Here is a 271186-nt window from a genome sequence, read left to right as displayed (position 1 = left end):
TTTGTGTGACTGTAGTAGATTCTGAGGAATGGTAAAGAAGTTAGTTGGTGGAGTATATTAATTAGTTCTCTCTTCTAGTTATTTATTAGTAGCACCAAGATCCTTTAGCTTTCGGATTTTAAATCAATAATTACATTCAAAATTCTAGGCTTTGTTTTATTTTAACTACCTATACTTGCTTAGTCTTTCGTTCGATAATTGTGAAGCTTGTAGTCTGGGTCATGAAGGAAGACACCGTTCAGTTAGTCGATGATTCAATTTGCGAGATTGGTGGTGTAGAGGTAGCGAAGATCCAAATGTTTGACCGATCAATGCATATTATAAATATGCAGAGGTAGCAGAAATCTAACTTCTACACCAATGTTAAGTATAGCAAGGTGGAGATGTTGAGATGGTGCAATTGCAGGTAGATAGCCATCTAAGACCACTTTTACCCTAGTGAGAGATGCAATTTCCTCGGCCACGGTGATCAGCTGGATCCGTAGGGGCCCGAGCAGTCATGGTGGTGCCCATCCCTTACTTTGTGACATTTGGATGATGGCGAAGGAGGGTGTTACATTACAGGCTATGCATGTGTATCGTGAGGCTAATGGCGCGGCCGACTGGGTGGCAGCGTATGTAGCGTGCCACTCGGAAGGTACCTTATGGGCTGAGAAGAGAGAGATGCCCGGAGCACTTCGGAATTTTTTGTATTCTGACTCTATAGGGTGTATTCGTATCCGCTGTGTATGAATCGCCCGCTTTAGCAAAAAAAAAAAAAAAAAAAGAGATGCAATTTCCTCCAGGATTTCCGGGAACAATGGAGTGTTCAGATCAGAGGATGAGCCGGAGCTAACTCAAATTTGGTGTTGGATTTGGGCACTGGCTTTCCAGGCTTTCCAACCGTTGCAGAGGACCTCTTTTCCAGCTCCTACTTGCTCTGTGTCCACCTCTTCATCATTTGGGTTCTCATTTTCTCAGTAAAGCTTTGATGGGCCCCTGATGGGAATCCCATCTTTTTTTTTCTCTCTCTCTTTTGAAACACGTACATTCAACTTTTTGGTACGACAACAAGAAGGATTTTAGTATCTGGACGGTTCTCTGATTTAACCCTTTTTTTTTTTGTAGTGCGGTATCAAAGTAAAACTAGAGCTTCAGATTGAATTGAAAGAGTGCTGAGTGATGGCTCGATGACAACAACAAGATTTTGAGTATCTAGATAGTTCTCTAATTTTTGCATGGCTTGTGACTACGGATCAAACTAAAAACATAAATCAATCTTGGCAATTAGTCAGTATAGTTAATTTCTATCAGAATTCATGCAGCATGTGTTTAGTTCTACGTCAACCGGGCAACGCAAACAATACTTTTCGACTGGCTTTTTTTTTTTTTAGTTGTTACAATTCCATGCAGTGTTCATATAACCTTATGAAGCAAAGCCGGAGGACCAGTTTCTGATCTCCAGCTAGTTTCTCCTACGTTAGGTCTTTGGAATCCATGCATGCTTCCTCTGTTAGATGGGCATCTCTTCTTCCCCTCTCCGTTATTCTTCCGTTTGTTTTCTCTGTCAAGAGGACTGGCATGACTCCATCATTCCGTCAGAAGGTCTGAGGACTGACATGCATGGGCCATGGTGGCTCGATGAAGATTGGAAGGATGGCTACTGGGAAGAAAGATATCAAACCCCCTACCAACCTCCAATCGGAGAACAAACACTATAAAGACTCCGACGTGCAAGGATACATTGAGATGGAAACAAATACATGGGTTGAAGGGAACAAGACATGCAAATCTAAAGGGAAGTCCAACGACCCACAAAGAGACAATGGCTGCCGAGACCCCACGTCTCAGGCTAAGATCAACTTTAAGTACGTAGTCACTGCGGTCCCTCTTCCAAGATCGAGTTTATTGACAGTACGTGCTCGTTGGGTCTGACACGGTTACTCGAAGCATCTCAAAAGTCTCATAATAAGAATAACTTCATTCTAATTATAATTAAGCTTCCTCGAAGCATCACTCCATCATCTACATGATAATAAGCTTCCTCCTCATGTTGACCCATTTTTCTCCATAATTACAACAACCCAGAAACTCACTCAAAATAGCTAGTCGAAAGGTATTATTTGGGTTCCTTAATTCTATATAAGTACTCAAAATCTACCCAACAAATAACCGATGTGAGACTAAACACACCCCCGCATGGGTCCGACATACTTCCGCCATACAAGCCCTAACGTTCTCGTCGGACTAAGAGTTCAAATCCATTCAAGTATAATCATAAACACCACGATCGGCCCGTGGTCAACCCCAATGGATCCGTGCTGCAGTGTTCCCTAGTCCATATAAGTTATGAGCCAGATCTGCTCTGATGTCATTTGTAACAACTCAGGATCTCATCCAAAATAGCTAGCCGAAAGGTATTATTTGGGTTCCTTGATCCTGTATAAGTACCCAAGATCTACCCAACGAATAACCGATATGAGACTAAACACACGCCCGCATGGGTCCTGACAACAATTACCTCCAATATACTACAAACAAAAGAAAATAAAACCATGAGTAAACACAAGTAAACAAAACATTAAATAATAATTATCAATAAATAGGATGTGGATAGTAATAAGATGGTTTGTGGAGGCATGGGTTATGGACTAGGAAATAACTTAATGATTTTTAACTCGTTTTGACTGGTTTCTGGCTAGATATACCAAGTTTAAACAATAAGGTAGAGTGTGCTAAATTTTAAAAAATGATACAAGAACTTTAGCAACATGCAAAGAATGTCCTTAGTGCCTAAAGCCTGTCAAGAACACTATAGTCGGCACCTCTATTTTCAACTTTATACACGCAGAGGAGCATTGGTCTTGTCATTGTTGTCCACTCTCTGACCTCTTCCTATATGCCTGCCACTTTAGGTTTCACGAGTGTTCCATTCAAATCCATACTATATATTGATCAAATAAAGCTCAGTCAAAAATTTTCAAGACTTGGGTTATCATACCCCTAGATTTTGTCATTATGACCTTCAAATCCAAAAACCTGCTAACCGAGCAGATTTCTAACTATTTTATCCAATATATAGCAGCATGATCACTGCGATTGTTCGAATATGAGAAAAATAGTCTTGCATATTCGTGCTAAATTAAATGTTGATACTTCATTTTTTTAAGGTAATTGAAGTATTAAAGGATGGATTTGCACATAGCAAGAAAAAAAAAATTGGCGCTTCAATTCCCAAACACTAGACCCAACTTGAAAAGGTTTAAATCTTGAATCTCTAATGCTTCTTAATGAAAAAGATTGCTGCAGAGAAAAATCAAGCTCAAGATAAGTCCAAAATTATACATGACATTTACTGCCAACTGTGCAGGAATAAAAAATTGCTACATTGCTTTTGTTGCTCACAAAATAATGCAATACTATAGGATCAGCATGTATCAGTATAATTCAGGATTAAAAAAAATCTCAGAGTAGAAGATATACTGGTACTATTCATCCATGAAGCTATATCTTATTTGCATCATGGTAGTGTTGGTGGAAGCATAAGACCTGGAATAGGGTGTTATGCTAGACAAAACATAATTTGCAAAATGGAGATGAATCTTGAATAGATTATGCATAGTTCAAACATCTTATATTCGCTTTTGGGGCATAGGCTATTCCATGTTCATCTTGGAATAGCTTTATGCCCACTATTTATACCGATTTCACTTTTTAAGATGCTAACCCTGACTTAATTTTATATAATAAGTTATATCATGTAAATATTATAATGTGTTAATCAATATTACAATTACAATATAATTCATTGTCTATAGCATTACTAACAAATATTATTATACTTTTAGTACTACAAATAATAAAATATTATGATATTATATACTTTCACCAGCAGTTTTAGCTATTGCCAAACCTCCTTTTCCTTCGTGTGAGATTATCTAAATAATTTACTACGATTATATATTAATAATAATATATAATTAGATTATTCTTGCTATAATAAATTTTTCTATTCCATAGTGTTTTATGAGCGATGATATTATATTTAATGTCTCAAATTAATTAAAACATGTTTTTGATATTAATATTATTGATTATACAAAATATATATAGTAAACTCTAATATCAATCATATATTACCATGTTAATATAAAAAATTTCTAAGTTACTATAAATTACCATTACGATTATGTTGAAAATATTATATTATAATAAAAGAATCACTACATGATTTGTTCTATTGCGTTCTATTCCTTGAAAACTATAACACAATATATCATATGGCTCTCAACTATTGATATTATACTTAAGAAGTTAATGTTATCATATAAAATAGGGTTTTTTACATGGATACCCTTCTAAATATCGGATTTTACATGAATACCTTTCCAAAATTGATATTTGCATATATACCCTCGTAAAACTCTGTTATTATACACATACCCCTAATATTATTCTAACGGTGTTAAGAAAAATCAAATTTATATTAATTAAAAATAAAATAAAATATTAAAATTACACTATTATCCCTGTCTTCTTTCCTACTATAGGGATCATGATCTATTTGCATATCTACCCATTAAGAATATTTTAGTCATTTTAATTTGAAACCGTTAATTTTTTAATGACATTAGATAGTATGGGTGCATATGCAAAAACAAAAATAAAAAAAAAGGTAGAATAGCAAAACAAGTGTTTTACGAGGGTATGCATGCAAATATTAATTTTGGAAGGGTATTCATGCAAAATCCAATATTTAGGAGGGTATTCATACAAAAAACTCTATAAAATATAATATAGCCATGGGGAGTTTTGTTTTTGAAAATGGATGGTTTATTTTAACATTCAACTTCCAAAACTAGAGTTTTACTTTTGTACATATTTTTATAATAATAAGTATTTTATATATTTAATCTCAACCATTGATATTATTGAGAATAACTTAGGCATTTCATTTGGTAGGATTATTTGACTGCACAATGCACCAATATATACTTTGCCTCCAGCGCCCTCGAACACGCCTTTCTTTCTGCTTAGGAGGCTTCAATGCTTTCGCTTCTCCCTAATCTAATTGTTAAGAGATTGCATTTGGATGTGAGAGAGGAAAAGCCGAGAGAATGTCTGAGAGGGTGAGAGCTAGTAAGAGAGAGTGCTGAGAAAAAGAAACCGTGGGAAGGAGCATGAGGCGGAGGGAGAGAGAGAGAGATAGCATGAGAGAGAGGGGATGGGGTGTGAGAGTTTTTTGGAAGTAGATTAGATCCAGGATTATGTGTTAATAGGGTAAGAAACCTGGAAGTTAAGAAAAATTACACATATTTACAATTCGTAAACAAAATATAAGAGCTATATATATTTGATTACTACCCAGAAAAGCAGATAGATCTAAACAGATTGCTTGAAAAATGGATGATTATTAAAATAAAAATTTACTGAAAAAATTTGTGAACCAAAAAGATTATGGCACCTGTATACTTAGCATATTTATGCCACTTGGCATAGCTTTGCTTGTTGCCATTTTTCTTGTGCTAGGACCAAATGCCACCTGTAAGTTTATCCTAAGCCTGCATACATTGTTTACCATCTTCATACCAATTCAAACTATTAGGTTTGATTAATTGATTAGTTAACATTTTATTAGAGCTCAAGTGTGATGGAGGTCACGAGTTCATCAGTTCACTCTAGTTCAGTTATTAATTCAATGATCCCTAATTATAGGTTATTATGGTGCTAGCCTATCATTTGTCTTATATCAGTAAAGCTTTTGGGTTCGATTAGTTAATAGTCACAAATTTTTTCTTCTTTTTTAATATGCTTTTTTAAAAAAATTGAAACAATATTTTAAGTTTTTGTTTGGTGATTGGATGTCGCACTAATTAATTGATATCTCTTGCAGAGCAAGAAGGATTGAGGAGAGGAAATATGCGTACTGAGAAATAAGAAGGTGCCAACAATTGGATCGAACACAACCTAAGTATTTGAGAACATTAGACATCAAACTTCTAGAAGGACTTTATTGTATTAGAAGTCCATGAATTTAGGGAATTGATGGCCTGAATACTTAATATCTATGAAATCTATTATTCTTTGTTGTCTTTGCTGAACCATCTCGACATAGTAGGAAACATCAAACTTATGAGCTCATTTATCCAAGAATACCCTAAATTATGGTATGTCGGTGTAATGTTTATTTACATATATATGTAGGGGTGAAATTGGACTGCACAATCTCCATCTCGATCTATTTTTATCTAAATTTATTTAGATATGGACATAAACTTGTATAGCCTATGAATATCCGTATCTTTATCTATACCTTGTAAAGAAAAATGAATTTTGATATGAATAGACAAATATTTGAATATCAAGTTCTGTTTCTAATCCTAGTTAATCTTATATAGCTTTTATAAACTTTTAAGAAAAATAATTGACAACATCACCATGTTATTAACTTAATTTTTCTACCATATAGTGATATACTTGATATGATGGGTCATAAAGTTTGACTATCTGATTTATTTCTGTGTTTATATTTATATCTTATTTGTACCCTTATTCGTTTGAAACAACGATAAGAATAAAAACATTTGATTAATGTCCATATTCTGATCCATACTAACTAAATACAAGTGAATACGAATCCTGAGGATGATGGTGTTATTTTGATGATTAACAAGCAATTATTTAAAGCATGCTATAAGTTAAATTGATACTTCATTTATAAGTTCATTACTCTCAGTACATATGCTTAATTGAAAGTATATATATGGTCTTGTTCATTTGGATGGATCTAACCTTGAGATTGCAGCAAAGTGTGAATTGAGTCGACCCATAGGTTGATTGGGTCGACCCCGGCACTTCAAGGAATCATCTGGCACACTCCTGCAAAAATAGCACAAATGAACAGTGAGTTGGGTCGACCCAAGGTAAGCATGAGTCGACCCAACCTCCAAAGAACCTCAAAACACAAAGGAAAAATGTTCTCTGGATTCACTGAGAGGGTCGACCCACACAGTGGTTGAGTCGACCCAAGCTTGAGTCGACCCAAACCCTGAGAGGGTCGACCCAAAGGCAAGACAGAAAGACAGACAGAAATTGGTTCTCTGGAATTACTGAGAGGGTCGACCCAAGAAGAAGTTGAGTCGACCCAAGTAAACTTTGAGTCGACCCAAACCCTGAGAGGGTCGACCCAAATGGAAGACAGAAAGACAGACAGAAAATGGTCTTCTGGGATTACTGAGAGGGTCGACCCAAGAAGAAGTTGAGTCGACCCAAGTGAAGTTTGAGTCGACCCAAAGAATGGTTGGGTCGACCCAAGTGAAGGAAGTTTGAAATTCATGTTTCTGTGTTCTCTGAGAGGGTCGACCCAAGGAATGTTTGAGTCGACCCAAGGCCAAGTTGGGTCGACCCAAGGACAGGTTGAGCCGACCCAACCACGGGCTGAACAGTAACGGCTAGTTCTGCAGATGTACTTTTTGTCTTTTCCAAGGCTTGTAACGGCTAGTTTTTCAAATCTGACGGATGGGGCTTGACCAAAGAAGGTGGGAGGCTATTTAAAGGGCACTATTCATCAGAGAGAAACAACTTTTTGAGTGGAATATCAAAGCATACACAAGAAAACCAAAAGAGCCCTAATCTTCTTCATCAAGAGCTTCATCCAAGAATCAAGGAAAGGGATTGAGCACATTCAAAGAGGCATCAAGAGCTCCTTCCCCCCTTTGAAGAGTGAAGCATTCTTGGCAAAGAAGAGCAAGCGAACTTCAAAGCGATAATTTCTTTCTAACTCTTCTTATTGTTCATATTGTCTTATATGCTCATTTAGGAGTTAAATCTTTTATTTTCATTTGTTTAAACACTTTGTAAAGGTTCGTTGGTAAGCCCGCAAAACCAACAAAGGTTCGTTGGTAAGCCCGCAAAACCAACAAAGATTTTTGGTGAACCCGGAAAACCAAAGTTGTATAGGTTCGTTGGTGAGCCCGCAAAACCAACAAGGTTTTTGGTGAACCCGGAAAACCAAAGTTGTATAGGTTCGTTGGTGATCCCGTAAAACCAACAAGGTTTTTGGATTGTGAGCCCGGAAAATAATCTAACTGTAATCCGCGTGATTATAGTGAAATCCCAAGGGTACGCTTGGGGAGTGGACGTAGGTGCTAAGGAGAGCACCGAACCACTATATATTGTGGTGTTTGCATTGTGCTTGTGCCTCTATTTTCTCTTGCTTTATCTTCTATATTGCATTAGCATAACTCACTCAAATAGCCTAAGAAAGCATCTACCGCACTTAACTAAGAAAGTTTTTAAAAGCACCAAAAGTTTAAAAGAATCCAATTCACCCCCCCCCCCTCTTGGATTGTCACCTTGGGCAACAAGTGGTATCAGAGCAAGGTGCTCTAATAGTGCTCATTGATCTAACCATCAAGAGTTAAAGATCATGACAACCCAAGTGGGAGGTGCAATGAGTGAGGGGCAATCCACAAATAGACCACCTCTATTTAATGGCACAAATTATGCATATTGGAAAGCTAGGATGAGGATATTCATTCAAGCTTCAGATTATGAGGTATGGCAAGTAATCACTAGAGGACCTCACACACCCACACTCAATATAGAAGGCACTATCATACCCAAACCAGAAATGGATTGGAACGAAAATGATAGAAGACTAGCACAATTGAATGCAAAAGCTATAAACATACTTTATTGCTCTTTAGATGTAAATGAATTCAATAGAATATCCACTTGCTCCACTGCCAAAGAAATTTGGGATAGACTTGAGGTCACACATGAAGGGACCAATCAAGTCAAGGAGTCAAAGATAAATATATTAGTACATAAATATGAATTGTTTAAAATGGATTCTACCGAATCCATAACTGATATGTTCACTCGCTTTACTGATATTATAAATGGACTCAAAAGTTTAGGAAAATCTTACTCTAACTCTGATTTGGTGCGTAAAATTCTCAGGTCTCTACCAAGGAATTGGGAGGCCAAGGTAACCGCCATACAAGAAGCAAAGGACCTCAACGCACTGCAGCTAGAGGAGCTTCTAGGGTCACTCATGACCCATGAGTTGACAATGAGGCAAAACTCAGAAGATGAGGTCAAGAGAAGAAAGCCCCTTGCCCTAAAGACTACCACCCCTAGACAACAATCTGAATCAGAAGACTCAGATGACGATGAAGATATTGATGAGGAAGGGATGGCAGCACTTGGGAGAAAATTCAGAAAATTTATGAGAGGTAAAAATAGATTCCATAAAAAGAAGCCCTTCTCTAAAGGTAACTCAAGCAAAGAGAAGGGTAAGGACAAAGAAAAGGGTAAGGACAAAGAAAAGGAGAAAGAAACCCCTATTTGCTATGAGTGTAACAAACCCGGGCATTATAAGATAGATTGCCCAGATTTGAAGTGGATGGCAAGAAAACTGAAAAAGAAGAATTTTATGGCCGATTGGAGTGAGAGTGAGGATTCAAGTTCAGAGGACGAAGATCATCAAGACATGGCCCAAATATGTCATATGGCCAATGACGATGAGGTAGATTCTGAACTTGACTGTGATTTTACTGTTGATGAGTTACATGATGCATTTTTAGAACTTATGGAAGAACATAAGAAAGTAATTAATAAAAATAAAGCTCTAAAAGAAGAAAATCAATCTCTCATTAAAGATAAAATGAAACTGTCTAATAACTATGAAACATTAAGTAGGAAACTTGAAAATGAAAACAAGAATCTAATTGCTGAAAATACTAAGTTAAAAGAAGATGCTGAAAAGTATAAATCCTTGGTAAATAGATTTACTCTTAGTTCTACCAAGTTAAATATGATACTTGATAGTCAAAGAGCTGTATATAATAGGGCAGGTTTAGGCTATAGACCAAATACAAAACAAAAATTCTTAAAGAATATTTTTGTAAAAGCAAAAAATGAAAATATTACTTGTTATTGTTGCAATAAGATAGGACATAGAGCATATGAATGTAATTTTAGAAAATCTAGTCAAAACAAATCAAGTAATAATCAAAAAATTAAATTCAAGAAAGTTTGGGTTCCAAAAGGAACATGGAGTACTAACCCTAAAGGACCCAACTTAGTTTGGGTACCTAAAGTTTCATCTTGATCTTGATTGCAGGTGTGTCTTACAGCTGATAAAATGGAAAAACGATGGTATCTTGATAGTGGCTGTTCAAGACACATGACCGGTGACGAAGATCAGTTTGTCACTTTGGAACCAAAGAAAGGTGGAGTAGTTACCTATGGAGACAATGGTAAAGGTCATATCATTGGAAAGGGTAAAATTTTCATTGCTCCATCTATTTTTATAGAAAATGTTTTATTGGTTAAAGGTTTGAAACATAATCTTCTTAATATAAGTCAATTTTGTGATAAAGGATTTAAAGTTACATTTGAAGCATCTGTATGCATTATCACAAATCCTAAGGATAATAGCATTGTACTTATAGGACAAAGGCAAAGAAACATTTATTTAGTAGATCTTCATGAATTAGGTAAGAAAAATGGTTTATGCTTAATGACTAATGAAGAAAAGAAGAATGAAACTAGTTGGCTTTGGCATAGAAGACTAGGACATGCTAGTATGGAATTAATATCAAAACTAGTTAAGAAGGAACTAATAAAGGATGTGCCAAAATTAATTTTTGAAAAAGATAAAATATGTGGACCATGTTCTCTAGGAAAACAAACTAGATCATCCTTCAAATCTAAAAATGTAGTATCAACAACTAGACCATTTGAACTCATACATATGGATTTATTTGGACCTACTAGAACTACAAGTCTAGGAGGAAAGAAATATGGACTAGTTATTGTTGATGACTTTTCAAGGTATACATGGGTTTCATTTTTGGCACATAAGAATGAAGCATTTTCTGAATTCTTGAAACTATATAATAAAATAATAAATGAAAAGAAACTTACATTGATAGCAATTCGAAGTGATCATGGCACGGAATTTGAAAATCAACACTTCGAGGAATTTTGCACTGTAAATGGAATATCACATCAATTTTCAGCACCTAGAACGCCTCAACAAAATGGGGTTGTTGAAAGGAAAAATAGGACATTGGCAGAAATGGCACGCACAATGTTGTGCGAGTCAAATCTTCCAAAGTACTTTTGGGCTGAAGCTATAAACACCTCTTGCCATATTTTAAATCGAGTTTTAATACGACCTATAACTAAGAAAACTCCTTATGAACTTTGGAAGAATAAGAAACCAACTGCAAAATATTTTAAAGTGTTTGGGTGTAGATGTTTTATTTTAAATAATGGCAAGGAGGACTTAAGTAAATTTGATGCCAAGTCAGATGAAGGTATCTTCTTAGGATACTCCACATCTAGCAAGGCATACAGAGTATTCAATAAAAGAACCCTAGTAGTGGAAGAGTCGGTCAATATCATATTTGATGAGTCTGATAGTGAGTCTGCTAGGAAAGAAAACTTTGTTGATGATGATACAGGAATTATCGACTTTGAGAAGTTAAAAATTGATGATGTGCCAAATCAAGATAAGGGAGAAGATTGCGTGCCACCACAACCCCAAGATGTGCCAAAAGAATGGAGGTATGCACATGGACATCCCAAAGACTTAATTATTGGTGATCCATCTCAAAGGGTAAGAACTCGATCTTCTCTTAGAAATTTAAATGATTATCTTGCTTTTGTCTCACAATTAGAACCTAAAACTTATGAAGAAGCTGAAAAAGATACTAACTGGATAAATGCCATGCAAGAGGAATTAAATCAATTTAAAAGAAGTAATGTATGGACATTAACTGAAAGACCAAAGCATAAGTCAATAATTGGAACAAAATGGGTATTTAGAAATAAATTAGATGAAAATGGAGTAGTTATAAGAAATAAGGCTAGACTTGTAGCTAAAGGATACAATCAGGAAGAAGGAACAGATTATGATGAGACATTTGCTCCAGTAGCTAGATTAGAAGCTATAAGATTACTTCTAGCATTTGCATGTTTTATGGATTTTAAATTATATCAAATGGATGTGAAGAGTGCATTTTTAAATGGTATTATTGAGGAGGAAGTATATGTAGAACAACCTCCAGGATTTGAAAATCATGAATTGCCAAATCATGTGTTTAAATTACATAAGGCATTATATGGTTTAAAGCAAGCACCTAGGGCTTGGTATGATAGACTAAGTAAATTTCTGCTTGAAAATGATTTTTGTAGAGGAAATGTAGATAAAACTTTATTTATCAAAAGAAAGGACAAAAATCTATTAGTGGTACAAATATATGTAGATGACATAATCTTTGGTGCCACTAATGATACTCTATGCAAAGAATTTGCTGATCTAATGCATGGAGAATTTGAGATGAGTTTGATGGGAGAACTAAGTTTCTTTCTAGGATTACAAATCAAACAAACCAAGGAAGGCATTTTCATTCATCAAACTAAGTATACAAAGGAAATACTAAAGAAGTTTGGGAATGAAAATCATAAGGGAATTGGCACTCCAATGAATCCCACTAATAAGCTAGACAAGGATGAAAAAGGGAAAAGTGTAGATATTAAGCTCTATAGAGGACTAATTGGATCCTTGCTCTATCTTACGGCTAGTAGACCCGACATTGTATTTAGTGTAGGGATATGTGCTAGATATCAATCGGATCCTAAGGAGTCACATTTAAGTGCAGTTAAGAGGATCCTTAGATATTTAAGAGGAACCACCACCATTGGGTTATGGTACTCGAGAGACTCATGTCTAGATTTGCTTGCATACTCAGATGCAGATTTTGCCGGATGCAAATTAGATAGAAAGAGCACAAGTGGCACATGCCAATTCTTAGGAAACAATTTAGTATCATGGTTTAGTAAAAAGCAGAATTCAGTAGCACTATCCACAGCCGAAGCTGAATACATAGCTGCTGGTAGTTGTTGTGTTCAAGTATTATGGCTCAAGCAACAACTAGAGGACTATGGAGTTAAACTAGAAAATATTCCTATTAAGTGTGACAATACGAGTGCTATCAATCTCACTAAAAATCCAGTTCAGCACTCTAAGGCCAAACACATAGAAATAAGGTACCATTTCATTAGGGATCATGTGCAAAATGGAAATGTACGCATTGAGCATATATGCACAGAAAACTAATTGGCCGATATATTTACAAAACCACTGAGTGAAGATAGATTCTGTACGCTCAGAAGAGAATTAGGTATATGTGATCCTTTTATTGAATGAATATGAAAGGAAGTTAGTAGTCTCACGATACATTCTTCTAACTTCAAAAATCCCATGAAACATGAGTCAAATCTGTTGTCTATAAATTTCTTACTCATGTATCAATGTCCCATAAGGAGCTTACAAGGATTAAAAGCGAGGAAAACTTTTTAGAAGCAAAAAGGGAGAGAAAACCAAGTTCTGCACTTGGGTCGACCCAACCCAGAACAAGGGTCGACCCAACGTTGAGTCGACCCAAGAAAATTCTTGAGTCGACCCAACGTCGGGACCCCACTGTTAAAAGGGGGCCCGAGAGCTTATCTAGGGCACTGTTTGCCCTTTGTCTCCTTCCGAAAAGCTTGGTCCCCACTCTCCAATCTCCACTAGACTCCTCCAAACAGTAGATTTCTTTAAGATCTTGGAGAAATGGGTCCCAAACGAGCCGTAGCCAAGAGATCCGGAAGAGTGAGCCGAGTCCAACAAGAGGAAAGGCGCCCTACCGAGCCTTCTTCCGTGTCTCCACGACGTGAGGCACGTGCGGAGGTCCCTCCTCCTCCTTCCCCCTCAGTGCTTCTTGCAAGATTTGCGGGGAGGCCGGTTACTACCGGAAGAAGGATCCATTCGGAGTTTTTCAACCAAGAAGGATTTCGAATTTGGGAATGGATCCAAAGACAAGGATGGGAGTATCTTTGCTCCCTTGATGTGGTGATTTACCCCGGGTTAGTCCAAGAGTTCTACGCCTTCCTCAAGACTGGTATGGGAGGGCTTGTTTCAGATGTTAGAGGGATTCGGATCCGTGTATCCGAGGAGAGCTTGAGTGAGCTTCTACACCTACCTTGCACGGGAGCTATTCCGGAAAGATCAGATAACAAAATGAGAGCTCTTCAGCTGATCATGGAAAATGAGAACTTCGATTTCTCTCAAAAGGTAATAGCTAGCTCTCTTTCCGCCGAAATGAGGTTGTTGCTTAATATGGTAAATAGGATTTTATTTCTGAAGACCGGGAGATTCGATCTCATCTCAGAACGAGATCTTGCAGTTATGGAGTGCATGATTAGGGGGATTCCCCTAAATCTTCCGGCCATGATATTGAGGCAAATGAGAAAGGTAATAAGCAGCAACAGGGTATCATTACCTTATGGTATGATACTTACATTAATCTTCCGTCAGCATGGGTTACCTCTCGAGGAGGAAGCATTCAAGAATCTGCAACCCACAGACACGTACACTGCACGGTCACTCATACGCATGGGTTATGAGAAAGTGAACGGGCAGTGGATACATACTGGTGCAGGCATTCAGGGTGAGGCACCAGAGGGAGAGGCACCAGAGGGTGAGGATGAGGAGCCTATGGATCTTCCCACTGCACCCTCAGAGGCTGGACCATCGTCATCTGCTCCTCCGACAGATACGGATGACTTCTGGAGCAGGTTGACAGAGCTCATGACAGCTCAGGCGAGGACTATTACTGACGGGCTCACGAGCCGATTGGACGCCCGCTTGGATGTCATGTCTGCTGATATCAGTGATCTGAGGCAGCAGATTGGAGCACTCCGGAGAGAGAGAGAGACACATGGACCATCTGTGCCACAGGCTGCTGAGTCAGAGATATCGGCACAGAGTCATCCAGCTCGACGTGCTCCACGCCAGACCCAGTCACACCAGACTCGACCTCCCCTCGCCACGTATGCTAGGCGGATGAGGACTAGATCCCAGCCATTAGATTCCCCCTAGGCTGATTTTAGCATCTATGTTTAGAGCCTAGGCTAGAAATCTAGTTCTCATATGTATCTTGCCTTTTCTTATATATATGTATCTTGTTTTTCCTTCATATCTTTAAATCTTGATTGAGGAACATTGTACTTATTTTGGGAATTAATGTATGAAAAATGTTCCTATTTTGATCAATGAAGTCTAAAGCTTGTTCTTTATTGCATCTTTTCCCATATATGTTTTTGATGATAACAAAAAGGGGGAGAAGAGAAGGAAAGAGTATTAATTTAGGAAAGAGTGTATATAAGAGAGAAGAGAAGAGAAAGAGTATTAATTTAGGAAAGAGTGTATATAAGGGAGAAGAGAAGGAAAGAGTGTATATAAAGGAGAAGAGAAGGAAAGAGTAGGAAAGAGTGTATATAAAGGAGAAGAGAAGGAAAGAGTATTAATTTTGTGAGAAAGAGTGAGTAAAGAAGTTTATGAAAATAAAAGAGAAATAAATGGGCAAACAAATTAAAAATCATATAAGAAAGATTACATATCTAAGGGGGAGCAATTTGCAACAATGAAAATCACAAAATCAAAAATTTCTATCAAGATTCAGAATTTGGCACATATAAATTCAGAATTTGGCACGCACCTCTCGCACCCCGATACATAAGCTGAAACTCATTTATTATCTCAAATTTTTGAAGTTTCATTGCTAATGAATTATAAATGAAAGGGGGAGCCATTCAAAAAGTCAAATTGGCAAATTTTTAATGATATAGGGGGAGGTTTCACTTATATATATGAAAAGCTGAAATTCTGAAATCCAATCCCTTTTATAAACTGATTTTAAAGACAAGTATCAATAGGCTTATACTCTTTATTTTGTAATCATCAAAAAGGGGGAGATTGAGGATGATGGTGTTATTTTGATGATTAACAAGCAATTATTTAAAGCATGCTATAAGTTAAATTGATACTTCATTTATAAGTTCATTACTCTCAGTACATATGCTTAATTGAAAGTATATATATGGTCTTGTTCATTTGGATGGATCTAACCTTGAGATTGCAGCAAAGTGTGAATTGAGTCGACCCATAGGTTGATTGGGTCGACCCCGGCACTTCAAAGAATCATCTGGCACACTCCTGCAAAAACAGCACAAATGAACAGTGAGTTGGGTCGACCCAAGGTAAGCATGAGTCGACCCAACCTCCAAAGAACCTCAAAACACAAAGGAAAAATGTTCTCTGGATTCACTGAGAGGGTCGACCCACACAGTGGTTGAGTCGACCCAAGCTTGAGTCAACCCAAACCCTGAGAGGGTCGACCCAAAGGCAAGACAGAAAGACAGACAGAAATTGGTTCTCTGGAATTACTGAGAGGGTCGACCCAAGAAGAAGTTGAGTCGACCCAAGTAAACTTTGAGTCGACCCAAACCCTGAGAGGGTCGACCCAAATGGAAGACAGAAAGACAGACAGAAAATGGTCTTCTGGGATTACTGAGAGGGTCGACCCAAGAAGAAGTTGAGTCGACCCAAGTGAAGTTTGAGTCGACCCAAAGAATGGTTGGGTCGACCCAAGTGAAGGAAGTTTGAAATTCATGTTTCTGTGTTCTCTGAGAGGGTCGACCCAAGGAATGTTTGAGTCGACCCAAGGCCAAGTTGGGTCGACCCAAGGACAGGTTGAGCCGACCCAACCACGGGCTGAACAGTAACGGCTAGTTCTGCAGATGTACTTTTTGTCTTTTCCAAGGCTTGTAACGGCTAGTTTTTCAAATCTGACGGATGGGGCTTGACCAAAGAAGGTGGGAGGCTATTTAAAGGGCACTATTCATCAGAGAGAAACAACTTTTTGAGTGGAATATCAAAGCATACACAAGAAAACCAAAAGAGCCCTAATCTTCTTCATCAAGAGCTTCATCCAAGAATCAAAGAAAGGGATTGAGCACATTCAAAGAGGCATCAAGAGCTCCTTCCCCCCTTTGAAGAGTGAAGCATTCTTGGCAAAGAAGAGCAAGCGAACTTCAAAGCGATAATTTCTTTCTAACTCTTCTTATTGTTCATATTGTCTTATATGCTCATTTAGGAGTTAAATCTTTTATTTTCATTTGTTTAAACACTTTGTAAAGGTTCGTTGGTAAGCCCGCAAAACCAACAAAGGTTCGTTGGTAAGCCCGCAAAACCAACAAAGATTTTTGGTGAACCCGGAAAACCAAAGTTGTATAGGTTCGTTGGTGAGCCCGCAAAACCAACAAGGTTTTTGGTGAACCCGGAAAACCAAAGTTGTATAGGTTCGTTGGTGATCCCGTAAAACCAACAAGGTTTTTGGATTGTGAGCCCGGAAAATAATCTAACTGTAATCCGCGTGATTATAGTGAAATCCCAAGGGTACGCTTGGGGAGTGGACGTAGGTGCTAAGGAGAGCACCGAACCACTATATATTGTGGTGTTTGCATTGTGCTTGTGCCTCTATTTTCTCTTGCTTTATCTTCTATATTGCATTAGCATAACTCACTCAAATAGCCTAAGAAAGCATCTACCGCACTTAACTAAGAAAGTTTTTAAAAGCACCAAAAGTTTAAAAGAATCCAATTCACCCCCCCCCTCTTGGATTGTCACCTTGGGCAACAAATCCAGATAATACCGATATCCAATTAAAATTAGATCCATTTTTAGCCTTATATAATACTGAACCATTCCCATGGGTTACAGAGTACGCATGCATCCCAAGATGTCTAAACAATGGCTATATAATTAACTTAAGTGCATATAATAACCCTTTTATGTTTCGTTGCGTATGCCTTGAGACAATGGATGCCTGAGAAGAAATATAATTTTTTTCAATAAAACCAAGTTTCTTTTTGGGTGCAGAAAACTAAGATTGAATTTATCTAGCCTATGATTGTATTTTATTATAATAACCTCACATAACCATTGTAACGCAAATCATTAGCTATCCTAAAGAAAAAGCGATTCGATTAGAAAAAAAAACTTGATTATTCCAAAAACATGCTCTCCTTGATGCACATGCTCAATGCTAGCGTACTATAATTATATAGACAATAAAAAGAATTGAGAATTTGTTAGTATTTTTATGTAACTCCTCCATTGTTTTCGTAACATATGAATATATACATATACTTTGGTGTATGACATGCATACATATGCCCATTATGTAATCTAAACATTGTCTATAGTTATATCTAGTGGAGATGTCCTAACTGTATCTAATAATGGAAAGAACAGTCAACTGATGTAACTTAGGAGCGTGGTTAGCAGCAAACTTTAGATTAAGCAAATGGATTATGGAAGCATTAGGGGAAGCCGAGGAATTGGAGGGGGAAGGCCGAGGAAATGAGGCGATTTCAAGGGGGGGAAGGAGAGCAGATAAGGCTCTGAAGCGACGTTTTGTGGAGTTATAAGGCCAAATCGTCAGACTGCCATCACACAAGCGAGGTGGGTGTCTACGTTATGGGGCCTACCTTTTGTCTGCCTTTTCCTCCCTTTCCTTTCTTCTCTCCCACCCACACTCTCTCTCTCTCTTTCTCCCCTCTTAACCAATCAATCAAATACTATGCACAGCAGTTCTTTCCCTTCCGAACTCTTTTGGCTCTTTGCTCTCTACTTGTTATTCTTCCGTGCTCTTCTAAATTTCTTTTACTTAAATTTGAAAGTTTCCTTCTACCATTTGATGTAATAAATACTGAGTGTAAAATATGTAATCTCTCATTTATTGTGTCTCCTTCCACTTCCATATATTCCCTCTATGTATTGTGTCCATCTCATTGTGCTTTGAGTTCCCATCTCTTCTTGGTGCCTCACTCTAACCCATTACTTCTTGCTCTCGTGCTGTAGACTTGTACCCATATCGTCCTGAGGCCCAGAAAACTTGAGTGGATTCTGGAGACCTCATGCCTTGAGCCTCTTTTCATCCCACCTCTCCTATTGCACCTACCAGCTCTTTATTGCGTGTCCCTTTCGCAACCCTCTATCTCCATATATCCCCATTGTCACTGCCCATTTCTTCTTCCCTCCCAGAAAGCTCTTGGCCATTCTCCACAGGCCCGTCTCTTTTTTTTAGCTTACCGGCTTCCTATTTGCACCGAAAAGCTTGGAAGGGCTTGGGAGATCTCATGATTTGAGCTTCTTTTCTTCTGTCTCTAGGCTCGGAAGTGTGGATATCAAGTAAGTACTATAAAAAAGGCCCTGCTTTAATTCTTCCTTCATATATAGATATATACAGGGTTCAGCAAAGAAGACCATCTCAGCTTGGAAACTAAAGATAGATTTTAGTTAGGGAAAGCCTAGCCTTTTTTTAGTAGTCACTCATAAATAAATTCCATAGATCCTCCTGATCTTCCTTCTTTAGCTTCTGTGTTTAAAAGGTTTCGTTATTTTTTTTTTATATTTATTTAGACCCTCAGAGAGTACTTGAGAAGAAAACCATTTTACCTTGGAAGCTACTAGATGATCTGAGCTAAGAGAAAACCAGCCCTTTATTTGGAAGCTTGCACTTAAGTAGATCTCCTAGATCCGAGCAAGTAAGCTGAACCCTAGGGTCTGTCCACTGGGATATCCCAGAACCCAAGACCTTCTCTTCTTTCTTTAGCTTCTCTGTCTGAAAGCCCTTTTGTTTTCTTCCTACATATTGATCTCTTCAAATCTGAGCAGAAACCCTTAATTTCTTTGATCAGGAACTCCTAGCCTGATCTCAGTTTTATTGAAACGAAATAAATAAATTCTTTTTTCTCTTGGTAGGTTGCACTGAACAGTTCTCAGTTCTCATTGATCAGAGTGACCAACCCCAAAACCAAAGACATGGATTACTGAATTCCTAGCAGAAGCCTCCACCATCAGCATCAGCAGCAGCAGCAGCTACAATCAGTATTCGATTTAACCGAGAACCATTGAAGTATGTTGTCGGCCGGAGGGAGCTCCAAGACCGACAGCTCGGCCAATTCATCCGCCCCTGACGGTGGGTTGCGGCTGAGCCGGTATGAGTCCCAGAAGCGCCGGGACTGGAACACCTTCGGCCAGTACCTCCGGAACCACCGGCCGCCGCTCGCACTCTCCCGGTGCAGCGGCGCCCACGTGCTCGAGTTCCTCCGCTACCTGGACCAGTTTGGCAAGACCAAAGTGCACGCCGTTGGATGCCCATTCTTCGGCCACCCGCACCCCCCGGCGCCGTGCCCGTGCCCCCTCCGGCAGGCCTGGGGCAGCCTCGACGCGCTCATCGGCCGCCTCCGCGCCGCCTTCGAGGAGAACGGCGGCCAGCCGGAGGCCAACCCCTTCGGGGCCCGCGCTGTCCGGCTCTACCTCCGGGAGGTCAGGGACAGCCAGGCCAAGGCAAGGGGGATCGCCTACGAGAAAAAGAAAAGAAAGCGAACCTCTCCCTCGCAGCAGGGTCATGGCTCGCAGCTGCCGGCTCCAGCGACGGCTCCTGCCATCACCCACCGTCGGCTGGAGCCCGACTTGAATTCGCTGAGTGGCGGGCGCCCGCTTCACCTCCATGCTCCTCTGGTGATGCCGGCCTCGGAGGCCGGCGGAGACCACCAGGTGATCATGGCTGCCGCGGACGCTCATTCGGGCTCCGGGATGATACCATTATCAGTGTTTAATTAGTAAGCTATTTAGTTTGCAGTAAGATTTCTTTCTAGTTATATTGTGACAGTCTGTGTGATCTCTGTGTGTGGAGGACTCTCTAAAAGGTTGGCGTACTAGCCGTTGTTCTCTATGTTTAACAGACGATTTTATGTGGTTCATTGAATGTATATCATGTTTACGGTTACTCCCAAGCGTATGTTTCTGTGCATGGCCTTGAAGGCTCTCCTGCTCTTGCTTTTTGGGTGCAGATGTAGTAAGCTTTGCACATTGATCTTTCTGTTTGTGCGTGTATGTGTTTTATAGTTTCGTTGGATTTTCTATTTGGAATAGTATGAGGTTGGAAGATTGTCATGTCACGTAGCTGTGGGGTGGTTGCTAGACACAGTGCTTTATTTGGCTGGGTTCTTTGTTTTTTTGTTTAAATGTTGTTTTATGGTAGATAGAGTTATAACAGCCAATGATAGTGCTGTAGGAGTGGTTGCAAGAAGTATAGTGTGGTCTGTAGTACTCTTTTTCTGCACACATACAAAAGAATACGGTGATGTTAGTTGTGGCCTTCTCTTTGATGAATTGGGTTCTAGCAATGATTTATTTCCGAAAGAAATATGTCTATTTCCCTCTATATTCTTCTTTCCTAATCAACCACAAAGGAAGCCACTGTTTCTTCTTGTTTGGCATTGTGGGAAGCATAGCAAAAGCCTTTTTCTGAGGACAGCGGTTGGGGATTGCTTTCTGATGAGAGAGAGAGAGAGAGAGAGAGAGAGAGAGAGAGAGAGAGAGAGAGAGGGAAGGAATTAAAACAATTTATTCTTCCAATACACTCCTTTTAAGAGGTTAATAACCTGTATCATTTATAATAATTTGTTCTTCCAATACAGTCCTTTTAAGAGATTAATAACCTGTATCATTTATTTCATGATATCTCTAAAAGGTTCTTTATTACCATAAGTACATGACAGTGGAAAGCTTTAGCTAAATAACTCCTTCACTGTTGATCTCTCAGGCTTCAGATTCTAAACCTCAGGCTCCTTACAGGCAATACAAACATACAAATTTTCCTCAAACATTTAGACCGAGAGAGAGAGAGAGAGAGAGAGGCTGTATGCATCAATTTTTTCCTTTACTTTGTTAGGCCCAAGCAATTGGCGTATCAGCTTCTGGTTTTGTCCTCCATATTTATAATCACCTATACTACTTTCTCCTATGATACTTCCAATTTTCTATTCCATATTTCACTTATCTTGAATATATATGTTAATATTTCTTTTTAAAAAAAATAGAAAACAAGGATTGGATTAATGTTTTTGTTGTCAATGATATAAATCTGTATATTTTTTCCATTATCATTTTCTATTTTTTTTTAGGAAACCAGATCCGAAGATCTAGGGATTCCACTATCATCTTCTAACAGCACAAATTATGGAACTGTGTGTGTTTTCCTTGCTGTCTTGAGCATGGCAAAATATGGAAACAAAATTAAGACCTAATTTGTAATATTATAGATAATATTAGTATTTAATCGCACTGACCTAGTTAAGGTTAACTCATGTGCATGCTTCATGTCTGCAGTCTGTCAGTTTTTGACCACAACTACTAGATCCTTTGCTGACAGACAACAGCACTTCATTTCTTGTTGAGAAACGTGAAAGCCAACATTCATGCTTGCTTATAAATGCATGAAAAGACTGATGGTCTTGTGGATGCCAAAAGAATCGTCTCGCAATTTTACTTGCAAGCATGCTGTCATGAACCATGTCAAGATTCATATGAAAGGTTCTTGCCTCTATCTGCCATGGAAAAGCCATGGAAGTTAGAGTTTTTGGTCTGTTGATGTTATGGAGATTGTACAGCGAATCATTAACTTCCCCAGAGTGACCAAAGTTATGACTGACCCATCATGCTTCAAAGTATTCCAAATCATTTTCATGAAATTAAATATCTTCAGATAACTCCAGTTCCAGACTTCACCAACTTTCATTTATAGCCGCCTTCCCTTGGTATCAAATCATTCCTTTAATCATATATTCAATAACCTAACTGATTATTCATGGCATATTACTCATTTGGATTTATTCAATAAAAAAATATTTTTCTTCCAAATCCATGGACTTCTGCTTCAGTTTTATTAATTCTTAATCATATTTTTCAATAAAGAAAACCGTGAAGGAAATGTAAAAAGTCATATTATTTGCAACCTCCGTCCTGAAAGGGATTTATTTGGACGTTTTATGATATGATGACATTAGGGTACATCTTTTCCTAGCTTAAGAAACTTCACTATTATATTAGGAACATGGTCAGATTCCTTGTCTAAATGATTTTGCTTAAAGTAGAATTTTCAAATATACGAATTAGTACTTCCAACTGGTACGTTGATCCCTAATTAAATTTTCCAAGTATTAACCAATGCAGAAGAATTACCAAAAAAAAAAAAAGAAGATATTCTATGGGGAGACTGGTTTCGTTCATAAAAGGCTTTGCCACATGATTTTCCCACTGCTTGAAGCAACTAGACTGAGAATGCTAACGTATCCGGGACGTCCCCAACTAAAATGTCAAAATAAGCTTTAAAATTTTTGGTACTAGTTCACGTATTGCCATCTAGTCGATCTACTCAAGGTTAGTGGCCTTGGCTTTGAAGGAGAGGAGGTTATCCTACCTCCAATCAAATATATATCAGATAAGATGATCTATCCCAATGATTTTATAGAAGTCTGTTTTTCAGGAATTATGTGACAACCTTAAATTTTACAAGGTAATTAACTTTGTGTGGTACTTCAACGAAAATGAATGTAAAGTAATGATGTTCATCAGTAATCAATCGATAATACTAAAATATATAGGCAAAAAAAAAAACGTATAGAATTAGTAATAGAGTGTTCAGGCAGTTCAGCTTAAGATATCAGATTTTTTTTATAAAAAAAAAATCCAGGAGCAATTTATGCATATGATCTTTGTGATATTGGTTTAATTTATTACACTTGATATTTAAAGTATCTAAGATGTAATTTAAATTAAAAAGGTTGAGCAAATACTTCTACAAAATGGGCGAAATACTGCTATTGGCTACCTTCTATGATCAGCATGTTATATTCAAAATTCAATAAAGAATAATTAATCAAATGCTCTGATTTGCTAAATCCGCCAAAGATTCGATTCATCATGAATGGCATGTCATGCTTCTCATCTTTTCATGGTCATTCAAGTCTATGGTATTTTAGTGCTTAAATCTTTATAATTGCTGAAAAGTAATTTTTTATCTGATGAACAGTGTGATTTGAGCATATAATTGTTATTATAACTGTTACAATGGTGAATAGCAGTTCAAAGGAGGCTTATTATCATGAGATTATATTGTTGTTGATATCTTGATTGTAAATATTGTGTTATAAAAGAAACAACTTCTCACGTTGGAAAACAAACAAAATGAAGAAAAATGTTTTCTCATGAATGCTTAAACTTGTATCGCCATAAGCTACTTAAACATAAGCCAAATATTTATATTTGTGGCTTGAGGTGTAATTGAGACAACCTTGATCCAGCCTTGGTCTGATCAAGCTCACTTGAACTTAATTTTGAGCTCAAATGTCTGTTTGTTTGTTATCTTGTCAAGTGTAATTGACTCTAGTTTCAGACTGCGCGGAACTCGAGCATTGGTTTGATAACTTTTGGTTTGAATTGGAATCAATTTAAGTTGAATGAAGATTAAATTGAGATTAGCATGATTCATGAACGACCAGATGCTAACTGAACCAAAAGTCATTTGTTGGATTAAATTAAATGATCAATTATATTCCAACTAATATATTATAATATATTAACTAGTTTTTAGCCTCATCAAGCTGAAACTTATTATGCTGGGTTTTTCTAGACTCCATTCAAAATTAATATTGAGCTTGTGAAAGCTTAGTTCAATCACATTCAAACCAAGTCTAGTTTGAGCTTATTTTAAGCCAAACTCAAGCTACTTGGATCAATTGACAAACCTATTGTAGCTACCTTTTCTTGATATCTGGATTTTTCCTTTTATCTGAGATGATTGATGTTTGGAATAATTAGTTCTCAAAAGAGAAACCTTTCTATGGCTGGTAAGGCTGCAAATAGGTCGAGTTAACCCGTGACCCAGTCCGACCCGATCTGTTTAGACCCTATCCGACCCTTTTTGGAGGATCCGTAGGGCCGAGTCAGGTTCTAATTAAAATTGGACCTGTTCTATTTTTTGGGTCAGATCTGAGTTTATTGAATTTAGAACCGACTCGACTCCACTTGACCCATTTGAATTACATCCAAGGCGCTCTTCCAAGAAGCATAAGCATATGAAGATTCTAGACTACTTCTAACAGTATCATCAAAGACCCTAGTAAATCTTGTAATAGAAATTCACTTTTATTTCTCCTCACTGCTCCCCTAAGTCTCTTCCGGCCAAAGGACTGGTCGAACAATGAGAAAGAAGAACTAATAAATCTTTCGTTCAGCGTCCTTCTAGACACCGTGCCACCCCTCTTGTCTGCGACCTGTCAACATTTTCCTCATCTGCAGAGACCTTCATTCGACCTTTCTCCCCTCCTGAAGCCACAGCGTGAAGCCACCTCCGATTGCAACACCTCTACTTCTTCTCCATCCTATGCACTTGTTCCTCTTCCACCGGAGACCACTCCATAAAGGATCGAGAGTGGTGGCCTTCCAAATGGTGAGCTCTTTAGGTATAGATGGTATTGGACAAGAGAGCTACTATCAAAGGTGTTAAGGCTTGAATTACGCTCTCTCTGGTGTGCTATGGGCATGCCAATGCCCACATATGGATAGCGTTGGGTTCATATGGCTTTGGATCTATGGCTCTTTGTAAGACTTATGGTTTATGTGCCATGCTTCAAGGCCATTGGATGCTTTTATAGGCCATATATTTAATGATGCATCTAATAGAAGGTTCTAGATGCATCTGCAAATTCACCAATATCCACCTATCAGAAAGTGAGTTGTTAAGACATTAAAGTGGGGGTGATTGATTAGGCATAATTGACATCTGGTCCTTAGTTTGACAAGCTATTTGTTGCTTAATCTTAGTTGACTGAATTTAATTACTACCCTTGATTTTAATCAAAATATTGTTTAGTCATACTCTTTCAGATTCATTTGGACCCATCCCGAACTTAATTTTTTTGGGTTGGGATCGGATTCTACATGGACTCAACCCGACCTGAATGACCTGTTGGGTCAAAAATTTTAGCAATAGATCCAACCCGACTCGATCCGATCTTCTATTGGATTGAGTCTGAGTTCAACATTAGGATCCGAACAAGAAACCAAGTTGGGTCGGAATCACTCATGACCCGATCTGACCCGATCCATTTGCACCCCTAATGTTAGGAAAAGAGAAACCACTTGAGGACAAAAATTTTATATACTATAGTCAGATTGAATGATGTAATATGAATCATGCATTTGCTGGGCTAGAATTGGTGAGACTAACACCATTATTTGCCTCCTAAACCTTTAATACCTTAGTTTCGGCCTTTAGCTATACCGATGGTGATAAATGCAGAATGCAAAATATTTCCTCAAGAAGTATAAATATTCAAGCATTAGCATTACTCGACAGAGTTGGCTTTCAGAATTAAGCAATCAATTCTAAATGAGCACCTTGTTCATTTCCCATAACATATATAGATCATAACAAATTAAACAAACTAGGATATGAAAAGATGTTTGGAAAGTTCCTAAGTTCTTGTAGGAGAGAAAACAAGGTCAATATGGAGAGAGGTCAACCACCGACTAGAATGTCAATTGTGGACAAGTTGACCAACCCATTGTTCGAAGACACCACTATCACAAAATTAGGGCAACTCCAAATCATTGAACCAACAACAAACCTTCCAACATGGTATGTTAGGTAGATTTTAGTGGCCAAATGTGTGACATCTTTAAGCATTAACACTTACTACCTAATTATGTGGAACTACACATTTCCTAGGAGTTTAATACTATGAACCATGATTCTGATCACATGTTAGGAAAATCATGTAAACATGACAATTTGAGATTCTCTCCATTCTAGAGATGACAATGGGGTGGGTAGGGGTTTGGTAGGCTATTACTTATGCTCGCTTTGCAATTAAAAACCACATTCCCATACTTGCCTTAGAGTGGTGCAGGGCGAGTAGAGTTAAATGGGGCAGGTTGGGATGGGTCGGATGGTGAAATTGCAAAACAAAAATCATACATATAAAATAAATAAATAAAAATATAAAAACATATCTCAATAGTTTATGTAACATTAAATAAAACAAGAGTCGAAGACATAGAACATAATAAACCAAATTTTTAGGAATAACAGAAACAACAACAAAAAAAATATTGCTCTTTATGAGAGGATTGTAAAGAGGAGCCATAGAGGGGACTTGGGAGGAATTTGGGATGATTGAGGAGTGATGCACGAATCTCCTTCATTTTGGATTTGTTTTGATTTTGATTAGAGAGAGAGAGAGAGAGAGAGAGAGAGAGAGTTGGTAGTTAGGATGTAGGTTTGTTCTCTTTTCTCTCTAGATATTATTTTTTATCACTTTTGTCTACCTTTGAATTAGAGAAAAAAGGTCAGAACTTAGTGATTGGAGATCTAAGGAAAGAAACTTATAAATCAAAATCAAGATTAGGGATCCAACACTTCCAAAAGACCAAAACTTAATAGCAAAGAATCAGCACGGATCCAATGCTTGTCGATTGAATCAAACCTTACTTGAGCGAGAGAGTTGTGGGTATCGATATCAAGGCCGACAATTGTGGTGATAAGGGACTAGGGCTCAAAGAATTCCACGAGGATGACCTATTTGCATTCAAAATCTACTATTTATTCTCTCAAGTGGGCATGAGATCTTGGAGAGAAGGAGAGTGGGTGTGGACAACTAGGGCATCGAATCATGAGATCTTGGGAAGGAGAGTGGGTGCAGCTAGGGTTTGAAAAGGGAGGGGATGAGCAGCCAAGGTGAGTAGGCGACTAGAGAATCAAATCATCCGGATCAAAAGTGAAGGGTGCGGAGGGTTAGATTGGTGAAGGCTTTTATATAATCATGTTGGGTTCAAAGGAGGCATTGCAATTATCCATACCCACCTCGTATCCTTTGTTGATTTTAGAATGAAGATCCATACCAACCGACAACTCTAAACTAGTTAGGCAAAATCTACCCCACGAGGGTAGGATTGTGTCTGGTTCGCCAATCATGGAAATCTGTGTGTATGCTATTTGTGTGCTACATAGAGTCCGCTCAAGCACAGTTGTCGTGTCATACATGGAAGCTTGTAATTCACAGGGTAGTACTCTCCAATCCAATCTCAGGCCCAAGAGTATTTGAACTTAAACATACCAGCAAGACTCTCCCATAAATTTGGATCCTCGCCAATAGTTATCTTACTTGCCTAGATTGAAATTTTTTCTTTAAAAAAAATATATGATAAGAGGAAGCCCAGTCTAGTGACCCAACCAACATGGCATTGACACTCAATGACTTTATCAACTAATACAATTAGCACTTTGTAAACATACCCAAGCATTTCTTTTGCTTATTTTTTTCGACCATAAAATCAATACTAATCTTTTGTGACAGTACCTATATGTCACTATATAAAATATCTGTCTCATGTAAGTGGACCCACCCACCCACCCTATAGTGAGATATCTACACCAACACTAGATTTGCTATTGTGTAAGGGGTCAAGACTCCATAGCACATATATAGGGCCAAAGCTTAGCTATCTTGCCCTGGACAATGGTTAGTAGGGATATCACTCATGCCAGGCCAAGGTAGCATATGTCCAAATTTTGAATTGGCTTGACCCAATTACCTAGTTCCTTGGCATCCCTCACATGTAACCTTCTATCCTATTATTTTTTAAGCTCTTCCGCATAAAGTAGCGTACTTGAAACCATGTTCATTGGGAGCAGCTCGGTTGTCACAAATTAAACAGGACATATCTTAGTGATATGATATGCTAAATGACTATTGACATAATGAGGGAGTCGTAGAGCATGTTGGCCCATGTATACAAACTCAGCTAACTAACTTATCTTTAAGCTCTAACACATCATATCATAAAGTTTGTGTTTCATCAATATTAAGCCAATTGACCTACATTCTTTTGGGATAGATGATAGAAGAAGAGGAAGTCATAGCACATAACTTAGAAAGCTCTGTGGCCTCTTAATTGTGGATAAAGTACTGCAACATTCAATTAGATGCCTAATTCTAAAATGGGATAGGTATACAAGTAGAACAAGGGTAAGTCATATGCATTTGTGCGTCATGAAGTTGCAAGCTAATAATAAAGGTGGTGAAATCACTGGGTTGTGGTTCCAATGACCTAGGATGGAATCTTTCTTACACTCAAGTGGCTAAGTGAGGAACAAGCTATTCTCTCTTCATATACATATACATACATACATGCACACATGCTTATATATATAGCGAGAGAGAGAGAGAGAGAGAGAGAGAGAGAGAGAGAGATGAGATTTGACTATAAGTAGTTCTTCGCTCTGATCTGGTCAGATCTACATAGGGATATAGAAGTTTTGCATCGATGATCTGAGTTGTTGGATATAATATAGTACCTCTAAATTGCTTGTACATTAAAAATTATATAATTTAAAAATCTCTAACCTATGTATCAGTTGATAAAAATTATATATAATTTTATATTATTAAGATAGTGTAATTTTGATTATTTGATGTATAAGCTAAAACTTTCTAAATTATATGATTTTGATATGTAAATAATTTACAGATAGTAGATTATATCCAATGGCTGGAATCATCAATGTAGGATCTTCATTGTTCCATCTAAATCTGACTAGATATAAATGAAAATCTACTGGAGTGTAACCAAGTATGTATGTCTATATATATAGAGAGAGAGAAAGAGAGGGGTGAAGGCAATTGGAGTTCCATTCCAAAGATACTATTATGTGATAATCAAATATATGAGTTCACTGTCTGTCACTTTCCCTATATTACTAGATACATTGTTGGTAACCAAATCTACAGCTTGTTTGCCTCCAATAAGCATGAAAAATGTGTAAATAAGCCACATAAATAATATAATTTAGTAACCAGTTAACAACTAACTAATGTTTGATTTCTCCTAATGTATTTACTATTCAAATCTTCATCATATAATAATTCCATAATATAGGCGAGTTTTTGCCGAGCAATTGCCGAGCAAGGAAAAGGACGGTGGGTATCATTCCCACCAAATAAAGTAGTAAAAAATGAGAGTAGAGAATCCACAGCTCACCCAAATAGAATTTGTTTAAGAAAATAATAAATTATGAAAAGACCCAGGATTTTTATTACCTTTTATAGTAACTTGTTGCAATAAAAAAATGGAAGGGCCCAGAGCGAAATAAGTAAAAAAAAATAAATTTTTATTCATCTGACAAAGAGTCCCATCAATCTCTTTTGCTAGAAAGGAGAGAGAAGTCTTTCTTTTTTTCTTTTTCCCACCTCCCCTTTCCCTGCATTTCGTTCTTCCCTTCGGCCCCATCTCAAAGCTTGGAAATTCGTGACTTTAATTAATGCCGTTGATTTGACCTTGATGTGATGTGTCGGGCGGGGGAGTACTGTGAGCGCCCCACGTGTCCGGAGTACCATCCTGTCGCCTGCGTATCGGACAAAACGTTAGTCTCCTTTGGAAGCGACCCGAGTGAATGATATATATATATATATATATATATATATATATAAACCCTTTATATCCTTGTTAGAAACTATACCTACACCATACGGCACTATACCACACCAATTATCTTATTTCATTTTGTAAATTATAAAAATATATAAATATTAATAAATGAGATTTACAAAAATAAGATGAGATAATTGATGCGCTACAACACTTATTGCATCGTCTCGATGGTATACCAGACCAATGATATTTAAAAAATTAGATGATAAAAAAAAAAGAGCAAAAAAAAAGGAGGAAGGGATGCTTTAGATTAAATTTATATATGATATAATGCTTGGTGTTTGAATTATTTTTGACCCAATTGGATCTAAAAATTAGATGGATTCGTAAAATTTAAGCAAAACTTTTAATTGATCCAACCCAAAAGAATTTGGATTAGATTTGAATTTTTTGATCCTAACTCAAACATAGATTGCATTAGGGTTGTGCCTGTCCTCAACCCAGTCAAATTCACTTGTAGCTCTAATGGGATCTCTCTCTCTCTAAAAGCAAGAGGGTGCAACCTATGGTTCATACCCATTCACGGTTTAGTCTAATCTTGGAAATGATGCCCTAGAATAAATTCAAAGCTAATTTGCCAGTGCCATTGTTGTCCGGTGCCCCATGGGACCTGCTTTGCAGATGCTGGTGTAGAACCACCCCTCAATCATTATAGCGGTAATCACCATGCCCAATCTCATAGACATTTTTTAACCACCATGGAGGATTGGAACATTCAAATATGTCGAGACCCCAAGATCTAAGGATGCATTTAAATAATTATAAATACAGTAAGCTAAAGATTGAGCAACATTTAGGGACCTGATTTTAGTACTTAATTAAATGAAAATGCATTTTGAGATAATAAAATAGGATTAAAGAATCTTGACAGATAACGTACATCATGGCTCCGGTTGATAAAATCGATGCTTAGATCTAGTAATGGTACTCAACATTGATAGCTTTGGTGTAACAAGTAATAAACTTTATGTGCAAAAGTGGTATATATGAGGCTCATATGGATGGTATTTTTATGACAATAAACTAGCTAGTAAACTTGGCACTGTTAGCTAGTAAAACTAGGTCAATGGATTTGTCAACTTATCATTATGAGGAGTAAAAATTGATGTGCATCAACACTAAGTTTAGTCATGGCATGTGTATGGTAAAATTGATCCATGAGATTGATGATAATGGTATTTAAGACTGATAGCTTTGGAGCAAATGAATATAAAGCTTTATACAAATGAATATTTTACAAGATTAGTATCTTTGGGAAGATGGAAGGAGAAAGAGAGAGATGGGATAGAGGGATTAGAGAAAAAGAGAACGAGTAAATTTTCTTGATGGGCACATAAGTTTGGTGCATAAGACACATTGTGGAGAGTGAACGGGGAGGGTCAGTAGACAAAGATACAAGAGATATAATGTAGAAGAAGATAGAAAATGGCTTGCACAGAATGTATGGATAGAGAGAGGGATTGGCAGACATGAGAGAGAAAGAAGAAGAGAGAAGGAAGAAATAGAAAGATGGAATAGCGAGAATAGGATTGGTCATTTTAGGAAGAAGAGCAATTTGGATACTCAGTAATAAACCATTCACCTAACTTAAAACTTCTTCACTTTTCTAAAATTAATAAACTTCTTTCCACCTTCAAGCCATGGATTGAAATTTCACTTCATTGTGTATTTTTTTTCTAAAAAAATGAGTCAACACATTTAATTAATTGATTGGTGTTTCCTTCCCCATTAGTTTCTTTTAAAAAAAAATTCTTACATTGGAAGCCTTGAAAATCAAATTTGCCACCTTATATGTCTTTCTTATCAAGTCAACAACCCTTTTACCTCTATCCATGTGCATCATGTGTGCCAATTTGATCATATTTATCGTTAGCATTCAATTTTACTATAGCCAAAATCAAAATTAAATATTAATAATAGGAGTTTGGATCTTTTTTAGTGATTGGAAAGGTTCGGTTCAATCACTAGCTACTTAATAATAACAGTTTGGATCCTCTAGACATATCCTCTTCAACCATGCACCAAATAGATAGGAGTTGAACATGATACATGCATCCTACATTACAAAATCTAAACTTGGTTTAGTGGTCCCATTGGCTATTACAGAAGGTAAAAGATAAACTCAAGTCCTTGGATCTTTAGCTAAATCTTGAGATAGTGCCTAACATAGACCAAGAAGCTGATGGTCTTGATAAGATGCATGCATTGATGTAAGCTAAGTCTATGAGGATCAAGTCACATAGTGTGGATGATATTTCACTGATTTGCTCAACTAAAGAGAGAAAATATAACCTTTAAAAAAAGATTGAAGTCTTTTTCAAAATCATGTAGCCTTCCCTCTCCTTCAAAAGGTTCCTACTCAAACCATTTTACTCATTTTATATTAAGATACATTTACTTCGGAATAATTTTTCTTTTTTCTCGATAGAACACTTTCAAATGCACATTTTGTATGACTCAAAATCATAATAGTAATTCCATCTCCTAAATTCATTAAATGCTTCATGAATTTAATTAATTGTCCAGAAGTATTAATTCTCATGGCCAAGTTTGCCTCATTTGTTAGCTTATAGGATTGCAAGCAAGTCGGATCAGAATCGGCAAAACTCAGATGCAATTCATATATAATTGAATCAAGTGAAAAAATTAAGCTCAAACCTAACCAAATTCCCTTCAGTGTGGATCAATTTGGCTATAATATGAATTTATCAATCAATCAGACTTTTTGACTCAACACAAGAACTATCCAAATATGAGTTATAATAAACATATAAGTTGATTATTTAATTATATCATAAACATTCTAATGTAAAAGGAATAGTAAGCAGTATGGAGACATTATTCTAGATAAAGTTTGATTGATAACCATGTACAGTGCTAATGAATAACATGGATATCGGACTAACATATTATGAAAAATAAAAGTAATTTCTTAATTACATTCAAAGGGGGTAGTGAAAATAATTATTGCACTTGTTTTGGATTGTTCCAGGTTGGTTCAGAACATGTGATCATTTCGATTCAAGTGTAATATATCCACGTAACTTCGGCTTAAGCCGGACCAAACTAATTTCGGATCCCTTCCACATCCGAGCACTTCGATACAACACTATCGATCGGCAATGCCATTGATAGGCCTTAAAGCACAAAACAAATACTATGCGACTAATGGCCAATCAATTGGAGTATAAGAATACCCTATCTCAACTGGATGCTAGAGCAAGGCATCTTTTCCTTGTGTCTGTTTTGGAAAGCAAGAGCTATGAAAGTGAGATTCTTTCTTGGAAGGATAGACCTCCTCCTGTCCACAAAGCCACAGCTTTTGTGCTTGTTCCGGGAGAAATTCCATACCTTCATCATGGCAACGTATCTATCGAGTTGCATGAGTCAAAGATGAGGATAAGATTCATCACTTCGTTATCTACTTGCACTGCAATTGAGATGGATGTCGACGTACGAAAGAAGACAGGGACTTTTCTAACCATCTCTCCACGTAGGTCTTAAGATACAAGCCTTGGTCTACGGAACAAAATTATTACATATATTTATAGTTCAGTTACGTTCATTGGGCTCTCCGCAGCCACAGTACGGTGTTCGCCGGGCAGTACATAGTCTCTAATATTTACAGACTCATTTACGGGACTGCATGTATTAATAGAAGCCCGTCCTGTCGCTGCTTAGTTCACCGGTAGCTATCTGCAAGTCGGTGATTAGTAAATGATATCATGGACCAATTAATGTCTACGTACTCCATCCTGACTCACGGGAAAAAAATAAAATAAAATAAAAGTCACAATTTTGAACTTCTTCTTTTGCCAGTATTTAAAGAAATCATAACTATTCGTATATTTTATTTTGGTTGTCGCATATAAAAGGCTGTCATAGACTCATAGTTCTTGAATAATTTGCCTCCGATTCGTTTAGACCGGTCTTCATCCCAAAACTCATAGCAGATTCAAACTGGATACAGATAATGCGAGTACTTGCCCTAAACTTTGATATATATATATATATATATATATATATATATATATATATATATATATATATATTACTTGTTTGATTTCTATAGAAAAAATATTTTTTTAAAGCTTTATCTACTCCGATCCATCCTAACTCGGATAATATGAGATCTAGACACACCTAATGTTTTATTAAAATATTTCAATCTAACAAATATGAAGTGATGATTGGTTGGACATATCGACAAGTCATGGCGTTCAGTTCGGAGCTGTGCAATTGGAAAGATGTGGGTTGTATTAGCTTTGCCTCTAAACATAGTAGTATGATTATTCCATGAAGACTACCCTGGGACTGGGAAGATGTGTAGGTTCACCACTTAAGTAGGAGCCAATAAACGCCAAGGGTAGGCTTTTAGCAAATTCAGCCCATCCGGCCCAATCTGTAAGGCTCGAATTTGTACAAAAATGGCCAGCACTTGGCCCAACAGGCCATGTTTGGGCTTAGTGGCATCAAAATGGAATTAAGATTGGGCTCAGGCTCAATAGCAATTAAATAGGCCCGGCCTGATTCATTTTATTCATGTAAAACAGAAGTATGCAATTGTCGTATTTTTATTTTCGTAGCCCCAGTGTAATCAAAGATGAAGGTGGATAGGTGGATTGACTTGTCCATCCTTCTCCCTTGTTACCCCCCCTCCCCTTCCTGATGCTATAGAGTGGCAATTGGGTTAGATTAGGACAAATCGAATGCAGATAATGCTAATTAGGTTGTATTGGGTTGAACACAGATTAGGTTGGATGTGGGTCAGATCAAAAATTTATCCTTAAAACTCAATATGTTTATTAAATAGGTCAAAAATCCAAACTTAGACCCGACCATTTTATTAAACAAGTAACTCGACTCGATGCATATAACATATTTAATAAACAGGTTGAATTAAGTTAAATAAGTTAAATGGATTTTAAACTGATTAGATGGGTTTCAAGTACGTTAAGAAGATCTTAAACAAGTTAAATAGATTAACTTATTAGCCAGTCAAAAGGCGACTTCTAGCCGAACATCTGTACTACTATATAATCTGAGCTCCTACTTGATTGTGTGTGAGGTGTAACTAGGATTTCCGCATTGCACCTTTCTAGTGCACGTGTTTGCTATCCTTCTCTATCCTACTTTTAACCATGAGATTAAAAATTCAATTTTTTCTTGTAGCATTTATTTATGTAATTTTTTATTAAAAAAATTGAATCCTTCTTTCAGTATTTATTTATACAAAATTGTATATTGAAATTAAAAATACAATAATATATATATGGCACATGTCGCATTTTAGTATGCATAATATCTATCATCCAAATACGTCGAAAAAGGGCCTAAACAACTACATCATCACTTCGGCTGGCTAGTTTAGCTCCGGCTCCTGACCACGCCTAGGGCTGCCTAGAAAGAGCCCTCAAATACTTTGGGCTCAGCCCGGGATGTCTCGGCCCGGCCCGGCCCGGCCCCATTTCCGGCCCTAAAAAAAAGTCAAATCATTAGCATCTCACATCCTGATTGGTCGGAAGAATACGGACGGAGTCAATCGCGCACCGTTTACATCCTAGTCAGCAATACCAAGGAGAAGACGAGCTCGGGCTTTATATTAGCCAAATAAAAAAAAAAGAGAGGGAAAAATAAGGGGCGAGCTTTGGATCGAGAGCTAGGGTTCCTCTCAGAATGGGATCGATCGATCTCCGCCGGATGATGCTTTTCTCCGCCGTGCTGAGGCTCCTCCTCGTGGTCTACGGGGAATGGCAGGACGCCCACATGGAGGTCCGCTACACCGACATCGACTACCTCGTCTTCTCCGACGCCGCCGCAATGGTCGCCGCCGGGAGGTCGCCGTTCGAGCGCTCTACGTACCGCTACTCCCCTCTCCTGGCCTTCTTGCTCGTCCCCAATTCCACCTTCCATAGATCCTGGGGGAAGCTCCTCTTCTCGGCTGCAGGCATGGAAGAAAAGTGCTATCTTTCTCGGTTCTTCTTCTTCGTTCTCATTCTTGCTGCCCTTTTGATCCTCTCTACTTTCGAGTTTGATTTATTGGGAAAATTTATTATGAACTCCATATTTATTTGTTTAGGGATCTAGAAGAAGCGTGAGAAGTGCTGCCATTGTGAAAAGTTGATTTCTTTAAGTAACAACTCTGATGTATAGCTTTTCACATTCAACTAAAGATCTAATGTTGATAATGGTGAATTGAATTTGGGGTATGGAGCTCAATCAAGCAATAATTAGGTTGTCCGAGGTGACAAACCTAGGTTATGACTTAAAAAAATGATTGTGCAGAAACTAAGAAATGCATATACATTGCTCATTAACTTTTTTTTAAGCAATTACTTCTAAGGTAAATTTCTATTTTTTGTTGTGATATATAATAAAACTCCATATAAAATTGAGAAGAAATTTCTATTGTTTGCTTTGGATGTTGTTTTTGCTGGTATAGGTGATGCAATCTCTCGCTTTGGGGCCTTATCTGGGTGGCAATTTGAAGCCTTGGTATCTGATAGCTTCATGTTGGCACCTTTCATTGGAAGGAAGCTTGTGTGTGTGTCTGTGTGTGTGTGTGTGTGTGAGAGAGAGAGAGAGAGAGAGAGAGAGAGAGAGAGAATCGGTGTAGGGGTTAATTTATATAGTGCATTTTCAAGTATCTTGCCATGTGCACTCTATGGGTATTGTAATCTGACGTCAATTCTGGTTTATGAGTAAGAATGGTTTCTCAACAATGCTTCTGTTTGGTTAGAAAAACACTTGGATTTTCTTGGATTAGATGACTTCACCATCCAGAGGGGGAGAGGGAGGGGGAGAGAGAGAGAGAAAGAGAGAGAGAGAGAGAGAGAGAGAGAGAGAGAGAGAGAGAGAGAGGTTGAATCAATTTAGTGATTAATTTCTATTGGCAGTTGCAGGTATCTTATCATGTTTACTCTATGGGTATTAAAATCTGATGTCAATTCAGGTTTATATATAAGAATAGTTATCAGCAATGCTTTCTGTATAGTTAAGAAACACTTATGTTTTATTGGGCTAGATGGAGCTTTGTCTGGCAGGTTCACTTGTGGTCTTTTTGGTGGAGGTTATTCTAAAGCCAAATAATGTGCCCGAAAGGAGGGAGAGAAGATATAAGGTAACAGGAATGGTAGTGCTTAGCACTTAAAAAGTTCAAAGTAGCATGAGAGGTTGCTCTTAACTAAAACCATTGGTGAATTAGGATTCATAAAGTGAACACCACATAGTCGGGTCATTGCTTGATGGTTATGGTTTTAGTTATAGAGGTGCAGACTCAATGATTGGATAATGTGTTTATTAAAAATGATATACAGAAAGCTACTGCTTTGCCTTATGATTGGTAACTACTATGACCTTGAAAGGTCCGAAAATTCCAAGAGAACTTTATTTTCATTTACATTTTTTTAAAAATATGTGGCCACATGAAAATACAGTTAGAATAGGTAGAATATTTGAGTAATTAAAGTCACTTGGTTACTGTTATCTGTGACATTTGACAGTAAACTACCTGAAATGAATCGTTTTCTGTTTTCCAGATTTGCTTGTGGGTTTATTTATAGATACTATTCTGAAGCTACGCGGCGTGCCTGAGAATCTGCGTCTTTGGTCCGTGGCTGCTTGGCTCTTCAATCCATTCACTTTCACCATTGGCACCAGAGGAAACTGTGAGCCCGTTGTTTGTGTGATTATTCTGTGGATAATCCTTTGTCTTATGAATGGTGTAAGTTCTGCCTCTGTATTAATGTGATTAGTTTTAACTTTTAAGTAAAAAATTTGTTGGGATATAACTTTAAAGATTTGGCGAGCCTAAATCTGTAATTCCTTTATAATGAATATAAAAATTGGTTTCCAAACTAAGGTAGTGATAAGCAGTTTTACCATCGTTCAAACTAAAACTTTTGCAATTTATCATAAGCATCTTTGTTGATACTTGCTGCTCTCATTTACAGGTAAGGTGGTTCAGGCAGCATTCTGGTACGGGCTTGTCGTCCATTTTAGGATCTACCCTATCATATATTCCCTTCCTTTAGTCCTTGTTCTCAGTCAACAAAATATAAGTCCTGCTGGGAAGCCTTACCTTTGGCAGTGGAGTTCTAGTCAAACCACATCTGGTCAAAGTTCTGATACTAGAGCTGCAAAACCATCTGTATCTTGGACTGCTCCATGGGTTTTCCTTAGAGGCATTATAACAAGGGACACAGTACTGTTTGGTTTTCTGTCCGGATGCATGTTCTTCCTCTGGACTGCTATATTCTTCTATCTCTATGGATGGGACTTCTTAAATGAAGCACTGCTGTATCATCTCACACGTAGTGATCCAAGGCACAACTTCTCAATATATTTCTATCACATCTATCTTCATCACCAGCAGGGATTCTCGGCGCTAGAGAAGCTCATTTCTTTTCTTCCTCAACTGATGGTGCAGTTTGCATTGATCTTGTGCTTCGCAGGAGACCTTCCATTTTGCCTTTTCGTGCAGACAGTTGCATTTGTTGCTTTCAACAAGGTTAGTATTTTGATCCCTTTGATTTTACAATTAAGGAAGCCTAAATCATGAAGCCATAGAAAATGCTACCGGCCCTAGTCTAAACTGATTAGCATAGGAATTGCTAATGAGTTTCTAACCAGTTCTTATTACTCTCATGTGCTACCTTGCTCGATGAAAACTCATGGCTATTTGCTAGATTAATCTCCGATCCCTTGTCAGGTCTAGTGTGATTTCCCATTTGTGTTGACTGCTGTTCTGTTAATTGACAGGTTATGACTGCACAGTACTTTGTGTGGTTTTTCTGCCTCTTGCCTTTGATTCTTCCATGGAGCAACATGAGACTGAAATGGAAAGGTTTGATCTGTATTTCTGTTTGGATGGGGTCTCAGCTTCATTGGTTAATGTGGGGTTACCTGCTGGAGTTCAAGGGGTTGAACGTCTTCATACAATTGTGGTTGGCAAGCTTACTGTTCCTGGTTGCAAACACCTTTGTTCTACTTATGGTAATTAAACATCATAGGTACTCTCCAATTTTCGTGCCATTAGCAAAATCTGGTATGGCTCATGCTAGAAAATTGGAGTGATCTTTTTTATCCTTTTATTTCATTTAGGTTTATGTTAATGTTGCAAGTTATGCTTCTGCTAATTCTAGAAAAATGTTAGATTTTTGTTTTCTTTTTTTCTGGTCTCATGGAGATTATATTTATGTTTCCAATTCCTTTTATATGGGAAGCCAACACATCTATTTACTAAAACTGGCATATTTAGTCTTTGTTTTGCTGTGAGTGCAGATCACATGTTTACCCCTAAACTACACTCCACCATGAGATAAGCAATTGTAAGGTAAATTGTAGCAGCTGACACTGTAAACATCTAAAAAACTTGTGTGGGGCCCTCTCCTGTTTGTGAGTGAAGTGGAAATAACCAGTACCCCATGACCAGCCCTTAATGTAATACAAAAAGGGGTGGTTTGAATGGGTCCAGTGTTGCTATAATCTAGCTCTATGCAACTCAGCTTAATCAATTGGTTGCAGTGCAAGTAGTGTTTGAATAACATGCTTTTTTTTAATTTTCTGTTCTCAGTTCTTTTCTTTTTTCTTTCTCATTTTTCTCTTTTCATGGGCATGTCAAAGAACAACATAATTCTGGAGTATACTCGGTGGATAACTTAACTGGTGATCCAAAAAAACATCCCTACCGTTGTTATAACACAAACTTAGGAAGGTCCTTTTTTCCTTTTTGTAACAACTTGGACAGCAAATCTCTGGCTGAAACTGATGTAAGGGTACTTGGTACCAACCTTCAAAGATTTTACAGTTCACACTAGTTGATACTGTCCTGTCATCTATAGCAATGCACATTGCAAATTATCTTCATGCCAACTAATTTATTGCTTTTGTTTTCAAAATTTTAAGAAGAAAATTGAGATAAAGTAAAAAAGATAGAGTAATATGGAATCCACTTGTTTTCCGAATAATCTATAAAACCTTTAAAGCTCTTGGCAGCAAAGATTTATTGCTTTCAAAAAAATTGAAAATATAAATAAGGAATGACACAAGCAAGCATAACAAATATATACTATGGAACCCATTTGTTTTTCAAATCATTTGTAAAACTTTTAAAGCTTTTGGCAGCAAAAATTTACCACTTTCAGAAAATTTGAAAATATAAATAAAGAATGACACAAGCTTCAAGCAAATGTGGTCCCAATGCCAATCACCATGCTTTTTGAACTTTCTTAGAGGGAAACAAAAACACAAAAACATCAATAATGCCAAACAGGTCCATTGTTTTATGAGTTTTTCTATGCCATCCATCTTATGTAAATGCAATTCTTTTTACCAGTCTGTAGATTTTCTTTCATATTAGCTAGGTCCACCTACTCTTTTATGAGGTTGTAAGTTCATCTTATTTATGTTCCTACACCTCATTTTGTTGGTAGTCCATATAAATTTTATACAGCGGAAACAAGGAACACTTTGTTTATGACAAAATTATTTTATTCATCCATTGAGGGGGGATTACATATACATAAAATAGTTAAACTTTCCCAGAGTGAGAGGTGGTAATCTCTTTATTCATCTGAAACATTCAGCATCTCCTAGCTTCTCACAGACTCTCAATTGATCCTGCATGATAGAAATAAACATATGCAAATGATCAGCAACCATAAATAAAAAAGGCACAAGATCTTCCAGAAACAACTAAAAACCAAATAAATAATTAGTTTTTCGTTTCAAAACTGGAACCCCACTATGTGTTTTAAGTCTCTGTGCCTCAACTTGCCTAGATATCCTTTGAGGTATCGATTAGTTTTCTTAAGGGTGTCGTTGGTGCTTTAAAAAAAATGCTTTTATGACTTTTAAAGCTAAAAAGTACTTCATCAAAAAATAAGTATTTGGAGCTACAAAAACTAGCTTCTGGCTTTTGCTCTTCTTATGAATCAAAAGCAACACCCGATACACCTTAACTCCTTGTATTGCTTCTTCGTTGGAGGAATATAAAAAGAAGCTAGAAGCTAGGCTTTATAGTTCTGCCTTTTTTGCTTGTTGTAGAAGTACTTGTTAGATAATGTTGTGAAACACTTATTTCAATTGGAAAGTGCTTTTTAGCTTTAAAAGTTACAAAAGTACTTTATTTAAACAATATCAAACAGGTTTGGCTTTTACTAAGTTTCTGACTTTATGTTGATGCAGAGGATGCAAAATGTACTATTTTTCATTAAATACTAAATGATAGAAGTGGATCTCACTATAAAAGCATTAAAAAAATCAAGTGTTAATCAATAATGTGGGAACCATTTCTAAATTTAACAGCTGCCTTGGTTTTCCGCCTCCCTATCCAGCTCTTGAGGTCAAATAGGCATATTTTGCGCCATTAAATTTGACAGGAGCTGCACCTGAATTTGATTTAATTAACAGGGATTGGTTTTCCCTGTGCAGCTCACTTCTTTGATAGTAGTGCAAATTTGTTCCTTATAGTCAGCAATTATATTTCATCACAAAATATGCTACATTACGCCAGCATTATAGGCACTCAGGTTATTCGTTTCATAAAGCAGCATATTATCTATTAGTTTTTAGGGTACTAGATAACTGCAGACAATGGCTCAAGTTTAGTGAATAAGAAGGTTAGAGACTTCGCTACGATTTTTTTTAACTATAAAAAAGTCTGCCGCAACTCAACCTCAAACAAATGGAGTAGTAGAAGTAGCTAATTTTACTCTAATTATCATTCTCAAAAAAAATATGAAGACCCATTGTGATTGGCATGAAATCTTCCCCTTCACTCTGTGAGCATATCGTACTTTTGTTTGTACACCCACGGGAGCAAGACCTTTTCCTTTGCTCAAAACAGAAGCCATTTTGCTTGTTGAGTTGGAGATTACCCTACAACGACTTCAGTTAGAGGATTAATGTTGTGAGCAAAAAAGAATGACAGCAGGCTAGTACAATTGGATTTGCTGGATGAGAAGAGGAAATGGGCATAAATCATTCATAGAGTTACTAGCGCCGGATCACAAGGGCTTACACGAAGAAAGTGAAAGTTCGAGTATTCAGCCTAGAAGAGTTTGGTATGAAAAGTTAGAGACCCTATTGGAACGCATGGCACTAACTCGAAGTTTGCGAGAAACTATGTAGGGCCTTTTGTCGTCACCGAGTTGTTTTCAAATGGTGGATACAAACTCTGGACCTTAGATGGGCAACCCCTTCTGAGCATTGTAAACGGTGATTGGTTAAAGAAGTTCTATCAATAAAAAGAATATTCTCTTTTCGAGATCTCTCGAGTGTTATTGTGTTTTTTAAGTCTTTTTTCTTTGTGTAGCTTTAGTATAATTTATGAATACTATGCTCTGTTCGAATGTTCTTATAGCTAAATACTGAAATCCTGAGCTTGTAGCCATGATAGGAGAGCAAAACTTTACGTTTGAAAAACAGGCTTTTTTACTGTTTGAGTTTCTAACTAATCCCTGTTAGTGCTTTATGTATGGCTAAGGTTAGGGCACTATGTGAAATTCCATCATGGTTTGGGAGAATGGTAAGATTGTTTATACTAAAAATCAAGAATCCAAATCACTCACTTTCTATCAGGCAAGAGAAGGTAAGGAAACTAAAGATAGACCGTCTATAACTAAAAATATTCTACTCACAAAGTAACCTGAGATCAAGATATTAACCGAGCAAATCAATCAACTAAATAAGAATGGCCATGTAATTAAGAAAATGAAATAAGCCACCAGGGTACTTGTCTCACTTGCCAGGAACTTTCTGATATGATAAAAAAAAAAAAATGAACGACTAAAATTTATATGAAAATTGCACTATATACTAAGTTAATTATCCACAAAATCACCACAAAATAAAAAAACTCCAGCTCCTATTTGTTGCACTCACTTGTCACAGTTGGTCTCGAGGGAAGCTGGCTTTTTCACACTGTTCCCCAAGCAATGGCAAGTGACCGTCCGATGTGCGAGCTGCTGCATCCCAGCGCAGCATGCCGCAGGAGGCCACTCAGGGTCAGCACTTTGCGATTCTGCCATTTGGCTCCAACGCTGCTGCTAGACTTGTTACATTCTGATGTTTTGGGTTGCATCTAGAGAAAAGACAATGTAATCATGCCGCACTAACAAAAAAGTAAGTAATTGAGCTTTTTGATTACCATCCAAGTGATGGGATGATCAAGAAGACACCCAAGGGCTCGAGAATCAAGTTCGAATCCAGATTCAAATTGCAGAGAGAGCTGATTCTCCAATTTCAGCTATCAGTGATTCATGCAATGGCGATGATTGGATAGGCCCTAGCGTGCTGCTGCACCATATACTGCATGGTTTCTATACAATCATGGTGATCGCACCGATCAATCACAAACAACCATAATTGGAGGATCTCCGGCTCTTGAGAATTCATATCAATTTGCTTTATTCCTAAGGATATGTTTGAATTTTCCTACAGAATTAGGCTGAAAATTTCATAAGATACATGGATTTGACCAGTACAACCACCAGCAACATCACAGGCTACAAGCTGGCTAGGCTTGTATTTATAAAATATCTAGAAATAGCTTTCAAATGAAAAGACTCGAATCTCATGGAGAGAAAGAAAAAACCTCGGCAGATTGTTTTTCTTTTTTCTCCCTATATAATTCGGGCCGGCTCACTCTAAACCTATTTCTAGATATTTTGCCGTAGCCTTTGATCTTAGTGGTTATACTGACCAAATTCTATAGAAAAATCCAATGAGGCCCTAAATGATTTTGTTCCAGTACGACTGTACGAGTCCCATAGAGTAAGACCCTTACAAGATCAAATCTACAATAAGCCACCACATTTGCCTTCAAAATTCAACACAGCACACAATTGCAGTTCAACAATAAGTCAAAAAATTATACAGCTTAAAAAAAATGTTACCTGCATTAGATATATCATTGAGCAAAACATACCATACCATATCAATCAAGAGGATACCAAGACCTTGCCCCCGAACCGGTGCCAATCTATATACCAAACCGATAGTATGGATGTACAGACTGTGCAGCATTACGGGATTTGGTACCAAAATTGCTTCAAAGAGTCTAGACTACCACCATTTGGGAAGATGAAGGTACCACCAAGTTGCAACACCCAGAAATCAAGCATAAACATGGAACCAAATATTTCAATTACTACGAATAAAAAAAAAATTAGGGTTTACATCACACCAAGCATGATGACATAACATTCCAGCTTATCTTCATGTGAGAAGGCATTGGTGCTACAAATCTGAGAAGATCTGGCTTATCAGAGGACCAAGGAGTGCCCTCATCATGCCATTCACCTGAACTGCTGAGGAATTTTGCAATGTGAGGGATAACCATTTCTCTGCAGTGAAGATGCAGTAAAGGGACCTTGGATAGGGCACTCCCCTTCTGAACCTCCAAGCCCTCAGGCCTCCGCAATTTGTACGGTGCTCTGGTCATTGGCTCGTAGTCTACTCGAGGCATTTGCTTCCATCTCTGGTGCATGAACCAACCATACTTGTAATCTCCAACAATTGGTGTGCCCAGTGCCTCAGCGCAGTGTACTCGGAGCTGCAAGGGGGGTAAAAGACCAGTAATTCATAAAAAGATTTGGTTCTTTCAAACAACTTATTATTAACTTTTCCTCTTCCTCACATGCTGTTTCCTTTTACAAGTCATTCTACCAAAGATTTAGTAACTAGCAAAATAGACTTTATTGGGCAAATATGCAGTCAGATGTCACATAACACATTTTGCCAGACTATTACGAAAAAAAATTTATCGCAGGCATGCATATTGTTCCATGTATTTTTTTAGGATGAAATAGAAGGCACCAAATGACATCCAAAAGGTAGTACATTTGTCTTTTATTTCTTCCCTTTTAACTTTTGGTTGGTAGGTTAAATTGGACATACTTGTGAGATTAGCTTATGCATTAAAGAGCATATCGTAATTAAAAATTAACGAATAATCTAATTGAGTTACTGGTGGACAGTGAGCAAATTCATAAAGAATTTCAAATTAAAAACTTTATGCAAAGCTAAAACTGGAAATTCAAAAATAATTACTTCCCAGTTTTAGTGATAACTTAAAAATTGTCACATAATTAGAAGATCATGTAGGATGCGATCAAGGCATACCCGAATAAATATTTTATGACACTTTTAGTTATTTAAAGCATCCCTATAATCAAGTTTGACTTGGGTGATTTTGTAAGTTAGGTATTTGTCCTATGCAACTATACCAAGTTCCGGACAGTAGACGATAGAAAGCATACAGGAAAACAGAACCGTAGATGACCTTTCCTAAGGCTGTGAACAGTACCTGATGCTTCCGGCCCGTGAGTGGACGGAGCTCAACCCATGAGCATCCATTAATGGTGGGTCCCATCACCCGGTATTCAGTCACAGCTTCTTGAGAGCCATCTATACCTGAAGGATGAGCCAAAATGACTCTTTCAGTTTTCCCATCATTGAGAAGCACCTAAGATCAGAAGACAAAAAGTCGAACATGTAAAATTTGTCACTCAAGTCACATGGCGTAATTTATAATGCATATAATCTGGTTTAAGTCTAAAGCTACTTTAAAGAATCAAAGAAATTTGCCCTTTAAATTGGGTGCTTGGAATTGAAAACTTTTTTCAGGATCTCCATAATCAAATTCTCCAGAGCATTTGCTACAAGAGTAGTAGCAACTGGTGAGATTAGTTAGAAAATGGAAAAAAATGAAGGCATGAAGAACACAGTATGCATATTGTAATCAATATTTCCTATATTTTCAGTATCTGACTCCATTATTCAGAAATCTAATATTTAATAACATATTCCAGGTGCATATTTGTGTGATTGCCAATGTCGTAATTATGATTGAATGCATGAACAACAGAAAATAAATAAAAAGCAAAAAGAAAGAGCTTTTCCCTATGTCGAAGATTGCAAAACTATACCTAGAACCATCATGCATGAATATAAATAGAAGAAAGTCAAAGGTACCTTTGAAAGTGGAGCAGAAATAAGGCCTTCCCTTTCTTTTGGACATCCTATGACCAATGCCCAGTACCTCTGCATCGTTGCTTCACAAGCATCATTCCATGTCTACATAATTTGTTGGCACATGAATTATGATAAAAGCTTCAAAATACTCATTATTACTTCATAATAATAGTGGACAGAAGAGTAACCAACACCATCTAAATTTCAGATGTATCGGCAAAGCAAGATTTTCCCAGGAATAAGATACTGTGTGCCATTTGGCGACAATTAAGAATCGTTCCACTATATAACTTTGTCAGTAAAGTAACCAGAACACGAAGAACTAATTTGCACCAAAAAATGAGAAAGAAAAGAAAAAAGAAGCATGAAGATTTAATTCTACAGTCAGGAGCTTTTCTTACTGTGCATAAAATCAATGGTGGTTGTGCTTTCGGCTTTTCAGTTAAGTCCTCAGATCAAGTCATGACAGAGTCATGTCCTTTTGAATGATAACAGTAATTAACATAATAAAGTTTTCTACCTAAGCCCATGCATCTAGAGTTGAATATTTTATATTAGGTTTTGTTATTTTTATAGTGAATGTGCGCATCTTACTTTTTATAGAAAAAATATTTGAGAGCATAAAAGAACACTTTTCATATTAGAAATTTTCAAGTATCCTGACCTGGTTGAAAATCTTAGTTTCACAGATTCCTGTAGGAAACTATTACAGTATTACCTATCTTGAACTTTGGGTTGAGTAGAAGCCCGGATCAGACTTTTCTTAACAAATTATGATTGACTCTTCACTGAACTTTCACTGATTTTCATGTTTTCAAATATTAGTAAACCTGCCTGTTATCATGAAGATGCTGCCAGTGTTACCTGAGAAGATGATTTTGCAAGATTTATGTTAGTAAAAAGCCAATGAAGTTGAGCAAAGCTTTCTTTCGTTCTCCCCATCAATAGCAAGCCGCTGCTCTCTCTGTCAAGTCGATGCACCTGAAATAAACAAGACAGCAAGGATGCTAACATAGTCACTATCATCACATAAAATCACTACCATGTGAGAGCATGTCGAAAGTTTTCTTTTTGTCAAATTGGCAATGTTGGAAAGGATGGTGCACAAAGCAGGAAAGGTGTGATCAACTGTTAGTTCAGTGAATGATTTAGGTAATTTGAAAAGATACATTTAGTGTATAATTTCGACAGCTTACCAACTTGGGACCCTGTTCATTGCCATATGATAATGCTGCTGCTGCCAGCACATCCATGCTATTATGAACAGGTAAATTTCCCTACAAAGCATTAAGATATTCAAAAATATCAGTATCGCAGACCCAACAAGAATGACTGTTCAACTTTTGCAGGAATTTGTTGAAACTAACCTTTACAGGCACTTTAGGGGGTTTATTTAGCACAATTATAGCAGAGTCCTGACATTTCACAAACCAAAACAATTATATAAATAACCAGAGGACAACAGAATATTTACCAGATTGCATTGGTAAACATGATTCTTATCAGTGACAGAATGGAGCTCTCATCAACCAAGGGCACCATCCAATGTCAACACAAGAACTCAGCAAAATCATAGAGAGATTAATTAACAGAAAAGAAAAACAGAGAATTAAATATTCTGCCTTGTAGGTAACAAGCCTTCTTATGTATTCTATCTCATCAGCATTTGGATGCAAGGTTGCAGTTGGTATAGTGTCATATCTCTTGGTTATCTTGGTCTCTGCAACCGAAACGGGAATATGAATCTTCATGCCGACCTCCATAACATCGTTATGCTTAACCTGCATGCAGACTGCAAAAGATAGTTACTTTATGCGTGTAATTGAGGAATTAACCCAGACATCCACTCTCTCTCGGGGGGAGGGGACAAGTATAATTTGGAGCACTATGAAGGAAGCTTAATATGTCATACCCTTTTCAACTGGTGCATCTGATGATGACCTTTTTCCAGTGGAACACCACGATTTGAGCTTTCCACATGGACCTGATTAAAACAAAATAAAAAAAAACAGCAGTGGAAATGTCTAAGCACAAATGATTGTCAACTTCTGACCTTGGTAACTCTGAAATGCCTTCTGCCTTTTGGCATAAGCCATGTGAGTTTAACGCATACACCTAATATTTTTTTACATCATTATATACATAAGAAGAAAAAAAAGAAAAGACAAGGAAGTGCCATCTAGGAGCATGATAGATATGGATTTTGGTTCACTTGATGAACAAATACATATTCATTGGACCTTAGATGATAAAAAAACTCTGCACAGTAACAGAACAACTTAACATAAAAGCTACAAATGGAAGATATACTCTCCATCACAAAATATTTTTCCTAGCAGATGCTTTGTTGATCAGCTTATCTGACTAAAAAATATATGCTTCTCTACAAGCAGGCTACAGTTAGCTCATTTGTATATCAAGTATTCTCTCACTACATCAAAAGAGGCCATGGATACAGTTCCAGTTAATCAACCATGAAACCAAAGTGCAAGGGTCATCTCAGCCTGACCTTACAAGCAGGGGGTCGCTAAACCGTGGGTGTTGAGCCTTTTTACCGAACTGTACTCTGAACTCTCATCAACATTAACTTTCTTTTGCACAATAAAATCTTGTGAACAAACAAATTTTTATTTTTTAGAGCTTCTAAAGTTATGAAACTTTGAATCATTCTCATAAATCACAATTAGACCAGAGTACCATAAGCCAATACACTTTCTAACACAATAATGAAAGAGATAAAAGAGGAAACAGATGAGAAATTGGGAAAACAAAGAAAAATCCCATCCGGATAGCCAAAGAAGCGGCCAAAATTTGAACTTTCCCCTAATCTTATTCATACGGTGCAAGAATTTAAGCTTCCGCACAACACCAGAAACCACATGCTTACCAGGCCCTTCCTAAAATGGCTCTGGATGACTTCCGGTGGGATGTCAGCGAAGTAGTGCTTGACCCAGGTGATGGCGGTGATGCGGCGGGGCTTGCTGGGATCGGCGGCGGGATCCCTCTTCCGGCCGGGAAGAGGGTTCGTGTGAGAGGAGGGGAAGGGGGGGAGGGAGAGGAGCTGCCGCGGCTTGGGGCCCTCCTTGGGTTCGCCGAGGCGGGCCACGTTGTTGGAGACCCGGATGACCGGCTCCACCGTCGCCGGCCGTGGCGGGGCGAGCCTCGAGAGGTGCCTCACCGTCCTCAGGAGGGCCGGCGGCCGCGGGCAGCAGCGCCGCCAGATCATGGAAGGAGGGAGGCAGCGCCGGCAGCGGTTGAGACCGGACTGAACCCAGTCCAATCGCGAACCTGGAAGGGACTCAGGGAAAGGGGGAGAGGAGGGACGGAAGAACAACGGGAGTACGGGACTATAGGAGTCCAAATCGATCGTAGCTCAGGGCCGGACCTGGGTCGGGTCGGGTCAGGTCGGGTCGGGTCGGGTTGGGTTTAGCTCGTCGGATTGGCTCCACCAAAAGAAAGATCCCAGGCGATGGGCTGGGCCCAAACCGGAGCCCGGACCGAATCCAAGTCGCCCAGTTGACAATTTGCTCATAGCATAGCAATATGGTACCACGTGGATAATGTTTTTTTTTTTTTTTGAGGCAAGCTAACCGGAGAGAAGGGGCTAATAAAAAAAATCTAATTTCGACCTGGCTATGTTGAGGACCTTGTTAATAGAGACTAATACATTGGCACATGATTATCCTAAAGGTTGTGTCCAAAATGATTAGCAACATACCGCCAGCAGACCGGCTGTCTTGAAAGACTTTGCTGTAGGATGATGCGCTCGCCATAAGAAGATAAGTCAGTGTTATGATCTTGCCCCGAGATGGTATGGTCAAAACTCAAGATCGATAAGATGAATTGAATATTTGAAAGAATTTGAAGACATAAACTCAATTTAATATTTTGAGAAAGATTTAATGCATATATTAGTACGACACATATGCTTATTTTCTGTAAATTATTATCTATTTGATTATCTATTTTATTTAGCTAAAGTGATCACTACTTACTGAGTTGTCGAGCTCATTATAGGATTTCTTATTTTCTTACAGATTCAGAAAACTAGCTTGAACAGAGTTTTCAATATGGAAGAGCAACTAGCAGAACTTTGACATACATTATCTTAGATTAGAGCTTATTTAAATTAATGTATTATCCTAAAATATTGTTAGAATCGTGAGACATTTAAATATTGAGCTAGTTATTGAAATAAAGTTTGTATATTATTATTTAAATTATTTTGCTACATATTTATAATATCATATCAGTGCCTTGCATGCTTGTGGAAAAGGTTGCCTATGAGTATGCGGCAGTTGACACAACCTATGGTTCGTGAACTTGGGTCAGGGGCGTTACATAATCCATCCCAATAACTGAAAATACTGGTATCTCCATTTAGATTTTCCTAGATATGTTCAATTACTATCATTCAACTGTGACCTCAAAAAATTTCTATATTATTTTGGCCCCTGCATATAAACCATTTTGTTGGTAAGGCCTTTCATAAATTGTTGTTTGACATCATCATTATTTTTTTCTATTTTTAAAAATAAGGTTATAGAAGTAGAGACAAAAAAAAACATATTTGGTATTACTTTTTTTATTTTAAAAAATTATATTTATCATTTCTAAAAATAGAAATAATAAATCTTTACTTTTCATTATTTTTATAAATAAAAAATTAATACTTTTTTACCATTAGTACTAATACCATCTCTATCTTTGTCGTTGTCATCCCCGCTACGAGTATTGCTCCCGCAACGTTATCACAATCGTTACCATTCTTGCTGTTTATGCGGCCGCTATACCATTGTCGTCATCTTCATCGTCGATACTCCATCACCACCATTACTGCTACTATTAACTACCACCATCGCCATTATCACTATATTGTTACCAAACCTGCTACCAACATTGCTACCGTCTCTATCACAACAACTATTGTTGCCTACACTGTTCTAACAATATTTTTTTTAAAAAATAATTTAGTATACAAAACATATTTATATTTTTAAAATTAAAATATTTTTTATTTTATTTGTGAAATATATAAAAAATAAAAATGATGGCAGATGGTATCTAAAATAAAACTTAACAATAGTTTTAAAACCGATAAAGGAAAAAAAAGTTTATTTACTTCCCTCATGCAATATCCAACGTCATCGGAAAAAAAATGGAGCTTGAAATTAAAATTATAAATCCTAAGATAATCTATGTAAATAAAAAGCCAACGAGTCCAATAATTATGTTCTGGATAAACAGCATCCCTGTTCGGGAAAAAATAAATGGAAAAGATCCACATATCAGCAAGATGACTTTGGTCGGAAAAGATCTCTCCATCTTGCCATTGGGTTAGTTTGCAACTGTTTTGGCCCGAATTGATGGCGCTCCTAAAAATGGCATACTTGTGCGCCAAGGATCCGACATTTGCAGCCTGAAAGATTTTTTTTCTGACATCCAGATTACAGTAGGCTGCCACGTCGGGATCCTTAAATTAATGAAATGTCTTATGGGCATTTTCGTCTTAACGTTAAATTCTCTTCAACGCATAAGAGAGAGTGGGAATTAGGGTTTCTTCCATAGGTCAGGGTTTCCATCATCTAATCTTAGATCGAATGGGGGTGTTCACGTTCGTGTGCAGGAGCTCCGGCGAGGAGTGGAGCGCGAAGCAGCTCTCCGGCGACGTCGAGGCGTCGGCGTCCTCGACCTACGAGCTTCAGCGGAAGCTGGTCCAGGCCGCGCTCGCCACCGACTCCTCCGGCGGGATCAACTCCTCCTTCTCCATGGTCACCCCCTCTTCTGCCGTCTTCCAGGTGATGGATCTGGCCTCCCTTTCTTCTCCCCTGTTGTTGATTTCATATCTCTTGCTCTGTATTTTATTGCATTCGAACCGCATCTTGATCTTGGATTAGGATTGGGCTTCAATGAAAAAAAAAACGGTTTTTGGAAAAAAAAAAAGTATAGCTCGTTATGATTCGTTGGATTTTGGGTCGGATTTCGTGGCATCATTTATATCAAATATATACGTTTCCTTGTCTTCTTGGTTGTTTCTTTTTTGTGTGGGGCGAAAAGTGGGAACTTGTCGGGGTTTGAGTTTTGTGGTTGGATAATGTTTACGGTAAACCATTTGCATGAAATCTTTGTGCTTCAGAAGTGCCATAGATAAACAATCTAGTATGGTCCTAGTAATTGATGGTTGCTGAAGTGTGTACTAAGAAGCATGGTTACTGCAATAGTCGGAAGGGATTGTGCAACCTGGGGTTAGAGATCTCTGCACAGGTGCTTTTATGTTGAATTGTAAATTGTATTGCCTAGCAGAGTGTTAACATAATAGTTCTGAGCTCTAGTCCGGTGGCAGCATGGGGGGAGGGGGCGGGGGGCCGACGGTGATCAGCTGGGTCCGACAGGGCCTGAGCAGTGACGGAGGAGTTCATCCCCTGCTCGGCAATATTTGGATGATGGTGAGAGAGGGTGTTACATTTCAGACTATGCATGTATATCATGAAGCTAACGGGGCGGCCGACTAGGTGGCGCCATATATAGCGAGCTACTTAGAAGGCACCTTATGGACTGGGGAGGGAGAGATGCCCGAAGCACTTCGGGACCTTTTGTTTTCCAATTATATTGGGTGTATTCGTGCCCGTGATGAATGAAATGCCCATTTTAGCCCAAAAAAAAAAGAGAGAGGGTTTGGATAGACACATGGAAGAGCATCTTTTTTTGAATGTTTCCTTCAATGAAGCTGGGGAACTTCCTAATTAGCTGCTAGATTTATTCTCAAAGTTGGACTCCCGGAAGGGTCTAAAAGTCTGGCTTTGTAATACCTCTTGCACATCTCATTGTCTTCTTAGTGCTTGCTGACTAGATGCTGTGATTATGTGGGATGTTATCATCGCAATAGTTATTATGCCTTATTAAATGCTTTGACAACTTTTGGAGTTTCTGCAAGTTCTGTTTGATGATTTCCAATTTTCAAGTGGCTGGATTGCAGTACTTTTGCACCCTTCTCCCCCACTCTGGTGTTCTATCTTGTAATTTGATGTGTCTTGTGTTGTGCCATTTCTTTTGAAAAAGCATCCTCATGTAATTTCATACAGTAAATAAATGCCATTAAAATGGAAAAGAAAATTTTGTTCTTATCTGGTTATGCTAGGCTTAATGTGCATATATGTATCTCTTTTGGTGTCATTATGTGAGAACAAAAGATGCAAGTTTATCAGTCGTCCTGTCTACGATGCGGAGGGGGAATGTTATATGTTTGCCGCATTAAAACTATATCCATAGGCCAAAGCATGCTATTTGCTGTTTCACCTTAGGGGTATGGTGAGACCTTTTTTATGGATTCAAGTCTACATGCCGCTCTTTGCTCATGAATAATCCTCTTATTGCACACAGTTTTTTTTTTCAAGAGATCAATTTTTGCTTCTTTCCTGGGGCCGATTACTTGTTTAGTTGCTTTCACATGGTTTGATATTTGAATGCCAATACTTTGTGCTGCAGGTGATAATTGGTGGAGGTGGTGGTGGGGCGTTCATCGGTGGTGCACCTGCGGGTGGTGCGGCGGCCGGTTCTGCCACTGGTGGTTCTGCTCCTGAGGCACCTCCTGCTGAGGAGAAGAAGGAAGAGAAAGAAGAAAGTGACGAGGACATGGGATTCTCGCTCTTTGATTAGATTGCTGTCAAGAGAACAATATGAGTCTCCAGTTTTGGTTTGCTTTAGACATTATGTTCTTGGAATAATCCTCATATGAAGAAATTTAATGAACATGGAGTGATTAGGACTGACAGATCCTGGTTTTAAGAATGCTTGTTCACCATATGGTTTCTAGCACTTTATCTCTGCTTTAATCCCTTTTTGACTATCCTACTTTCTTTATCATGGACTCGAATTCCATTTTGGTAGTTCTATTTCTCTAAGTGCATTTGTGCATATCTTTGATGGATCACTTGAGTTGAGAGGTCCAAGACCCATAACTAAAAATACTGAAGAACGACGATATTATCTTCATAGCTCTTGGGAAAAATAGCTCATGTATAAGCCTTTAGTGCCTGTCAAATTTGGTGAAGTAGACATGCAAGTGAAAGTCAGCTAGAATAGAGAGAAAATGAACTGAATGATTGATCCAACTTGAACAGGAACTGTTCTATCGGCTTGGGCAACCGTATTCTTGATTTTCATGAAACATACAAGTGGAAATCAACTAGAAAAGTGAGAAGCATCATGAACTTGAGGAGCATTTTTGTATTACATTTTAGGAATATGATTAGGGTGCAATGATGTGCAGACTCCTATATACTGTGTGATGTTGAATCAAGCTTCAGGCAGCACAAACATGTCAAAGACTTATGGCATGCTTGATATTGCTTTAAAAAATATTTTTATGACTTTTAAAGCATCAAAATCTTTCCAAAATAAATGTCTGGTAATATTATTTCAAAAAAACTATGGAGAGAAAAAAAAGGAAGGTCAGAACAACATATTTTGGAAGGGCTACAAAATCTAGTTGCTCCTCTCTCTCTCTCTCTCTCTCCCTCCCCCTCCTAAGGTAGAAGCAACACCAGATAAGGCTTTTGTAAATTTCCTTCAGATGCGTAAAGATCTATGGGTTATGTTATATTCGATGAGGAAGGCGATAAGGGGTGTTTTGACGCTGTTCTATTATGAAAGAATATCAGGTTTTAAGTGTTGTGTTAGAAAGCCATCAAATACCTGCTTCCAAATCTCCCATGGATGGCTGAGGGCAATATTTTAACTCATGCCTAATGGAAGTTATATTTCCTCCAACTTAGGTTTCGTAAAATTTGACAAGCACTTGGCAATTCGGACGAACTTAGTCACAATAAATATGTTTTCGTAGAGATTTTATTGCATCACATAATTCTGGATTGAAATCAGCTTGATTGTGAATGAATGGATTTGGATTTAGCCCTTGGATGGATAGATCTAATTGGAAATGAACTGGCCCTCAAATCCAATATAGTTGATAATTGCAAATCAATCACCCGTTCCTAAGCTCCATCACTATCCAAAGAATCATAGGGGCGGTGGGGTGGAACAGCATGAGAATCATTAATCGCCAAAATTTTTTTGGTAGGAACTCTTGGTTCTTGCATTGGCTTTTGGCTCTTGATCGTCCAACATCAATTATTTATTGAATGGATTTTGAGTACTTATACAGGATCAAAAATCTAAATAATACATTTTGGCTAGTTTTTTTGGATAAAATCCTAAGTTGTTATATTAGAGTAGCTGGAATGGACGCCACTGGATTGGTTGTGTTGCTGGTGGTCCAAACCGAGAACGATTGGCACAGCGGTGTGAACGGGGTTCCCTTGGAGTTGGGTTGATTGCGCTCCACCTTCCACTGAGAAACCTGCAGGCAAGCCTCGCACCACCACTGGGGTAGTGGGGGCCCTCCGACGATCAAGTCAGAGGAGATTGAAGGAGAAGGAGAGATAGTAGTAACGGATAAGAGAATACTCTGGAAAACCTTTGCTTACTCTCCCCCTCCCCCCCAGCCCCATATATATCAGGCTGGGGGGTTTTTCCGGGGATTCGTCATCGTGTGGCACGATGGGGCTGCCACTGACATGGCCGTTACAGGGCGTCGTGGGGCAGCGCTGGGTACGGCCCTGGCAGGGCATAGTGGAGCTCCGCTTTGTACGGCTGTTACAGGGGATCGTGGGGCAGCGCCGGATACGGCCGTTGCAGGGAGTATTGGAGCAGGGGGCCGCGGCATGCCTCAGAGGAACAGTCTGTTGTTGTCGAGAGATTGCCGACTCGGGGTCGGATGACTGGATCAGGGGGCAGCCGACTCGGGGTCGGGCTGCGGAGCCGTAGATATCCGACTCGGGGTCGGATTGCTGGATCAAGGGGCAGCCGACTCGGGGTCGGGCTGCGGAGCCGAAGATATCCGACTCGGGGTCGGATTGCTGGATCAAGGGGCAGCCGACTTGGGGTCGGGCTGCGGAGCCGAAGATATCCGACTCGGGGTCGGATTGCTGGATCAAGGGACTGCCGTAGTCTTCCTGGGCGCGCGTGCCGGTCACGTGGGGCATGGTGGCTAAATTCCCCCGTAACAGTAGCCCCCCACTTCCGAGCCTGGAACCAGGAGGGGAACGGGTGAAGGGAGTGATGCTTCGAGATTGCCGCCATCCCTCGGAAAGGCGCGCGCGCTTCGAGCTCCCCGCCTCCTTTATGGCGTATAGCGGTTGTCGCTGATCTGGCCGTCTGCGGATTTCGGCGGACATCCTTCCTTAATGGCGTCGATTCGCCTTTGGGGCGCGAGCGATCCTTCGGCAGCCAGGCGTCCTCTGGCGTCACCCGCCCTTCCGCCTATTTAACCGGGGGCCCTCCCCCGTCCGCTTTTCTCTTCGCAGGCATCTTCGAGTTTCTCCCTTGCGCTGCTGTCGTTGACGTCGGACTGTTTGCTCGCTCCTCCTTTGACGCCCTCGGAGCCGTTCTTCCTTCCCTTCCGGTAAGTTGCCCCATTCTTCAATTTAGGGCTCTCCATACTTTCTCCTTCCGTATTAGTGTACTTCAGTCGTTCCGGTCCTTTCCCCCTTCTTGGCCCTGTCCTGACCGTAGATCCACTGGCCATTAGGTATGGACGAAGTAAGAGCGGACCGCATTCAGTCGGATCTGGTCCCCGAAGACCTAGATAGGTTCGTGGCCCGGTACCACCTTCCCGAAGCCTGCAACGTCACGCTTCCGAGGCCTGAGGAGAGGATGTCCCATCCTCCTCCGGGGAAGGTCGCCATCAACGAGGACATCCTTCGGGCCGGGTTCCGCTTTCCCCCCTCGGACTTAGTTGTGCAGGTGCTTCGGGGTTTAAGAGTGGCGCCGATGCAACTGGTGCCGAACTCATGGCGCGCCCTGACGGCCTTCCAGGTTCTCTGCCGCATGCACGAGGTTCCCGCCACCCTGAATGTCTTTTGGGAATGCTACGGCCTGAACGGCCACCCCCAGGACAGAGGGTGGTGGTGCTTTGCGGCGCAGCGAGGGTGCGGCCTCGTCAAGGAGGCTCCTTCCTCCATTCACGGCTGGAAGGAGCGTTTCTTTTTCATTGACGTAGATCCCTCTTGGGGAATCAGGGCAACCTGGGAGACGCCGATGAAGTCCCCGATCGGCCTATCGAGGTTGTCGAGGGAGGAATCCGATGGCGTCGCCGTCTTGAAGGGGTTGGTTGCCGAGGGCCGGCTCCCCCCGGTGTCTCGCCTTATTTCTGAGGACACCTTGGTGAACGTCGGTCTGAGCTCGGTCCCCGCTGACCGTGAGCCCGCCACCACTTCTTTTTTAGCTTTTTTCTCCTCTTTCGTTTCTTCTTTCCATCAGCTTCTCAGTCTCCGACCATCTCGTCCCTTTTGCAGAAATCGACGACGTCATGCGGTCGGACAAGGCGATGGCTGTTGGTAGGACGTCCCTACTAGAAGCGGTCCGGAGGAAGAAACGGACTCCTCCGAGCGGGGTCCCACCGGCGAAGAAGTCCCGCCTGCAGGCGACTCCGACGCCGACAGACGGGTCCGGTCCCACCGATCAGGGGGACGCCGCGGGCTCGGACCGACAGTTGGCGCTGTATCAGCCCTCCGGTGATGAGACTACCGTTATTCCGGAGGTGTCATCCGAGCGCGCCCGAGACGGCCGGGTTGGACGCGATCGGTCCCCAACCCGGCCTTCGACTCGGTCGGCTTCGGATGACACGAGAAGGAGGGGCGCGCCGAGGCCCCGGCCGAGCGGGACCCTGTCGATTCTTGGAGCGGCCCCCGCCCCGAGCACGGTCAGCATGACTCTTCCCCAAGCGATGGGCAAGGGTAAGGCTGTAGAACCACCGTCCGGCTCCGGGGCGAAGTCGGGGTCGGCCTTCACTTTCGCCGGCGCCCGAAACCTCATCGAGACGGTGCTGCTGGAGAAGGACCGTAGGCAGGTCCGGCAGATGAGGATCCCTGACGTCGGGGCTGCCAGCTGCGTCTGTCTTATGTCGGTGAGTGTTCTTTTGGTCGCTTCCGCCACTCATAAGCTCTATTGATCCCCGTCTGACGCTCTCATTTTTCCTATCTTTTAGCTCGCCCAGTACATGATTCGTCTGGAGGAGAGCCACGAGGAACAGGCGAGGCTCCTGGCGAGGGCCGAGAGCCAACTGAAAGCAGTAGAGGAGGGAGGCCAGGCTGCGGCGGGGAGGACGACCAGGGACCTCGAGACGAGGCTCCAGGTGGCCGAAGAGCGGGCACTCGGCTTCGCCGCCCTCGAGAGGCAACTGTTGGAGGCTCAGGAGCAACTCAAGGTTGCCTCGGGTCTCGAAAGCGAGGTCAGGAAGGCGGAGGAGCGGGCCGAAAAGCAGTCCCGGAAGGCTGCCGACTTCCGGGAGAGGTGGGAGAAGGCCCGGCAGTCAGCCGACAACGCCCGCAACCGAACCCGATCTCTTGAAGCCAAGCTGGGCGAATTGGAGTCGGTCTTGGAGGAGTCCCGCGCGAGCGACCAGGAGCTTCGTTCGCGCCTGGAGGAGGCCGAGGCTGCTCGCATTGCTGCCGAGGCGAAGCACAAGGAGGCTCGGGCTGATCTGCTGAGGGTCTCCTCCGAGGCGGACGACCGGATTGTGGCGAAGGTCATGGAGGCAAAAGCTCAGATTACGGAGCGAGCAGAGACGGCGCTGGCCGAGAAGAGCGCGGAAATCGGGCGTCTGGCGGTGCAGGCCTATCGTCAGTCCGCCGAGTTCATCCGTGACATGTCGGAGGCGGTACAGGCCTATCGTCGGTCCGATGAGTTCGTCCGTGACATGTCGGACGCGGGGTCCGACTCCTTTGTCTTAGGCTTCGATGAAGGCTTGGCAAGGGTGTCGGCCAAATACCCCGGGATTGACCTGAGTGGGGTCTCCCTCCTCGACTCCCCTCCGGCGCCATTGCCTGCTGATTCTCCAACTGCCTCCCTACCCCTTGCGGACGTGCCCGGCGTTCCCGACCCAGGGGTTCCTCCAAGCTGACCCTCTGTACCTTTCTTTGTCCTTTTCTTTGTATGTTGGCGTTTTGCCAAGTTGTACGGGTCTCGGCCCTGAAACAATGAAAGTTAATGCAAATAGAGTGTTTCTTCATTTCACTTTCGTCCTTCCTCTTTTTAACTCTTGGTAGCGTCTCGCCGACTCCTAACTCTTGAAGTTCTTCCGGCGCTAGGCCGGGCATCCGAGGGTTAGGCCTCAGGAAATTCTTCCGGCACTAGGCCAGGCATCCGAGGGTTAGGCCTCAGGAAATTCTTCCGGCGCTAGGCCAGGCATCCGAGGGTTAGGCCTCAGGAAATTCTTCCGGCGCTAGGCCAGGCGTCCGAGGGTTAGGCCTCAGGAAATTCTTCCGGCGCTAGGCCAGGCATCCGAGGGTTAGGCCTCAGAAAATTCCTCCGGCGCTAGGCCAGGCATCCGAGGGTTAGGCCTCAGAAAATTCTTCCGGCGCTAGGCCAGGCATCCGAGGGTTAGGCCTCAGGAAATTCTTCCGGCGCTAGGCCAGGCATCCGAGGGTTAGGCCTCAGGAAATTCTTCCGGCGCTAGGCCAGGCGTCCGAGGGTTAGGCCTCAGGAAATTCTTCCGGCGCTAGGCCAGGCATCCGAGGGTTAGGCCTCAGAAAATTCTTCCGGCGCTAGGCCAGGCGTCCGAGGGTTAGGCCTTAGGAAATTCTTCCGGCGCTAGGCCAGGCATCCGAGGGCCGAGCCTCGGGAGATTCCGCTCGTTGGTCGGCCAAGGCTGGCGCAAGCCGAGGCGACCGGTCGGGGCTTCAGGCTAGTCTGCTCCCGGGATGATCATCGGGTTAGCCTGGCATCCGAGGGCCGAGCCTCGGAAAATTCCGCTCGTTGGTCGGCCAAGGCTGGCGCAAGCCGAGGCGACCGGTCGGGGCTTCAGGCTAGTCTGCTCCCGGGATGATCATCGGGTTAGCCTGGCATCCGAGGGCCGAGCCTCGGGAAATTCCGCTCGTTGGTCGGCCAAGGCTGGCGCAAGCCGAGGCGACCGGTCGGGGCTTCAGGCTAGTCTGCTCCCGGGATGATCATCGGGTTAGCCTGGCATCCGAGGGCCGAGCCTCGGGAAATTCCGCTCGTTGGTCGGCCAAGGCTGGCGCAAGCCGAGGCGACCGGTCGGGGCTTCAGGCTAGTCTGCTCCCGGGATGATCATCGGGTTAGCCTGGCATCCGAGGGCCGAGCCTCGGGAAATTCCGCTCGTTGGTCGGCCAAGGCTGGCACAAGCCGAGGCGACCGGTCGGGGCTTCAGGCTAGTCTGCTCCCGGGATGATCATCGGGTTAGCCTGGCATCCGAGGGCCGAGCCTCGGGAAATTCCGCTCGTTGGTCGGCCAAGGCCGGCGCAAGCCGAGGCGACCGGTCGGGGCTTCAGGCTAGTCTGCTCCCGGGATGATCATCGGGTTAGCCTGGCATCCGAGGGCCGAGCCTCGGAAAATTCCGCTCGTTGGTCGGCCAAGGCTGGCGCAAGCCGAGGCGACCGGTCGGGGCTTCAGGCTAGTCTGCTCCCGGGATGATCATCGGGTTAGCCTGGCATCCGAGGGCCGAGCCTCGGAAAATTCCGCTCGTTGGTCGGCCAAGGCTGGCGCAAGCCGAGGCGACCGGTCGGGGCTTCAGGCTAGTCTGCTCCCGGGATGATCATCGGGTTAGCCTGGCATCCGAGGGCCGAGCCTCGAGAAATTCCGCTCGTTGGTCGGCCAAGGCTGGCGCAAGCCGAGGCGACCGGTCGGGGCTTCAGGCTAGTCTGCTCCCCGGATGATCATCGGGTTAGCCTGGCATCCGAGGGCCGAGTCTCGGGAAATTCCGCTCGTTGGCCACGCGCCTGTCGCTTGCCGCTCGACGGGATTTCTCCGTGGCCAGCTACGATCGTGTTTCTCCTCCTCTCCAAGCGTCGCCTGGGGAACACTGGAAGGGCATTAAATGCTAATTGAAGCGTTACCTGGGAAATCGGATCGCCAGTTGCTGCTTGCAAGGAGTGTCAGTTAAGCGGCCGCGATACGCGCGCTCTTCGAGGCGGATGCGGCCTGGGCGCGAGCGGAGATACGTGGGCCGCGGGATACACGCTGCCCGGAGTGTCCTGCATGAAGAATGCAATTAAGGAGAACGACTCTTAGGAGATCGTGGGAGGATACGCCTCGAGAGCCGGAACGGCTCCGGATTCGGTGCGCCCGCCTTTATTGGAGCCGCCCGCATCGGAACGACCGGGGGGCCTCAGTTTGGCTATAAATATAAGTGCAGGCGCGGTGGAGCCTGCCAAGCCGGAGCTATTCAGGTTGCCATGGTTCGTGGACCTCCTCTCCGGCGTGTGGCTGGGAAACCCCCGCCGGAGGAACGGGAGGCGCGCCCCTCGCGACTTCCGCCAACTAGCCGTTTCATCTGGGATCAACAGGGAGGTTCTCCCCGGCGGAACTCCGCTCTAGGCGTTTCATCCGGGATCACATCCCCCCTCCTTTCAGCCCCGCCTCCCGATTGAGCTCTGCGCCAGACGCTTCATCCGGGTTCGCGCCTCCTCGCGCTCTTCTCTCTTGTGTTCCTTCCCTCCCCTTCTCCTGGGGAGGACCGGAATATCCCTTGGAGGTGGCGTTCCTCTGGAGGCAGCGGGAACTCCTCCTTCGTCCACTTCTTCTTCGTCCGCGCCGGCTCTTCGTCTTTTGCGTGAGGCGTCGATGGCGCCTCCGGGGAGAAGCACCCACGCCCGGTGGGATTGCAGCTGCTTCTGATGGAGGGTTCGGGATCCCAGATCTTCAGCTCCACGGAGTCTCCACCTCTTCCTTGTTTTCTTTACTCCCCAATTCCCCTCTGAGAATTCTTTGTAATCACACGAACACACCGTTGTAACCAGGAATTATTGAAATGAAAAGAATTGTACATTTTTCGAACTGTCTTTCTGGCTTTGTCGTTCTACTGGTAATACACCCGCAGGTTAGCGGAATTCCAGCTCCTCGGAATTTCTCGACCATCTAGGGCCTCCAACTGGTAGGAGCCAGGTCGGTTTACCCAGCGAACCCTATACGGGCCTTCCCAATTTGGCGCCAGCTTCCCACCTTCCGCGGGTTGAGATGCTTTGGCTCGCCTTAGCACCAGATCTCCGATTCTGAAAAGTTTCGGTCGGACCTTGGAGTTATAATATCGGGCCACCCTCCGCTGATACATCGCCATCCGAACCTGCGCCATTTCTCTTGCTTCTTCCAAGAGGTCCAGGTTTCCTCGGAGTTGCTCCGAATTGGCCTCGGGTCGGTGCGCGGCCACCCGGGGCGAGGGGAGTCCGAGCTCCACGGGAACAACCGCTTCCGTGCCATAGGTTAGGCTGAAAGGCGTCTCCCCGGTAGGGGTCCGATGCGTGGTCCGATACGCCCAAAGGACATTCTCGAGTTCTTCGACCCAAGCTTGCCCCGTCCGACCGATTCGCGCCTTAATTCCTTGGAGGATTGTCCGATTTGTGACCTCGGCCTCACCGTTGGTTTGGGGATGCGACACAGATGTGAACTGATGCTCGATCCCGAACTCCTCGCAGAAGTCACGGAAATGCTTGTTGTCGAACTGTCGACCATTATCCGAGATGAGGACCCGAGGTACCCCAAATCGGACAATGATGTTTTTCTTCACGAACTTCCGGACTTGCGCCTCCGTGATAGTGGCCAGCGGCTCTGCCTCCACCCACTTGGTGAAGTAGTCGATTGCAACAATCAAAAATTTCCGCTGAGCTGAAGCGACGGGGAATGGTCCGAGGATATCCATTCCCCACTGTGCGAAGGGCCAGGGCGCGGTGATTGGTGCCAAGGGGACAGAAAGGACTCTCTGGACGTTGGCGTGGCGCTGGCAGGCGTCGCATTTCCGTACGTGATTCTTCGAGTCCTCCAACAAGGTAGGCCAATAATAGCCTTGCCTCATGATCTTGTGCGCTAAGGACCTAGCCCCCAAGTGCGATCCGCAGACGCCCTCATGGACTTCACCGAGGACGTAGGCCGCCTCCGAGGGGCGGAGGCACCTTAAGAGGGGGGCGGTGAACGAGGTCCGGTACAGCCTCCCTTCATAGCGTACGTAGTGGGCGGACTTCTTGACAAGTCGCCGAGCTTGATCTTCGTCTTCAGGGAGGATCCCTTCGGCGAGGTAGGCGACGAGCGGGTCCATCCAAGACGGCTCCGGATCAATCGCCATCACCGCTCCAGCCTCGCCGATGCTCGGGGCATCCAGGGTCTCCAGGTAGATTGCCCTCGACAAGTTGTGCGCCTCTGTGCCCACCAAGCGGGACAACCTGTCGGCCCTGGCATTTTCGCTTCTGGGGACCTGCTGGATGTCGACACTGCCGAGGTTGGGAATGAGTGCTTGCACCTTCCGGACGTAGTTCTGCATGGTCGGGCTCCGGGCCTCGAACTCCCCACGAACCTGCCCGACCACCAGCTGGGAGTCGGTGAAGACCTTCAAACGCCGAATGCCGAGCTCCCTGGTGAGTTTGAGTCCCGTGACTAGGGCCTCGTACTCCGCCTCGTTGTTGGTCACTGGAAATTCAAACCTCAAGGCATACTCGGCTATCACTCCATCAGGACTGGTAAGGACCAGCCCGGCCCCTCCACCCTCGGGGTTCGACGACCCATCGATGTGAAGCGTCCAAATCGGGAGGTCGAGGCTGGGCGTGTCCGGCGGTTTAGGTTCCGCCTCCTGCACCGTGCACTCAGCGAGGAAGTCCGCGAGCACCTGGGCCTTGATGGCGGGTCGAGGCTGGTAGCGGATGTCGAACTCACCGAGTTCTACTGCCCACTTCACCAGTCGTCCCGCATTCTCGGGGTTGCTGAGGATCTGCCGTAGTGGTTGATCGGTTAAGAGGGTGACCGAATGAGCCTGGAAATAGGGGCGAAGCCTCCTGGTCGCGGTCAGCAGCGCGAAGGCGATCTTTTCAGCCTTCGTGTACCGCGTCTCGGCATCCCGTAGGACCCGGCTGATGTAGTACACAGGCTTCTGGAGCTTTGCCTCTTTCCGAACCAGCACCGCACTGACCGCGGTTGGGGAGACCGCCAGATAGAGGTAGAGCATCTCCCCTTCTTGCGGCTTGGACAGTAGGGGGGAGACGCCAGGTATTCCTTGAGCTGGTCGAATGCTGCTTGACATTCGGCCGTCCAGAGGAAGTCTTTCGGGCGTTTTAACACCTTGAAGAATGGTTGGCAGCGTTCGGCCGATTTTGCCACAAATCGTCCAAGCGCGGCGACCCTTCCAGCGAGCTCCTGAACCTCCTTTACTTTGGTCGGAGGGGACATACCTTGGATGGCCTTGATTTTGTCTGGGTTGGCTTCGATACCCCGCTGGTTGACAATGAAACCGAGGAACCTCCCGGCCGAAGCGCCGAAGGCGCACTTCGCTGGGTTCAGCTTCATGCGAAACTTCCGCAAGGTGGTGAAAGTCTCCTCCAAATCCGCGATGTGCTGGTCTACATGGCGGCTCTTTACCAGCATATCGTCCACGTACACCTCCATGTTCCGGCCGATTTGCTCTTTGAAGATTTTGTTGACGAGGCGCTGGTAAGTGGCGCCAGCATTCTTCAGACCGAAGGGCATTACCTTGTAGCAGTACAGCCCCCGGTCTGTTATAAAGGCAGTTTTCTCCTCGTCCTGTGGGGCCATCATTATCTGGTTGTAACCGGAGAAGGCGTCCATGAAAGACAGCAGCTGATATCCGGAAGTCGCGTCGACCAGTTGGTCTATTCGCGGAAGCGGAAAGCTATCCTTAGGGCACGCCTTGTTCAGGTCGGTATAGTCGATGCACATCCTCCACTTCCCGCTCGCCTTCCGGACAAGTACAACATTTGCCAGCCACTCGGGGTAGCTTACCTCCCTTATGAATCCTGCCTCCAAGAGCTTGTCTACCTCCTGGTCGACCACCTGGATCCGATCCGGGGCACAGTGTCTCTTCTTCTGCTTTATTGGTCGGTGGGTCGGGTCGACGTTGAGGGCGTGAGAAATGACCTCCGGGTCGATCCCAGGTACATCGGCCGCCGACCAGGCAAATACATCGGCATTGGCTCGGAGGAATTCCACCAACCGGGCCCGAGCTCTCGAGTCGAGATTGGCGCCGACCCGGACCGTCCGGTCCGGGCGGCCTTCCTCGAGGGGAACTTCGACCACACCCTCGGCTGGCTCCCCCTGCCGCAAGGCCACCTCGTCTCTGGCGTCAAGGGACTCGACGCTTAGGGCTTCCACGGGCTTCTTCCCTTTGAGAGTCGCTAGGAAACATTGCCGTGCGGTCGGTTGGTCACCTCGGACCTCTCCGATCCCAGCCGCCGTGGGGAACCGCATGAGCAAGTGGTACGTAGAGACCACCGCACGAAGGGCGTTCAGTCCGGGTCGTCCGAGGATAGCGTTGTAGGCCGAGGGAACACGGACGACCAAGAACCCGAGTCGCACCGTGGCTTCTGCGGGTGCAACGCCCGCAGTCACAGGCAGCTCGACGACTCCTTCGGCCGGGACAGCGTCACCAGTGAATCCGATGAGGGGGGTGGATGTTTTGTGCAACAATTGTCTGGACAAGCTCATCTTTGGGAAGGCCTCGTAAAACAAAATATCGGCTGAGCTTCCACTATCAACAAGAACACGCCTTACATCATAGTTTGCCATAGTGAGGGAGATCACCATGGCGTCATCGTGGGGAGTCTGAACCCCCTTTACATCCTCATCAGAAAAGGTGATTACATTGCCGACCCTCTGTCTCTTTACGACGGCCATCCCTGATGCTTCCGCCGAGCCCCCTGCGTTCCTCACAGGCCGAGAGCAGCCCCCAGTGATAGTATGGATCACGCCCGCAACGGGTCGGTTCTGCTCCCGAGGCTCCGGAGGAGCCGGGTCGGCCGGACGCGGGTCCGCGGGGGGACGTCGGTCGCTCACATATCGACCGAGACGCCCCCGACGGATGAGAGCCTCGATCTCGTCCCGAAGCTGGAAGCAGTCCTCCGTGTCGTGGCCGTGGTCTCGGTGGTACTCACAGTACGCCCGAGAGGGCCTCTTCCCAGGGATCTTCCGCATCTGTCTCGGAGCCGGGAGATCCTCCCGCCTCTTGATCTCCATAAGGATCTGGGCCCGGGGAGTCAGGAGAGGGGTGTACCGGTTGAAACGTCGAGGCGGAGAATGAGGGCGTGGGGCGCCGTGGTTTCTCGCCGGCGACGGGCTTCTGCGCCGACGCTGGGGCGTCGGGCTCCTCCTCTGGCGTGCCTCTTTTCGCCTTTTCTTCCCAAGCTTTGGAGGGATCTCGGCGGCCTCCTTGCTCCGGTGGGCGGCCGCCTCCTCGGCGTCCGCATACTAGTTCGCCCGGGACAACAGCTCCGGGAAGCTCCGTGGCAGGCGTTTATCCAGGGAGAAGGTGAGTCTGCCCTTCCGGAAGCCACGCTTCAGGGCTGAAAGGGCCACCTCCTGACTCAGGTTCCGGACCTCCAGCGTAGCCTTGTTGAAGCGGGTAAGATAATCCCGCAGGCTCTCTCCCTCGTTTTGCCAGACATCAAAGAGGGAGTCGGAGACCAGTCGCCGCCGGCTACTGACGGCGAAGTGAGTGATGAAGAGGCGAGTGAACTGGTCGAAGGACCGGATCGAGTCAGCCTCCAGCCCGGCGAACCACGCCCTCGCCGGGCCACGGAGGGTTGCCGGGAAAGCTTTGCAGAGAAGGGGATCTGATGCTCCGTGGAGGAGCATGAGGGTCCTGAAACTCTCGACGTGATCCCGAGGGTCCGCCGCCCCGTCATAGGGCTCGATCGCCGGCATTTTGAAACCCGGCGGATTCGGGGTCCGCAGGATCCTCGAGGCAAGCGCCGGCTGGGAGGAGATCTCCAAGTCGGCGAAGGGATCTTTGGAATGGCCCTTCAGGATCTAGAGTTGTCGGTGGAGATCGTCCACCCGCCGATCCAGGGAGCGCGACCGGTGGGTGGGAGACAAGGAGCGGCGAGAGGGAGACCGACTGGAGCGCGGGTTCCTTGAGGACTGGGGGGTCTGGGAACGCGCCCGGGCCCGCCTCTCGTACCCCGCGCAACTCCGATGGGAAGGTCCCGGCAGAATGGAGCGTGCTCGAGAATCCTCCTCGCGCCGGCGCTCCTCCCCATGGGAGAGGAAGGAGCGCGGGTTGAGGAGGGCAGGCGAACGCTCAGGCAGCAGCGGCTCCTGAGCCCGCTGCGGCGCCCGGGATATCGCACCCTGCAGATTCTGCACCGCCTCCGCGAGGGTGCGAACCTGCTGGGCTAGCTGGTCGAACTGGGCGACTTCGACCGTCTGAATGGGCGGTGGGGCGGTGGAGTGTTGCAGCGGCTTTCCGGCCAGAGGCGCGAGAGGCCCCGCGACCGGAAGCATTGGAAGCTCCACGACCACCTCGCCGTGCCATTACGATCGCTCTAAGATCCGTGCCCTCCTTCTAGCGCCAACTGTTGCTGGTGGTCCAAACCGAGAACGATTGGCACAGCGGTGTGAACGGGGTTCCCTTGGAGTTGGGTTGATTGCGCTCCACCTTCCACCGGGAAACCTGCAGGCAAGCCTCGCACCACCACTGGGGTAGTGGGGGCCCTCCGACGATCAAGTCAGAGGAGATTGAAGGAGAAGGAGAGATAGTAGTAACGGATAAGAGAATACTCTGGAAAACCTTTGCTTACCCTCCCCCTCCCCCCCCCAGCCCCATATATATCAGGCTGGGGGGTTTTTCCGGGGATTCGTCATCGTGTGGCACGATGGGGCTGCCACTGACATGGCCGTTACAGGGCGTCGTGGGGCAGCGCTGGGTACGGCCCTGGCAGGGCATAGTGGAGCTCCGCTTTGTACGGCTGTTACAGGGGATCGTGGGGCAGCGCCGGATACGGCCGTTGCAGGGAGTAGTGGAGCAGGGGGCCGCGGCGTGCCTCAGAGGAACAGTCTGTTGTTGTCGAGAGATTGCCGACTCGGGGTCGGATGACTGGATCAGGGGGCAGCCGACTCGGGGTCGGGCTGCGGAGCCGTAGATATCCGACTCGGGGTCGGATTGCTGGATCAAGGGGCAGCCGACTCGGGGTCGGGCTGCGGAGCCGAAGATATCCGACTCGAGGTCGGATTGCTGGATCAAGGGGCAGCCGACTTGGGGTCGGGCTGCGGAGCCGAAGATCTCCGACTCGGGGTCGGATTGCTGGATCAAGGGACTGCCGTAGTCTTCCTGGGCGCGCGTGCCGGTCACGTGGGGCATGGTGGCTAAATTCCCCCGTAACAGGTTGTAACAATTCGCAGTCAGTACTACGAGTAAAGTCTCTTTTTTTCAGTAAAGAAAAGTACTTTATAGGTTGTTTCTGTGTTTATTTTTTTCTCTCTCCTTGACCTTGTTTAATTTCCTCTCAGATGTCGCATCGGAGCATCAAGAAGAAGATGATATTTTGCTTGCTGATATGGGTCGGTTTTGCAATAGGATTTATCTAATTGTAGTGTAGATGCTTCATGGTCATCTCATTTTTTGTTACATTCTTACACTTAAAACTATCACCTGAATGGATATTGCTTCAACTCCAAAATATATACCTTTTTGTATTAGAGGATCCAAATTGACTTTTTTTTTTTTCCCCTACCATGCTGATATAGTATGATCACTTGCTCTCATCTACGCAAAGGTTCCTATGATTACTTGAAAATTTCCAAACTCATCTCATAATAAATCAAATTATACGACTAATAAGACCAGAATTCATTGACGGTGCTTCTGTTGGAAAATAATTAGCTATAGTAGCTCAGCCACGGTGATCGATTAGATTCAGAAGCCAGCACATCAGTGACGATCAGCATCCGGTGCTTTGGGACGTATGCAGACTTTCGAAAGGGCTTGATGCTTTCTGGATCACTTACGTTTTTCAGAAGGTGAATAGCGTTTACTGGATTGCTTCCTATTCTGCATATTATCAGAAAGAGTTTATTTTTCTCTTTCTTTCGCCAACTTATTTTTTTCAAATTTTTCTGGGTGCACTCATGAACGGGTATAAAAAAATCTACCCGCTAAAATCATCGAACGGGTCTGATCAGGCATAGTCGGTATACTTAAGTGGTGGAAGGCATCGAACGGGTCTGATCAGGCATAGTCGGTGGACTGAGTTCTGGGAGGCAGCTGAATCCATAAAAACGCCTTCCCTGGCCTTATCGCTCCCCTATCTTATCGTGCCCCGTTTCGTCTTTGAGCGAAGAAGCGAGGGCTCTGCAAAACCCTAGCCCAGACAAAAGGTACGTCTTTGTCTCCTGCTCATCCTCCGAAACCCTAATTTTTCTTTCTCTCCTTCGATCTCTCTTTCCGTTTCTTCTTTCTAGGGTTTTAATTGGATCTCGATTTGGTTCTTGGTCGGATTTCTAGGTTTTAGGTGAGGGTTTCGATCCCGCGAGAGGAATGGACTCCCTGGACACGGAGATCGCCCGGGCCCAGGAGGAGCGGCGGAAGATGGAGGAGGTGGCGCCGCTCACCTCCGTCACCTTCGACGCCGACCTCTACGGCGGCACGAACCGCTTCGAGGGCTACGAGCGCTCCATCGCGGTCACCGAGGAGGACGACGACCAGGACGCCGACGGCCGCGACCTCGCGCGCCGGATGGCCTCCTACACCGGCCCCAAGTCCCTCAAGGAAATACCCAGGGGTGCCGAGGCAGAGGACGACTCCGGCTTCAAGAAGCCCCAGCGGATCATCGACCGGGAGGACGATTACAGGCGCCGGCGGCTCCAGAGAATCATATCGCCGGACAGGAACGATCCGTTCGCCAGCGGGGAGGCCACGCCGGATCCCTCGGTGAGGACCTATGCTGATGTGATGAGAGAACAGGCGCTCCAGAAGCAGAAGGAGGAGATGCTGAAGGAGATCGCCAAGAAGAAGGAGGAGGAGAAAAATAAGGCGGCAGCAGAGCCGGCTCCCCCAGCCCAGAAGAGGAGGAACAGGTGGGACCAGTCACAGGAGCCGCCGGATGCTGCAACCAAAAAAGCAAAGACTACGTCCGATTGGGATGCTCCTGATTCGACTCCTGGGATAGGGCGATGGGATGCGACTCCAACCCCTGGGAGGGTTGCTGACGCCACTCCTTCGGTGAGGAGGAACCGATGGGATGAGACACCGACTCCTGGGCGCTTGGCTGATGCTGATGCTACGCCTGCTGCTGGTGGAGTCACCCCTGGTGCAACCCCTGCAGGCATGACATGGGATGCCACTCCCAAGCTCACCGGCCTTGCCACCCCTACGCCCAAGCGCCAGAGGTCGAGGTGGGATGAGACCCCAGCAAGCATGGGCAGTGCCACACCATTGCCTGGTGCTGCAACCCCGGCAGCTGCGTTCACTCCCGGGGTTACTCCTGTTGGTGGGGTTGATCTCGCAACCCCAACCCCTGGGGCTATCAATCTCCGTGGCGCCATCACTCCAGAGCAGTATAATCTGCTGAGGTGGGAGAGGGATATTGAGGAGAGGAACCGCCCATTGACGGATGAGGAGCTCGACGCAATGTTCCCACAAGAAGGGTACAAGATTCTCGACCCACCTGCATCTTATGTGCCAATAAGGACTCCTGCAAGGAAGCTATTGGCTACTCCTACTCCTCTGGGCACTCCTCTTTATACGATCCCTGAAGAGAATCGTGGGCAGCAGTTTGATGTTCCAAAAGAAGCTCCTGGTGGGTTGCCTTTCATGAAGCCTGAGGATTACCAGTACTTTGGAGCTCTGTTAAATGAAGAGGAAGAGGAGCAGCTCTCTCCAGAGGAGCAGAAGGAGAGGAAGATCATGAAGCTATTGCTCAAGGTGAAGAATGGGACGCCGCCACAGAGGAAAACAGCACTTCGGCAGCTCACAGATAAGGCCCGGGAATTTGGGGCTGGTCCACTCTTCAACAAGATCTTGCCTTTGCTCATGCAGCCAACTCTTGAAGATCAAGAGCGCCACCTTCTGGTCAAAGTTATTGACAGGGTGCTATATAAACTAGATGAGCTGGTTCGGCCTTTTGTTCACAAAATTCTCGTCGTTATAGAGCCTCTTTTGATTGATGAGGACTATTATGCTCGTGTGGAAGGGAGGGAGATAATTTCCAACCTTAGTAAAGCAGCTGGTCTTGCCACTATGATTGCTGCAATGAGGCCAGATATTGATAATATTGATGAGTATGTGAGAAATACAACGGCAAGAGCTTTCAGTGTGGTGGCTTCTGCTCTTGGTATTCCTGCTCTCTTGCCATTTCTTAAAGCTGTCTGTCAGAGTAAGAAGTCCTGGCAAGCACGGCACACAGGTATCAAGATTGTGCAGCAGATTGCAATTCTAATGGGATGTGCTGTTCTTCCGCACCTAAGGTCCCTTGTGGAAATTATAGAGCATGGTCTCAGTGATGAGAATCAGAAGGTGAGAACTATTACTGCCCTGTCTCTCGCTGCACTTGCTGAAGCAGCTGCACCTTATGGTATAGAGAGCTTTGATTCAGTGTTGAAGCCTCTTTGGAAGGGTATTAGATCTCATCGTGGGAAGGTTCTTGCTGCTTTCTTAAAGGCAATTGGTTTTATCATTCCTCTCATGGATGCAGTATATGCGAGTTATTACACGAAGGAAGTGATGATTATACTGATCCGTGAGTTCCAGTCACCAGATGAGGAAATGAAGAAGATTGTGATCAAAGTTGTCAAGCAGTGTGTGAGTACAGAGGGCGTGGAGGCAGATTACATCCGGAATGACATTCTTCCTGAGTTCTTCAGAAACTTCTGGGTCAGGAGGATGGCTCTGGATCGCCGGAATTACAGGCAGCTTGTGGAAACAACTGTGGAGATAGCAAACAAGGTAGGGGTTGCAGATATTGTAGGAAGAGTTGTGGAGGATCTTAAAGATGAGAGTGAGCCTTACAGACGTATGGTGATGGAGACAATTGAAAAGGTTGTTGCCAACTTGGGGGCGTCGGATATTGATGCTCGGTTGGAAGAGCTTCTTATTGATGGGATTTTGTATGCCTTCCAAGAACAGACAAGTGATGATGCAAATGTTATGCTTAATGGATTTGGTGCTGTAGTGAATGCCCTTGGGCAGAGGGTTAAACCTTACCTTCCACAAATCTGCGGTACTATAAAGTGGCGTCTGAACAACAAGAGTGCGAAAGTCAGGCAACAAGCAGCTGATCTTATATCACGGATTGCCATTGTCATGAAGCAGTGCCATGAAGAGCAACTGATGGGTCATCTTGGTGTTGTTCTGTATGAGTACCTGGGCGAGGAGTACCCTGAGGTCTTGGGATCTATTTTAGGAGCTTTGAAAGCCATAGTTAATGTTATTGGTATGACTAAAATGACACCACCTATCAAGGATCTGCTTCCCAGACTGACCCCCATCTTAAAGAACAGACATGAGAAGGTCCAGGAGAACTGTATTGACCTTGTTGGTAGGATTGCTGATCGTGGTGCCGAGTTTGTCCCTGCCAGAGAGTGGATGAGGATCTGCTTTGAGCTTCTTGAAATGTTGAAGGCACACAAGAAGGGTATCAGGAGAGCGACTGTGAACACTTTTGGATATATTGCAAAAGCTATCGGGCCACAGGATGTCTTGGCAACCCTTCTGAACAACCTGAAGGTACAAGAGCGTCAGAATCGTGTGTGTACTACTGTTGCTATTGCCATAGTTGCAGAAACTTGCTCTCCATTTACGGTTTTGCCTGCCCTTATGAATGAGTACCGTGTGCCGGAGCTGAATGTTCAGAATGGGGTTTTAAAGTCTCTCTCTTTCCTATTTGAGTATATAGGAGAAATGGGCAAGGATTACATATATGCTGTTACACCTTTGCTCGAGGATGCTTTGATGGACAGGGATCTTGTTCACAGGCAGACTGCTGCTTCAGCTGTTAAGCACATGGCTCTGGGAGTTGCCGGGTTGGGTTGTGAGGATGCACTAGTCCATTTGCTCAATTATGTGTGGCCGAACATATTTGAGACCTCTCCCCATGTTATAAATGCTGTGATGGAAGCCATTGAGGGGATGAGGGTTGCATTAGGTGCAGCTGTCGTTCTGAATTACTGTCTTCAGGGTTTATTCCATCCGGCAAGGAAAGTTCGGGAGGTGTATTGGAAGATCTACAACTCACTGTACATTGGATCCCAAGATGCACTTGTGGCTGCTTATCCAACATTAGATGATGAGGAGAACAATATATTTAGCAGGCCAGAGCTTTTGATGTTCGTTTAAACATGCCATGAAGTCTAGAAGCTACTTACACATTGAAAATATTTGATGCTTCTGTTATATAAATAGGTATGTTGGTTAAGCTGTGTATGTAGTGTTGTTACTAGCGTAATCTTCTTTCCCTTTTGGTTGAAGTTGGGAACCTGCATCCTTTCTTGTGCTTTTGTGTATTTTTCCTTTGAAAACTTGCCACTGAGCTTTCTCATTCTTGATTATAAAAAAAGTTATGCTACTAAGTATGAAAATTTTCTCAACCTTTGCTCTCTGTATTTTTCTGTCAATGATCTTCACTCGCCTTTAGGTGAAGAAAAAGATAATCTTCCTGATGAACACGTGCTGGATAGATATGGCTTTCAGGATTTATAGTGATGGCAAAAGGTTTAGGAATATAAAATAGTTGTTTTAATTGGAGGGAGTAGGTTGAGTCTCTTTGTGTTTCTAAGTTTTTATTATTTCTCTTTATGTTATTCGTGTAATGGGAACAAGTTTTGCTGAATAGGGTAGTGGATATGGGCTTGCCGCCTAGAAGGGTCTTTAATTTACAATTTAGTATAGGACGCACCAATTATTTACATGGTCTCAGAAATGGTAGGGCTTGTGCCTCGCATTAACTGATGTAAAGATTTGAATTAAATAACATTAACTTAGGCCTTGGTACATCTAATTTTAGGCTATGAAATTGTGCTGGCAGGTTTAGTCAAGGAGTTTGTTAGTACCAGTTGTAGGTTCATTTATTAATGTTTGTCGATCTATATACTGAGCGTACATAAAAGAAAATATGGTGAACATAGTAAAATGGACTTGTTAGAGGTGCTGGAATCAAAAGATGAGTTATCTAATGATTATTAGAATGTGTGTCTACTAGGCTTTTTGATTGGATTCAACCTTGTGAGAGGTGCTCCCATCTGAAATCTGTTATGTTGAACATAAGTGCATAGGAAGGAGATGACGTTTTCCTCTCTCTCTCTCTCTCTCTGGGGTTTGGGGGGTGGGGCGGAGGAGAGGACTAGTATTGCAGTGGGTTTTAGCGGACTAATTGAGGGAGGGGGAGAGGGGTATATTACTGTTAAGGGTTCATCATAATTTGGTTAACCAATAATGTTGACATGGTAATATTTGCTTGATTTACTGCTACAAGGCAATAGAGGAGTGATGCTACCAAAGTAGTGAGGGTAGTCAATTTTTAACTGCAATATGGTTCATTTGATTTCCCAAGCCCAAACGCCCCTGCCCTGCCATCCTCAGAAAAGGGGAACAAGAATAAGAAAAATAGGGAAGAGCAGAGATTAGTACGAACACATGCATGCATGCATTAAGTAAGTTCTTGTTATGTTTCATGCTAAAATGATGTCATGTTGAGCTTAGTCCAATTTATTGATTTATCTGGAAGCTTGTGCCATTCCATCTTTGCTGCAGAAAATTGGATTGATGGAATAATATAGATAAAGTCAGTTTCTTCATGTTATCTTGCAAATTTCCCTCTGTTATCGTTCAACTTAGCATGGACACTTGTTCTTACTGATGCATTAAGGCGCACATTGTGATTTTTAATGATTATAGCATTGTGTTCCAAAACCTTGATGAGGCTTAGTTAGTTCTATACTCAGAAAATCTTTTTTTTTGGTGATAGTTTAGTCTGGTATTATGCATGCTTTCGAGTTATGTTGGCTCTAGCAAAATTAGAATGTTATGAGTAGGCATGGTATATGACAGTCACAAGTTGTAAAATAGGAGACTCTTTGCTGTTGATATCATGAATCCTGTGTGACCGTTGTCAGCTCTACAGGCTGATCGTTACTTGTTCCTTTTCTTCTCCCCTGCCTTCTCTCTCTTTTTCTCTTTTCAGAGAAGGATAGGCAATTCACTTAAGGCTCATCAGAGTATTACCCCCTTTTTTAGCAATTATTGAAGCCCTCATACTAAGTAAAAATTGACTTCCTAAATAATATCCTCATCGCCACCAAGGTGGTAGCCTAGTGGTACTGGGCAGCAATTCTAACCACAAGGTCCCAAGTTCGAATCGCTGCGGCGACGATTAAATTGTGGACCGGAGCTCACTACTTTGGCCACTGCTTGGACTTGTGGTGTAGGACCGCTCTTGAACCGCTAGTAGCCGGGGTGGTGCCAGGTGTGACGTACTCACACGTGGGACTCGAGCCAGAGCTCAGAGGAGTAGCTGAGCCGGGCCCACGGGTGGGGAGGGTATGAGTAAAACCGGTCGGGGTGCCCAACACACGGCCATTTCTGCCCGCATCGAACATTCTCCTGGCGGGGCGGGGGCCCAGTGAGGGCTGCTACGCGGGGATGGGCTTGTCCCTTCCTCCCCCCTACCCCTTTTCTTTAGCAAAAAAAAAAAAAAATAATATCCTCATCTGCTTGTGAATCCATTCTAAAAATCCCTTTCCTGTCTTTCCTTAGAGGTGCTAATGTGGACAGGGTTCTTAAAACTTGAATCTTGACCATCTTGATAGGTGGCCAATACCAATATGCTCAAAGAGCTTATAGTTTATCTAATGCAAGATGATTTGTTGGAAATTCATGGAAATAGCTGATATACTCCAATCTCAGTTGGTATTATTGGAACCATGATATTGGAATAGTGGCAGATTTAGTGTTAACGATTGTTTGTGCTATATTAAGGTGTTAATTTTAGTATGAAATATTTTATTTAGAATTGTATCCGAGAGATCACAGTATCTCGGCGGATACATGGTAACTACTTGCTGATATTTTAAGTTGCTCTGTGAGTTGTACAAATTTCTCCTCTAATTGACGGAGACAAGTCATCATCCATCAAAATAGAAACCATTCTTTCCTTTGTCCTTTCATGTGTTTCGAGCACCAAAAACTTTTCTCCTACCTACTTGTATTGTTCTCAATGTCTAGTCCATATATGAGGACTCCACGGGGTAGAAATTCTAAGGCCCGATACTAACTTGTTTCGATAAGGACAAGGAAGGTATTCCTTCGACCTGTTCAACTCGAATCTCTCGAATAAACTAATAAATAATAAGAATTTTACATAGCAGGTTTTAAGCACTTTATTTTTTTATTTATTTTTTTTATGATTCATAAATTGTGATGTATATCACAGGCGGAAAGTGGAGTCTATCTTTTTTGCTTTCATTTTATTTGTTCCCGTTCTTCAGTACTATGGGATATGCATATACTTGTAAGGTCCTCCTTTTTGAATAGGAATCTTCTTCTAGTTAAAAGAGGAGGATGACAAGTTCTCTACTATTGTTTGAATCACATTCTTATTTTAGTTATAAGAGAATAGAGAGTCCTTTTTTCGCCCTTTTGTGCTAGTGAAGTCCAGCCTAAATTAGGTTGGCTTCGTCTCCTAATTAGAAGAGGATAAAAATTATCAAAAATATAATATTTTAAATTTTTTTAATTTGGATCTCAATTTCTATATCCTATATGGAGATATTCTTCCTAGATTAGAAGTTTTGGTCTTGATCGATTCTTGGATATGTTATTTCCTGCCTCCAAAGCTTGTCTTGATCTACTCGAAGTGGCCAGATTGGTCCAGACGGATCAGATGATCATCCTGGATCATATCAATGGAGAGTGAAAGGAGAGAGCTGCATGTGACCAAAGGTGGTGGTCTCCATTATTCTAATTCTTGCTCAGTGTGTATAATTTCAGTGCACTGTTTTCTAATTTTTTGTTCATGAGGCTTGTTTTTGGCTATAAAGATCAAATTCTATTTCCTTTTTGATGCTTTGATGAGGAATATTACGCTAGATGGGCGATTTCCTATTTGTCTTTCAATTGTTAGCAGATTGTCAGCAAAATGCATTGAATAAATATTTGCTAAACCTCATTCTCTAGCTCTAAAATCAACATTACTGTTCTTGTTTCAGCTAAAAGGAGTGATTAGGAATTTAGTTTGGTTAATTTTCATTTATTGTTTGGTAGTTCTGGAATTCAAATTTGATATGCTGACCTTACGACTGTTTATTTGGTTTTTCAGGTCTCTGGCATGGCTTTATTGTTCCAGTTTCTTCATGTTCCATCCTAAATTCTGTGGCAATCGGCTGTTGGGTTTTGCTCCATAACCCCTTTGTACTGCATCAAGTAAACTGTCAAATATTGTCTGCGGACATTTTATGGTGCTTGGTTTCTGTTCTTCATTTTGCTAATTTACTAGTGAGCTGCTGCAGGCAGTGGCTGGGACTGGAAATACTGTGGTATTAAATATTGACAAACTCCTTAAATGGGAAGTTTCTTTGATCATCATCAGTGTGTTTGTGGATGGGCTTCTGGTTTGTGCTGCTATTCCTTGTGTTGCTTACTCATAGCATGCATGTTAGATATTCCACTCTTATACAGGCCCAGTTCGGAACCAGGATAAGCTTTTTGGGGATGGCTTATGTCGTACAGGTTATACCGGTGGAGATTGGGGTAATCAGGGACGAGACAATTTGATTCTAGAATAAGTTATTTAGTTCTTATTTAATCATTTTTTAATATATATGCGCGCGTGTGTGCGCGCGTGTGTGCAGGCTATTATTTGGGTGAAAAATTTTACCCAAGTATACATGTACGGCTACTTGGTCTTTATCTTGCTGTCTGCATCGCATCTCTCATGGTAAGTACGCTCTTCAACGTTATTTGGCCACAGCTTTGAAAGGATTGCATGAGACTCGGCGTCTCGGTTTAACAGAATATATATATAAAAATATAAAATAAAACTGTTGCGGATTTGTTTATTGAAGTTATCTCCCTTCAGTTCAACAAAAATAGAACCACCGAACCGTCTGGTTTTTGGGAAAAATTGATGAATTGGACGGGTGAATCCTGGATGAACCGGGTTTCATTGAGATTTTTAAGATAAAACATCTCAACTGTTATGCTTGGTATGCTTGTTCTATATCTCAAAATAGATTTTGATATCTTGTATCAATTGTTTCTGCAAAAAACATAATCTGTTCTTTTTTTCTTTGGTGGAAGATGAAATATATGCATACTCATTTTATTTTTGTATATACTACTTATAATATTAAAAAAATCAATAAGTTTCATATATTTTGTTATATTTTATTTTTTTGTAATTTTTTAAATTAGAGAATTGATTCTTTTTACTTATGATACAATTAAAGTGTAGCATAGAATGTTAACTCATGCGATTGATAAGGTAATGTATAAAATGAAAAATTTATCAGTAATTATGCAAATTATTTGTCTAGTTTACTTTTTAAGATATATTAATGGAAGTGAACGTGCCTCCGCTTGCTGATAAGGAAAATTAAAAAATATATGTATCAGAACCATAATGTGCTCAGATCTCTGGCTGGAGACCATGATTTAACCACCATGAAACTTATTCGGGGGTAGGGGAAGGAGACCTAAGAAATCGCATCAGATTGTTCCATGAACTAGATGAGCACTGTGACTAAATTAGTATTACAATTTATTTTTAGTTTTTTTTTTGTGCTAAAATAGATATTTCATACATTACGAATATGGATGCACTTAATAATATCAGAAAGCAATAAATCACAGTGAGGCAACTCCTCCTTCTGGCCTACAGGATGCCTTCGGAGTGGTAGGTCACATAGTCTGTGGCTTATTGGCCTCTAGGACTCGTTTGGTTCACGAAAAAAAGGAGAGAAAGTGTGGTCAACGAAAAAGTAATGAGATGCTTCTTGTTTGTTTGGAGTTTTCAAAGTAGAAAGACGGAAAAGTTGTATTTCCATGAAAATATGATTCTGACGTTTCATGGAAAAGTCTTTTTCATGAGAAACATGAAAAAGTCTTTTTTCCATGAGCCAAAAATCACTCTATTTTTTAAAAAAAAAGTCCTTCAGCATTAAAAAGACAGTAAAAATCTAATTTTTATGAAAGATATAATAGAAATTATGCATAACTTTTTATGATCAACCAGACATAAATATTTTGTAAATCTGTCATTTTTACATTGTCAACCATTTACAAATTATATTTTTAGGAGAGAAAATACTTTCCGCGAACCAAATGGCCCCTAATTTTTAGATAGTTTAAATGGTTAGTTTTACAAATAGATGCAAAAGTCCGTGTCATTTTCGGACAGATATTTTTAGTATACTAAATTTTGACATAACCCGGACCCTTAGCCCGGTCGGTCCAGCGTCGAGTTCTAATACCCAAGGTTTTATACAAGTCGCCGGACCCGCCTCCTTGGCAAGCTCAACGGGGGTCAATTTGTTGCTCTCGCTTTCTTGGGGCATCGGGGATTCAATCCAATCGCTGCCGTGCTGCCGTCTCTCCCTCGGCCTCGGCCTCGGCCTCGGCCGCACCGATTATTGTGTTGTTTTCCTCCTGTCCTTCTCGGATCGTGGAAGAAGCCAGCTGGGTGTTGATCAGACGGCTATATATTAAAAGGATGTATTTCTCTCTCCCCCCCCCGCCACATTGCCCAGGAGGAGCAGCGAGCGACGATGGCGGTCGACGACAACGACGAGGCGGTGATCGCCGCGCTCCGCGCCTCCCGCTCCAACATCGTTTCCATTCTCCGTGCCTCCGCCCGCATGGACAAAGGCCTCGCCGCCGTGGACGCCCGCCTCTCCCTCGGCCTCGAATCCCTGGACGCCGTCACCGAGGCGGTGGCACCGCTACAGTCGCAGGCCATGGCCACCAAGGCCCTCCACGCCCGCATCAACCGCGCCGTCCCCCCGGCCCTCTCCCTCCTCCGCAGCTTCGCCCTCGTGGAGTCCCTCCAGCGCCGCCTCCTCCGCCTCTCATCCAGGACCTCCTCCATACCCCGTCTCGTCGACTTCGTCGAATGCGTGGACCGCCTCCGCGAGACCATCGCCGCCGTGACGGCCGGGTGCGAGCCGGCGGTCCAGAGGCTCCACGAGGCCGTGGAGTTCCTCAGCCGGACGAGGGCCACAGACCAACTCCGCATCCACCGGCTTAGGGAAACGCTGGTGGCCCTCGAGCAGCTCTACGAGGCCGAGGTCGACGGCTTGCGCTACGACGGCCCCCTCGACGACGCCCTTCTCCGCCTCCAGAACGACTACGAGGCCATCCTCGACCTCCTCAAGCACCGCTACATCGCCGCCCATGTTGACGGAGGCGACGACACAACCGATCCTTCTCCTCCTGTTCTGGGCTCCGAGCTCGAGATCGAGGCCCTCCGCCGAATCTCCGAAACCCTCGCCTCCAACGACTGTCTCGATATCTGCATCGATATCTTCGTCAAGGTGAGGTACCGTCGGGCGGCGAAAGCGCTGATGCGGCTGAGCCCGGAGTACCTGCGAGCGTACGCGCCGGAGGAGATCGACGGGATGGAGTGGGAGGGGCTGGAGGCGGCCATCTCCCTCTGGATCCACCACTTCGAGGTGGCGGTTCGCCTGGTGCTCGCCGCCGAGAAGCGGCTCTGCCGCGGGGCCCTCGGCGGGGTCATGGATGGCGCCGTCTGGCCGGAGTGCTTCGCCAAGATCGCCGACAGGATCATGGCCGTCTTCTTCCGCTTCGGCGAGGGCGTGGCCCGCAGCTCTAACGAGCCGCAGAAGCTGTTCAAGCTGCTCGACATGCTCGACGCCCTCGACCGTATCCGCCCGGCCTTCATCAGCACCTTCGACGGCGAGGCCGGGGGGGACATCCGCGCCCGCTGCCGGGAGCTCCAGAAGCTCCTCGTCCACGCCGCCGCGAGGGCCTTCTGGGAGCTGGGACTTAAGATCGAGGGCCTCCAGGACAGGGCACCGCCGCCGCGCGACGGCTCCGTACCGAAGATCGTCCGCTACGCCGTCAACTACCTCAAGTGCCTCGCCGGCGGCGGCTACGCGGCGTCCATGGAGCGGGTCCTGCGGACGGAGGCGGTGTGGAAGGCCGGACCCCTCGCCGCCCGGCCTGATGCGGAGGAGGAGGACCTCCTCAGCGACGCGCTGTCGAACGTCTTGGAGGCGCTGCAGAGGAACGTGGAGGCCAAGCGGGGCGAGTACGGGAGCAGGGACCGGGTGGTGCCGCACGTGATGGCGATGAACGCGTACTGGTACATCTACATGAGGACGAGGGGGTCGGAGCTGGCGGCGCTGGTCGGGGAGGAAACGATGCGTCGGCGGTTCAAGACGGCGGCGGAGGAGGCGGCGTACTCGTACCAGGAGGAGGCGTGGGGCCCGCTGGTGAGGCTGCTGACGGCGACGGGGGATGTGGAGGCGTTCATGATGGGTTTGGACGAGAACCTAAGGAGGCACCGGAGCGGTTACTGCGTACCGGACGGGGATCTAAGAGAGCAGATAAAGGAGGCCGTGGCGAAGGTGGTGGTGGAGGCGTACGCCGGGTTCCTGCACGCCAACGCCGGGGTGGTGGTGGAGGGGAGGGCGTTCCTGCCCCCCGATGCGATCAAGCGGTTGCTCGGCTCGCTCTTCGACGGCGGAGGAGGAGAGGGGAGGAGGAGGGAGACGGCGGCGGAGAGGGAGAGGGGGACCGTTGCTAGGATACCGGAATTCAAGAGCCGCAGGAAAGGGAGCGAGGGTCGCTTGGTGTGAAAATCTCGTGGACTCGTTTGGTTCGAGGAGGAAAAAGGTGGAGGGAAAATGTGCTCGACGAAAGCGAAAGAAAGGCCTTGTTTCATTTCAGTTGTCAATCGAGAAAGATAGAAAACTAGTCTTCTCTTATAAATAAAATTTTAATTTTTTTATAAAAAAATTATTAGTGGCGTAACAAAATTTATTTTTTTATCAATTGAAAATTAGAATATTATTTTTAAAATTATTTTTAAGCCATCAAAATTAATAAGATAAATTTTTTATTAAAAATATAATAAATATTTTACACAATTTTGTAGCAAAGTATATGCTGGGTCAAACATAAATTTTTTTATTAAGATTCTTCTTGAACAAGTGCCTCACAAAGCGTTGTCTTATTTTCACCAAACCATTTATATCTAATCAAAAATGATATATGTACCAAAAAAAAAATCAATAATGATATTATCCCTTCAATTGTGCAAGTATAGTGGTGCAACAAATATGTAACTAAGCATGGAGATTATTTGGCTGAATTAGACTAGATTTCTCTATTATATAATTTGTTTATGGATTGCAAAGGAGCTACTTGATCTCTAGGCATTAAATTTTACAAATTCAAATGTTGCATAAGATCTGCCATAGAGGACACTACAAGTTAAAGCTTCGTCATCAGCATTTATATTTTTTGCATATGTTCTTGAGCTCCATCACAAAATCATACGTCCAGAAATGAGTTGTTGTTGATTGGATCATACACTGGCTAAGCTGATCCACTAGGATGTAGCCTTTGCAAAGATTAGGGGGGAAGCTTTCTATTAGATCACCTTGCTCTTTATTTTCTTCCAACCAAGAAGGGAAAGAAATAAAAAAAGTATTATTTGGATTCTTCGATCCTATATAAGTACTCAAGATCTAAGGATATCAAGCTAAATGTTCAAATCCATTCAAATCTAATTACAAACACCATGATCGGCCCGTAGTCAGTTCCAAAGAATTTGTGCTGTAGTGTCTTCTAGTCTATATATGTTATGGGTCAGATCCGCTCCGATACTATTTGTAACAATTCAGGACCTCATCCAAAATGGCTAGCTGGAAGGTATTATTTGAGTTTCTTGATCCTATATAAGTATCCAAAATCTATCTAGTGAATAACCGATGTGGAACTAAGCACACGCTCTTCACATGCAGTTCACTTGACTTTATAGATGAAGCTTTACTAAATCTGTCTTTTTTTAAAAAAAATATAGTTCCAAGAGTCTTGAATTTTAATTTTTTTTGAAAAAATAAAGGGAAAATCATATACCATTTTACAGCATGAGGATCCATTGAGAACAATAGCAACTTGTGACAAATTTATAGTCTAAAAGAATTTGGTGAAATGAAATAACTAATATACTTTTTTTTTGGATAAGACGGATACATCATACCCTTATAGTATGAGTGCATTCAAGAAAATCATAAAAAAGAAGGTGATGGAGAGGTGGAACAGAGTTGTAGCTTTCGCACAGCCAGTTGCCGGAGTGCTGTGCAACGAACGAGGCGACCCAATCAATTGCGTTGTTCGCGTCACGGTAAGCATAAGTGACCCAGAAAGCCACACAACTTAAAAGATCTCTAATGTCCTATAGCAGCGGGTGCTTGTCCCCTGCTCTCACATAGCCTTGAATCTACTTGATCACAATAGCCGAGTCACCTTTTAGATAGATGTGTTCTGCTCCCATTATGACTTGTGCATGGGTAATCACTTTCCAAGCATCTCTTAGCTCAGCTCCATATACAGAAATATCATAGAGATGGCTATACCCTGCTGCAATCAGTTTGGAGTCAGCATCCCTAATTACAAACCTCACACCTCCTCGACATCCCTTCTCAAGCACACTCCCGTCGAAGCTCACCTTGAAAAAGTTTGGGGATGGGGCTCCCAGAAGACGAAAATCATCCGAATCGCTCCAAGAGCTAAGGAGGGGACCCAAATGTCCTTAGCTATCCCAGATCCTCCGATAGCTTGAGTCTGGGCAAACTCCTCTGCCTGAAAAACCACTCTGGCAGCCACGATCATCAAGCTTTGCCTTTAACCTCAAAGGTTCTGACATTCATGTCCAACCGTGTATAATATGCAACATAGACAGCAATGACACCCTTAGATGCCGCGACCGATCTACTGATGAATCCCTTCAAGTAATCAAGGAAAGATGCCACTGGGGTCGAAGGCTGCAAGAAGCCCCAACGGCCGCTTGCGAACTGCCACACCTGAGCCGCTTTTGGGCATCTGATCAGCATGTGCTCAATGGTCTCCTCCTCTCTACACCAGTCACAAATGAATTTGATGCTTATACCCAGCCTACTCAATACGCTCCTTGTCGGGAAGCCGCCCCACGCCACCTTCTAGAGGAATAAAGTGATCCGGTGGTGAACTTAAATCCTCCAAAGCGAGCCACCATCCAACTATCGAGGTACCTCAATTCTGTACAGGTCCCTAAGGTCACTAGCTCTCATCCTGGATCTACAAGTCGAGCTCCATGTCCTACTATCGAATCCCCCCCTCCTAGGCACTGGAACAACCAGGATCCACTGCGCTAATCAATCACCAAAAGACGGCATACCTAAACCTAATCCCATCTCCTCTCACCTAGCCCGAATAAGCCGCTCACCTTGAGGCCCGAACACTCCACATCAACCATGGTGGGCTAAATCGAATAGGAATATCTGTCACCCAACAGTCGTTGACGACATCAATCAATATACTTTTTTTTTCCCAAATTTTAAAATTCTATATGTTCCATGTTTTGAGAAAAATTTTCATCTCACCATTTATGATAAGACCATGGTTAAGGCACAATCATTTGTTCACGAAAAAAGTATCCCCGTTGCATGAAATTTTTGGCTCCCTCTCGGAAAAGTTCTGCCAACATAAAATATAAGAATTTTTACGACATAGGGTTGATAAGAGGGGGCCATTGGATACCAAGCCGTGAAGCTAGCATTAGGAGTGTTGAAAGGCACAAGTACTTCAAATCATTTTCCCTCTACCCAATTCCTTCGAGTAATTTTGTTTGTGTAAAAGTGATGCCAAGAGGCCCTGGCTCCTCGTATACATTTGATAAAATGTTGGAATGTACAAAGAAGATCAGCATAACTCTTCAGAAGGATGTCACACAAGCTGAGAAATGGTTCAAAATTTTTCTGAACAAATTGCTAAGGAGTTTTTATTTTGTTCAAAAAAATTCTTAAGCCACAAGGTAAAAAGAGATTGATGTAAATAATAGAAATGAGTATGATAAAAGGTAAATATAATCGAATGTTAAGGTATCGAACTGGTATTAATGGGTCTAATGAACTTTTCAAACTTTCAGAATCGGGTTCTGCAAAATTTTTTATCCCAGAATGCTTGTAGACAGCCAAATTATCCTATCGGAGTTATCCCTTATGGGATAGGATGGTCATGGGATAAAAGGTGGGAATTAAAAAACCATTATCCATGTAATGCGTGTTCCAGGCTATACAGTAGGGCGGATAAGTCAATGTGCACTGGCCTTTCAAATCTGACACGTGTATAACCTTTGGCGGGACCCACGTACATAGACAGCATCGACGTCGCAAGGCGGCCCGACCAACCCAACTACCCGCTTTGAAACTAAAGGCATGCCCTTCTCCCTTGCCGTCCTTCCCTCCGTCGCCGCCGTCGCCGCCTTCCGATTCCTCCGTCGCTGCCTCACGCCGCCGCCCCACCTTCCAATCCCTCCTCCTCCACTCATATCCCCCTCCACCAAACCCTTCTCCACCAACCGCCTCTCCTCCTCCAGCGGCACCACCATGGACGGCCACCGCCCCTCCACCCTCCTCCTCCTCGCCGGAAAATCCGCCGAAGAGAACGACCTTGCGCAATCGCTCAAGTCCAAGACTGAAACCCTAAAGCTCGGAGGCGAAGAAGAAGAGATTAGAATTTTATTGCAACACGAGATGGATTCCATTACTCCCCCGACCTTCAACTCCCAGCTCTACATGGACGCCCTCTCCACCAGCCTCTTCGGGAGGCTACTCATCTGGTCCCCGAGGCTTTCCTCCACCCACGACCTCGTTTCCCAGTGAGAAAAATCCCTTCTTTCCTTCGAAATCTCATTCTTCATACTTTTATTTGAATTGGTTTTCTCTTTGGCAGGAATTTCTCAGAGCTTCCACTAGGTACGGTGTGTATTACCGACATCCAGTTCAAAGGAAGAGGTATTGTGAGCGAAATCTTTTGGCTTTGGGGGATGATGCGGTTGTTCTTCATGTTGTCGTGGTGAATTTTCTTTGATAAAAATCCAATCTTGAACCTTTCTGAAGGTCGAGCGAAGAATGCGTGGGACTCACCGGAGGGTTGCCTTCTGTTCTCATTTACGTTACAAATGGAGGATGGGCGCAAGCTGCCTTTGTTACAGTATGTCGTGTCTCTCGCAGTGACAGAGGCGATCAAGGAGTCATGCCGAGCCAAAGTAATCTTGAAGTTTCTATAAATGGATTTCTTTATATTTGATGTTGGAACGATTTGATGAATCATTATGTCTTGTTTTCCAAGTATTGCTCTCGAATCATTTTCATTTTTAGAGCTGAACTTGAGATGATTTAATTCGGAAATTACAACACGTTTCAGGGATTGCCGCAACTTGATGTTAGAATAAAGTGGCCCAATGATCTATATCTAGATGGGCTTAAAGTTGGAGGCATCCTTTGCACCTCAACCTATAGATCAAAGAAATTCAATGTTTGTTCTGGTAAACATGTCTTTTCCTTTTTGTCACTCCATATATCCTTAACTATTAATTTGCTTTGATCTGTGTATGCCCCTAGAATTTGTCTGACAAAGCATATGGAAAACTGACGTTGAAGATCATGGCCAATCATTCTCCATTTGATGTCCATTCTCTTCCAAGAATACTAGAAATTTTAACTGATCTACTTGTTTCTATTATGGACTGGTAAATTGGTATGTTGCCATTGTTTATGCATTTTATTATACAAAAATGCTTTGAGGCCTGAACTTGTTACTGAGAAAAAGTTTTGTGTACAATCAAAAAAAAAAAAGAGCAAAAGTTTCTTGTGTCAGAAGGGGATTGGTTCCTTACCAATCCCGAACTTTACCAATCCCCTTTTGTCATGTCACACCTCAGTTATGAAGCAGCCTTTTGGTACCGTGCTTGGCCCTGTAACATTACGTTTTTTATTTTATGAAGTGATTCACATAAAAATGATTTCCATATTGGATTTGTTAAGGTGCATGGTGGTGTTTTGTAGGTATTGGCTTGAACTTGGATAATGAGAAGCCAACCACGTGTTTGAATACAACACTGCAAAAATGGGGTTCTGGTACAAATCGACTAACTAGGGAGGATATACTTGCAGCATTTTTCAATAGCTTTGAAAATCTTTATGAGATCTTTTTGATTCAAGGTGATCTTTTGACTAAATGCTACCTTTTTCTATGCCTTCTCTATGTCACTACTTGAGTGCAAATGTTTGTTTCTTTGATTTCTTAAATCTCACTTGCATCAAGTTGTTTTATTTTGACATACATGATTTAGTTGATAACCATATGAATTTCCTGACTATGACATTTGTTGCTGGCACCTTTTTTGTATGCTTGAAGCAAGAAAAGGATTCATTGAAGGGTGATAATGACTTAATCTTGCTAGGCTAGCTGCCAAAATAAGCTTGGGGCATGTATCACTTGTGGTGGTCATGGGCACAGGATCATATATAAATGATTGTTATTACCTCTTGAGGTGTATGGGTTCATTGATTGTTGAATTGTATCATGTTCTTTTGCTAATGCCAACATTTATCTCTTAGGGAATGATATCTCTTAGTATTTGATCTGTATAATTGAGCAAATGGACACTTCCTTCTCTTTGTTGATTTAACATTTCAGTATCCTTGCTGAGTAGATGATTGATGGTGTTGGGACACTAAGAATTTATGTAAGCTAGCAAGGAGATGGGTTAGATTATGCCATAATGGTTCGATGAAGGGTTTCCATTAGTGTGTAGAGGCCTGCATAGCTTTTCAATCAGATGGTGTTGAAACTTGGGATTTGCCCTTTTTGGTTAGATTACTAATATTTTTAAGAACAAACAATCAGTATTGACCAAAACTGAACTATGTTGTGTAAGGCATCATATTTTAGTGCTGGTTAAGATCAGAAGTTAGATAAAATGGATTCATGCTAGAGGTTCTTGCCTATAGTAAAAGGTAGATTTCTTGTTTTTAATTCAGTAAGTATAAATAGATAAGTTAAGGGAGAGTGTGATGTTACCTTTTCCTTTCTTTGACAGAAGGGAGGAGTGAATGAGCTCCACCTGCTTCATTCAATAGAAGAGGAAAAAATTATGATGTTAATTATTTGCTAGTATTGAAAAGGAAGGATTCATTACTAATCCAATTCAAGGTTTGCTGACCGGTATCAGAGGTTGTACTGGCAGGCTACCGATTTGGTCAGTACTAGTTGTACCGTATTGATCTGAGGTGTACTAGAACCAGGGAGAGGGAGAGGGGAGGAGGGAGGGAGGGAGGGAGGGGGAGAGAGAGAGAGAGGGAGGGACAACGATACCTCCCTCCAACATCGTCGACGGTGGTGGTGACAGAGCCCTAATCCTAGCCACGGAGTCATCATTGTGGAACCTTAACCGTTGAGTTGTCATCATTATCTCTGAAATCATCACGAGAGAGGTCGCAGAGGATATGGAGAGGGGAGAGGGAGACCGGGAGAAAGGGAAAGAAGGGAGAGGGGAGAGGCGAGGAGGATCAAGAGACGATAGAGGATCTAGAGAGAGGAGAGAGGAGGGTGTTTTATAAAACTCTGATTGAACAAAATCGACTGGCCGAATCGTCCCGATTACTAGCCGATCCAGTCTGGTGCCCCCCGAATAACCTAGTTTGGGATGGTTTGACAGTCGTTAATCTAATTTATATTTTATGAGGTTATATCGGTTCTATACTTTGTACAATGGAATCTTGAGTTCAAATTTCAAATACTAAGTATTTAAAGACCGAGTTGGTATAATACCATGTCCTGATACAAACCAACACCAGTTACATATTGGTCTGTACTGGTGCATATTGATGGGCCTACCTTTGAGCTGGTTCCCTTTATTTTTAATAGGTGGTTGCATCCCCTGTTTTTCTCTCCTTGTCGCAGCATAATCAGCCTGCCCTCCACCACTTTACTCGCTCCCTCTCATTTCTCTTCCCCCTCACTCTCTCTAATAGGTGGCTACATCCCCTGTTTTTCTTTCCTTGTCACAGCATAATCAGCTTGCCCTCCACCACCTTACTCGCTCCCTCTCGTTTCTCTTCCCCCTCACTCTCTCTCGTCTCTCCCTCCCATCTTCCTTTCCCTCTCATTTACTCTCTTTCACTCTCGCTCTCACCCCTATCTTTCAATCTCTTCCTTTCTCTTTTACTCTCTCCTATATCACCTTAGCGTAGCGGTGCGTACCTACTGATATATATATGGTTTTTCATTCTTTTTAATACTGTTAGTTTCGGTATGTATTGTCAGTACCAGTATTGTATCGTCATCGTACCATCCTGATGGAAAAATGGTACGGGGTTCGGTATCGGTATTCAAAACCTTGTCATCTATTATATTTGTTAAGTAGCAAAAGGTGGGAGAGCTGCATCTTGGATGAGTTAATCGTGACATAGCAGACAATGTTGCACCAATATTGCAAGAGGGTGGGTGAGGGACATGGTTATCGCATTGGACTGTTTTTCAAGGCATATTGTACTGTATCGATAGGGACTATGTCTTGAGTATGGGTACCAAGAGATATATTGTACGAGCACTCAGTCCACAAGGTTTATCGGTTTGGAACTAGTATAGATACGGAAACTGGTATGCAAAACCTTGAGCCTTGAGAAACACTAATAATCATTGTAGTTCTTGAAGGGAATCTGTTATTCAAAATATGGACATATTGTAAAGAATTTTTTTTCTTACTCTAAAGGTAAAGGATGATTTTCGTTATGACATATTAATTGAATAGCTATAGTAGGTTGTGAACCTTGCTAGCATGCTATGTAATTTTTATTAAGAATGTCAACGTCACTTTATATCTATCATTATTGTAGTTGGTCATTTTCATGATTTACCTTCCCTTGCAGATTAGTGACTTTTATAGTTCATGCATCTACAAACTGACCAATCGATGCCTTATTTGTTGATGACGCTTCATTCCTATAGTCCATTTGGAGCATGCCTGGGTGTAATACCACTAGTTTTTTGTGTGTTTGCCATTAGTTAAAAAAGTTCAGATATAGAATATATTTAACAATTATTGAACTTTACCATCTTTTTTATTAGGCTTTCAAGTTCTTGAGGAGCTATACTATAAGACATGGCTTCATAGGTAAGAAGCTATTCCATGACTATTAGTTTATCTATATATATGCAGACAATGCTTCTTTTATTGATGTTTTGATTGAACTCTTGTAACCTATAAAATACCATGATGGTACATTTTCAAAATTCAATTATAATACATTGAATTCGTTTTCAAATACTTGCTTAAATTGTGAGAAATACCAATCCCATCAAAGACATGCAGCATTAAGAATTTTAATTTGGATACAAGTTACCATTGTTTTGTTTGATGATACATTAAATATTCATTTTTATCTAGGTTGTTTATTGGTGAAGCATAATTTTTTCTAGTTTATGTGAAATAATGCAATATGGAATTATATGTTTTTGTTTATTGGAATTTGATAAAATTCTACATCTGCACAAATTTGGTTTTCATAAGTTTTAGTTGTAAATGTAGTGCTTAACTCAATATCCTCCTCCATCTTCTATCTATGCTTATAAATGACAAGGTACACTTATTCTATTTGAATCTGGCTATGAAAAACCCTTCTTTTCTATATGTATGTTGGATTTTGAACTCTAAACTCTTCCTTTCTGTTTTAGATGTTATATTAGGGGTTAAAACCCTCAACTCATGCACTTCTTGTAGATTTCGTTAATTTGCCATTAGGTCTTCCTTATAGATTTTCTCTTCTCTACGACCTTTAGAATCATAGTTAAATGTTTTGTGGTCATCAAAATCAGCCCTTGGGGTCAACACTTCCTTCATAGTTAAGCCAATCTACAATCTTGGCCTCCTTTCTGTTGCCTATGATTGTATTTCTTAAAACTAGATTTGCCGCATTCTATCCTTTGCTACTTTGAATGGGTTTTTTCAAAACAAGTTGTAATTCAATTTATTATTTAAACAATTACAATCTAAACTAGCATATGAACCAGTGGTCTAAACTGGGTGTAGACTTGAGTAAAGTTGGTTTGGCCTATATGGCCTAGCTAGTCCCAACCTGATTTTGTCGAGTTCGGGGTTGAGATTTTTGGCCGGACGGATCGGGTTGGGCCTCAATTTTTCAAACATGATAAAAGTTGGACCCATGCGAGCTTATTTTTTAACCTAGCTTAGCCTGACTTGGCCTGATAAATAAATTTATATTTATTTAATATTTCATATATGAAATTTATTGTGTACTTTATATAGTATATGGCTATATGTTATATTTTTTATTTCATTGCAAAATCTAGAGTAACAAAGAAGATAAAGAAAGGATGGGATTTGGGAGAAAGAAAAAAACCCTAGTCTAGCATTCTTCTCCTGCCCTATTTTCCACCGGCCGATGTCGCCCCACCTAGCACACTCCTTTCTCTACCTAGCCCTTGACTGGTGCTAGCTTTTTCTCCCTTCCTATTCCACTCTTGTAATTAGGGTAAGTGGAACCATCTCGAACTGTACGGTTTTGGTGGTATCAAGCCGCTTTGATGGCGGACCGAGACGGTTCTAGCAATGAAAACGAAACCTGTTGCCGGAGGGAGAGAAGAAGGAAAGAGAGAAAATGAGAGTGAGCGAGCGGGAAAGGGAGGGAGAGAGAGGGAGGGAGGCTGGCGGAGGGCAGTTGGAGGCCGGCGCCGTGGCAGAAGGCGGAGGCCGCGGCCGGGTCCGCTGTTTCTAGGCCTCCGCCACCCTCCTCTCTCCCACTTCTCTCTCTTTTTCTCTCTCCCATCGCCCTCTCCCCCTCTCTGCCTCCCTCTCGCTCCCTTCTCTCTCTCTCTTTTTTTGTTTGCCCTTTTCCCTGCCTCCTCTACTATGTTGGTACAGGCACAACGTGGGCCCGTACCGATCCGTGCCGCTGGACAACCAGTCCGGTATTCGATACCAGCACAGCAGATCATGCTTACAATCACGCTTTTTTTTCTCTCGTCCCTTTTTGGCTAGCCTCCTTTCTACTCCCCCTGATCGGGGCGACCTTCTATGCCTCTCTCTGACCACCCTTATCCCTCTCTAGTCAACTTCCTCCGCTTCTTCTTTCTCTTCCCCTATCCTATACGGGCTAGTCTCCTCTGTTTGAAACTTTTGAAGTTGTTGGGAGTCCCACTCCGCAGGGTTACATTTCGGTTGAGGAGTGGAGAGGAAAAGTGTGTCGTTTATGATGTGGTGGGGTCAGGATAAGTGGTGGTTATTTTAGTTGTTAAATAGGAAAAGGCACGTAGCGTTAATTGCTTTTCTTGATTTAGGGCACGGCACGGGCCCGTACCGACCCGCACCGTCGGGCAACCAATCCGATATCCGGTACCGGCACAGCAGACCATGCTTGCAATCACGCTTTTTTTCTCTCGTCCCTTTTTGGCTAGCCTCCTTTCTACTCTTCCTGATTGGGTCAACCTTCTATGCCTCTCTCTGACCATCCTCATCCCTCTCTAGTCAACTTCCTCCGCTTCTCTCTCTTCCCCTATCCTGTATGGGCTAGTCTTCTCTGTCTTGTCCTCTCTTTCTCTATCCTACACTGACCACCCTCATCCCTCTCTAGTCAACTTCCTCCGCTTCTCTTTCTTCCCCTATCCTATATGGGCTAGTCTCCTCTGTTTGAAACTTTTGAAATTGTTGGGAGTCCCACTCCACGGGGTTACGTTTCGGTTGAGAAGTGGAGAGAAAAGGTGTGTTGTTTATGATGCGACAGGGTCAGGATAAGTGGGGTTATTTGGTTGTTAAATAGAAAAAGGCGCGTAGTGTTAATTGCATTTCTGGATTAAGGCACGGTAATCCGATATCCGGTACCGGCACAGCAGACCATGCTTGCAATCACACTTTTTTTCTCTCGTCTCTTTTTGGCTAGCCTCCTTTCTATTCCCCCTGATCGGGTCGACCTTCTATGCCTCTCTCTGACCACCCTCATCCCTCTCTAGGTTTGGCTAGCTCGGGCTTGGCAAAATTATGAAGAGACCAAACCCAAATGCATCTAGGTAAATGCTCTAGTCTAACCCATTGGCCTGGAGTAATTCATTTTAGTGGTTGCATTGCAGGCCAACGGTTCCACCATGGTTTAACTAGCAATCATACATCCTCTTTCGCGAATCCTAAAATCTCATCATATCACATAGCAGTTACCTATCCATCAAGCTAGTGGGTGGGTGAAATTTTAAATCCACCTCTTTTTGTACTCGCTCTCCCCACACCCGCAACGTACTTGCCTACATCTAGTGCATGTACAAACCATGAATTTCTCTTCTCAAATCAATTGACTCCAAAATCCAACTCTAGATCAATCCTGCTGCATATCAAAAGAAGAGTGCCCTCTTATAGGATCTGTGGTAGGTCTCCAAATTTGGCAATGCCTAGTACATCGGACAGCCAGGAACACTAACAAAGAGAGCTTCAAAACTTTAATTCAATTCACTATTCATTATGGTCAAAAAGATGGGAGTACAGGGGATATTTATAGTGTTCTAGGGCTCATACATTGATAAAAAAATTTGGAAGTTCTCTTAATACTCAATAGGACTCAAAAACTTCCAAAAGAAGGCTCTGGAAAAAAAATATCCATCTTAAGAGTGATTTGATGCTAAAAATCAACTGATAGTGACCTAACTGCAGTCTGTGGGGTATGGATGGCATACTAACTGCCATCCAAAGACCCTCAGGGCAACTTGGACTCAAAAATCAATTGACAGCATGGTTTTTGCTGTCCAAAATGTACCAACAGTGGTCTTGTCACCGTTGGTAATTTGGTATACTTCCAATAGTGGATTCTGGCCGCCAGTTCACAACATGAGACTATACTGACACAGGTTTGGTATCCTGACTGTAACTTTGTCATCTGACCTCCAATTGATATGATTCAAGTTGTTTTGGCAAGCTTACTTGATAATGGATGTGCAGGAAGTGGTTTTATACCAAAATTCCATCTATGCTATTTTTGATGAATTTTCAAGTTTACTGCTACGTATGATACCTCCAAATACTGCAAAAGTTTGAGCTCCTTAGGCACTTATGAGTCAAGTGCCTTTACATACTCATATTAGGCCAACAATTTAGGCTCCCTGGCATCGCCCATAATGCTTTGATGCTGCTCCTCTAACCATGGTATGATTTTTGAAGTAGTCTGGCCTGTACCACTCAATCTGGCTATTTCGCTTCTCTAGCACCTCCTTGTAGAATAACTTCATCAATCTCCTCTTTGCTAGGCTCTTCTATATTGGCTGAATTTGGTGATTTGGAACATGTACCTGATCATTATCCACCCAACTGCAAGTGCCATTAGCAGTTGTTGGGCGTACATTGGTCTGGAGATAAAGTTGATACAATCCATCAACCACTTGTCGAATTGATTTTTTAATCACCTCAATAGGCACATTGAAGATGTCCTGCATAACGTTAGAGATCATCATTTTGTTGCTTGCGGAGATGTTCTTGCAGTTGTTTGATGCCATCAAGCCAAGGAAAGTTCTTTTCTGGCACCTCCTAATGCAGCACAAGCATGGAGAGCGAGAAGATCATTGTCTCCTTGAGAAGTTTGCAAAGAGAACACTGTCACTCCACCTAATACACAAGATGATACGAAGAATTTGATCTACTTGTAGCTCCTAGATCCTTGAGCTCTTGAATTCACAAGAAACATAACTTAAAAAGAATAATACTTTATTGAAATAGAATAGAATGCGTCTTCTTTACAACCATGGACTTCCTTTTATAACATTGTTTTATTGTCCTATTTAATCTAAGACAAACTATTTTGCTTGTGCGGCCAAAGCTTTAATTCATCTGCTACTTCAAGCTCTAGCATGATGGACTTTCACCGAGTGTAGACACTGAGGGATTTAATAATTGAAGAAAAAAAGAGAAAACCTATGATGTTACTTGGAATTTTTCAAAACTAAAATATTGCCTATTTTTGGACATTCTTCTTCAAGTCCGAATTGGGTTGTTTTGTTCCCGCTTCCACTTGTACTCCTTATAGATATATGCAACATCAGGAACCATGGAAAATCCAACACAAATTTGGTCCAGACGTATCCCTACATAGAATTATACCGATTTGTTGTGGAGTACAGATTGGTTCTTATTTTTTGTTACAATTATATCGATTAGTTCATAGTGTGGAACTAGCATTGCAATCATATTGATATGTTATTCAAGCACCTGAATCCAACTATTCCTGCAAATCAGTATTGATTCTAGTGCTAGCATTGTAAAAAGCTTGCATTTGTTTCTACAGTGGCCAGAAAGTTATCATAGAGGAACAACATGAGGGAAAATCTGTGGAACAGATCGTAGTTACAGTTCAGGTAATGTGGAAATGTAGAATTTCTTTAAAAAATTACAATCCATGTGATATCTCTTACATCATTCAGGGATTGACGTCATCTGGATATCTATTGGCTACTGATGAGGACAAGAAAAGCTATGAACTTCATCCTGATGGTAATAGGTAAGTCAGTTCTCTATTTCTCTCTTTTCTGTCTACCAATAGGGAAAAAAAAAACTATAGCATATAATGACTGGCTGTGGAAAGGTCATGTGGCATCTATTAGTGGAATGTTTCATGGGGTTGCTTGTGTTTGTATTGCTTTCCTTTACTGATTGATGAGCTGTGTATGCATCATGACTTAAAAGTACAATTTTACCACTGCATGTAATGGCTTGAAAACAATCTTGTAGGGTGATAAGACTACCCTCTCTAATCACCTACTCAACAAGGGAATTTGGCAACAGCTTCCCAAGATCTGGTGTAGAGAAGGTCAAACTCTGATTCCTTAGTTAAGGGCTGAGGCTAAATTGGAGATAAACCCCCACATATTTCTGAAGACCTCTCATTGGCGTGCAATGTTATAATTCTAAGATTGATTACTCTTAATTCTAATATTTCTCCGTCGTCAGTGCACTTTTACCTTTATTCATAATATAGTTGCCTTATAAGCTTTGATTGGTGGCATTGTTTTTTCTTCCCCCCTCAGTAAATGTAACTTAGTCCATATACTTATAAAGCTATGGTGGTTAAGGAAGTCTCTTTCTAAATTGAGTCTATGCTTTATTTAACTCACCCATCACATGCTTTTGCAGCTTTGACTTCTTCAAAGGACTAGTCAGGAGAAAGTTGGGGTGAAAATAAAAGGTAAGTGCTAAAGAGGTGGCAACAGTCAATGAGGTGAATAGATTCTCTTTCTCAACTTATGCATGATTCTCTGATCATCATTGGCCCAAATGCTAAGGTTGATGATTAGGTTCTTATGATCACCTTTATCATAATTTAGCGAAGGAGGCAACATTTATTAGAAAAGATGTATTCACTAACATTGTAGTTGTATTCTTAAGACAAGTGATTTTTTTGTTGCATGCTGCTACGATGATTTAGCAAGTCATTTCTTTGTTCATTGCAAACTTGTCGGTATATACATCAAGGTTCGTTGTCTCGGTACCAGACTCCATACCGGTGCTACACTAGCACAGTGTCGATACAACACGGTATAAATTTTTTTTTTGGCGTACCAATACTCAGTACGCCATCCATACCGGATACCGGTGCTGAACCGGTACGGTATGGTACGCTCCGTACCATCCGGTTCGGGCCAGTACGGCGTACTATAGTATATAGATTCATATAAAAGATGTTTCTCAGGAATCCCCTCATTGTGTAGCATGATGGTTTTAATTTTGTGGATAGAAATATAAAGAACTCCATTACAAGGGTAATTTCTTAAGAATCTAAGAATTACGATTATTAAGTTCCAGCTTAAAGAAATCCAAGAATAACTGAATGTATAATTTGGTCTTCCCCATAGAGAATACAGGGTATTTTCGATCAGATTTGTTTGGCTCTTCATTGACGCAGCAGGATTAGAGTTACATATATTCATAGAGGTGAGAACGTTGCAGCTGATTGTTTAGCAAAACTGGGAACCTCCTTCAGTAGTGTCAAGTTTGTCTATTGACACTTCTGTAAGATCTTATTATTTGAAGGAGAGAACATATAGTCTACAAATTTAATTTTGGTTCGGTGCAGCCTGACACTTAAAGGACTGTTATTTGTCTAGATATGGTCAGCACGCATGCACGCACCTGCCCCGCCTGCCCGCCCGGAGTTCATGTTGCGCGGAGTTCATGTTTGAGTTCATGTTTTTCAAGTTTCCAGTCAAAATGCTGGGATGCATGGATGATTGTGATCTATTATTAATTGATGTTTTTCAAGTTTCAGTCGAAGGCTGGGATGCATGGATGCTTGTGATCTATTATTAATCAGTGGCAGTATTTCTCATATTAATAGAAAAAACAAAGTGCTTGGTTATTAATAGTAGGATTTGTATCTTGTTACAGGAAAAGAGTAAATGATGGGTGAGGATATAGTTTCTGCTTCCTATTAACTGAAGTTTTCTAGCAACAGAGGTGTCGAATGAGAATCCAACTATGCTACCATACATCGGTTTGTATAGTTAAGAAAAATTACTCGTCGGTTACAGAATTTTTCTTTTGATGTTTAATGTATATTAGCATGTTTCTTGTCCAGTATAAGGGTTGTATACGCTACATGATATCATTTTTGTACTTGGGCACCAAGCCAGAAAAATATAATAAGACCTGAGAAGAATATCGGACATGTCCATGGAAAAAAGCAATCTTTTCTTGCTCTAATCCTATCTTTTTTTTTCTTTTTTATTCCTCTTATCAAACATATCTGACAAGAAATATAATGGCCAGCCGGAGAAAAAATGGTTTATCAACAAAAGTAATAGACTGCTCTCAAGAAAAGAAGAAACTAATATAATTGTGGTGATCATATATTTTGCGCTTAATGTATGAGCCTTTGTTTTTTTTTTCTCCTTCACCTTCCTTTTTATTTATTTTTTACTTTCTGACAAGAGAGCTTTTTAAAAAAAATATGAAAATTTTAAACCTAGTTTTTTTTTTCTTCTTTTGCAACTATGTTTGTCACTTGTTCTCTCAAAAATAAATTATCTCATATCTAGTCGATAATCACAATGACAGCATTTGGTTTGGGTATAGAAGTCTTACAAAATCTTATCTTTGCCAGATGAACCTTAGTCAACAAAAAGAATCAAGAAACGGCTATATGGTTATTTTTTCTTGTGCTAGTTATATCCAATATTTTGGAACTTGGCATTTATATTGGTAGATGTTGGTGTTTGCATCATGTATGGGCGATTCAATCATGACTTATGATGTCATAAAAAATACTAATAAACACCAAAAATAGTAAAAAAAATGAGACTACAAAAAATACAAAAATAATCTACCAGCATGCATTACATGTATACCGCAAAAGGATAAACAAATGAGGAAATAATGTTGAAGCTCTAAAGAAAATTTTAGATAAATTATATTTATAGACTTATTATTTAAATTAAAAAAATATTTTAAATTGATCCCCCTCTCCTCTCTCTCTCTCTCTCTCTCTCTCTCTCTCTCTCTCTCGCTTTATTTTTTTTTTAAGTCAAAAAATACGGATTGTCAGTCTGATTCTGAGGTTAAACTCAGGCTATATCCCAGCTCCTATTCATATGACTCCAATATATTCTCAGAAGTTTAGTTTAATGAATAGTGGTTTTGGTTGTTGGCTTCAACAAGCTATAGCATGCATAAAATTTGATAATCTCTGAAACCCCTCCTGTTGAGGACTTGGATACAGCGATGCTTCCAATTGTATTAGAACTTGGCCAACCTTTAAATTAAATATTGGGGGCTTCTTCCTGTCCTATTCCCTCGGAAAAATAAAAAATGTTAGTCCACGAGCCTTGAAACCTGATATTAGTACTCAAAAGTTCCATCCATCGCTTGATAAAATTAACTTAATTGTAATCGGATCCAAAATAGTTTGTGCATAGTGCGTAAGTGAAGATCAGCTAAAGTTCTATCATGATGAGATTTCACACATCGTTGAACAAGCTACTAAACTTAAGACATCCTCTAGCTTGCAATGCCGGATGAACACATAAACGGAAACAATTTTTCATTGATTTAAGAAAAAGAGTTACTTTAAGGCCCAGAGAGTTCTGGTTCCATAGCTCTGCTTCCTCTTGTGGAAGCAGAGCTAATAATTCAAGACATCGTCCGGAAGCAACTAGCAAAAAGATGTTATTTGGGTTTATTACCTTATAAAGGTACTTAAGATTGATATATTGTATAGCCAATATAAGACTAAATACATGATCGCATATATCCTTACATACTTCTTCCATTTAAGCTCTAGCATTCTCACTAAAGTAAGGTCCAAATTCATTTAAATTCCATCACAATTACTAAAAATTCATTCACAAACTTCACGATTAGCCTATGGTTAACCCAAATGAGTCCATGCTGTAGTGTTCCTAGTCCACATGGATCATGAGCGGATTTTTCTTGGATACTATTTACAACAATTCGGGATCTCACTCAAAAACAGTGAATGAAAGATATTATTTGGGTTCCTACTGCACTTGCAGCAACTACAGCAATAACATTAGTAACTCTTCAACAATAACCGGGTCCCGAGCCAGTAGGAGCATCATGTTAACCCGACAATTTTTAAGAAGTTTGCTCCACAAGCTTTTAAGATTACATCCGACCTATTGGAGGAGAGAATTGGTTGAAAGAGATGGAAAATATTTTTATAGCTTTGGTACCATTTGTAATAATCTAAGATTTTATTTAAAAAAGCTAGCCAAAATATGTCAATTGGATTTCTTGGCTTTCCATAAGTATCCAAATTCTATCAAGTGTATAGCGAATGGGGGATGACATGCTTGGAGAAGTTCTCACACAGTCCCCCACTTAAGGCCCAGTGTCCTTGATAAGCTAAAGACTAAATTCTCACCAATTTCAACCATTGGCATCAATAATAGGATCTTGGGTTTGCACCGGGTATACATTTTGGACAACTTGGATACTTATATAGGGTTAAGGAATGCAAAATTACACTTTTTGGCTAGCTTTTTGGGGTAAGAACCTAGATTGTTATTAATGATATCAGAATGAACTTAGCCTATGGCTTATATGGACTACGAGATAATGTAGCAGTTCTTCATTTAGGGTTAATTATGGATGAATCATGGTGTTTGTAATTGAATTTGGACAAAAATGCCAAGATTTAAATAAGCAAGTGTACGAGGACTCATGAAGGCATATGTTTAGACCTACATTGGCTATGTGCTAGGTAGATCATAAATGTCCAAGTAGATATGTCAAACTATTTGCATGATTGTTGCTCAAAACTCTTTGGATGCCCTAATGACAATCCAATCCCATTTGATTGGGATAAATTGTACATAAAAGATGGCATGAATTTGCAATTGCTTACTGAGCCTTCTACTGCAGAAGAATTCAAGGATGCAATATTTGCACTTGGAAGCACGATATCACCTAGACCTGATGGATTCATTTTGGCTTTCTATTAAAGATTTTGGAGTGATTTAAACTCTAACACCCTTGCCTTTTTTGAGGAGTTTTACAAATGAACCCTCGACCATGAGCCCATTATCTATGCATAAGTTTCTCTTATTCCAAAGAATGAAGGTCCGCTTGAGCCAAAGGAAACTTTCTCTCTATTAGTTTTTTCAAATAATCTATACAAAATCATATCAAAAGTACTTGCTTCAAGGCTAGCTAAGCTTGCCTCAGCTTTGATAGATGATTATGAAATAACTTTTGTGTATGTATGTATTTATACATTATCTGTCTACATGTGTGTGTGTACGCGTGTGTGGATGCATCTGTGTTTGTGTGCGCTTGTATGCATGCAAGTATGTATTCCTCACCACTAATGGAAGTGGCCCATGGATGAGTGTATAAAGCCTCAATATTTGATTAAATTTAACAATTGATCTTGCATTCACTTAATTATAGATTTTCCAAAAAATATATTTCTTTTGCAAAGTGACGCGTAATTACAGTTTTTGAATTGTGTTTTTTTTTTTCTCTCTAAGTACAAGATATGTGATAGTCTAAATAAATGTGTATTCTATTCAAATATGTAATCCATTTTTCTTTTGCAAATTAATAATTATGTCTTCTTATGTAAAATTTATGGTTAAGTATGAGCTTGTAATGCAAATTTATGGTTTTAGCTTGGATCAAACAAAGCACAACCCACCCATTTCCTTCCCAACCCATAGATGGATTCTTCGCTAGCTTATTTTCAGAAACTTATAAGTATTAGCTTTGATTTAAGAAAATTGAAGGGTTATAAGATAGTAGCGTCAATTTATGATGTACTGAATGCTGTTGCTTGCAATCCGGCCATTTCTATAAAAATAAAATAAAATTTTATATTTTTTAAGAAAATAAAAATATGATTTTTCCAACGATCTAGACGATCATGTCCAGTGTCTAGGTTAAATTCAAAAAAACAAAGGTTTAATGATGGGGCGCTTTTTTATACGGATAAGTTTGCTCAAGCTCTTAGAGTGACTCAGCCGATTTTCGTCTCTTAGAAGCTTCTATCCTCGAGCTTTCTCAAGGTGAACCTTGGTGGTAGCGTGCATGAGGATGGGAGACGAGGAAGTGCTGGATTTGTGATCAGAGACACTGATTTCATACTGATTACAGCGAAAGGCGGTCGACTCTATGATACTTCCGTTCCTAGAGCCGAGCTTTGAGTTACTCAGGAAGGGATCACCGAAGCACATGTCATTTTGGGGGCGGAGCATATCCACCTGGAAGGGGACTCGATAATTGTGCTTGGGTGGATCCAGAACCATACTAGGATAGATGAGTAGCACCTACTATTGTAAGACATCTATAACCTTTTGGAGAACTGTATGGCCTCTGAGGTCACCCATGCTTAGCGAGAGATGAATGAGGCAGCTGATTGGGTCGTCTCATATATTGTCTAGCTCTCTGGTAGTTGGCTTTGTGATAGCTATAAGTTCGCTCCTCCCTCTTCATCATTTTTTTATTAATTTTTTTTAAGGCCGTCGTCTTAGAATGACATGATCTATCAGCTTAATAATAATAATAATAATAATAATAATAATAATAATAATAATAATTTATAAAAACAAAAATCCCTCGCCGGCAAAAGAAATTCCTAACATTTAATATATCAAGCATTAATTCGATATTGAGTAAGGAATAAAACAATCAGGAAAAAATCAGAACCGTTCAAATGAGCTTCGAACGTAATCCCAGTGCCCTGAACTCCTTTTTCCCTGACACTCCGCTTTACTCTCCGTGTGACATCTGCCTCGCCGACGAAGGCATCCGTGGGTATATCCGGTCGGTCTGCTCTACGGCTTGTTTCCCCAACGATTCCCGGCTCCATGGTACTGATTTCAAGGCAAAGCTTGAATCTTTCACTTCCTATGCTCAAAAGATTCGAATTTTTTTGGTGGCTTTTGGTTATTTCTATGGTTTCTAACTGTATCCGATCTTCTTCTGTGTCATTAAGTTCTATATTTTTCAATCCGATCAACTGTAATTCAGCGTTGGTTTTCTCGATTTTAGATGCATAGCAAATTTGCCTCTTTTCTATGGCTATTTAAGACTTGAATTGCTTGTGTTCCTTCTATCGACTTGTTTTTCTGGGTTTGGCTTTATCAATTGTTTATATCCAGCGACTTAGCACGTATTCAATGACCATTTTCAATACAAAATGAGACTTTATTTGGTGCCAAGGGGTTTTTGCAGATTTTTTATCTTGTTTTTATTTTTTTTGCAGCTATGCCTGGTCTTGTCTGGTTTTTAGTGCTTCTTGATTGTACTTGTTTTCAGAACAGTCTCCTATAATCGTGTCGACTATCCCTCTTTGGTTTCTTCAACTTTGGGCTTTGTTTGCTGTGCTGTGACTGCTTCATCTAGTGGGACAACCTCTCCTTCGGCGGCTCAATCGATGGGGCATAATGAACCTGTGGTTTCTGCTGAGTGGCTGCATGCTAATCTCGGAGATCCTGATGTAAAGGTGAATGCCTACTAGTGCTGGTTGCATAATAGCTAAATTGTTTCACTTTCCTTTGTGCTATCATTCCCTAGTGCAGACATTTTTGACCATGTATCTTTATACTGATATGCGGTCTTTTCCTTATGCAATTTGGACGGTTTCCTCATTATGATATATAATGAAGGAAAAGAGTTTAATCCAGTTACGAGATGCCACTCTGATGGTGGAAGATTCATGTCTGAAGAAGATAGGGGGTGCATGGGTGTTTTAATGCATGTGCTTGTGTTTGTCCATTCATGAGAGAGAGAGAGGGAGAGGGAGGAAGAGGGGGTGGGGTTGGGGGGGAAACTATGGATGCATTTGGTGCAGCTTCCTCTAGGTTGGTGCAGGCTTTGTTATGGATGATTCAGACAGCACTGTACCCGAAATAAAGTATACAATGTCTTTCAGCATGGGAGGAGAGGAATAAACAAACGGAAAAAGAGAATGAAAGAAAGAAAAAGAAAAAAAAAATTGAAAGCTGTGCTGTTCGGGAGCTATCGATCTTCTTTATAAATGAAAATAATGTTCATGCCCATAATGTAACTTGTTACAAAGTTATTACTAACATTACACACAAGCTTTTATACAGCGTATGCCGAATCGGCCCATACCGGCCGGTACGGGCCGGTACAAACCGGTCCAGCCAGCTACCGGTACGGCGGAGCCGTGGAAACCGGTACAGGCCGGTTTCTTGCCGGAGACGAAGAAGACGAAGAGAAAAAGAGAGAGCGCGGGGAAGAGAAGGAGGGAGCCCACCTTCGGCCGCCATCGGAGAGCCGCGGAGGGGCGTCGGAGGCCGGTGGGGGGCGGCGGAGCCCGGCGGGGGACGGGGGAGCCCGCGGGGGCGCTGCGGAGGCCACGGCCGCGGCCGCGTCCACTGTTTCGAAAGAAACAGGGGACGCGGCCGTGTTTTTTAATTTGGGGATTTTAAGTGAAGTCGGCAAATCGGTTGCCGACTTTACTTAAAATCCCCAAATTAAAAAACGCGGCCGTGGCCTCCGCCGCGCCCCCGCGGGCTCCGCCGCCCCCCGCCGGCCTCCGACGCCCCTCCGCGGCTCTCCGATGGCGGCCGAAGGTGGGCTTCCTCCCTCTCTTCCCCGCGCTCTCTCTGGTTCTCTTCTTCTTCCCCGGTTCCGGCGGGGAAGAGCTTCCCGGTTCGTACCGCCCGAAGCACGGTACGAACCGGCCCGTACCGGTCCGGTAGGCAACCGGTACGCCTACCGGATCCGGTACGGCGGACCTTGCTTTTATTGTTAGAAATTTACAATCTAGAATGTTTATGACCAAGAAGAGAAATTTTCAGATATGGGAAACTCATTAATTAAAAGTCAGGATCAAACTTGCCAAAGATGCTTGTTAGTGTGCTTCAGCAGAATTTATCTGCAACTTTTAAGAAAAGAGTCTAAGAATTCAATTGTAGAAGAGAACATATACTGCATACATCTTTTCTTCTCTCATTTCATGCTTTTAATTATTCATTTGTTTTTCTCTAAGGTATTGGATGCTTCTTGGTATATGCCACATGAGCAAAGAAACCCGCTTCAAGAATATCAGGTTTGACAATTCTATTTTTTTTTCTTTATGAAATTTGCCCAGTGCCTCTTTAGATTGTTATGTTCATCGTTATGCAGGTTCTTGTTATTTTTTGCTTGTGATTTACAAGAGTATGAATATTGTTGTAATTGAGCATTTAGCACTTGCTTTAACAAATTAAAAGAAATTTTCTGAGGCATACTGTAACTTATTATGGTTTGAAAGTTGCTTGAATGCCTTTTGTTTATTTTGTTTCTTGTAACCAATCACACTATTTTATTTAGGGGGAAGAAAACAGAAGTATTAAAAGACATGCACAGTTTATTGTTGCTACTTGTTTGATTTAGGGTATATATATTACGAACTATTTTGATTTTGCACTGAAGATTTGTTTTGGAAAGTCGTATTATGACAAGATAAGTTTATTGCATGGAGTCATGTGTTTATTGATGTATATCTATATTTTATTTTCAACGGGCAAATGTATTTCATGTGATGAAAAATAAAAGATTGGTTCAGTATGCATCGAAGAAATATTATGTAATAAACTATAACCCTTCATAACCATCAAGCGTTGCCTCAACCATTTGGCACCATCTTTCATGTAACTGCTAGCTTTTCCAAATCCTTTCTCAGAATTATTTAAATTTGATTGTCTCCATTGCTACAGCTTATTTTTATGATTGGCTATCAACTAAAAACTGACACTCAAGGGGGGAGCCGGAGGGGGCAATTCTTCCCATGCATTCATGGAAATTATCAAGACTTTTATCACTAGGTTCAAAAGCCAAAAACATGTTGGACCCCAACAAAGATTAGAATTTGCTATAAATGACATAAAGGCAAAGCATCCAATCTGAGAATTGGGTGCTGATTGTGTGATGCTTGTAATATAAATTTTATGAGTATATTATCTTTTCTATGAGTTCTGCAATCCGTTATAATCAAAGAATGAGAGTGCATATTCACTGCAATCCATGATTTGAATTTTGATTGAACTCAAGGCGCAACTCATGGTTTTGAAAGAATCAATGTAGCTTGGTTAGAAAGTACATATTTGCTGCAAAATGGTAAGAGAAATTCAGATTATTGTAACCATGTTTCTACTTGATTTTGTCTCTTTTTACGCATAAGCTTTGGGTTGGAAAAATTGGTGATTAGCTGATTCGCATTGGTAGAATGTTTGTCAAGATGCTTTATGGTAATGAGTATTACATCTTTAGTTGTGGTGCAAAATGCTTTTGGATAGGCATCTAGGAAATTTGTTTGACATGGACCCTTTTGAAGCTATTTGTTCATTCTTGTATGGTGTCATAGCCAAGAAAATACACTCTCATGGCATGATGTTGTGATGTAAGGGGCATTTTTTGATGGCAGACTTGGCACATACATAGAAATTTCTATGCATGCATCTCAAAAATGACATTTTTTTGAGTTGGGAAATAGTGGTACCTTACCTTGTGGTATGAAATGCTTGGTGCAGGGTGGTATAGGTAGGTACAGCAAACCTTGGTTTTGACTACTGACATATGATGCAAATTTTGAATTATATCTCACCAACCCATTTTAGTGATGCTTATTGGTCTTCTAAATGAAAAAAATATAGCTTGTAGGCTTGCATATTATGGTTGGTATTATCTCATGGCATAGTCTTTTACTTTAATTCCTTTGAAAGTATCGAACTGTTATATGTTTCCCAAAATATGTTGACAAAAGGTCAAAATTGTATCGTATCATAAAAGATGTGTAGAAAAGTTTGGACAATTGTTCTCGATCTACTAAAGATTGAAATGAGATCATGAAAGAGTGTGAGGGAGAAGAAGAGTTCCTGGATTTGTTTTTCTGATCAGCTGCAGTGCATAAAATAGGTAGATTACATATTTTTACGTTGGTGTCCTTAGAGTGAGACTTAAGTTGTTATGTTTAATGGGGTTGGGAAAGATTCATAAGAACAATGGGTGATAGTTAAAAAAAAAAAACTGCCATGGGTGATCCTAAAAATGCAGTTTGAGCCCGGCTAATTGCGAAGTTAGCAGCTCGGCAACTTTAGCAGGGACATTTAAGCTGATCTACATTCTGCATTACCATGCCAATCTCTTGTCAAGTATTTTTTAGAAGATACATTTGGATGATTAATAAAATTTTATTTCCAGCACTTTTCCCTAGTTTGCTTCATAGTAACAACTATGCACTTTTGAATTTTGTTCAGGTGGCTCACATTCCCAATGCCTTGTTCTTTGATATTGATGGAATATCTGACCAAACATCTGATGTGAGATAAGCTCTTCTTTTCCTTGTTTTCCTTCGCTCTAAATAAAATTGATTGATATAGAAAGGCTTGCAGATGATGCTGCATTCTATTTCCTAATTGAGTGACATCTTTCTGCACTTGTCAGTTTGTCATGATATAGAAAGGCTTGCAGTTTAGGTTGTTTATATAGTGACTTTTTTCTAATTAAACTGGCATATTCTCATATTTGTGAATAATTTTCTTTTGGTTTTCTGTATTTATATGTGTCATTATGTAATATGTTCATCTTTATAAACTCAACCAAAATGGCTTCTGTCATTGCTCTGAACACCTAAAATATTTTCTTATCAAGCCTCCAAAATATTTATATATTATAATATTGTTAAAAAAGACAAACAGTTGCCTTGATTTAGCTGTAACTTGATCCAAAAAATTTAGTTGTAACTAGATCATGAAAAGAAAAGGTAAGGAATCTAACCTATTTCTTCCACTACAGTAACTTAGAAGAAAAGGAGTAATCAAAGCATAAAGATATCCATAATCCTACAGATCCTAAGTAAACTCAAAGTTATCATAAAAATTCCAAACTAGTTTGGTCTATCCTTTTTTACATTAAACCTCAATTTATTGAGTAAGAATCTTTTCCATACCTTGCTAGCCAAACTGGTTTTGTAGTTGCTTTCTGGATGCATCTATGTTTTTCAATGATAAATATTGAGTAAGAATCAAAGCAAGGATCGTCAAACCGGTACCAGAGAGCGTACTGGCCGGCGGCCGGTTCGCCATGATATAGGTCTGTATCATGCCATTCCGGGGTGTACGAAAATAGAGAGAGTCAAAGGGAGGAAACTGGTTCGGCTGGAGAGGGAGGGAGAAGGGGAAGGAGAGGGAGGGCTTGGGGGGATGCCAATGAGAAGAAACTCTCAAACTGGGAGGGTAGAGACATGAGCTTCAGCTGCCGGCGAGAAGACTCGGGATGCGATAGTTGCAGTGGTGGACATGTGGACCACGCTCAAGAAGAAGATGGGGGTGTCGAGGCGGCCGCACTAGGGAAGAGGGAGACGGAGGAGGAAGAGAGGGAGGGAGGAGGAGATAAAGAGAGGGAGGGAGGGACAGGGAGAGGGATCGGGAGATGGGTGGCTTACCTGGGAGCTATCTGCATCGGTGTCAGTCGGTGCAGACGAGATGAGCATGAGGGGATGGAGACAAAGAAACAAAGCGAATGAAAGGGAAAACCTTTGAACGCCTCTTAAACCAATTTCGATGCGGCAAACTACCCTGGTTAGGGACTAATTCAGTTTAGTATGCCCCTAACTGCTTGGTTCGGGATGGCTTGGCAAACTCCATATGAAAGATTTAAACAACAAATATGCTGGCATTCATGGAATTTCTCATGACAAGCACAATTTTACATCCTGAGTAAGAGCTTCAAAAAGATTATCAACATCAAGGGCTGTCCATGCTATTCAATGACTATATTCTGTTTTGCCATATTTTTATAATTATGTTCAAATATGAGAAATCAGATCCAAAATCCTATCAAACAAGGGAACAAAACTAGATAACTCAATAGATCATCCCAAAATTAATGGTATCTATAATGTTATATATGATTTTCATGTGTATTGGAGTTCATCAAGGTTTAATGTACTGGTATTGTGCCTGTATCAGCACCGAACCACTACAGTACTCATACTATACTAGCACATGGTATGCTTTTTGGTGCCCGGACAGCGAAATAGTGATGCAATACTAGTTGTCAATACAGTACTGGTACAGAGAGCATAGCAGTAACTTACTGGTATGGCAGTACGGACTGTTATGCACTGATAATTAAATCCTTGGAATACTTATTTGAAAATATATTTAACATCATCTGCATACTATCTGCTGTTGGATTTACTGAATTAGTGAGATGAAAAACCTTGCATCAAACAATCTAAAAAAGAACAAATCATTGAAAGCTTATTGAGACTTGAAAATTGTCCAAGTGATCAGATGGGCTCAACTTCAAAATACGTGTCAAACCCAACCAAGAATTTGATGTATGTTTGAAGAATTTTTATCAAAACTTAAACCAACATCCTTAGCTTTTGGAGATCCAAACACATAGAAGAGCATCCAAAAGACAAGTGATAAGCTTCTTTTGACATTTTAGTGTCTGCAAGTTGCATAGGACTTGCAAGCTTACAGATGAAGGATCCTCTATTTTAGTCAACCGCCCTCCACGGGCATCATCCAATGGCAATAGGAAATCTACAACCCCTTTCTCATTCTGATATTCTATGCAGTATTCACATTTTGATGATGACTAGCCTTCTTTGTGACCCTTACACTTCCCAAGAAGCCCTTGAGAACTGTGGAACTTTCTAGAATCCCATGGAGAAGCCCAAATACACTTGGCTATCCCATTTGTTTCTTTAGATGCTCGCATGTGTCTAGACAATCTCTAATCCATTTCTTCTTGAGTGCACAACTGCACATTCTCCGACATGCCCTGACATAAAAATTGATTGCCATGTTGTGACATCAGGTGTCAGATCAATATATTGTTTTTAACTTAACAATTCACATTTATTAACACATTGAATTCATTGCAAAAAATAATAGTCGCATCATTTATGCTATTCATCATATATGCTATTTTGTATTCATTACTCAAGTCAGAAGTTTTCAGGGTAACAAAGACATTTCCTTGTAAATGCTAATCATCTCATGGACATACAACATGGTTCACCCTTCCCATCTATTTCTTCCATTCCAATCATTTCCAGGGTCCCCATAACAGAAAAGAGCAAGTTGTTCATGCTTTTCATTCGCATAAATGTGTTCTGATTTGATAATTTCTAACCCTTCCAATTTTTAGGTTGAAATCCTTATGTTAAACTAATGATTGATACAAGGTATAGGTCCTATCCCTCCATAGTACAAGGTATAAGCCTCCAGAGATTGTTTCTATGTTTTGAACCATGACTCCCAAGTCACAATAGAGCAACCTTACCATTGCGCCTAGGCTCACCCTCTTCTTGCATATTTATGCTAAGCAGAGATATCCATAACATGCAAGCAAAATTTAAAAAAAAGAAAATAAAAAGAAAATGGTGAAGCTTCACTGAAGTGCCTTACAGATAAGAATAACTTCTCTGTTGGATTGTCATATTATTGTCTCACCAACTTTGTCTTCCAAAGATCTTTAGTATGATGATTGCTTCGGGATAACCTTAAAACCGACTGCATTTGTATCCATTCCATATTTTAGATTTTTTTTCTTCGCTATCTTGTAGAAAGTACTTTATGAAGTATGAACTACTTGACAAAAGAATCGTTATCTTAGTCCAAATTGCAGATTGATTCCAACAATCACAATTATTATGAATTAGCACATATTACCATTAGAAAATGGACATTGCAGGTTATGCAACATATATTATAAGTTGAGTTACGTGCTCTAGCTGTTTAATTTATTGTAATATGATAGTCACTTCAAAGATGGAATGCTGTCATAAAATTTCTGGTATTTGTTGTTGCAGGATATTTTTGAGAAAAAATTCATAGCCAAAAGTTCCAATTTCTGGTTTCTTTTATTTGACCATTTGGCCCTATAAAAAGAACTAATGCATTTATTTTGAATCAGTTACCCCACATGTTGCCGACAGAAGAAGCTTTCACTGCTGCTGTTTCTGCTCTTGGTATCCACAACAAGGATTCCATTATTGTTTATGACGGGAAGGGCATGTTCAGTGCAGCTCGTGTTTGGTGGTAAGCTAGAATTTTTTTTTATTGGATAATCAAAGTTGACCACTTCTGAGCTTGGTGGCAATGGAAATTTCTCTTCACTTTGCTTTATAATATGGATCAGCGTATGCCGAACCGGCTCGTACCGGCCGGTACGGGCCGGTACAAACCGGTCCGGCCAGCTACTGGTACGGCGGAGCCGTGGAAACCGGTACAGGCCGGTTTCGTGCCGGAGACGAAGAAGACGAAGAGAAAAAGAGAGAGCGCGGGGAAGAGAGGGAGGGAGCCCACCTTCGGCCGCCATCGGAGAGCCGTGGAGGGGCGTCGGAGGCCGGTGGGGGGCGGCGGAGCCCAGCGGGGGACGGGGGAGCCCGCGGGGGCGCTGTGGAGGCCGCGGCCGCGTTTTTTAATTTGGGGATTTTAAGTGAAGTCGGCAAATCGGTTGCCGACTTCACTTAAAAATTTCCAAATTAAAAAACGCGGCCGCGGCCTCCGCAGCGCCCCCGCGGGCTCCGCCGGCCTCCGATGCGCCCCCCCGGCTCTCCGATGGCGGCCGAAGGTGGGCTCCCTCCCTCTCTTCCCCGCGCTCTCTCTGGTTCTCTTTTTCTTCCCCGGTTCCGGCGGGGAAGAGCTTCCCGGTTCGTACCGCCCGGAGCACGGTACGAACCGGCCCGTACCGGTCCGGTAGGCAACCGGTACGCCTACCGGACCCGGTACGGCGGACATTGATATGGATGGCTTCATGAAATTTCCAAAAATGTTATAAATGCTACTCAAAGAAACTATACATCTGCAATAGTTTAAAGAAGCATGTGCCATAGGTACAACAACATGATGTCTCCTGCTGGCATCTATGACTGTTTTCTGTCAGCAATATAATAAGACATAATTAGTGTAATGTAGTTATAGTTAAGTTTTGAATTGTTTTGACGGAAGAATTTGTAATTCTGCAAATATTGGGTGGGTATAATGAAAATATTGGTGACTGAACAAATGATATGCAAAAAAATGAGATATTTGTAGATAAAAAGAAAGCTAAAAAATATTTAGGGAAAATCTCAAACTTTGCATACATCATCTGTAATGAATACTTGAAAATATAAGAAAGATTAGTTTCTTACTGATTTGTGCTAAAATTGACAAAATATTGCAGACGAAGGATCAAGAATAAATTATGAAGGAAAATTTTAAGAATGTGATTACATTTTTTTTCCTGTTTTGATGATCTTTTGTCTTGATGCTGACCTGAATATAATACATTTCTTGGAAAAACTATGTAGCTTCATATATCGTTTAGCCAAGCAGTTAGCAATTCTGTGATCCACTTTCTAGGCACATTGACTTTCTAAGAATTTGGAGAATGCCAAGTCCGTATGTCCTCCCAGCTGGATTGAATTAAGCTTTTATATTGTAAAATTTGCTTGATTTAGTATTTTTGCATAATGTTCATGTACATTATCTCATTGACAAAAAGTGGGATTTCTTTTTCAGTAACAATTTGATAGGTTACTAACTCTAAGATACCTGACCATTGTATAGGATGTTCCGAGTCTTTGGACATGATAAGGTTTGGGTGTTGGATGGGGGTTTGCCAGAGTGGCGTGCTTCTGGTTTTGATGTTGAATCTAGTGCCTCCAGTGATGCAATTTTAAAAGCTCATGCTGCCAATGAAGCTGTCAAAAAGGTTTATCATGGACAATTGGTAAGTATACTTATGTGACTGGTAGGTGGGTAAAATTGCTAATTTATTTCTTTAAAACACAATTTTGGATTATAATGACAGTTTTGCTTTACATAACCTGCACTCCTGCATTCTCCCTAGCTCTCTATGGGGTGATGTTTACAAAGTAGCAACAAATATGCGTGCCACTACTGCAAAGCACCAGGGTTGTAAGTGGGTGCCTAGGTAGTTGATATTTAGAAATAGTTAGAAATAAAAAACATATTTTAGTAGAAACATAGAACTATTTAAGAACGAAACAAAAGAAAGGATAAAAACACTCTAGGCATAACTGATGAGGAGACAAAAGTGAAGGAAGTAAATAGAAATAAAAGAAAGGAAAAAATGGCATAACATTCGGACTTATCAGTTTGTTTAGAGGTCCTAGTCTGACACTTCCCACTTTCTCCTCTTTTATGTTCCCCCTCTCAATTAGGGCATAGGGTAGTTGGGTGAGATGAACGATCAGTGAGTGGGTTTGTTACCTTGCCTGGTGTGCTTAAAATGTGCTTGACATGCTCAATGCCTGTTGGAATCTGCTTGGAATTTGCCCGCCCAACGGAGTCTGAGCTGTATATGTAGCCATTTGGGCTTATGAAACCTCCTAGGTTTCATCTATGTAGCCCACTTATTGTGAGTGCTGAATAAGCCCTAGGCAGGATCGATAGGGTGGCTTCCACATACCTGGCCATCAATGCAGTTGTCTTGATTGATTTTTTGGGCACTCTATATGCTCTATTATATAAAATGAGGTCACATTTGCACCGACTTCTATAACTAAGATGGTCACTTGTATCCTTTGTTGGTAAATCAATAAACTCCAAGATTTATATGTAATCTATTAGGAAATTATGTCTAGGATGTTGGCATGAAATCTTTTATTATACTCTTGGTACCAAGGTTCACCATACCGGTGCGTTCCATCCCATACCAAGCATACCATACCGGTACTGAACCGAGACTCAATATGGGGGTGTAGTGAGTCTTGGTATGCTAAACTAACCCTCATACTAGGTATACTGGTACAAGGTCCGGTACTTCGATAGTGAACCTTGCTTGGTACTAAAAAGAAGCGTAAAATACATTTTCATTCATATTGTAGGGTAAAGTAGAAACATGTGGGGAAGGAGTAGGCATATATCATGATGGAGATGTGCGGTTAAGGGATATACTCATGAAATAGAGGGATAAGAAGCAGGAGGAATTCTGCAAGTAACTTTTATAAGTGGAATAGTAATGATAGCAATTACCAGGAAAGTTTTGTCATCTGGATCTGTTTTATGTGCAATTAGTGCAAGGAAAAAGAAAAGACATGAAAATCAAGTGAATGGAGTAGTAAAGAAATGAACATGAATTTAATTAATTTTCCTCTTTTAATAAACTTTCTGTAGTGTGTTTTGAGCAATTAAATTATTTTTATAAGTTAAATGAGATCTGCTTATTCACCATACTTGAAAAGTTGACCACAGTCATAAGTTACTGCAAAAACAAATTTTCGATTTGCTTAAATCAATATTTACGATTTTTCTATTGTGGAATATAAAAGTATGAACCAATCATGATATTTTTCTAATGAGGAGGTTCCTTTTTTTTTCCAGGTTAACCCACTCACTTTCGAAGCAAAATTTCAACCTCATTTAGTCTGGACGCTTGAACAGGTTAGGATTATTTTATCTCATCCGCTTGAAGAATAGAAAATCAAAGGCTTTATTTCTTCTAACTGAGCACAGATGACTACTATAACCTTTCATATATTGGAGCCATCAATATCATATGTGGAGCAGCGTTACTGAGATGGGAACACCTTGAACTAAAACCTGGGGCAGTTATGGCAGTTATGCATCCCATTGGGCCTGTCATGAAGCAGAATTCTTTATTAACTGAATGACGTACAAGCTAGATCTGCTAGCTGATACGATTGCTATTTTCAGACTCCACTCATATAATTCGTTTTCCAGAATTTTTTATTTAATTTGAGGGGGATAATGTCAAAATAAGTTACTTGTGCTTTGATTCTTGTTTGTTAGACAGATCATCATATATTTAGTGGGATTATCATTGGGTTTTTGAACTATTGTTGACAGTTAGGTTTCAAGGTCATAATATAGGGATATCATAGAATGAAAATTCCAGTTAATTTGTCTGTTTTTTCCAAAGCGGATTTCAGATTTCCTTTTCAGATGTGGATTCTGTATTGGCTCCTAAACCCTGGTGTTGATTCTCTTTTTAACCCAGCTTTTATCAGATCTCTTTGCTATCTTCATTCCTCCTTCCTGGAATGATCTCTGCATAAATTCTTAATCATTTCTTTGTGGTGATTGATCTTTGAATAATTTTAATACGCTATGTAACACCTCAAAGCATTATTTTGTATATGAAAGTTTAAATCTTAAATGGTTTTTCTGTAGGTTCTTGCTCACAAGCTTTCGAATAGTAAACCATTTTGTGGAACTGTATCATAGCACCTAACTCGTTTTGACTTATCTTTTGGTTAAATTTTGTGGTGCAAAACATCTTAATATATTTGATGGCAAAACCCCTGAAGTTAAAAGAGAGAATTTTCTTATAGAACTTAGGTAGTTCGACAGATACATTTCCATGTGCTCCTACTTTCATCGTTAGATTACCATGTATGTTTTACTGCTAAGTAGTAATGCTAACTATTCTTGTCCCCACTCCCCATAGACTCTTTCATTTTGTTCCGATTGGCAGATTACATCAGTTGATTATTACACATTGAACTTGTTAAGCATGCTGAAATTTTGAATATGCAGTTGTTGAGATGTATCGTTAGGAAATGACATGGACAAATGATGTTCAGTATGTTTACTTCCGGAAAGAGTGCATTTTAGAAGGGAAACATAAACAGTTAAGGTTAAGCATAGTTCCATACTAGTAGGAGACTTTAGATCGCAGCTCAGTGAAGCCTTCTTTGAATAAGAAAATGCTTAAGAGGCTATTTAAGGGAATATATTTGGATATGTACATATGAGGCATTAAAACAACATAGACGTAAACGATGTCACTAAGAATGTCTTTTGTCAGGATAACTGGAAAGCCTGAACAAGAGTTCATGTAGAATTTCACACTTTCAAGTATTTGATTCAGTGAAAATGGCCAAGTAAGTGGATTTGTTGAGTTACCACCGACTCTACTTAACTGATTTGATTTTCATTTAAAAACAGTCAGAATTAAGTTTGACTAAGGAAATGGAAAGGTACGAATCAGATTTAGTTTACTTTGCCTGAGGTGACTTGATCAAGTTCATCCCAGCCTAATTAGAACTGACTGGATTCAACTTGAGCCAATCTGGCCACTTAGGTCCTACAAATGTGCTTAAGTTCCTTAACTTTTAACAAGATGAATGTTGAAAGTCACCAGAAGTCAAGTTTCAATTCCAGCAAGCTTGACCTGGAACTCAAGTTCACCAAACCTCCCTTTTTAAGCTTCAGATTGTCATATGCAGACAAATGAATTCTGACTTGTAAAAGGGACTTTGAATGTTAGGTGAGCTATTATGCCTTTAGTTGGCTCATCATATTGCACCAAAGGACCACATTTTTTTCATATGCAACATTTTTATTCTCTACCAAGCAAAAGTACCTTAAGTTTCTTCTTGCAAAGGTATTTCATTTTTATGATCATATTCCATTTTGCCAATTGATTGCTTCAGACATGAGTTTGTCTCCTGAATTTTGTTGATAAAATGATCTAAAATTCCAAATGCAAGAGGAGGGTAGATGTTTGAATTGTCAACTTTCTGTATAGAGTATAGTATTGAAAATTGGATAAAATGAGTCTAGCTTCATTCATGGTCATGCTAGGGTGTTAGTTGCGCATTCAAAGGTGTGATCCATAATAGGAATTAGTAGCAAACTATATTTCACAAAATTAGCTACAGCAGTCAGAAATGTGAACGTTAATTTCTTCTTGTAAGTTACTATTTGAGTGTACTTGGTATCATCTAATGTGCTTGATAGCTTGATAAAGAGGAGTCTGTAAGTCTGGAATGAAGAGACTGTGTAGGATTGGATAGAACTGGTAAAGGGAAAATATGAATCTTTGCTAGTTTGGTGGATATGACCCAAGAGTATAATATAGCTGGCTTCAGATAAGCAAAATTTGTCTGAGTTCATCTTAAGCATCTTGACCTCAATTGACTACCATTGGCTTTTAAGGATCTTTCTTAGTAATTGCACCATCCAGTTAAGATGCTAACCTGCTGCTAGAAAATTTTCCTTGAGAGTATTTATATCGAAAAGACTTGTGATAATCAATTTGAATTTAATTAAAAACTGTAATACACAAACGTCTGGCGCTATATAAAATTTCACTTGCATCCGACCCTTGCCGTGCGCTGACTGATTTAGGAGGGAGGTATACTTGTTACATGGTTGCGATCCCATGAAGCGGTTGGAATTGCATGCATTTGTGCATCCAGCCACATATAAAGGCGCAGACTATTTGCCTTCTGGTGGTTTAATATTACATTCCTTGTTTTCCTCTTTCCAAAATATGGTATATTAATAGGAGTGCAGCCTGGAAAAAAAATAGTTGATAAGGTGGATGAGGAGAGGCAGGACTTTTTCATTAATTAGCCAACAGCTGTTAACACAATTGGTTGGCAAAACACTTCCAGGGGGTTTGCCTATCAAGAGGTCCAGGGTTCAAATGTTGGGTATTGCTCAAAAAAAAAAGGGGATTTTTCATTAACTGATGAGATGGAGATCCATGATTCCTTCACACAAGGACATGTGATGCATGCAATAATTGGAAAATGGAGTACTTGATGGATGGCAATGATGCCAGCAACCAATGTTGGACATTAGATTTTTTTTTTTTTTAAATGTGAGGCCTCTTTTTTCTCATTATATGAATTGATTGATGCACTCCAAATTTGGTCGATATTCTTGTTCTGTATGGTAGGCTAATCAGGTATACTCAATAAAAAAGAGAACATATTTTGTTCTTCATGGGGATTATGACCATTGGTGCAGCATATACATGATTCATTTGGAATTAAGAAGAGAAAAATTAGTTGGCTTTTACTTTCTATGAATAATAAGTCAAGAACATCAGCATGCTGTGATTTGTCAGCATGATATTAGTGGGATAATCTATGAGAATTTAAACCACTTAAGTTGCTCCTTAGGGATAGCAAACTCAATATCTCATGTAGTTGCATTTATGAGGTGGCAGTTGCTAACTTGAATATGCAGAAAATATGATTTAATTTTGTGGATTAACAGTAACCTGATGATTATGCTTCACTAGGGGCGTTTACCTTATTATAGATTAAGCATGAGAAGTATTGCACCATATAAGCTTCCATATCAATTTTCCATGCATACATTATTTTGTCCCTCATACACACCATAAGGTCCATCAGCATAAGTTTTTGAACTTTGAATCTCTTTGTTTATGAACGATAATTTTAAGAAATTCATAATTAACATCTGAATGATAAATTCATAAGTAATCAATCCTTCATCATTATAATGGTATGTATTTCAGATCAAACAAAACATGGATGCCCAAACACACCAACATGTAGATGCTCGATCAAAGGCCAGGTAAATTACTAATATCTTCCTTTGATAGAAGGTTCTCGATGTCCTGGGGGCAAGTGTTTTTACCACTAAAATATATTGGATTACATTCTATAGTTTTGTGCCTGACCTACTCTTCTAATAATTTCTTTTTTATTTCCATATCGAGGGACTTCATTTTCATAGTCATAAATTTCACAAGGCTTTTGATTATGTTTTATTCTTAAACTAAATAATTTATACATGATGTACTTATAAATTCTTCTCTCTTGAAATAATCGTGCTCTGGCCAGTTGCTTGGAAATAATGTGAGATGCTCAACAAATCCTAAGTAGAATTAGGTCATAGACCTCTTACAGACAAAGGAACGGTGAATTTTTTGTCTATATATTAATTCTTAATGCAGGAACCTTAACTTATATAAGACAGCTATAATCCTCTTCTTGACAAACATTAAAGATTCTCATAATGGTGGCATGTTAATGGCCTAATGAAGATAGACCTTTGACCATCAAAGATCTAAAAATTTCTGCATGACACTGTCCAAGGGGATTTAGACATATCTAAGCTGTTCAGCTTTGTTTTTTCCTTTTCTTTTTTCCCCCTCAAGGCTATCTTTTCATCCTTGTAGCTAAAATTACATCTTTGGCTTCTTGAAAACTAAAACCACCCAAATGGGCACGACATAAGTTGAGACAACATGATGGATAACCAAAGGAGATGATGGAATCTTATGTATGAGAGATCAGAGGATGCTCTGGTGAGGAGAGTAAAATGTATGCCCTGGGATTTTTTCCAGCAAGTTATTTGCATATATTAATAATCTTTTGCTTAAGATTAGATAGTATAAAATTTTGTGTATGCAGTATGACAAGCCAGTCTATAATTTAAGCTATGATGGTAGAACCTTATATTTATTTCTTTTGGCTATGGACCTTATAATGGTACGCTTCTTTTTCGTTGAGAGAAATCCTTGAGAGGAGTTCACCATCTAGTGAAAAGTTGAGGAGAAGATTTGAGGAACGGATAGGAATTTTAGAAAAGGGAGACATGTTGCTATAATTTTAGAATTTTAATGCAGAAATAGAAGCTTTTCTCATTCTTTATTAATTATTTTCTCTACTTATTAGTTTATTCTTTAAATTGAACTAAGTATTTATCCATGCAGATCTTGGACTAGATTTACTGCAGAATTTCTTCACATCTGAACTTTATTGTGAGATCTAAGGAAGCTTACCACAAGGGTCTATTATTTCCAATATAAACGTAACGTGAGTCTGAGTTTGAAATTGGATTTACATCATATGGGCTGAGAGGAATCATATCCATCATAAAAGAGTGTCAAATCTATGTTTTCTTTAACATGGTGATGAACATGAGCCACATCAAGTAATTGACAACGAAATTGAGTGACTGAGTTGCACTTTTATCAAGATGCAGATGCAACAGCACCCACTTCCATTTTCCTTCTAAAATCTTACGGAAGTTCAGGCTTTATTGTTTGCATATGAATTATAGTCAGTTGCCACCTCTCTTGTTTGCCATCTCTAACAGCCTATCTTCTGTTGTCGAAAACACCCACTGCTGCATGCTTCTCTCAGTCTCATAGGAAGCTTAGGGTTTAGGGTCTATCCACCCTTGACTTTGTTTCAAGTGCATAATTTACTTGTCTTTAGCAAAAGAAAAAATAATTTCATATTGCCTGCAATCTTGTATGATTGTAAATGATATTTACTCTTATTAATCATAGTGTTAGCATATGTTCTGTAGATATGCTCTTTGTACCCTCATACCTAAGGGGTCTATTTCCCTTCATTGAAAAGATTACTTTTGTTACCTTACATTTTATTTCTGTTTCCTCTCACAAAGACATCTGTATTCAACTGATTTAATAAACTGTTGCTGGAAAGCAATATCACATATAAAGGTGATATTTTGGTTCTCTCTTTACAGGTTTGATGGTGCAGCTCCAGAACCACGACCAGGAATAAGAAGTGGTCATATACCTAAAAGTAAATGCATTCCTTTTCCACAGGTAGAAATTGTGCAAATGATGTTTTTATCAAGTTTAAGACAAGCTGATTTGGTCGCCTATTTCACCAATATAGTATCTTTTTTTTCCCCCGTTTTTTTTTTTTTTTTTTGGGGGGGTGGGGTGGGGAGGATTGATCAATTAGTTGCACGGTAAGAGGAGTTAAATGTTGGGTTTGCACAGACAATTGAACCAAAAGGAACAAGAAATGAATCCCACCCCCACCAAAAAAAGGAACCAAAGATGGTAGGCCTTGAAGAAAATTGGGGGCAGAATATTTAATCCTGAAATAGTACAGAAGGATACAACGATAAAAGTTTGTTATACAAATGAACACAATGGATCCTGTGGAGAGGGGGTTTGTTCTTTTATAATTGTGTCTATCATTCACTAAAGAAGGTAATATTGAATGTATCTTAGCCGAGTAACTTTTTCCACCATTGTATATCATGAGTCCACAGTGTAAAGAATCGAGAAACCCATGCAGGGATTTATCCAATGCAGTTCATCTTCACTTCATTGCACGTGTAATCCATGATCAATGTATTATGATGCTAGTTTGCAGATATGTAGGCACCCTCAGTTTTCCCACCTTGTCATGACTCACAAAAGTTTAACGCTTGAGATGATGACCTTTTCGAGCATGTAGGTGTTGCTCTCTTGTCATGATTCAATATATGAAAATGATTTTTTGATGCATTCAAAAGATATTATACAATTAGAATTGTAGAAGAGTGTGCAAATTATACTACTAGAGAGTAAGTGCTAATCAAGGCATGCATTCTTAAGTGTTGAACATGAATTTTTTTGGCTAGAATCTAACCCAAATAAAAAAGAAAGGTTCAGAACAAAATAGAACTATCATGAAGTAAAAAAGTAGATGAAGCATAAGAGGGTTCAGAGAGGGTTGTTAATAAACATCTATCTATATATATATTGCTGGATACTTCATACCATAACCTATTTCATCTATTAAACAAGTATCTATAAGTGGCATTATTCTTGTGAAAATGAAAATACACACATGTATATTCACATCTCTAATTGAAGACATGTCTAGGATGCTACATCTAAGCAAAAAATATGATGGTATATTCAGGTCCAAGTGAAAAATATTTTTTACTTTTTATCTTGAAATGATTAATTCAAGGTTGAAAATAGAGTAGTTGGAATTAACTCTTTTTGCAATCTTAATCCCTGAATTTGGAGATATCTTTCACGAATGGTTGATTGAATTTCTTTGGGGAAAAACTGAAAAACATGAGTTCATCAAAAGCGACTTATCGAGATGGAAAAAGAAGCCTAAATACTACTCATTGGATCTTGCATCATGGAAGGAGAATGGTGTAAAGGCCGCATGAAACAAATCTTATTTTCCTGTGTAAAATAAAGTAACCAAGCAGTCTAATCTCTTCTTCATTGACTAATAGAAGATAATATGTAGGAGACATGCAGAGATTTAAAAAGACTTCCACTCGCTGGATAAAAGAAATCTCAGGATGGAAGAATCTGATGTTGATTGAAATTGCAAAAAATGGAATTGAAGGATACGTGAATTGTTTGATTTTGTGTCAATGGAGAGAATTTTGGTAGTCTTCTTGGCATCCACGTGACATGGCATCTGTTGAATGAGAATCTTAGATACTTTGGATACCTGGTTCCATTTTGATGTTCGGAAGTATAACGGTTTACTCTCAATAGATTTATGATTTATAAGGCCAACTGGGATTGTTTGTATCTCATGTTTTTGGTTTGCAACACTAATCCCCTTTCAAATAAGTTGTGGTCCTTAAAATGGGGACAATAGCATCTCTTTGTTGCTTTCTTATGCAGTTGCTGGTTACTTGAAGTATCTTTATCATTGTTCCTCCTTTTAGACTTTTAGTGGAAGAAAGACAGGTGAGGTGTCTAGGAATTTTCGAGATTTTGAATTTTTTCAATTAAGTTAGTAAATTCATTCAAAGTCTGGTGTTGGGCCTGCTTCTAAGGATTTTATGAGGACAAGTTCATTTATTTTAAAAAATAAAATTAGTAACTAGTAAAACTTCAAAATCGTATCTTTTGTCAAAGAGAATGCATGGCTGGCGAATGTCCATAACACAATCATAGACTTGGTTGTGCCAAGTCTATGATCTTAGCTTGTGTGATTGCCAAGTCTATCGTTCGCTTGTGTGATTTGAATCTTTGAAAAGAAGTTTTGAAGTCTATTTATTTTCTGGATCATGGTTCTCAAAATTTCTGTTTTATATAAATTATTTTAGTTTTTTCTTGCTAGTCTTCAATAAATGGAAAACCTAGCTTTTAGGTAATATTTAAGACATCCTGCATAATATAGTGCAAGATATGATTCAGTCTCTTCATCATCTTCATGTAAGATATCTGGATTTAGCATGTTATATGCGTTAGTCAGCTTTTATTTCAACAAGTAACCATTGCCCTTTTTTTCTTTTTTCTTTTTTAAATTTGTAGCATGCTAGCATTCCACAAACCAATATTCTAAAAGACTATATAGGTGGCGAAACAGCAGATTGGGCCTGCCTGCTGCCTAGGTGCTGTGCAGGTGTCTACATGGGGCACCCAACAGTCAAAGTCAAACACCCCCCCCCCCCCCCCCCCCCCCCTACCGCACAGCTCCTGGGGGGAAAATGATAATGGAAATTAGTAGCAATCTTAAAAATAGTTACAATCTGAAAATTGAAACATGATATATCAAATAAGATCTAGCAACTCAATGAAAGATGCCAACTTGGCAACGATCAATCTGAATATGTCGATTAATTTCATCCTCAGCTCTAAAACATGATAAGATGGTTAAAGCAGGCATCTAGGCACATTTTGGGGCAACTGAGGCGGCAGATTTTTAAATATTGCCACAAACTAGTGAAGGAACATCCTCAAGTCCTGGCAAAGTGTAAACAGAGAAGAGCCATGAAATAGCATTTTTCCTAGATTAAACTGTTCATGAAAAGTTGCATCGAGATTGTGCTGTGCTCGCATAAGAAGGTTTCAGAGAGCTTATATTGTGGTTTTCTGACATCTATTTGTGATCCAGTTATTCTGTACAATTCATAGTCAGTAGTTTGGACTGACTTCCATCGCCATTCTGAAATAAATTTCCTGACATTACCAGCCTCTGGAGTTCATGGTGCACCATATTTGAATAACAGGTTATAGGTGTATGGAATAATCTAATTTAACATGATGGGGTGTGGAGACTACTTTGTCTTGTGGTGATCATCTGCTGATCTTTCAGTAATACAAGTCAGGAGCAGTTAATGCTGAAGCTCTTGCATGATGTACATGTATTTATTTTTCCAAGCTATAGAAAGAAGCTACCAGGAGAATATTTTAATTTTGTTTGCCCCAGGATCACATTTACGTATTAATCTTGGGGTCCATCTTATCTTCTCCTTTCTGACTGTAACCTTTTGCTTTTAGAAGATGCTGAATCAAAGTTGGAATATATTAGTTCCTTGAACAGTGTATAGAATGTCCAACTCTATGCTCACATATAAGATCCACATCTGAGATTTTATGCATATTACCTTGGTTGATAACAGCAGTCTTCAGGTCAAGCTTGCACTGCCTTCATGGTGATGTTTGGAACTGTATTCCAGCAGACAATAAATTTTCCTGGTTGTGCTTGAGCTTTTGTATTTTGGTCCTCTGTGGTTTACGGTTCTTCATTTTCTCAGAGTGCTTGTGCTTTTTTTTTTCTTTTTTAATTATAAATTGCTTCACATTTTTTCAGATGCTGGATGGTTCACAAAAGCTCTTGCCAGTGGATGGACTCCGTAAAAGATTTGAGCAAGAAGGTGAGAGCAGCATTCTTCATAATACCATCCAAACATCACTTTCTGCAGTTGGATGCTGGGCAGAAGTCGTCCAGCTTCCTTGTTTTTATCTGAAGTTTTGCCCAATCTTGTTCTGTAAGTTGAGGAGGCTAAAAGTTAATTGATATGCCCTGCATGAGAAACTTTTTTGATATTTATTCCTCTTGCAGTCTTATTAATCACATATAAGACATAAAAGAACAAATATAGGATACTCTTGACAGCCAAAAGAAAAGATGTTTTCTGTTATGAGTACACAAGGGAACCAAACTTGACAAAGAATGTGCTTAAGGTACACAATATTTCTATCAAACACTGGAACTTAGTTTTATAAGTTGTCGCACGATAGTGTTGTAACACTTTAGAGGCTTTTGAGCAATGTTAATGTCCAGATCCAGAAAGTAGCATCAGTGTCATTCTTTTAATATAAAAGTTGTTAATATTTGGGTGCTAGAGAGAATATTTCTCACTTCACAGGCTTTGACCCCTGAAGACTCCATCTATGGAAATTGTCCTGTAAGCTGCAATATGCTTGAGATAAGACACTTCAAGATACGCCTTTTAAACACGTAATGATCTTACTGCTTTATTGATAATTTTGTTTCCACCATTGTAACTGATATTAAAAGCATGCCACAGTCGTCCTCTTTTCAACACTTTCACTGTAGGAATTTAGGATCAGATATATGATCTGCTGAATAATAGAAATTCTTGCTATCATCATTTAAATTTGTGAGTTTGTTGACCACTTGATTATAATCAGCTTCTCTCAGGTATCGCCGAAAGTTATAAGCCTTTTTGTGTAATTTAAATTTAAACAGTGAAGCTTTTTAGATTTTCTTTTTCTTTTGCTTCTCTCACACATCAACCCCTCCGCCTGTCCTCCTAGTGGACAGTATAATTTTTAAAGAGAGGCATATCATTTTGGTTAAGTTATTGGTGACAAATTTGGCTGCTTAATTTCATTATTTTTCTAACAAGACTTGGGACTATTTGTTGGCACCAAGATTTCAAATGCTGCTTCGGCCGGTTCATGTCAGCTGACATGCATGGATCAGCACAACACCTATGAATTCCTTTTAAAATAAAAGTAAAAGGAGTGTTTAGCCCTTTTTATTTTTTTGTACTTTGGCATGGTACAACGCCATGCTATTCCTGCCGGTTACTGGCACTTGAGTCCTTGGTTGGCACTCCTCGCTTCAGCACATGGCTGAAGAGAGGTCCTTTGTTCAAATACAGAAGTTGCCATCCCTACCATGTTTCTTGATAAAGGAAAGATTAAAATTCATTGCAGGCATTTCTCTGGATCGCCCTGTGGTCGCCTCTTGTGGTACCGGCGTAACTGCTTGCATACTTGTGCTGGTAAGATAGAAGAAATTATTTCTTCTTTTTACAAGGCATTCACCTCAGCATGAGAGAAGTCACAGATTCATCTTTATGCAGGGTCTCCATCGGATTGGAAAGCCAGATGTTTCAGTCTATGATGGGTCTTGGACTGAATGGGCTACTAGAGAACCCTGTTGCGACTCCTGATGTTACTAATTTCTTAGATGTGGGTTCCATAATCTGTCATCACTTGGAGCATGGGGACCAAGACTGGTAAGATGTGTGAGCACCAGAATAAATGCTTCTCAGAGTTGTCCTGTGTATGAGTTTCAAGCAATAGATTTATGGAAAACTGTGGACTAGGATTATGTTTATTGGACAATCCAGATTAGTTATGAGAAAAGCTGATGGAAAGAGAGATGGATATGGACTCTCAAAAATTGTATAGAAAAATGTCTGGCAGTTTGTTTCAACCTCATTTTAAAAGTTCATATTTTACAATATAACCGGATATCGAAGAAAATGATCAGAGTATATTTCAATTATTAATTAGTCTGAAGATGTTACTTTCTTCAGGTTACATATTTTTGTCTTGCAATATGTTATTTCACTTGCTGCTTTCTTCCCCTCATATAACGTTGGGTCTTGATGAAGCTTCTACCATAAATCCACCTGGTTTCTCTCTTTTTGAATAGTGAACGTGTTAGCCTAATTATTTTGGCTAAATATTATTCCTTTAAATGCTGTCTTTCCTAATCAAACATTGACAAAGCTTGACTCTCCTGCTTATTTGGACCTTATCTAATCCTGTTTGTTAATAGGCATGTTCTAACAAGTTAAACTGCATTAATCACAATTTCACAAGGCATCCATTTCAATATAATCATTCTAATGGGTGTCATATAAAATTTCAGTCTTTATGCAACCATTATGGTGTTCTGAATTCTGAATGCTAGTAATCTAATGGATGGAGAGAAATGAGTAATGTTGAACATTTCAAGTTAATCTACAGCAAATGAGCAAATTGGTTGGATAAAACATACAAATTGCTAGCAGAAATTTTGTTTTGCAACATCTAAGTATGCAGGTTTGTGCTTGCAAGGAGTTTCTGCTTTAGTACTCTGCCTTGGAGGTAGCATGCAACTTTCTCTGATATGCCCTGAGATCTTTACGTGCTTCATGTGTCACTAATAATTCAGCACTTCAGTCATGAAGCTTCAAGGGAAGCAGGATATGCTTGCACTGAGAATCAGGAAAAGAAAAAAAATGTCAGAAATGATCATCCAAGAACCTGAACTTAAAACTAAACACTGAATGTCACAGATGCGCCCATGGTTCTTTGTTATTTATACGACCACATCTGATATGAGCTTCCTTCATATCCTTCAACTCAATTAGCGATCCTGATAACTTTTTGATAAAAAAATTCAGATTTATTCCATTTAAAAAGATGAATGGGCATGTCAGCATTGTAGTAAAGAATATTAATCCATTTTGGTCAATCAAAAAATTCTACCAAAGGGGTTCCCCTTTTTATTACATGGCCATCCTTTGCCCTGGAATCTATCCATTCAGCAGCAGCTACCGAGGCTTCCCATTGATGCTAACTCGACAACTTGGTTCTACTGGTGGCCCTGGAACTGAAGTAATTGCGCCAACCACTGGAATAAACATATGAATCTGTTCAGATGATATTCTTGACCGAGGATCTCACTGAATTAATTGAATGTTTCATGCCAATATGATATCATAGCCTTGTGTGCACACTGTTTGGCAGCACAACAAAGAGCTGAAAATTTACAAGCACAGAATCAAAACAGGATGAATAAATCTACCTCCTGCATCTTTGATAGGTCAAAACCATCAGAAGCCTCAGATTAGTCTTGTCGTCAAGATTAGAGAAAACAGCGGGTATTAAACATAAAAATGTATCATGGTAGAACAATCTGGACTCACCTGTACTGGGTCTTCAAATGACAGTCCTGCAGTGTCCTTTCAACCTCCTAATCACAGCTAATTTCCTCATTATCCTGCAAGGTTTTAAATTACTTCTGCCATCCAAGATATATTCTGTAACTTTGATTTTTGTAACTATTGTCCTCCACAGTATGTATGACTTATCACAACAATTTGAAAGCAGTATAATCTACTCGTGCATTTCTTCTTTCACTGCTGGGTAGTAGCAGAAAAGCAAACAATGCCACGTTGTGGCAAGTGTAAAATGTGAGAAAAATATAAGCCCTTACTACAAGCAAGGTTTCTCGAGCAAGGATTCAGCTCTTGCTGGACCAGGTGTAAAGAAATATCAACTGGCACAGAAACATGCCTTTCAGTTTCACTTAAGACGATTGATAGGATGGTTCCATAGCAACCAACCACTATGCCAGCTCTAAGGTTTATTTATTGTTGGTGCATCACAACCATTGCATGTCTAGTCCCATGCTTCAATTACCTGACAAAAATTGGTCACCAGTAATCCATAATAACACAAGGGGATCCCAAAGTCCTCACCAAGCCGTGCAGTGTTCATCTTTTTTGCCAATTTTCATTGCACCAAAAGCACTATCTTTGCCATCCACAATCCCCAGATCATCAACCATAAAAGCATGAACGCCACTCTTGTTATCCATCCAGCTATACCCTCGGTCCTTTACCACCCTCCGCTCACTCATCAATGCTCTCACAGCAGATGCATCATTCCATTGGCCTAGGGCAGCATATATATTGGCCAGAAGCACATAGGGTGAGGAATTCTGTGGATCCAGGCGAAAGAGCTGATCTGCAGCTTGTTTTCCCAAGTTGGCATTTCCATGAACGGCACAAGCACTAAGCAAGACCTCCCACACAATAGGATCATCTTTACATGGCATTTGGTCTATTATCATTTCTGCTTCCTTCAGGCGACCAGCACGACCAAGACAATCGATTACACAGGTGTAGTGATCAGCCATTGGCTTGATCCCATGCTCCTTTCCCATGGAATCCAAGTATTTCATACATCCATCGACCATTCCTGAATGGCTACATGCAGTAAGAACAGCAATGAATGTCACACTATTCGGCTTCTCTTCAGCACTTAGCATGTACTCAAAGAGTTCAACAGCTTTCTCGCCACAGCCATTTTGAGCATATCCATGTATCATCTCATTCCATGAAACAATATTCTTCATCGGCATGCTATCAAAAAATTGGCGTGCCACATTGACGTCTCCACATTTGGCATACATATCTATCAAAGCACTCCCCACATAGATATTATGATCGTATCCATCTTTCACTATCTGGGCATGGATTTGCCTTCCCTGAGGCAATGAAGACAATCTAGCACATGAAGTTATCACACTCGCATAGGAAAATTCAGTGGGCGACATGCCATTTTCTCGCATCTGCTTAAAGAAAGTAAAAGCTTCCCTGTTAAATGAGTGGAGAGCAAAGCCACTTATCATCGAATTCCAATTGACAACGTCCCTCTCCGGCATGCGATCAAAAACCTGCCTTGCCTCCTTGATATGCCCACATTTTGAGTACATATCCACCAGTCCACTGGCAACAAACATGTCATTATGAAGCATGGCCCTTATGGAAGCAGCATGGACCTGTTTTCCAAATTCCGGAAACACAATTCCTGAACATGAGCTAAGGATAACAGCCAAAGTGGTTCGATCTGGCTGGACATTTTGAAACTGCATTTTTCGAAACAATTCGATTGCTTTTTGATAGCTTTCCTCCTGGCAGTACCCAGAGAGTATTGCATTCCACGAAGTCACATTTGGGCTTGCTATCTTATCAAACATCTCTCGAGCAGCTGCAATGTCGCCAGACTTGACACAAGCAGCTAACAAGCTGATGTAAGTCACCTCATCAGGTTCAAAACCGGATTGCTGCATTAGTTTCAACATATTTATCGCCTTCTTGCTGTCACCTCTCTGACCATACCCGGCTATCAAAATATTCCAGGAAACAACATTAACACCAGGCAGTGAGTTGAACACCCCTTCTGCCTCATTCATGTCACCATGCTTTGCATACAAATCAATCAATGAGTTGCCCACATGGGAACCTGATTCAAATCCATACTTAATTGAAAGAGCTTGTATCGATCGGCCAACTAAAATCCCATAAAGCCGAGAATTTTGATTAAGCAAAGCTGATTCCTCATCCTCTGCTCTGGCACAAGCACCCAAAATACTCGAAATTGCAACCGGATCTATAGGAATTCCATTCCTGTGCATCTTTCCAAACAATCTCGCAGCTTCCTCAGCAGAACCACTCTGCACCAAACCACCCATCATGGCAGTGAATGACACCTCATTTGGCCGTGCCATCCCATCAAATATCTCAAATGCATCACTAACACTTCCGCACTTGGTGTACATGCCAAGCAATGCATTCTCCACGAACAAATTCTCATCGAGACCAACCTTCACAGCGAGCCCATGGCACTGCCTCCCATCTTCCAAAGCCATTAGGTTCCTGCAGGCGCTCAACACACTGGCAAAGGTGAAATTGGTCGGGAGGAGTCCTTCCTCGATCATCATATAATACAAATCCAACGCCTTTCTTTCCAACCCACCCCGCGCCAGGGCGCTGATCATGGTATTCCACGACACGACATTCTTGTCGGGCATTTGATCGAATAGTTGGTGGGCGAACTCCAAATCATCGGCTTTTGAGCAGGCAGAGATGATGGCATTCCAGGAGAAGACATTGGGGTGGGGGATGGAGTGGAAGACTTTGGTGGCGTAGCTGAGAGCTTCGCAGTGGGAGTAGAGCTCAATGAGGCGATTGGAGAGGAAGGTGTCGGCGGAGAGACCGGCGGAGAAAATTTGGGCGTGGACGGCTTTGCCGGGGCGGAGGGATCGCTTGGTGATGAAGGATTGGAGGAGGTTGGCGAGGTAGGCGGCTCTGGGAAGGGCCATGGTGACACCTCTGGACTTGGCATGGAAGTGAGGCTGGGTTTGTATTCGTATATTGGAGGGAAGGTTAAATTACCGCCAAATAAAGCTTCGCAATAAAGCTTGTTTGTGGTGTGACTTTTTTTTTCCCCCTTGGAATACCCAAATATATGGTGGACCATGAAGGGGATGTAATTCAAATCATTTATCCAGTCCATAGTCATAGAAACAAAAGACAAATTAAGTTTTTTTGTTCTATTGCTAGAAACCTGTTCGCATAATATTTATTTCATGCATTCATCCTATATCTTGAAAACATTGAAATTTCTATTTAGAAACATTTAAAGGGTTTAAAAACATGCTGAATATCATCATTTATTTTGTTCTCCCATCATCTTTGCTCCTATCTGAAATCGAAAGATTTGCAATAGTATTTTTATACTGATTTTTTTCTTAAATAAAAATCTAAGAGTGTGAATGCCCGGCTTGGTCTGTTTGACCGGCCCAATCTTGGCCCGGGGGGGGGGGGGATCCGGGATGAGGAGTTCTAGGTTTGCGGGACCATAGGGGCTCCTCTATAAGAACGAGCCCTCCACCACCATCGAGTGTCTCGACCCTTTCTCCCTCTTTTCTCCCTTCAAACTCATGGCATCCCATCACTAGGCTCGCCAAAAATTGGGAATGTCGGATATTGCCGGAACCAAGGTAATGCCCTAGCCTTCTTCCCCTTTCCTTCTTCTTCTTCTGACGACTAGGATTCTTGGCTGCCGGCCAAGAAATTGACCAGAAACTGCTCAAGAAAAAAGATCCCTTATTTTGCTCTATTTCACCTCCTTCTCCCTTTTTCTGACCACTATCGCTGCTGTCGTTCGTCGCCAAGGGCCTCGTCCTCTTTTTTTGCATCGGCCTCCAATCGGAGCCAGAATGCCAGCCGCCAGCAAGTAGGCTAGGATCCGAGAATGACCGAGCCAATAAATCCCTTTCTCGGCCTTATTTTTAGTTTGATTTTTGGACGGCCGACCGTCGTCGCCGGCCTCCCTCCGCCTCATGTCTCTACAACCTACTGTCACCTGCCGGACCTCGGCCATAGAAACCACCTTGAACCACCCATTTACTTCCAAGAAATAAGAAGAAAGAAAGAAAAAAGAAGAAAGAAGAAGAGAAGAAGAGGAGGAGGAGGAGGAGGGGGAGGGGAGAGAGAGAGCCATCCCTCTCTTATTTCTCTCTCTCTCTTTTCTCTCATCTCCCTATTTCTCTCTCTAAGAAGACCTATGGATCCATGAACTAAGTTCTATCTTCCTATTCTATGGATTCAAGTTGACTCCTAAAAAGAGATTCTAAATTGCTTTGGTGCCCGAGCTGCCTACTGGACCGATCATCCCATCCCTATTAGTATCCTTGGAACCCACTGATGATGAACCTTGTCGAATGATTTTAGCCCTGATCGAGTCTATACTCCATGATTCCTAGATCGAGTTGTTTAGACTTGACTTGCTTGGAGCTGTTAAACACTATCATCCGACCAACCGTTTCTTTTTCTTATTATTATAATTCGAATAAAAATTAATCTCGCTTTTAATATCTTTAAATAGGTTTAGCAGGTTCGCCTAGCGATATTTGAAAGTCTAAAACAAAAGAGGTAACTAAATCTTACACTACTTAGTAGTTTTCAAACTTGTAAGTAATCCTGACACTCCATATTAATTTTTAAATTTCTACATATTTTCTATGCTTATGATACTAAATATTAATGATATCATGTTTTCTTAAAATTAAAGATCAAGCATACGATATTATGATACTCATAATTTATTATAAAATAATAATTTTATAAATATTTTAATATTAATGGCCCGTTTAGGAACTATGAACTTCATATTTATGAAAATTATATTTTTGTTATAAAAAGAATAATTTCATCATTATTATTTTTTTGGTACATCGGCGGCTCACACCTGACGAGTATGAATTTCATCATTATTCATTCTACTGTTAAACACTTATTTATGGACTATGAATTCTATAAAACCATTTAATGTTTTATTCGTGTATGATTTAAGAAATATGACTTAAGAAAATTTGTTTTAAGAACTATGGCAAAAAAACTCTCAGATAGCTATATATGGCCCCTGAAGGGATAGCTTATCAAGCCAAACATTTTTCAAACTTGAAGCTTTTCAAAACCATGGTTCATGTCAAGATACTAAAAATATATGGCAGTCTCTTGCAAGGAATAATCAAAGAACTCTTAGATGAACCAACCACCAAAAAAAAAAAAAATATTCTCCAGCCAATTCACATTCACCATAAATTATTGGCATACAGAAACAAAACAGGAGGAGGCTGCTGCAGTGCAGCAAATCACCATGGCGCTCGCAAGCTTATGGTCTCTGTCTTCATGAGAAATGTACATGTTGTGTCTCCTCGCTCTTCTTTCCTTTACTTGTGAGGTCTTCTATGGCTTTTAGCAGTCTGAACTAGAGAAGATGAACAACTTTACGAAGAGTGCTGTAAATATGGCTTATAGTCGGCAGATGACCTGCAGACAGATCAGTGCATGCTAGTCCGATGTCTATGGTGTGTTTTATTTGCTTGTATGTAGTGCTGGTGAGTTTCATCTTCTCATCTATTACCTTCTTCTCATGACCAGGGTAATGCATGCTGACCCAATCGATCAACCCCATTTCACCTCTTTCGAATGCTTCATGCGGACGCTTGTTGGTCACCAACTCCAAAAGAAACAAGCCAAACTTGTAAATGTCTGCAACCAAATAGTAAAAATATATTACTTTTACAAAATTAAAGCAAAGGGATTTCTTAGTCAAATCTAAGTCCTATGCGAGGAGGTTCCTCGGAGCCGAGCGGATGTATCTCGAGGGGGATTCTTCTGTGGTGATTGACTGGATCCGAGGTGTGGATAGGTATGGTGATGGCCATCCTCTCATCTGATAGGCGGCTTTCAGGCAGTACATATGTTTCGGGAGGCGAATAGGACATCAAACTGGTCGCCTCCTTCGTCGCCCGGCCTTTCGGAAAATTCCTCTGGACATCTACAGGAGACATTTTCTCTCCCTTGTACTCTTTACTCTCTCATGATTTGGCAGGATATACTTACGTTAGACCTATATAAATTGCCGCTTTTAAGAAAAAATACCACTTATGGTGTTCTCTCAAAATAGCAAGAGATGACACTGTTCTGTGTAGTTGGTTTTTGGAGACTCTGTTCTTCAAGTACTTGTAATGTAACTGTCAACTAATAACTTGAACTTGGCCTTTTGGGAAGCATCAACAATGCATATTACCAGGCCTAACAATAACCTTCTATAAATCTTCCTTCAATGCTGTTTGAACTCTAAGAGAAGAAATAAAACTCCTTATTGGGTCTAAATTAGGGCACATGATTTACTTGATGCACATCGGCCTAGCTTATTAGTTCTTTGCGGTGAATCGGAGTGTAGTCAGCATAAACAATGCAGTGTCTGTCAAAATTATTTGTGTGCTGCACCAAACTCATGGAAAATGTATACGTTCTAAGATGTTATCTTATTAGCAATCATTTGTCTACATTCTCAGCAAAGGGTCAACCATAACACATTAATCTTAAATATTATATTGGAAGATGATCATTTTCTTCTTCTTCTTTTTTTTCTTGATAGAAATGATCATTTTCTTCATTCCTTTATAAGCATATACAAGAATGTAGATGCCATATGAAACATTTGGCATGATTAAGGACGGGAACATGTTTGCTTTTTCTTTATTTTTTATAATTGAGCATTGTTTTGTCAAAACATGCGTGGAAGACTTTTTTAAGTGGAGGAGGAGATCACCCCACCCAAAAACTACTTTGAGATCGCATGCCTTTAATACTATTCGTAGAATGTCACAAGGCCGGCAATTTTCCGTAATCTAAATAACTTAAGGTAATAAAGAGAGTCTATCCACATCTATGACACAAAGCTGAAATCACTGAAGCAGCCATCTTTAATGGTATGTATATATATGTATAAGCTATTGAGTATAAACTAAGAAATTATTTAACTTCTTGGAGAGATTTAATTAAATGTATGTATAAAATGTTTATTGCTGACCTCCTATGAATAAACCATTTGAAATAGAGAAATAAGTTCCAATAGATTAAAACATCTGATAATAATACTATTAGAACTACTATTAGTACTTAAAAAGAGAAGAACTCAGTACCCAGAAGAAAAAAAAAGAGAAAAGAAACAACCATTACCCAGAAGCCATTTGTTTCAGTACTTACTTGTTGATTCGGTGTTCTGATCCAGAACCTTGAACTTCAAAATCAAAGGCTCATTGTCTTCGGTCAGCATCACATTTCTGGTCCTAAGATCATATCCGACGGAAGGCCGCTGCTCTTGAAGATAACACATCGCCTCGACCGCTCCCATCGAGACCTTTAGCCTCTGTTTCCATGGCGGCGATCCCAAAAGCCACCCTTCCACACTGCAGACCCACATCCTTTCCATCACTACAGCCCTTAATTCCCTCTGATTACACCAACCCAGCACCTTAACCAAGTTCTTATGTCGTAATTGCACAAGAACCCGGCACTCTTCATCGAAGGCCCTGCGCGATTCGCCTGAAATCCTCCCTCTTTGAACTTTAATCTCAACCTCAAGCCCATCCCTGAGTCTCCCTTTGTAAATCTCCCCCCTTTCTCCTCTCCGCACCAAATTATCCTCTGAAAACCCATCAGTAGACTTCTTGAGCATTGCCAGTGTAAACTTCTGGCTTCTCCGAAGAAATGAAGGCAAAAGGTCCGGTCGACGCACAAACACCCATCCAAAACAACCTACTACTGAAACAACAGAGACCAAAACACCAATCAGCAATAAGATTGCTGTGGTGACTCTGAACCCGTAGTGGTGGTCGCCGGGGAAAAGATCCGAGTGAAGAAAGCTCGAGGAGTTAAAGCGCTCGAAGAATGCGATTCCTTCTATGTTGCCTTCCGAGAAGTGATTGTAGGACAGGTTAAGGAAGGAGAGGTTGGATAGGAGGGTGAAGTTCTCCAAAGGGAGAGTCCCATCGAGCTTGTTCAGGCTTATATCGAGCGAATGGATCTGGGTACATTGGAGAACATCAGATGGGAACGGGCCATCGAGCGAATTGTTCGAGAGATCGATGGATAGCACCGACAAGGGGCAGTACTTCCAGAAGAAGGCGAAGGAGAGGTATAAAGGTGCGACCTTTGGACGGGAGCGGAGGTCGATCTTGGCGAAGGAGAGGTTGCAGTCGGAGTTGTTGGATGCGGTGCAGAGGTGTCGGGCAACGACGGTGGATTTGTAGATGTTGGTGATATCAGTGGCTGCGGAGTTGCAGTAACGGAGGGAGGGGTCTTTCAGGCAGTTGTTGGAGACTATTGCCGGGAAATCGGGCGGCGGCGGTTGGTTCAGTTCGTTGATGAGGGAGGAAGGTAGGGTTGGGTTAATGGAGACGGAGAGGAGGAAAGAGAGGGCCAGGGGAATTAGAGAAGTGGGCGCCATGAGAGAGGGAGGGAGGGAAGGAGGGTTTGAACCGCAGTTTCGCGGGTGATTCCGACCATATAACGGTGGAAAGAACTGGGGTGCGTCTAGTAACCGCTGCGCCAACGCACACCCTCTTTTTAAGGGTTGTGACGGGCTTCTGTACGTGGTTTATGTTAGGGTTGTTTTTGCATAAATACTTTTTTTTTTTAAATTTAAACTTGTATAAATATTTTTTTAAAATTTATATTTATTTATGTATTCTGTTAAAACACTATTTTTTCTAAATATTCCTAATATAACAGTTTTCCTAATACCGTTAATAAAAATCATAGTTGTTTTAATTAAATAAAATATTGAAATTATTTTTTTTTTGCCTCTCAACACGATCGCCATATAAATATTTCTTTTTAATCATCTATCCATTAAAGATATTTTAATTATTTTAATTATTTTTTCATATGGATTATCTCCCACATAGGATTTTTATGCATATGTCTGTGCACCACTATATAAATGCTTTTCTTCACTATAAGTACCAGAAAGTAACCTTCACTATACAGCATGATGTAATTAATTAACAAAAAAATTAGTAAGGAGGTAGGGATAAGCAAAGGAGGTTGTATCAGACAATATTAGATGATACACAATGTTGATAAGTGAAATGATCATTGCATGAAAAACTGCTATTATATCTAGATGTCAATGATTTTAGATACAAAGGTAGTTTTTCTTGCAAAAATAGAACTACTCTATTTGTTTTTTTTTGTTTTGCCCGAAGAGAGTGCAAAGAATTTAATTTTAATAATAAAAATGATTAATGAATGAAATAAATAATGCAATATCAAATGTTCAAAATACATGCTCTAAGAATTAATTTTAATATGAGTGTGTTCAATATGTTTCTAATATCCTATACTTGATAAGCAATTTTAAGGCATAGTATTTGTCACGCCCGAAACCCATCACCCGAGTCAGTTACGTGACATGGCCGTATACTCTCTAGGGCAGGGTCTTAGAAAATATGCTAGGCTTAAAAATTTATTATCACCTCAATATCCTTAAACAAAAATAATCTCATTTCATAACAAGTAACAAACTTGTATAAAGTTAAATTCATTCATCCAACTAGTAACAATGATGCTTTTTTTATTCATCCCTTTCCACCTGTGATCTCAACTATAGCTAAGTACTACACACCTGCAACTCTAAAAAAAAGAAAGAGGGTTGTGAGCTTTATAGCCCGATAAAAATTTCTGCATATTCACACTAATATAATAATATAGTTTAAAAATAACAATAACTGACACCAAAATAAAAATATAAATTATGAAACCTCTTTTTAAATATCCAATATAACTTAATTAAACTAATAAATATCCGCATATACATACATCAAATATCCAGCTTATCAAAAGGGATATGTATCCCAAATACCAACAAGTAAAATCTTTTATTCAGCATGGGTTTCATATGTCTGATCAACCATGTCTCATTATCTCAATTTCAAGTTTTATAGCAATTATTTTTCTAGCTCTGGATTAATTAAGATCATAACCTAGTCCAAGATTGCTAAACAAAATCTCACGCATGAGCCTATGAAGGTTATTCCATGTATAAGCTCGTAGAGATGGATGAAAAATAATTTCGCATGCCCTAATGCTAACAAATATAAATACGTTCTGTATATGTCAATCATAGTCATGACACTATGTATCTTGTTTGAGGTATTGTACTGCATAGAGGTCCATGTCGAAGCTAAACATTTTCCTAGAATCGAGTAATGGACGACTAATTTTTACTTGTAGATCTCGATCGGCCTTACCTATTGTTGGGTCCAATATTGATGTAGAATTACCTTGCTGGTCTATGGTCATGCAATATGACTAGATGGATACTGCTTTATGCAAAAATGCTCATCTAAGTAAATCCATTTCATGCTAGGCTTGCATACAGTATGTAAGGATTAATGTGGATAATTTTGAGCCATGGACACATATAGGACTGCCCCAAAGATTGACCATATTGAAGCATACTTTAGTCTCAAGTGCATATTTGGCATCCCTCTCCTATTGTGAAGGTTGGAGCTTGAGCCTTGAGCACAACTTGTATTGGTTTAAGAATGGGCTAAACTGGCTGAACTCAAGATCCCTCAATGGGCTAACTCCTCACAAAAGCAGATGCGAGAGACCAATGCCATCCAGCGGCTGAACTCCAAGACCTATTCGGTCGATGCACGGCCGGAGAACCCTAAAATAAGAACCCCAAAACCGCAATTTCTCTCATTTCAAACGGAATCCTTTTCCCATTTCCCCCCCCTTCATCTCCTCCCAAGTCTTCGCCCACCTGCTCTCCGGCCTTGAGGGCGCGAGCCCTCCTCGGATGATGCCTCCGCTCCCCCGCCGCTCTCTCCACACACTCCTTCCTTCCAGCTTCCTCATGGGTGGCTCTAAGCACATTCCGATGAGATGCTCCGCCGCAGCGGCGGTACCCGGTTCCCCTTATCGCCTTCTCCATCTCCACACCCACCGGCGCCTCGTCTTGCAGAGCCCACGGAGTCCCAACTCCAAATATCTACCGTCTTGCCTGAAATCAGCTAGGTTTTTCTCCGTTGGCCCGCTCATGGTCAACAAAACTGGTACCGAGCTTAAAAATCCAATCTTTTTCCCTTTTAGGACATAGATATTTGTCTAGATATCATAATTGACTCGTTTTTCAATGTTTTGTTACTTTTTATGGGTAATTTCATGTGCCTCGGACGAGTGATGCTTAAAAATTCGATCTTTTTTCCTTCGATAACTACCAGAATGTTAGAGCATCATACCTGAATCGGTTACTAAGTATTGTTAACATTTTTTTTTTTTTGGTTGTGGGTTAGTTCATCTGCCAAAGCCGGATGATAAGATGGTTGACACAGAGCGACTTGCCCGATTAAAATCTAAGTTGGCAGAAGTAGGAATTAAGTGTGGTTCTTGTCAGCCTGGGAAGTATTCACGCATGACGTGCCCACAGGTGGCTTTTACTCCACTCTCATTTTCTTGTTCTATTATTTGCTATATTTACTTAATTTGCTTGTTGATTGTATTAATCTTAATTACTGTACGTGTTGGCTGTAGTTTGTAAATTGTAATTCCTAGTCTCATGCTCATTTCCTTTTCTGTCTTGTTCTCAATTTGGTCTATTATTATCATTTTCCCATAGTGGAATTAGTGTTACTTCTTCTTCTTCTTAGTTAATTTGGTTGTGAAGTTGTCCTGTTACAATATGGACGTATTAGGGTTCTCATCAGGATGATGAAAACCTGGCAAACCTGCTCTGTTCTGTAATATAAATTTAGAAGCATTCAATGTGTCTGTTGTATTTTATGTAAGCCTGTACAAGATATACTTGTTCCTACTTGTAAATTCACAAAAATTGGTATCTGCACCTCATGAATTGGTTCCAACATATTTCTTTGCATACATATATGCATGAATTAATGTTGTTTGTACAGATGATAAAACAAGTGCCTTATATTGCACAGGTATAGCTCCAGATTCTATTCGATGAGGCAAATGCTTTAAAAGTTCTATTTTTATTATTTCTTCTTTATAAGGTTGAATTACTACAAAAGTTCTGGTACCACTCAGACACATCATGGGCTCCACAACTCAAACCCCACCCCAACCCCCCACCCCCACTCCAATAGTGTCAGTCATTTACTTTCTACCGTGTTTAGAATGCCAAATTGGTAATGTTTTTGTAAATAACAGGTTAATTGCTGTGCCAATTGTCATCTTCACAAAACATCAGAATATGACTTAGTTGCACTCTTTTGAACTTGAAGATGACATGATCTCATTTTGAAGTGATTAGTGAAAAAAGAATAATTGTGTTGCTTTTTATGCTAGTCGATATTATTTCCATTAAGCAACTCATTGGCATTTCACCTTGTTGTTGATAGTGAGAAAGTCATGGAATGCTGGAGGAGGATATTTTAGATCATTCTCATTGTATTATTCAATGCTTGGTTTCGTAGAGGTATCACATCCATATAATGCATCATTGCGTGCACTGAAAATGAGACAAATAGATGAGGTATAATTTAGAAATGAACGATTGAATTCACAATTCCTAAAAGAAAAGGAAATTCACCATACTTTTATCAGATGACTAATGGACATGTATTCTGTATAAAGCATTGTGATATGCTCTACCCAAAGAACACCACATTTCTTAAGGTACAATATTGAAAGCATGATAAAGGGGAAGTACAGCAGGAAAATAATCATCACGTGCCCAAATCAGGTAGTAGCATGCAAAAATATCTCGAAGTAATTTAGAACATTAGATGATTGCTCATGCCCCAATGTAAGTGATTCGATCGAGGTTATCTCACAACCAAATACCCGTAGATGATCCATGCATAACCTCCACTTGTTACTCTCACTATCTGCTTGGAATTGCTTCACCCATCACAGAGGTGTCCTAGGGTTTCAGCAAATGCTAGATCCATTACAGAAGCAATAGAAAAGAAGGAAGAGGGGTAGGGGGGGGGTGTTGGGAGAAGATATGAGTGAGAAGGGAGAGAGGAGTTATTAGAGAAAGAAAGAGTATGGGATATCCTAGGGGCCAGTCCGACCTTTTGTATAGGAGACAGGTGGCCGCCTGTTCCCCTTCTCTCCTAATCATATGAGGAGAAAAGTGATACACTTGAATGGTGGCCCCACTTATGTTGTTAGCTGCCTCTCTCTTCTTTTTTAATCCAATTTGGAGAGGAAAAATGATGCTCAACTAGTAGCACTGACCTCCTTTCTTGCCTAACTCTTAGGAGAGGGTCCGCCTCTCACTGTAATAGGCTTTCTCATATGCTTCTCAATGTTTAGCCCAACAATGGCCGCAATAACCTCTCAGAATTGGCCTAAAAATGCCACATGAACAACCTCGATTGGGATTGAAGACCTAGTTAGCCTAGCTCTTGTCCTCAGAATCTTCTGTAGGCTGAAGTTGTGAATCCATGCCTATTTATGCACACTGATGGGCTCTAAAATAAGCTGGCTCATGTTGTGAATGCATGGGATTGTATAGGTAGATACAGGATTTCGCTCATAGGGCTATAGATAAGTCCTAACACATCTCAAATAACTCTCACATCTAAATTGTGACCTAGGAAAATAGTGTTATAACAATGTCTTTAGGACACAAAACATCATGAGTTTTGAGGTCTATTTGCACTTGTATCCCTCCATTATAGCCCATCAGTCTTGTTGGTTCTTGAGATGGTATAATAATACCTTCAAGCCCGTAACCTTACATTCATCCATTGGGCTTTAGGGTTTGACTAGGCATTGGTGAAACTCTTTCGCTGAGAAAATTCTTTGCGAACAAATTGATATATTTCATATTTATTCTTATACAACAAATAAATGTGTCAAAATATTGTTGACAAATAATTGTTTGGATTTGATTGTTTGATCAACTCTTTTGACCTGAATTTATTAAACCCTATGTTGGATACTGGATCCCTTATTGGGCATCTACATGTTGTTAGTACAAGTCATGCACACCCAATGAGCCACTAAGCATGAACTCATCTCGGTTTATATAGTGCAGTGAATAAAGTGAATGTGACCTACGGTAATCCACATGGTTTCCTTATGTCAGGAAACATGCAAATGCTACGACATATAGCAAACACACTCTTACCTCAAAATTGTTGTTTCAGCCAAGCATACTCTGGTCAATTTGTCATGAAGTGTTAATGCATGGTCCGCTAGCCCCTACTCTAGCAACTGAGAATAGTTGGCGCTATCTAAGTTGCCATCATCCACAATGGTGGGTAGGTGGGTGGGGTAGTAGGACATTGTAGAAACCTCAATCAGTTGCTTTAGACAACGAAGGCAGAACTAGGGTTCTAACTCCTTGTTCCTTCAACCAATCATAGATATGGTATGGTTGGAAGATTGACCAACACCCAGACATTGCACAGAAATAAAATACAACCACCTCATGAATGCTACAACATATATCTTATACAATGTATCAATGTTTCATTAGGACATCATTTCAACCATGGTCTGCCACACCGGTCCGTACTGGCTGGTATGAGCCGGTACATACCGGTCCGGCCGGGGACCGGTACCGGATCAACGTGAAATCCGGTACTGGTAGCTTATCGTTGGAGAACCGGTATGGAACCGGTACGGAACCGGTCCGGACCGCCACTGGTACGCCGACCGGTACCGGTACGCCGACCGGTACCGGTACGTCGGACCTTGATTTCAACAAATATGGATACCTACACCTGATTGGTCAAATGTAACATATTGGAAATCGAATTCAAGAAGTATGAACTTCTATTCTCTTTTTTCTTTTTTAATTTACTGAGCCCATCAATACATGTTTTATAAGTAGTGTAGATACAAACATGTTTGACTAACTGACTTCAGTGGATGCCCATCCATGTCAAATATTGCTTTCGTTATGAAAAAATATTTATCAATTTACGCTGTTGTTATGTTAGTGTAAAGGAGGGTCTTCAGAGGAGAAGAGCTTCTCACTTTTCATCCGTGAAGATCTGTGAGTTCAATTTTTCTTTCACATTATTGCCATATTTTTTTCTCTGTCCTTACAATTGTTTAATTGTCAGCCTTGCAGTTTACCTTTTTCAAACTAATCTTTGTTTTCTTCCTCTTGATGCTGTAGACAATTAGCCATGTGGTCGTGTTTCAGAGCTAAATGTGGTTGGAGAGGCACTGCAAAGGTATCCTTAGCTTATAACAGATTAGTTATGGATGCCATAATGATTTATTGCAGACAAGAGTTTTCTTGCACTTTGCAATGATCACCTTCTGTTTACAGGTCTCTGAGGAGGTCAAGGCACACAATCTCAGATCAGATGAGCCTTTGCAAGTTAAGGGGCACCGAAAAATCTCAGAAAGGGAACTTCAACTAGAGCCTTTGTGTGAAGAGGTAGTTCATCTTTATGTCCCCCCCCCCCTCCCCCCCCCATCCCCCTCCAATATTATTAGAGCCAATTTGTGATGAGCTTAAGGTGAATACATTCATCTATAGCTCTTTGGAAGATTTGGGATTTTGGCTAAAACTGATAATTTGGCTGATCATGGCATAGGCCAAACCGAAAGCAACATCTATATATATAGGTTTTATTTGATTTTTGGCTAGAACTGAAACCGATGATAGGGGAAAGAGAGGACATTTCTGTTTTCGCTCCATTGTAAAGAATATGATTTGATGCGATCTTGAGAACATATTCATGCTGTAATATTATCAATCATATCATTTAAATTCATGGATGTGATTTCCCATTTTCTTATCCCGCTTCATTTAATTTTCAGCTTGTTGCATACTTCTCCGAGAGAATGATATCAGCAGAAACACTTCGAAGAAATGCTGTAATGCAGCGTAAATATAATGATCAGGTCTGATTGCAGTCCTATGGTACTTTCATATCTGGTCATCAGTGACAATGATAATATTGCAACTATTATCTACAGATTGTTATCGCTTTTACCTATAGACGAAATGGAACTCTTGTAGGCTGCAAGTATCGTGAAGTCTCAAAAAAATTTTGGCAGGTTTATGATCATATCCCGTATTGAGTTTTTTTTAATCATATAATCTCTGCCCCTGGTATATAAAATGAAGAAATATTTTACATTGTTAACATATTTGTTCTTCTTTTCTACCAGGAAAGGGACACTGAAAAAATATTTTATGGGCTTGATGATATCAAACAAGCAAATGATATTATAATTGTAATATATCCATCAATAGCCTATTTAATTTGATAAAACTACTTCCTTGATATTCTTTTTCTCTTCCTAACTCCCTCTCCTCATGGTAATAGGTGGAGGGCGAAGTGGATAAGCTCTCCATGGAAGAGGCTGGCTATCGAAATTGCGTTAGTGTACCTGATGGTGCACCTGCAAAAGTTTCGGAAGAGATACCGAATGAAAAAGAGGTTGGACCATATTCTAAGTTTGAAGGAAATTTTTTGTCATCGATTGTTGAATGTTAAGCTTTTCTTGGTAGCTTCTATCCTATTAATGCAAATGCTTCACTTAGGAAGGTAGCTTTGCATTGTTGCTCTTCTTTGACTGAAGAATATTAAAGTTACTTTGGTTGCAGATTGTAAGTGTAGAACTTGTGGTCTAGATAAAAAGAGAAGACAATGAGTGTCTTTAGGGTTGAGGTGCAGAGATTAGACAAAGAGAGGAAGCAAGGTTTGATAGCTGATATAGGGGACTTATCTACAAGGCACAATTTAAATGCCTTGTTTGCTGAATAAATATGGAATAAGGCAAGGTTTGATAAAAGGGAGCAACTGAGCTACTATTACTTTTCAGGGTAAAACTAGAAGCTGTGTTTTTATTTCTTGGGGCTGCATCTTTGAAACACAACACATAAAGACTAAAGAGCCTTATTGTTTGTACTTTACATTGCATTCATTTATGTGATTCTCTCCAAGGCACAATTTTTTAGATTTACTAGATGATTTTATTTTATAACGTTTTAGCCTGTTATCTCACTATATGAGACCTATGATTGCTGTACCGGCCTGAACTGGCCGATATGGGGCATAGCAACTTAACCCAGCAGGAACTGGAATGAATCACATTCTCGGTTTTTGGGTCCACCGTTGTGCACTGCTTTGTACTGACCGGTACATATCAGCAGCTGCTCCTCCTTTTGGGGTGTCCTTTTTCTCTTTGTTGATGGCTTGAAATGACTGGGAGAGAGGAAAAAAAGAGGAAGAAGGTAATCCATTGGGGGGGGGGAGTGCTATGCTAGTTCATATCAAAACATAAAGCTACAAAAGTCAGGGAGCGTAAAAAATGATCGAAATAGGACAAAATGTCATAACAAACATATAAAAGAGCAATGGAATAGAGCAAGAAAAAATAAAAGAAATTAATAACCATTCAATTTAGCGTAAAGTACTTGCACTTGACTCTTAAAATGGATATTGGTAGCCCACTTGGACATGGCTTCATAAGGAGAATCTCTTAAAAATTGAAAGGATCCGATGCTTAGACAAGCAATAGCACTTTAAGCACGAACCCAAGTCCATATAACATAGCCCTAGTCTATTGTTCTTTTACTCTTTATATTTCCATAATCTTCTTTTGTCAAAAAAGGAGAGGAGATAAAATGCAGTTCAGTTTATATTTTTATTTTAAAAAAGAAGAAAACTAAATAAAATTTATCGTATCATTTCGTGGTTTCAAACTTTTAATACTAAAAAAATATTGATAGCTTATGTATATAGTTTTTTTAAACATTATATTATTTTTTTAATAATTATGTTGATTTATTATTAATTTTAATATGTTTCTGATCCAACTGATCGACTCATCAGTTTGACCAGTGATGCAGCCCCTTGGCTGGGTTGATATCTGGTTCGGTCTGATATTTATGATTGGGTATTTTGAGAGAGTATTGCAAGGTTAGCTGTCCTTGGGTATTAGATAAGTTCATCAAAATTTTTCCAAGGCTGAGGTATACTTTTCTACCAGGTGATGACACTAAAATCATGATAGTGGCATCGCTTAAAACTAACCTAAATTATTCAAATACTTGTCAAAAAATAACAGAAAACTTAATAACTAGTGTTACTACTTTATGCAACCATAATAACTATGTTTACGTTAGTGCTTACATATATTGACCCTGTTATGCAACTTGAGATGCTTGCCATAGTATGGCAAACTTTTGTCAAATAAGCTAGATTGATTTTTCTTCTTTGGTGTTGTTTTGCTTGTTTGATTGCATAGACATCAAAACCAGTTTGGCAAGAGTAGCTATCTGGACAAAATTTAAGAACCAAGAATTGATTGACAAGTTGGCAATCATGTTCTGCACTTAGTTATATTGCCAATTCCTAAATCTGTTTTATACGTTCTTCTTTGAATTTCTTCAACATTCTAGTTTTTTCTGACTGATGTTATTCTGTAGGTAAAGCAGTCTTTCGTTCATAATCTTAGAGAAAAGTGAAAAATGAAATAAAAAAAAACTCAGGAAGTCAGCTTTCGAGAGTTTAATTTTCATATTAAAGGGGGATTATTTATCCTTATTTTCTGGTAAATTGATCAAAGTTTCTACTTAATGAATTGGAGTCAATACTTTGCTTTCTTGATGTTAAGGATTTCTTGTTTTCAACATTCAACGAGCCTACTGTCTTGCTGAATTTCATCTTCCAGATGGTGTAGCTGTTTGCGTTATGTTTAAATCTCTTACTTGCTTGTTTAGCTTAGCTACTGTTTAAAGTCTGAGTAAAACTTTCCTTTTTCTACTTAATCGCAGAGTTGTTGGAGCATCTTTCTTTTTGCAGTTTCTGTATATGATTATTCAGTTGAGATCTAACATTTGATCAGTGTTTTCTGTAAAGCTAGGACAAAAAGTTTCAGTATTTATGGACCTGCAAGGAATATTTAGATAAGGTAATTTCTTACCATGCAAAAGAAGTCAATGTCACAAGACTTGCTCACAGTAGCTTATATGGCATCTGAATTAGCTAACTGAATTTGCAATGTCTGGGAAAAACCTACCAGGCTTCTCGTATAATACTAGCAACAGATGTTGATCCCCCAGGCCAAGCTTTAGCTGAAGAAATAGCTCGCCGCATTGGTAAAGAAAGGTTTAGTTTCTCATCATTATCATCTGTGCGCATCTTTGTTTGATAAAAGAAAGAGCTGCTTCATATATGTTCAACTTATTTTTTTTTTGGACAAACAAGTAGGTGCTGGAGAGTCAAGTGGCCAAAGAAAAATTCTACTGATGTTTGTAAAGATGCAAATGAGGTTTGATCTGTGCTTTAAAACTTCCTTTTCATTTATCTGTCGACAGCTTGTATTTTACTTCATTTTGTTAATATTTACTGCATCTTGATTGGTGCTTCTGAAACTAAATGAAGGCTTAGTGAAATATGCTATGTTATATTTCCCCCGTTGTACCTCATGCCTGAGTATGTATATCTAGGAATGTTAATTGTTTACCATTCAAATGATCTTTTGAGATATGGAGAGTAAAATATTCAAAAAACGCTGTGTTGCTAATGGATATACTATTGTTGATATAAATAGTATACGGGCTAGAAGAGAATAAAACTTAGCAGGCTCATATGTTGGATTTGTCTTTACCTTTCTGCTTCATCCTTCCAGTTTGTATTTTATGGCCCCTCAGTTTGCACAATTTGACAGTCTCTTATAAAATTAAATAACATGAGGGTTTTTGCATTCCTCTTTTGCCTCCTATGTTGAATTTCGTCTCCAGATTTCTGCATAAACTTTGTTTTAAGTATTTATAACCCTTGTTTTGGCACATTATTGACTATTTTTAAAAGCTAAACTATAACATATTAGCTCATTCACAAGATCCGATCTGATACAAATTGTATATCCACTTGCCAGGTGATGCTTGAAATGCTTTTCAAGCACTAAAAGGGATGACATAAGCTGAAATTCAACAAAGTGAATAAAGTATGCTAGTGCACATTGTTCAAGGCATGTGTGCCTGTACTTACGTACATCTTGTCTCCTTCCCTTTGCCTGTGCTTTATTTGCTTGCTGCCCATCCATGCTGATGCATGTCTATATCTTATGTTTATACCTTAGAAGCTAAAAGCAGGTTGGGGATCAAGACTTTGTGGAGGGAAAATTGTCATGTCGCCTGCAGTTTAGAGTGTTACAAGGACAACATGGTCTGCTTAACTAGGTTTATCCTATGAAGTATAGATACAGGTACGACATGACATGGATACAACACGATATGGATATGTTGATATGACACATCTTTAAAAAGTAGGAAATGCGGATAGGATATATATACATATGCATAAATATGTGTATATACATGTATGTAATTATTTTATGTATGCGTGCATGTATACATACATACAGATGCATATGTATATAAAATAAGTATCAATAAAGCATAGTAGACTATAAAAATGACATGGTCCATACTTTATAGGGTAGTATTAACTTTTACAGGTTCATTATTAGTCATTATTCCAAGATCATAATTCATAGTTATATTTTAATATTAATATCAATAGGCTACAAAATTGACCCTTCCGCTCATTTTGAAGGTATCAGGGAAGTATCTAACGTGTATCTAGGAAGTATCTAGTGTGTTTTTTTAAGTTTGAAAATAGAATACTTAAAACAAGTATATGACATGTATCCGAGAAGTTTCCAATGAGTATTGCATCCAATATGGATATGATAAGGACATGGCATTTGATTTGAAGCATATATGTAAATATGTATGTATTTATTTTATACATACATGCATGCATGCATACACACACACACAAATGCATATGTATATAAAAAGGGGAACAATAAAGCATAGCAGATTATCAAAGTGACATAGTCTATACTTTATAGGGTAGCATTAACTTTTACAAGCCCATTATTATCATTATATCCTGGACCACAATCCGTAGGTTTATATTCTAGCACTAATATCAATAGACTACAAAATTAGACCCTTCGCTTTTTTGGAGGTACTTAAGAAGTATCTGATTCTGAACTTCTGAAGTGTATCTAGGAAGTATCTGGTGTGTTTTTTAATATTCAAAAAATAGGATATGTAAAACAAGTATGTAACATGCATTGGAGAAGTATCCAAAGAATAGCAATATCCGGTATGGATACGAAATGTCATGTAAAGTATCCATGCTTCCTAGTGTTTGAGATGTCGGATAAGAAGAGAATTACTACAGAGAATAGGGGAAGAGGGAGTTAGCGAGAGTGCAAGAGAGAGAATAAAAAGACCGAACTTGGCCTCAAACTTTCAATTCATTTCGCAAAAAAAGGAAACCGACATACATGTCGTTTTTTCCCGACCCTTTATAAACTCACAAACTTGACCCACAGGTTAATAACTTTTAGTCCTTTTGTGACTCTTGACAAAGATAAAAATAACTCCCTAGTAACTTTCCAAAACAAGCAACTTGTTGACCCCTAACAACCCATGAGAACTGTAGCATCACTATTCATGCTGCCGTTATGTGAATAGTAACCGACGTTTGAACTTAGATTGACTCCTTCTGGACCTCCTAATATATAGACTTAAAGATCTTATGGTATTGACTCCTTCAAAAGACTCTTATGATTTCAATCTAAAGCCTGCAATTAAAGAACTTTAAATCAGCAAAATTCAGGCAATTGAATGTGATGCAATTCTGTCCCACATCCTTCGCTTCCATTACGTGGATCTCGTCCCCCCAGATCTTTTTCAAAAAGCTTGATCCTCCATTGAGCCTTTATGATTTGATGGCCTACATAAAGTTCTCTTGCAAACAGATCGTTTGGTGGTTGTTCCAATGTCCGTTGTTTTACAAGCAACAAAGCATGGATCATCCGTTTAATGGCAATATTCGAGGAATCAAGAAAATCAATAACGAATGGGTCTTCATAGATTAGTGACGTGATCTTGCCATATAAGGTCCTCGCATGGATCTTCATTATTTTGATGTTTTTTCTTCAAGAAGTCCAATGAATCATCAACTAATGGATTCTCAGTTAACAAATCTTTGATGGTGGTACTGCTGCACGATGGATCCTTGACCGTAGACTCTTCACATGGTAAAGCATCAATTCCAGGCTCTTTATGCAGCAGTTCTTTGGCTTCTTCATCTTTGAGATTTTTGATCTGTAGTTTGACCTTAGGGAGCTTTTCAATGCCTAAAGCTACTGCAATTGCTTGCAATGTAGCCTGCATTGACATCGCATCATTGTTGATAGATGCTACTTATTGACTATCTAGCAAAAGTTCTCATATTTGACATGCTCATGAATACCACCAATTTTGAAATTCAAGTCATCATTCATGATTATGATAAAGGGGAAAGTTTATAAAAAGAAGATCAAGGATGAAGAAGGAAGAAAAGGTAGGATCCTTCAGCTCTGATACCAAATTGATGTAGCACAGGAAGAGAATCAGAGTCACAAATAAAAGGGAAAGCGGGAGTGAGGGAGTAAATATGATGACAGAACTTGGCCTCATACCTTCAACTCATTTCACAAAAAAAAAGCCTAGCATACAACTCTTCTTCTTGACCCTCTTTATAAACTCACAAACTTGACCCACAAGTTAATGAATTTTAGTCCTTTTGTGATTCTTTACAAAGATAGGAACAAATTAATAATAAATTTCCAAAACAAACAACTTAATGACCCTTAACAACCTAGAGGTATTGTAGCATTACTATTCATGCGACATTGACATAAACAGTAACCAACCCCGTAACTTGTCTAAATCGATGTCTTCTCGACCTCCTAAAATTATGGACTTAAAAGTCTTGTAATATGACCTTGATTGGCTATTATTGGACTTCAGAGAACCCTAATGATTTCAATCAAAAGCCTACAAATAAAGAACTTTAACTCCAGCAAAATGTACACTATTGAATGTGATGCAATTCGGTCCCACATCAGTTTGTCATCATAATTTAGTGATACCTACTCCTAAGGGTCATGAAACTCTTTATAGATGTTTATATGCAACCAGTTGTGGAGAATATTGTGGATTGCCTGCTCCGTTGAAAGACCTATTAAAGATAATACATATAATGCTCTTGCTGTGTGAATTAAACAGGGAATCAGAACAAAATTTTGCAAATCACTCTCCAGAAGTCAATGGCCATTTGTTATCATAAAAATCTTTTCAATTCAATGAACAATTTCACATTTTGAATATAATATTTTAGAAGATAGATCGGTGCAGGCGTGAGGGTCAGAAGCAAGATGGTGCTTTTTCTGCTAAGCAGATTTACTTTTCCTTTTCTCACAATATATGTAATTCAAGGTATCTGCTGATTTATCTCATTTGAATTTAGAACTAAAATGGAACTGGAAAATCACAAGATTATACCATATGGGGGGCTTATAGTTTCTCTACATTTGGAAAAATTCAAAAGATATTATTTTACTGAAACCGTATCATTAAATCTAATTATTTGCAATCTGATTCTATGATTCAATTTGGTATATTATGATTTAGGTTCTGATTCTTTTTCCTGAGAACATTCTTGAGACCTTGATTTGATATATAGGACATATATCCTCCATTATGTAAAATTGTTTTTCCATGTGTTGTCCTCTAAATCAACTTGATGATAGGACATGGTGCACTTTTGATGCTTTGCTCGAAATCCATCTTGGCTATGATATATTACAAATATTGCTTGGCTTGCATCTCTTACATGATAAGCACAGTGATTCATTGCCTGATCCTCCATTATGCAAAATTTTTTTTTACCATGTGTTGTCCTCTAAATCAACTTGATGATAGGACATGGTGCACTTTTGATGCTTTGCTCAAAATCCATCTTGGCTACGATATATTACAAATATTGCTTAACTTGCATCTCTTACATGATAAGCACAATGATTCATTGCCTGCTGTCTTGCATGATAAGCAACTGTCCTCCCTTTATAACAAGAGAGTGCAATCAAGTTGCCCTTCTTTCATATGACCTCAGTAGTTGTCCTTCCAGCTCCCATTTTGATGCTAGATTGATTGATAATATTTTTCTCATTGTGCACTATCTCTCACATGTGGCTGTTATTCAGATTAACATGATTTTCAGGGGACCATATTGTATTTCTCCCCGCCGCACCCCCCCCCCCCCTCTTCCCTTCTTTCTGTCTCATGCACTGTATTTGTGTTCTACTTATGTGGACCCTCTGGAAAATCAGTTCAATTGTTTAATGATATTTAGATCTAGAATAACAAAATTAAAATATGTGAGTCTATGTGTGGCCTTAAGTAATATATATGATTATTGCTGGACGAATATTATCATTTGGGACCTGCTATGCTGGTCGATGTGGTAATACTCAGAAATTCATGTGCAGAGCATCTTTAGTTCCTTGCTCCCATCTGTCAACCTGTTCTTTGTGCAGACTTACTGACATGTGTGTTGACAAATTAAGATGATTAAGGAGACTGAATGTGTGAAATCTGTACTATGCTGTTCATTATTTTCAATATTTGGGCATTGAGGTGTGTATCTGCTTAGTCCTGTGGGACCTTTCTGATTCCAAGTTGTGCTCCACAGCTGACTGTGATGGAGACAGGTTCAGCTGATTGACTATATAATGTACCTAAACTATGTGCCCAAAGCCATCTAAATCTTAATAGAGTTTAGGGTTCCTTTGTTGCATACACAACAAATCTGGATGTCATTGTTATTTTTATTTAATATTTTGTTCATGGAATGTAGGATTATGGATTCGTTGGTGAGGGCTGTGGAGGGTGACACGTGAATTTAACAGCTTTGCTGGTGTGCATTAGTTTGCAAAAACCAGTTGAGACTGACAATGTTTAAAATCTAAAATTAAGCTTTGAGGTTGATAAGCTTCTTGTAACTGACTAGATTTGCATGGTATTGCAATAGCAGAACCCAAAAAGGTGCATATGAGAAGCGAAAAATGAATTGGTCCAGCTTACTAGGTCATGTTGACATTCTGGTTCCACATGTTCTACTTTAAATTTTTCTGTTTTGATCAAGTTATATATGTCACGTTGCTGGTAATTCTATTAACCTATAATAATGTAGCTTATGTAGTGATTATTACCTGTAATATAATTATCATGTGAAGTAGTATGGTGGACTTGCTTTCTATGGTAAACTTTTCAACTTAAAGTTACATGCCACAATCTAAACTCAGTTAGCACTTCGCAGGACAAGATGGTAGATAAGTGTGAAAGAAGAATTCTATATAAATTGCAAAATTCCAATTGTGCTACTTTGTAGATTTGTTCCTAAAATATAGATAATATCCTATTCTGAAGTACATACTCTTTGTAGCTAAATGTCAGGCCTTTAATTTGAGGAAGCTGCCTGATGCATTTAGGCTATGTGCCATTTGCTTTTACAAGTTATATATTTCCACGGAAAGATGATCAAGAATGATACTCGATTTTTCTTCTGACATTATGTTTATCCTTCATTCTATATTTTGCTGCACTTTGTTGTGTTAAATGGTTTTTTTAATCATTCCTTCAGGTGCTCATGTATTTAGGACCAGATGCACTGAGAAAAGTTGTAGAGAATGCTGAGTTGTATCCCATACGTGGTCTATTTACCTTCAGTGATTTCTTCCATGAGATTGATGCTTATTATCATTGCCATCATGGATTTGAGCTTGGCGTTTCGACAGGCTGGAAAGCTTTAGATGAACTATATAATGTAAGGCTTGGGGATCTCCATGAATATATTCACTGCATACATTGCTTTTGACAAAAATACAGTTTACATTATAGTTCAGTTTTTTTTTATTATTATATAAAAACTGGTATACCTTTCAGAAAGCAGCAAGAAGATGAAATATAATATCCAAAAATTTAAAATGTCTGTTATTTTTGCATCAGTCACGGATCACTTCCAGATATTATTTTCATATAATAGCTATGTAGGTTCTTGGGCATTAGTCCTGTATAGGTTCTTGGGCACCCCCCACTGCTAGGTGTCTGGCGCTTTCTTGCTGTTCAAGTGGGATGCCCACTTGGGTGCGTATATTGGTGCTTAGGTGAGTGCCAGGCCACCTACTGCCACTTTGTACTAGGAAGGTGCTTGTTTCTAAATTTATTAAACACTCTAAAACTCAGAGTACCTGTTTAGACATTTATATTATATTTGCTAAATTTGTATGACAGTTAAGACTCCTAGACACTATTTGAATGGTGGAAGCTGCTATCCCTGGACAAATTGATGGTGACTCCCCTCTAGAGAAGCAAAGGGAGGTAGGAGATTGGGGCAGCCAGCTGAACTTCAATACCAATTGTTTTCTGGATAGCGAAAATCACATTGGAAATGGATTTTTTAATGTTGCAAAAAAATCAAGAGTAAGGGGATTGGCGAGCTGGCTAGGTCTCCAAAGAGGGAAATCTCACTGATAACTTGCCACTCATAAGAACTCCTTTAGTCCCAGTAGGGCCCTAATATTTTTCTTCCTAGATTATCACCAGACCCCTAACTTGTCTGAGTGTTTGAATAAATTCTCAATTCTGATGGCAATCTGTTTAATACTAAACATGCTTAGAAAAAAACCCAAAAGACATATTTCTTCTTTCCATCTTTTAAGAATCTTCTCCTTGTATCCTGAACAAGGTTTTATAGCTTGAATGTACCAGCTATTTCAGCAGGTAATGGACCGACCAGGGCTATTAGTAGTGTTTACCTAGGTACTTCAAAATTTGATATTTTTTGCTAGTAGTAGTGTTTACCTGGGTACTTCAAAATTCAATATTTTTTTTAATGTGTCCGAATACTTGATTATCTGGATACTCATGACACTCCTTGACACTTTAAGTCAATACATCGTGCTATGATGACAGTCACACATGAACTCCTAGCAACTATGCCTAGAAGTTTTCAAGTTCAACATAATATTAAGCTAAGGTTGTGGCAAATTCTACCAAATTACAAAGCAGTTGGTCTAGCAATTTATTTATTACATATAGTTATTTTTAAATATTTACAAACACATCTACATAACATGTCCATGTCTTTGTTCCTAGTCTTTCAAAGATTCTCATCTAAATCTTCTTGACACTTGGACACTTGACACATGTCTGTCACGTGACTGGGCGACGTTGGTCATTACAGACCAGTTTGGCCAACCCAGCCCCGAACTGCCAGGATAGCCCCAGATCAAGCTCAAACCAGTCCCAAAGCAATCAGGTACTGTTAGCCACTGCATGGGAGCCTTTAACCCACTTTTTCCTGGATGGTTTCTACCATTTGAAGGTGAGAGCAACCAAGAAGCACACAAACTACCTAAAGATAGATAAACAAACTACTCAGTACAAAATTATGTATATGAATATTCTTTAAGTGTCCTTTATTAGGATATTACGCATAAATAAGGAACAACACCCTAATTGAGTTCAAAAAAAATACTTACAACTTCAGATTCCTTAAGAATAAAAAAAATGATTTCTTATTCTTAATTTAAGCTTATTAATTTTGCACTTGCATCAAAATTTCTACTTTTTAAATGTTAATGCATTTCGCAAATTTTAAAGGCTTGTAAATTTTATTCTATCAATATTCATAGAGCCCAAAAATCTGTAAAAAAGTCATATATCTCGGTCTCCAAGTCATCTCATCTAACATGACACTAAACAATACTGAATGCTTCAACAGTTCCTCTATGTAAATAGTGGGTTATTAAGCAGCTACAATCCAACAAAGCATTTTTTGGGGCATTGAGGTGACGGGTTACATTTCTATATCATAAGCATGGTCCTTGCTGTTCAAAATATGGTAAATGTATTGAATCTTCATTCATTTATAAAATTATTGTTGTACTGAACTTTTTAATCTTTGAATGACTACAATCTTCCATATCAAGTTTTGTTGCACCGTACCAAACCGAACGGTACGGTCCATACTATATTGTACTGGTTCGGTCCATACCGTATTGTACCGGTTCGGTACCGATAAACGGTATGGAAGACGTACCAATTCCGGTACGTTGAACCGGTCCTGTACCGTACTGACACAGCGATAGTGTGGCACCGATACAAGGCCTGGTACCAAGATGGGGCATCTTGTTCTGTATCATTCATTAGTTTGTGGATTTCTAGTAACCTAATTGCACTTCCATTATTTGTACAGAGTTTTCCAAGGTAGATATAATTGCAAGTTATGGAAAATTATGTATTAAAGTAGCAAAAAAAATCACCCATTTGATATGATCGCTAGGGCATTTAAATCAATACACTTGTCATATTTATGCATAAATGTAGCATTAGAATAATAAAACATTAAAAAAAGAGATTAAAAAACAAGTTTGGAGGCCAAAGTAGTCCGTACCAAGGGAGAGTATTAGCTGTACAAAAGCATACTGGTTAATATCCTTTGTTGATATGGTGCGCAATATGGTACGCACCGTATTGGCTGGCCATAATATGCCACTGAACCTCGATATTTGAATCCTTGGTCTTGAATGGATCCACACGGTGAGAAATAAATGTTAAATGCTAAATTCAGTTTCAAAACAACATTCAACTTGTCACCTTGAAGACCAATAAAAACGATATCCGTGTTTTCTATTTGTAATTTTATTTAAGCCAAGAGGAAAAATAATGGATGGCTTGCTATAATGACTGTAGATTAGCGTAAGATAGCTAATTCTACACTTAAGCCTTTCACCCCTTTGTCTCAGTACAAGAGAAACTGGGGCTTTGTATTATTGAAACTACCGAGGTCTGGTGACTTCAACTGCCAAAGCATAAGAAAACTGAATGAAATTTATAGACAAATTGATAAAAAAAGACAAAATATCTAGATTTGCCATGAGTCTTGACAGCTTGGATTTAAAATTCTCACGTCTCTTGCCGCTAACTGACTATGTTGTCATTCTAGTGACTAGATCACTTGAGCAGTGTCTGTTGGCAGAGAGATCAGCTGTCTAGGCACAAGAATTGTCTTAGACATGGTTGTAAAGCTGAGAAGGGGCTCCTATGGTGGCCGCTTCACTCCTTTGTGTAAATATGTCTGGAATCTATAGACAGGTTCAAAATATTTAGTGGTAATTCAGAAATCTGAAATTGAGAATCTTTGTGCAAAACTGGTTGATTTATTTCTCTTGAGCAGGTTGTGCCTGGAGAGCTGACTGTGATAACAGGGGTACCCAATTCTGGCAAAAGTGAGTGGATTGATGCCTTGTTATGCAATATTAATGAAAGCCACGGGTGGAAGTTTGTGCTATGCTCTATGGAAAACAAGGTAAGTTCACTCCAAAGTGATAGCTTATTTCTATATCTTTTATGAGATTTTTGTTCAAATGATTGAATTTATTGGCATTTAGGTTAGGGATCATGCAAGGAAGCTTTTGGAGAAACACATCAAGAAACCATTTTTCAATGCTAGGTAAAATACATGTCCTCTGACTGTTTTGTTCTCCTTTCAGTTTTCTTTCATGTTACTTCTAGCCTTCCTTTCATGATCTATAAAGTCTGTTTATTTCTTACATCCACATAGCTAGCACTACTTTCCATTACCATGTTAATCCCTTTTGATAATTAAACTGGGATTGGTTAAAGTTCTGAAACATATATTAAACACTGTGCTCCAATTAGTCCTAAATGTTACCTTGATTCAAATATGCATAAAAACTGGATCTCTAATTTCAGTGAGTTTTTGCCATTCTGTAAATGTTCAAATTTTCAAATTTGTAACCTGTTGTCCAGCAAGTGTCTTGTTATGCTTTTGTTTAAGCGGTATCTTTTCCTCATTGGTATGGATGAGGCCTTTGATTCTCACTTGGTGCTTCCGTTGTATAAGTTTCAAAAGAAATGTGGTTGATGTGGGATTGATTCATTATTGTCATCCAATCCTTAACTTATTAGATTGAGGACAGTACAGGTGGTGATGATTTAATTGGGAAATAATTGCAGGATCTTCATGATGTGATAGTAGATGAAAGATAGCAAACAATCTAAAGTTTTTCCCTTGATGGCATGATTGTGATTATGAGAACATAGTCATTGATTGAGTGTGGCTACAGTTACCTATTCTTGCCCTTCCTGAAGAAGAGGGCCCTTTGGCGGGGAAGGGGTGGAGAGATAGCTCTTTGAGAAGAAATAATTACTGAAATTTAGGAGCACGATAAAAATACTAGGAGCAAGATAAAACTACTAGACTTTCATTTTTCTTGCTTCAGGTAATCTGTTAAATCTTTTTTACTATGAAGCTATTGATAAACAAATAATCCAGCACTATTTCTTTGAGATTCTGTATGCTTCTAAGTTACTCTTTATTTTCATCTGCATGAAGTAATTGGTTCTTCAGGTACCAACACCTTGAACATATGATCCTCTGGATCCAAGATGAAATAGAAGTCAAAGAAACTTAGGACTTATACTGACCTTCTTCTGAGTTTGTATTGCTGTTCCAGTTTTATTAGACTATGATCTTTTGCAATTTTTGGCCCTGCGATGCTGCCAGATGATACAACTTTATCTTGAGAAGGCTCCATCAAAAAGTTGAGTTGCTTTATACATCTGTCAACTTGATGCCAACACAATAAAATTTTGCCAAATTCATTTTTGTGGTAACTTTATGTGGGAGAAGCTCTTGCCTTGAAAAGTAGAAGACTAGTTAGTGGGTGCCAAGACTAGCCTTTTTGGTTTTTAAGCTCATGCAGCTTGTGAGATATCCTTTAGGAGTCTACATTAAGATTGAAACAAAAAATATACTGTAAGATAAAAAGGGAACAGATAAGCAAAAGAGTCAAACTGAGACATGATTCCAAATTTGGGACCCTATTTTATTTATACTATAAACTTGAACTTTTTTTCCAATTTTTCTGATCATACATTCCTTTTATAGATACCTCAAGCTATAAATTAACTAGGGGTTTGGCTATGCATGATTTGCACCAAGTCAAACCTTCATGCGAAGTTATCAGCTTGACCATACCAAGGAAAAAAGTCGGGCTAGACTTCAAGAATAATCGCTACATTCCGTGGGGAAAGCTTGATTAGGCTATTTATAGTTCTTGGTTGGTGTGAAGCTGATTCTAAACATGTATACTGATAAGTCTTGAGGTTTAAGTTAACACCTTCCCTATCCTTACCTGGTAATTTGTTGGGTGGTTAGTGAATAGATTTGTCTGTTTCCATTTTCGCATAAACTTGGTAGATTTGATAACTGAAGCTAGTAGTCATTTGATTTGACTGAGACTAGAATGTTTCTTGAACCTTTTAATCTTGGCTACTGCTTTTCTGAAGCTTTTTCCCTGGGCAATTTTGAATTTGTTTTGAGAGAGTGTCATAATTTTCTATGTTGCTTCAGCTGTTCTGATTGATTCCTGACATAACTGTCTTTCTACTCTCTCCAATTCACAGACACAAATACTAATTCTCTGTAATGTTAAAGCTTCAATTCACACATTTGCTTGTTTAAAATTTCTTCTAATTTAATTTTCTCTGAACACTTAAAAGTTGTGTTGAACTTGATAGTGAGTTCTCTTTAACCCGCTGCCATGTTTGGATGTTCTGCAAATTTATGATATTTGGTGATTATATATGGTTTTTCTGAATATACAGGTTGAGCATACATAATTTGGAGTTTGTTTGGTGTGGTAAAATTATTGAAGTCATGACATTGGAAATGTTTACGTTGTTTGAATTCGCCAAAATTATGATTTCTCCATCCCAATCATTTTATTTCCTTTTTTTAACTCTGCCGTTAGCAACCAAGTGTCTGACTCTAATCCATCTTAAGTCTTTAATTTGGAAATCTTGAATTGATAGGGAAATTATGATGAGAATAGTCTGAGCAAAAAGAAGAAAATATGGAGCATATTGATCTGGTTGCCTTATCATGATTTGATATGGATGCTTAGTATTGTCACGGTGGGATATGATATGGATAAAATAAGATATATGATAGTTAACAACAGTCTAGATCAGAATGCAGACCTGTGAACTCTTTAGACTCGTAAATAATAAAGGTCCAGCATAAACAAAAATTCGACCAGCACATTTTTGTAGCATATACTCTCTACGTTCTCTTTTATTTTTTCCTTATCTGAGTATGTCTTATTTTTCTGCTATTTAATTTATCTAATAATTTACTGAAGAAAATCCATAATTTACTAAGGCTGAATTTAAATATTAAACAACCTTCATTATTACCAAATCAGAGCTTTTAGATGCCTTGCATATTTTAATTTATAATATAATGTTAGGCAGCAATTATTCTCAGATTTTGCTTTCTGAGAAAATTTAGACTACCCACAATATCTTTTGTTTACCATAACATGTGTATTGGAAGAGCTTCCTTTGTGGTATTCTCTTTTCAACATTTGTAGCCAATTTACATTTAACATGACTTTTCACAATAGCATGTTCTCTGCTAATCAACTTGAGTTGCTTAATACTTTCTACCATATATGTGGTTCCGTGAGTAGCTAATTTTTGCTTGTTGCTGATAGATATGGAGGATCTCTTGAGCGTATGAGTGTGGAGGAGTTAGAGCAAGGCAAGGAATGGCTGAATGATGCATTTCATCTCATCCGGTAAGTCTGTTGTCTATGTAGAAAGAAATTGTCAAAGTGACTAAATGCTTTTATTTTACTTTTATCATAAAGATAGCAAAGGAACACCATTAGTAAGTGGAATGTTTCAGCTGTCTTGTTAATGTAGGTCATGTATCTAACAACTGTTTATTTTATTTGATTAACTGTGCAACCCTCGCCAGTTTATTATCATGGAGGTGTTTTAGCACTGATAGGAGTGTTTTGTTTGATAGGTGTGAGGATGATTGCCTTCCATCTATTAAATGGGTTCTTACACTTGCTAAAGCTGCTGTTCTGAGGTATGGGGTACGTGGACTTGTGATTGACCCATACAATGAACTTGATCATCAACGTCCTGCAAACCAGTGAGGACTCTACAGCTTTGCCAAATGATTTTCTTTATTTGGTTTCTTATGGAAGAGTTCAGCTCTATAATGTCTCTGTATCTGGGCTTCTGCCTAGATAATTGTATGCTGTCACAAGTTCCATTAGGTGCTTATATGTGAACTCTATAGATCTTGCTCTGTGTCTGGGCTTCTGTCTAGATACTTGGTGCCACAAGTTCTATTTCTCTCTTGTATGTATGAAACTGGTCTGTTTAATCTTCTTTCCATCTCTGTAACAGAACGGAAACTGAATATGTGAGTCAGATGCTTACCAGGATCAAGCGCTTTGCTCAGCATCATTCATGCCATGTATGGTTTGTAGCGCATCCTAGACAGGTATTCCATGTCATGTATATAACCTTGTATATATACTTTCTTTTCCTCCTCAATATCTATACATTTCTGATAATGACTTTACCTCAGCTACAACACTGGGATGGTTGTCCGCCTAATATCTATGATATCAGTGGAAGTGCACATTTTATAAACAAATGTGACAATGGTATTGTCATTCATCGTAATCGGGATAAAAAAGCTGGGCCCCTTGATCGTGTGCAGGTTGACATCAAGTCTTTGTTTAAAATACATCATTCCTTAACATATATATACTTTGCTAAGTTTGTTTTTTTTCCAATTTCTTTTTTTATTATTTAGGTTTGTGTACGGAAGGTACGAAATAAGGTCATTGGAAATATTGGAGAGGCTTTCTTGTCATATAACAGGTATGCAGACTTTTCCTGTTCTATAATTAGTCTTTACAATTTTCATGTGATTAAGAAGCATATATATTGTCTGGATCTAATTGTGGACCAATGGAATCTTTAAAAAAATTAATTACATTTCAAGTTTATGTTCAAATGTATAAACCGGCTTAGGACAAAGATGCACTAATTACTTGAGAAAGGTTGTAAACATAGAATTGGTGCCATCTCTCTTCCTCTATCAGGTTCTATGTAATGTATCCTTGATTTACTGTGCCTATTCTTTGGAGCCATAGACTGACCAGCTTAAGTAGACCCCTGCTATGCATTCTGGGCCTTGTCGCTTCTGATTGAAAAGGCCATACCCAAGCTTACAGTGCAGTTATTTTTTCATTTGGATCAATCAGTATTACAGACAGCAACTCTTGAATGCGAACCTTCTTGCCAATAATTATCAGCCATGGGATAGGCCCTGTCAGCAAATCATTGGATTTGATCAGATTCATTTCTCTTGTGAGTAGGTCTAACTAATATAACTCCAAATGTTTTAACTAGTTTCTGAAGAGGGTTTATAAGTTAGCATTAAATTTCTTTCAACCAGAAATTGATAATTTTGTCATATTTTGCTAGTTATGAAAAGCATATTGTCATGAGTTAGTCTCAGCAAACATATTCCTTGACTGTGAACCAGATCAAATCAGTAGAACACAATGATAAAAGCAGATGCCATGGTTACTATTGGATGGGAAATGGTCATCCAACCAATGCAGATAAATTGATGTTTTTATAGACGGTCCTGTTATACATCCCACCTCTTAAATAAACTGTGCTTTCTGCTAGTGACCAGTCAGAGAGTTAGCCTAATTAACCAAGAAGATGGAGAAACTTGATTAGGGAGAATTTCATTGTCAATCAGAAGAAAGCATCTGATCCATTGCATACTTCTTCCCTCCTTCACATATTGTTCTATGGGAGATGACAACTGCATTGTAACATGGTTGAACTGATAGTAGATGGCTGGTATAATTTCAAACTATCCACCTTGAGAAATTAGGTAGTGGGTCCATTGTTCATGTGGTGGAGATCAGCAAGGCTCATCTGTTGTATGTTTCTTCTAAGAGATGGGTTGATGTATTAGCTATCATGTGTTTTGAGCAGTTTTCTTTTTTCTTTGCTAAGGGTGTGTTTGGTGTTGCTTCTGCTTTGTGACAAGAGGAAGAGAAGCCAGAAGCTAGGTTTTCTGGCTTCTCCAAAAGGAGCTTTTCTCGCTTTTCTTCTTGTAGAAGCACTTTTTAGACAATTACTAAACGACTATCTTTTCTTAATGAAGTGCTTTTGTTTGCTTTAGAAGTTACGAAAGCACTTTTATCAAGCAATACTAAACACACCCTAAGAACAAGATGTTATTTTTGCAGTATCGAGCTTCTCTGTCTACAAGGTGATGTTGCCACTTTATTTCCTTTTCCCTCGGGATGGCAGCGGTCGGGGCTGGGTCGGGTTAACCTCCATAAGGGAATAGACCCAAACCCGACTGCGACCTGCCAGCAGGTCAGAATGCTGATGCAAACCTGTTGGTGGGCCAACCAAGTTGACATGGAGCTGACCCCTTGACTTGTCCACGGAAGAAGATAAACAGCGATAGGGTGTTGATGGTTGGTTCAATGGTGGCTGTGGGTTGCCTTGCTGAGGCTGATACCAAGGCTTGGATGGCTATCAAGGCTGACGGCTAGGTGGTCTTGGTTGCTAGGTTGATGGTTGGGAACCATCAGAAAAGAGAGATAAGGTGGTCGTTGGCATCTGACAATGAACATGGAGCAATAGACATGACGATGGAGTGAAGGTGAATGGTGGTAACGGTTGGGGATAGGAATGGACCAGTTGTGAGGAAACCCCATATGAGGCTAGGTGAGGTGATTATCATTTTGATGGCATATAAGGCTGATCTCTGGATGTCCCTCAAAATTTGAAATATCAAGCAATTTGCCATGTACCTCTCAATTCATGCTGTGCTGAGGCCTCATTGATATAGGGAGGCTAGGTTCAATATAGCAAGACTTGGTTTGGATGAAACTTGTTCAAACTGTCCCCAAATCACCTAACGGGAGGGCAGATCAAGCAGTTTGGGGTTGGATTGAGGTTGGTTCACCTAGAACAACAATAGAACTGCTCCCGAATCTAGCGATACACGTAGGTACTGCTTAGTATGTGTCTTAAATGGCCATTCTTGTATTCCAGCATTAGAAGCAAGGGGAAGAGTAAGAAGCTGGTAAAATGGTTTTGACACTGGATCGGCTAACTTACAAGAAGTTTTTGCACTAGTGATATGCACATGTTACCAAAATTTGATCCATAATCAGTTATACTGAAGTTTCATCCAAGGTAAGGCCCAAAATTGTTCTGAATTTCAAATTAATTACCTTTTTTCAATTAATTAGTAATATATATCTAAATAATATTGTTAGATCATTGAAAAAGATAAGATAAATTGATGCACCAAAAGATATAAAGTAATGCTTCAATCAAGTGAATGCGATGAACTTGCACTTCAGTACATACTATGGAAATATAGAAAAGTGAAAAAAATGATTGAAGTATAGCTAATTAGTGAGCTAGTGTCTAGTATGTGATGATTGATGGTGATCCTTAATGATAATAATGATCATTTGAATCATTCGGGTTGTAGTTGTTATTACTGTTAGATAATGTTATGAATATGTATTCTTTCTTTGTTCATTTTCATTTCAATTGTTAATCTTAACACGTGCATGTTAGATGGTATTTATGCATGTTAATGGCTTTAACACATGTAGAAAACCTTGGAGAGCATTTAACTTGATATTTCTGTTTTATTTATTGCAAATACATACAATTTGGACAAGAAGACATGATAAAAAAACCCAAAACCAGGGTTTTGGTGGCCAAAAAGGGCCATGCCAAGAGTGTTTCGGACATATCTATGGGTATCCATTGATACCATTTGCTAGTACGATCCTTGATATGGTACATGCTGTATCTAACCTTGGTCAATATAGTACAATCCTCGATATTTTGTACCTTGATATCACTGCAACAACAGGGGAAATGCAGATGTTAAGGAGAGGAGGAAAATATCAGGGATCGGCGTACAGGAGAAAACGTGATGAAGCAGCGGAGTGGAGAAAAGAAAATCTTGGACTTAAGCTGCTCTCTCTCTCTCTCTCTGTGTGTGTGTGTGGCATTATGAATGTCCTTGGATCTCCATCAAGTAATCTTAAATCACATAACTAATTATGTTCTTTCTCCAAAAACATAACTTATTTTGCTAGTTGGGCTTGTGCCATGACGTGATGGGTCGGAAGTCATTGATCTAAACCTGACCTGGCACACAAGTGGGTCAACAATGTCTGATTTGAAGTGAACCTGTGAACCCATGGATTGGGTCATGCAGGTCAAGGCTGGGTTGGGTAAAGAGGTCCACGTCATTTTGCCCACGTCCACTTTTCGCTGTAGTCTTCAGTTGCTCTTCCGTCATCCTTGCATGATTTGTTCATTTGAATATATTGGGGTTATGCGCATGTTTGAAAGATGGAGCGAAGTCCTAAATGCTTGTACTGGCTTTTCATCTGTTACAATAATTTTGTATCTCAGTTGTGTGATTAGGATTGCAGACACTTAATCTTTGCACCTACAATAACTCTTCAGTCCACGAGAATGTCAAAATTTAGAATCATGGTGATAAGAGTGATAATTTTGCATTTTATTAGATTTTTATGCTCATTTATAATGGACTACTAACCTATACGGCTATACATTGGTATACCTTCCCTTATTATTCTCCTTTTGTCAATAGGAACCAGTAATGCTCAATTGCTCATCTTCTGTGTGTGCAATCACCAAAGGGCTGTCTAACTTTAATTCTGTGGGAGGTGTTTCACATCTCGTTTTAAAATACTTCATAAAGAAACTAGTGCTTGCTTAACTGTAGTTATCTCCTATACGCTTCGAAGGCTTTCTATCCCCTTGAGATTCTAACATATGCAATAGCATTGTGCCATTCTGCTTTTTATATTCAACATTTAATTTTATCTGAACTAGCCAATGAATTGTTACACCGACCATGGTTTTATGCAGGATCACGGGAGAATTCCTGGATATTGATGACAAGGATCAGAAGAAGTAAACGCCTGATACTGTTTTGGTTACTTGACTAAGTGAACAGAGAAGCAAGTACACCGGCCGAAACATTAGGTTTTGAGCTCCGAGCATCAAGTGAAGCATGCAATGTTGAAAGAATCGGCCACTTCAAACTTGCTGTATCCATTCACTGAAATCTTGCAAGGGTTCTCGAGGAAGTAACCCTATCAAGGAATACAGAATCACTAACAAGCTTTCATTTACTCATCTTAGGTTGGTTTGTTAGGTTTCCGATATTCACCTAATCCCATCTCTATGATATTTCCAATATTGTGCATAAATGTTTGTCTAGTGGTTAATGCAACGAACTCCAAGACATGCTATATGAATTAATATCATGTTGCTGCACATTGTCTTCTGTTATTTTGGGTTGTAAAAGTTTTAGTTCATGTCGAGTCATCTCGAACTCATGCCGATGACCCATATTGATGGGATGAGAGTTGAACCAAATTGGATTTTTTCAATTGTTCTTCGTGAGATGCCATTTTCTCCTTAAATGATGGTTCTGCTACCAACCACATGCAGCATATCATATGATATTCTTAATTCATATTAGAAAATGGTGACATTTCGACATCTCTGTGATCTTTGTTGTCCAGGACCCATGTACCAGAGTTTTATTAGAAAGAACTGAGAAGACTTAGCCACCAACCAAAGGAGACTTGTACTTGGCCATCTGTAGATGCCATGTCATCAAATTTCTTGTGTCAATTAACTACCAATTGGTCCAATAATTGATGGAGCCCACTACTCACCTGTAAGAAGAATCCAAGACAACCAAAGGCAGCTGTGTCACAAGGTCATGAGGCTGGCATCATTTGTGGGACCCAAGTATAACAAAGCAATACTGGCAAAAGGTGAGGGTCTGCTGTTTGGTTCCTGGACAGCGAAGAAGGTAGAACCCCCAGCTTGGCCACAACCGTGCCAATATTCCTTCAAGGCAAAGATTTGAATTTTAAAATAAAAAATTACCCTGGAGATAGAATATTAAACTTCATCCCAAAACAACTTATGTAATGGCAACAGCATCAAGCAAAATTTTATAGAATGATAATAAAATTTATGATTACAGAATAAATCTTTATTAAGTTGTTTGCACAAAAATTATTTGAATAATCATTATGTGGAAGGAAAATGTTGTGAATATATCAAGATCTTTCGACGGTTCACAGATTCGCCTAACTGCAGTCTCGAATATATGATGGATCATCAGATGGCTATTAGATCACGATTCGATGTCATTCGTATAATCTAAATTTCTAGGAAAACAATGATGGTAACTGGTCTAAATTTGGTACACTGGCAGATTGGTGTCCTGCTTCAAGGTTGCAGAGTTCAAACATAACTAAAAACAACAGCAGATTATGATCATAACCATCTAATGTGGCGGGTCCATTCAATCTGGGCCGTACAATTTCATCAGGTTCTCAGCCACCGGCCTATTTATGGATCTAATCTAAATTTAGTGCACCCACTGGCAAAATTCGGTGTCCGTATGGTTCTGGAAGAAAAGAATCCTATGCCATGAAAAATAAAACAAAAGGAAAACTAGCCGTTGGAGAATCTTTAAAAAACTATAAAGAAAGGAAAAAAGTAAGAACAAATTGGGGATTTGTGGGGCCCAGGGGATTCTTGGCAACGGAAAAAAGGCCACTCCAGCCTTGCCACGCCCCACAAATAGAATCTCCCAACGGCTCTCTTGGGTGGCGCCAGATCAGTGACCGTTGGTGGGTTCCCCTTGCTCTCTAATTTGAACCCAAATATAACCGTTGGAGCACCCAATCCCCCGTCTCTATAGCTATCCCCTTTCTCCAACAGAGAGGAAGAAGACCAAACTACTACTCTGTCCTCTCTATTCAAGTATTATTACTCTTCCCTGGCCTCCATCCTCTCAGGTTCAATCAAGAATGGCAGTCGAGGTGAAATCCGAGGCAACTCAGATGGTAGAGGAGACCGTCAAGGCTGCCGAGGAGTCGGTCAAGGTGGTGGGGGATGAGGAGAAGAAACGAGAAGAAACCAAGTCGGCCGAGGAGGAACAGAAGGATTCTTCGGTCCCTGTGATCGAGAAAAGTTCTTCCTTTAGGGAGGAGAGCAACTTCCTCTCCGACTTGAAGGAGAGCGAGAGGAAGGCGTTGATCGAGCTGAGAGCGAAGGTCGAGGAGGCTATCCTCGAGAACAAGCTTTTCAAGAAGGAAGAGCAGAAAGCTGAGGAGAAACAAGAGGCCAAAGAGAAGGAAAAACCCCACATCCAAGAGGGAGATGAAGGCGAAAAAGCAAAGCCTGAGCTTAAGGAGAAAGTGGAGGTGAAGGAGAAGGAGGAGAGCAAGCTTTTCAAGAAACTTTTCAAGAAGGAAGGCAAGCAGGAGGAGCAGAAACCGAAGGAGAAAGAAGAGGTGAAGGAGACGGAGAAACCTGAAACCCAAGAGGGAGATGAGGGAGAAAAAGCAAAAGCTGAGCCAAAGGATAAAGAGGAGGAGGAGGAGAAGGAGGAGGAGGAGGAGGAGAAACCTATCTCCCAAGAAGGTGGTGAAGGAGATGAGGTGAAACCTGAGCCAAAGGAGAAAGAGGAGGTGAAACCCGAGACAAAAGAAGGTAGCGAAGGAGAAAAGGCAGAACCTGATGTAGCTACTGAGCCAAAGGCCAAAGAAGCTGAACTTACCGAGGAGAAATCCACAGCTTCTGAGGTGAAGGCTGTGGAAGAAGCTGAAGCAACCGAGGTCAAAGAGGTCGAAGTCATCGACAAGGAGGTGTCTCTTTGGGGAGTGCCCCTTTTGCCAAGCAAAGCCTGTGATAGCACTGATGTCATCCTTCTGAAGTTCCTCCGTGCCCGTGAGTTCAAGGTGAAGGAGGCCTTTGAGATGCTCCAGAACACTCTTCGGTGGAGAAAGGAGTTCAATGCCGATTCAATCCTCGATGAGTTGCTGGATGCTGATCTTGGAGCCGCGAGCTACACGGATGGCGTCGATCGTGAGGGGCACCCTGTTTGCTACAACGTCTCAGGGGTGTTCCAGGATGACAAGCTCTACCAGAAGATTTTCGGCACAGAGGAGGGGAGGGAGAAGTTCCTGAAGTGGAGGGTTCAACTAATGGAGAAGGGCATTCAGAAGCTTGACTTCAAGCCTGGAGGTGTTGCCTCGATGCTCCAGATTACTGACCTGAAGGACTCTCCCGGTCCATCGAAGAAGGAGCTTAGGATTGCTATGAAGCAGGTTGTCCAGCTGCTTCAAGACAACTATCCAGAATTTGTCGCAAGAAATGTGAGTATCGTTTCATTTCATTCTTGTCTTCCCATTTCTTCTTCCTATTTATGTGATGCACAAATAATCGATCCGAACCTGTTACCAGTTTGATGTTTTCTTTTCTTTTCTTTTCTCTCTTTTTTTTTTTTTTGAATTCCTTCGAGATTTTGATTTAAATCATGCCGTTTTATTTTCTTGAGGCTATCATAGAAAATTTGTTGGATACCAATTAGATCATGTTAAATTGATATAAGTAATCCAAAGACCATAACAGGTCACTCTTGCCTTTATGGCTAGGGGATCTTCCCCTTGGTAGCCTTGTCAGTGGTTTGAGGATTCACACCCTCTTCCTCTTAAAAAAAAAGAAAGAAAAAGAAAACAAGGCTGAAGAATACAGTTGTTCTTTGCTTTGAACTATTTTCCCTGGAGTGTTAATTTCTTCCTTTGTTTTGCTTACTTTGAATGAAAGAAGGTGAGAGAACCAATATGAAGGAATACTAGTGATGTTAGCTGTTTTCAGTTTTTGATACTAGATTCTTCTCTGTCATGGTTGTCTATTGCATTTTATTCTGTAATTTATGCCACATTCTTATAGGTAGACACAGTATTAGATATTTAATTCTTTTCACAGACTCATGGTAACTGTTGATCAACAACTTGGGTAAATTTCCTAAGCTAGCAATTACCAAATGCATTTATATTGTCGCCTATGCTACTTGAAGCTGGGTTCTTATTTGATGGCGTAAAAATTTGTTAGCTGATATTATTGGGCTGGTATCCATTAAAAAGAAACACTTTTCCTAAAAACAAACACTCTCTACAATGGATTATGGCCATCAGATGTCATTAACTTTCTTATAAAGACCTAGTTTTAATATAATAACCACATTAACATTTGAATTCCACATCAAAAGATGCAGCTAGTTGAAGTGTGGTTTGTAATTCTCTTGCAACCGCGACAATGGAATTATATTTGTTGGTTTAGATACGTAGATTTCTAATAAAACATCCCCATTTATCTGAATTTCTGATTGTAGATCTTCATCAATGTTCCGTTCTGGTACTACGCATTCAATGCTCTCCTCTCCCCTTTTTTAACCCAAAGAACTAAGAGCAAATTTGTCTTTGCTCGTCCAGCAAAGGTCACAGAGACTCTTCTCAAGTAAGCTCTCTCTTCTCTGCCTCCCAATCTTAATTGTATGTGTATCTATGGCAACAATTATATAGAAAAAGAATCTTGACAGATATTGCTCTTCTCAGGCACATTCCTGCTGAAGCTGTACCTATCAAATATGGTGGCCTGAAACGCGAGAATGACACCGAGTTCTCTGTCGAAGATGGCGGGGTTTCAGAGCTCATTGTCAAAGCTGGTTCGACTGAATGCATTGAAATTCCTGCGCCAGAGGTATCAATCTCTTTCAATTAAATTCCTGCGCCAGAGTTCTTCTAGTTGCCAATAATTTGACTGTTGCTAGCTGGCTTCTTTTCTACTTGTTCTTCTTCCTACAGGTTGGAACTACACTACTTTGGGATTTGATTGTGTTGGGTTGGGAGGTGAGCTACAAAGAGGAGTTTGTCCCCACTGATGAGGGGTCCTACACCATCATTGTTCAGAAGGGCAAGAAGTTGGGATCTCAGGAAGAGCCAATAAGGAACTCATTCAAGAACAGTGAGCCTGGGAAGGTCATCCTGACAATTGAGAACAACTCATACAAGAAGAAGAAGGTCTTGTACCGATTCAAGACCAAGAGTTATTAAGCAGCAGCAGCGGGACTTCCATGCCATCGTTACTTCTATATTATCGAATAATAAATGTGTCAAGAGTGTGTTGAGATCAGGGATGGAGATTGAGTGAGATGAGATAGTGGGATACTTACTAGATTCATTCTTTTACTATCATTCTTTTAGCAGCATCCTGTGTGGATATGCGTTTGGCTTTTGAAGCTTTGCTTCCAAATTTCTGCATGGTTGTATTACAGTATAGTAATCTTTGTAGAGAAGCATGATTTTTTCAATAATCAACAATTTATCATTTGATAGAACTTTCTGATTTGTACATTTGGTGTTTGTGCAGCTTTCTAAATGAACACAGAACCAAAGAACAATCTTTTAATGGTGTTTGTGTTTGTGTAGCTTTTTAAATGCACACAGAAACAAAGAACAATATTCTTTTAATGGTGTTTGCATAAGCATGCAAGCTTGCATAGGAATATTAAACTCCTCTTGAGGAAAATTATCTTTGAATTCCACCTGGAAGAGAGAACTGGTAAGCACCTGATAACATGTATTATGCGTAGATTACAAATGAAAAAACACATTAAATATAACAGTTTGGAGAAAAAGTATAATGAAATTGAATCTTTTTATTTTTTCATGGACAAAAAGTTGATATTGACTATTGCACCATATATATTTTAAGACAGGAATGACAATATATTATATTAAATTCCTATATGCTGTTTAATGATGTCAATAAAAATCTATTTTTATAAGTCTACAAGAATATATTTCAAATATTAGTTGATCTTAAATAACCACATGGTTCAATTTACACAAGGTGAACAAGAGGTATTTAAAGAAATATTCAAAAATTTAAGCTTATAAGTAGTTTCGTTGGATACAAAAAATGAAAAAGACAAATATAAAGAAAAGTTCTAAATTATCTTTATCCTAACTAAAAGATTACCTTTTTATATATATGTGAGAGATAGGAGGAGACATGTTCTTTTTAATAGTTTGGTCCTTGGTGTAAGACTAAAGCAAAATTTATCTTGATTTCGTACATGATAATTCGTTACCAACCAAATTATTTTGAATGAGAAAATTATATCTTAAATTTAGTTGTGATAACGTTAAATTAGTTGCAGCTAATTGATAACTAGACCTCTTTATTTTAGGAGAGAAGTTACAGCAAGGCCCAGATACTCTCTAGTTTGAATGTGAAGCATTTCCATGATTGGTGTGATAGCCATGATTTGAATGGATCCCACAAAGCTGCTGTCTCATGTACCGCATGAGGCCCATCCAATCGTGGCCATCGTGACAATCATGGTCAAACATGGTTGAACGACTAGTCTCTCCAGTTCACAGTGAGTCGAAGAGGAACTGAACTCATCTTTTTATAAATAAATTATATGCTCTAAATTGGAAAACTTAAGCTTGTACATGGCTCAGCCACTTGCTCGCATTATTCATGACATACTGCACTCTTGAGGTTATCTTATTCTCGTTGTGAGATAGATTTGCTTGGCCCGTTGCAGGCACAACGATGAGAAGCACGACGACGCTGGAGAGCTCGGCTATCGGCTACTCTGGTCAAGATTGGAAAGGGTTAGCTGTGCATCGTCGCTACTGGGTTCTTATTGGGTGGCCGGACTCCGACTTGAAACAGGATGAACGAAGAAATCCTTTGGTCAGCGTGTATCCGACAACAAACCCTTTAGTGCCTAAGTCAGGATTGTGCTCAGGAAAGAGGAGGAGGTTCGCTTTTGTGTATTTACTCACCTCCTGAGTTCTCCTTTCTTTTGTTGATTAAGTGGGTGAAGGAGTTTACCTACCATCGGCATGTGGGCCGATCAGAAATGATTGGCTTGGGTACTGACCTCAACATAAGGCGTCAATGTCTCACACGTGAATGACATATCGTCTATCGCATCGGTAGGATTTCAGTGATCACTAGGGCCCTAGGTTAGGATGCGACCAACCGTGGAGAACTCATGATATACAAGTTCGGCATCACGACGCTAGACCTGCCAAGTGGCCGCTTCCTGATCAACCATATGTTGGTGTTGTGGTGAATTCTGATTGGTTGGTCTTTCTAGAGAGCTGTGGCTGATTTGGAGGTGTATCGGGTTTAAACTTTGATGGTGAGGGGAAAGTTGTGTCCATCCTATGTTCGGATATTGATATTCTATTTTTCTTTCATTATAGTAATTACTTTGAAATGACCAAGACTAGAGGGATCCACTTAGGCAAAATAATTTGGTAATAGAGATGATTCTTAACTTTAGACCACCTACCAAGCCTATCACCAAGACTTAGCAGCCCTATACATGATCCAAACCCAAGCAGGATCCAATCTGAATACATATACTAATGGCTTAGCATGGTACAAAAGAAAGGTCGAAAAAAAAATCTAGATCTTAGTCTAGATTTACTAAAAATTGGCTGATTTGAGCTTGAGCACATCCATACTTGATTTGTTTTAAACCCAAGTCAAAATTTTACCCAACCAAATTCTACATCAAGGTATGCCATCTCGATACCGGCTCCGTACTGCTACCATAATATCGTTATGTTAGTATGGTACGGAGCTGGTTCGACGCACCAATACTCAGTACGCCTATTGTACTATGTATTAGTACTGAACTGATATGGTATTCCACGTATTATCCAATTTTGTATGATATAGTGTGCCATACCTGATAGAGTTTAATTCATGAATGGATAGGATACAGATTCAAACCTTGAAATTGGTGAAGTTTGCCTAGAATACGTAAAATGATATATACATATACCAGGAGCCACCTTGGCATCTACGATCGCGTGGCCTAATGGATAAGGCGCTCGCCTCCGGAGCGGGAGATTGTGGGTTCGAGTCCCATCGCGATCGTTTAATATTTTTCCTTTTTTTTATCAATTATTTCTTTTTTATCTGACCTCAAAGCACCAAACCTTTAACAAACCACCTTTTTTTTTTTTGGTACAAAACAAGCCACCTTTGTCGTGACAGATTAAAAAGCGAACCAACTTCTAGAGTTCAATTGTTTTAGATTTAAACTGTTTCTTTATTTTTTTTGTTATAATAATTTTTTTGTCAATTATTTTATCTGTCCTCAAAGCACCAAATCTTCGACAAGCTACTTCCCTCCTGACAAATAAGAAATGAACCAAAATTTTGCTATCTTTTATGTTATAATTGCTGTTTCTTTTTACTTCCACGGAGCTGACTTCATGCTGATGAGATAAGAATTTGATTTTTTAAGTTCTTTTTACGTCTCCAACCATCCACATCCTTTCAAGTGAGATATACAATAAAATGGACTTCCTTAGAGATGCCAATTCTTTTAGATTTCAACTATTAACTAATTTTTTTTATTTCTCTCCAATGTTCTGCAACACTAACTTAATGACAACATCAAAAGAACTTGATTTTTTTTCTTTTATTTTTCTTTTGCTTTATTTGTCATCAAATGCTTCCAATGAGAAACCAAAAATCTCTTTGATTTTAATTTTTCAACCATAGTCATTAAACTTACTATTTTTTGCTTCTTTTCAAAGTTTGAAGAAGCTAGATTAGTGCTGAAGAAATAAAATCTTGAACTTTTTAATTTTTTTTTTGGGTTCTTTGTTTTCAATGCTCCAACAAGATTTTATTTATCTTCAAAACTTTAATTGACTAATGGAGCCGCCGATGGGTGGCCTCTTACGTGGCTAGTCACTTAGGCGGTCCTCTATGGATGCAGGAGGAAGAGCTGCCTAGGGCTCTCCGCGATGTTTTGTTTTCTAATTTTATTAAGTGTGTCCATACTCGAATACCGTGAGGCGCCCGCTAAAGCTAAAAAATAATAATAATAAAAAAATCCAACTAGCCACTATCGATATGGACACTCTTATGTATTTCATTTTTTATTTTTTTTCAATTACTAATTTTTGTTTACCCCTCCAAGTTCTATGAAATAGCTTTATGCTGGACTGGCAAAAATTTGAACTTTTTTTTTTATATTTTGTTTGTCTTTAAAACTCTAACAAGATTTTATTTATCTTCAAATCCCTAATAAGCCAACTTCTTGGTGACAAACTAGAATTAGACCTCCGTTACTCTGATCTTCAAGTGGCAAGATGCCACTGAGTCGCGCATCATTTCAGGCCCATCAACCTTTGTTCCACTCTCTCCAAGGTCATCACGAGAGTTTTAGTTGCTAGACTTAGAGGGATTCTCCCCAGACTCATCAGGCCTGAACAGGAGGCCTTTATGGGAAGCCGAAGCATCTTTGACAATATTTTGGATGATTAGAAGTTCATGCATGATCTTTAGGGGTCCTCAAGTCATCGAAGCCTTATGGCGGTTAAGCTGGACATGGAGCGAGCTTATGATCGGATGAGATGGACCTTTCTTTCCCATTCACTGAATAGCTGGTCGGATCCAACTGGTGCTTTCTATAGTCTTTGAGCCTGGTTGCAACCTTCCTTGATTATTTGAAAGGTTCCTTGAAGAGACCCGCCACTGATAGTAGAGGTGTCAGTTTTGCTTATATTGCTTATCATATTTGGCTGGATAGGAACTCTAGAATCTTTGAGGGGTGGTGACAAAATTGTAAGGCATGACTGATGGGGCGCTTCTCCAAGCTGAGGAGTTCTCCCGTGCGCAAATTTTTAGAGGACCTAACATTACAAGGGATATTTGGGCTTCCCATTCAGCTCTTGGAGCATCTCAAATAATTTTCGTCTCTTGGGAGGCCCCATCCCCAAGATTTCTCAAGGTAAACTTTGATTGTGTTTGATGATGAGAGTAAAGAAGGGGTTGGGTTTGTGATCAGAGATATTGATTCCAGATTAGTTGCAATTAGAGGTAGTCGGCTCTATGACATCTCTATTTCTAGTGCTGAGCTCGGGGCCGCTTGGGAGGGTTACCTACGCACGGTTTACCCTGAGGGCGGACCAGGTTCACCTGGAAAGAGATTCGGCGATTGTGATTGGATAGATCCAGGGCCATACTAGAGCTGGCGAGCACCTACTGTTGCAGGATATGTATAACCTGTTGAGGGACTGGGAGGCCTCCCGGGTTATCCATGTCTATTGCAAGGCGAATGGGGCTGCTCATTGGGTCATATTATATGTTGCGCAACACTTTGGTGTATGGATTTGTAATAGCTATGAGTCTTCACCACGTCCTTTTTACTACCTTCTTGTTTCTAATTTTTGGATGTATCCATACCAGGATGATATAATGTAACCGGTTTATTTAAAAAAAAGCCTATTTTTTTAAAAAATAATAAAATTTGATACCTACAGAGAACAAAGTGAAAAAAGTACAGTTTCATACTCCTGCTGAAAAAAAAAAAAAACATTCTGACACAATTTGATGGCCTACCAAAAAATAATTACCATTTGATAGCCGTCGATGTTGATTGAGACCTTTTTCCTATGACCAACCATGCAAATAATGTGTTAAAGGCCAAGAGCTTTTGAGGATATATACCCAACTGCATAATCAAATTTGACTGCTACAAAGCTGCGAAATTTTTGAATGCAGATGAGACAAGTCTCATGGATGATCTGCATAGTTGTACAACATTGTTGCATGGCCTTCATGGCTATTAAGAAGGTGGTTGTCATTACACAACTGTCAGAAGGCAAATCATGCTGCATCCATCTGTGGGATCTGTACTTCTCTAAAAATATCTTTTTTTTTTTTTAAGCAGACTGTTTATATTATTCAGGTACAAATATATTTAATAAAATTAAAAAATAAAATATTTCAAATGTCCTACGCAACTTACTCTCAATCGTCCACGACATGCTTTTCATATAGTTGCCCACATAAGCCGCAATCCAGTCTGCGATCTTATTTGCCTTTTGTCTAAAATTTTTTTCCTTGATTTTGAACCTTTGGACTTGCTCTAACTAGTTGGTGTTTGGATTGTTGTATTACCTAATATATATTTTTTTTTTGTCTTCAAAGTATGCAAACATGGAATTGCCTTTGATCCTCCAAAACTGGCGTTGGTGTGAAGTGTTGCACAAGATGCAATTATGAAGATCAGATGCAGTTATGAAATATGAAGGAAGCTATCAGATATTATTTTCAAAGGCCAATAAAAAGTACAAGGTCCAATTTTAGTTGTAGCATGAGTCGCTGTGATGGTATGCGGCCTCAACTCTCAAGTTAATATCACTTCTAATTAAGAGGACAAAGTCCAACATGGAGAGCAGGTGAATGGGACAGTGGCCATGATAGGGAATAGGTGGCAAAGAGATGGATCATGGCAACATGTGAGCCATTCAAAACTTAAAATTGGAAATGTGTTTTAATAATTTTTAACAAGATAGTATGACTTTTCTCTTTGGATAAGTGGCCAATGTGAAAACGATTCAATTCAATTGTAATAGCCCAAACCGGTTTGAAGAGGCCAGGCCCATTGGTCCTTGAGCATGCCCTGTTGCACACAATGGGGTAAAGAAGAACACCAGTTGGAGTCTTCTTCCACCTATCTCGTCGGACTTCGAGCATCCTAGGGCATGTTGAGTTTATCCAAAAATCTAGAATTCACTTATTTAATGCTCCTTCCTCCTCCTCTTAGCTCCATCAATGAAGACTCGAGGAATAGCCGCCAATCTCGACGATTCTTCTCTGGGTTTTCTTTTTAATTCGTTACTGGAAAGAGCTGCTGGAACTTCATCGGACCGAGGTGAGTGTTGTCTGCCTTGCTCTCTTTCTTTTTCCTCTCTTGTATTCTTTTCCTCTGTTGCTCTCTCTTTGCATGGTTCTATAGACCCAGCAGGAGGGTCCCAAATATTCTCATTATGAACTCGAGTTGACTCTAGTAGAGGGTCTTAGACCAGAGTCGCTACGACCATCCGCCACTCTAGCCTTAGCTTGACCATTGCCAAACATCACTAGACTTTATCATCATTAGCCTTTATTGTGTTATATATACTATGGTTTGATTCTTGTTTCACAAGTTGATTGGTTAGATTGGTTAGAGTGAACCGACCTGAATTATCGGATGTTACAACCTGTTGGCTCTATCCATCTGGCACCCGACTGTTGTCAGCTACCATTTGACCTATAGTTGATAACCCCTGATCTATTACGTTTTTCTTGATTAGATATATATTTTTTGATCAGATGGATTAAGTTACGTTGTGCTGATCGATTAGAGCAATTGGGTTGTCATCTAGCTAGCCTCATATATCTTTCTATACGAATCTATTTTCATAGTCGGTCTTAGTTTTGTATGGACTACAGTTACTCGGACAAAAAAAAGCCTAACAAGATCTTATACTCTAATTTCTAAATTGAGATAAGACCCTAACCTTTTTTTTATATTTAATTTTTAATTAAAGAAGAATAGAGAATATGGGTAATTCAAATATTAGAACTCTAAAATTAAGTAGTTACTGAATAATTGATTCATTAATATGACGAGTGATTGATAAGGGATAAGTTGCTATTATATTGATATTAAGTTAATTGGACATGTTAGGTGCGTATTGGTAATATTGTAGCTGCGTTGGATTGCGATAGAGGTAAGAATTTCTCTACTCGGTCACCGGTTATATGTATATGTTTATTAGTTTGTACCACTGGATTTACATCATGAGATTTATATCGATAAATTTGGTTTGGCATGTGATGGCATATTTTATATAATTTTCGGTACAAATATATTCGTATGGTTATTATATGTATTAAATATTGAAAACATAATTACGTAAATAAAAATACTTTGAATTTGAGAGAAATTCATCGTATAAGTGGTAACTGATTTGACAAGAGTAACATATAAATCAAACGGACAAGATATATATGATGTGGACTAACCTCGTCATGGATAGCCTCTATAAGCTTATGCATAGGATAGCCTCCACGAGCTTATGCGTAAAATAGCCTTTATGAGCTTATGCGTGGAATAGCCTCTACGAGCTTATGCGTAGGATAGCCTCTATGGGCTTACGTGTGGGATAGCGTCCAAGGGCTTGACGCATGGGGATAGTCTTCATAGGCTTATGTGTAGGATAGCACTCATAGGCTTGATGCATAGGGATAGCCTTCACGGGCTTATGCATGGGATAGCATCTACGGGCTGACGCGTTGGATTTTTGTTCGTCTTGGATCGACTAATGATCTTGATTAGTCCACAACCAAAAGTTAATTAATAAAAATATTCAAATCAAGTTAATGAGAAATAGATGACATGACATAAGAAATTATTGTTAAACAATTAGTTACATTTGAGATATATATATGTGTATATATATATATATATGCTTCTTTAAAAAGATAATAATGAGAACTTATGTGCCTGTTATTTGTTTGAGCTTTCCAAGTATTGATATGATATTTATTTTATCTAGTATTTTTAATTAATTATTTTTTTATTACTTATGGTGCAACGGTTCGATATTTTTACGGAGCTGTAAAACTCACAATCTTCTTTTCTTTTTCTTTTCAAAGTTGCAGGTTGCAAGTGGCGTAATATTTGGTATGAATTGGGATTATATGGATAAGAGATGAATAGATAGAGCATCACTGATACTGGTTGGATGATTAAATTTTGTAATTGGATCAATTTTGTTGATTCGTTATGATTTGAGATTATTTTGATTATGGATATTGAGGTTGCGATAAATTTTTAAGCCTAGCATATTCTCTAGTGTTTTATCCTAGAGAGTATGTGGCCATGTTACGTGGCCAGATTTGGATTGGCACGATACCAATTGCGTGGGGAAAAGAATGAAAGGGATGGTTTCAGTTGGCTTCCCGTTGGCCAATTCTAGCATTTAATGATTTCCCACCGTTTGGAAATTTACTAGCATTGTGGAACAATCCAAGACAATATAATTTCCCGAAGGCGAAAACCAGTCAGGCGTTAGAGGCCTATTTCACTGAAAGAAATATTATTTACAAGACAAAGAAATTACATTTTCATATGCTTTATTTTCTGACAAACAGGAGCGTGCAATGCATATAATAATAATAAAAAAAAATGATAAGATACAAAATATAAAATAAAAAATTGAAGTGTAGAAAAAATAGAAGAAGAATAAAATAGTGAAAATTTAAGAAAAAATAGAAATGGAAGAGGAGGTTGAGAGAACTTTGAACCAAAATTTTTGAAGGGGAATAGGTACTGAAGCTAAAAATGATATTATTATTATCTCTAAAGATCCAACGACTCTTCCTTCTCCTGAGTCAAGAATTGGACAGCCAATTCCCTTAGTTTCCACGTCAGCTACAAAGCAAAAATGAAGAACTAGTTTACGTCTGAACTTTGGAAAGTGGTTCCGTGAAGAACATCCTGCATGCAATGAACTGTAGTCTTTCACTGCAATTCTCACGTCCTTACCGTTCCGCAACGCTGGCTGCATGGAAACAATATCTTACGTGGTGTAACAAGGGGCCTTGAGGTGGCAAGAATTCTCAATAGTTAGAGATGAATGGATATGTCGTATACTTTTATTTATCCATAAAACACTGTCCTCATTAACCTCGACAGCTACAATCTCTAACCAAAATCACATCCAACAAAATTGAATCGTTCAAAAGACCTATCAAAGCTGATCTGTCGTGAGTTCAGAAACTTGCGGCGAACGTGAACCTGAAAATGGTGTTAAGTCAACCCTGGTGATTCACTATTGGAGGCATACAGCTTAATTTCAGCATTTCCAACGAATCCATGTCGAACACGTACGCATTCTTAGGTGGGACCCATTCCCACCCTCCATGACCTCAATGCTAAGTAAAATTTCAGAGTTTTAATATATAGCTCGTCAAGCAACAAGCATGCCGGAAAACACAGCAGATACACGCAATAATAGGTTTAAATGCGTCAAGAAATCCATTACAATTGATTATTGACTTAAACAGGAATTCAATCAAGTTCGCCCAAAAAAAAATAAAATTATATGCCAGTTGTATATATGACCGAAACTAGGATAAGGCTTGTACATGACGTTCATTGTTTTCGACCCAAAGTCTCATTGACCTAAAATATTAGTAGACTGTTAACCAAAAAATAGTAATGGAATTCTGACAAGAGTACTGCTCCTGATCACCCGCTAAATCACCGCATAATTACTCGGCTGATGTGGTAGTCGGAGATTGGGGCAGTATACCGACCCTTGCTTACCTATTAGCCAATCATCAGCTTCCACATCACATGGGCGAAGTAGCAAAAATCTGGAGGGTGATATCCTCTAGCTTCTTTCCTTCTCACAAATATTTAGCATATACTTTCATGTTGGTTAATTTATATCCAGAACTTGCTAAGCGTGCAATGCAACCTCCGCGGGCGCAAAGAAAAGTCGGTCAAAGATATGACAGGATCTACAAGGAAAAATGGAAAATTCCGACTGGATACGCAAAGAAACATAGCAAATATATTGTTCGCCATCATATGTAATTTCAAATACACATGTTTCTTGGGTTGACTACTGTTGGTGGAAAAATGGACCACCCCACAAATGTAATTATAGCACCTAAATCCATCAGCAAGCTCGAGCTCATCCTAAGTGATCGGGCTCTTCCGCTCTCGAGCTCATCCTAAGTGATCGGGCTCTTCCGCTCTCGAGCTCATAGACCAGAGAGCCGAGACCAGAAGGCCGAGACCAGAGAGCCGAGACCAGAGGGCCGAGACCAGAAGGCCGAGACCAGAGAGCCGAGACCAGAGAGCCGAGACCAGAAGGCCGAGACCAGAAGGCCGAGCACAGCAGGCCGAGCCCATGCCTTAGCCAAATATCCAATTTCCACCTAACCCTCTAAGGGACCTGACAACTCCACTATAACCTGCCACTATCTCCAAGCCATCAAGGCATAAGATCTTCGCAGGTATTCGGCACGACCTGCCATTAATGCACGAGACTCTCTCAAGTCTCCGATGCACTCAGTCATTTAATGAACACGGCCCAAGACGATCTCCGGATCACTGAACCATCAGAACGTATGGCTCTCCCTGACCGCCGGTTCATTCGGTAATAAATGCACTTACCATCCACGGACCCCAGGCCCACCACAGCCGGCAGTTCAACCACTCCAACAGGTCCGATCGACCGTGACAACTCCCTGATACCGGTCTGATCCGGTCCCGTTCTCCATTACGTCATTAATGGGCCAAATCGTGCCCAATTATTACAAAACAGGACAAACCTCCTGTCACCTCCCAGGTAACAAAAAATCCTCCTATAAAAGGAAACCTGGGGGGAAAAGGGAGAGAGGACCAAAAACAAGAGGAAAAACCCGGAGCTGGAGAGAACCCTCCTAGACCGGGGAAAAAAGGAAGAAAACAGCACAGACACAATTGAACACAATATTCTCTGTCTTCTCCACATACTCTCTTCCCTGCTCTCTCCACATACTGGCCCCCTCTGACTTAGGCATCGGAGGGCCGGCGCCGGGGAGCCCGGCCACCGGCTTTTTTGCAGGACAGGACAGGACTGGACGCACCACCCCTCTTCGGACGCTCCCACGCCCCACGGTGGAGGACGCAGCCGGCCGGCGCACCGCCGTCCGCCCCCTGTAGCAGCGGAGCTCCTCCTTCCCCGGCTTCGCGGCGGCCCCCGGGTCCAATTTCCAGCAACAGTTGGCGCTAGAGGAAGGGCCCGAGTTCGTTGCCATGAAGCTAAGGAGCAAAGGGGCTTCCAATGCCTCTCAACGACCTCCACCTAGTCCGGAGCGTTCCGTCCGGAACTCATCACCTCCGACCGAGTCAGTTCATCAAGTTCGGCCGGAGCAGTTCGATGCCCTGGTACAACAAGTGCAAGCCTTGGCTACCGCTGTCCAAAGCTTGCAACCCAGGGGCATCCCAACCGCACCGCCTCCTCCGGCTCCAGTTCAACCGGAGCCCCCTACAAGCGGGTTTCTCCTTCGAGTATCATGCTCCAAGTCCCAAACGCTCAGTCCAAAATTCACCATTAAGATCTCCGGTAGATCAAGTTCCACAGGTCCAACTCGAGCACTTCGATGCGCTTGTGCAGCAAGTCCAAGCGTAGCTATTTGCAGCCCAAAGCCTGCAACAAGTGGAGGCCCCTCCTGTGCCGCCTCCACGGAATCATGTGAAGCAGAGGAAGAAACTTTCTCCTGACTCCCGAGCCATCTCGAATCAGGCATGGCTCCCGCTGCAACGACGTATGTGGGGGCAACCAATGAGAAGTAGTAGTCCAAGTCTCACGTCAACGAGTTGGGGGGAAAGAGAAATAAAAGCTGAGGTCTGGAGAAGGAAAGTTATGGAGCTTTAAAATGGGATTGTAAGCCTCTGTGACAAAGGGTACAGCCCCATTAAATCCCATTATCCTTCCAAGTCTTCTGTCTTCCGGCAGCAAGCAAGAAACCAGCATGTACTCCCTCCTTACGGGCGTAAGTCCTTGGGACGGCGCCCGCGACATTGCTCCCCTTTCAGAGCGTCGCCATCATTGAAGCCCCCGTCGAGCTCATGCAGACCGAGCTCAGAAACCCGAGCGCAAAACACTTAAAAAATCAAGCCAAAGAAGGCCGGTGCCGAACCAAGTCCTGAAGGACTTCGAAGCTCGAGAGCTATCAAAATATCTCCAAAAGGTACAGGACGCCACTTTGGCTTCAAATAAATTCAATATTTTATCTATTTTCAGGTTAGCCAACGAGCTCGGCTCGTTCTCCTACCCTGACCACGGTCAGGATGCCCTGAGACGTCAGGATGCCCCAATATATTGGGATGCCCTGCCACAACGGGATGCCCCGATTCGTCGGGATGGCCCGAGACGTCGGGATGCCCCGGCTATAGGGACGCCCGAGACGTCGGGATATGAGTTAGCGGTCCTCTCTGACCGGACGAGCTCGGTTCGTGCTCCATCGGCTATGAGTTAGCGGTCCTCTCTGACCGGACGAGCTCGGCTCGTGCTCCATCGGCTTCCACCGTCGAGCTCGGCTCGTGCTCCCCGAATATGAGTTAGCGGTCCTCTCTGACCGGACGAGCTCGGCTCGTGCTCCATCGGCTTCCACCGTCGAGCTCGGCTCGTGCTCCATCGGCTATGAGTTAGCGGTCCTCTCTGACCGGACGAGCTCGGCTCGTGCTCCATCGGCTATGAGTTAGCGGTCCTCTCTGACCGGACGAGCTCGGCTCGTGCTCCATCGGCTTCCACCGTCGAGCTCGGCTCGTGCTCCCCGAATATGAGTTAGCGGTCCTCTCTGACCGGACGAGCTCGGCTCGTGCTCCATCGGCTTCCACCGTCGAGCTCGGCTCGTGCTCCCCGAATATGAGTTAGCGGTCCTCTCTGACCGGACGAGCTCGGCTCGTGCTCCATCGGCTATGAGTTAGCGGTCCTCTCTGACCGGACGAGCTCGGCTCGCGCTCCATCGTCTTCAGCCAACGAGCTCAGCCCGCTCTTCTATTTTTGGATTTCTCTGCCGACGTCCCCAAAGAACGGAGTCCGAGCAGAGAAGCGTCTTCAGTCGCCTCGGCGTAAGGACGCACACGGTACAAGGTACCCATTTACTTAATGTTTCTACGTTAATGTCTCCATATTGTCTATTTTTGGATTTCTTTGCCGACGTCCCCAAAGAACGGAGTCCGAGCAGAGAAGCGTCTTCAGTCGCCTCGGCGCAAGGACGCACACGGTACAAGGTACCCATTCATTTAATGTCTTTACATTCTCATTTATCTTTACTTGGACTTTTCTCTGCCGACGTCCCCAAAGAATGGAGTCCGAGCAGAGAAGCGTCTTCAGTCGCCTCGGCGCAAGGACGCACACGGTACAAGGTACCCATTCATTTAATGTCTTTACATTATTTTATTCTTGGACTTTTCTCTGCCGACGTCCCCAAAGAACGGAGTCCGAGCAGAGAAGCGTCTTCGGTCGCCTCGGCGCAAGGACGCACACGGTACAAGGTACCCATTTATTTAATGTCTTTACATTCTCATTTATCTTTACTTGGATTCTTCTCTGCCGACGTTCCCAAAGAACGGACTCCGAGCAGAAAAAGCGTCTTCAGTCGCCTTGGTGTAAGAACGCTCACAGCACCAGGACGATCGATGACTGAACTACTTCCTTCGCCCGAGCCAAAAAGCAGCTCGGACTCGGAAGTCGGGGGGTAGTGTTGGTGGAAAAATGGACCACCCCACAAATGTAATTATAGCACCTAAATCCATCAGCAAGCTCGAGCTCATCCTAAGTGATCGAGCTCTTCCGCTCTCGAGCTCATCCTAAGTGATCGGGCTCTTCCTCTCTCGAGCTCATCCTAAGTGATCGGGCTCTTCCGCTCTCGAGCTCATCCTAAGTGATCGGGCTCTTCCGCTCTCAAGCTCATCCTAAGTGATCGGGCTCTTCCGCTCTCGAGCTCATAGACCAGAGAGCCGAGACCAGAGAGCCGAGACCAGAAGGCCGAGACCAGAGAGCCGAGACCAGAGGGCCGAGACCAGAAGGCCGAGACCAGAAGGCCGAGACCAGAGAGCCGAGACCAGAAGGCCGAGACCAGAAGGCCGAGCACAGCAGGCCGAGCCCATGCCTTAGCCAAATATCCCATTTCCACCTAACCCTCTAAGGGACCTGACAACTCCACTATAACCTGCCACTATCTCCAAGCCATCAAGACATAAGATCTTCGCAGGTATTCGGCACGACCTGCCATTAATGCACGAGACTCTCTCAAGTCTCCGATGCACTCAGTCATTTAATGAACACGGCCCAAGACGATCTCCGGATCACTGAACCATCAGAACGTATGGCTCTCCCTGACCGCCGGTTCATTCGGTAATAAATGCACTTACCATCCACGGACCCCAGGCCCACCACAGCCGGCGGTTCAACCACTCCAACAGGTCCGATCGACCGTGACAACTCCCTAATTCCGGTCTGATCCGGTCCCGTTCTCCATTACGCCATTAATGGGCCAAATCGTGCCCAATTATTACAAAACAGGACAAACCTCCTGTCACCTCCCAGGTAACAAAAATCCTCCTATAAAAGAAAACCTGGGGGGAAAAGGGAGAGAGGACCAAAAACAAGAGGAAAAACCCGGAGCTGGAGAGAACCCTCCTAGACCGGGGAAAAAAGGAAGAAAACAGCACAGACACAATTGAACACAATATTCTCTGTCTTCTCCACATACTCTCTTCCCTGCTCTCTCCACATACTGGCCCCCTCTGACTTAGGCATCGGAGGGCCGGCGCCGCGGAGCCCGGCCACCCCTCTTCGGACGCTCCCACGCCCCACGGTGGAGGACGCAGCCGGCCGGTGCACCGCCGTCCGCCCCCTGTAGCAGCGGAGCTCCTCCTTCCCCGGCTTCGCGGCGGCCCCCGGGTCCAATTTCCAGCAACAGCTACAAAGTTTGTGCATGTTAAGTTGGTCAAAACTAGCTTAAAAATGGATTAACATAAATGCACGCCTCGAAGCATTTATGATAGAAAAGGGAATATCACACGTTGAGTAGAGAAGGATACTTTCTCATATTAAATAGAAAAAAGCTGTACAAGCAATATAAAATTATGCGCTATACAAGAAATGTAAGCTGTACAGATAAAAAAAATGAAAAATTAATTTCTCACCCTTCCGGAGACTCCTCAGTAACAAAAAGTTTTTGTTGACTGAATCTAAAACAACCGGTTCAAAAACTTTCCAAACTGTAATTTTCGGTCCCTAAGCCCCTTTTATTTTAAAAGAAGATAATGAAAATACCACGCCCCTCCTGATCTCCCATCCCCCCCAAGAAGAAGAAGAAGAAGAAAACGGCCAGCCACGGCCGCCGCCGACCGCGGCCCGCCCCCTCGAGCCCCCTCCCGCGGCCGCCACCAGCCTCGGCCCGCCCCCTCCCATGGTCGTGCCACTGGGAATGCCTCCGCCTCCGCCCCCACGGTGGGGAGGTGCCGAAGAAGAGGAAGAAGGGTGCCCTCCCGCGTCCTGCGGCTGTCGCCGGCCACGACCCGCCCTCCTCCCACATCCGCTACTGCCCGACCCCTTTTCGGCGCCGCTGGCCTCGCGGGAGGAGAGGAGTTCTCCGCTGGCTAGCCACGGCTGACGCTGGCCAGCTGCCCGGCCCCCTCCTGCAACCGCCACAGCCTGGCCCTCTTCCAGCGCCGCCGACTCGCGGAAGGAGAAGAAAGAAGAAGAAGGGAAGAAGAGAAGCAAAAAAAAAAAGAAAAAGAAAAGAAAAAAAAGAAGAAAAGAAAAGAAAAAGAAGAAAAAAAAGAAAAAAAGAAAAAAAAGAAAAATAAATAAATAAATGCATAAATAAATATTTATATTTATATGAATGAACTAATAAATAAATAAATAAATAATATATTATAATTAAAAATAAAATAATTATAAATAAATAAATAAATAAAGCTGCCGCGGCTACCACGGCCCGGCCCCTTCTGGCGCCACCGGCTTCATAGGAGGAGAAAATAGAAGAAAAGAAAAAAAAAGCAAAGAAAAGGAAAAAAAAGAAGAAAAGAAAAGAAAATAGAAAAGAAAAGAAGAAAAGAAAGAAGAAAAGAAAAAAGAAAAAAGAAAGAAAGGAAAAAGAAAGAAAAAAAGAAAAGAAAAATAAAGTTAAATTATCTTGGAACATAGTTAAATAAGTTTGGAACACACTTAATCTACCCTGGCATACAGTTAAATTATCTCGGCACTCAGTTAAATAAGCTTGGAACATACTTAATCTACTGTAGCACACAGTTAAATAAGCTTGGAACACATCTAATCAACCCTAGCACACAGTTAAATAAGCTTGGAACACACTTAATCAACTCTGGCGCATAGTTAAATAAGCTTGGAACACACTTAATCTATCCTGGCATACAGTTAAATCATCTCGGCACACAGTTAAATAAGCTTGGAACACACTTTATCTACCCCGGCACACAATTAAATCATCTCGGCATACAGTTAAATAAGCTTGGAACACACTTAATCTATTATGGCACATAGTTAAATCATTTCGGCATACAGTTAAATAAGCTTGGAACATACTTAATCTAACTTGGCACACAGTTAAATAATCTTGGAACACACTTAATCTAGCCCGGCATATAGTTAAATCGTCTTGAAACACAGTTAAATTTTTTCTGCACACAGTTAAGTCTTCTCTGTACATAATTAAGTCTTCTCGGCATAGTTAAATAAGTTTGGAACACAATTAATCTGGCTTGGCACACAGTTAAATTGTATACAGAGAAGATTTAATTGTGTGCGAAAAAAATTTAACTATGTTTCGAGATGATTTAACCGTATGTCAAGCTAGATTAAGTGTGCTCCAAGCTTATTTAACTGTGTGCCGAGATGATTTAATTGTGTGCCAGGGTAGATTAAGTGTGTTCAAAGCTTATTTAGTTATGTCTCAGGATGATTTAACTGTGTGCCAGGGTAGATTAAGTGTGTTCCAAGCTTATTTAACTGTGTGCTGGGACGATTTAACTGTGTGCCAGGGTAAATTAAGTGTGTTCCAAGCTTATTTAACTATGTGCCTGAATAATTTAACTATGTACCAAGCTAGATTAAGTGTATTCCAAGCTTATTTAACTGTGTACCGGGATGATTTAACTGTGTTCCGAGATAATTTAACTCTATGCCAGGCTAGATTTAGTATGTTCCAAGCTTATTTAACAGTGTGCCGGGATGATTTAACTGTGTTCCGAGATAATTTAACTCTATGCTAGGCTAGATTAAGTGTGTTCCAAGCTTATTTAATGGCGTGCCGAGATGATTTAACTGTATACCAGGCTAGATTAAGTGTGCTCCAAGCTTATTTAACTGTGTGCCAGGATGATTTAACTGTGTGCCATGATAGATTAAGTATATCCTAAGATTATTTAACTATGCCGAGATGATTTAACTGTGTGTCAGGATAGATTAAGTGTATTCTAAGCTTATTTAACTGTATGCCGGGATGATTTAACTGTATGTCAGGGTAGATTAAGTGTGTTCCAAACTTATTTAACTGTGTTCCAAACTTATTTAACTGTGTTCCAAGATGATTTAACTTTATTTTTCTTTTCTTCTTTTTCTTTCCTTTTCTTCTTTTTTTTTCTTTTCTTTTTCTTTTCTTTTTTCTTCTCTTCTTCCATTCTTCTTTTTTCTTCTTTCTTCTCCTCCCGCGGGGCCCGCGACGCTGGAAGGGGGCCGGACGGTGGCGGCCGCAGGAGGGGGCCAAGTTACAGCCGGCGGCTCCTGCGGCAGCCGCGGCTGCCCATCGGTTCCTCTTCTTCGGCACCTCCCCACCGTGGAGCGTTTCCGGCGGCGCGGAAGGGGGTTCGGGAGGGGGTGGGCCACGGTGGGCCAGCGGTTCCTCTTCTTCGGCACCTTCCCACCGTGGGGGCGAGGGCATTCCCGGCGGCGCACAAGGAGGCGGGGCCGGCGGCGGGCACAGGAGGGGGCGGAATGTGGCCGATGGCAGGCGCGGAAGGGGGCTGGCCGTGGCCGGCGGCGGCTTCTTTCTTCCCCTTCTTTGGTGGGAATGAGAGAAGCGGGGGCATTTTCGTCCTATATTGCAATATTGAAATACATCTAGACCGGTTGTTAAACAATCGATCAACAAGGGTTAAATGTTAAAGACCGGCTAAACGTTAAAGAGCCGTCAATAAATGGACCTGCCATTAGTTTCCCTTAAAAAAAAAAAAAAAAAACAAACAGCCGGAGGTGCGTTAGCTTGTGCGTAAATCACGTAATAATTTATAACTGCATTCATTTCTTACTGCAAAAACTTGTACCAATTGCTTCCCAAAAGTCTACGTTCAATCGTGGCGGATGGTCTTGGCTGAATTTTAATTCATCCTTCTCACCTCTTCCCACACGTTCAGAACTCCATGGATTTTCTCTATATATACCTAGCCACATCCCAGAACAAGAACCATCATATAACAATGGCAATATCAGCCTTTGGAAATCTTGCAATTATTGCTCTCTTGCTTCTAACAGCTACATCTGCCATCACAGCTTCTAATACAGCCCACGAAGACTTCCTCCAATGCTTCCTCAGCCACACCCAATCCACCAATGCCTCCTCCCATCTAGTGTATGCCCCAGATACCACTGCCTACAACACTGTCCTTCGATCATCCATCCAAAACATCCGCTTCCTCTACTCCTCCGCTACAAAGAAGCCTGTCCTCATTGTCACGCCAACAAATGAATCCCACGTTCAAGCCTCCGTCATCTGCAGCAGGAAGTATGGTCTTAATATCCGGGTCCGGAGCGGTGGCCACGATTATGAGGGCATGTCTTATGTTTCAGACCACGAGGTCTTCATCATCGTCGACCTTGCTAACCTCCGATCGATCACAGTCGATGCGGAGCATAGCAACGCTTGGGTTCAGGCTGGTGCAACACTCGGAGAACTTTATTACACGATCGGAGTGAAGAACAAGACCGCTGCTTTCTCTGCAGGGGTATGCCCTACCATCGGAGTTGGCGGCCACATCAGTGGCGGCGGGATCGGGATGATATCAAGCAAGTATGGCACGGCTGCGGATAATGTCATCGATGCGCAGTTGGTGGATGCCGATGGCAACCTCCTGAATCGAGAATCCATGGGTGAGGACCTGTTTTGGGCCATAAAAGGAGGTGGTGCAGCAAGCTTTGGCATTGTCCTCTCCTATAAACTCAAGTTGGCGTATGTTCCACCTACAGTCACTGCGTTTAATATAAACAGAAATCTGGGGCAAAATGCTACGTACCTTGTAAGCAGGTGGCAGCAAATTGCGGCAAAGTTCGATGAGAATCTTTACATGAGAGTTATAGCACTAGCTGTGGATGACTCAACAACAGGAAATAGAACCATTCAAGCTGTGTTCAACTCCCTTTTCCTCGGAACATGCAAAGAACTCGTCACCTTGATGGAGACGAGCTTTCCTGAACTGGGTTTTGAGGCCAAGGACTGCTCAGGTTCGGAGATGAGTTGGTTGGAGTCCGTTCTATTCTTTGCAGGCTACAGCAATGAAAGTGCAAACATCTTATTGGACAGGAGACCTGAATACAATAGCTCTTTTAAAGCCAAGTCGGACTTTGTTAGAGAGCCAATTCCTGAGACCGAGTGGGAAAAGATATGGAAATTTCTTCTGGAAGCGGAAGATGAGCCTTTGGTGATGATAATGGATTCCTTTGGTGGAAGGCTGAGTGAGATTTCAGAATCAGCAATTCCCTTCCCTCACAGGAAGGGGAATCTATATATGATTCAGTACTTCATGAGGTGGTTTCAGATGGATCCTGCAGTGACAAAGAGGCATCTAGATTGGATGAGGAAGTTGTATGGCTTCATGACTCCATACGTCTCTAGCCATCCAAGGGCTGCTTATCTAAACTATAAGGATATTGACTTGGGTAGAACTGACAAACATACAACTTACGAAGATGCAAGGGTTTGGGGTATCAAGTATTTCAAGGATAACTTCAAACGACTGGCATTTGTGAAGGCTAAGGTTGATCCAGACAACTTCTTCAGAAATGAACAGAGCATCCCACCCCTTCTTTCTCTGTAAACCAATATTGTATACTCAGGGGCGGCCCAATACACTTGGGGGCCTAAGGCGAATCCAATGAGTAAGGCCTTTTTTTTAATAATAAATTTTTTTAACAAATGTAAAATATTTAAAAAAATGATATGAAAATGGATAGCTATCAAGTACACTATTTCAACAAAGATACATGAATCTAATAAAGATAGGCAAGAAATCTTTTTAATTTAATATTATTTTTGAATGGAAGTGCAGAAAAGTAATTATCCTAAAAAAAGACCATAAAACTGATTAAATAACTGAGATAATGCTTGGCAATATTGTTTATCATGTCGAGCGGAATAGGAAAAGGTCATTCCATGGCACTTCATGGTCAAGGTAAAGAAAAGAATTTGTCTAGAAAGAAGCTTCTCTATAAAAGAAAGTAGGGGCACTATGGAAAATTGACTCCATCTAATTAATAAAAGTCCCATCCCTCCATCTCCCCTTCAAGTGAGTACCCAAGCAGCAACCGCAACATCACAGCACAGCAGCCATTCAATCCCCTCCCTCCTCTCTCTACCACCCAAGGGGAGAGAAGAAACCGAGAGGAGAAAATTAAAAGAATCTCCACCCTCCAAGAAGTCCATTTCCAATCCCCCTTTCTTCCTGATGGCCCAGCTGGATCAGGAGTAATGTGAGGGAAGGAAAACCAAGACCAAAACCAAACAAGAGAAGGGATGAAAGATAAGAGTGGCTTCAGGCGTGTATCAAGCCAACCAAATCCCTCCTCTCTCTCTCTCTCTCTCCATCCAAAACAAAACTACCATCCCCAACTTCCTAAATTTCCCCTCTGCAGGCCAAGAAACTCTCCACCTCCCTTCCATCAAGGGGGAAGACTCGATATGGGGCCTTTGCTTCCTTTTGGTCACGGTCAGACCCTCTCTCTCTCTCTCTCTCTCTCTCTCTCCACCTCCCGGGGGCCTTCCATTGGCCCGGGGCCTTAGGCGACCGCCTCGGTCGCCTAAGGCTCGGGCCGGCCCTGTGTATATTAAGAACATATGGTGTACCATGTTACATTACCTTGTATTGATGTATGGAATAAAAAATTTATGCTAGAGTTCATTGTCTCCTATGCATATTACAATGTGTAATCAAATAAATATCTGTTGCTGGAAATTGGACCCGGGGGCAATCTTCGGTCGAGGAGAGGGAGCGGCGGTTTCTCACAGCGGGGCGAAGATCCGTCAGCAGGCGGCGTCCTCCGCCTGGGGCGGTCGGAGAGAAGGAGCAGCAGGTCCTCGCAGCGGGGCGGCGATCCGTCGGCTGGCGGCGTCCTCCGTCTGGGTGCCTGCACACGAACCGGTGGCCGGGTTTTCCGGCGCCGGCCCTCCGACGCTCAAGTCAGGAAGGGGGCAAATAGTGTAGAGAAGGGAGATAAACAGTGTTTTTAGAGTGTATGAATGTTCCCACCCCCTCCTGAGAGGCCAAGGCTCCCTTTTATAGGCGGGGGTCGGTTTACCTGCGATGTAACAGGGCGAGGCCGTAGTACGGCTCGGCGTGTTTGTTCAGGTCGGCGCACGGTCAGGCGAATTATTGCACAGATGTCGGCGGTGAGGGCGTCGTACAGCCCGAACTAGCACGCTATCAGGCGAATTATTGCATTGGTGTCGGAGGTATGGCCGAGATCAGAGACTTATCATAGTCGATTAGACCCTGCTGGGTTGATCTGCCGTGGAGAGCTGAGAGTCCGTAGATGGCAGGAGCCATGCGTATTAATTATGGAGTAAGCCGGAGATCCGCATTTATTGTGGAGTAAGCCGGAGATCCGCATTTATTGTGGAGTAAGCCGGAGATCCGCATTTATTGTGGAGTAAGCCGGAGGGTTACAGTGGCCATGCGCAATAAATGCCAGAGGGGCGTCAGGGTATGGTCCTTGGCCGGACCTCAGAGGTGCACGGCCGTAGCAGGTGGTTGACAAGAGTAGACCTCGAACATCAAGGTTTTTCTTAGGTCGGAGGTCTCGAGGTTGGTCGTCGTGAGGTCGGGCGTTCCGAGGTCGGACGTTCCGAGGTCGGACGCCGACTTCGGTCGTCCGGGGTCGGAGGTTGTACATCTTCTTAGGGGCATTTATGTCATTTGGGGGAAAAATCTTATTCCCCCCAACACTACCCCCGACTTCCGAGTTCGAGCGACTTGTGGGCTCGGACGTGGGAAGTAAAGTCTGTCACTAAGGTTGGGGGGCGAGTCTCGTCCGCCCCCTTGCGCTTGTCGGAGCTTTCATGGTGAGACCTGCGCCCTTTGGCGTCTCGAGGCTGCTTTATTCAGTGAGCTCGTATCACTACGCTTCTTGAAGCGGTGGTGGCGTCTTTTGAGTCGTCAGGATAGCTTTACGGCGGATTAATAATGCGGGTCCTCGAGCTCGTCGAGGCGGTGCCTCGATCCTGTAATCGAGACCTCTCGCTCATCAATGATCGTGCCGTTACGGGGTTTAAAACGGACACGCGGCGTGACCCAAGGTCGGACGCTTCCGATTTCGTGTTACTGGATCATAATTCTGGAGAGGTGGAGGCCGCATCGAGGCTCCACGTGTCCCAGGTCTTATTAAATGAGGGGAGCGGGGGCGGCGCCCGCTTGTTCCTCAAGACGATTTGATTTTGCGGACCCATGATGAGGCCCCGAGATCCGATGGGACAACGCTTCGATTTCGTATCCGATTTATTAAACCGGAGTGAATACAGTGCTTCGGCTTCCGAGGTCGACACGTGGCGCAACCCGATCGGGGGGATGGGGACCGACCCCGTCGATCTGGGCCGTCAGGGGGGTCTATATAAACCCCACGAGTCTGCCCTAAAGGTCTTGTTTGGCTGCCTCTTATTTTCGTCGTCTTTTCCCCTTGCTTTCTTCCTCAACCGAATCTTGCCGGTGGTGCCCGGAGTGATTTCCGGCAATGTCCAGTAGGTTTTCTTTCTGTTTTCACTAGGGTTTCCTCTTTTCTTCTCCTCGTCAACTTCCATTTTCTGCTTTTAACTTTTACTCCACTCTTTTGTGAGAATGGGTTTGGGTCCCGAAGAAGTTGGGTCGAGTCTGTCGGAGGAGGAGCTGGAGTTGATCCGCTCCCGTTTCTTCTTCCAGCCCGGGTTTCGCCTTGAAACTGCAGGGCCGGAGGATAGGGTGACGCAGCCGCCCCCAAGTCGGATCGCGGTTTACCGCGAGACACTTTGGGCGGGCCTGCGTTTTTCCGCCCATGAGTTCGTGAGCAACTTGCTGGCCGAGTACCAGCTCGTCCCGGCGCAGTTGGCTCCGAACTCATGGAGGACCATAATCGAGTTTTTATCCCTGTGCCTCGGGCACGGGATCCCGATTTCGGTAGGCCTTTTCCGCCGGTGTTTTCTGTTAAAGAAAAACCCGGCGGACGCAGGGTGGCTATACTTTGCCTTTCGGGGCGGTATGTCACTCTTTCAGGGTGCCCCTTCCTCGATTCACGAGTGGAAGGGGAAGTTTTTCTTTCTGGCGTCCGAGGCGCCTTGGGGGTTTGACCCGATATGGGGGTACCCTCGGTTGAAGGCCCTCAATAAGCTCTCCGAACCCTCAAGGAGGGAGCTGAGGACTCTGGACTCAGTGCAAGCCCTCGGGAGGGGCAATGACCTGACCGAGCTCCTGCGGGAGGACGCCCTAGCAAGCGTGGGTCTGAGCTCGGCGCGCCCCGAGGGTAAGGGCGGTCGCATTATTCTATTTATTTATTTTTTGTTCTCTGTCTTTACTGTCACTGGTCTGACTCTTAACAAAATTCTTGATTTCAGATATTCCCCGCATGCCGACCAGCAACACATCACTTTTCTCTCGCCTAAGGAGGCGAGAGGCCGAGGTCGGGGGTGCTGCGCCCCAGCCTCGGAAGAGGGCGAGGACAGACGGCGCTTCTACGTCGGCCGGGAGGAGTGGCCCCGAGGTGGAGGCCCCTGCAGCCGACCCGAGGCGGGAGTGGGTCGTTAGTGATGTGGGCCCGTCGGCCCCTCCTTGCCCTGCCCCCCTTGCCCAGCGGGGGGAGTCGTCCATGGCCCCGCAGCAGCCAGAACCCGGGCTTGCTCGAGGCCCCGAAGCGAGCGGCTCTGGGATCTCGGGCCCGGTCGTGCCGAGTTCTTCCCGGGCTTTCCGAGAAGAGTCGGTCGAGCCGGACTCCCCTATTCCCGAGGGGAGTTCGGCCTTTCAGGATGCCGAGGTCGCGCGCTCCATGTTGCGGCGTGCGGTACTTCCAGCGGACCGGGCCGTGTTCCGAAATGTTTCGCTGGAGGAGGTCGTTGGCAGCGCTTACTGCAACACCGCCCGGGTAAGCTTCCTTCTTAATTTCCTTGTGTTACTAGCGTACTCGTGTGCTTCTCAACTCACAATACCCTCGTTTCTTTCTTCTCAGCATATTCTCGAGCTCGACACCTTGGCGTTCATCGCCCACGGGTGTCGGAAAGAAGTCCGACAGCTCGGCGAACAGCTGGAGCCGGCCAAGAAAAGAGTCGCCGAGTTGGAGGCGGCGTTGGCCGCGGCCGAGGCTCGGTGGGCGGCGGCCGAGGCTCGGTGGGCGGCCACCGAGGCTGAGCGCCTCGCTATGGCGGAGGGGCTCGGGGAGGAGAAGGCCGCCCATGCCCTAACCAGGTCGGCCTTGCGCGGCACGGAGGCGCGCTTAGGGGAGGTCCAGGCCGAGGTCGCGGCCCTCAGGCATGAGGACAGGGTCTCCCGCCTCCGAATCGAGCAACTTGAGGCCTGGGAGAGGAGGGCACTCGACCGAGCCGATCATGCTGTGGAGCTCTTCAAAGAGTCGCAAGAGTTCCGCGACATGTTGGAGGAGGAGACGGTGGACGGTTTCCTCCGAGGCTTCGAGAACTTCCGGGTGCAGATGCTCCGGTATTGCCCTCAGTATGACCTCTCGACGGTTCGTCCAAGGGAGGACCTGGCTGGGGGTCCGACGTGGAAGCCCTCCCCGCCATTTTGACATCCGAGGCGGGGATATACGAACAAGACCCCGCCGAACCTTCGGCGGGGGTGGCCGAGGCGGACGGCGTCATGGAGGCGGCTCCAGCGGCCGAGATGGACGCCGTCCCGGAGGTGGTGCCCGAACCTCCTGCCCCCGACCCCGAGCCCGTTCCGGATGAAGATCACGAAGTCATCAATGTGCCGGACGACCCCCCGGATGTTGCTCCTGCCGCTTAGGGCTTAGCATATTTTTCTTTTCTTTTTCGTTGTATCCGGGGTCGGCCCTTGAGTGGCCGACTTCCAATTTTGTAATTGGTCTTCCGGCCCTTCGTTAATGAAAAAAGATATTTTTGTCATTCTGTGCTTGCCTTTCTTTTTTGTTGCGAACGAGGCTAGAGCCTTAGCTAACCGCCTCGTCGACCTCTAACTTCACATTTTAGTTTTCGGGTTGCTTAACGAAATTGCTCCTTTTTCTCGAGCTATGTCTTAGCCTTCTCGGGTTCCAGTCATTCCGACCAAAGGAGCTCCGAGTCTTAGGTTTTTTAGAAAATTTCTCTAAGTCCTATAGCCCGGATCTGAGAGTCGTGGAAGTCACCACGTTTAGCCTTCAGGGAAATCCCAAGGCATCGAGGTCGGGCCTTAGCCCTTCAAGTAAGACCGAACTAGGTCTGTGCGTGCCGCTATTCGGGGAGTTTAGTCGGGTTTCCGAACTTAACTTCGAACCTCTCATAGGGGGCGCGGGCTAATAAGCAAGTTATTGCCGAAGGTTTTCATAGTTATTGTTCTCGGACTCTGCCGAGATTTCGGTAAGCAAGGCTGGGATTTCCACAGGCTGTCTTGGCACCCGTGTTTGGCTGGTATACTCGTGGCCGGGACCACTTTCTCAGCTGGACGTCGAAGTTTACGCAGAAGAGCCAAGTTGGGCCCTAATTTATGAAGCCTTCGTACAAATTGCGGAGACTTGACGAACGGAGCATGCATAATGTAGTTAGGGGGTCGGTCTTAAGCCGACCTATTGGAGAAGCCCGGCTTTGGGGCGAAATAAGACTCCAACGTCGAGATTCCGCTTAGCAGTATGTAGATAAAATTTGACAAGGAGGGCGTCTAGTTCGACGTACCTCTTGCATTCTTAGAGTTATGCTTTGCATGGTGGAGTAGATTGCCTCTCTTCCTCGTCGACCTCCGGAGTCATTCTTGACTAAAAGGGGGCTCGGCCTTCTCACAGACCCAACGGCGCCCGCCGAGGTTGAGAGGATTTGGTGAGGCTTTATTGAATTGTAGCTCTTTGCGAGGTCAAGGGAGCTTGAGACCCTATGGTCGGACCTCGGGGCGCCTCAACCTTGGTCGAGGGATCTTTCGTCAGGTTGGCGAGTCCGTGGACGCTTTGCCGACCTGTGGTGCCTCCCGAGGTCGAGGGAGTCTGGTTCTCTACGGTCGACCCTCGGGGCATCCCGATCTTAGTCGAAGAATCTCTCGTCGGGTCGGCGGGTTTGGGTACGCTCTACCGACCTGCGACGCTTCCCGAGGTCGAGGGAGTCTGGTTCTCTACGGTCGACCCTCGGGGCATCCCAACCTTAGTCGGGGGATCGCTCGCTTCGGGGATCGGGGATCGTCGACCGCTCCCGGGGGTCCACTTTGTGGCGCCCCGGGTGGAGCCACCCTTTCCACCCCTCACGGCGCCTTCCCGAGGTCGAGGGAGTCTGGTTCTCTACGGTCGACCCTCGGGGCATCCCGACCTTAGTCGAGGAATCGTTCGTCAGGTCGAGGGGTCTGGGTACGCGCTGTCGACCTGCGACGCTTTCCGAGGTCGAGGGAGTCTGGTTCTCTACGGTCGACCCTCGGGGCATCCCAACCTTAGTCGGAGGATCGCTCGCTTCGGGGATCGGGGATCGTCGACCGCTCCCGGGGGTCCACTTTGTGGCGCCCCGGGTGGAGCCACCCTTTCCACCCCTCACGGCGCCTTCCCGAGGTCGAGGGAGTCTGGTTCTCTACGGTCGACCCTCGGGGCATCCCGACCTTAGTCGAGGAATCGTTCGTCAGGTCGAGGGGTCTGGGTACGCACTGTCGACCTGCGACGCTTCCCGAGGTCGAGGGAGTCTGGTTCTCTACGGTCGACCCTCGGGGCATCCCGACCTTGGTCGGGGTAGGAGAACGAGCCAAGCTTGTCTGGTCAGAGAGGACCGTGCTCATAGGTGGGAGTTGATGGAGAACGAGCCGAGCTCGTCTGGTCAGAGAGGACCGTGCTCATATCTCGACGTCTCGAGCATCCCTACGGCCGGGGCATCCCGACGTCTCGGGGCATCCCGACGAACCGGGGCATCCTGACCTTAGTCAAGGGAATTTTGCGCCAAGTCGATGTTCCATCGTCCTGCGATACTTCTCGAGATCGAGGGAGTTTGGGACTCTACGGTCGAGCCTCGAGGCATCCCGATTTTGGCCGGGGAATCTGAGGATCACAGACGACCCAACGTTAGAAGAGAGTTACAGCTTTCCAGATGAGGGAAGTATTTGCAAAAAAGAAACTGAGTCCATTGTCCTGATTGTTTTGAACCCCTAGGGGTTTTACTGGTAGTACATTCGTAGATTCTCGGAGTTCCAGCTTCGCGGGATCAGGGTCCCCTCTAGGGACTTTAATTTGTACGCCCCTGGTCGTTGCACCCGGGCGATCTGATACGGCCCTTCCCAATTTGGGGCGAGCTTTCCTTGCTCGGTCGGTTGAGAAGCCTCGGCTCTCCTGAGGACGAGGTCCCCCACTTTGAAGAGCTTGGGCTTGACCCTGGAGTTGTAGTATTGGGCCGTTCGCTGTTGGTACCTCGCCATGCGGACCCGGGCGACCTCTCTTGTCTCTTCGACGAGGTCCAAGTTGCTCCTGAGCTAGGAAGGATTGGTGTCGGGGTCGTAATGTTCCACCCTTGGAGAAGGCAGGCCGATCTCCAACGGGATGACGGCTTCAGTGCCGTATGCTAGGTTGAAGGGGGTCTCTCCCGTGGACAGTCGGAACGTGGTCCGGTACGCCCAAAGGACATTGTACAAGTCCTCGACCCACTGTCCTTTGGACCGATCAAGCCTAGCCTTGAGCCCCTGCAAAATAGTGCGGTTAGTTACCTCAGTTTCCTCGTTTGTCTGGGGGTGAGCGACTGAGGTAAAACGGTGATCAATGCCAAGCTCAGAGCAAAATTCCCTGAAATGAACATTGTCAAATTGTCGACCATTGTCAGATATAAGGATACGGGGTAGTCCGAATCTGCAGATTATGGACTTCCACACGAAGTCCCGCATCTTTTGCTCGGTGATCCGGGCGACGGGCTCGACCTCGACCCACTTGGTGAAGTAGTCAATGGAGACGACCAGAAACTTTCTCTGTCCGGTGGCCAGGGGAAAGGGCCCCAGGATGTCGATCCCCCATTGGGCAAACGGCCAGGGGGCGATGATGGAGGTCAGCAGGGCTGAAGGTCGGCGCTGGATATTGGCGTTTCGCTGGCACCGATCGCACTTCCGGACGAAATCTGTTGCATCCTTCTGGAGTGTGGGCCAATAATATCCTTGTCGCAGGACCTTATGGGCTAATGCCCGACCCCCCAGGTGATTTCCGCAGATCCCTTCATGGACCTCTCGGAGGGCATAGTCCGCCTCGGAGGGGCGGAGGCATCTGAGAAGGGGAGAAGTAAATGATCGTCGATAGAATTTATTCTCGTACAAGACATACCGGGGAGCCTGGCGCTTGATTCGGCGAGCCTCCGTCTCGTCATGAGGTAGAGTTCCGTCCTGAAGATAGCAGACGAGCCCATCGATCCAGCTTGGCTCGGAGTCGATGCACATAGTGGGCTCGGGTTCCTCCGTGCTGGGGACCCGAAGATACTCGAGCGCTGTTCCCTTGGGAAGCTCGCTCATGCGGGAGGTGGCCAGTTTGGATAGCTGGTCTGCCCTGAGGTTTTCCGCTCTGGGAATATACTGAATATTGAAAGAATTCAGGGCAGATGTGAGTTCCCGCACCTTTTGGAGATACTTTTGCATGGATGGCTCTTTAGCTTCAAAATCTCCTTGGACCTGGTTCACCACTAGCTGGGAGTCGCTGAAGGCCGTCAGGTCTTCCACTTTTAGTTCTTTCGCCAGCTTGAGCCCGGCGATGAGAGCCTCATACTCGGCCTCATTGTTCGAGGCCGGGAATTCGAGGCGCAAAGCTTGCTCGGCCACCACTCCGTCTGGGCTGGTGAGGATAAGTCCGGCCCCGCTACCCCCCGAGGTCGAAGACCCGTCCGAGTGCAGGACCCATGGCTGCCTCGGGGCCTCTTCCACGGATTCGGATGGCAGCTCGGGATCGTCCGGAAGGGTGCACTCCACGATGAAGTCGGCGAGTATCTGAGCTTTGATTGCCGGCCTAGGCCGATATTCGAGGTCGAATTCTCCGAGCTCGACCGCCCATTTGGCGATTCTCCCCGCACGATCTGACCTTTGCAATATCTGCTTCATAGGCTGGTCGGTCAATACTGCTATCGTGTGGGCTTGGAAGTAAGGCCTGAGTCTCCGAGCCGAGATGATGAGAGCGAAGATGGTCTTCTCAAGTTTAGAATATCGGGTCTCAGCATCCCTGAGAACCCGGCTGGTGTAATAGACCGGCTTTTGGAGCTTGTCCTCTTCCCGGACGAGAACTGAGCTCACTGCAGCTGGGGAGACGGCCAAATATAAGTAAAGAATCTCGCCTTTCTGGGGCTTGGTGAGCAGCGGGGGAGAGGCCAGAAGGCTCCGAAGCTCCTCAAAGGCCTGCTGGCATTCTTCCGTCCACCGGAAGTCTTTCGGCCGTTTGAGGCTCTTGAAGAAGGGGAGGCATCGCTCGGCTGACCGAGAGACGAACCTTCCCAGGGCGGCAACCCGCCCCGCGAGCCGTTGCACCTCCTTAACAGTCTTTGGAGGCGACATTTCTTGCAGTGCCCGGATTTTCTCCGGGTTGGCTTCAATTCCGCGCTGGGTCACTATGAAACCCAGGAACTTGCCCGAGGTGACCCCGAACGCGCACTTCGCCGGATTGAGTTTCATTTGATATCTTCTGAGCTTGGCGAATGTCTCGTTGAGATCGGCTATGTGGTGTTCCGCCGCTTGGCTCTTTACCAGCATGTCGTCCACATAGACTTCCATGTTCCGGCCGATCTGGTCTTTAAAAATTTGGCTGACCAGTCTCTGATAGGTGGCCCCAGCGTTTTTCAGGCCAAAGGGCATCACCTTGTAGCAGTAGGTGCCCTTGTCGGTGATGAAGGCCGTCTTCTCCTCGTCTTCTGGCGCCATTCGGATTTGGTTGTATCCTGAAAAGGCGTCCATAAAAGTTAGCAGTTGGTGTCCTGAAGTGGAGTCGACGAGCTGGTCGATGCTCGGAAGGGAGAAGCTGTCTTTTGGGCAGGCCTTGTTCAAGTCGGTGTAGTCCACGCACATACGCCATTTTCCGTTGGCCTTCTTCACGAGGACTATGTTGGCGAGCCAGTCCGGGTAGGAGACCTCCCGGATGAAACCAGCTCCAGGGAGCTTGTCCACCTCTTCAGCCGCAGCCCGTTGTCGCTCCGGAGCAGAGCCTCTTTTCTTCTGCTTCACAGGCCTGCTGGTTGGCCTTACCTGGAGTCGGTGGATCATGACTCCAGGGTCAATTCCCGGCACGTCCGCAGGCGACCAGGCGAAGACGTCAGCGTTGTCCCGCAGGAAGCTGACAAGGCAATCCCTCTCGCGGGCGCCGAGGCCGGAGCCGACCTGCACAGTTAGCTCGGGAAAATTTTCTTGTAGTGGGATTTGAATAAGGAGCTCACCGGGCTCTACTTGCTTCTTCCAGAGGGTATCCCTCGCATCGAGGGTTTCTATGGGCAGCAAAGGGCCCATCGGGTGGTCCGGCGCCTCGGCTGGTTGCTTTACTGTGTGGGCCGCCATGTAGCATTGCTTGGCGACCAGCTGGTCTCCGCGGACCTCGCCTACTCCTTGGCCGGTGGGGAACCGCATGAGCAAATGGCGAGTTGAAACCACGGCTCGAAGGGTATTTAGCCCTGGGCGCCCAAGGATGGCGTTGTAGACCGAGGGCAGACGGACCACCAGGAAGTCCATCCTCACCGTGCTCTCCCGGGGGGCGAGGCCGACTGTGACAAGGAAGCTGGCCTCACCTTCAACCGGGACCGCATTTCCGGTAAATCCAACCAGCGGGGCATTGACTCTCCGGAGATGCCCTTCTGTCAACCCCATCTTTTGGTAAGCATGATAATACAAAACGTTGGCTGAGCTTCCATTATCAACTAGGACACGCTTTACATCAAACCTATTTACAATCATAGAGATGACCACAGCGTCATCATGAGGGGTTTCGACCCCTTCTAAGTCCTCGTCCGAGAACGAGATGACTTCATCAGTGCGTGGGCGCTTCGGGGGTGCTCCTTGGGCGGCCGTTCCTGCCGAGGCCCGCCCGATCATGTTAATGGTGCCGGTGACAGGCCTGTTGTCGCCCGGATTTTCAGTTGGTGCGACATTCTCTGCCGGCCTCCTTTCCTCATGTCGGTTCCTCACGAACCGGTTGAGTACTCCTCATCGGATGAGTGCTTCTATCTCATCCCGGAGCTGGATGCAGTCCTCCGTGTCGTGCCCACGATCCCGGTGGAAGCGGCAATATTTTCTGGGATTCCGGGGGAATCCCGTGTCTCGCATAGGAGGCGGGGGTCGGAAGAAGTCCCGACCCTCGATCTCCATCAGGATCTCGGCCCGGGGAGCGTTGACGGGTGTGTAGTTCTCGTACTTCCCCGGGTACGTCCGAGGCCGTGGTGGGGACCTCGGTCGAGGAGGGGTCCTCTGCTGAGATCGCCTCTGCTGTCGGGGCGGACTTCTCAGTCTGGGGAGGTTCTTCTCTCGGCGGGGGGATCGGCTCCTTCGTCGGCCGCGCTCTTCGCGGCGTTTCTTCTGCTTCTTCGAGGCGGGCTCAATTGCTCCCCGCCTGGAGGCGACTGCCTCCTCGGCCTTGGCATACTTCCGAGCTCGGGCCAACATTTCGGTGAAGTCGGCCGGAAAGCTCTTCTCGATGGAGAAAAGGAATCGGTATGAGCGAACCCCCGTCTTCAGGGCCGACATAGCTATCGACTGGTCTAGCTCGCGAACCTCCCATGTAGCGGCAGTGAAGCGGTCCAGGTACTCCTTGAGGGACTCCCCCTCTTTCTGTTTGATGTCGAGGAGGGAGTCTGACGTCCGTCGTTGACGCCGGCTGGCAGCGAAGTTGGTGGCGAACTGCCTGCCGAGCTGCTCAAAAGAGGACACCGTGTTCGGCTTCAGTCCAGAAAACCAAAGCCGAGCGGTCCCTCGAAGGGTCGCTGGGAAGGCCTTGCAGAGTATGGCCTCCGAGGACCCTTGCAGGGCCATGAGGGCCCGATAGCTCTCCAGGTGGTCGAGAGGGTCGGTCGTCCCGCTGTAGGGTTCCACTTGAGGCATTTTGAACCTCGCGGGAACCGGCTCATCCTCGATCTGGCGGGGGAAGGGGGACTTGGTAGTGAACTCAAAGTCTCCCTCCTGTCTTGCCTTCTTGCTGTGGAGCGCCGCAATCTGGTGCTCCAAATGCTCAACTTTTCGGTCGAGCTCCCCCATCCGTGGGATTGTTGCTGTGGTTTGCGCCGGCTCGCGGTGGTCTGGGGCTGATTCTGCCTCAGAAAGTTGGGGTCTCCGGTCGAAACCTTCTCCCGGTAACTCCCTCCGGGGAGAAGCTCGTTCTTCGTTGTTGGCTCTGGAGGAGCCATGCAAGTTTTGGCTTGGGAGAACCGGGCCGTTGGGGAGACACTCCGGCAGGACCTGGGCCTGCGGGGGAAGCGTGGGTAAAGCCTCCTCGCGCCGTAGGCCTTGAACGGCGGCGGCCAGGGCCTGGACTTGCTGTACCAAGGCGTCGAACTGTTCCGGCTGGACCTGAGGAACTGGGTCCGCCGGAGTTGGAGAATTCTGGACAGAGTGTCCAGGACTTTGCGGGGGACGCCGGGAGGTGTTAGAGGCTCCCTTACTTCTCAACTTCATGACTGCTACTCGGGCCCTTCCTCTAGCGCCAACTGTTGCTGGAAATTGGACCCGGGGGCAATCTTCGGTCGAGGAGAGGGAGCGGCGGTTTCTCACGGCGGGGCGAAGATCCGTCAGCAGGCGGCGTCCTCCGCCTGGGGCGGTCGGAGAGAAGGAGCAGCAGGTCCTCGCAGCGGGGCGGCGATCCGTCGGCTTGCGGCGTCCTCCGTCTGGGTGCCTGCACACGAACCGGTGGCCGGGTTTTCCGGCGCCGGCCCTCCGACGCTCAAGTCAGGAAGGGGGCAAATAGTGTAGAGAAGGGAGATAAACAGTGTTTTTAGAGTGTATGAATGTTCCCACCCCCTCCTGAGAGGCCAAGGCTCCCTTTTATAGGCGGGGGTCGGTTTACCTGCGATGTAACAGGGCGAGGCCGTAGTACGGCTCGGCGTGTTTGTTCAGGTCGGCGCACGGTCAGGCGAATTATTGCACAGATGTCGGCGGTGAGGGCGTCGTACAGCCCGAACTAGCACGCTATCAGGCGAATTATTGCATTGGTGTCGGAGGTATGGCCGAGATCAGAGACTTATCATAGTCGATTAGACCCTGCTGGGTTGATCTGCCGTGGAGAGCTGAGAGTCCGTAGATGGCAGGAGCCATGCGTATTAATTATGGAGTAAGCCGGAGATCCGCATTTATTGTGGAGTAAGCCGGAGATCCGCATTTATTGTGGAGTAAGCCGGAGATCCGCATTTATTGTGGAGTAAGCCGGAGGGTTACAGTGGTCATGCGCAATAAATGCCAGAGGGGCGTCAGGGTATGGTCCTTGGCCGGACCTCAGAGGTGCACGGCCGTAGCAGGTGGTTGACAAGAGTAGACCTCGAACATCAGGGTTTTTCTTAGGTCGGAGGTCTCGAGGTTGGTCGTCGTGAGGTCGGGCGTTCCGAGGTCGGACGTTCCGAGGTCGGACGCCGACTTCGGTCGTCCGGGGTCGGAGGTTGTACGTCTTCTTAGGGGCATTTATGTCATTTGGGGGAAAAATCTTATTCTCCCCAACAATATCTATAATAAATTTAGTTTTCATAATATCCTCAGATGTCCATCAGCGTAGATTGAACACTAAGGTATTTGCCGTCTGGGTGATGGGTCTATCTTGAGTAATGGTGATGGATCTCTACGAAACGTACGCAGAGATCATGGATAAGGTTTTGACAGTTAGGCACTGCATCATGCATTTCTTTGTTATAATAATATGCTATACAAAAGTCAAGTTGCTTCCCTTGCGTTCATTACAGAAGAAAAATCTCATTTAGTATCCAGCAGTAATTGTTCTTGGAGACTAAGTATTGCTTTTATTTTCTATTTTTGTTTTCAAAAATTTAAGAAGAAAAATGACCTGGACAGAACAACATATATGATGAAGCTGTAACAACTCAGGATCTCACCCAAAATGGCTAGCCGGAAGGTATTGTCATGCCCCGAGCCCGAGGCGCGGCAGACGCCGCACGCCGACACGGTGGGCCGCACATGCGTGCAAGGCATCGGATCATATCAAAGCAAATATAGATGTTCAAAACTGACATAATTATTTAAATTTATTCAAAAACAGTCTTACAAAATTTCAAAATAACATTTGCTAACATAATTCAAATGTCCAAACTAATCTAACTGAAATGCCAATAAATGATAGAATTATCGGAACATTTAATGCACTCCCCAATCTCGTGCGATCAAGCCTCTGGATCTGAAAAATAGAGAAAATAAAATAATGAGCTACACTAGCCCAGTAAGCAACAAAATACCCCAAAGTGAGGTCGGAGCATATCAGGTCAAAATACAGGATAATGACTGGAATAAATCATAAATAACATCGTTTTACTATTTTCAAAACTTATTATCATTTTTCCAAAAACTCTGATACCAGAATCTCAACATAATAGGCTACGGCCACGTAACTCAGTGGCATGGGTTGCACAAGGTGCCAAATCTACTATTTTTATCCACCGATGGCAGCCGGTGTTGCACAAAAGTGCCAAATCCACTATATTTACCCATCGATGGCAGCCGGTGTCGAAACCGATTCCTCACAGATTACAAGTCGACAGGTCCAATGTATAATCCCCATTAGCGGGGCCAGAACAGAACAGATCAGATCATAGCCATGCTGAGAATGCATATATATAAAAATAGATTTCATAAATTGCCCAGTCATAGTTTATGGATTTCAGAGCATATAATGTAATTTTCAAATAAAATTTAACATGCCAGACCCATTTTACTAAATACAAAATATACTTCGAAATTTAATCTACTAATAATTATTTTAGAAAAATACACTTTGAAGCATTAAGTTACTTACTTCTTCTCGCTTAATCCCTACTTCAGATAGACGGATCAGGTTCACCTGTTTAAATTTAATTAATTCCTTGTTAATTTCAGAACTAAGCAAAATCCAAAAATAATACTATTGGACATGGCCTAATAGGGCCCAGATTTGGCCCATAATGCGCATGGCCCGATAGGGCCCATATCGGACACGGTCCAATGGGCCCGCATAGACCAAGCTAAATAGGGCCCCCAAGGTTGGATTCTAATTGGTTCATTTATGCAATAAAATTTATTGCAGGGACTAATACTTAATTACAGGGTACTATTCTATAAAGCTTGAGTGGACTAAATAAATATAGCTGGGGACCTTTATGTAATAAATCTTTCCTATAGGGATCAAATACAAATTACAGAAGGCCCTTTTTTTTTGAAATAGTATACTGCCAAGGGCTTAACTGCAAAACTCCATTTAGTGGCCAAATGGGTTCGGGTTTCGGGTTCCGGGTTTAGGGTTCGGGTTCAAGTTCCGGGCTCGGGTCTGAACTGGATTTCGGATTTTGGGTCCCGGGTTCAGGTTCGGAACGGGTTTCGGGTTTGGACTGAGTTTCAGATTTGGACTGGGCCCACAAAAGGGTACGACCCAAATAGGGCCCGAACTAGGTTGAACTGGGCCCGAATTGGGCCCACAAAAGTTTATGGCCCATCTAGGCCCAACACTATTGAACTGGGCCCACAGTGAACCAGGCCCAAGTTGGCCCAGTTTGGCCCACGATGGGCCTTCATCTTCCCCAAACTCCCCATGGACAGGGGAGATGGATACCAAAAGAAGGGAGAGGGGAGAGGGGAGAGGGCTGGCTGGGTGGCCGGAGGCCACCCCTCGGTCGACGGCCAGCCGGCCGCTGCGGCGGCTAACGGGGAGGAGAAGCAACCGAGATGATCTCGGTTTGTGGCCCAAACAAAAGAAGAATTTCAAGCTATTTGGCATGGAATAAAGGGCAAGAGAAGGCTTACCGGCGGTCGACAGAGGCGGCGGGAGGAAGATCTCGGCCGTGGCTGTTCGATCCGGCGGTCAAGCGGCGGCGGCGATGCTCGAAACCGAAAGAATGAATCTCGGAACAGGGGATGGCTGCGAGGGGAATCCGGATGGCGCTCAGTCGGGAAGAGGACGCCGGTCACCAAGGAGAGGAGGAGGAGGGAAGAGGAGGAGGAGCTCGGAGGTGCCCTAGGGAGGAGGGCTTGGGGGGTTTTATCACCCCTTTGTATCGGCTCTCCGCCGCGTGAATCGCGGCAGCCGAGCGAAATCCGCGGCCGGGATTGGCCGCGGATTGATCGGAGGGGGGTGCCGCGGGATCCCCGCGGCGCCCTTGCCTCGTTTGTCCCCAGAGGAGCCGGAGAGGATCGCCATCGCGATCCTCTGTTCCGGCTCTTCCCAAAAGAAGACGCGGCTGAAGTCGGCTGGGGCTGCCGACTTCAGCCCGTATCTCACAGGTATTATTTCGATTTTTTGATTCTGTATAAGTACCCAAGATCTACCTAGCGAATAACCGATGTGGGACTAAACACACGCCTGCACGGATCCTCACAGAAGCCCCTTTTATTTCTTCAAATTGTTTGTTAAATCCATACAAAGCTTTTAGAAGCAAAGAATTTATGGGTTCCGAACCTAGTGAACAGAGGATTCTTTTAGAATTCAAAGGACGCCTAGACGTTCTTAGCTTTGTAAGAGATCTCAAAGCCTGTTAAAGTTCCTCTTATAACCGGTGTTGATTTTGGAAAGTTAAATAAAGCTTCTCTCTTCATGAGTATGCATATCATGCTTCCCTCTTGCATGGTGGATTTCGGCTGATGTTGTGAAACTTGAGTATGACAATGCGGTTAGGTGGTACGGTTCTTATCCCCAATCAATCTCATTGCCCTCAATGCTATTATGCAAAAGAAGATTTTCTAAAACAAAGCATAGGCTGCACCAGAGGTACAAGTTGAGATGGAAGCTTTGAGGGTGGAATTATGAATCATTAAAGGATTTCATCAAACAATCTACATGCATCATGTACTTATCGCAACACATGAATCAAAGAATTCTATACTAAGATATCATCGGCTAGTACTACTGGAGTATGACACAAAAAAATCTTAATTGGAATTCGTCTGAATTTGAGTATTTGAGATACCACATATCCCATCCACTTTCAAATCTTAAGGTTAGGTTGACATTTTTTAATCCAAACTCAAATGAAATTTCATATTTGTTGATCCAATCACTAACCCTTGGTTCGGATGGCTGGAATGTATGCTTTATCACAAGAGGCAAGGTTTGAATTCTATGAACATCAACCCACACTTCACAAAAAACTAAAATACCTAATTTATAGGCTGGATCGGATTATATTCACATTAACCTAGCCTAAGTTGCATCTCTATTTTCTACATAGAATACATGTATCTTTTACCTTGTTTCATGTACATGTTCTGCACCAAGAAGAAGTACAGAAATAATCGCCTAAAAATGCTAATACTTACGAATTTTATATCGAAATTGGTAATTAGTGGAGCATTACGTGGCAGTAAATGAATGGACAGGTGACTTATCTCGCATTGATCCCAAAACAGACGTCCTCAAAACCGATAATTTATTATTATCCATTGGGAGCCGTTGAAAACGTTATAACCGCCCTTCTTTTGGGCACGCTCGATCTCGCCTTAGATCCTCTTCGACGTGGCAGCAGTTTGTCCCCACGAGGGGCCCAGCTGGCACACGTTGACGACAACGATTCCATTCCCCGACCAGTATTTAAATCCCACGGATACTGGCGGAAAAAAAAAAAAGAAAGAATAATAGTTTAAAAAAAAAACCTCCCCTGTCTCTCTCTCTTCTCCTCTCCCCGTGCCGTCCGCCCCCGGAGAGGAGAAGAACCCCTTCCGAGTTCGATCTCAGGACTTCGAGGGGGCCATACCAATCGCAGGGGAGCTCTTCAGGTGAGCGAACTGTTGGCGCCGGTTTCTGAATTTTGTGCATTTTTCTTCTGCTTTTTTTTGGGGCATGATTCCGAGGTCTGGATTGATAGATTTGGGGCTTGAAGTGGTTTTTTTTTTTCCGGGGGGCGCCGCGGGGGGGGGGGGGGGGGGGGGGGGGGGGGGTGGTGTCGGGGGCGGGGGTGGGGTGCTTAAAGGGTGGAGATCTATCATTCTTGTTTGACTTCATGAGCTTATTTGGTTTTTGGTCCGGCATTGTGGAATTTCTTGGGGTTTTGATGTGACTAGGCTAGAATTACGCCAAAATGATTCGTTTCTTGTTGATTTATGTTGGTCCTTCACGTAAAGATTGGATTTTGAGGAGTTTTTTTTTCTTTCTCAATCTTAAGCTTATCGAATCCTTTCTTTTATTGTACCAATGGTTTTGTTTTCGTTTGATAATATTGTACTACTTGGTTGATTATGTATTTTTTTAATACATGTGGATTGTTGTTTTAATTTTCATTTTATTTGAAATATAGATGGATGTCTGGAGAACTATTTATTGGATTTTTGAGCATTTTTATGTTTTGCTAGACGTTTCTTATTGGCATTGTTAAGCTCTTAGATTAGTAATGTCTCTTTTCTTGTCGCTCTAAATTGGATCTCAACGTAAGACTTGGGTTTCATGGCGGATATTTTAGTTTTCTTTGCATTCTGGAGCAAAATTATCTTTTTTTAATGTATTTTGTAGTGAATTTACAATGAAATATAGATTGTTTCAGCAACTTTCTGTATAAATTTTGAGCAAATGCTGGACAGCCTACCAAACTTTTCATGAGGAAATGAAAGGAACACTTCCTGTATAAATTTGGTACATTGAAATCAATACACACAAGGTGGAAAAGAAACACGCTGTACCAAGTTCAGTTAATGATGATTGCAATAATGAAGGTCTTAACCATTGTCTACGATCTGCAACATGGAGCCATATGCAAAAAGAAACCAAATGATTTTGAAGATTCATTGTGCATTCATCAAGCTGTCCCAAAATTAGAATGTCACATTGTGCCATTAAAAATATTAATTTAGAAAAACTTGATGCCATAGGCATGGGGCCTTTGAGTCGCATAGTATTTTTTTTTATAGGTGTTTTAGACCTTGGAGATCATATCTAATGCTTAGATATTCATTCTGCAACCTTGATCTATCTTTGAATCAGGTCATTTGTGTAATTCCTTTTTTTCCTCATACCTTTTTCTGTTGAATTTCTTTCTTTTTAATTAAGAATAGACAAACAAATCTGTGATGTGTATGACATGAAATGGGTTAGTTGTGAAATTAAGTTCTTTCACAGTTCTTTCTTTTCCTTTCTGACACAATGGGAGGGGGTTTCTGGCCCCCACCCAATGTATTCACAGTTAGATGTATTCTACAACATTACTTACTGCATATATCAGGTTGGCTGGCTTGCAAGTCCTTATGCTACTGTCCTTGTCTCTGAGATTTCTACAAAATTCCAAGTTTAAGAATTTATTATCAGAAATGTCAAATGATATGAGATCTGGGGGAGATTTGTGCTGATTTTTAAATCTGGAGAACTAGTGCCAGAAATAATTAAGGTTCTGGTTTGAATTTATATAAATGAGGATGATTGTTAATTTGATGCTATACGTGCTTACTGTGCTCATGCATTGTTTTGATTGAGTTGATTTAAAGATAATGATGTAGAATTAATGTTGGCTGCAATGTAGGTAATATGATATTTTTTTCACATGGCAAGGAGTAGCTTGGATGGTGGTGATTCACATGTGTTACTTTATGATTAAAGGATTTTCCTCCTCTTATGAATTTAGAGTGCAGCATGGAATTTTTTTATGGTTTGTCTTTCTTGTGGTATCTTTGATGTTTGCTTTGAATGGTCCTGATTGAAAGGCCCATGTCCATAGAGCTACCTTTTAGCCAATCCTCTGTTTGAAAAATGATATAGATGGTTTTGGGGATTTTTTTTTTTGAGAGAGAGATTCATGAAATTAGGAGACATCAGTATTTGTTATTCAAGTCTTATCACCCTGCCAATTGCTTTTTGCTTCGTGGTTGATATGTGTGACAAACATTTTACAGACCATTGATGGAAGATGGGTGGTTGGACCATATTAAAGGAAAGCTAGCATGTTTAAATGGTGCCAAGAATTTTGAGTATGCGCTGTTTGTATCAGAATCAGTGACCATCACTATTGCTAGTTCATCCTATTTTTGAGATTTATTAAAGAAAAGCTAATTGCTGAAACATGATATATCGGAACCTTTTATACTAATAATTGTAATTAGTTCTTTGGTTCATAAGTTGGTTTCTTCATATTAGTTTTCATCATCTTGCTATACATTTTCATGTTATTCACATTTTGCTTTACGTAAGTGCAGTTCATAAGAATCCTAAGATGGTTGCAGAAAAGATCACCGTGGACTTGAACAAGCCTCTTGTTTTCCAAGTAAGATTTCATGGTCGAGCAAGCTTCTGAATGCTGACATTTGAGTTGCTGTACTAACGAGATGCAACATCAAATGTTTACCATTAATTGATATCATTAAATAGTAAAAGGGGGTAGGAAATGGCAAAGTATCAGATATTGTTAAATCAATCAACATATATTATAGTTATATGTAACCACAGTATATATATATATTTATATATATTAGTTATAGATTACCATAATATATTTGCATCCAATTTAGATAAGTTTATTTCAACCTTTAGTTGCACTGACAGCTCCAAGTTATTCAAATACCTTCATATTGCATTTCCTTTTCAAGATGTACCTGTAAATTTATTTATGAGAGAACAAAGAAAAAACAACTATTCAAAAAAGCATTCATATGTGACTTGCGAAGCGCATTATGTAATTTTTTAATGAGTAATCTCTAAACAAGTTATCTCTACTTTCTTTTTCCTTCTCAAGTCGTTCATTTCTTTCCTGTTGATCGCCCTTGATCCCACATTAGATGACATCGATGAGCAAACATAGAAACTGGTTGAGTAGGGCTTATTTTGAGAATAAAGGGGAGTAAAACCTTAACTCCAATTTAGATTTCCATGCAACATTTTCACTTATATTAATTATTTAACTTTTAACTTTCTAAAGCCTTTTAGTACATGATATATGTAAATATGAGTTTTGTTGCCTCTGATGTTTGTTGATATCCATGTCTATAAATGTTTTGTTTTTCCCTAATTTCTGTAATCAATGAGTATAATCAATTTGTTCCCACTGACAAGAAGTCACTCGAGGATGAACATTATAATCAAAAGAATGTTCATTATTAATAAGTGACAAGATATATACGTATTTATGCTCTGAAGAAATGTAATGTTTATCCATGGCTGGAGCCTGGTTTCAACAAATGATTGTTTATATATATATATATATATATATATATATATATATATATATATATATATATATATATATATATATATATATATATTGAAAATGTGAGAAGATTGTCAAAACCACTCCTACAAGAGAACATTATTAAAGATTATAGAATTTCCAGCATTAAAAGAAGATAGACATGGAAGAAAACAGAAACCAACAAAGGGATTAAGAGGAGGGTAAAAGGAGCTTAGCCAGCGATGATGCCACCTCGTTAAACTCCTTCAGGTTCTTAGCAGAAGAAAGTGAGCCCCACTCTAAGAATTCATGCCATGTTTTAGCTAGGTTTGAGAACATGGAGCCCATCTTTTGGAGGGAAATTCTAGAGTTTCTTTCCTGCCAAACTCTCCAGGAAATAGCCAGCACAAGTTGATCCGAACCTTTTCTAAAGCCCTTTTTAATTCGCTTTGATCTCCAAATGCTCCATAGAGACAGCATGGATAGTGGATGTCCCTTGATGATCAACTTTAGTTTATAATCAGAATGGTCCCCCAATACCATTATGAAAGCTTTTATGATTAGTTTATAATGTCACTGTTCTCATTATAAAGAAATATTATAGCTAAATGTTATAATGGCTGTCAAATACATGCATTAAATATGGGAGAAAAAAGAATATGATATGCTTTCTGATGGAAGAAGTACTAGGGTCTAGTTGGGTTTGTTAAAACTTAAAAGGAAGCGAGTGGAGAAAGATAATTCAGAAACAAGATTGGATTGAGAGAGAGATCTTATTGACATGAAAAAATCATGGACCGTGTCATTGCAGTTTTACCTATGAAAGTAATGGACATATGTTTAAGTGTTGGCATGCTGACTGTCGACTAATTCTTTTTGTCATCATCACCAAAAATGACAAGCCCAAAGATTCCCAACTTGTGCGTTTTAATATGTGCATGTAGTGCATGTATGATGATTTCCCTGGATGGAAGTGACAACTGGATAATAACATTTTCCCAACCTTGTTATAGGTATATATCCCCAATTTCTCGTGCAGCCTACATAGAGAAGGGAGTGAAAAGATAAAAAAAGATAAAATGGAAAATCAATCTTGTGGCATGATCAAGCAACTCTAGTTTTTACCATGTCATCAAAGAAAACATTAAAAAAAGAGAGAAAAATCATATGCCTAAATTAAACCATGTCTGTATTCTTCTTTATCATTTAAGATTAAACATCAGGTTCTTTCATGTTTATGTTCGTGATCTCTCTTTTCTGAGTCTATATTCTTTATCTTCAATTCTGATTTCTAGTTCCCAACTTTTTAAGTTTGTTACTAATATTTTGTTATTAATCACTTAGATTTTCTCTTCTGTTATATAAGATGACCGATGAAAATTCTTTTAGGTTGGCCATCTGGGGAAAGACTATGAAGAATGGGTTCACCAGCCCATCGTGAGCAAGGAAGGTCCACGCTTTTTTGAAAATGACTTCTTGGAGGTAATTTGCCATATCTGTGTTCCAATACAGAGTCTATCAAATGTTTATCTGATTCACTTTTGATTCATATTTTGGTTCACATTTATCAGATGTTCACCCGTACTAAATGGTGGGTGATTCCAGTTGTATGGATCCCAGTTGTCTGTTGGCTTGTGACCAAGTCTGTCCATATGGGACATACAGTTTCTCAGGTAGCTCTAATGGTGGTGGGTGGTGTTCTTTTGTGGACGCTGATAGAGTATACATTGCACCGCTTCCTTTTCCATATTAAAACATCAAGTTACTGGTATGTTTTTCTTTTGTTACTTATATCAAGGTTTCTATTCTGAAGCAGTATGCTTGTTTCCTTTTGAACAACTAAAATTAATTAAAAACTTTTGAAATTACACTCAGGGCAAACACATTACATTATCTTCTTCATGGGTGCCATCATAAGCACCCTATGGATGGACTGCGCCTTGTTTTTCCTCCAGCTGCGACAGCAATTCTATGTGTGCCAGTATGGCTTTTCCTTATCATTTCCTTTCTGCATCATATTAAGAGCTGGTTTACCAACCAAGTTATGGCTATCTTTATCATTCATGATTTAATAAGCGTGCCACATATTGTTACTCTATAGAGTGAGATTTTCTAGTCTAGCAGGTTATTACATAATTCTTACCTAGTTTCCTAATCTATGATTTTCTAATCATAGGGTCAAATTTAAAAGGGAATTAGTTGTTCAGAACTTGCCATCTTTCTTTGTCTAACATGTCAGTTTTGGCTCCTGGAGCTGCTTTTGCTCATTCTTTGTGGACTTTCTTGTAGATCTGGAGTTTGATTAGGCTTTTAACAACTCCTAGTAGTGCACCTGCCATTTTTGGAGGCGGCTTGTTGGGTTATGTGATGTACGATTGCACCCACTATTATCTGCACCATGGACAGCCATCCCAAAGTCCAGCTCGAAATTTGAAGGTGAGAAGCGATTGAGTTAATCAGAACCTTAATAAGAACTCTGGACCTTTATATCATAGTGCTTATTACCCTTGTTTTTGTTTCAGAAATATCATTTGAATCATCACTACAGAATGCAAACCAGAGGCTTTGGGATAACTTCTTCACTTTGGGACATTGTCTTTGCCACATTACCCCCTCCAATGCCCTGTAGGAAAAGCAGCTGACCTTATTACCTGCTGTTTAGAGTGGATGCAATTTATTAAGGTATTTTCCTTTTCCTTCCTAATCAGTCTGGCTAATGTGAAAATGTTTGGGCTTAAGATTGTGATATTGTTAACAATATTTTTGGTCGATTGTAGCCCAGATAGCCTTACTTCAGCCTCTCTCTCTTATTTTTGTGCAGCTTCCCAGATCTATGATTGGTGTGAATATTTGTTTAAGTGGAAGCAGGGAAGAGCAACTTGTGATTTTGTTTGAAGTCAAGAAAATTGCCTTCTTGACATTGTACAAGGAAACCAGGAAGATTGAAGAATTACACTGTAATCGGGTTAAACATATTCAATCAATATAGGATATGAGATATTGATCTTTTTTTTCTGGTGTTAAAGTTTCCATCCAACAATAATTCTCCCATGTATGGGAGCAAAGTGCTCGATTTGATCTCGAATTCAGCTCATTTAATTCTAAGTAGTAATGCTTCGGGGCTTTGCTTAGCGATCCACTCAGTTCTTCATGCTTCTGTGTCACAAGGGAATCTTTACAATTCATGCACCGGGGGCGGGGCGGCGGGCGGGGGTGCTCGAAGCATGACATGTCATTTCAGCAGCCAAGGAACTGATAGGATGACTGACAAGAGCTCCATAGATTTTTTCTTCTCAATTTAAGTTTCGAGCCACACATGAGCTATCCACACAGATTGCTTGTCAAAGGGATTGGAAAGGGTGTAAAGGATTCTTATTTTCACCTCACATTCCCCAATCAGTTCTCTCTGGTTTCGCTACAGAATCTCTGTATAAGATTTATTGAGATTGTTGTCATGTTTCAGCTGATTACTGTTCTTTAGCTTAACTACAAAACACAGTCAACAAATTTTTAATGGACAACGCTCCCGAAGTAGGAGCTGTGATGCATCATATGAAACAATATATAAATAAAAGGCTACAGAGTAGACAAACTACGATATATTAACTTCTCTTCTTCTGTTCTTATTTGACTAGTAGAAACTCGACCCTTTGGCGTTTTGAACAGGGCCAAGCATTGAACCTATCGTGCTATTACTTGGAAACAAGGTAGAAATAATACATAGAGAAAGCCATATCGCGCATTTTTCCTGTAGGGATCAATGCATTTGGTCTACATCACACATATTGGCTTAAGGATCCTTGTTGCTCTACAAGCTCCTGTAAGCAGGAAAGAGAGGTGGGACGCTCTGCTCATTTCTAAAGAAATTCCCAGGATCAACCTTGCCCTTTACCATTGCCAGCCTCTCAAAGTTGCTCTTGAAATATGTAATGTCCGGGCCCAGAACCTACTAGGCCCAATAAGAAATGGGCCCAGTTAAAGGTTTGGGCCCAAATTTCACTGTGGGCAGTGCTGTATAATGATTGAAATAAAAAAAAAAAAAAAATGAAGGGATAAGACCGACAGGGGGGGGTTACTGCACCCCCTGCTGGCAGCCGATGCCGGCGCGCCGGAGACAAGGGGGGCGGCGGCCAGTCCCGAAGCATGGTGGAAAGGAGAGGATGGGACTTCTCAGGGGGGGGGGGGGGGGGGGTTTCATCCTCTAAACAGATATTTAAGCCTCTGCCGGCAACCCCAAATCACAGACCCCCCTAAACACCGAATGAGAGAAAGAGATAGGGAGCCGAAGCCTAGAGCCGGAGGCAAAGAAACCCTGAAGCTCTGAGAAAGGAGGGACTACTAGGGAGGAAGCACTGCCCGACTGCAACTGACCAAGGTAAGGGTTTTTAAGGTTAGAGTTTAACAGAAGTAAAGAAACCCCTTTGTGGGGTGCTCTCCCCCTCTGTGTCAACAGTGAAACAGAGGGGAAGAGGCCGGCACAGGAGAGGGAGAAAAACCCACAAGCCCCAGGTCGGGCCGGACTCACAGGCCGCGTACTCGACGACCACCCGGGCCGAACCCAACTGGGCTCGGCCTGCGGACGAACCGGACACCGCGGCCTCGGCCGTGGGTACCCTGGGGTTCGGGGGGGCAGCCCCGGGCCGCCGGTCGGGCCGAGCCGGCAACCGGCGTGGCCACAGGGCCGCCAGCCCCGGCCGGACCACCACCTCCTCTCCGGCAAGAGGTGGTGGTGCTGGAGGGAAGGACCAAAGAAAAGAAAGAAAGAAAGAAAGAGAGAGGAGGAAGAGGCCGTAGATCCGGCCGGAGGAGAAGAAGAAGACCGGAGGACCGGCCGAAATGGCTAGGGCTTCCGATCGGAACCAAGGAGAGAGAGAAAAAGGAGAGGAGGAGGGGACTTGCCCGTGTACGGCCGTGAGCGTCGCCGGTGCGGGCTCGGCCGGGGAAGCCGAGAGCTCGGCCGCGGGCTCGACCGAAGAAGCCGAGAGCTCGGCTGCGGGCGTCGCCGATCGCGGTCCGACCCCCTCCCCGTGAGGAGGAGACCATCGACCTCCCTTCGCCGGAGAGGAGAGGAGAGGAGGAATGGGAGATCGGGATGAAAGGAAGCTTCGGGAAGGAGAAGAAAAGAAAAAGGAGAAGAGAAGAAAAGGAAAGAAAAAGGAAAAGAAAAAGAAAAAAAGAAAAAGAAAGGAAAAGAGAAACAAAAAAGAAAAGAAAAGAAAAAGAAAAGAAAAGAAAGAAAATGAGAAGAGAAAAGAAAAGAGTGGGTTAACGGATCGGAATCGGGTTCGGATCCGAAACACGTTAAGCCCAATAATAAGAAATTGGTTTAGCCAATTGAACCTGAACCCGAGCCCAAATCAGATTGTGCTAAGTCTGGACGAGCCCAAACTGCAAATTGGGTCAAATCCGAACCAAATTAGGCCCAAATTGATTTGGGTCCGAACCCAGTTGAGTGGAGTTAATCCCAGTAGGCCCAATTAATAATAAATTAGGCCCAGTAAATTGACAGAGGACCCAATTGGCTAGAAAAGGTTGGACCCAATTATAAACGAGGCCCAATCCTCCAATTAAAAACCCAATCAACCCATGTGGGCCCAATCTGGTGTTAAGTCGAACTCCAAAGGCTTCAAATTGGACTTGGGCTAAATTCTTGGATGGGATCCAAGCAAGTAAATTCATAGTGTGATGAACTAAGAAATTTTATAATAAATAAATGGGGAATAATATAATCCCTATGATGTTGTTTTAGGTGATTGAGGATTAGTCACCTGGACTTGAGCAATTTGGAAAGCGAATTGAGGTAAGTAATCTATCTTAATCTTATCGTAGATCCTGTATTATGTTTTATAAGATGAACCAGTGCTTTTCATACAACTTGAATTGTATACATGATTGGTGAGAAAGGTAAGTAATCTGCCCTAATCTTTATGGATCATACATGAAATTTAACATGTTATGCATGTACTGTAGGCTAAGAATGATATGTGTACCCGACATGCTCTAGTTACACAAGATGTGATGATATATGTTTTATATTCCGTTATGCCTACAAAATATTGGGATTACGTTACATGCTAAGATATGAGTTATGAAACATGAACATGAGTGGTACATGTCAGTCACATAATTCATAGTTGTGCACATATTATGTTTTCATAGCTCTTGTGATACATGCAAAATGAATGGAGTTCCATGTTATGATTTTTCTTAGCATGAGTGTAAAGAGTAATAATGATTTGCTCTAGCTGCATATTGCTTGTAAGGGGGTACCTAAGAACTCTAATGCTACGGGCCGAATGCAACTGAGCCGGCCTTGCCAGTGGCCGATAATGACTGAGCCAGCCCCGCCAGTGGCCGACTAATAACTGAGCAGGCCCCGCCAGTGACCATTAATGAATTCGCCGTAGCATCTATGAGGTACTACCTATACTGAGCATTATTTATGAACTCTTAAGAGCTACTGACCCAATGTAACTGAGCCGGCCTTGCCAGTGGCCGAGAATGACTGAGCCAGCCCCGCCAGTGGCCGCCTAATAACTGAGCCGGTCCCGCCAGTGGCCAAGAATGACTTCGCAGTAGCATTTAAGAGCATGACCACGGTATGCCGGGGGCACGGTTTCATGTGCATGTTTTATGAAAATTTTGTGATTTGCAATACTGCTTTGTTTAAATTGCATACTTTATGAAAATGATATTTGAAGCATGATCATGAGGCTCGTTTCAGAGATTGGGTATATGAGGCGGGTGCTTCCAAATCCTGCAGATGTGTTTTTGGGGAGAAGCAAAATCGGTGAGGGGTGAAGGACGCTTGCGTGAAGCCCCGGAACCGGCCAACATCTGGCAGGGGAGCCCCGTGTTTCCCCCTCATGTGGGCCCGATAGTCACGTGCCCTGCGCAGGCGGGCCGTGACATTTATGAACGTGCCTGACCAAAGCATACATTGTTTTACAACGGATTTTTAAATATATCCTTATGAAATGTTGTATTTTGCTATAACCGCTATCTCCTTTAAATTGCATACATATTATGCCATGATGATGATTAGATAAATATGCATGTCAGCTTCTCAAACCCTGCATAAACATGGTTACCGTTATGTTCGATCTGATAAGATTATGTATGATTACTTACTGAGCCGTGTAGCTCATATCCGTTCATTTACTTTTTCTTTCAGATCCTCATCACTGATAGCTGCCAGAGACACGTTAATTTGGTATCAGGGCTTCTTTCTTTTGGGGTAAAGCAAGTATGCTTTTGTGTACATAAACTACATAGAAGCTCTGTATTTGGGTACTGACCAGCATGTTGTATTAAGAATGCTTTCATATGAAAAGATTTGGTTGGTTTGACTACCCTGTTACCCAGGTATGAGGCTGCGTGCTATTGTGGGCGGTAGTCGGCAATAGCACGGCCGTGTCACGGATCCGGGTCCGGGGCGTGACATTCTAGTGGTATCAGAGCAATAGGTTAACCATGAGTAAAAATTTTAAGCTTTAATAAGGAAATGGGTAGTTAAGTCTCATTTAGTGAGATTCCGCATAACCGGAAAGGAAAGAAAAGATTTTATTGGTCGTATCATCGGTCAGTCACGAAAATTGCTTGACACAAATATTTTGACAGGTGATAATGAGCAACAAAAAGAAAGAAGCTAGGGCTAATACAAAGCCATTCTAGGGGCATGATTGTGACAGGTATGGTATTAGAGCTTAAGATTTAAGACTACTAAGGATTTTGGTGTTTTGAATCAGAATGCTAACGAGCCATGCCAAAATAAGAAAAAGCTATTTTGGAGATTTCTCGACGGAGTAATTTGTATTTTGGATTATGATTAAATTAGATTTTGACTGATGTTAAGTGGAATACTAGCCATGGAATATTAAAGTACATTGTGATTATTTATGTATCAGTATATAGGTGATTTTGAAAGTTTAACTTGATACTGAGTACGGTGGATGATACTTCTAGTTTGAAGTTAATTATTTTGATGGCAGGATAGGGTTCATCCATAAGTTGTTTCAGGCTTGGACAAGGAAAGATATTTTTTAATATTCTTCGAGGATAAAATCTGTATGACAATTATGCAGGCAACTATTATATAGAAAGAAAGTATATTTGAGAAATGAGATCTAAGAGTTTCTCCTTGTTTACTTGGAATGTGAAATATTAGATCTTTGCAAATTATAATGCAAGATTAATATTTTGATTGGAAGTCATTTAGTAAATTCCGAGAATAATTTTCAATGTTGAAGAAGATTTTTAAATAGAGATCTAACAACAAAAGTATACATCCTTTTCTTTTAACGGGGATGTGAGATCCAGAATCACCTTCTAGCAATGCTAAAGTAGGGCAGATTATTGTTCATGCAATTTAAAGATACCTAATATAAGATTGGGATATTGAGAAATAATTTTCAGAAGTTTACACAATTTCGAGCTTAAAATGTTCTAAGATGACTTGAGAGTTAATCTCTTATTAGGAAAGAAGGCTCATTTTTATGGCTGAAGTTGCTGGAAATGTAAAATTCGTTTAAAGCGTTTGTCACTTATTTAAGAGGATCTTATGTTGGGATACCCTTTCTTGGCTCGCTCATGGAAAAGTAAAAAAGAAGTTCTAGCTAAGTAAAATTCAATCTAGATGGAGGAAAGATTTGTAGTGCAAATATCCATGAGGTATTGAATAGTCCTGTTTGTAGGCAAATAGTATGTTGATCAAAAGTTATTTGTGAATTCAAAGGAATTTGATCAGAATGCGCAGCGAAAACATAGTGATCTGAATTATTTATCTAAGTTGGCCAGAAGTATTATTCTTTTGATTCGGAAAGTTTTAATAACAAAAGATTTGATCTGTTTTCTTGTGTAGTAAGATTTTTCTGGATAAATAAAAAGAGAATGTTCTGATTTCTGGATAGCACTGTGCTATCCTAGATTCTCCAGTTTTATGTCATGCTAAGAAACTTCTTAACATCTTTTGACATGAATTAATAGATCATCGATTTTGATCTTGGATCTAGAATATGTTGGTATGAACCTTCTCCCTCCTAAATTTGAAGCTTGAATTTTTTTAATTAATATCCATCCTTTATTCGATTGAAAGAAATTAAGGTTGTCAATTGACTTTGATGAATATCTATCAAGGGTGAATTGAAGTTGTTTATGATCTAATCTTGTGCTAGATCGGGTAATCGAGAGCAGTTGATACTTTGACAAAGAAACTTGATCTTCTTATTCAGAATTAAGATGTTGATTCTATGAATAATCTGGAGAGAGAGCTGTATAATCTTCACCCGTGAGTTTTTCTATTATTGGTAACTTCCGGGAGAATCTTGGCATCTTAAATTTAGTATTAACGGATTTGACTAAACCTTGGTTGGGCTTAGACCTGAAATGTTCCCTACTCCTAGCTATGACATCTTCGATCTACCTATCAAAAAGGGATTTGAAGTTTCGCTAGGATAAAAGTTGATCATAAAATTGTAGGCAAGGTTAAGAGAAGAAAGAAGATTATAGATTATGAAAAGTATTTGATGCTAATGCTCTCACCTATTTTTGCTAAGCCGATTACGATCTTTGTGTGGACTTAATCAAAAGCAATTAATTTCTCGGGCCAAGGATTATAGCATCTAAGGTGGGAAGATTAGTCTTCTTTTGGAAGAGATCAAAAGAACTCCTATATCATAAATAGAAGGGATCAAGTTTTGAGGTGCCATGATTTTGCCAAAATCTTATCAGCAAGCATTTTAAGAGGGAGACTAACCGAGAACTAGAGGGTGACTCGATGGTTGAATACTTTTAAAGCCTGAACCTTAAGGTATGACTAATTTCGAGGACGAAATTTATTTTAAGGGGGGTAGGATGTAATGTCCGGGCCCAGAACCTACTAGGCCCAATAAGAAATGGGCCCAGTTAAAGGTTTGGGCCCAAATTTCACTGTGGGCAGTGCTGTATAATGATTGAAATAAAAAAAAAAAAAGAAAAAGAGAAACAAAAAAGAAAAGAAAAGAAAAAGAAAAGAAAGGAAAGAAAATGAGAAGAGAAAAGAAAAGAGTGGGTTAACGGATCGGAATCGGGTTCGGATCTGAAACACGTTAAGCCCAATAATAAGAAATTGGTTTAGCCAATTGAACCTGAACCCGAGCCCAAATCAGATTGTGCTAAGTCTGGACGAGCCCAAACTGCAAATTGGGTCAAATCCGAACCAAATTAGGCCCAAATTGATTTGGGTCCGAACCCAGTTGAGTGGAGTTAATCCCAGCAGGCCCAATTAATAATAAATTAGGCCCAGTAAATTGACAGAGGACCCAATTGGCTAGAAAAGGTTGGACCCAATTATAAACGAGGCCCAATCCTCCAATTAAAAACCCAATCAACCCATGTGGGCCCAATCTGGTGTTAAGTCGAACTCCAAAGGCTTCAAATTGGACTTGGGCTAAATCCTTGGATGGGATCCAAGCAAGTAAATTCATAGTGTGATGAACTAAGAAATTTTATAATAAATAAATGGGGAATAATATAATTCCTATGATGTTGTTTTAGGTGATTGAGGATTAGTCACCTGGACTTGAGCAATTTGGAAAGCGAATTGAGGTAAGTAATCTATCTTAATCTTATCGTAGATCCTGTATTATGTTTTATAAGATGAACCAGTGCTTTTCATACAACTTGAATTGTATACATGATTGGTGAGAAAGGTAAGTAATCTGCCCTAATCTTTATGGATCATACATGAAATTTAACATGTTATGCATGTACTGTAGGCTAAGAATGATATGTGTACCCGACATGCTCTAGTTACACAAGATGTGATGATATATGTTTTATATTCCGTTATGCCTACAAAATATTGGGATTACGTTACATGCTAAGATATGAGTTATGAAACATGAACATGAGTGGTACATGTCAGTCACATAATTCATAGTTGTGCACATATTATGTTTTCATAGCTCTTGTGATACATGCAAAATGAATGGAGTTCCATGTTATGATTTTTCTTAGCATGAGTGTAAAGAGTAATAATGATTTGCTCTAGCTGCATATTGCTTGTAAGGGGGTACCTAAGAACTACTAATGCTACGGGCCGAATGCAACTGAGCCGGCCTTGCCAGTGGCCGATAATGACTGAGCCAGCCCCGCCAGTGGCCGACTAATAACTGAGCAGGCCCCGCCAGTGACCATTAATGAATTCGCCGTAGCATCTATGAGGTACTACCTATACTGAGCATTATTTATGAACTCTTAAGAGCTACTGACCCAATGTAACTGAGCCGGCCTTGCCAGTGGCCGAGATTGACTGAGCCAGCCCCGCCAGTGGCCGCCTAATAACTGAGCCGGTCCCGCCAGTGGCCAAGAATGACTTCACAGTAGCATTTAAGAGCATGACCACGGTATGCCGGGGGCACGGTTTCATGTGCATGTTTTATGAAAATTTTGTGATTTGCAATACTGCTTTGTTTAAATTGCATACTTTATGAAAATGATATTTGAAGCATGATCATGAGGCTCGTTTCAGAGATTGGGTATATGAGGCGGGTGCTTCCAAATCCTGCAGATGTGTTTTTGGGGAGAAGCAAAATCGGTGAGGGGTGAAGGACGCTTGCGTGAAGCCCCGGAACCGGCCAACATCTGGCAGGGGAGCCCCGTGTTTCCCCCTCATGTGGGCCCGATAGTCACGTGCCCTGCGCAGGCGGGCCGTGACATTTATGAACGTGCCTGACCAAAGCATACATCGTTTTACAACGGATTTTTGAATATATCCTTATGAAATGTTGTATTTTGCTATAACCGCTATCTCCTTTAAATTGCATACATATTATGCCATGATGATGATTAGATAAATATGCATGTCAGCTTCTCAAACCCTGCATAAACATGGTTACCGTTATGTTCGATCCGGTAAGATTATGTATGATTACTTACTGAGCCGTGTAGCTCATATCCGTTCATTTACTTTTTCTTTCAGATCCTCATCACTGATAGCTGCCAGAGACACGTTAATTTGGTATCAGGGCTTCTTTCTTTTGGGGTAAAGCAAGTATGCTTTTGTGTACATAAACTACATAGAAGCTCTGTATTTGGGTACTGACCAGCATGTTGTATTAAGAATGCTTTCATATGAAAAGATTTGGTTGGTTTGACTACCCTGTTACCCAGGTATGAGGCTGCGTGCTATTGTGGGCGGTAGTCGGCAATAGCACGGCCGTGTCACGGATCCGGGTCCGGGGCGTGACAAAATATCTCCTTCCCCACACCCTAGCCTTTGTGTAAGTTGTGCTGCCCACCCTATCACTTCCAAATCAAGGTCCCTGTAGTTCAAATAGGCAGCTCTTGGATTCTTCGAAACATAAGGGGCCATGAACTGATAGAAACTCCTAATCCAATCCAAATGCTTCTTCATCCCTTTGGCCCCTCCCTCTCCCAAGCCCACCAAGTACTGTATGTTATACAAACTCCCTTTCCTATGAGGGAAGGGAGTCTCAGACTCAGAGATCTCATCCATCCTCCCACCATAAGGATCGACTACAATCGTCGCTTGCTCCTCGCCTCTGAGTAGCTCCTGCCAAATCCTCTCCCACCCCAATTCAGTGATGGGTTCGGTCAAGAAGTCCGACTTAGCCTTGTAGGACAAATTGAATTGAGGTTTCCTATCAAGGAGAATACTTGGAGATTCTCCATTCTTGTAACCAGCAAAGTATGGAACAGACTCTATCCAACTCATCTCTTGACAATCCTCAGCCTTCAAGCCCAACTCAGGAAAGCTCTTTCCTATTAGAGCCAGGAGCTCTTCTTTCTCACCAAGGAACAGGGATTCAAAACCAACTTGGATTGTTCTGCTTGACTTTTCATCACTCACAACTTGCATGACTGCTCTGATGAAGAGCCTGTCATCTAACTTGTAAGCTATTCGTTGCCACTTGCTGGTAACCCTTGTTGCACCCTGGCTAAGGTTTATGCTCTTGGTGAACACTGTGACCTTAGGTGGGACATACACCAACTCGATCTTATATGCTAGAATGACCCCAAAACTTGCTCCTCCTCCTCCCCTCACGGCCCAAAAGAAGTCTTCACCCATAGACTCCCTATCCAGGATCTCACCATTAGCGTTCACCAGCCGAGCATCGATAATGTTATCAGCTGCAAGCCCATACATCCTCAGCATGGTCCCGAACCCGCCGCCGCTCAAGTGACCACCGACTCCAAGGGTCGGGCAGAGCCCTGCCGGGAATCCAGCAGTCTTATTCTTCTCAGCAATTCTGTAGTATAACTCTCCTATCGTTGCACCAGCTTGGACCCATGCAGTGCCATGGTTAGTGTCTACTCTGATAGAACTAAGGCTGTGTAGGTCCAAAACGAGGAATGGTGGATCATGGGATACGTAGGAGAGGCCTTCATAGTCATGGCCGCCGCTCCGAACTCTAATTTGAAGGCCATGGTTGCGGGAACAGTTGACGGTGGCTTGGACGTGGGATTCGAGGGTCGGCGAGACGATGAGGAATGGCTTTGGGGTGGTGGGGGTGTTGAACCTTTGGTTTTGGATGGAGGATTGGAGGAGGGTGGTGTAGGAGGCGGTGCTTTTGGTGTAGAGGAGATTGTGTGGAACGGAGTGGTGGAAAAGGCACCGGAGAATGGACTCATGGGTGATGTTGGAGATTGGTGTGATGGCATATGAAGAAGTCGAGAACAAGATCACTGAGAAGAGAGCTATAAGGCAAGGCGACACTGGAGAGTTCATCTCTCTGTCCTTCTGATGGGTTTGGACGAGCTTGCGTTTTGGTTATTGGCCTGCGAGAACGTATGGAGCTCATCTCGCAACCAAGTTGGGGTTTTGGATTATATAAATGGAGTGGAAGGTTGGGTTTCGGACGTAACCGGGCTTCGGGTCTAAATAGGGGGCGGCTATCTAAGAGCTCGGCATCTTTTTCGCCTTAAGGTTTCAAAGGACATTGCGTCTGGTCTGGGTATGGTTGATGTACTTTGATTAATATGTAAGGAACAAAATCTTGACTGCCCTACGCCACTTTGCATCAGAAAGGTCACACTTATGCTGCCCCGTGTGCTGATGAACGAGAGAGACCCTTTTTCATGCCTTAATTTTCAGCCTAAGGGTAGACCAGTCCGATCAGAAAGCAATATGCATGAACACACCCTCCGGCTCCATCATGCACCGCCGGTAATTGGCTTATAGAAAGAAGACGAGCTGATTGGTATGGTGCATATGTTGGTACACGCAGTGTAGGGTATAATTTGCCCTTTCGCTCTCTTTGTCCTTCTCTTTCTTTTTTGTCTGTTTTTGTGCATGTTGCTTTCTAATTGGACTGGTCCAACCAGTAATTTCTCGGGTGACTAGTATAAAGGAGGGCATCCACAGTGAAGCTTCCTCCTTCCTCTTTTGATTAAATCCCAAATGGTGCTCAGAATCAGTGGAACCCTAATACAATATAATTCAAAGCTCCTTATAGAAGACTCTTGTGTGAAAGGTTATGTAAGAATTGCTATTTTTTTTTTTATGAAGATAAAGTATAGATGTTCAAATAAATATAAGCCCCAGGTCTAGCCTGGAGAATACTGACCATGATCTCAACAAGCTTCTGGCACCAAAGGAACCCAAAGGAGGATTCCTTGTGGGATACGATCTTATATATTTATGATCAGAGTCGTTGGACCTGCGGAAAAGGAAGGATGATGCTCGATAAAGCGATGCCTGTCAGTGCTAGTTAGTTCTATTGTAGCCAGCTTGGAGCATGAACAGGCTTTTATAATTTTTCAAATTTCAGAACAGTGCATAGTTGCAGGCTAGATAAATGACCCTTTCTGTTCCTTCTCTTCTTTAATTTTCATGAGGATTGCCAAACTTGATGTGGATCACTTTGTCTACTATAAGTATATAAGAGGATCACCTTGTCTATTATGAGTATACAAGAGGATTACCAATCTCGATATATAATACTTTAGCCACTACGGAAATCTAGGAGGATTACTGAACTCGATGTGGAACACTTTGACCACTATGAATAAGGCTGAACAGGCTTTAGAAGTGAGATCCACCATATTAGAAAGCCGAGTCGCATGCCAAAATTTCAGTGGCCATAACTTAGTCATACGATGCCCGATTGAGATGATCTTTATTTCGAAATTGGGTATTTTTGCGAGATCTACAACTTTGGGCCAACCTTCTAGGACATTGAATCGGGCCAAAATTTCATTATTTAGGCCTCGAAATGGATTCGTTAAACTAAAGTTTTTTTTTCTAGTAAGACTTTGATCGGGCATAGATCTTTATCTGAGAAGAATCAGGTGAAGCGACAGAAAGCAGAGTTGATGTAGAAATCGAAATCTACCTCTTCAAAAAATTCTAGTTTTTTCTAGAAGATCTTTTATTAATCATATTTATTTTAGGATATCTAGTTCTATTCAAATTAGAAGAGGAATCCAACCTAAATGGTGAAAAGGAGGACCTCACTAGTATTATAAATAGGGGCTATATACCTCAGTTTAAGAGGTGAAGAATCATTAATGAAAGAAAAGGAGGCTTAAAACTCTACTTTCGAGATTTTTTCATCTTCTTCTAGTTTTCTTCTGAGAGATTCGGGTTGAAGAAAGTATTCCTTCTCCCCGACCAGATCAAGTTGGTGTTAGAGTCATGCTCTTACCTGGTGGAATTCCAATTTGATCTGATTATATAAAGCTGGTATCAGAGCTTTGGTTCTCTATATCTATGGGAGCCTTAGTGCATGGTTTAGATATACTAGCGGTACAAGCAATCAAGAGAAAGGCTATCCGTGCTTGAAGTACATTGAAAGACCAAGACGAGTATGGTTGCTACTTCTACCTCAATGGATGATGAGATGATGGAATGTCTCACACTAGAGGAGAAGATAGCCCAACTCACTGAAATTGTGTCTCGTTTAGCAACGTCTTCAATATAAATACCAACAACTCTATCCTCTATCATCGAGCAAAACTAAGTGGTTCAACCATGAGGTTAAAAAACAAGCATTTTTTCATCTTTAGTTCTGATTTACCAGGAGTTAAATCTTCTAAACAAGGAGAGCTATGATCCAAAAAGATCGCCGGACTCGATGTGGACCACTTTGACCACTACGAATATTCAGAAGGATCACCAAAATCGATGTGGATTACTTTGGCCACTACAATTATCCAAGGGGATCACCAAACTCGATATGAAACACTTTGGCCACTATAGATATCCAGGAGGATCACTAGACTCGATGTGGAACATTTTAGCTACTACAAGTAGAGATAGACAGGTTCAGAAGCGAGATGTGTCACATTATTAAGCCGAGTCGCATGCTAAATTTCCAGAGGCCACACTTGGTCATACGATGCTCGATTGAGATGATTTTTTTTTCGTAATTGGATATCTTTCTGATATTTACAACTTTGGGCCAACCTCTTAGGAGGTTGAATCGTGACAAAATTCCATCGTTTAGGCTCCAAAACAGACTCGTCAAACCGAAATTAAGTTTCCTTTTGAGATAAGACTTTGACCGTGCATAGCTCTCTAAATCTTTTTTCTCCTCGATCGGATCAATTTGCTGGGTTATATTAGAGTGCGTAGTAGAAGTGTAGTAGTTTTAGTTATTTTGAAACTGGTTAGAAACAATAATGCTTTGATCCAAAAGGTATTATGATAGAAGGAGAATATCGTGATTCTTTGGTTAGGCTCGGGCCTAAAATATTTTGGCATAGATCTTCTTTTTCTAGCTCTAATACTATTTATAATAACCCAAGACCTCATTCAAAAAAGCTAGCTCAAAGATTCTTTTTTTGGGTTTTTTTGTTCTGTATAAGTACTCAAGATCTCTTCGGCGAATAATCAATGTACTAAACACACGCCCGCACAGATCGTCACGCAAACACTATCCAAAAGTCTCACATTTTGACAATAGGCAGTTAGAACAAAATCATCTGTACTTAAGATTAGTCATTAGGAAATTAAATTGAAAAAAAAAATGAACTGGAAAGAGATAAACATTGGTCAATTGATGTGTCAACCAAACTCCTGCACGCATGAAATTAGCTTAACAATTCATGCAAATCATCCATCCATCCATCATGGAGTTAATACTGAGTACCAAATAGCCTTTGAATTCTGAAAAAAAGATCAAAAGCTCAAGGTGATTTAGGATCCATGCTCTACGAAAATACTTGAGAGCAATCGGACCTGAAAAGAATATGTTTAGATTTGAGCTTGATGCCATATAAGATGATCTTGAGCTATGCCAATGGTGTCCCCAAGTTCTCCACTAATTCACCAGACTGAACACACCACCACTTCTTTTACATATCTGACATCCTCGCACGTGCCATTGGCATTCTCTGCAAATACTTTTAAGTTTCCCTTCTTTCAGCCTTTCCTGCATAGTTTCAAATTTCTATGGAATGCTCACTCTGGACTTTGGAGTACCATGGGAACTAGTTACATCCAAATACATCCTAGTGGAATCAATAATAAGAAAAAGCATGAATCTGATCTAATCAAAAGATATTAAATCGTATATTAATACAGTAGTTTGATAGTTAGATCTTTAGTTGATTTATTTCAGTTCATTATCTTGCATAATTAATCCATCATATTTGATATGGCCCAAATTAGACCAGCCAATGGAGGGATGATATGTGGCGCAGCAGGGAGCCAGTTTCAGCCAGACTCGAATTCATGGGTTGATACAGATAAGGAAAGCTCAGGGGTAGTGTACATGACTTCTGGTGGCGTCCTGGGCCAAGTCAATGTTGCTTATCTTGACCAAGCAATGGGGGTGGAAATGTGACAGCAATGGCCTCCCTGGCATTGTGTTTTCAAAGACTAGTCCAATGCCTTGCAGGCATGCATTCTTGACCAAGAATTTTCCTACCAGACGGTAGCCTTGTTTTTTAGCATCATCAACTACTCAGATATTCTTCAATTTATGAACCAATTGATCCCAAAAAAAGTAGCTCCAAAGATTGAATTGATTCAGGCCACCTTCATCCCTCTTGTTTGAGATTCGAACTCATGACCTCCAATAACCTCAGCTTTGATACCATATTTGCTTGCTGATCAGTTAACCCAATTTTCCCACCTTTAATTTTTTTAATGTCTAACAGCTTCCAAGACACTTAATTTCTTTTTAATCTATGGTTGCTATCTGGCACTGGTGATCAGTAGTTTGTCCCTAATAATTAGTTGTCACCAGTGATTGGCATTTTGTCACCAATGGCTGTGTTTGCTACTGGTCATTAGCATTTTTTTTTGCCAAATTGTCTTTCTATCACCTAGGACTGATTATCGCTAGTTGAGTGATCCGGCAGGTTCTTCGATTTGCTTTATTTCGAGGACTTAAAATTCATTATTATCCACAATTGTAGCAATAACGCTAGCTTTATAACTTGATTCCTAAGGCGTGTTTTTGAGATATGATCTATATCAATTGTTGCCTTTTCATTTATCCAAATGATTGTAACATAATTAAAAGGGTTTTTTTGGGGTGTAAAATCTTATCAATATCTAAAATTAGATGAATAGCCTCACAAATTTACTATTTGCATGTATACTCTTATCAAATTTTCTTTCTGTATATACACCCATATAAATATCTAGAACTATATGAGTACCCTCATAGCTTTACTACTTGTATGTATACTCAAGAGAATATTATCCTCAATACAAGTTACCGGCCCTGAAAGTAACTTTTGATGAATTTCATAGGTCAGTACATGCTTTAATTAGAGTCAACTGGTTGTAAATAGAATTTGATCCTAATTAATCTACTTCTTATAAAAGAATATGCTAGGTATTTTAGAAATTTTCATTTATTGCCAATATATTCTATCAAATATTGAGTGCAACCTGCTGATAACTAGTGAAATATTTGAATTCATGTTGGTCTAGTGCTATCATCTCTTGTGAATTATTTTTTCGGAAAAAATCTCATGTGAATTATTGAACTTCAGTCATTCTTTGCAAGCCATCAACATGTGAAATTTAAGCCTTTCCTCACCACTTAGTAATTCCAACTATTGGATTAATCATATGCACCAATCGTTGTAATTTTAATTACCAGTTGCAGAATTTAATCCAGCCATCTTGTCATATACTTCCTACATCTAAGTTTAGTCCCCGCCATTCTTCTTAAAAAACACACTCTTGAGTAGTTCAGTCATAGCATGCAAAAAGTGGAACACATAATCATGTACTAGGTATTGTAGAAGCGAGCTTGTTGGTTCGAAGTCTATGATTAGGCTCAAAATGAAATAAGATAATTTAATTTTTAATCATGACTTGAGACCCTCTAGGGAGGATTTAGATCTCATTGAATATGGATTAGATAATGGTGGACATTTATTTCCATGCCTGCTTTAGTTAATCTAAAGCAGTTTTTTCTTTTTCATTTTTTTGTGCATGGATGGGGGGAATAAGGAATTAAATGCAAATTTTATCATGTGTTCTTGTTATGAAAATGAATAAGATTGCATGATATCCAATCCCACAATGAGCCCAGCATCGAACGTTTCAATAAAATCAAAGCCATTGTTACATGCTCAATATCCATTCATCATATTGCCTCTAAAGACTATAATGCAAAGCATATGAGATCCTTTATATTGCAGGGTTCATGGGATGAATCATTTATCGACTATTCTTGCTTAAGAAGAAAATGAACATAAATAGTGCCAATATACATATATATTGCTGTTTCAAAGGGAGAAAGTAGTATAAATAGTGACCCTTTTACAGAAAACAGTGCTAAGGATGGTATTTTATTCAGATGACATGGAAAAAAAAAAAAAATCATTCGCCGTTGCCGGGGATCGAACCCGGGTCACCCGCGTGACAGGCGGGAATACTCACCACTATACTACAACGACATGAATTGGCAATATGGATTGAATATACTTATTTATTCTATAGCCAACGATCTAGCATGACAAAAAGAAATTTTCCTATAACATTTACAGATGAATGCTTTTTTTTTTGGTTGGTTCAAGGGAGGTCTAAGAACCAAGAAGAAAATACAAGAAAATTTACTGTCTAACGAAACAAGTACCGGCTGCATCTGCCATCACCAGAATGGATTTTAAGGGGGATATTGGCAGCACATACACAACCTAGCCGTAGAAAATGCTTGTGGCCAAAAATAGCATTACCCGATGGCTTGTTTAATCTTCCACCTAGCTGCTCATGCTTCACATTTCACAAGCATACAATTGGGTATGGTTGCCCCCCCTTGATTTTATTGCTGTCCATTTCAATCGCACACTAGTCCACATACAAAGTTTTCTCTTGTTGTTTCACTCCTAGAAGAAAATGCCCATATAAATTCCAAAATTATAATAGGCAAGAGAATGAGAAGATTTGACAAGCTCAATGCTGAGAATATCAGACAAGGTTCAGTTTGCGATCACCTGCATGAAGCTAGGATGCACATTTATGTGCGCTTATGCCCCCCGTGCTGGGGCTGACGAGAACCCCTGTGAAGCAAAGAAATGCTACAAAGTCACCAGAAGATAAACAGCTACAAAGACCCAAATGCGCTCAACAAAGGGATAACCCATTACACATTCCATCATCCTTGGTTGAGATTATAAACAATCAGGTGCAGATGAAGCTGACAAAATCCCCAAATTCCATAAAATGCCCTGACCTAACAAACTCATTGCTCTGAACACCATAAACATCACTACATACAAAGAGTAATACAACCATAGATATAGAAAGCATGTCCTCCGATATTGGAAACGTAATTAAAACCCTGTCATAGCAACAACCTGAAATGTGAGAGGAAAAAAAAAAAACTGGATCAGAAAGAGAATGTAACTCAAGCTGCAGCCTCCTCTTCTTCCTCGTCCTCGTACTCTTCCTCATCTGCTGTTGCATCCTGGTACTGCTGGTACTCTGCCACCAGATCATTCATGTTGCTCTCAGCCTCAGTGAACTCCATCTCATCCATACCCTCACCTGTGTACCAGTGCAAGAAAGCCTTCCTCCTGAACATGGCTGTGAACTGTTCACTGACCCTCCGGAACATCTCCTGAATGGAGGTTGAGTTACCAATAAAAGTGGATGCCATCTTTAGCCCCTTTGGTGGGATGTCGCACACGCTGGACTTGACATTATTTGGGATCCACTCAACAAAGTAGGAAGAGTTTTTGTTCTGGACATTGATCATCTGTTCATCAACTTCCTTCGTGCTCATCTTCCCACGGAACATGGCTGAAGCAGTGAGGTAGCGGCCATGCCGAGGGTCAGCAGCACACATCATGTTCTTCGAGTCCCACATCTGTTGGGTGAGCTCAGGGACAGTGAGTGCTCTGTACTGCTGGGAACCCCTTGAGGTAAGGGGAGCAAAGCCTACCATGAAGAAGTGGAGGCGAGGGAATGGGATCAGGTTGACTGCAAGCTTCCGGAGGTCAGAGTTTAGCTGACCAGGGAACCGGAGACAGCATGTAACACCGCTCATGGTGGCAGAGATTAGGTGATTAAGATCACCAACTGCAGTGAAAAGAAACAAAACAAAAACATTAAATCATCAGAGAGATGAAGGAGCAAGATGAAAAATCTGATACTTTTTGACTACTCTTCGGACTATTCATAACCTTCCTACAAACAACCTAAGGCCCCAAAATTGTCTTAATGGTACATCTAGTTCTTCCTATCTCATTTTTTCTTTATAGAATAACAAAACAGCTATATGTAAGTAGGGAATTTAAATTTTCTCAAACATAAAAAATAATGAATAGAAGATAACTAGGACACGAGTAAAACATGGAAAGAGAGAAAGCAATTGGACCAACACACACAATCTTAGATGTTCAAAGATTATTTCGCGATGATATCATGGGTTAAGAAATAACATATCATGAATTAGAACAGTAACATTACATATACGATCCAAATATGAACACTAAAATGAGTGGACAATCATTCAATGCAGTATCACAGTTCCTTGGATTTTTAAAGTCATGAAGTTGCTCACATTCAAAGAGACCTGGAGAAAAGTGGCTTGACTTTTGCAGTAGGCAGTAAGCAAGGAAGACCAAGGAACTAAGAAAGTTGGATCAATATTGTTGAAAAGAGTTTAAAATTCTAGCTTCTACTGACTATTTAGCCCCAATAAATAAAAAAGTTCATAGCAAAAAGTGGCAACTAGAAAATAGTATTATCAAAACAGAGTTTCAGTGAACTTTAGGTTACCAACAGGACAAGTATCAGTGATTTACTATCACAGTTGTCACAGGCCCAAAACAGCATGTGACACAAAATGTATGGGGTACAACATATTGATATTAGTGATCAAGCACATTAAAACCCCTATCACATGTAAACTCAATGAGTTCTTTCGCATACTAAATAAAAATAAAAAATCATAGAATTCAACGAAAATGTAGACAACAAATTAATATGAAAACTAACTTACAGGTAGGGGTTGCAAGCTTCAGGGTGCGGAAGCAAATGTCATAAAGAGCTTCATTATCAAGAACCATACATTCATCAGCATTTTCAACAAGCTGATGAACAGATAGAGTGGCATTGTATGGCTCTACAACAGTGTCTGACACTTTCGGCGATGGAAAAACAGAGAATGTCAACATCATGCGATCTGGATACTCCTCTCTGATCTTAGAGATGAGAAGGGTGCCCATGCCAGATCCAGTTCCTCCTCCCAAAGAGTGACAAACTTGGAATCCTGTACACAAAAATGATTAGAAGGTTCATTATTATACTGATAATAAAATAATCAAAACTACACCATATGAAATAGAGGTGGCAATCGGGTTGGGTCCAGTAAAAGATAGATCAAAAATCTATCGACCTTAATCCGGCCCATTTGTTTAGCGTTTGTTTGGATTTTCTTAAAGGATTGGACTGAATATTATGTAAGATTCGTAGATTGGGCTAGTACGACCAGCAAGATCACAAGCTAAAGCTAGGCTTGGTCCACTATGGGCTAGGCTGCAGCCTACCTGCTGAGGTTGTTTTTTTCTCCCTATGGGATACAATTCGGCCTACTCCAAAGCTATTTCTAGGTATTTTATGAATACAGACCTAATCTCGCCTATAACATGTGATCTTGCTGGTTGTAGCAGCCCAATCTACGAATCCTGCAGGATTTTCAGCCCAATCATATAGAAAAATCCAAACAGACCCTAAACAAGTCAAAAATCCAGACCTGAACCTGGCCATATTAAACAAGCAATCTAATACGCTCTACCGGGTTGAAACAAGTTAGACGTGCCAAATAATTAAGCATTGCCCCACCTAATATGAAATGAATAGCACATTGAGAAATTTAATATACATGCATATAGAAGCATGATAACTCATTACTGTGAAAAAGTGAGAATTTTTCATATTTCTTTGGAAAGTATCACAAAATCAGATAAAGAGAAAAAAGACATCATTTAATACTTGGAAATGTGTCATGCAACAAGTCGACTTAGCAGACAACCAACCAGTTAGTTAACTATGAATAAGAACAGTACAACAAAAAAAGAAAAAAGAATAAGAACAGAACAAAGAGCAAAAGCTAAAAACTCATGCATGATGCATTTCAACTATACAGCCTGATATTAAGTTCCTGCGTCTATGATTACAAGGGCATACTACTTCAATTGAGGTTTCAAAGGCAATTTCCATCTTTTTATCTAATGTCAAAGTGTACATAATTCACTGCTTTCCTAGTTGAAGCTTCAAAGATTGTTTAAGCCCAAAATTAGATCTTTGATTTAAAACTTTGGAGTTAGCTTTACCTCAACTAACATGTCACGGCTTTCCTAGTGCAAAAGGTTACAAGAGATTGAAACTTATACCCATACAACTGAGCAACAAGGTAGGCAATAATAATAAATCTGGCCATCACAAATTTATCATTCTTAAACTGCTTAGATAAAGGGACACAAAAATCCGCAATATTAAACCAAGCAGGACTGCAGACATTTCTATCATTAAAAAAGTGTGCTGCTGTGCAATGAGACTAGGATCAATAAACCCTATAGTAGTTGCAATCAGATGTGTGAATATCTATCACAATGATGCTATCACACTAACTTCAGATATATGTAACATTCTATCCAGTGTCACCATCACATAGAAATTTCAAAAGACAGAGTTAGGACACTGAAGCAGGTTTTAATAGGCCAAAGAGTGAGGAACTGATCAACACAGAACACTAGACTAGTACTGAAAGACAACCTAGCTAAATATTTTGGTTCTAGCAAAACATAATTCAAACTCTCACTTACTGAAACATATCATACATAGCTAGTCCATGTATGGGGATGTAAGTAACAACTTGACCTCTTTTGCATGCAGGCTACAGAAGTAAAATGCATTATAACACAGCAAGTCATAATGAACTGCTTATTGCATCAAGTTCCTAATTTAGCATGAAGAATAAAAGTCGGAATAAGAATAAATCTCATGATCAGGTGATGGGAAATGCGACTTGCATATATGTTCAGTATAGCCTTCTCAGTAAGTGAGGATCCAACAGAAAGATATTCAAATATCTAATATTCCAAACTAGCATAGCATTTTCTTGGTCTTGACATACTAAATTAAAAAAAAATCGAGTTTCTAAACATCTGAAGTCATTTCTTAATAATTTTTCTATAAAATAGAAATTTGTTCTTTTACCACCTAAAAACTTGTTTTTATCAACTGCGAAAACTTTGGTGCATACAAAAGACACAACGAGTAATGCATGGGGTTATCATTAGATCAACTAAATAATTATTCATCAAGTTATATGATATATTGTCAAAATCTACATGACTAGATGTTTTAGCGCTTCAATTATCACAAAAATGCTTCCATTAAAAGCATTGGTGTTTTATATTAAAATCCTACCGTGTACTGCATCAACCAAGTGAGTCTCACCATTGCCCATATGGCCTAAAGATTTTGTTCTTTTTCCCTTTTGACCCTTTGGCTGAACCCCGTAACATTAAAGATGATCTAATGATAACCATCTATAAGCGATAAATATGATATAAAATCAAATAAGCAACCTCAAACCAAAGCTATATATCTGCATATACAAACTTTTATAAACAGGAGACAACATTTAAAAAGAAACTAAAAGAACATCCAATTCTCATAAAACAGCGAATCTAGACAACAGATAGGAGGAGATAAAATTTACATAATAAAGAAAATGAACGTTAAAGAAGAAAAAAAATAAAGAGAATCCATACATACAGTTCAAATTTCATCAGATCAAAAGACAAGAAAAAAAGACAGATAAAACTCAGACACTAGCGGGAGAAAAAGGAAGGCTAAAATTATCCCCTACATTTCTTCAGCTGGAATACAAAATCCAACACCATTCCTAAGAAACACAAAAATTCAAAATCAATAGATCCAAGATTCCTAACGATCGACAGAAAACGGGAAAAGAGCCTTGAAACCTTGAATTTCCTGAAAGAAAAGTCAAATTTCATTTAAAAAACAGAAAAAAAGAATAGAAATTTCAAAACATGAACTAATATCTTCTTAATATCAAACACAAATTACACAAGAAATCAAAGAAGAATGAGAACAGAAACCTCAAGTTCCACCAAAATTCAGCATACCTTGCAAGCAATCGCAATTCTCGGCTTCCTTCCGCACGACATCAAGAACCGAGTCGATGAGCTCCGCGCCCTCAGTATAGTGCCCTTTAGCCCAGTTGTTCCCGGCCCCGGACTGCCCAAAGACAAAATTATCCGGGCGGAAAATCTGGCCGAAAGGCCCAGATCTCAGGGAATCCATGGTCCCAGGCTCCAGATCCATGAGCACCGCGCGGGGGACGTAGCGGCCACCGCTGGCCTCGTTGTAGTAGACGTTGATCCGCTCGAGCTGGAGGTCGGAGTCGCCGGAATACCTGCCGGTGTGGTCGATCCCGTGCTCGTCGCAGATCACCTCCCAGAACTTGGCCCCAATCTGGTTCCCGCATTGGCCGCCCTGGATGTGGAGGATCTCCCTCATCTTCGCCGGATATGCCCTTCTCTAGGGTTAGGATTCAGGTTTCAGCGATCGCCGGAACCAGAAAATAGGAGCAAGAAAGAGGAAAGCGTGGAGAGGAGCTAACGGGGGCGTGAACGGAAGACCTTTGTGTCGAGTCTGGTAATGCTCAGTACGTTTACCACCATCGATTCTGTAGGGATGTAACGGTTGGATATTCTATTTTGTGCTCCCATTGTTTGGAAGTAGCGGTGACTACAAGCAAGATCTTTTCTACCTGAGAAGGGAGATCGCCCGTTGGAATGATATCGCATTTCTGGACAGTTGTATATAATCTCTATGCGGAATAATCATCAGCCCGTCCGTCAATGGTTGTTAGAGGTGTTGACGCTCTTTCGACGCATCTATGGGCGGTGTACATTCTACTGTATAGAATATTCTATGCGCTTTTATGGAGAAAGCGCCTCGCCTTGTGACGTTTGGATATTTTTATTTTTGGTAAAATTACAATAATATCTCTTTTATCTTTACAAATTTTGAAACTCAGCTTTCATTATTATTATTATTATTATTATTATTATTATTATTATTATTATTATTATTATTATTATTATTATTATTATTATTATTATTATTATTATTATTATTATTATTATTATTATTATTATTTTGTACAACAATGATTTACAGGTAATAGGTATGAGTGCAATCAATAAAATCAGAAAAAAAACAAAGAATAAGAGTGACCTTTCTAAATAAAGCGTCCAAGAGGACGAAGCCATCTAGTCAGCAGAACTATTGGTCTCTCTCTATAGACATGTATAGTTCGGTAGAAACTACATTCATCTAAAAGCCTGTGGATATGAGCAGTGATTTAGAACGAGCGCCGCGTCCTTGACCTCGGAATCATTCGATCATCGGGGTCAGCTTTCTCTCAAAAAGAATGTGGTCCGCGCACAGCACATGTTTTGCATTGGTGATGTCCTCCTATACGGCTCCAGGCATAATACTAATTACGGCTAAAGTACACGATGATAAATCGTTCACTTTTCAGAACATTCCAAAATGGCCCCGGCCGATAGCCTAAAGTCGCAAATAACCAAAATACCCTCTCTCTCTCTCTCTCTCTCTCTCTCTCAAGTAACTTCGAATGACGTTTCTGCAAACCCTCTCCCTAGTTTCGATCGTTCGCTCCGAACCCTCCGCTTGCATCCTTCCTCTCCCAGCGATTATCTGGTGATCATCGAAGATCCGCCCCTCCATTGGATGCCGGTCGTCCCTCCATTCTTGCATACCACTGAAGTAGCCATCGATGTTCATCAACATTCCGAACAGCCACCTTCCATCCACTTGACACCCGTGTTGTAGAACAAGGGTAGCAAGCCCTTGCATGGCCATTCAAAAGAAACGAGAGAGAGGTGCCATGGATGAGAGCTTCGAGGTGCGATTGAAGCGGCTCTTCAGCACTAGGACTCTTTCTATCTCTTCACCTCTTTAACTTCCAGTGATATTAGTATCTTCATTTTTATCATTAAAAGGAAATGGCATCGGAGAATATGAAATCATGTTTTCTATCTCATTTCTAGGATGAGACTAGTCATGACTAATGTATGACCATGTAACCCCTATCTTTTCATGAGCATCATTAAGGATATGCTTATCTGCATCATCCTCCGTTGATCTACAATTTTCCCTTTCCTCATCCTGTTCGGATGTACCATAGAATTCTTTGGTGGAGAGAAAGGGTGACAAGTTAGACGGCAGAGGGTAGATGTGGGTGCAAGCTTGCCACGGACGTCGGATTAGCTGTTATCGAAGAAAGGATAGAGAGTTGCTAGGTCCAGATGACTTGACCTTTAAGGATTTTCACTACCATCGCACCTCCATTCGAAAGAGATGGATTTGGCAGATAGGGATGTAGCATTGGCCTATAGTAGTAGGAATTCTAAATTATAACTACTTCTAAGATAGATTCTACTGGTAGATTAAGAACTAAGATATGATGAAATGCATTGGTTTGGATTGGATCATTTATAAAGTACAAATTTATTTTTATACTAAAAAAAAATAACTGCCCATTTTAATAGTTGCCATCCACGTCTGGTTCTACTCTTAACAATTCTGATAGTTGACGCCAGTTATCCTCCACTACGCACATTCATTAGCATGGTCGCCTTGCGTCAACTATTAGATACATAGTCTTATCTTATCGATCATAGCTTATATTACCATGGCCTATAATATAGTATTTCTGTACTCAGAATTATCTTTAAGACTGCTTCAGTTGTTTCAATCTATTCCTTATGTCTGCGATATGAGCTTTCTGCCTACTTATTGACTGAACCCTCTTCTTTTAGTCCGCGCCTTCTCGCAGTGAAATTTATCATGGTTGAACTCTACTGAATCCAAGAAGGCTCACGTGATCTTCATCCATTTTGACTTAATCTAATATTTGCCCATATAGCACTTGCTTACATCAACCAACTAGGTTGTTGAGATGGGGTGTAAACAATGTCCCCCTCCCTCCCATCTTATTAGTCAATGATCAAGAGGTTGACGGGATGCCTGTCCATGTACTGCCTTTTTATTAACTAAGTGTTGCCCTTTTATTAAAACATCACTTCTGCTCTCGGTGATCTGCCCGCATCTTTTATGATTCAGCTGAACTCTCTACTTTTGCTACATTTCTTTCTTCTCGGAATACTCTTGCATCTTGGAATGGCTTGCCCATTGCTAGAAGGATCTCTCACATCCATAGAGATTCGGTATCATCTTTCATATTAACAGGGATTTAGCTTAATCTTCTAGTGAGGTACGCCTCTTCTCTATAAATAGGTCATGTGTCCTCCTCTTCAGTGCTCATTCCTCTTCTTCCTCATGGCTACTCATGCCTCCCATGGATGCATATGCATCAGTCCAAGATAAGCTATGTACTTGGAAGGACCAACTCACATCCCTCGAGGCATAGTTGACCGACATTCATTGAGAGATACAAATCCCAAAAGAATAATAGATAGAGTTGGAACACAACAACAAGGAGAAATTTTGATGTTGGATGTAACTTGAAAACAACTAGAAGCCTACAAATCTTGGTTTCTAGATCTCTTTGACAAGATGGTTGCCTTCAAGCCAAAATCCTATACTTTCCAAGAGAAGTGGGAGCAAGGTCCGCCGTACCGGTACCGGTGGCGTACCGGTCCCGTACGAAACCGGTCCAGTACCGGTGGCGTACCGGTCCCGTACCGGTTCTTCAACAATAAATTACCGGTACCGGATTCTACGCTGATCCGGTACCGGTCCCAGGCCGGACCGGTACGTACCGGCCTGTACCGGCCGGTACGGACCGGTACGGCAGACCATGAGTGGGAGAGACATAAAAGAATTGTGAGAGACCTATAGATAAAAATAGGATACTATTATTTGTATCGACCTCTTGGTCGGAATTAGTAGAATGTCTTCTTATAAGATAATATATATAATGCTACTTTCCGCTTTCAAACTGAATTTATTACTTCTTCAATCTTCTAGAAACTTTATGTGTAGCACTAAGATCCATGCTGCCCATAATCCACATGAGGATCTTTAATCATTCGAACAATTAGGTTCCATATCTTGTTGAAAATCCATGCAAAACTAAGATAATAATATCTCCTGGCATAAAACTTCAGCGCGCAAAATATCTGAGCGAAGCGTAGCTTCTCCTTTATGTTGATATATTGGTAGTTGTGTATTATTAGTTTTGAAATACAGATATCAAGAGAGCGCCTTTGCAATTTATGTTTGACAATATGTATCAAATATTGCACAAATTGTTTAACCATATATTCATATATCCCCTGACGTTTTGTGTTATATAATATCTATTATTGTAAACGACTTATGTTGTTGTCTTAGCACTTAAATACTGCCTCATTACTTGGACAAGGTGAAAAATTTCAACTTTCTGTTTATCATAATGTTTCTATATCCAGTCCTCTGGACTCCAGAAAATTAGATCTTAACCTTCAGCTTGATTAATGAGATACCAATTTGCTCGGTCAATTTGTCACATTTGATTGCACCATTGAGCTCAAAATTAGCTTTATCTTAATCATCCATGGCACCAAAGTTTTTCGTACTGGTTGGTAACGTACCATATCGGTGCTGAATTGGTACGCAGTATCATACCAGCTGACACTTGGTATGCCTCACTGTCTCATACCGTACTGTGTATCGACACTATAATAGGATGGTACCAGTACGGGGTCTGGTACCGAGACGACGAACCTTGTATGGCACTGTACCATTCAATCCGCACAACCAAGCATTTATTCTTATGGTGCCTTTTTTTTTAGTGAAGTAGATTTTGAGGAACCCACCCAGATTTTATTAAGAAGATGAAATCAGAATACAGAAGTAGTAGAAAAATAATAGATAAAAAACAGAAATTTAGAAAAGAATAAAGATGGAAATATAGAAAAAAAAAAACAGGAATTTGATGAAGAACAGAGAGCAAGTTTTTGTTCTTGCTTATTATTGAGGCAGCTAGTTCAATCAAGGAAAAGCCTAATCATTGTCCTAGTTACTCCATCGATGCTTGCAGATTCATGGTTAAAATTTCTTTTGTTATGTTCCTTCCACTGGAACCAAATAGTGGTCTGTGCTCAAGAGTCTCAACCATGATGAACTCATTGCAGAATGTTTTTCCAAGTAGTTTATATGGGTTGAACTTCTCTAGGCATCATGCCTTGTGTTCCGTTAAGATTCAATACATTCTGCCAAATTTGCTCTGAGAAAGGGAAGAAAATGAGGAGATGATCGATTGCCTCATGTTTGGCATTCTTAACGGAACTTTGCGAGGGAGTGGTGAGCTCAAAATAGGTTTCGCCTATGAATTTTTGACCAGCTGTGTTGAGGAAACAATATTAGGATTTGACATTAAAGAGTAGGTCAGAGGTCCATCTCCACTTCAGTGTCTGGTTGACCCTTCAAGGTAAAACTGGATCTAGAGAACGTGATGGTCATTCATCAAAGGAGGCTTGATGTTCTGTTGGAAAATGAGTCCATATAGCTTGCCTAACTGTGATATTTTGATCAGTGGAGATTGAGAAAAGGGTTGGGAAGGAACCTAAAAGTGTGAAGCTGCCCAATAGATTGTCCTTCCAGAAAAGGTTCTAGATCTGCAGAGAAATTTTCATTGGAGGACAAACTTCCAAAAATGGAGATGCAGAGGCTTGTAAGTTGCTGGAGAAGAATGACCTTCTTCTGTAATACTTTTGGAGAACAATAAATTGCCATAGGGTAGGTTTGGCATCTACAAGTCTCCATTTCCATTTGTGAAGCGAAGCCAAATTCATCTAGTGGAGGTCCTTTATACCTAGACCCCCTTCCTTTTTTTTGAGTTCTCTCCCTTTCAAAGAAAAACTGTGTATTCGATCTATATGCTTAATAAGCCAACTGGGGAGTGCATACAATTAAAAAAGAAAAAAAAATGCGACTAGGAAGGTGGAAGACTGTATGAAATAGTTGAGGTGACAGCATTGACCAATGTTAGTCACCCTCTCGGAGTGAGTATTTCCCTTTTTTTTTTGTGTTCTTGAGCGCTAACAGCCTGAGGATTTGCACTTAAATTGCTAACTTTTGTATTACGGCGAATTGTATTATGAACTGTTTATTATGAGCAGAATGTGCAATTATTGGTTGTTTGTTTAGTACTTGCAAATTGATGACAGAGGGCCTTATCTGACCTTTTCTGATGTTCTTTTAGTGTACTCGGATGAGGTGAGGTGCCAGTTATATTTCTTTTGTCTCACCTCCTTGCCTTTTTGGTGCTAAACTCGGAGGTTTTATCAGAAATTGCACTTTGCTGCTAAAGACTTATGAATCGAGAAAAGATATTGTAGAAGCTGCAGCTCGATCGATGTGGTGACAGTGGCTAATTCAGGTGTTGTTTATACAATATGGGCTCAAAGAGATGGTGGTGTATTTGAAAACTGGGTTATAATCTATGTAGATGCGGTACCCAGTTGTGCAGAATGTCTGTAACATCATGGCTTTTTTGTTCAAAAGGATGAGGGCTGTATCAATTAGCTGATCATGAACTAGAGTTGTGGTTATCACCAGAAAAAAATAAAAAAAGAAAAAAAACTGGAGTTGCCGTCGAGGTCAAACCTTCACACTGGTTGGTATTATGGGTGGCAGAAACTGGACCATCGCTGTCTGAAACAATTTTAGAATGAGTGTAAGTGAACTATATGCTTTTTTTCAGAGAGATTGTGAGAGACCATGAATGTGATCTCATTCCAGCTAACTACTTTCACAGGCAGGGATGTCTACTAACGAGTTAGTTCATGTCAGTGAAGCCGCAGATACCTGGCTTCATTTATATAGCTTATGAGGAAACATTTGATAAAGATATTTTCTTTTCAGTTAGATTGCATCTAGCTCATTTATGAGTTGGATGCTTCTTGTGATGTAATACTGCTTCAAGTTGTTATTCCGCTTATATGATTCCAATCATAGTGGAGATGTTTGAAGGTAATAGAATGGCACATACTGAATTGGCTAAGCAATCAAACTGCTAGCTATTTTTGGGGATCAGTAATTCTTGACGAGCATGCAATGGAGCAGGCCTATAAACCAGCTCATATGGCACTATAAGAAAGGTTTATATCTGATATCTACACTTGCTTTAAGTCACTATGATCTTTTTAACAATGTGAGTGAAATACCTTCGGGATAAGGACACTGAATTGAGAATCAAAAATAGTTTTAGCATGCAAGAGACTTATGCATCTAATTTTAAATCATGTCATATTAGTACAAAAAATAAGGAACAGTGAGTAGAAATGTCAGTATCCTTCTGAAAAAAGGGCACATTCTTTAAAATTCCTTGTGGAATAGCATAATTACCTTTATATTTGACATGTCATATTTAGTCATTGTTTACTAAATGGAGGGATACTTTTTGAATAGAGTCTAAATCTCCCTTCTGCACTGCATGTCTGTGTATCAATATGTGATTTGTGGAAATGATTTGTGTTACAGTCATAATCTAACAATCAGAATAACATTAATTTGAAGATAGTAGATTTATTCTATGCCATGTTTTATACTAATACTACCCATGCTACTCTGTAACCATTCACTATAGCCAGTAGAACTGTCATATAGCATTATTAGGATAAGGCCATTATCTAACAACCTCTAGCCACATGGAGCATTACTAATATCCTGCATGACAAACGCTGTATCTGATGTTTCATACCACTGACATTCTTGAATATGACAAAAGGCACTCACAGTGAACACCCAATCCACACTGTTTCAACTGGTGCACAAGCATAGATGTTGTCACTCGCCCATGTAGTTCTTGTGGTGTTGCATTTGCTGTTACCATTCGAAAGAGCAAAAAATGGAGGCACTTCTGCTACGATGTTAGCAACCCTCACACTCTAATTAGCATAATTTCATCTTTGTCTCCTGGTCTTAGATCGTAGATAGACAATCCATACTCATCAAAACCTGGGAACTCCTCAGTTTCTTGAACATCGCAATCTTTAATATTTTCAAGTTGAGTATCAGTGTTTATGCCATCTCTTGCAGATGATGATTCTGTGGTTTTAGTCATGTAGGGGTCACTGCCTTCCATCACAGAGGGAGCAGACGGTCCATATTCGTCAAAGCCTGGGAGTTTTTTAAATTCTAGGAGGCTGCAGTCATTGTTTTCTTCCATTTGAGTATCAATGTGGAAGCCACCTCTTGCAGAAGACGGCTCTGTGATTTCAGTCATGGTGGGAGCAGAAAGTCCATACTCGTCAAAAAACTCTGAGAATTCCTTGAATTCCGAAAGGTTGCAACTGTTGCTGAATTCCACTTGAGTATCGATGCATAAACCATTTCTTCCAGATGATGGCTCAGTGATTTCAGTCATGGCAGTAGCACTACTTTCCATCACAATGGGAGCAGACAGTCTCTGCTCTTCAAAACCTGGGAATTCCTCAAATTCTGGGATGCTGCAATCATTGATTTTATCCAATTGAGTGTCAATGGATAAGCCATTTCTTGCGGATGATGACTCTGCGATTTCGGTGATGGTAGGAGCACTGCTTTCCATTTCAATGGGAGCATACAGTCCATACTTATTAAAGTCTGGGAATTTATCAAATTCTGGGAAGTTGCAATAATTGATGTTAACTTGAGCATCCATGTATAAACTCTCTCTTGTAGCTGATGACTCTCTGATTTCTGTCACAATGGGATCACAACACTCTGTTATAGTTGGAGAATTGGTGGTGTTATTTCCACTGAAAGATCCTCCTCTGCTTTGCTCTTGTTCTGGATGCTTATTGGTCTGCCTTACCATATGGTGGTTGTTGTGCACCACTTCCCCTCTAATCATGCTGGGTGGAAGTGGTTCATTTCTTTTTCTACAACATAGGTACTGCTGCACCCATCACATGAATGTACAACAAATTTACAAGCATAAACTTCAGAAAGATGAAAGTCTGAGAAAAAGATAATGCTTCAATTTCTCATAATATAGAGAAATAGTTGATGAAAATTAGGCTGCATCAAAGCTTCCAAAGCATATTTTGAGAAAGCATTTTCCCAATATATGTTAGTTTAAATCTTTTAAGGAATATTAAAATGAGTATGTATACCTGTTGAAGCTTACTAATGTGTGATGATCTAAAAGGAATAAATGCAAAGCATGCAAGTAGCAAATTTGGATTAGTTTTCTAACTCTATTTTCAATTGACTTGATGCACACATTTTGTGTCTTTTAAAGTGACAACTAACTATTGTTACAAGGATCCTTATAATGTTCTCTTCAATAGCACAAGAAACTGAGCTACTCCTCGATCTGCAGCCAGCTATTGATCCTCTAAGATGAGTATATTAAACCCTTTCTCATCATGCATTAGGGGCCAAGTCATTTATGCGTAGTTTCTGAAAATCAAATTCAAGAAGCACATAAAAAGCCACTATATTTCTGTGTTTGAAAGATTTTCATTTCAAAATTCATGATTTTGTGCTTTCAAGTATCAAAAGTTTTAATTTGTTAAAGATGCTTGGTTTGTAGAATAAATGATAAAATAAATTCTAAGGCATGTTTCCTTGGAAATATTTTACCTAATATCAACTTTAATATAATAGTACAAGGATATTCTGTTAGTGTAAAACACACCTTTTGAACTTTTAAGTGATTGTTGGGTCAAAGCTATATGAGAAACAAGAACTAATTCTTCCAACAATTTTTCTTTTGAAAGTATCAATAAATACGAGGGAAATAAGAAAGGAATGATATACTTACAAAGTTTTTGCTCTCATCTTGATAGAGGGCAATAAAGTCTCCGCATTCAAGATTATACTTTCTAATGAAACTCCCTGCATATAGCAAGAAAAGGTATCAACACTTGATTCTGCATTCTTTGTTAAATTTATTATATAGGCTTATTTTCCTTTTTTCTTAATTTTTATTACATTTTAGAAAAAGTAATCTTTCCTTAGTTCTTAAATTTAATGTGTGCTATTTTCAAATAACTAATTAAATCCTTGAACGGCAAGTGTGAGATCCCAATAAATGGCCTACAGAATATGTATTCGTTACTAGTATAATATTGTTGAACCAACAGAGACATCTTCTAGCACAAAAACAATATTTCGCAAGGAAGATAAAATATCTTTAGGCAATTTTGGAAAAATGAAGATCTAAAGTAAAGTATTTATTTTATCAAATAATTTGGTAAATTCTATTTCAGTCAAATAATATACATTTATTTTTTTTTTAGATGATAAATTATAAAATTTGGTATAAGAGAGAGAAAATTAAGGCTATAGATTTAGGAAACTTAGTGTTTTGTGGTTTCGAACGTATTAAAGTGCATCAAACTTAAGATTTTGAATTTATGTCTTTTCAAATGACAAGTGGAGCATTTAATGCTGTAAAATGTTAATAATTGAGTCAAAAACCATAATATATCACAATACACTAAGATAAAATGTTAGTTCTACTTATTTCACAATTGTGCCTCAAAAAATACAACTAGTTAGTTTGCTTTATTAGCACCTTCGAGCATAAACATAAAGCTCCCAGAATGTGCTATTATCGATTAAATAGATTGACATTTTTAAACATGCAACTACAATCTAGAAAAGTCTCATTGTAGACTATAATAGTACATTTATTCTTATATATACTCTCATTGTAGATCCTTTTACAACACAAAAATGATATAATATTCACATATATTCTATTTTATGGGTGATGCAGGTCCCAACCAAACCCCAAGACACAACCGCTAGATAACAAGGTTTGATGACTAATACTAGGTTAACCGCACTATTATATTAGTTGCTAAATGGCTCGAGAAAAGGAGCTTCTTATGTTATGATCATTTTTTGATGACAACTTCTTATGTTATGATCACAAAACTGTTCTGCCAGTATTACTTTAAATCACAAGTTATGCCACTCCATTTTGTAGCTGTTTTATTTTTATCATAGAAAAACTTTCAACGACATTGCAATTTCTTTAGCTACTAAAAGATGCATGAGATTGTTAATGTGAGAACATAATTCATGGATGCTTATAAGCAAAGATATATAATAACTTACCAGCATTTCCTAGGTGATACATTCGGTCACCGTTATTCAACCAAAATCTAAAAAATATGCACCCAATAAAAATTTAAATCAATAATTTTTTTTAAGCTAAAAAAATTACAAAATAAATGCAAGACAAGGAAAAAGATCTATAACCTGAATGTCATGTCCCAAGAATCAGAAGAGAAGATATCTCTCACAATAAGATGAATTCCCTCTTTATTACGTAGATATGGTAGGTGATCCTCTGCCGCCCACTGTTTTTTTTCATTGAATGGTCAACATTCATGTAACTTTATAAATATAATTAGTAGGGACTAGTAAACACAATAATAATAAGAAAACACATACTTTTGATCGAGAACATGAGGTAATTAAGAAGAAAACTATTTCATAAAAATGAAAAACATTAATTAACGATACCTTAGGGAGAACAATCCTGCCAACATTCGCATCGGTACTGCTTAGCTTCTTCGTAAGCACAATATTTAGCTTCTGCAACACAATAATTCTACTTTCACCATCTTTTTTAAATATATAAAATATATACATTCACATGTAGGAAAGAACTAAATGATGTTTCAAAAGAATAAGAGTGAAAAAAAAAATTTACCTGCTTTATATGAGGAAGAATTGGTTTATCAGATGTAAAGTAAGGAGCAATATCTCTTGAGGAGTAAATAGAGGAGCTTTTCCGAAGGTAGCAGTGGCGAGCAAATCGCTCTCTCCCCTCCTGTATCCTTTGATTTCTTGTTGGCTTTGCTAGACCCAAGTGCTGCCCATTCTTTTTTGGTTCAATCTCTGTCCAGGAACCACTCACTTCAATGGTGAGAGGGAAAGTGATCAAGAATGTACTATTACCACTATATGTGATACCAGTGTTGATGCTACGTCCACTTGCTTCCATTGTTACGACAGGAGTTGGTGCATCTATTGGCATAGGCATGCCAACTTCTTGATTCATTTGTTCTCTAATCATAATATGATTGGGCCAGAGATTCAAGGGATAATGGGATCTATAATTAAGCCATCCGTCGTTTGGCATGGAGAAGAACGATGATGAGCCATAGGAGAGAGACAAAGAAGAAGAAGAAATAAGTTGATTGGTTGGAATTTGAGATTCGTATGATGTTAATACCAATGGAGGTGGAGGTGGTGCAATGGAATACTTAAAGGGATCAAACTGATTAGTGTGATGAGATGATATGATGTAGGTATAAGTGGTGCAGAGGTTGGAGTAGAACATATACTGAAATCTAACAGTGGTTGCTTAATAACTCAACATGGTACACCTTTCCTTCATGCAAGGTCGTGGTGAAGGTAGCCATGAAATTTAAATATAGGATATTATCGGCAAGGTTGGAATAGAGGAGGGGAAGGAGAAGGATAACGAAAGGAGAACAAGAAAAAGGAAGGAAGAAGAAGGACTCAACTAAGGTAAATGGAAGCGATGAACATGGGTGGGAGAGGTAAGACGTGAATAAGAAATTAGGAAGAGAGAAGAAGAAGAAGGAATCAACAAGGCCAATGGAAGGAAGAGACAGGAGAGGTGGAAGCAAGCGGGGAAAAGTATGGAGGAGAGTGAGGACGGAGAAGGGATAGGAGAGGTGTAGGGGAAAGAGAACAAGCTCAGTACAAAGAAGGGTGTAAGCTTGGTGAATTTGAGGGTAAGAACCGACTATTCAGTGGGTGCTATAACTGGATGCGATGCCAATGCTCGTTTATATTGTTTGACTGAGAATCTTAACCATATCCGTAAGCATATCTACACAGATATTATTTTTACCCACCAAGGGCCCTAGTATCTGGTCCTCCACTTATGTTAAGAAAAAGATACTCAAGGACCACAACCTAAATTGGCTTCCAATTTTCATTTAGTCCCACTTGTGTTGGCCTTTTATTCTCGACCAAACATTAGTAACTTATATACATGAATAAGAATTATTGCAATGTAAGAGTGGTGGTTCAATCCACTATGGAGGAGTCCTTATGTTAGTCTAAGTCAAATGCTCGCTGAATGTTATTATTTGTAATTAATAGCTGGTGGTTTTTGTGGTTTAGTTGTGCTGATAAATTTTCAAGAATATGTCTTCGAGAGTTTCTAGATTTTTGTAATTATGTTCATGTATATGTCTGTAGAATTTATGAAAGTAAATATTATTTTTGCTTTAGAAGATTATGATATATTCAAACAATAGATCTGTAGGGTTATGTAGTATCTATATAAAGCCATGTAATAAGAATAAAAGAACTATATTCTACTTGGATTACTTATATCTATTTGGATTTAGTGGTGGATTCTACTTAATATCTCTTGTGAGGATCCATGAGGGCGTATGTTTAGTTCCACATAAGTTATTCGCTAGGTCGATCTTAGGTACTTATACAAGATCAATAAATCTAAATAATACCTTCTGGTTAGCTATTTTGGGAGAGATCTTGGATTGTTACAAATTGTATCAGAGTGAATCCAGCCCATAACCTATATGAAATAAAGGGATACTGCAGCGTAGATCTATTGGAGATGACTATGGATCGACCATGTTTGCGATTAGATTTGAATGGATTTGAACCCTTAGCCTGACGAGGACGTTAGGGCTTGAATGGGGGAAGTATGTGAGGACCCGTACGGGCGTGTGTTTATTCCTACATTGGTTATTTGCTGGGTAGATCTTGGGTACTTATACAGGATCAAAAAATCCAAATAATATCTTTCGACTAGCCATTTTGGGTGAAGTTCTGGGTTGTCATAATATGAGATTCAGCTCAAATAGGTCATTTTGGGCTGAAGTCGGCAACCCAACCGACTTCAGCAGGGGAGAATGGATTGAAACAGAGGATCGTGATCACGATTCTCTGTGTCTTCTTTGCCCCTTAGATTGAGCACTCGATCGCTCGCCATTGGGGAGAACTCTACCGGCCGTTCGAACGGCCGCGGGACGTTCGAACAGCCACCGACCGTTCGGTCGGTCGAGCTCACCACCACAAGGATCGTAGGCGGAGCAATGACTTCGACCTTATCCCCTTTGTGAGCTCTCTATAAAGCCCCCTCTTTCCTTCCTATGGATCCTCCACCAAGCACCTTCTCTCCTCCTCCTTCCTTATCCGATGCTAGCATGCCACCCTAGCCAAGCACCGTCCAAAGCTCCCTTCTTTGTGAGCCTGCTTCCCCTATTCCAAGATTCCTTCTCTTCGTCGAAAACATCACGCCGCCACCTCAACGTCCACCACCACTATAGCTATCCTGGTGAGCTTCCCTTCTTCCTATTCCCCTGTTCCAAACTGAGCTCCCGTTCCTCTGCTCCTAGCTAAACCAAGCCATTTCTCTGTTCCGAGCCAAGTCTATGGCTTTCCCCTTCCCCACCGGTCATGCAACCGCCGCCGGCTGCTGCTGGCCGTCGACCTCCTGCCACCCAGGTTGGCCGTTGCCGGATCCTCTCCTCTCTTCCCTCTTCCCTCTTCCCTCTTCCTTCTCTTTCCCCTTCCTCCTTGTTTCTTAGTTGTTGGGATGAAGAGCTCTTATTGGGCTGTGTTGGGCCCATTTTAGTCATTTTGGGCCCCATTGGGTTGTGCCCATTATGGGCCAAATTTGGGCCCAATTTAATCATTTTGGGACCTGTTGGGTCGTGCCCATTGTGGGCCAAATTTGGGCCTAATTCAGTCATTTGGGTCCTGTTGGGCCGTGCCCATTATGGACCGAGTTCGGACCCTTTTCATCCTGTCGGGCTATGTCCATGGAGGTCATATCCATTGTGGGCCCTGGTCACCCTATTGGGCTGTGCCCATTGTGGGCCGAGTTCATGCTCTGTTCACCCTGTTGGGTTGTGCTCATTGTGGGCCGAGTTCGGGCCCTGTTCATCCTGTTGGGTCATGTCCATTAGAGTCGTATTTCTTTTAGGCCTTGTTCATCCTATTGAGCCGTATCCATTGTGGGCCAAATTGGGCCCTATTCATCCTGTTAGGTTGTGATCATTGTGGAATGTGTTCATTTTGGGCCGTGTCCATTCATTTTGGGACCTATTCATCCATCGTGGGCCGAGTCCATTCATTTTGGGCAAAAACAAGGAAAACTTTGTTGTTCTCTCTCTACTTGACTCGTGGATTAGATACATTGATTGATCTAGGTCGACCCAGACCAAATCTCCGTTTTTCTATTTTGGTCAAACCGTACTGAATAGGCCAAGCCTCAGATTGGACCTAACCAAGTGGATTAGATGCGAAACTAAGTGGATCAGGCCCAAAAGCTCAACTAGCCTTAGATTGTGTATCTCTTTCTCTCTCTAAGCAAGCCCACATTCTGACTAGATCTAAACCTTTTTTTTAATGGTTGATCCAAACCACTCGGACCGAGCCCGAAATCAGGATCAAACCAAATCCAGACCCAAGTTAAGATTCTCTCCCCTCTCCTTTTTCTCTCTCTAGATATGCTCGGGGATCCTAGTGTAAGCCCTATTTTTTTTGTTGGTCGGATCCAAGTTGACCTAGTTAGAGATCGTGAACCATCCTGGTACCCGGGCGATAGACTGGCTAATACTTCAGCCCAGCTAGATTTGACCATTTTTGATCTTTACCTGACTTATTGAATCTTTCCGATTCAGACCGACCTGAGTAGTCAGGCACTGTCACCCGACCAACCTGATCTAGAGGCATGACACCGTAGTGTTTAATTTTGACTTCTAGAATAATATTAAAATAAATAATAGTTTAATAATATTAAACAGGTGCATTTGATCCGTTTGCCTAAAGTGGAATTTAAAGCAAAAAGAGGTAAGTAACCCTATACTTTAAAGTGTGTTTTCCAAATTATTTGATAAAGTAATTATTAGTGGATTAAATTTTGATATATGTTTTGTACTTGGTTAAATAGGTCAAGCATGTTAATAATCATTCTAAAATTATATTATATGTTATAAAATCTAGTAAATTATGAAAAATCTATTTTGTATGTATGTATTCTCAGCATGGCTATAATTTGTTCTATCCCCGCCAATGGAGATTATTCGTTGGCCCTATCGACTTGTAATCTATGAGAAACTGGTTTCAGCATCGCACCACCGGTGATTAGAATAGTGGTATTTGGATACTGTTGCCACCGGTAGTTAATAATAGTAGATTTGACACTTTGTATAACCCATGCCACTGGGTTACGTGACCATGGCCTATTGATGTTGGAATTTTACTATTAAAGTTTTTATAAAAATAATAATAATTTTTTAAAAATATATATATATTTATTGATGATTTATTTTTAGATATTATTTTGTGTTTTAATAAAATATCGGGCATGCTTTAACCCCACTCTGGGGTATTATGTTGCTTACTAGGCTAGTGTAGCTCATTATCATATTTTTTTTCTATTTTTTAGATCCAAGCATAATCGCACACGACTAGAGAGTGCACTAGATTTTGAAGATTTTGCAATTATTGGCATTTTAGTTAGATTAGTTAGATTATTTGATTTATATTAGCATATGTTACTTTGAAACTTTTATAAAAACCATTTGAATAAATTAATAACTAAATAAATTTTAAAGATTTGTAATTACTTTGATATAATCCGTTGTCTTGCATGCATGCCTGTACGATCCACCGTACAAGCATGCGGCGTCTATTGCACTCGGGGCATGACATCTCTTTTCTCCTACTTGTTCCTCTATCTCCATCTTTGATGGTAGTGCTAAAGTATTAGTTTGATCGATCTTTGGACTTTTCTTCTTTCTGTTTTTTGTTTTCTTTTTGTGGATGCACATACGGACACAAGATATAATTAAAACTAGAATACAAAGTGAAGAACAAATCTGGGAGACCACCCCATCCTTATTAGTGCGAACGGCACGTGATAGACGACTGCACGCCTATAAGGTGTAACCCATAGGACATGCAAGGCCTAAGAAAATATTATATATAGTATCAATGCAGGTAAAGTATTCATAGAATGATAATTATTCATAATTCAAGAATCAACATTATTTTTCAAACATGTTCTATATTGATATCATAGACATTACAAGAAAAAAAAAGAAGTTGCTTCTTCCTCCCACTCACGACCTATGATCCCATCTGCATTAAATGTTGGCATCTGAAAAGGGCAAAGAAATGATGAAAATGAACTAAAAAGCTTAGTAAGGCCCTGTTTGGGGGAGCTTTTGGAGGGCCAAAAAGCACTTTCTGGCCCTCCAAAAGTACTTTTAGGTAAAAAAGAGTGTTTGGTAAAATTTTGGAAAAGCTGTTTCAGCTTTTGCGGGAAGCTGAAAACAGCTTTTTGGCAGAAGCTCCATTTTGGAGCTTTCCGAAAACGCTGTTTTCAGCTTTGTCGGGAAGCTGTATTTTTGACCAAAATACCTCCATTTAAAAGTTCATTTTTCCTCCCAAAAATCTCCATCCCACCGCCTCTTCCTCTCTCACCATCCCCCCTCTCTCTCTCTCCTTCTCTATCTCCTTCTTCTCCTCAATGTCGCCGGCCCTCCTTTTTTTTTTTTTTTTTGTTTTGGGAGGCAGCCCGTGGCTGCCCAGCCACCCGTGGCCGTGCTCCCCAGCCATCGCTGCGACCCACCAGAACAAAAAAAGAGGAAGGAGCGGCCATGGCCGCCGCCTCCCCGGCAGGCGCCGCAGCCCGCCGTCCCGGCCCCCTCCCCCCGCGGCCCGCCGTCCCGGCCCCCTCCCGAGCCCCCCTCCCCTCGCGGTCGCCACAACCGGCCGTCCCGGCCTCCTCCCGAGCCCCCCTCCCCCCGCGACCCGCCGTCCCGGCCCCCTCCCGAGCCCCCCTCCCCCCGCGGTCGCCACAGCCCGCCGTCCCGGCCTCCTTCCGAGCCCCCCTCCCCCCGCGGTCGCCGGGGCCCACCGTCCCACTCCCCTCCCGGGCCTCCTCCCGCGGCCGCCGCGACCCGGCCCTCTTCCGGCGCCACCGGCCTCGCGGGATAAGAAAGGAGAAGAAGGAAAAGGAGGAAGGAAGGAGAAGAAGAGAAGAAAAAAGAAAGGGAAAGAAAAAGAAGAAAAAGGAAAGAAAAAAAAGGAAAAAAAAAGAAAAAAAAGAAAATAAATAAATAAATAAATATGTATATAAATGAAAGAATAAATAAATAAATAAATAAATAAAAATATTAGTAATTATTTAACTAATTTTTTCATCTAGCTAGAAAATTTGTTAGAGAAATAAATGGTCATCAAAAGAGTGAAAAATTAATTTATACTAATAATTATAATATTTTATACATTTATTATTGCATTATACTATAAATAAAATAAAATATAATATTATGTTATGTTAAATAATTTAATATTATATCAAATTATTATCCTATAGTATACAATGTTATAGTACTATGTTATAATAATATAATATTATATTACATTAATATTAGACTATATCATATATTTATGTATTAATATATATTATATTTTATTATGCACTATTGTATAATACTACTAATGTCCTTTATGGTCATTTTGTCATACAAAAGTACTTTCTCAGTTTGTTTACCAAACAAATGTTAAAGCGCCACAGCACTTTAGAAATGTAGTTACCAAACAGCAAACAGCTTTTTATAAAAGCTCTACTTCCAACAGCTCTACTTCGAACAGCTCTACTTCCAACAGCTCTATTGCCAACAGCTCCCCCAAACAGGGCCTAAGTCACCTCTATCTCGAGTTCAGTCAAGCATAATATGCACATAATATCAATTTCATAATATAAGAGTTTCAATATATAATTAAAATATAATGAAGAATTTAAACTACATTTTTTAAAAATATGTGATATTTCTGGTCAAAGATAAGATTCTAAATCAATATCTTTAACCATTCATACTCTCTTATAACTTTTATGACTATAGCCATGAGCGACCCGTGGCAAATCCCAAAAAAACCAACTCCTGACTATAATATGCCACCAATCAACGTGCGCCAGTTATCACCCCACTAGATGCTCGAAAGGCGACTAGGTCCGAACTTACATGGAAAAACAAGTCTTCAACAGCATGTGCCAGTGATAGCTCCATGGAGGCCTGGAAGGTGACTAGATCCTGAACTGTATAATCATAGTCAGGCTAGAGAGCAAATCATCACAACGGAAGAAAATCAACAATGTCTTGATCCAACCATAATGAAATTTAATACCTTAGTACAACATTTCATGCTAAATCATATATTTTTAGAATTGAATATTTATGTAGTGCATACACAACATATAGAATACAACATATAACACATATATAGATGTACGAATAATATTCATAATCAAAGCTCAATACATACAAAGCATATTATGCATATGAAATGATACTAAATTAAAGGTACTTACAGTTCAACTGGCAAGGTATAAGTAACTCCCCTATCGGATTAGGCATGACCTATTCAAAAGCATTTCCTAAAAGTTAGATTTTGTTTCTAAAGCAAAAGATAATATTTTAAAAGAAAAACTTCGCATATATACTAAGGATATGTACTTATGTTGATGAGCTCCACCCAAAGTTCCATAATTCAGAAAGGATCCACAATAAGGGTCATGAGCTCTGATCTATTGATTGGTGGCCAGGATCCAGATGCATGCCTCAAATTAATCCAATCTAGTACTCATGATGCCATCTACTCGTCCCAATCTAAGAATGGTGGGAACAAGAGGGGCTGTAATTATATTAGTGATAGGATAGGTCTTCAGAACCCGATACATCTCCAAGCTCCAGTGCTCCTCGCTCTCCTATGCCTGCGTAAAAATAAATAAACCAGTTTAGAAAGAGAGAGGGAAAGATAGGGGGCCAAAGAGAAGAAAATAGGGAGAGTGAGAAGATCGGGGTCTGCCTTACGCCGATCACCCAAGTATGAGAGAATCGGAGAGAGAACGGAAGAGAGAAATAAAAAAAGAGAGAAAACATGGAAGAGAGAGAATGAGAGAGAGAGAGAGAGGAGAGGAGGGAGGAAGAGAAGAGAAGCAGAGGGTGCTGACGACCTGGTTGTGGTGATGGTGGAGGCTTGGTCGTGGGTGGCAGCGACGATGGCCGGCGGAACAAAACTCAATAGGAAGAGGGCAGAAGGGTCTCGGATCAACCAACGGGATAGGCTCGGCTTAGGGAAAAGGAGAGTGTTAGGGGGGTTCCTCGAATTTAGTCCCACATCGGCCGTGTAGCGGGAAGGTCTGTGCCATATAATGGGGGGCTCAATCACCCTTCCCCTAAGGAGGCGCCTTTTGTGGGGCAAAACCGTGAGGCGCCGTGAGGAGGGCTCCGGGTACGCTCGACCCCCGAATCGGACCCAAAGCGGACAATACCTTCTGGGGGACACTCTCTCTTCTGCTGCTCGGCTGGTGTGTGGGCTCTGCTGGTGACAGGGTGCAAATCCCGCATCAGATGGCGCTAGAAGGAGGGCCTCGGCCCTCCGCCTATCCAGCAAGGAGCCGACCCGGGCACAGGACCTCTCCGCTGGGGGGGCTGTGTTACGGGGGGTTCCTCGAATTTAGTCCCACATCGGCCGTGTAGCGGGAAGGTCTGTGCCATATAATGGGGGGCTCAATCACCCTTCCCCTAAGGAGGCGCCTTTTGTGGGGCAAAACCGTGAGGCGCCGTGAGGAGGGCTCCGGGTACGCTCGACCCCCGAATCGGACCCAAAGCGGACAATACCTTCTGGGGGACACTCTCTCTTCTGCTGCTCGGCTGGTGTGTGGGCTCTGCTGGTGACGGGGTGCAAATCCCGCATCAGAGAGGATGATGGGAGGGCTCACCGTCATGGTGGTTGTCCCTACGTGCACGGCGACGATGCTCTTACCTGTGATCTAAGGAGGAGGAAGAAGAAGAACAAATGAAGGGGGTGATGAGGGAGGTGAGAACCAACGAAAGAAAGCTTAATCTTTGCATGGTTGTGACGGGCGTTGATCTTGCCCGCATGTGAGGGAGAAGAAAGAAAGGGGAGGGTACGATCTGCCCGTCCTTGGCTAGCTCCGGCGAATAAGGAAAGGAGGAAAACTCCTTCCCCTATTAGCCGAGCAAAATAAGGAAGAAAGGGTGTGACTCAACCCATCCCTCGCAGCTGGTGGCTTTGTCAATAAATCCCTTGCCAAGAATGGCAGGTGACTCGAGGTTGTTGGTCTCTAGAATCCTCCTTGCTGGCTGCCAAGGATGGAAAGTTAGGGTATGGAGAAAATGGAATGGAAAGAGAGGCGGAAACCGGCCCACCTCAGTTTCAGAATGTTACACTGAAGATAGTTGAAGCACTTGGAATCCATTTGTAGGACCAGTGCCAGTTCAAGTGGCAAAATATCACCATCCATGAAATTCAAATTGATGTCCCTACCTGCTAGCCAATCAGCTGGGTAATTGGCTTTCCTGAAAGTATGTTCAGCCTTGGAAAAGTCCAAAGTTTGATGCAAAATGGCGAATGTCCAAAAACAATGGATTAGGCCGTTAAAAACAAGGTGGCACCACTCCAGGAAAAATAGGTTTTTTTGACTGTGATCTGCCGACGCTAGAAAAAAACGTCGGTATATACATTAAAAAATATCGACAATGCCTGACTTTTTTTGTAGTGCGCCGTCAGAAATTACTAGCCTTCATCACATCATTCTCCCTTTAAATCACGTTCACAATTAAATAGTTCGTAGATTTTGTCACGCCCCGAGCCCGGAGCGCGATAGACGTTGCATGCTTGCATGACAGACTATGCATGCATGCAAGGCTGCAGATCATATCAAAGCAATGACAAATCCTTAAAATTTATTTCAAACATTAATTTATTCAAATAGATCTTACAAAGTTTCAAAAATAATATGTACTGACATAATCAAATAATCTAGCTAATCTAACTAAAATGCCAATAATTGAGAAAAACTTCAGAAAATCTAGCGCACACTCCAGTTTCATATGATCATGCTTTTGGATCTGAAAAACAGAGAATATATGATAATAAACTACACTAGCTCAATAAGCAACATAATACCCTAGAGGAGGGTCAAACATACTAGATATTTAATCAAAGCACAAAATAATGACTGAAAAATAAATAATAAATATTTTTTGAAATTTATTATTATTTTCACAAAAATTCTGATACTAAAATTCCAACATCAATAGGCTATGGCCACGTAACCAGGTGGGATGGGTCGTACAAAATGTCAAACACCACTATTATTAACCACTGGTGGTACGATGTCCAAATACCATTATTCTAATCAGGTATCGAAACCAGTTTCTTACATATTGCAAGTCGACAGGGCCAACGAATAATCCCTATCGATGGGGCCAGATCATAGCCATGCCGAGAATACATACATATATGCAAAATAGATTTTTCATAATTTGCCTAATCACATTTTTCAGATTTCATAACATATAACACAATGTTAACATGATTATTAACATTCCTGACCCATTTAGTTATGTACAAAACATATATTAAAATTTAATAAACTAATAATTATTTTTAACAAATAATTTGGAAAACATACTTTGAAGCATTAGGTTACCTATCTCTTTTTGCTTTAATTCCCACTTCAAACAAACGTGTCAGATACACCTATTTAATATCATTAAAATATTATTAATTTTAATATCATTCCAGAAGTCAAAATTAAATACTATTGTCTTATGCACCCAAATCAGGTTGGTCAGGTGATTGTGCCCAACTGCCTAGGTTGGTCCAAGCAAGGAGGATTTAATGGTGAAGATTAAAAATGGTCAAATTTAGCTGGGGTTGAAGCAATAGATCAGTCTACCGCCTAAGTACCAGGGTGGTTTGGGATTTTTCAAACTGGGTCAACTTGGATATGAGTTACAAGAAGAACATGGATTACGCTAGGATTCCTGAGCTTGTCTAGAGGAAAAAAGGAGGAGAGAGAATCTCAGCTCGGATTTGGCTATTTGGTCTCACTACAAGAAACTTGAACATTAGCGACGCTTTTTTTGGCTATTAGCGACGCTTTTAAGCGTCGGTAGAAACCATCCCGACGCTTTACAAAGCGTCGGTAAAGCGTCGCCTATGCTACAGTGGAAAAAATATTTTCCGACGCTTTCAAAAGCGTCGCTAATTACAATTTAGCGACGCTTTAAAGCGTCGCTCTTTACCGACGCTTTAAAGCGTCGCTAATTACCATTGGCCTGCATCTTCTCATCTTCTCCTCCATTCCATGGTGCTGATAGAACACAAAGAGAAATATAAACAACCTTCCCAATCGGTACCTTCATTCCATCCATGCAGAGTAGTTGGATTTGGTTATATAAATAGTTTTTTTTCAGATCTGCCGATGTGGGACTAAAACGAGGTGATTTTTTGGCTTCCGACGACGCTTTTAACAACGTTTAAAAGCGTCGTTATTTAACAACGCTAAAAAGCGTCGTTAAAAGCGTCGTCAATTACGTATTAACTTTGACGACGCAAATGTTGACGGGGGAAAAATTTTTGCCGACGCTTGGAATAAGCGTCGGCAAATAAGAGTCGGAAATTTACTTTTTTGGCGTAGTGTCTAATCCTAATCTTGGGCTCAATCCGAGTGGTTTGACTCGATCATTAGGGGAAAGGTCTAGATCTAGTCATAAAAAGAGATACACGATTTATGGCTAGTTGAGCTTTTAGATTTGATCCACTTAGTTAGGTCCAATTAAAGGCTTGACCTATTCTCTCTGGTTTGACCACAATTGGAAAAGAAATATTTGGCATGAGTCGACCTAGATCAATCAATGTATTTGGTCCAAAATGATCGGACTTGACCCACAATGGATGAACACAGCCCAATGGGGCCCAAAAGGAATATAACCTACCATAGATAAGCAGGGCTTAAAATGAATGATCACGGCCCAAAGTGAATACGACCCACAATGGATAAATAGGACCAACATGGCCCAAAATATATACGACCCATAATGGGCACGACGTAGCAAGGTAAATAGGGCCCAAAATCGGTCCACGATGGATACGATCCAACAGAGTGAACAAGCCCCACAGGGCATGGCCCAACAGTATAAACAAGACCCAAACTCGGCCTACGATGGACACAACCCAACAAAATGAACAGGGCCCAAAATGGCCCAAAATAGGCACAGCTCAACAAGGTCCAAAATGAATGAAATGGGCCCAATTTCGAACAAGGCCAGATGAATGATCACGGCCTAATCACGGTCCAAAACAGGGGTTCTTCATCCCTTTGAGAAAACAAGGAAGGAGGAGGAAAATAAGGAAGAGGGAGGGTGCACCGGACCGCAGTGGAAGCTGGAGATCGACGGCTACCCAACCGCAGTGGAGGCCGGCGGCCACTATGGTGGCCGATGGGGAGGAAGATTGAGAGAGCTCTCAGTTTGGGTCCTAAACAGGGGAAGAAGAACAGCATTATTCGGCTAGGAGTCGAAGAGGAAAGGGAAGGAGACTTACCGGCGAGTGACGAAGGGGAAGGATCTCGTTCGAGGGTGGCTCCGTCTAGCGGCTAGCGGTGGCGGAGCTTCCGGCGACGAAAGGGACCTCGGAACAATGGGAAATCAAAGAAAACAGGGCACTCGAGTAGTGGTGCTTGGCTACGGTGGCACGCCGTCCACCGAGGAAGGAGGAGAAAGATGGAAGAGAGGGAGGGAGAGGGAGAAGAAGACTCGATGGTGGAACAATGGCAGAGGGATGAGAGGTTTTTATAATGGGTTTTCCGAAGGAGGTCGGCCCATTCACCGCCGCGAGATGAGCACGACCGCGGGCTGCCGCGGAACCGCCACGGCGCCTCCGCCCCACCTCGCCAGAGGAAGGCAGAGCAGGGGATCGCGATAGTGATCCCCTGTTCCGCTTCAATTGTGGGCCAAGGGCTGGAGGCGGCTGGGCCTGCCGACTTCAGCCCAGCCCAGCCGCCTCCAGCCCATTCAGGTCTCTCACAGATTTCCTGTTGATGTATGATTGAAATCACAATTGGATGTAAGCATTATCTAACGACACCGTATTGGTTGCAACTTGCAACAAGACTACAACAGGCATCAGAAATTGTGTTTTTTTTAAAAAAAAAGAAGACAAAACATGACCTATGTCGGATGGTGTGGTAATATTATAATCGCTTTCTTTTCCTTTTCTCGAACTACTTTTTAATAACGTAGCATCTGTTATCATCAAGACCAAATCAAAGTTTTACCAGGACAAATATAAACGCATGAGGAACCATTTTGAAAACCATGCCATGAAATTTTCCTATACTCATGCTCATTCTAATAAAGTTGCATGACTAATTCAAGCGTTACGTACGACAGGCCAAGTCCCACATCAACCGCTATATATATCTACCTCCTCCAAGCCATTGGATCACAACACCTTGCTCCAAATCCCTTGGCTATTCTTCTGCTAGCTAGAAATTAAGAGAGAATAGATGGCTGCCCATTTCCTCTTCCTTGCTCTCCTTGCTCTGGCTTCATCTCATGCCATTGCTTCTGATCCTAGTCAACTCCAGGACTTCTGCGTTGCTGATCTTAAATCAAATGGTACTCCTCTTCACAACATCTACCTTATTAGTTATTAGTTACTAAATATGTAATTAGCATGCATGGTGCTGAAGTTACCAGCTGTCAACCCAACTTCAAAGATACTAATGATGAGTTTCTATCATATGTCGTTATATATACTTACCTTTCTTGCAATTGTTCATGCAGTGCTTGTAAATGGGTTCGTTTGCAAGGACCCAAAGCTTGCCAAAGCCGAAGATTTCTTCTTCTATGGCCTAGACAAGCCCCGCGACACAGGGAACAAACTTGGGTCTAACGTGACTCAAGTCAACGTGAACCAGATTCCTGGGCTCAACACGCTTGGCATCTCGCTGGCTCGCTTGGACTTTGCACCCTATGGAGTCAACCCTCCTCACATCCACCCAAGGGGAACGGAGATCCTTACGGTGTTGGAAGGCACGCTCCATGTCGGCTTCGTCACATCTAATAGCCCCAACAACCAGCTCTTCACTAAGGTCCTTAACAAGGGCGATGTGTTCGTATTTCCTCAAGGCCTCATCCATTTCCAATTCAACTGTGGGAAGACAAATGTTGTTGCTATTGCCGGTCTCAGCAGTCAGAACCCTGGCGTGATCACCATAGCCAATGCAGTCTTTGGAGCGAAGCCACCAATCTCTGATTATGTTCTTGCCAAGGCCTTTCAATTGGACAAGAAGACCGTGGACTGGCTCCAGGCCCAATTCTGGATGGACAACAATAACTAGAAAACTGCATACAAGCTTCCTGATGGAAAATTTAGACACAATTATTTGTACTATTAATTCTATTTGAATAAGCAAACAATACCTATCAGTTTGCATAAGAAATAATATATATTGTTGATGAACGACTCCTCGTTTTAGTTATTTCATCGACTTCAAAAACTTCAGACACTTTTCCTAGCCTCAGTTTATATCTGGCTAGGCTTATAATTTTTACACATGCAAAAGCGACATAAATGAAATTTTCAAGCTGCACACGAGCTAGGCAAGTGAAAAATGGATGCATATCCAATGTAACTTGTTCGCCTCACAAGACACTTGAAGTACCTGAACCCAACAAAAAACACCAAGAAATTTTCTATTTAATATCCAGCACAAGAAGAAATTTTCTATTTAATATCCAACACAAAAGTAATTCAGGCAACCACCTGTGAAGACCCGTGCGGGCATATGTTTAGTCCCACATCGGTTATTCACCGAGGAGATCTTGGGTACTTATATATGATCAAGGAACCCAAATAATATCTTCCGATTAGCCATTTTAGGTGAGGTCCTGGGTTGTTATAAATGTTATCAGAGCAAACTCGGACCATAGTATATGTAGACTAGAGGACACTGCAACAAGAGTTCATGGAGGCTGACCACGGACCATAGTATATGAAGATTTAAACCCTTAGTCTAATGAGGACGTCAAAGCTTGAACGAAGAGAGTATGTGAGGATCCGTGTGGGCATGTGTTAAGCCCCACATCGTTTTTACGCCGAGGAGGTCTTGGGTACTTATATAGGATTAAGAAACTCAAATAATGTCTTATGGCTAGCCATTTTGGGTGAGGTCCTAGATTATTACACCATCCATCTTGTTGGCCTCTTCATTGTCAGTTATCGAAGGACCCACCATTGATTACTCTTAATATATTTTCTTTCTCTAATCGAACATCTACTTCTTGCTCTAATCGAACATCTATTTCTTGATTGGATGAATTGAGTCACACCATTCTAAACAATTTAGGCCACCGAGCGCCACCCACCTAGCCGGCCATGTCCTTTTTCCATTTCTTTTCCATATCTTCAGTTGTTCTGTGATGGTCGGCTTGGATTTCGTGTAGAAATGCAAAAAGGTCATTCCATAGTAAGGAGTGTTACACATTAGTCTTTGGATCGAGACAAAATTCTAATTTTTTATTTATTATTTTGGATCAGCATTCTATTTTCTCCAAAAGCTGAAAAAATTTGCTAAGAAAAGCTTGAACTTGAAGTTGTTAGGCAAAAGCTCCATTTGAGATGCATTGGATATGTATTTTTCAAGAGCTTACTTATGAGATAATTTTAAAACTAATTTAAAGGGGATTATTTTTCAAGAACTTGAAGTTGTTAACACACTTTTACTGTCATAATAATTTAAATTTTTATTTTTTATTAATATAATTATGCAATTAAGGACCTCGAGTTTCAATCTTATGATATTCTCTATTACTCAGTAATCCCCTTTAAGAAAATAATTACAACCAAGGTTTCAATAATGCCATATTCCATTACCACTATCTCTCACTAAAAGACCATCATAATGGTTCTAAAAATCATAAAATAATTTGAGTTGTATTAGTGAGAAAACAAATAATATTTTTCCATTATAATAGAAAATAGGAATCAAAAATTAAACTTTTATGTTATGTAATCATACAATACAAAATAATAATTTTCTAAAGGGAACCAATGACCACTTGATCTGCAATCAAATACTCTACCACTGAGCCAAGGACCCATTTGCAATATTAATGTCTCAAAATTTTGTCATGCATCACCAAGCAATAAACTTTTAAGGGTTAATTATAATCATCTAGGACAATTATGTGGTTACAAGACAACCTTTTTTTTTTCCAGACCAATGGTGGATTGGTTGCCTCCTGAGTCTCATGCATTTTGCCAAGTAATTGTTCACTACAAAAGAAAGGATATCTCCCGACGCTTTTTTTGGTCTCTCCCGACGCTTAAGCGTCGGCGAATTTCCAGCCCATGCATCGCAAAGCGTGGGTCAGACGTCGGGCAGGTGGGCGTGGGTCCGGTTTTTGCCGACGCTAAGAAAAAGCGTCGGCAAAAACAGGGATTTGCCGACGCTAATGAAAGCGTCGGCAAAAACGGCTTAACCGACGCTTTAAAGCGTCGATAAAGCCCAATCCAGTTTTGCGTTGCTTGGACTATGCCGACGCTTTTAAGCGTCGTTCATTTTTTACAAAACCGACGCTTAAAAGCGTCGGCGTACTTCAACCCACGCTTCCCACCGTATTTTGTTTTGGACTATGCCGACGCTTAAAAGCGTCGTTCATTTTATACAAACCCGACGCTTAAAAGCGTCGGCGTACTTCAACCCACGGCAAGCAAGGTGTACCCTCCCTCAGAAAAGCCTTCAGTGGTAGCCCACGGCATGTGGGAAGAGCACTTTATTTGAGAGTCGGGAACTGACTCGTCCCAGTCGGTTGCCCAATTCACTTCATAGAGACAGCACGCATTGGTCACTGTCACACTCTTTCAGTCAGCTGTTCAAGGTTGACGAAGGCACGCCCGGGCCACCAACGTAGAAGACATTCCCCATGAGAGATCCAATTAATTTCTACCCCCACCTTTCTATTTCTATCTCTCAACAACTGAGGTCAGCCAATTCATGCATGAACATCATATATAGCAACCAGCCACTGTTTCACCATTGCAATATGACAACACTATTTGCTTGTACATTTATAATATACATACATGCCGTGTTTGCTTGCATCATATGCTGCATATCGATGCATATACATGTGCATGTGGATGTGCATGTGGATGTTGCATCATATGTGGATGTGGATGTGGATGCTATAAACTAAATGGATTTACATGTGACCTGCTATCCCATTGCCGCTAATATGTATTCCCTCTCCTCTTTCCTTCAACACTCTGTTGCATTTCTTTTCCTGCAGACTGCTCCCAGCTGAAAAACAGTGAAGATATGAAACAAAATCAGGCATAAAAGTAATCAAAAATAAATAACATGCGCACAATTCTGACCAAGTATGTACACTAATGAATTATCTCTATCAGCCAAGGTAATGATCACAATTTATGAAAGATAACAAAACAGCGAGCTTACAGATAGCACAGAAAGATCGGAGCTCTTCAGCACCCTCAGCCTCTTGACAGAAGAGACAAACATGCTGCAAGTGTCACCAGAAAGTATTTTAAGCTATATAAGATTATGATAAGCAAATCATCTGGCATTCTGCTGTGATTAAAATAGAACAAGATACATGCAGCATTCCTTTTTTCAGAAAAGATATAAGCATAACCATGTCAAAGTTGATCCTTGATGAGAGATTGCTAGTGGCTTCCCTATCCACGCTTTGATTGTCTTACAATTCAGTGGAGATATAAATCTCTTAATGCTGATATACTTGGAGAGGGTAAATGTGTTTGCCTTTTGTGTCAGAATCTCTCTTCTTGAGTATTTCAATTTGAACAGGGTGTCCTATAATTGCTTTGCCATTCAATCTGCTCATCAGAGAAACCAGAGGAACATGCTCACCTTGATAACTTGCTTGAACCTTCAAATCCACATCAAACAGCATATGCCTCGTCCTGTCACTGAGACGAGCAGCATAAACTGTCTCATAACACTCGTCAGAATCTTCCTGGTATGCCCTACGAGCCACATGATATGGGCCTCCAGATTTCCAGACTGATGGGGAAATCATATGAGAATCATTGTCAGAATCTTTGAAGCTAATGTGACTTCTCCCACGATCTCTAGCTAGCTGCTTTCAGAACAGAGGAATATCTTCGATTACCATACCCAGTCAATTCTGCACCACCCACATCCTTATAAAAGCATATAACAGCAAGAAAGGATTGAAGCAACAAGAAAGAATTGGTGAAGCTCATGGAGAGCAGCTGAACATAACATTGGCAATAGCATGAGGTAGGCCGCGATAACGAATCTCCAAAGCATTTTTATTGGCATATTATGAGAAATGACTAATAAAAGGAAGAGAATACAGTAGATGTGCCTGGGAGGGGAGAGAATATACTGGATGTCGATTCAAGGGGCATCCATGTTTCACAGTTCACAACAAAACTATTTGAATCAATTATTCTCCGTACTATTTTTTAACAAAAAAAAAATGCATCGTCTTGTTCTTATTTTTCCCTAAAATTCAAGACAATAATACCACAGCACAAAAAGGAATTACAAAATTTTCAAGACAGAATGGATGTAGGCATTCACCATAAACCATGGATCCCTCTACAACTTTGAGAAGGAACATATCAACCCCCAAAAAACAATCTTTGCATACATAAATTACAGAAGCCTCTGCAGTACATTCAGAACCATGAAAGCATACTAGCATCATATTCAAAAATCAGGAAGGCACAATAATCATTATATATAAATATAACAATTAATAGTTCATCCGGGTATACGCTAGAAAGGCAGTACAAAAATCTTCCCCGACCAAAAAGGCATACAAATAATCTAACAACCGTCTCCCGCAAGGCGAGTAAAAGAATAAACTAAAGGTAGTATAAAAATGTCGAAGACACTAAAACTTCCTCTTCCTCATATTTTCCACATAAAACAACAGCGTGGAATGAGAACGCATCACTTCACTTAGCCAACACCTGAAAACAGATACTTCAACCTACACTCTAGAAAGCCCGAAAAATACTTCATTCCAGAAAAGCCTTACTGCTGCTTGCACTCCGCGGGCCGATCCCCTTGTTGACCATCCCCTCCACTCTTCTGCAGTAAGATAACCATCATTTAGAATATAGATTAAGAACTATGCAGATTAAGATCAAGTGGGTGAGTAGATATCTCACCTTCTTTGTTGTAGCTGTCTCCTTGGGACAATAAAGCAGATCAAAAGTAAGCACACCATTCTCAAATATTTCAGACCTAAAAAGAGTAAAATTTAGAAATCTCAGACACATACCTTCTTCCTGGTCTTTCCTTCCTCTTCCTCTTCTTCTTCATCATCATCTTCATCCTCCTCATCCTCTTCCTCGTCCTCCTCCCCATCTTCATCTTCATCATCCTCTTCTAAGTCCTCAAAATCATCCTCCTGAACAGCCTCCCCCGTGAACCACGAAACAGCATGAGGAATAATCTTGTCTCTGATAGTGGACCTGCAGGACAATGACACCACCCACTCAGCATCTAGGAGCATGCATGAGCTTACACAGTAATCAGAAGGCTTATCTCAATCCTGATCTTATAGGCAAATCATTATAAGAACTAGCAACCAAAATGCCAGAGATGAGATAATCAAAAACTGCCTCTGCAAATGTTAACTTGATTTTGTTTTTTTTCCATAATCAACACCTCCCTCTAACCTGTTTTTTCTTCAACCTGCAGTAGGTTTGGTTGGCTGCTTGAGGGAGAAAAAAGGGCTTACCCAATATCATAATCTTGCTCCATCTGACTCTGTAGCTGCTCAGCCTGTTCAAAGAGGCAAAAGATAAGCCATTGTTTTAATTTGATTTAGTCCTTATAGTTTCTTATTTTTCTCCAGGAAGGCAGGTAATGATGTCAACTTACAATGTCTTCATCGATATCCTCATCATCATCAGGGACTTGAGGTGGACTAAAGAAATTGAAAAAACTTTCACATTCTTCAGTTTTGGTAATGGGCTTGGCATTCTTTGAGCCCTTCTTTGGCTTCTTTTTCAGAAGCTTCTGAGTCAAGCACTTTCCTGGCAACCATTCAATTTCAGTCCTGCAACATATGAACAACGGCATGAGATTTTAAATAGAGAAGGAAAAACTTATAAGAAAAATATTTAGCAATAAATAGAAAAGAAAATACCCTATTGCTTTCTCTAGGATCGGTTCTTCATCATCAATCATATGATACGTTTTTGTCAGGATGGCATTCTTGAAATAAGGATTAGGATCAAAGAAAAACTCAAGCTTGAAACCCTTGGGATTATCTATTCTGCACCACTTGATATCCTTTAGATACTTGAGAGCTCCCTCATCACGCTCTTGAATCTGGAATCATCATAATCCAACTTTCATAAGTCATATATCCAATTTACAAGGAATAGAAGGAACAAAAGAAATGCATCATACTCTCATGAGGAATAGAAGGAACAAAAGAACAGAGGAATATCTTCAGAGGACTACAACCAAAGGTGAACATATAAAAGCATAATCATGAAAACTCTCTTCAGAGGAATATCCGGTATACTATATAAAGAATTGAACATGTGATAGATTTAGGCAATTGTTATTGTAATCAATATAGAAGTCATATAGGAAATCTACCGAACAGAAAATAACAACAACTATTTTTTCTTACCAAGTCTTGCCTATAATGATATATTCCATTGATATTTCGCTTCTTCCATTCCTTCAAGTCAAAGATGTTCATCCCAAATGCCCATCGACAAGCTTGTGGATCAAAATTTTCAGAGATTTTTGGGTTTGAGAAATTGAGGTAAGTATCAAACCTATGAAAGCTCTCTTTGCACGTCTCAACTGCTCCATTCACCATCCCCTTCAAATCTAAAGACCATAGTGGTGTCAAATCCTTTTGAACAACAACATCATCATCAAGAAAAAGTATCTTATCAAGCCGTGGATAAATAGAATGAACAGTTTACTTGCATGAAGAAGATGTATTCCAGTTACCTCATCTAGTTCGTGGGAGTCAAGTTGTCCAGCCGGACTGCCTGTCCTGAAACCATGTTCCTGTCAAGTCAACATAGAGCCATTCCCCAAGTAAGATAAGGTGAAGTAGATAAAGTTGTGCATATTTGAAGAACATACTAATTTCACAAACAAGAACTTTTCATTCAAAATATTCATATTATCATATTTGATTACATTGTACTTCAAAAACATTCTTAAAGCATACAAGTCAAATTCCTAAGTACACAATCTACAATATGTATCAAGGGTCGGCATCATCATCTCTACGAGTAGATGAAGTATCATCAACCTACAAGAAAAAAAAATATTTTAGAAACTAAAAATACGAAAGTCATCACGCTCATACAAGAATACATTATAATTACATAAAATATTCAAATAGATTTAGTTATGTACCGGAGGAGCAAATCTCTGCAAAAAGGATGAAATATGGTCAAGCTGGTCCTGCAAAGATTGTATCTTCAACTCTTGGCTTTGCTTCAACTCCGCCATATCAGTCATATGACTCTGCCTCATCTCCTCTATCCTTGTCTCATATGACTGCTTTATCTGTGCCATCTCTGTTTTCAAACTACAAACCTCTGCAGTGCTAGTACCTTGTCTGGCATCTTGGGTATATCGGCTCACTGCAGATAGCTGAGTGGGGGTAACTCCGACACCGTAACCTCTCACGCGACCATAGCGTTCTGGGCCCATCAATTCAGCATAGACCTGAGCCTCGACGCGACTGGCCGCGTCGGATGATGATGACTCCCCGACGCGCTCTGAAATAAGAGTTGTAGCTCTTTCCTATATCTCTCTCAAGAAAAAAAAAACAGTCACATTAATATTTTAAAAGAAGTAAAATTAATAAGAAAATTCTGAACAAATAAAAAATGAATACATACAACTATATCTCTCGACTCGTTCCGGACAAAGCTGCCATCTCGGTGAGTATGGGTCATCTTATAAAACTCTACCTCACCAGGCTCCCTTCCATGCTCTACCATCTACACATACGGAAAGTATATTGGCAAACTATATATCATGATACGTGCTATATGTTAGTAAAATATCAAATAGTTTCAAAAGAACTTACGAATTCATTTCTACGTCTCGCATAACTCTTCGAGCCTGAAGTATGAGGAACTGCTTGAGATGCTCGTGCAGCTCTGCCAATATTAGAATAT

The 271186-nt window shown here is 41.3% G+C and overlaps 16 protein-coding genes, 2 non-coding genes and 2 pseudogenes across 30 annotated transcripts in view; 13 read left to right on the top strand and 7 right to left on the bottom strand.

The window, feature by feature from the left end:
• Positions 1-18491: 18491 nt before the first annotated feature.
• On the top strand, positions 18492-20675 carry LOC103719616 (protein G1-like1). 3 transcript variants are annotated; one of them, XM_008808942.6, is made up of 2 exons: positions 18492-19072; positions 19646-20675. In XM_008808942.6, the coding sequence occupies exon 2, from the start codon at positions 19802-19804 to the stop codon at positions 20507-20509; it is 708 nt and encodes a 235-aa protein (XP_008807164.4). In that variant the 5' UTR covers positions 18492-19072; positions 19646-19801; the 3' UTR covers positions 20510-20675. The 3 variants fall into 3 exon arrangements, with proteins under 3 accessions (XP_008807164.4, XP_038985696.3, XP_008807165.4); XM_039129768.3 differs by having other exon boundaries at positions 18502-19072; positions 19681-20675; XM_008808943.6 differs by having other exon boundaries at positions 18503-19072; positions 19667-20675.
• Positions 20676-35838: 15163 nt separating this feature from the next.
• PNT1 (mannosyltransferase family protein) lies at positions 35839-39469 on the top strand. Its single transcript, XM_088708230.2, has 4 exons — positions 35839-36170; positions 37762-37944; positions 38176-38732; positions 38984-39469. Exons 1-4 carry the CDS (start codon positions 35900-35902, stop codon positions 39296-39298), a joined length of 1326 nt encoding a protein of 441 aa, XP_088564356.1. The 5' UTR covers positions 35839-35899; the 3' UTR covers positions 39299-39469.
• Positions 39470-44350: 4881 nt separating this feature from the next.
• LOC103719618 (Pseudouridine synthase family protein) lies at positions 44351-49593 on the bottom strand. Of its 2 annotated transcripts, none has more exons than XM_039129766.3 (9): positions 49089-49593; positions 48114-48185; positions 47824-47993; positions 47569-47616; positions 47398-47478; positions 47066-47182; positions 46202-46303; positions 45534-45692; positions 44351-44780 (listed from the first exon to the last, which is right to left on the bottom strand). In XM_039129766.3, the coding sequence occupies exons 3-9, from the start codon at positions 47986-47988 to the stop codon at positions 44406-44408; spliced, it is 1047 nt and encodes a 348-aa protein (XP_038985694.3). In that variant the 5' UTR covers positions 47989-47993; positions 48114-48185; positions 49089-49593; the 3' UTR covers positions 44351-44405. The 2 variants fall into 2 exon arrangements, with proteins under 2 accessions (XP_038985694.3, XP_008807168.6); XM_008808946.6 differs by having other exon boundaries at positions 47824-47982; positions 49089-49537.
• Positions 49594-51745: 2152 nt separating this feature from the next.
• On the top strand, positions 51746-53972 carry LOC103719619 (large ribosomal subunit protein P3-like). Its single transcript, XM_008808947.5, has 2 exons — positions 51746-51999; positions 53687-53972. Exons 1-2 carry the CDS (start codon positions 51802-51804, stop codon positions 53855-53857), a joined length of 369 nt encoding a protein of 122 aa, XP_008807169.3. The 5' UTR covers positions 51746-51801; the 3' UTR covers positions 53858-53972.
• A 15241-nt stretch (positions 53973-69213) lies between these two features.
• Positions 69214-77558, top strand: LOC103719620 (splicing factor). Its single transcript, XM_026809442.4, has 3 exons — positions 69214-69364; positions 69492-73385; positions 77296-77558. Exon 2 carries the CDS (start codon positions 69525-69527, stop codon positions 73317-73319), a length of 3795 nt encoding a protein of 1264 aa, XP_026665243.3. The 5' UTR covers positions 69214-69364; positions 69492-69524; the 3' UTR covers positions 73320-73385; positions 77296-77558.
• Positions 77559-79380: 1822 nt separating this feature from the next.
• LOC103719622 (exocyst complex component EXO70I-like) lies at positions 79381-81930 on the top strand. Its single transcript, XM_008808949.6, has one exon. The coding sequence runs from the start codon at positions 79742-79744 to the stop codon at positions 81791-81793; it is 2052 nt and encodes a 683-aa protein (XP_008807171.4). The 5' UTR covers positions 79381-79741; the 3' UTR covers positions 81794-81930.
• Positions 81931-85384: 3454 nt separating this feature from the next.
• LOC103719623 (biotin--protein ligase 2-like) lies at positions 85385-97634 on the top strand. Of its 3 annotated transcripts, none has more exons than XM_008808954.5 (10): positions 85385-85860; positions 85935-85996; positions 86102-86250; positions 86409-86529; positions 87050-87205; positions 90117-90162; positions 95324-95393; positions 95460-95536; positions 96169-96220; positions 97420-97634. In XM_008808954.5, exons 1-9 carry the CDS (start codon positions 85418-85420, stop codon positions 96209-96211), a joined length of 1167 nt encoding a protein of 388 aa, XP_008807176.4. In that variant the 5' UTR covers positions 85385-85417; the 3' UTR covers positions 96212-96220; positions 97420-97634. The 3 variants fall into 3 exon arrangements, 2 of the variants coding, with proteins under 2 accessions (XP_008807176.4, XP_008807174.4); XM_008808952.5 differs by having other exon boundaries at positions 96169-96253; XR_003387994.4 differs by lacking the exon at positions 90117-90162.
• A 4566-nt stretch (positions 97635-102200) lies between these two features.
• On the top strand, positions 102201-125576 carry LOC103719624 (thiosulfate/3-mercaptopyruvate sulfurtransferase 1, mitochondrial-like). Of its 5 annotated transcripts, none has more exons than XM_026809449.4 (12): positions 102201-102359; positions 102808-102994; positions 104510-104569; positions 106758-106820; positions 110434-110558; positions 112074-112236; positions 113853-113912; positions 117769-117827; positions 119757-119838; positions 123587-123650; positions 124963-125030; positions 125112-125576. In XM_026809449.4, the coding sequence occupies exons 2-12, from the start codon at positions 102926-102928 to the stop codon at positions 125199-125201; spliced, it is 903 nt and encodes a 300-aa protein (XP_026665250.4). In that variant the 5' UTR covers positions 102201-102359; positions 102808-102925; the 3' UTR covers positions 125202-125576. The 5 variants fall into 5 exon arrangements, with proteins under 5 accessions (XP_026665250.4, XP_008807181.4, XP_008807182.5 ...); XM_008808959.5 differs by having other exon boundaries at positions 102201-102373; XM_008808960.5 differs by having other exon boundaries at positions 102218-102359; positions 102813-102994.
• A 290-nt stretch (positions 125577-125866) lies between these two features.
• On the bottom strand, positions 125867-130057 carry LOC103719625 (Pentatricopeptide repeat (PPR) superfamily protein). Of its 3 annotated transcripts, XM_088708496.2 has the most exons (4): positions 127447-130057; positions 126951-127024; positions 126550-126655; positions 126101-126236 (listed from the first exon to the last, which is right to left on the bottom strand). In XM_088708496.2, the coding sequence occupies exon 1, from the start codon at positions 129911-129913 to the stop codon at positions 127502-127504; it is 2412 nt and encodes an 803-aa protein (XP_088564622.2). In that variant the 5' UTR covers positions 129914-130057; the 3' UTR covers positions 126101-126236; positions 126550-126655; positions 126951-127024; positions 127447-127501. The 3 variants fall into 3 exon arrangements, with proteins under 3 accessions (XP_088564620.2, XP_088564622.2, XP_088564621.2); XM_088708495.2 differs by lacking the exon at positions 126101-126236 and having other exon boundaries at positions 126464-126655; XM_088708494.2 differs by having other exon boundaries at positions 125867-126783; positions 126951-130056.
• Positions 130058-137461: 7404 nt separating this feature from the next.
• Positions 137462-165036, top strand: LOC103719626 (primase-helicase Twinkle, chloroplastic/mitochondrial-like). Its single transcript, XM_008808964.5, has 21 exons — positions 137462-138016; positions 138257-138390; positions 141881-141936; positions 142063-142120; positions 142219-142329; positions 142716-142799; positions 142875-142955; positions 143070-143135; positions 143228-143341; positions 145773-145820; positions 145932-146017; positions 146120-146180; positions 152402-152584; positions 155999-156130; positions 156213-156274; positions 159345-159428; positions 159662-159793; positions 160054-160150; positions 160238-160372; positions 160469-160536; positions 164626-165036. Exons 1-21 carry the CDS (start codon positions 137761-137763, stop codon positions 164672-164674), a joined length of 2097 nt encoding a protein of 698 aa, XP_008807186.4. The 5' UTR covers positions 137462-137760; the 3' UTR covers positions 164675-165036.
• A 1353-nt stretch (positions 165037-166389) lies between these two features.
• Positions 166390-169969, top strand: LOC103719627 (patellin-4). The gene is made up of 4 exons (XM_008808965.5): positions 166390-167945; positions 168965-169089; positions 169188-169332; positions 169437-169969. Exons 1-4 carry the CDS (start codon positions 166596-166598, stop codon positions 169683-169685), a joined length of 1869 nt encoding a protein of 622 aa, XP_008807187.4. The 5' UTR covers positions 166390-166595; the 3' UTR covers positions 169686-169969.
• A 2497-nt stretch (positions 169970-172466) lies between these two features.
• On the top strand, positions 172467-172539 carry TRNAR-CCG (transfer RNA arginine (anticodon CCG)). Its single transcript has one exon. It is a non-coding gene; the product is annotated as a tRNA-Arg (tRNA).
• Positions 172540-188421: 15882 nt separating this feature from the next.
• LOC103698955 (tetrahydroberberine oxidase pseudogene) lies at positions 188422-190111 on the top strand (annotated as a pseudogene).
• Positions 190112-208150: 18039 nt separating this feature from the next.
• LOC103719628 (dihydroceramide fatty acyl 2-hydroxylase FAH1) lies at positions 208151-214699 on the top strand. Its single transcript, XM_008808966.5, has 8 exons — positions 208151-208288; positions 210689-210756; positions 213046-213138; positions 213228-213424; positions 213532-213637; positions 213946-214092; positions 214179-214338; positions 214478-214699. Exons 2-7 carry the CDS (start codon positions 210706-210708, stop codon positions 214296-214298), a joined length of 714 nt encoding a protein of 237 aa, XP_008807188.1. The 5' UTR covers positions 208151-208288; positions 210689-210705; the 3' UTR covers positions 214299-214338; positions 214478-214699.
• A 623-nt stretch (positions 214700-215322) lies between these two features.
• On the bottom strand, positions 215323-225502 carry LOC103719629 (tetrahydroberberine oxidase pseudogene; annotated as a pseudogene).
• Positions 225503-231450: 5948 nt separating this feature from the next.
• On the bottom strand, positions 231451-231522 carry TRNAD-GUC (transfer RNA aspartic acid (anticodon GUC)). Its single transcript has one exon. It is a non-coding gene; the product is annotated as a tRNA-Asp (tRNA).
• A 662-nt stretch (positions 231523-232184) lies between these two features.
• On the bottom strand, positions 232185-237868 carry LOC103719630 (tubulin beta-7 chain-like). The gene is made up of 3 exons (XM_008808968.6): positions 237229-237868; positions 234072-234341; positions 232185-233146 (listed from the first exon to the last, which is right to left on the bottom strand). Exons 1-3 carry the CDS (start codon positions 237620-237622, stop codon positions 232473-232475), a joined length of 1338 nt encoding a protein of 445 aa, XP_008807190.1. The 5' UTR covers positions 237623-237868; the 3' UTR covers positions 232185-232472.
• A 24572-nt stretch (positions 237869-262440) lies between these two features.
• LOC108511727 (putative germin-like protein 2-1) lies at positions 262441-263450 on the top strand. Its single transcript, XM_026809438.4, has 2 exons — positions 262441-262608; positions 262777-263450. The coding sequence occupies exons 1-2, from the start codon at positions 262497-262499 to the stop codon at positions 263331-263333; spliced, it is 669 nt and encodes a 222-aa protein (XP_026665239.2). The 5' UTR covers positions 262441-262496; the 3' UTR covers positions 263334-263450.
• A 4265-nt stretch (positions 263451-267715) lies between these two features.
• Positions 267716-269404, bottom strand: LOC120111966 (nucleosome assembly protein 1;2-like). Of its 2 annotated transcripts, XM_039130539.3 has the most exons (6): positions 269170-269404; positions 268902-269079; positions 268759-268802; positions 268297-268489; positions 268184-268201; positions 267716-268103 (listed from the first exon to the last, which is right to left on the bottom strand). In XM_039130539.3, exons 1-6 carry the CDS (start codon positions 269208-269210, stop codon positions 268047-268049), a joined length of 531 nt encoding a protein of 176 aa, XP_038986467.2. In that variant the 5' UTR covers positions 269211-269404; the 3' UTR covers positions 267716-268046. The 2 variants fall into 2 exon arrangements, with proteins under 2 accessions (XP_038986467.2, XP_088564600.1); XM_088708474.2 differs by lacking the exon at positions 268184-268201.
• A 1398-nt stretch (positions 269405-270802) lies between these two features.
• Positions 270803-271186, bottom strand: part of LOC148715200 (uncharacterized) — a 1682-nt gene continuing 1298 nt past the window's right edge. The window contains exons 4-5 of the mRNA XM_089926859.1: positions 271096-271186; positions 270803-271006 (exon numbers count right to left, since the gene is read on the bottom strand). The exon at positions 271096-271186 is cut by the window's right edge and continues 2 nt beyond it. The gene's annotated coding sequence lies outside the window, so the exon portion shown is untranslated. The remainder of the gene's footprint in view (positions 271007-271095) is intronic.

Source organism: Phoenix dactylifera, chromosome 12, assembly GCF_051530095.1.
Source record: "Phoenix dactylifera cultivar Ajwa chromosome 12, Ajwa_hap1_PhDact_Kaust_v1.1, whole genome shotgun sequence".
Classification (NCBI taxonomy): Eukaryota; Viridiplantae; Streptophyta; class Magnoliopsida; order Arecales; family Arecaceae; genus Phoenix; species Phoenix dactylifera.
This window is presented reverse-complemented; position numbering and strand designations above follow the sequence as displayed.

Bases quoted from the DNA above. Each gene is read 5' to 3' on its own strand.
- LOC103719616 (XM_008808942.6), top strand. From the start codon at position 19,802: ATGTTGTCGGCCGGAGGGAGCTCCAAGACCGACAGCTCGGCCAATTCA.
- PNT1 (XM_088708230.2), top strand. From the start codon at position 35,900: ATGGGATCGATCGATCTCCGCCGGATGATGCTTTTCTCCGCCGTGCTG. The intron at 37,945-38,175 runs GTGTAAGTTCTG...TCTCATTTACAG, and splicing joins AATCCTTTGTCTTATGAATG to GTAAGGTGGTTCAGGCAGCA. The intron at 38,733-38,983 runs GTTAGTATTTTG...GTTAATTGACAG, and splicing joins CATTTGTTGCTTTCAACAAG to GTTATGACTGCACAGTACTT.
- LOC103719618 (XM_008808946.6), bottom strand. From the start codon at position 49,427: ATGATCTGGCGGCGCTGCTGCCCGCGGCCGCCGGCCCTCCTGAGGACG. The intron at 46,304-47,065 runs GTAACACTGGCA...CAAATTATGTAG, and splicing joins TTGCAAAATCATCTTCTCAG to ACATGGAATGATGCTTGTGA. The intron at 45,693-46,201 runs GTACCTTTGACT...TTCTGATCTTAG, and splicing joins TTTCTGCTCCACTTTCAAAG to GTGCTTCTCAATGATGGGAA.
- LOC103719619 (XM_008808947.5), top strand. From the start codon at position 51,802: ATGGGGGTGTTCACGTTCGTGTGCAGGAGCTCCGGCGAGGAGTGGAGC. The intron at 52,000-53,686 runs GTGATGGATCTG...TTTGTGCTGCAG, and splicing joins CCTCTTCTGCCGTCTTCCAG to GTGATAATTGGTGGAGGTGG.
- LOC103719620 (XM_026809442.4), top strand. From the start codon at position 69,525: ATGGACTCCCTGGACACGGAGATCGCCCGGGCCCAGGAGGAGCGGCGG.
- LOC103719622 (XM_008808949.6), top strand. From the start codon at position 79,742: ATGGCGGTCGACGACAACGACGAGGCGGTGATCGCCGCGCTCCGCGCC.
- LOC103719623 (XM_008808954.5), top strand. From the start codon at position 85,418: ATGCCCTTCTCCCTTGCCGTCCTTCCCTCCGTCGCCGCCGTCGCCGCC. The intron at 85,861-85,934 runs GTGAGAAAAATC...TCTCTTTGGCAG, and splicing joins ACCCACGACCTCGTTTCCCA to GAATTTCTCAGAGCTTCCAC. The intron at 86,251-86,408 runs GTAATCTTGAAG...AACACGTTTCAG, and splicing joins AGGAGTCATGCCGAGCCAAA to GGATTGCCGCAACTTGATGT.
- LOC103719624 (XM_008808959.5), top strand. The intron at 112,237-113,852 runs GTAAGTATACTT...TTTTTTTTCCAG, and splicing joins AGGTTTATCATGGACAATTG to GTTAACCCACTCACTTTCGA. The intron at 119,839-123,586 runs GTAGAAATTGTG...ACATTTTTTCAG, and splicing joins AATGCATTCCTTTTCCACAG to ATGCTGGATGGTTCACAAAA.
- LOC103719625 (XM_088708496.2), bottom strand. From the start codon at position 129,913: ATGGCCCTTCCCAGAGCCGCCTACCTCGCCAACCTCCTCCAATCCTTC.
- LOC103719626 (XM_008808964.5), top strand. From the start codon at position 137,761: ATGATGCCTCCGCTCCCCCGCCGCTCTCTCCACACACTCCTTCCTTCC. The intron at 142,121-142,218 runs GTATCCTTAGCT...TTCTGTTTACAG, and splicing joins GTTGGAGAGGCACTGCAAAG to GTCTCTGAGGAGGTCAAGGC. The intron at 152,585-155,998 runs GTAAGGCTTGGG...TCTCTTGAGCAG, and splicing joins CTTTAGATGAACTATATAAT to GTTGTGCCTGGAGAGCTGAC.
- LOC103719627 (XM_008808965.5), top strand. From the start codon at position 166,596: ATGGCAGTCGAGGTGAAATCCGAGGCAACTCAGATGGTAGAGGAGACC. The intron at 169,090-169,187 runs GTAAGCTCTCTC...TGCTCTTCTCAG, and splicing joins GTCACAGAGACTCTTCTCAA to GCACATTCCTGCTGAAGCTG. The intron at 169,333-169,436 runs GTATCAATCTCT...TTCTTCCTACAG, and splicing joins TTGAAATTCCTGCGCCAGAG to GTTGGAACTACACTACTTTG.
- LOC103719628 (XM_008808966.5), top strand. From the start codon at position 210,706: ATGGTTGCAGAAAAGATCACCGTGGACTTGAACAAGCCTCTTGTTTTC. The intron at 213,638-213,945 runs GTATGGCTTTTC...ACTTTCTTGTAG, and splicing joins CAGCAATTCTATGTGTGCCA to ATCTGGAGTTTGATTAGGCT. The intron at 214,093-214,178 runs GTGAGAAGCGAT...TTTTTGTTTCAG, and splicing joins GTCCAGCTCGAAATTTGAAG to AAATATCATTTGAATCATCA.
- LOC103719630 (XM_008808968.6), bottom strand. From the start codon at position 237,622: ATGAGGGAGATCCTCCACATCCAGGGCGGCCAATGCGGGAACCAGATT. The intron at 234,342-237,228 runs GTATGCTGAATT...TTTTGTGTACAG, and splicing joins GAATTGCGATTGCTTGCAAG to GATTCCAAGTTTGTCACTCT. The intron at 233,147-234,071 runs GTAAGTTAGTTT...TTTTCACTGCAG, and splicing joins GAAGCTTGCAACCCCTACCT to TTGGTGATCTTAATCACCTA.
- LOC108511727 (XM_026809438.4), top strand. From the start codon at position 262,497: ATGGCTGCCCATTTCCTCTTCCTTGCTCTCCTTGCTCTGGCTTCATCT. The intron at 262,609-262,776 runs GTACTCCTCTTC...TTGTTCATGCAG, and splicing joins TGCTGATCTTAAATCAAATG to TGCTTGTAAATGGGTTCGTT.
- LOC120111966 (XM_039130539.3), bottom strand. From the start codon at position 269,210: ATGATTGATGATGAAGAACCGATCCTAGAGAAAGCAATAGG. The intron at 268,803-268,901 runs GTAAGTTGACAT...CTCTTTGAACAG, and splicing joins AGGATATCGATGAAGACATT to GCTGAGCAGCTACAGAGTCA. The intron at 268,490-268,758 runs GTAAGCCCTTTT...ATTGTCCTGCAG, and splicing joins GAGCAAGATTATGATATTGG to GTCCACTATCAGAGACAAGA.